Below are 288,358 nucleotides of genomic sequence, written 5' to 3' on the forward strand. Positions count from 1 at the left end.
GGGGTCCTAGAGAGTCAGAAATGACTGAACAACACAAAACTGCAGATCTCCACTATGTGTACCTTACTTTTTCCTTTTTAAAATACACTAGTTTACCTGTTGGCTTTCAAGAGTTGTCATGTTTGTGCTTTCTGGCCTTCCTTCTCTTAAAAAAAAAGATTTCTCAAGGGCCTTCTTTTTTTTTTCTTGCTACCCCATTCCTACTTTCCGTCCCCTCCTCACTCCTTTGCCACCTTGGGGGGGCCAGGGAACAACAAAGTCCTTGTAACAAATGTGCATAGTTATGCAAAACAAATTTCCATATTGGCACTGTCTAAAAAAAATGTATATCCCCTTCTGCATCTTGAGTTTAACACAGCTCTGTCAAAAGCCTTCACCTATCTTAAGATAAAATGCTGTAACTACCCTATATATAGAACTTGTAATGACGCTCAAATGAGATAATGTATATAAAGTATTTTGATAACCTCAAAGGGCTACACAAATATCTATTAATATTAGTCTTTAGTTCCATTTTGTTTGGAAAGTGGCCTTTGAAGGGGCCGTTCACTATCTGGCTACCAGAATAGGATGGGTGGTGCTAATTATTACTGGTTGAGGTGGGCCTTCTTAAATGGGAATTCCCTGAGGGGACTGAAGGCAGAGCTCTCACTTCTTTAGATTTCAGTTTCCCCATACTTAAAATGAGAGAGGATAGAATGGATAAGCCCTCTGCTGTCTTTCAGCTTTAACTAGGCTCCATAGTCTAACGCCCTTCCTAGCTGTGACATTCTCTATGTCATACTCTGAGAGCTTCTAGATCTATTTCATGACTGAAACTACTCTCTCCACACTCACCAATGACTTTAATTTTCTAAATCCTTGTTTTTTTCTTAGCCCCATCCCTCCTAAACTCTGTAATATTTGAAATTTAACTATTCCCCCCTTCTGTATATTCTTCCTCCTGGAGTTTTTCTAATAGTGCTTCCTCCTGGTACTCCTTACACCTGTCCTTTAAAGCCTTCTCAATAGGATCATTATCTGTATCTTTTTCATTTTGAGTAAGTACCAAGGGCTCTGACTTGGGCTTTTCCTTCCTTTTCACTCTTAGTAATCTGCCTTGGCTCCCATGGTTTAAACACTCAATTCTATGCCAGATGCTTCCCAAATGTATATATTCAGCCCTCTTCTGAGGACAAGTCCTTCATCTCTAACTGCTGGCAGGGTATCTCCACTTGGATGTCCCATAAGTGGCTAAAATTCAACACATCAAAAAGAGAATTCATTATCTCTTCCCCAAAACCAACTCCTTCAAACCTGCATAATTCTGTTAAGAACATCAGCATCCTTTTAGGCACCCAGGATCTCAGCCGGAGCCATCCTCAACTCCTCACTCTCACTCCACATATCCAACCAGTTGTTCTTATCTTGAATTTTAATCACATCTGCTCCAAGTTAGAAGCCATGAGTAAGTACAATAGCCTTAAAAAATTAACAAAACAAAACCAGCTGATAGGAGCTAATGGCCAAGATACTGGGTTATGGTGGCAGTGGTAGGAAGGTAGCAATAGAAGTTGTCACAGGTCTGCAAAAGCCTCTTTCTGCTGGTCTAACCACTGTTCCAGAGTTCTGGCCTTGGGGTTGAGTTTCAAGGTCAGCTCCATGTCTCGGTCTGGATTCATGGTGTAGAAGCGGAACATGTTGGCCAGGTCCTGTGCCCCAGGAAAGCCAAGCTTCTCATAATCCTCAGGGGAGGTCTACCAATAAAAGGACAACCCATGAAAGTCAGCACCTTGTCCAGGATGCAGCTGGAGCCACCAAGTAAATTCAGACTTTCTTTCTCTCTCTTTTTTTAAATAAGTGACAAAAGCTTATTCAGATCCAGTCTTCAAGAAGAGGATTTACTCTTTTCTTCTACAATTTACAAGTTTAGAATCTCAGGATCAGGGAGCCTACCATTCATGTGATCAGTCTCTACATCTATGACATCTCATTAATCCACCTTTACAGTCAATAGCGTCTACCTGTCTTCACTTGTCTAGCTTTTTAGAAACTGTCAAGGAAAGTGAATTATAATTAAGTTTGTCCTAAGGATTTTACTGCAGAAGGCCCAGCACGGTGGTACATGATTCTAATCCCCTGCTACTGAGGGAGGCTTAGGCTGTTGGACTGCTTGAGTTCAGGAAGGCTAAAGCCAATCAGGTGTCTACACGAAGTGGCATCCACAATATGGGTCAAACATCCCTCCCCAAGATGGGGGGGGGCCACCAGGCTATTGAGGGCGTAAGTAGAATGGGTCAAAACTTCTGCACTAATAGCATTGGGACTGGGCCTATAAGTGAGTGGTATACTTCCAAGCCTGAATGAGATAAGGAGACCCAGGCTCAAAATTAAAAAAAAGGAATAAACAAACAAACAAATAACGAGAATTAAATGTATAAATTTTAAGACACTGGATTACAAAGGAAACCAATTATATTCAAATACAAGTATCAAAATTTTTTTTTTAAAAATCAAGTTCATGGACCCTGGGGTTAAGAACCCCGGTCCTGAAGATACACCTGTAGATACCCAAAGGTACCAGAAATACAGGGCTGGGGAATGACCTGTGCTCATACCCTGGCTTTGCCATGATTAGCCATGACTATGAGAGGGAGTTTACATCTCTGAATTTCAGTTTTCCCTTTTTTTGTTGTTGTTGTTATTTTAGACAATGGGGTTAAGTGACTTGCCCAGGGTCACACAGCTAGTAAGTGTTATGTGTCTGAGGCCGGATTTGAACTCAGGTCCTCCTGAATCCAGGGCCGGTGCTCTATCCACTGCGCCGGCTAGCTGCCCCCGTTTTCCCATTTTTTAAATGGGGATGATGATATTGTACTACCTACCTTATGGGGCTCTGCAAGGAAAGATGCTCTGTACACTATAAAACATTACATAAATGTAAGCCATTATTATTTTTAACATCAACATCTAAAGACTGATATCAGACTGCCCTCCCTTTGAGAAAATGCAGCATGGTGTGGCAGGAAGGCTGAATTTGTAGTCAAAGGACTTGGGTTTAAATTCTGACTTCAATGGCCACATTTATAATATAAGGAGGTTGGACTTCATGGCTCTCAATGCTCCTCTCAGCTCCAAATCTATGTTCCCATGTTGTCAGGCCTCAGGGAACTTCCTACCTTGGCATCACGTATGGTCTTCCCGGTGTATTTAGAAAGAAGGGAGGCATACTCTGCGGCTGTGTGCTTGCACGTGCTAAGCCCAATGTTTCGACCCACGTACTCTTCTGGGGACTTCAGCAGGCTGAGCACCACAGGACCCAGGTCGGCCACTGACATTCCATCCATCGGGACATCCCCCATGGGCAAACCTTCAAAGGGGAAGAGAAAAAAAGACCCAAGGATGGTGGCTGGGGGAAAGAAAATTCTCTTCTCCCTACCAGACCGTTTGGAGCAATTCTAACACCATCTTGTAAGTCTAATGCTGTCCTTTGCCAAGGCCGAGCTGGTTTATCTGACATCTGCCAGACAGAAGGTTCTAGTGGCTGGCATATCCACAGAGCAAAGGATTATCGATCCTCCTGGCTATCAAACACCCTTTAGACCAAGGCAACTCCTTTGCCACCTATCGTCTTAGGAGAATGAATTGCCCAAGCACTGAAAGATCGACTTGTCCAGGGTCACAAAGCCAGTACATGTCAGAGGTGGATCCAGGTCCTCCTGACTCGGACCTTGGTTCCCCATCCAATGCCATGCTGCCTCTCATGATCTATAAGATGACATTAAATCTCTTTCCACCACAAAAGGGTAAACAAGAGAAAAAAAACAACTTGGGGGTAGGAAGAAAGCCTTGCTGTGACAGGTCACTGAAAGAGATAGCACGTGAAAATAAACTCACTCAGCAAGTAACCATTTCCATCAGGGGCTTTCTGGGGTAGGAAGTAGGTGAGAAAGTTTTCAAAGTAGCAGGGCAGCCGGACACTGATCATTGGCACACCCAGGGCCCGGAAATATTCCTCAACCTCCCCTTTGCCATCAAAGTGCTTGACTATCAGCTGGCCGCCCGTCAGCTTCTTCACGTTCTCCAGTCCACTGTAGACCACGTAACTCAAGCCCAGGCGTTTGGACAGATCAGCCAGGAGTTTACCCTGTAGAAGAGACCATGTCCTCACAAATTAGGAACCACAGGAAGGGTATCCCTCCCGTCATTCAACATACACTTTATTATTTGTCTGCTCATTTATCAAATGCCCTACCCTGGGTAAAACAATGACAAACAAAACAGTCCCTGAGCTCAAGGAACTTACTCATACGTAGGGAGATACAGCACATACACAAAGAAGCGTAACACACAAGTCCCCAACTCCCTAAAAATGACATAGCTCAGAATCACAGATGCCTCTGACGGAAAGCTCACTCCTTCCCGAGGGAGCCCTTTGCACTGGACTGTTATTGAGCATTCTTACTCATCCCGGGCAGAAATCTGCCTCTTGTAACTCCTACCAGAACACCTTAGTTCTGTCTTCTGGAACAAAAGGAAGCTCTAACTCCTCTTTCAGTTGCAAACTGGAGCAAAGCAAAACCAGTGCACTATTTCTAGTTTATGTAATTGTTCTATTGAAGCACAGGTTCTTAACCTTTTTTTTTTTAACCTTTTTCTTTTTTGGTAGGCAATGGGGTTAAGTGACTTGCCCAGGGTTACACAGCTAGTAAGTGTCAAGTGTTTGGTCTGAGGCTGGATTTGAACTCACATCCTCCTGACTCCAGGGCCTGTGCTCTATCCACTGCACCTCCTAGCTGCCCCAGAATAATGTTTTTAAATGCATAAAATAAAATACAGAAGACAACAAAGGGAACCAAAGGTAATAAAAACAAAAAATGTAATTTTTTTTCCCCATTGCAGCTTATGGAACCCTTGAAATCTATTCACAGACCCACTGAGTATTGGTGGACCCCAGCTTGAAAACCTCTGTATTTAAAGGTGAACAAAAAGATCAGTGAATGATAATCATTTTTCTCTACTCTATCTAGGAGGGTTTCTTGGAGAGTGGAGAATTTTAGGAAATCTTTAAAGGAGGGGAATGAATGAGCTGAAGTGAATGGAGAAAAGGTCTCTGAGAATAGTATGTTTCTAGAATTTCCACTCTGGCCTCAGTTCTTTTGACTCAGCTACTCCCTCATCTGTAAGAATTGTGTTTTTTTGGACCAACTCCTTCCTAATCAGAGATTCTCGTGTAGCCATTCCTAACGTGTTCCAGGACTCCCCTGTCCCTCTCCTATCCTTGGCTTGTTCCTTGTCAGAGTTAGGGGTGACTTAGTCTCCAAGGGGAAGGCTAACCTGGGGGATCCTGATTGGGGTGGTTCTGTTTTCTAGACAAGATTACAAGAGGTAGCAGACACCTACCAAGCAATTAACATTCCTTAATTGCTAGAGAGACGAATGAACATCCACACCTGAAGGCCAACCCACCTATAAATCAGGATGGCCAAGTGATATACTGTCAGGCCAATTAGAAAGGAGACACACCTAGGTTCAAAAGACCCTGTCGGCCATCACTTGGGGTCTTTGGTCATAGAGAGAGAGGCCATACACCCAACTTCTTGGCCACGGATAGCCTAACCAATAAATTGATCATGCGAAGGTCCTCGGCTTTTGCCGAGGTGCCAACATGACCCACTTTATTCACAGTTTACAGGTTGCTGTTATTAAAATGATATCTTGCCCTGGAGAAAACTATGCCTTTGTTGCAATTTTATTCACCACCAAGGGGAAGAGGAGGTGGAGGGCAAGGAATGTACTGGGAAGCGTAGGCGACGTAAAAACAAAAGATGTCAATAAAAATATTTTATGAAGAAGGTAAAAAAATAGGAAACTTTGTAAACTGTAAAGAGCTATATAGATGTGATAGATTATCATTTTTCCTCAACTCTGCACTCCTCCATCTGGACATCTCCTTAAGCTGTATCTTTGTACAAGCTGTCCCCTAATGTCTGGAATGCATGGATTCCTCACTTTGGCCTTTCTAAATCCTTAGCTTCCTTCAAAGCTCAGCTCAGATGCTAGTCAGTCAACAAGCATTTATTAAGTGCTTATTATTATTTATTAGTATTACTGTTATTGTATTATGTGCCAGGCACTGTGCAAAGCACTAGGGATACAAAGAAAGGCAAAAAGATGGACCCTGCTCACAGTCCAATGGGGAGAATATGCATGTAACTATGTACAAACGATATATACAGGATAAATTGGGGATAGTCCACAGAGGGAACACATCAGCATTAAGGAGGATTGGGAAGGGTTTCTTGTAGAAGATTCGATTTTAGCTGGGACTTGAAGGAGGCCAGGAAAAGGAGATGAAAAGGGACAGAACTGCAGGCATGTAAAAATGAAAATGCCTGGAGTTGGGAGATGGAGTATCTTATATGAGGAACGGTACAGAGGCCACTGCCACTGTGTCATAGTGTATAGGAGGGAAGGGGGAGTAAGGTATAAGAACACTGGAGGGGCAGCTAAGTAGTGCAGTGCATAGAGCGCTGGTCCTGGAGTGAGGAGGACCTGAGTTCAAATCTGCCTTCAGACACTTACTAGCTGTGTGACTCTGGGCAAGTCACTTAACCCCAATTGCCTCCAAAAAAAAAAAAGAAGAAGAAGATGACTAGAAAGGAAGAGGGGGGGCTTTGAATGCCACATAAGATTTTAAAAATTTGATTCTGGAAGTGACAGGTAACCATTGAAGTTTATTGAATAAGCAGGTGAGATGGTCAGACTTAAGGAAGATCAATTTGACAGCTGAGTGAAGGAGGGATCAGAGCGGGGAAAGATTTGAGGCAGGGAGACCCACCGGCTGCTTATTTCAGTAGTCCAGGGTTGAGGTGATGGGTGCCTACAGCAGGGTAGTGGCAGTGTCAGAGGAAAGAAGAGGGCCCATGGGAGAGATGTTATAAAGGTAGAAACAACAGGAATTAGTAACAGAGTATATATGGGGGATGACAGAGAGTGAGGACTCAAGGATGATACCTCGCTATGGAACCTGAAAGACTGGGAAGCTGATCATTTGCTCGACAGTAACAACGAAGCTGGGGAGGGGAGGGTTTTGGGGAAAAGATAATGAGTTTAGATTTTGGATACGTTCCCTCTTAAGAGAAGCCTTTTCTGATAGCCTAGTCATTAAGATTCCCTCCCTTCTGAAATGATCTTGTACACACGTATTTGTACGGCTGTATCCCTGCTCCACCCACCTCTGATAGAGCACAACCTTGCTGAGGGCAGGGACCACATTTTTGTTTTCATCTTTGTTTTCCTACATATAGCAAGCATTCAATAAATGTGTGTTGACTTGAATCATAGAACTTAGAGCTGGATGGACAGGGAAACTGAGGCCCATTTTATCTCCACCTGCTTAATCTCCTGCTCCTGGTTGAGATTCTCCCAGTAGTTGGTCACGATGAAAGCTGCATAGGCCCCTGCCAGGGCTGGCTCCAGGCTCTTCTCATCATCTTGGTCTCCTTGCACCACCTCTGCACCTTGACTTTTCAGATGTTCTGCAGCTCTCTGCCGGGGATTTCGAGTCACCACACGAACTCTGAATGTCTCATCTTCCAGGAGAGTCTTGGCAACTGAACCCCCTTGGGCACCTGGGGGAAAAAAAAATGAGACAGCCTTTCTTTGAAGTTCCTATCCCAAGCCAACCCATCACCTTGAAACTCTTTCTCCTAGAATGAGCCCTTTCAAAAGGAAAAGACTAATGTTTTCTTTCACAACATGATCAATATGGAAATATGTTTTGCATGACTGCACATGTATAATCTATATCAAATTGTCTTCTCAATGCAGGGGAGGGAGGGAGAGAATTTGGAACTCAAAATTTAAAAAAAGAATGGTAAAAATTGTTTTTATATGTAATTAAAATATTTAAAGAAAAAAATAAGTTAATATGATCAAGGAAAAAAGGGCAAAGACTATTATTGTTTTTTATTTCCCTCTGAAACCATGAGATCAGTCAATCAATAAACATTTATTAAGTGCCTACTATGTGCCAGGCACTGTACTAAGCACTAAGGATATAAAAGTCCCTGCCCTCAAGGAGCTTACAATCTAATAGGGGAACCAATATATGCAAGCAAATACATACAAAGAATGTTACATATAAGATAAATAAGAGATATTTAACAGAAGGAAAGCACTAGAGTTAAGAGAGAAGGCTTCCAGTAAAAGATGGGATTGAGTTGGGACTTAAAGGAAGCCAGGGAGGTCACTAGGCAGGGTGGACGAAGGAGATGTTCCAAGCCTGAAGGACGGCCAGAGAGATGCAAAGAGCAGAGAGACGGAGTGTCTTCTTCATGGAATAGCCAATAGGCCAGTGTCACTGGATCGAAGAGTACATGTAAGGTGTAGGAAGCCTGGGAAGGTTGGAGGGGGTTAGGTTAGAAAGGGCTTTAAACACCAAACAGCATTGGAGTTTCCTAAGTAGGAGGCGACATGATCATACCTGAGCTTTAGGAAAATCACTTTAGTATCTGAATAGAGGATGAACTGGAGTGAGGAGAGACTTAAGGCAGGCAGACCCAGCATCAGACTATTACAATTGCCCAGGTGTGAGAGAATATGAATTGTCAAAGACCCTACAAGTAGTGAAGAACAGAGCTAAGGTTTGAACTCACATTCTCTGATTCCAAATCCAAATCCAATATACTGTGTAAATGAGTTCAAAGATGCCCTCTAGCTCAGCGGTTCTTAAATCGGGCTACATGAACTTAAAAAAAAATTGATAATTATATTTCAGTATAGTTGGTTTCCTTTGTACTTTATTTGGGGGAGAAGGGCAGGTTCAGCCAACTTTTGATCTGTGGGTAAAGCTGACATGCCAGGCTAGGGAGAGAAAAATATAATTATTTCATGATATATTTTAACATGATCTTGGATATACTTGGGTCTAATCTTGTTGCTGAAAAATCTTGTTGCTGAAAAAAAAATGCTTTACACAGCATTTACTATGTCTGTAGCAATTAAAAAAAGTAAAAAAAAATAATATAATGGAATATTACAGTATGATAAAAAAAATTGAAAGATATGAAACATAAAAGAAAAGAAGACTTCTGAGAGGTCACACGAATTGACTTTAGTGACATTGTTTTTGACCAGATCAATGATTTCAGCTTTGTACCTCTCAGTGAGGAATTTCCCCAACCAGTGAAGATTAGCACCCTATTAACAAGCTTACAGTAGAGTCACTGAAAGCTTAAGTAACTAGCCTACAGTCAGTATGTGACAGAGGCAAATCTTTATATGGAAGCCAGGTTTCTATCTATGATATCGTAAAGAAGGAATAGTAGAATTTCACTCGTTGTTTATTAATTTATTTGGTTCCACTTGGCTAAATACCAAAGGTTTTATGTTAGATTTTATTTCTTATTTTGCATGTTTTATTTGATTAGTTATTTTTGTTGACTTAAGTTTGTAGCAAAATAAGTTTTAACATTTCCACTCCTTATGTTTCTTTGTGTCTCTCACAGCGCTTGGCAGAGGGCAAGACACACAGCAGAGACTGAATTTCATTCTTGGCAGAAGAGGGATTCCATCTGTTCACTCCTTTCTCCCAACCTCCAAAAAAAGTCTTAGGACCTGGAGCCCTAGCTACTCCACAAAATACAGTTATCCCTTCCACACTGCAGGCCATAGGGAAGTGGTGCCCCCTCCCCCTTGATGATCTGGAAATTTTGGCCCTTTATACCAAAGAAGTCCGAATTTTTTCTTTTTCTTTTATGCTATGTTTATAGTACCTTATTGTAAAATTTGGGTTAAGTATTTGGTCAGAGGGTCTCTGTTGTCTGTTGACCTTCTTGTATTCCCTGCAGGTTCCATAAAACTCTCCAGAAATTCCCATTTAATTTTTTTATGCCCACTCGAAATATATCAAAACCACAATGGGGAAAGTTGTGATGTGGAAGGGATAACTGTAGTCATAGTCTGTGGTTCCTTACTAGCTTGTCCAGGACACTAGTCAACCCCTAGCCCACCCTGAGTTATGAGTTCTATCCTAAGACGTAGGAAATGTCAAGACTTGGCTTCATCCTTGACTTACTGTATTGGTCTTATATTAATCACTTCTTCTCTTTAAGGTTGCTTTTCCTCTGCTGTAACACCAAAGGAATTTGACTCCGCGATCTTTAAAGTCTCTTCCAATTGTAACATTCTGTGCTCCAAAAGTCTATGTTCTTTCAGCCCTTGCATTCTATACTTCTACTTACCTGTTGCTCCAAAAACCACTACCAGTTTCTTATCAGCCATGAAGAGTCACACAGCAGGAATGAACAGGAGCTCAAGTTAGGGAAGTCTGAAAAGGAATAGCGTGAGGTATTTAATTCAATAAACATTTACTAGATCCCAAAGCATCAAGTCTTGTTTCTGACACAAACTGGCTGTGTGACCTTGGGCAAGCCACTCTCCATGCCCCACCTCCTGGCTTCCCTCAAGTCCCAGTTAAAATCTCACCTTTTACAAGAAGCCTTTCCTGATACCCCTAATACTAGTCCCTTTCCTCTGAGATTGGAGGCAGAGCCAAGATGGTGGAGAGAACTGAGCACTTAGGCTGAGCTCAGCCCTCATCCTTTCTTATAGCACAGTAGTATTCCATCACATTCATATACCACAACTTGTTCATCCATTCCTCAAGTTGATGGGCATCCCCTCAATGTCCAATTCTTTGCCATCACACAAAGAGTTGCTATAAATATTTTTGTACATGTAGGTCCTTTTCCCTTTCTTATGGAGATCTGTTTTCAAGTCATGGTCTTCTAAGTTTGTGTTTTGAGCCTCCCTGACTCCACAGAAGCTTGTTATGGTCAGGTTGTTTCTTTTTTGTTGTTGTTTCTCATTTTTCTAGCCTAAGGACATTAGAAAAACCTGGAAAGACTTACATGAACTGATGCTAAGTGAAATAAGCAGAACCAGGAGAACACTGTACACAGTAACAGCAACATTGTACAATGATCAACTATGATAGACTTAGCTTTTCTCAGCAATACAATGATCCAAGACAATTCCAAAAGACTCATGATAGAAAATCAGAGAAAGAACTACGGAGTCTGAATGCAGACTGAAGTATACCATTTTCACTTCTTTCTTGTGTTTTTCCCTTTTGTTCTGATCCTTCTTTCACACATGACTAATGTGGAAATGCTTAACGTCATTGCACGTGTATAACCTATACCAGATTGCTCGCTGTCTTGGGGAGAGAGGGAGGGGAGGGAAGGAAGGATAAAAATTATGTAACTCAAAATCTTATAAAAAATGAATGTTGAAAACTATCCTTACATGTAATTGGAAAAAAACAAAATACTATTTACCCCCCCCCCCAATCAAATCTCCCTTAATGCTAGTCCCTTTCCTCTGAGATTATCTCCAATTTATCCTGTATGGTTGCCTCCCTCACTAGACTGTGAGCTCCTGGAGAGTAGGGATTGCCTTTTGTCTTTCTTTGTATCTCAAGCACTTAGCACAAGCCAGCCATAAAGAAGGTGCTTAATGCTTACTAAGACTGATATACAGATCTGGAAGTCATCTGCATAGAAATGATAATTTTTATGAGCTAATGAGATTACCAAAAGAGGATGGAGGAGAAAGAATAGAAGATCTCAGACAGAGCCTTAGGTTACACCTACAATGAGGAAATGATGAGCTAGTAAAGGAAATTAAGAAATTAAGAAATCATTGGTAATTCTGGAGAGAGTAGTTTCAGTTTGGGGAGGGAGAAAATGGGGAGGGTATTAGAAACCAAATTGCAAAGAGCTGAGAAGTAAATTAAGATGGAGGTCATATGGCTTTTTCTAAGAGTCTGGCTCTGTAAGGGAGCAAAGATATAGGATGATAGCTTGAGGGGATGGTATGGTCAAGCGATGACTTTTTTTTAAATAAGGGAGACCTAGGCATATGTGCAAGAAATGAGGAACAAATTAATATGTAAGAGTAACTGAGAGAAGAAAGAGAGGAACTGTTTTAAAGGGTTAGCTCCACTGGAGATGGGATCAAGACTGGCCTTGGTAGTAAAATTGTGGTTTATCCTTAGTTTTTGAAAAGGACCATGACATCAGGGAAATGATGACATGACTTGCAATTAACTTTGATTTTAGTAAAGGAGGGCTGTGCAAAGTCACCAGCTTCACTTTCTCCTCCAGAGCCATCTGGGTCCAGTGGCCAGATATCGATCAGGATAACTGGAGATGGCCAGGATGCTGTGGGAGACCCTGGCCCTTTTTTCTGGTAGTGAGAAATGTATCTTTGGAGGGAGACAGTTTTCTCAGGGGCAGCTAGGTGGTGCAATGGATAGAGTGCTGGGCCTAGACCCAAGAAGACTCATCTTCCTGAGTTCAAATCTGGCCTCAGACACTTACTAGCTGTGTGGGCAAGTCACTTAACCCGTTTGCCTCAGTTGCCTCATCTGAAAAACGAGCAGAAGAAGAAAATGGCAAACCACTCCATTATCTTTGCCAAGAAAACCCCAAATGGGGGTTACAAAGAGTCACAACAACAAAAGGTTTTTTAAAAGTACAAAAAGGAAAGATTGTCAAAGGAAGAGCGCCAAAGGAAAGGTTGTTGAGGATAGAATTGGGGATCCAGAAAACACATTGGAAAGGTTGCGCATAGCAGGACGGAGACTCTGAAAGGGATGGTTGGGGATGAGAAAGTGGGGAATGACAGCAGGGGAAGAGAGGCTGTCAATGCTGTTAGAAAAGAGGTGAATGTCTGAAGGGAAGGAAACCTTTTCCCGAGAGGTATAATGTTCCTCCTCACCATCTTGTGCTACACCAAGGAGAAAGGAACTGATACATAGAGAACACCAGCTTTTATCATCACAAGATCCTTGAGACTAAGAATCCCCTTCACTTAGTATTTTCCTAGGAAACTACTGTCTCTTCCTTCCCTGATCCTGGTGACTTTTCTCTGCTGAAGGGAAAATCTCTTCCCTTATTAGAGCTAGAAGCGGCCCTAGAAGACAGAATTCAAGCTGAAATGTGATAAGGACATGGAAGAGGTCCAGCTGCCCACTGAATCATATTTTTCCCCTTTAAGGCCTAGCTCCTGTGACCCATCCTTCAGAACAACATCCCTAAATCCCCTTACCTAGCAGCCTATCTTTCCCTCCTGACATCACTCATAACCCTTTGGAACTCTCTAGATAGATACATGTCACATTCCAATTTGAATTATAATTATTTCTCATCATGTCTTACCCAATCTTTGCAACTGTATGCTCTTGCCCAATGACTTGCCCCAATAGACATTTGATCAATGTTTACTGAATTGAAAGTAGCTAAATGATGCCTAAGATTCCTTTCTAGCTCTTAATATTCTATGTTCTTCTGAGACCTCTTCCAGGTTTGATATTCTCCATTCTAAGGGTTCTTCCAATTCTGACCTGCCATGGTTCTAAGCAGCCTTTCTGTGGAAGCAGATCTCATCTGCTGCAATCACATATCTCTATAACCCTTAGCCTTGGACCAAAATGTCATTGAAATCTATTAGGAATCACAAAAGGCAGGTAGGTCCATCTGAAAAACTTTATTAGCACTAATCTCCATTGCCTTAGCCAATAATGATCCCAGACATCATCCCCATTTAAGAGAGAAATAAGGAAGGATACTCAATAGGAGCCACTGGATTGGAAAAGGTCAGTTTACATCCCAATCCTAAAGAAGGGCAATGCTAAAGAATGTTGAAACTACCCAGCAATTTCGCTCATTTCACACAGCAGTACCTTTATGCTTAAGACTCTGCAAGGTAAGCTTCAGCAATATGTGAACTGAGAATGACCAGAAGTGCAGGCTGGTTTTCAAAGAGGCAGAGGGACCAGAGACTAAATTTCCAACACCTGCTGGATCATGGAGAAATCCACTTCTACTTCACTGACTATACAAAAACCTTGGACTGTGTGGATCACAACAAACTGTGGCAAGTCCTCAAAGAGATGGAGTACCAGATGAGTTTACTCATCTCTTGAGAAACCTGTATTCAGGTCAAGAAACAACAGAACTGAATATGGAACAAATGATTGGTTCAAGATTGGGAAAGGAGCATGACAAGGCTGTATAGTATCACCTCATTTGATTAACTTATATACATCATGCGAAATGCCAGTCTGGACGAATCAAAAGCTAGGATTAAGGTTTCTGGAAGAAATATTAACAATCTCAGATATGCAGAAGATACCACTCTGATGGCAGAAAGTGAAGAAGAATGAAGAAGCCTCTTGATGAGGGTGAAAGAGGAGTGTGTAAGAGCTGTCTTGAAGCTTAATGTTAAAAAAAAAAACAACCTAAGATCATGGCATCTGCTCCCATGCTTCCTGGCAAATAGAGAGAAAAGAGAGGAAGCAGTATCAATTTATGTTTTTGGGGCTCTAATATCACCGCAAATGGCTACTGCAGCCATGAAATTAAAAGATGATGCTCCTTGGAAGGAAAGCTATGGCAAATCTGGAGACATCACCTTGCTGACAAAGGTCCATATATTCAAACCTATGGTTTTTCCAATAGGAATGTACGGCTGTGAGAGTTGGACTACTAGGAAAGCTGAGCACTGCAGAATCAATGCTTTTGAATTGCAGTGCTGGAGAAAACTTTTGAGAGAGTTCCTTGGACGTGCAAGGAGATCAAATCTATCAGTACTTAAAGAAATTAACTCTGATTATTCATCAGAAGGACAAATACTGAGGCTGAAGCTTAAATACTCTGAACACATAATGAGAAAATAGGACTCATTGGAAAAGACTCTGATGCTAAGATTGAAGGCAAAAGGAGAAGGGGACAGAAGATGACATGGACAAGGAAACAGTGAACATGAACTTGAAAAGACTTCTGGAGATAGTGGAAGACATAAGGGCTTGGCATGCCATGGTCCATGGAGTCAGCTGGACACAAATGGACAACAACAATAACAAAGGGGGACAAATTCCTGTTAAGGGGGGATATTGGGAGAAGCGGGATTAGGTGGAATTAAGTGGAATTAGGTGACCCTATATTTACTCCAACAGCAAACTATCTCTAACATATCCCAGGAAGGGAAGAGGGGCTCTTTCACTTTTCTTGCACCAAGCCTTAGGAGGGAAGAATCCTGAGGAAGTTGAGGCAGCACTAAGAGTTTGAGAAGAAAGAGGAGTTCCCCCTAAGCTGCCCACCAAAGGGTAGGTTAAAACTTGAGACTGGGATTCACAGAGGGCCCTATAAGATGGAGAAGGGAGAGGCAATAAGTAAATGTGAAAGTCACAGGAAAATCACCTTAGTATAGAGCAGGAGTTCTTAACCATTTTTTTATGTGAAAGACCCATTTGGTGATCTGGTGAAACGTTAGGCTCCCTTCTCAGAATACTGTTTTTAAATAACTCAATGATAGATATAATATTACCATATTAATATCTTAATTGAAATATCAAATTTCAGTTAAAGGTTAGTGAAGTAAAGGTGTAGTTGGTTTTTTTTCCAAACAAGTTCATGGACCTCCTGAAATCTATCCATAGACACCCTGGTCTGGAGTGTGGACCCCAGGTTAAGAACCCCTGGTCAAGAGGAAAGAAAAATAGTCCTAGAATTTGGAAACCTGAGTTTGAGTCTTGCGTCTTAGTGCCAGTGTTAGTTACCTGGAGCAAGTCACTTCCTTTCTCTGAGCATGTTTCCTTATCCGTAAGATGAAGGGGTTGAATTAAATTATCCCTACGATCCCTTCCAGTTGTAAAACTGATTCTATATCCTGCAGCAAAGGAAAGGTTAAGGGTATCTTTGGTTCTTTCAAGGGAAAAAAGATACCCTAGCCACATCATGTGGTCATCAGGCCCTTCTGAATGTAGAAAGTGAGTTGCCCAAGGCACTTGTTAAGTATGAACCCTAAAGATACATTCAGTTTCCTTTTCCTCGCTACTGAAACCCCAGCTTTCACTTTCAAACTCTTTTTACAAGTCTTGTAGAGGAAGCATTATTAGTATATGCTAGAGAGTAACCCGGACTGAGTTAGAGCCTCAGCTCTGCTACTCTCACAGTATCACCCTCTCCATCTCTGGGAATTTAACTAAAAATTCTCTGTTCTATTGTACCTTCCACCTCTAACATTCCATGTGCTACTGGCCCTTCTAGCTCTATTTTTTTTTTAAATATACCTACTTTATCAATGGAATTTATTTTTGTGAATTTTGGAAGCAATGGAGGTTAAGTGACTTGCCCAGGGTCACACAGCTAGCTAGTTAAGGGTCTGAGGTCTGATTTAAACTCAGTTCCTCCTGATTCCAGGGCCCGTGCTCTATCCACTGTGCCACTGGGCTGCCCCCTGGCTCTATTATTCTATGTTCTATTGTACCTTCCACCTCTAATGTTCCATGTTCTAAAGACCCTTCCCACTCTAACATTCTAATGATCCTCCTAGCTCTAACATTCTATATTCTAATGATCCTCCTAGCTCTAATATTCTAAAGACCCTCCTAGCTATAACATTCTATTGTACCTTCCAGCTCTAACATTCCATGTTTTAATGACCTTCTCAACTTTTATAGTCTATGTTAGTGCCTTTCAGTTCTGTGATTTTATGGTCTAAATCATCCAATTTCCATCATTCCAAAACACACCATTCTGCGAGCTTCTGGAACTGGTCTTCCCTCAAGGCTGCCCCTCTCTGGGGCCCCTCTGCTAATGGAAGGCTGGGTATGCATTCCTTGTTCCAATGACCCTTCCAGCTCTAACATTCCACAGGAGAATGACCCTTCCAAGCCCAGCACTGAGTCACGGCTTTCCCCTAGTCTAAGCACAGTCTCCGAGAATTCCCCAAACTCTGGCTCCGCTCCCACCACCGCCACGGGCCTGGCTCTAGACAACGAGATCTCTGCAACCCGAAGGCCCAGAACTGTCTCTCTGCTCCTGGCCGTGCATCCTCTCTGGCTGCTCGGGGACACCCCCACTTTCCGCTGCCACGACACCTGTGGAGCCTCCCACGCGGGAGTGGGAATTAGTTACCTCTTCTTCCAGCGTCCCCGCGAAAAGGATAAAAGCATCCAGACCCTCAAGAAAGACAGAGACAATGAGGAGTAGAAATCATTGTCCCTGGTGGGGGGGAACGAGGAGGTCTGTGCCAAGTTCTGACTTCTCCCACCTCGCTCCTCCACTCATTTCTAGAGGCCCACGTGGTCACATCTATTTAATAATATCTATATCCCATTTAGGGGAATAAAATTAAGGTTTTATTGGCATCCAAAATAGATCAGAATAAGATCGCACCCCCCTCCCAGCACAGATGGTACATTCCAGCCTGGGTCGACTTCTGCCAAGCTGTCCCTTGAAGCATGGCTGCTTACAGGGAAGTATTTGGGTTTTGAGAAGTTTTACCTATCAGATTGTATTTTGCATATAGTCATTGACTACAAGTCATATGACCTTAGGACTGAGAAACCATCTCAACTCCACCCCATCCCCACCCCACCTCAGTTTTTTAATTAATAAATTTTATTTCGACTTATTTATTCCCAACAAACTCATAGTTATACCCAATACTCAGTACAGTTCTGGGAAACAGTTATGCAAACAACCTAAGAGTGTGATTAGGGATCACATAGTACTTACACTTTTTACAGTTTACTGTTTGTTAAAATAAAAGAAAGATGTGTGTTTTCTCTTTAATAAATTGTTAACAGCTGTCCATTTAGAAAATCTGGTTTGTTGCCCTTTAAAGTTGTCTTCATTTATATAACTGTAAGCACTGTGCAATTAAAAAGATTGCTTTCTTCAGTCTTTGGGCTTCATACAAGTCTTCCTCATATGCCTCAGCCTGGTGTAGTAGAAAGAACTGTAGATCTGGAAGTTCTTATGGTGGACCGTGTAGCAGTCTGAGCTTCTGTTTACAACTCTGCTGTAAAAAGCAAGCACTGATTCCAATAACACCTACCTCACAGGGTTTGTTCCTTACCATGCGATGACATGCCTTTGACGTTTATTAATGTTAAAGACATTAAAAAGCATAGGAACAAAAACATCTTCCCTTCATATGATCTAGAGCATTTATTTAAAACCAAGAGCTGTTAATCATATGTAATAGAACAACACTAGAAGCTTTCCCACTTAAGAGTGACATAATATGAGTAAGATGGCATGATTATTATTGATTTTTCCATATATTTATCTAGCTATCTCTCTTCCTCTTCTCTTTTCTCTTTCCTAACTCAGTTAAATGGTGTTGCAGTAATACAAAATTCTATAAATATTCAAAGTCATTGTTAACAGTTGCAGCTGGAGGATTCACTCTCTTTTCAGAGCAATGGATCCCAAAGTGTCAGTAAACATAATGCCATATTCATATAGTTGTAGACATATAGGATCTCCATCAGAGATGGGAAGTGAAGCAGTTTTAGTGTGGTCTGGATTGGAGAGAAAAGATAGAGTTTCAAGGACAAATTTGATGGTCAAACAGTGGCCATAGTCTTGGCAACTGGCATTGAACAGGAGAGAGATTTGGGACAAAATTATGCTATTTAGCTGTTCATAAGGGCATCTGTGATGCTATATGCATAGGAGGGATAGTCATGTCTGAAACATAGAAGCCCAACTCTTATCTATGAAAACCCAAGGAGGACAGAGAATGATCTTGGATATAAGAGAAAAACCAGTGTTTCATTTCTTTTTCTTCAGCTTAAAAAAAGGTAAATCAGTTCTAGTCTGATTTTTAATAGGAAAATAGTTTGTAGCTTAAGTTAGACTATGATAAGCATTTATAATACCAAGCAGTAAATACAATAAGAAAACAAGATAAGGCAGTTTTTAGCCATTGGTTTGAATTTTTCTAATGCAGTGGTTAGTTCAAAATCTTCCCTTCCCTCCAACTTATTTTTTTTAATTAATTTTCTTTTGCTGTTCCTTTTTCTTATTTATTTTTTTATTTTTTGGCTAGGCAGTTGGGTTAAGTGACTTGCCCAGAGTTACACAGCTAGTAAGTGTTATGTGTCTGAGGCTGGATTTGAACTCAGGTCCTCCTTAATCCAGGGCCGATGCTCTATCCACCGCACCACCTAGCTGCCCCTGCTGTTCCTTTTTCTAAAAAAAAAGTATTTCTTTACTTTGTCCTCCTCATTATTTCTCTTCCCTTCTAGTCTATTCTGAATTTTATTTTCTGATTTGTAGGCTATACCTTTATTCTTATACATTATTCTCTCTATGTCCCTCAAGGGCTGAAAGCTTCTAAAATAGCAGGTTTAACTTGCCTCTTCCAACCAGTTTCTCTGTTATTGATTGCCTTAATAGATCTTGTCCAGTCTTCCCTTTTTCTCTGCTGTGTTTCAGCTTCAGAAGTTTCAGTCCATGAGGGAAGTGGTGTCAGGCAGAAGCAGTGGTATATGGTGGAAATTTCCCTGCCCCATGTTATGTAGCCCAGCCTGATCCCCATAATTAGTCACTATTAGCAGAAATAAAAGGAAAAAGAATTAAAGGAATAAGCATTGAAGAAGAGGAGGCTAAATTATCTCTATTTGTGGGTAATTCGATAGTTCACTTATGTAACTCATGCCCCAGTTAGTCATGGGCTCCATGCAAATTACCCCAGGTTCAATGAAATAATATATGTACAAACCTTAAAACACTATAAAGTGCCATTACTATTATTAGAAAAATTTAGACATGCTTCAATCTAATTTAACAAGCACTTATTATGTGTCAGGTGCTGGGAATACGGAGACACTAACAACAAAATGCAGCAGTCTCTGCCCAGGACATTCTACTGGGGGTGAAATAGCTCATATAGAGAAAGTAAATACATAACATATGTGCAAAGTAATTGTTTTTTTGGTGAGGAGTGAGGGACAGGAATGAGGAAAGCACTAATAACTGGATATGTCAAGAAAGGAAATTTTAAAATTTCCTAATAATTACAGCCGTGTAAAAGTGGCATGGGGGGCCTGGGGAGGGAGTCAGTTTCCTCTTATTAGAGATCATTAAGAAAAAGCTAGATGAAAAAAAAAAGGGAAAAAAAAGGCTAGATGAGCTTTTTTCCATGTATGCTGTAGGAGGGATTCTTTATTTTACCTTCAAATTGATTTAGTAAGGAAACCTTTGTAATGGTATCAGTGTGATTGTTAATGGTATCAGATTTAATGTGGCACACATTTTCAGCTTTTGCTTTTGGAGTATTTTGGAGTGTTTGTGTTTAGAATCAGTGGACCACAGTAAAATGAGGGGGTTGGATTAGATGACTTCTAAGGACCTGGCTAGGTCAGTAATAACAGCTAAGGTAGCAAAGCATTTTACAAATATGCTCTTATTTTATTCTCACAAAAACCCTGGGGTGTAGGTGCTATTATTGCCTTTATTTTGCAAATTAGGAAATTAAGGCAAATGGGGTTAAGTGACTTGCCAAGGGTCACACAGCTAGAAAATGTTAAAGATTGAATTTGAACTCAGGTCCTCCTGACTCCCAGGCCAGTCCTCTGGCTTCCCTGTACCAACTAGCTGCCTAAAAATCCTAAGAGGCTGTTTTATTTGAAAAGTGACTAATGTTATTGGTTAGGCCTTAAACAAACATACAAACAAACACCCCCACTATAGTCATCTGTTTTCCTTAAAAAATTTTTTTTCATTAGAAACTGCACCTCAGACATTTATACAAATATCTAAACCCCCTTGGGCCTATTTATACTCAATTACTTACAAGGCATAGAGTATCCTACTCCTTTTTCTGCATGTCTCCTCATTAGATTGTAAGCTCCTTGAGGGCAGGGATTGTCTTTTTCCTCTATTTCTATCCCCATAGCACAATGCCTAGCACATTTGTTGTTCAGGCATGTCTGACTGTGATTTGGAGTTTTCTTGGCAAAGCTACTGGAGTGGTTATTTCCTTTACCAGTTCATTTTACAGACGAGGAAACTGAGGCAAACAGAGGTAAGTGACTTGCCCAGGGTCATACAGTTAGTGTCTGAGGTCGAATTTGAACTCAGGTCTTCATGACCGCATGCACCGTGTCCTATCCACCACCTAGTTGCCCTGGGCCCGGCACATAGCAGGCACTTAATACATGTTTGTTGACTGATTGATCTCAAGCCCCGATTGGAAATTCTTTGTCCTTCCATTCTTATTCACTTTTCTTCATATGGTGGATGGTCAAGCTAGTAACATGTTGTTTACTCCGTTTCCATTTTTCTAGTTTTGCTTTTCTAGCTTTGCATTATTCCGTTAGTGTTTTCCAGATTTCTTTGCATTCCTCATACTTGCATTATAGAATTTCATTAAATTGAAGGGATTTTTTTTTTTTACCTGCACGTTGGACTACAGGGTGTTTGTGGATCCTCGTGATCCTGTTCTTCAGGACTGGCTCAGGACGCTGACCAACCCCCACACATAAAGTTAGGAAGGAAAGCCCCAGGCTTCGCTATCCCCTTTCCATTCCTGTCATCCAGAGCACAGTCTCCCTTTCTCTGGCCACCAGGGGACGCTGATTCTAAAGGGCCTCCGGGATGGCAGCTCTGGCCTCTTCCTCTCGTTGCTCCTTCCTGAAGGAGGGAGGCGGGGCTTACGGAGAAGGGCGCTTTGCACTCTGGGTCGGCGTAGCCATGGCGGCCCGTGTCCTCTCCGCCTGTGTCCGCCGCCTGCCCGCGGCCATTGCGCCGCCGTCCCGGCCCCGGGGCCCCGCACTCGCCCTGCTCCGGCCTCTCGGCTCGGTCCCGTGCGCGGCGGCGGGGCGGAGGAGGAGGGCGGCGGCGGCGGTCCCGGCCGTTGCGCACATGCAGGTGAGGGAGGCGGAGCGGGGCGGGCGGCGCGGCGATGACTTTGCCCGGCCCGCAGGGGTCACAGCCTGGCCGGGCCCCGGGGGCCGTGGGGGAGGGCGCCGCAGATGGGCCTGGCCGGGCCGCGGATGGACTGGGCCTTTGCCTCCCAGCCCGGGCTGGCTCGGGTTTCAAAGGCCTGCGAAGGTCGAAGTACCCCCAGGCTTCTTGAATCGGCCGAGCCGCAGCCCGGAACCCCTGCCGCGGGGCGCCGGGCCTGGCTTGACCCCTGCGGGCTCCGGAGGGCAGAACTCTGGGGACCGGAGGAGGGGGAGGAGGGCACGTGTGGTCGTCTCTGACCCGGGTGATGCCGATCACTCGCACGAAGTGCTTTCCTCTCTGCAGCCGGGTGCACGCTCAGGAGTGCAGGGTGGTTCCTGTTTTTATTTTGATCATCTGCCTTTTCAGTGTTGAGAGATTTAGAGGAAGGCTCCCCAAAATTTGGGTGTCGAACTGATGAGGACATGGACAACCCTGGATGGGCCGAGATCCGTTTACTGGGAGGGATTTCCCACCTCGATCCTTTGGAATAGTTGGACGATTTCATCCAAGTGGTTTGTCCCTGATCACACAATAAGTGTAGGGGGTGTTCTAGCAGAGGGAGGATAACTGCTGGTCTAGGGCATTGAGAACCAGCCTTTGGGAGTCAGGAGAGTTTTGTCCTCGATGCCCTGGAGTGACTTTATTCGAGTCATTTGCCTTCTCTGGAACCCAGTTTTCCTGTCTGTAAAACAAAGGGAGCTCCAAGGTCATTTCCAGGTTTGCAATTCTTTGGGGAGCTTTACAGCCCAGGGCTTTTTCCTCTTTTAACCTCGAAGGTAAAGGGGCACCTTAGCCTGACCTGAAAGGATTTAAATTTGGGGGGAATTGAAGGGGAAGGGTAATTGTTTTCCTAGTTTCTGACTTTCAGATAGGAGAGGATGTGCTCTAGGTATAATGATTGGGATAGGCTGCTGGAGAAAGTGGGTCCTTGAAAAGGGATTTTTTCTGACCATCAAATTTCTCCTTTTATAGTTTAGATAGCATATTTCCTTTCTTCATCGTGATGGTGGAGGGTAGCTCACACCTGGTTATACAATGCCTCAGGTAAGATGAAAAGCTTCAACCTGTGGTTAAAGCAGGTTAGCTTGACTCCAGGAACACTGGTTAGTTTAGGGAGAATTGTGTTAAAAACACTAGGTATATTAGAATGTTAGAGAGAAAGGAAGCTTTAGAAGTCAAATGATTTAAACTTGTTTTATAGATAGGGAAACTGAGGCACAGAGAAGGGAAATAATTTGGCCAAAATTATACTACTACTCAGCAGCAGACCAGAACTCATTTGCCCTGACCCTGAGGCTATTGTTTTTCTGTTGTACTGTATTACTGTTGATTGAAGTTCAAAACGCTAAGATAACCACTGGATGACGCAGGAAAAATGACTGTTGGTGGAGTTGGGTGATTGTGTTACTGGGGCTCTTACTGCTACAGCTCGAATCTAAATAATCCGAAACTATGAGTTGTCCCTATTCTGATAATTGATATGTTGCTATGTCTAGCAGTGTTTTCCAAAGAAACTTTGGGTTATCAGTACCACTTGTTGGTGAACATCTAAGTAACAATATAATTTGTTCTTAAACAGTAACTATGACCATGTAGTCTTAGAAAATATTTCCCATAGATTTTGGAGATGTCTAGGGGCAGGTCTACATGAATTAATATTGAAGGTTCTTCAGAGAACTCTCCAGTTAGGTTGGATTGGTCATAGGATGGATTTGATTCAAATTAAATTGATATAAATTACTAGTCACAATTTTTTTCCTCCCAGAAGTTTATTTTCATTTAGTATATAATGAACACATATCCACATCAACTCAAATTATAGTCCGCTAGAGCTCAATGACCTTGAAAGTCATTTAGTCCAACTGTTTAACATGACATGGAGTTCGTCCGTGTAAATAGCCAAAGTAAGTAGTGATAGAGCCAAAATTAAATTTTAGTTTCTTTTCTGAAAAGATATATATCTTAAAAAAAGTATTTATCTACATTTTACAACAGTGATTTACCTGAATAATTTTTCATTTTCAGCAAATGATTTGTTTCAATGCCAATTTAAATTATTTTTGAAATTATTGCAGATCATTTCCAAGCCTTTCTGTGGACCACAGATCTGGGGAATAATTTTGCCAAGCTAAGTTATAAAAATGACAACATCAGTGACACTTCAAAATTGTTTGATTTTTTTTTTAAAGGAGTTTGTGTATTGTGGATATGTATTTTCTTTGACAAGCAGTATTTTAGCCAAAAACATATGTTTTGAATTTGATTGAAGATTCATCATTTTTGGCTATTCAGAACAGAGCCAAAAATGAAGGAGTTGGCAAACAAGGTATTTGATCAACCACAATAGATTTTGCCAAGCCCATTTTACTCAATACAGGGCTTCTTGCTCCGTACTCAGATATGATTTAACTCTTTTTTTGGGCGTTACTCTAATAATCTTGATAATCTAACTTCTTACTGGGCGGCAGTTTAGAGGAATTACTAATGGAATGCAGGAACACTGATAATAGCAAGAAGTGGCAGCTGACAGTAACTGAAAGCAAACCTTCTGGAAACTACAAAAAACAAATAGGAACTCAGAAAAGTAGGAGCCAGAGAGCAGACCATCAGACTCTGACTTGATCATCCCTTATAGCATCATTGTACTATAGTATGACATTCTTCTTTTACTGTAATGATCCTAAGTGATTTTCAGAAGGTTGAGTTTTGTTCATTGCATTCTATTTAAGAATACAGGAAAAAAGATGCATTTATAAAGGATTTCCATCGAAATAGTTACAATTTTAAAAGAAGCTGGCAATTCAAGGGAAGGGAGAAAAGAATAAGCATTTATGTTATGCCTACTGTGTAACAGACACTTACTCAGCACTTTACAGATTAATCCTTACAACAACCTTGCAAGGTAGGTGCTATTATCCCCATTTTACAGATGAGGAGACTGAGGCAAAGAGGTTAAGTGACTTGCCCAGGTTACACAGCTAGTGTCTTAGCGTGGATTTGAACTCGGTCTTCCTGACTTCCAGGTCCAGCACTTTATCCACTGCACCAGAATCCCCTCCCTTGTCTTCTGTTCTTTTTCTCCTTTCTTTGACCCCTGCCTTCTTTCACATTCTCTTAATATTCTCTCTTCTTTTTCCTTCTTTAATTTGTGAGCTAAGCGACAGCTCTGATTAAGATAGCTGTGATAGGTGCTTTTTTTCAGAAAGTTCAAATACCTTTTTTGGAAAAAGGATAGTAGTACATTTAAAATTGAAACTAGATAGGATTCTGGGAAGATGGCTGACTCCACAGAAAAAGACAGAACTTTGCCTCACAGGGAATGTAGAGCAGTGGAAATAGACAAGAGTTAGGGTAAAGCAGTTGTTCTCCTAAGACTACCCAAGGAGACCCCAGGAAAGACCTGACCTGGGGCAGAGGTTCAATCTGACTGAAGTGAAAATGTCTCCAGGCCAACTTTGCTGAATCTACAGACAAGAAGCGCTGGGGGAAGCTGGGGTTGGGAGGCAGCCTCAGCCTTAGAAACTTTAATCTCAAGGACAGTGTTGGGGAAGTGGATCTTCTGGCTGAGGAGAAGACCATTGAAGGGCCTTCCATTCTTGAGGGATGCCAGGCACAGCTGTGTTGACCAGATTGGTTCTGTGCTGTGGTTGTAGGGAGAAGGAGCTAGCACACACCTGCTAAATTCAGGAGCAACAGGGATCCTGCTGGCTGTGAGCACTTGCAAGAGAGCAGAGTCCCTGGTTTCAGGGCAGAGAGGACAGCTGTAGTTTGCAGCCACCAGAGAGACCACAGACTCTGGTCATGGCTTAGGGAGTGGAGAAGACAGAAAATAACAGTAAGAAGGACTTGAGGCTTGGGGCATCATTTCCCATGCTTTGGGACTAGAACTTGATTACATTAACAGCTGCTAAAAATAAAACAAAAAAGTAAAAATGAGTAAGCAAAGGAGAGAGAACCCAACCATAGATAGCTACTCTGGGGATAGAGAAGATCTGGGTTCATATTCCGAGAAAGATAATGGAACTTTAAAAACTACTCCTTTTTCAGTGAGAAACGTCAAATGGTCCCTAGCACAAAAAGGACTTTAAAAATCACATAAGAGAAATCAAGGAAAAATTAGAAAAAAAAATTAAGAGCAATCCAAGAAAATTTCAAAAAGAAAGTTAACCAAGTTGAAATAGAGACTCAAAAACTTATGGAAGAAAATAATTCCTTGAAAACTAGAAGTGGGCAGAGGGAAGCTAATGATGGTATAAGACACCAAGAAATAATAAAACAAAATCATAAGGATGAAAAAATAGAAGATATTGTGAAATATCAGAAAACCAATCTGGAAAACAGATTGAGGAGAAATAATGTAGGAATAGTCGGACTGCCTGAAAATTATGATTAAAAAAAAGAATTTTGATACATTATTACAAGAAATTATCAAGGAAAATTGCCCTGAAGTTCTAGAACAAGAAGGCAGAGCAGAAGTGGAACATATCCATTGATCACTACCTGAAAGAGATCCCAGGAGGGAAATTTACAGGAATATTATAGCCAAGTTTCAAAGCTCTCAGGTTAAGAAGAAAATATTGGAAGCAACAAGAAAAAAACAAATTTTGTGGAGCTACTGTAAGGATTACATTATTGTGACACAGCAAAAGGGAGCCGCGTGCATTGAAGAATTAGTACTAGACAAAGACTGAAATAACAAAACCAGTCAGGGAAAAAGAAGACTGCAGGTGCTTGCATCACATAGGCCCCAGATACTGTGGAACTTTGATGAGAAAAAAGAGGCAAGGGAGGTGGACTATCCCTTTTATCGTGTCACTAAACCATGTGAGAAAACCATCATTACCAGTGACTCAAGTAGGTGAGAGCTGCTGCTGACACCAAAGCTTATGTCTCAGTACCCTCCTTTACCATCACTGGAGAAAGACTAGATTTGGAGACTTACTGCCTGCTGTATGTGGAGGCACAATTTCATCATTAAACCATCTGCACTGCTCTTTAACTATCAGATGCCCAGGTACCAGGCTTTTTGTTGTCAGGACGTGGAATAGAGAACTAGGTCCTCAGGTATCAGGCCCAGCCAGAAACCAAGAGGATGCAGCACATGTTCAGGATTTGTGTCATCTTGATTTATAGTTTTTCATCATAGATAGTTTGTCCTTCAGCTAGTTTATGGGTAAGTAGTCCTTTTTTAGTTAGTCTAGGCCAGCCACCATTTATAGCATTTCTGTGGGAAAGTGTGTTCTGAACTGCAAACAAATGAACTTTTGTACCACAGCCTGCATGTGGTGGGCCTCCTTTGTACGAACATTGATGGGAACATGTACAGCTTTTTGTCTCGCTCAGGCTGTAGCATAATTTGTACACAGCAGGGAGTCAAAAGACCTGGGTTCAGGTACCGGCTCTGCCACTTAACTAATAATGGGATCAAGGGCCAGTCACTTAACTCATTTTCCTTATTTGTAAAATGAAGATCATAATACTTGTTCTGTCTGCTTCATAGGTGGTTGTGAGGAGTATACTGTGTAAAGTACTATATAAATATGAGCTGTTATTATTTTTGTAGCAGATGTTTAGTAAATGTTTGTATGAATGTTGTGCAGCATCCCTGAAATCTAGTTAGGTAGTAATAAGATCTATGACAGCAGTGATGTATCATTGTATTAAAGCACATACCAAAATGACTGGTTGTAGTAACTTTATTTAAAGTAAAAAGGAGGCAGAATTTGGTTTTTAATGAAGGTAGTGGCTGTGTTTCCTAAGTCAGAGAACTATTTTGCAGAGCAGTACTCTCTTGAAATTATTCTATTTTGGGCCCAACTTGTCTGTTAGACTGTCTAAAGCAGTTTAAATATAGTGATGGATGAGCGCTATACATTGTCTATCTTACTGCCAGTCAGATTGTGGATGGTGAACATTCTTCATCTCCTTAGTTTTTCTTGTGCAGATCATAATAGACTAAGTCAGCTTTTGGAAGACTGGCCTAGTTAAGTTCAGAGAGGCTTGTCATCAGCAGCCTGGCCGCTTGGTAATGATTTATTTGGCCTTGGCAGCTCTTCTCACTGGTAGAATATTGGTATTAAAAAGATATTTGAATTCTTTAATGGCCACCATTCTGCCCTCTTTTTTAGCTCAGAGCATGAGGGCGGTGGAAGAATTGTCGCTTCAAACCGGGGAAACCTAGGAATGGGAATTGTAGGTAAGACATGGAGACAAGGGACTGTAACTTTAAAAAAAAATAAGAAGATGGTGACCTTTGGTAGTAAAAGTATTGCTTTCATTGTTTCGTTGGGTCTGACTCTTTGTGACCTTGCATGGGGTTTTCTGGTAAAGACATTGGAGAGGTTTACCAGTTCCTTCTCCAGTGGATTAAGGCAAACAGGTTAAGTGACTTGCCCGAGGTCAGACACTAAGTGTCTGAAGCCAGATTTGAACTCAGGTCTTTTTTGACTCCAGGCCTGGCATTTACCCATTACACCACCTAACCACCACAGTAAAATTTTGTTGGACCTCTAAAAATTTATTGTGGATGGAAGCTGGGAAAGAATGTCTTTTTGGTAGATACGTAGGATAGCTATACCATGAGTGAAGTATATACATTTCTCTTTGATGCCTAGTTAGAAACTGGGATGGTCTCATGATGATGTATCCCTTTCTTAAGAGAAGCATCCAATTGTAGTAGAGCAAGCATTGGACTAGTAGTCAAGCAACTTTCTAATTTTGGTTCTACCACTAACTTGGTGTGGGGCTTTGAGCAAATCTTCCCCTCCCCGGACTTCAGTTATCTTTTCTTTAAAATGAAGATATTTGGATGACTTATGAGCTCCCTGTCAAACTCTGATGGTTTTTTATTTTAATTTTTTTGTTTGTTTTTGGGAGGCAGTTGGGGTGACTTGCTAAGGGTCATACAGCTAGTAAGTGTCTGAAGTCAAATTTGAACTCAGTTCCTCCTCACTCCAGGGCCTGTGCTCTATCTGTTGTGCCACCTAGCTGCCCGATTTTAGTATTGTTTTAAGGATTCAGATATCCAATGTGATATTAACCTCTGTGCTGATTCCTTCTCTGTAAATTGGGGTTTGATCTACCTTATAGGATGCTTGTGATGAATATGCATCATAAACTTAAATCACTAGACATGTGAATCATTATTAGCGTGTGTACGTGATACTGTTTGTAAATTTCTTCACAGTTAGACAACATGGGATTCTAAAATAAAGCCCTAACACATTTGTGAAAGAGAGCCACATGTTTGTAAGTTTCCAGTGGTTTATTTCAGAAGTACTATTAAATGAGTTTGCTGTGCTTTTTACCTTGTTCTAGGTTTCAGGGATATTCCTACAGCTGAGCCGCCAATATAGTGACTTGCCCCCTCTGACACTGGAGAGTATTAAGGACCGTGTCCTCTATGTCTTGAAACTATATGATAAGATTGATCCAGAAAAGGTAATTGGTATATTTGGGGAAATTGTCCCTTGGGGTGTTGACTTTTTAATGACTAAGCTAAATGTCGTAGTTATGAGAAACATTTTGAATTTGAAGGTTCTTTAGTCTGAAGACTAGCCACTATAACTGAGGAAAATGGATATGACTTCTTAGTGCCAGTAAGGTTTGCGTCAGGGTATCAGAAACCAGATTTCCCCTTTACACCTTTAAATAACAGCATATTCAGAATTATTTGCAAAATCATGACTTTATGCAAAATGGTGTTACCAAGAGTAATTAGGAACAGAGTTCCAAGCAGATTAGTGGTTAGGGGTTAACACCATTGGGTCATAGCTGCTGGTTCCTGCTGCCCAATTCAGGTCCTTGGTGATCAGGTGAACAATGTTACGCTTGGGTTTCATAAAATTATAGTAGGATTTAGTTATAAAGTATCAGTGATGCTATATTGAAACAACAGTGCTGGTCCGGAGTGTATTTTACACAGTGATTGACACATGGTACCCATGTTTTTATGCAGGGAAACTATAAACGATGTCCTTGATTGGTGCGATATTCCCTGCTGATTATATTTTGGTCTTCATTTTTCTCAGCTCTCAGTGTCTTCCCACTTCATGAAAGATCTGGGCTTGGATAGTTTGGACCAAGTAGAGATTATAATGGCCATGGAAGATGAATTCGGTAATAAATCCATGTACTGTAATGTATTATCTGCATGGTTGGTGTATGATTTGTATTGTCAGGTAAACCCAGAAAAGGACAAAATTATGAACTGAGGGTTTGATATACCGTGTTGCTCTTTCCTGGAAGTATTGATAGTGAGTCACTTAATTGAACCCCAAGAGGGCACATAGTTTACCTAACACCAACTAAGGGACTTTAATGATCACGTGGATATGGCCTATCTGAGTGTGGAATTTGTGCCCTTGAGAACTGAAGGTGGTGTATCAAAGAGGTGGGAGGTTCAATGATTGTAGAGGCAGATAAATTCACAGTGCCTAGCACCTTAACATTTTGAGTTCTGAATTCTCCCTCCTGCTCCTCTTCCCCCATTGAGAAGGCAAGTAGTATATTACTTATACATGTGAAGTTATAGAAAACATTTACATATTAGCCATGCTACCAAAAAATAATAAAAAGCAAGAAATACAAAGGGAAAAAAGGATGCTTCAGTTTGCACTCAAGAGTTCATCAGTTAAGAGCATTCTTTGTAAAATAAGTTTTTATTGATGTCTTCAGTTTCTTGTATCATTATAGTTATTCCCAGGATTCTTCCTTCTCCCCTTTCCAGAGAGCCATCCCATATAACAAATATTATTTGTTAAGGAGGAAAAAAAAAAATTAACACACCTAACCAGTGTATTGAAAAGACCAAAAACATGGGCAATAGGTAACACCTGTGGACAGTGTCTTCTCTTCTCTTCATTCAAGTCATGCTTGTTCTTTATAGTTTTGTTTCATGTACTTTTAATTTTTTGCTATGTGATTGTTCTTTCTGTTTACATGTTGTAGTTATTGTGTGTATTGTTTCCTTGACTTTGCTTACTCCACTTTGCATCAGTTCATATAGACCTTTCCATGCTTCTCTGTATTCATCTCATACAATAATTTGTTATAGCACAGTAATTTTCCATTTTCTTTCATTCTCAGGGTTTGAAATTCCTGACATAGATGCTGAAAAGTTAATGTGTCCCCAAGAGATTGTAGATTACATTGCAGATAAGAAAGATGTGTACGATTAAAGTTTTTTTTTTTAAATCAAGTAAGTAATTTATCTTCTATAAAAGATGGTTTTCCACGTAATCAGTCTGTATGCACCTTTTCACATAAAACCAGAGTCTGACTGGAACAGTGTAAATGTCCGTTGTGCATTTTCACCAGCATAATATTATGGGAGGAGCCCTTGACTAGGAATTGGAAGCCCTGGGTTCTAGTCTTGACTTTAACCCTAGCTAGAGATATGACCTTGGGCAAGTTATTTTCCCTTCTTGGATATCAGCTACCATGTTTGTAAAATTAGGGAGTTGGACTAGATGATCTGTAAGGCCCATTCGATGCCAATACTCTTTTAAGTTCAGAGAATTATAAAATTCTAGCTTTAGTGGTGCTAGTGATTACATTAAATTCAGTAAACATTGTTGAGCATTTGCTTTGTATGAGAGAATGTACTAGATGAGGGAAATAAAAAACCAAAAAAACCCTGTTCTCTTTGTTAACCTAGATTAGGAAGGTAAGAGTTCTGAGTTGGAGTCAGGAGAGATATGGGTTCAAATATCACCTCTGACACTAGTACTTTTGCCATGGGCAAATCATTTTTAATATTTCAGAGCCTTTCCTAAGCTATAAATTGGGGATAATATAGGAAGTACCTACCTTACAGGGTTGTAAGGGTCATATCAGAATGCATATAAAGCACTTTGTAAACATCAAAGGACTATAGAAAAGTCAGCTCTGTTACCAAGCAGAATATAAGTTTATGGCTTATTACTAATGCTTAACTCAGGCTCTGTCAGATCTAATGTTATATTATTCTAAATTTGCTGAAAATTTTTCATTTTTAACTGACAGTTCTTTTTTACACAGAGAACTCGGATGATCCCAGCGAGTGTCTGAATGTGAGAACACATTGTGAGACCATTGCTGCTTTTGTCAGAGTGTTGCTGTTGGAACTATATTTAAGTTGTCTAAATATGTGTTGGCCTTTAAAAAATAAATATATAAAATCAATATTCTCAGGTCTTGATTCTTTGATGCTTTTGCACATAGAGTACTGCCTTCATATTGATTCTGTTTAATGTTTTCAAAGAGATCTCATTGTTAAAAGAACATTTTTGTCAGATACAAATGGGTTTTCTGGAATTGAATATTTGCATCATTCGTTCCCAAACTCATGTTTTCTCTTTAGTTCTCTGAATAAACATAAAGGGTTTGTTTCCAAATTTCTTTGTTAGGTGTACAGTTTCATTTTCTTCTGGAGTTAAGTAATATGAAAGACTGGTCTCTCATTCCCATCCAAAGGATACTGTTAGGCATAATTTTTACACATGCCACTTTGCACCTAGAATTTTGAATGAATCTTGGTAGTTGGTTACTTTTTGGGGACTGTAATTTGAAGGGGTGAGAGGACTCCAGATCATACCATGCATTGATTGGTCAGATGAACTAGAGTTATTTGACTTTAAGAAGACCAGACTTAAGTGAAATGTGATCATTGTCTTTCAATATTTGGAAGACAGTTCTATGGAAGTATGATTAGACTTGTTTTCCTTGGCCTTAGAAAGCAGTACTAGGAACAGTGCATGAAAAGTTACAAAGGCAATTTTGGTTTGATTATAATTTGATATTACTGTCAAAAATAAAAAGTGCTGTCTTAGAACATAGAGTTCCTCCTTATTGGGAGTTTTCAAGCAGAGCTTACATATCTGCTTGGGGATGTTGTAGAGGGAATTCCTTTTCAAGTACAGGTTGGACAGATGATTTCTGAGATCTCTTTCCACTCAGAGGCTCTCTGATTTTAAGGATAGAAGGCATTCTGGGAAGAGTCACAGCAGGAGCAAAAAACTTGGGGCTGAGAATCAGTGGGTGAGTTTTGGGGGACAGTGAAAAAATACACCTGGCAGGAGATAACTGTGTAGTCAGTGGAGAGTGCCTTGAATGTTTAGTGATTATTGAGATTAGTTTTGTCAGCTTGGAGCAGAGACATTAAGAGGAAGATCCCAAGGTGATAGCACTTTCTTATAGCATAGTTTGCATCTAAATATTGGTTTAATAAAAATATCCCCAAAGGAAACTGAACCTGACCCTATGGAGTCCTACTTATTCAGAAGAGCCTGTCCCGGGTCCTGATGAGCTCTTCAATGAGGGGTCGTTTGGGCAAGAACTGCTATCATATTTAGGTATGTTGCTCTTTCCTATGTTTCCTTCCTTGGAGGCAGAAATACTGGATAGACTTCTTTCTTTTGCACAGTTGAGAGTACATTGCAGAGGAAAGGATCTAGATTTCAATTCAGTTTTTGTCCCCTGCTAGCCTTGTGACTTTAGACAAGTTCCTTCGTTTGTGGGTCTGTTTCCTTTTTGTAAAGAAGGGACAGGAATTCCTGCCCTTGGAGATTTGCATGGGGCAACTGCAGAATTGTATTGGTAGAAGTAGTTTCATCACCTAGAGCTCCTTGCAAAGATGAAATAACAGCTCTAGACAAAAAAGCCAATAACCTTTGCTAAGGGTTGTCATGGGGTTGTCACAGAATTGTAAGAATCAAACGAGAGAGTGGGTATAAATTGCTTCCAAATTATAACAAGTAATACACACGTCAGTAGTTACTGTAATTTCTCTTCTAAAAGCCTATCCAGTAGCATCAGTCCCAAACCTTTGCTCTGCCACGGAACTGTGTTTCCTAGAGCAGATGACTGCATCTCTCTGGCCTGAGTTTCCTTGTTAATATTGTAAGAGGTTAGACTAGATGACCTCAGGAAGGGACTTGATTCCTTCTAGTTCTATCTCTGAGCCTATAAACCACGAAGGCTAGTGTTCTGCAGTACTGATTCTAGCACTAGTTATCTAATTGTATTATTTCTAGAAAGCTATTACCGACTTATTTTTGAAAAAAAAAGGTTCGATTTCTACCTCACTATTTTTGCAAATATAAGGGGGAGGTAGATCAGAGGATTCCCTGATTCAGTTGAGGAATTCCCCAAACAACCTGATGACTACAGTGTATGGGCCATTATTTACAAGAAGAGTTATTAATCAGGGGTCCTTGAACTTATTTTTAAAAAAATATTTAGATAATTCTTTAAATGTAATTGGTTTCCTTTTTCCACTATTTCTTGGTTCTCTTCCTACCTATCTGACCCCTTCTCAGTCTCCAGGTCACACTCAGTAACCATGGTTGTCCTACATATTCTGTTCTGGGCCCTCTTCTTCCTCTCTTCTGCTTTACGTGGTGATCTCATCAGATCCTAAGGTTTTAGTTAACATCTCTATGCAGATGATTCTCAAGTCTTCCTTCTCAGCCGACACCCTTTTGCTCCCCATGTTCTTCGGTGCGGTGACTTCTTGCTGTTTCACAAACAAGAGACTCCATCTCTTGGCTCTGGGCATTTTCTCTTGCTGTCCCTCATACCTGGAATCCTCTCCCTCTTCATCTCCTCCTCCTGCCTTCCTCTGAGTCCCAACTAAAACTGCACCTTGTCTATGAAGCCTTTGCTAACAACCCCTCTTCTTCCAGAGACTCCCCTCTGTTATTTCCTGTTCATTTTATATAGTGTGAATTGCCTTTTGCTTTTTATCCCCCATGCTTAGTACAGTGCCTGGCGCCATAGCAGGTACTTAATAAATGCTTGTTGACTGATCTTTGTAACACTGTGTACTTTATGAATCTAAAAACATTATTCTGAGGAATTCATAGGTTTCAGCAGATTGCCAAAAGGGTCCATGACACAAGTTTAAGAAACCTGGGATTTATAAGTAGCTAAAGGGCATTTTCCCCAGGTAGGAATGTGGGTATGCCCATAGACATTTTACTAATAGAACCTAAGGGAATGCCGAATGACAGGCTGGCTGATCGGTGCTCCCTCCTTGACCCTATAAAAGCTGGCTGGTCATACTCTCTAGGATTCCCTCTTTACCATTTCCCTTGTGCCCCATTGTTCTGGAATGAAGCAAGGGAATTCTCCCCTCCTCCCTCTCCTCCCACCACAGCAGTGGTACACCGGAAGCACATGGCAGTGGTGGACAAGGGCTTTCCCTTGCTATTTCCTAAACCCTAATCTCCAAAGCAGGGCAGGAGATTTTTCATTCCTGGCAGCGTAATCCCCCAAATCTAACATAGCCAGAGAAGGGAGATTCCTGGACAGCATCAGTTTTCAAAGTTGCTTTGTGAGTAACTCCCAAGTTTAAATGTTCCCGAATTTGAGAGTTCAGATGCTGGACCTCACTGAAAAAGATTTGCTGTTGCAGCATGCTCCTTGGAGAAAGTAGGGGATAATAATGCATATAGTTCCCACATAGTGTCCTACTTAGCAAAATCAGTGACATACTGGGGCAGCAAAGGTCTGATGGAAAAGCTATATTGCTTGTTCAACCTCCAAGTGTATTTACCCTTCTGAAGGGAGTTTAAACCATACAAGGCACTATGAGGAGACTCAATGAGTAGTATTCTGTGGGAAAGTGGAACTTGCCAGACTGGCAGACGGTTGCCCCAACACCCAATCTAAGTTCATTTCCATTCTAGAGAGAGCTGTGTTTTTCTATTTGTTTGTGGGTTCCTCCGCACCTTATTCATTTTCTGTGGTGGGTGGCATAAAGGCTGCGCAGTATCCAATACGTGTGTTGTAACACACTGAGTGCCAATGCACAGAAATTGGGTGCTCTGCCATCTACTCTTGGGGAAACCTGGAGATAAGCTATACCTAAACTCTGCTTTGGTGATTTTCTTAGATTAGTTCCAGGTAGGAGCAACTAACCACGTGGAGAAACTCGTGGCTCCTGAGGTCAGACTTCGTGTTTGAATCTGGTCTTTTTGAGCCCAGAGCTTTAGGGGATTTCTGCAGACAGTAGGGAAACACTTCAGAAACAATTGGCAGAGGGCCACTGTTGCAGTTTGAATTTGTGACAGTGTCATGTGAAGTGGTTTCTCTTGTTATCTTTTGAGATCTGCTTGACCTAGGATAACTTGGAAAGTGCTTCTTAAAGATGTTGTTTTTTAGAAGGAATGTGAGTTTTCTCCTTTTCTCCTTTTTCACACGAAAGCAGATAACTAATATCTAAAAGTCCTAACTTTGTCTTACGAGTTTGGATTAGTGAGATAACCCTTGGATTTCAGGTGATAAATGCCTTGTCTCTGTGAGCAGTGTCCTGTTATATTTATATGGTTATCTGTGTGTGTCCTTTGAAATTGTGGTTTGTAGTGCTAGAAATATGACACTTTCATAAACATATGAACTTGACTTAAGTTCCAGGCAAAATTCTAGAATATTTTATCAAAAGGATGGTTGTGAACCACCCCTTGAAAGGGAAATGGTGTTCACTACTAGTCTGGATGGATTCATGAAGAACAAGTCAAGCCAGACTGTACCTTAATGAAATTTTGTCTCTTTTCCAAGGCCTAGCACAGTGCTCTGCACATAGATAGTTAAACTGAGTTCATAAACCTAATTTCCTTTATTGATAGTTACTAGAGTGAGAGGTGGAGAGAATGTCAAGCGTGCCATATATTTGGATAAGGCAAATATGGCTCTCATTGTAGACAATGGAGATGGAAAGAAGGTGGGAGTACAGCTGGAACTGGTTGAATGACTAGACCTAAAGAGTGGTGATTAAGGGACTTTTTTTTTTTTTAGGGAGGTCTCTAGTGAAGGACTACAGGGCTGTGATTTTGGATGTATGCTATTCAACACTTTTTATCAGTGACCTGGAGGAAATTACAGAAAACGTATTTATCAGATTTTCAGATGACACAGCTCAAATGCATAACTAATGTATGAGAGAATCATTATCCAAAAAATTATCAACAGGTTGGAAAGACAGGCTGAGTCCAATAACTCCATTAAATAATAAAAATATGCAGTCCTATACTTGGGTTAAAATAAAATTCTCAAGTACCAGAGAGGGTGGTATTTTTCTAGGTAACGATTCATGTGAAAAGGACCAGGGTTTTTTAAAGGACTATGAGGTGGCAGCCAAAAAAAATCTAATTTTAGGCAGCAGTATTAGAAGCTAAATGTTGATGATGGGTGGTTGTAGTTTTGCTGTCATCTGCCCTGGTTAGATCACATCTGGAAGCAGTGTGGTGGATAGAACGCTGCCCTTCAAGTCAGAAGAACTTGTTTGGAGATCTGGCTCTGCCACTTACTGGCTGTATCCCTTCTCTGGGCCAGCTAGTTTGTTTACCAGTGGCTAAGACTAGATGATTTCTAAGGTCAGTCTACCTCTAACATTAAATAAGTATGATATTCAGTGTGAGGTGTCATTTCAGGAAGTAAAGCTGGAGTGTGTCCAGAGTGGGGGCAGCTAGTATGGTGAGAAGATGTAAAACCATTGTGTATGGTTTTGATCACTGTATATGACCAGCTGAAGGAACTGGGGATATTCATCTTAAAGAAGAGAAGACTGGGGGAAGTGGGACTTTACTTTTAAGAACTTGAAAGTCAATAATTTGAAAGAAGGGATGAGATGAGGCTGAACCCGTGGGTGGAAATTATAAGCAAGCAGACTGATTTGATGACAGTTACAACTTTTCAGAATTGAAATGAGCCGCTATTTGAGCTACTGAGTTTCCCATCATTTGAGGTCTTTTGTTAGAGGCTGAATACTTGCTGGGGATGAGATAAGATTCCATATTGAGGAACGGGTTAGATTAGATGATCCTTTGGTTCTTTTAAACTCTTGAGAGTTCTGACTCTGAAAGAGATTGTTAGCCCCTGTAAGAAATCAAATATGTTCTCTAGTTTTGAGCAATAAAAATGGATTTCTCCCTTCTATTTTAGGCAGAAAAGGGTAAAATTCCTGGCAAACTAAGACTTACATGTTTTTATTCTCCTAGCCCCTTTCATTGCAGGCAGAGGATTGGGGGAGGTGTGACTTTTAGAAGAGGTGGCATAATAGCTGGCCTTCTTGGAAGCTGTAAGATGGAGAGGTTCTCATGAAAATGGTTTCTGTCATCTTCGAGGTCTGGTCTGAAACTATATGAAAAAAGCCATTTAATCAGACCTATTGAGTGTCTAATAAATGCATGCTTCTGCTTTCCCAGCTTCTCCATTAGCACCCTCTCTGCCAACATCAGGGTGTTTTGTTTCCTTTTTCTCCCTTTGGCAAGGCAGTCGGGTTAAGGGACTTGCCCAGGGTTACACAGCTAAGTAAATGTCAAGTGTTTGAGGCCGAATTGCAACTCAGGTCCTCCTGACTCCAGGGCCTGTGTTCTATCCACTGCGCCACTAGCTGCCCCCAACATCAGGGTTGTTTTATCATGGGAGAGCAGCAGTAGTTTGAATTTACTCAGCTGGAAGTGTGCTTGCCAGTTTCTGTCGTAAGCCAGTCTCTCTTCCTTCTGCCTCTGCAGTGTTCAGTTTGATTTGGACCCCAATCGCTCAGATTTTCATAGGGCTGTGCCCGAGATCAGCTAAGCAAAACCTCTGCATTGAAGCCATTATGTCCTTGAGAAGCTTTGCTTTTGAGAGGATCCTTGGCAAGTCACTTAATGTTTTGTGGCCCAAGTTTCCTCATCTATAAAATTTAGGGGTTAGATACGATCTTTAAGGTTGCTTTTGATTCTAAATCTTATCTTTGTTGGGATACTAACAGCCTAGCACAGGACAAATCCTGCATTTGTTCATGAGTTAAGTTGGATGAGGTTTTTGAAGAGGCCATCAGATCTTATTTGGGATGGAGTTCTGTGGCACCTGAGGCCTAAGGAACTTGTGAGTGAGAGAGAGAGAGAGAGAGAGAGAGAGAGAGAGAGAGAGAGAGAGAGAGAGAGAGAGAGAGAGAGAGTGAGAGCTCATGTGCGTGTGTGTAGAGTCTGTTATAGGAGACTGGCAAGTGTCTAAGACTTCTCCTTGGCTGGCAAACAGCAGGCTGGGTGGGAGCTAAGAGTGCAGGTAGGATGGGGGTCAAGTTAAGTAACAATAAAATTCATGATTTTTCTTAGAAAGGGTGCCCCTGACCTTGAAGAGAGGTGGTTTGGTTCTGTACTGTGGGAAAAGGGATCCTCACATCTTATGTCAGTGTGTTAGAGATAGAGGCAAAAGGGGGAAGGGTTTAGGTTGTTCCAAGTATGGAAGACTGGAAGTTTGAGTTCTTAATTAAAAACCAAGCCCAAGGGACTGTGGACAAGTAGGGAACGTTCAACATTATACAGTGTCACAGCTGGAAGTAACCTTTGAGCACAGAACTTAGGACACAATGTGTTGTTTTTATATATGTGTGTGTATATATAAATTAAAAATATATATAAAATATTGTGTCCTAAATTCAGAATTCAAATTTTCATATATATTGAAAGAAAATATATACATATAGCATTCATTTAAAATTTGAATTCTGAATTCCTTCCCTCCCTCCTTGACCCACCCTTACCCATTGAGGAGAAATATGGTATCAGTCATGCATGTGAAATCAGCATAGAATGTTATGAGGTTGATGCCTGTCACACTTCTGGAAGTGACTATTCCAAACCTTTTCTCCTTAAAGCCTTCAACTCTGCACCCACTTCCAACTCCTTTTCTCCTAGCCAAAGATCTGGCTTCCTACTTTACTGAGGAGACTGAGGCTTATCTATCATGAACACTTGACAGCTTTTCTGAATTGTCCACTTTCTCTTTCTTCCGTTCTCAGAGGACAGTGGTCCTATTTGCTCAGTTTTTCCACTTGGACCTTTTTGATCCTATGCCCTCTCATCTCTCCTTTCCCTATACCCCTCTAAGACATACTCAGATGGTCTCTGTCCTAAAATAAAACACTTCTCTTGACTATGGCATTGAATCAGGCTACCATAGTTCTTTTTCCTTTCACTGCTAAACCTCAAGGAAAAATAGTTGAGTGGCTTCATCACCCACTTACTTCTCAGGCATGGCTGTCGCTAAGCTCAAACGTCACATCTCATAGCTCTGTGTCTTTACTCTCCTAGACCCTTCTGCAGTATTTGCACTGCTAAATACCATTTCATTGTTGATACTCTTCTGATTTGCTGCCTGTCTTCTCCATTTCTTGTTCTTAATGTGGGTGTTCTCCAAGGTTTTAGCCTTAGCTCTCCTCTTTCTACGATGACTCATTCATTTCCATGACTTTTATTATCCCTACTGTGCTGATTGACCCTCTTCCCCTTCAGATTATCCCGATTTTTACTTGGGAATCATAGAAACATAGACCCAGATCTGAAAAGGGTTTCAGAAGCCCTGCAGTCCCACCCCCATATCGTATAACTGAGGATTCTCAGACGCCAGGAGGCTGACCTGCTCAAGGTCAGGGATGAGATCACTAATGTTAAGAAAGAATTACTAGAAAGAGAAGTGGGCCAAGGCTAAAACCTCGGAGAACAAATGTCAGAGGTGGGATTTGAACCCAGGTTCATCAGAATCCAGAGGCAATACTCTTTTTTCAGCTTGTTACATGTAAATCCCCTGAGAACACTTTTGTTCTTGTATCTCCAGAACCTAGCATAGTGCTTTGCTGTACATAAGCACTTTAATGCTGAATTGAGAGGACTCCCAAATCTTTCTAGTCCTGATTTCACCCCTTTGTTCTCTTACCTTGAACTTAACATGTCCAAAAAATTCATCATTGCACCCAAAGCTGCCTTTCCTTCCCTATTTTTGTTGATACCATCAATTTCCTAGTAGTTCATAAACCCATCAACTGATTTCTTTTCCCTCATTTTATACATTTAATTAGTTAAGTTCTGTAAATTATACTTTGGCAGTCCCCTATTTGTGCTTTCCACTGCTAGTGTCAGACTGTCACAGTCTGAGAGGGTATTTTGGCTTGACCTCCCTCCTTCCCAACCGCCTTTTACATAGGTGCCAAATTAATCTTCTAATTTGAAGGAATGATCACTGCCTTTCTGAAACTCAAAAGCTAACAGAGGTACATCCTGTTGCCTACTGGATAAAATATAAACTTATCCTGGTATTTATGGCTTTTCACATTCTGCCTCCAACCTACCTGTTTAGCCTTACTTCATAATACAAGTATTCTATATTACAGCCAAACTGGGTTACTAGCTGTTCGACAATCTTGTCCTGTCCATTCTTCACATTCTCCCAACTTATTCTGTTCCTTCCTGCTTTTCCTTATGATTAAAATTACTTCACGCTTCTGCCTGTTGAAAACCTCCTCTTTCATGAGGTCTTTTTTTATCTTCCCAGCTAAAAAGTAATCTAGCCCAACTCTCATTTTATTGGTAAGGAAACTGAGGCCCAGAGAGATTAAGTGATTTGCCTAAACCAGGGGTGGGGAACCTGTGGGCCTTGAGGCCACATGTGGCCCTCTATGTCCTCAAGTGTGGCTCTTTGACTGAATCCAGACTTCACAGAACAAATCTCCTTAATAAAAGGATTTGTTCTGTAAAACTTGGACTCAGTCAAAAGGCCACACCTGAGGACCTAGAAAACCACACATGGCCTCACCCCTGACTAGTCCGATTCCCTTATTGATAAGGAAATCAAGACCAAGAGAGATGTGTTTTGCCCAAGCATCAGTGTTGGGGTCTTAGTCACTTCCAATCTAGTTTCCTCATATACTTCTAGTTAGCTACTCAATTCACCCAACTAAGTAAGCCTTCCCTTCATCCCCTGCTCCAACAGTACTCTACTTAGTATCTCTAAATACTAAACACTTAGCTCAACCATCTTATCTTAACTGCATCATCAGACTAGCTAATCATTCTACCTCCACAATGCATCGGGCGAGTGCACACACATACACAGTTCAAATTTTATACAGGGTGTCCCAAGAGTCTGAATGGAGTTTTAAGCTGTTAAATCCATTAAGCTTTAATAAAAGCTTAAAACTGCACTCAGACTCTTGGGACATCCTGTATACACACAGTTGTTCATCAGAATTTTTCATTCTCTCCACCACCACCCCTCTGCCATGTTTTTCTTTGTCACATCTTTAACACCATAAGTCAATGGAGAAATCTCTATCTCATAAAAGAGATTACTGAATACTAAAAGTAAACACCACCTTTGCCATTCTTAAAATCAACTACATTTTATTTTCACACAACAGGCTCAAACTTCCTAAACACTTGGAATAATACAATTAATGCAATGATTAATTCACAATTAAAAGTCAATTCAAAACCCCAAGTATCAACTGATATAACCCCCCAAATGTTTCTGAACCCAGATTTTCCAAAGTCAGTTTAGGTTTTGGAAAATTAGTCAGTATGGACGTAGTTACAGATTAAGTGTGTTGAGAAGCAAAGTTTTCATTGTTGTCCAACCAATGTTAATTAACACTTGAAAAGTTGAAAGTAATGCAAAACAGTTTGAACAGGCAGCCAGTGGCATACAGGCATATTTCACATAAGGTTGCTTGATAACATCATAAATACACTATAAACAAACCCTACTGTAAAGTCTGTACTAACAACAAATTGGCTGGTTCTTCAAGACTGGCAATGGGATTGGTCTAAGCTAATTGGTCTAACCTGTAACTGTTTCAGGTACTGTTTTTTCACAGAACAAATACTGACATTTAAGTGGGGTATGCCCACACACAAGACATGCTCACTATAGTTAAGTCATTGTGAAAAAGGCCAGTTAAATGTGATGTGTTAGTTCATTATCTTTATGTAACTAAGGTAAAACAATTTAGCACTACTGTATTTCTCCATATAATGAACTTGTTTTTCAAAATGCTCTCCCAGTTTGCAAAATACCTTGCTTAGGTGCCAGGAGGGCTCAAATGGTAGTGGTGGTTGTAGGGAAGTAGGAGGGTTTTGGATGGGAAGGAAGAGTGAATGGCAGTTTTTGATAGCTGTCCACTATTTCTGAGAGACTGTGGCTATTTTAAAGTTGAGATCAGATGTTCAGGTTGGATGAACATTCCATTTTTGTCATTTGGTCCCTTTTGAAGAACCCAAAGCTCTAACTGCAACTAGAGCAAATAAAATTTTCCTTGTATACCATCCCACAGTAACACAAAAGAGAGACAGATAAGTGCTGAGCAGCCAGAATGTCATGATTTATTAATATCTGAAGAAATTTCATAATTCAAACACAACCAACCTGTACATTTTACAATCACATTCTATTTGTAAACAGTTAAAAGCCACTGACTTCTTTTGCATCTTGGGACACAGACATTTAGGATCAAGGCAATGATATGATGGTGAATTCTGCACTGTTAAAAATTTTTTTATCCTTGTTTAGTCTCTTTGCACTGACTAAGCAAGCATTCATTATAACACCGTTTGTGGCAAAAAAAAAAAAGAAATAAGATGTAACTCGTAACTTTTGCAACAACGCTTTGAACATTTAAAATTTTCCTTTATACAACAAACGATTCTGTAAGCCCAAAAGCTTGGTTACAGGTGCATAGTTACTGAACTCGGCTTTAAGGTACGTACAACAGTCAAATGTTAACACAGTCACAGGAGAGCAGAAACAGAGCCACTTGATGGGGTTACAAAAACTGTAATAACTACCGAATGTTAGCAAACCATCCTCACTCACTAATAAAAAGACAGCATCGGAAAGCGTATGTCAAACTCCAGCTTGAAGCATTATTTTTTGGCAGAGAAAAGTCTTACAGAGCAGTAAGTAGTATCAGTGCTAAAAGTTGGGTTTTTTTTCCTATAAGAAACTACAAGGAGTTTTTACTAGGGAACTGGTTTTCCTGAGAACCATGCTCTTTGATTTAGGAGATAAGGATAGAAAACAAAAGAACACGGCCGAACGCTGCTCCTTATTCCCAGAGATAGAAAGCATCTTATCATCCTCCATTCTTTTTTTGTTTGTTTTTTAAAATTTTTTTTTAAGTGATGGAAGAGTAAACATTTTCCTCAATAAACAAAAAACAAAATTCTGTAAACAAGAGGACCCGACGCTGGGACCCTCAAAACAAAATGGAAAGCCTATTGAAAGTGCAGAACCCTCCTGGCTCGCAGGCTGGGTTGCAAGTCACAGCTGTGGCCACAGTTTTTCAAACTGTGTAGCGAAAATTCTTTAGTTTACACGCGAAAAAAAACAAAAACAAAAACAAAAACTGGTGCAATACTTTAATTAATAATCCTAAGTCAGCATCATATCTGGATCTTTAAACTCCACAATACCACAATAAGGTAGGCAAACAGCAAGGCCTAGTAGAGCGCACACTGTTTGTTCATGTTCCTTGAGTAAACATCTACACTTGAACCGCTGTACCCCCACATTGCCGATTAACGGAGAGAACAGCATTCAGTGCAACGTTGAAAAAGCTCATACTCCAACATTATATTCAGCAAAAAAATGCAAAAAAAAAAAATTCAAAGAATACACATGATGAATATACACAAATGAGCTCATCTGAAGCAGTTTAATATGTATAGCACTATCTGGAAGTGTAAATATATACTTTTTCACATTATAATGTTGGCCTGCATGATTCAAGTATTCAAACTGATATGTTTTGGGCTAAAACAAAGTGGAAAATGTGCAGAACGTAACTGTTTCCACAGGTGACCCCTGGCTGTAGGTGGGAAAGTCCAAATTAGTGCTGCTTTGTTATATCTTGAGGTCACAGTTCATTAGCTGAAACTGCCAAAGTTACATGGACTCTCCACCTCCACCTAGGTGGTCAACAGAAAGGAAAGCGTTGATGGGGGATGGGCTGCTAATTCCCCTGGTGTCACTGCTGTTTGGGGTCCCCCACAGGCTTGTGGAATAATTTGGGGTCCCCCAGAGTGAAGTGCCATGAAGGTCTCCACTGCTAGTTCCCGACAGCCCAGCACCATTCCAGTGATTTAGATCATTGCGGTTGGAGAATGAATGGGAACTGTCAATGGATCCCAGTCGGCTCTGGCTGGACCCCAAAGGCTGCCAGCCAGGAGAGGGAGTCAGAGACTGGCCTTGTGCAAAGAAACGACTAATCTCCTCTTCACTGGCAAACTCAGCAAGAATAGTAGTGTTCCCCAATACACACCTGGGGAAGAAGAACACAAGGTACAGTTATGTTCTGGACTGTTTGACACACATAACCCTCTAGCAAGGGCAGTCATCATAACAATCAATGATTCTGACCTCTGTATAGGATCCAAAACTACCCACTCTCACATCACCCCCTCCCTAGCACTAGGAAATCATCCAAGTCATCCAAGTACAGAAATGCTCCAACTTACATGTGCAGAGATTTTTGTGCCTTCACTACCTCTTCTTTTGAACTGTAACGGACCAATGCATTACCATGTGGGAGGTTCAGATGGAATGTTATGAGAGGACCATGCTGCATGCACAGAGTACGCAGGGTGGAGCCATCAATCTACAAAAAGCAAATGAGACAGCATTAACAGCAAAGTGTGCTCTGTGGAAGCTGTCCCATAGCGTGTGTGCAAGTGGAGGAAGTCACCTCTGATCCCACCCATTACTTTAAGGAACACTGGCTCCCCATCTTACCCAGATCCTGCTTTGACTACTCAGTGAGTACCAGCTCCTCCTCAACTCTCTAAATCTTTGGGTAAAATGTCTGTGGTCTTGAACACTCTGTAGTTCCATACCGATAGAATTATCATCTTTGCTCCTTTCCCTGGGGGAAAATGTACATGCTTGTGTGCATGTGTGTGTGTCTCCCAAAGCTCTAAGCGTCTGAACCAGGGCCTTAATTAGGTCAGATGACACTCCAGGGATGGGAGTCTCTATCTACTTTGTGTGAAGTACTATGCTAGGTGCTAGAGAGAGAGTGTAGAACCTTTACATAAAATATGGTCTCTGTCCTTATGTCATATAGTCATCCTAGGGAGATACAGCACCACACAAGTAACTAACTGGCTTACATCCTGAGCCCCAACTCTGTACTTGCAGCCTGCTACAAGTTCTATGCTCAGAGACTAGTAACTGGCCAGGTTAATCCAAGAACTGTGAACCTTGTCATCATGGGGCTGCTCTTTTGTGGCTTCTCTGTGATGTGTTGTGTTCTTACCTGAGGCGTAAGATTTTTTAGAACAAGCCAATTTGTTATTCTCCCTGAGCTGCTCTCACCCCAGCTTGAACCTAAATAGGAGTAAGAACAAAGAAATGACTAGCATAGTTCTTTAGTTGCATGAAATGACACCAAAACAGGCCACATTCAGGGAGTGACAACCCAGATTGTGGATTATCTAGAGTAAACCACTCAGACACTCAGTCAACATTTGTGAGGACGGTGAACTCCCTAACAGTAGGTATCAAAGTATTTCCAGAGATGCAGAGAAAGCTAAGATACTTAGACATCTAAGTAGCTTTCTGGCCACTTAACTGGTTGCTAATATAGGAGGAGGAAGGTGGTGGCAGAGAACAAATTATGCCCAGACCAATACTACAACTTCCATGTGGAATCAATCCTGTAAAGGACAGAGTACGCTATATGTGGTCGAGGAACACTCAAAGACAGTTGCTACTTGAATAAATGACTCCTATGGTAGCTGTATGTTTGGTTCCACACTACTAGATGGGCATCTTATCATTTTTAGAGTAAAAACCTCTGTCACCATTTTATGATGTCTACTTCAATTTCTTCATCAAGGAAGAATACTCTGGCTCAATAGTGGCATTTTTAAAGAAACTTTCAAAGGAGAAAAGTGCCAGGAGATCTGGACTCCAGTAATCCTGGCCACTGGCAGCTATATCTTTCTAGGCAAGAATCTCAAAGATGCTGAGGCTAGGGGCAGATTAAGAATTGGATACTTAATTCTTCATCAAATTTCAAAGAGAAAAATAACACTAGGAAATATGGTATTACTGCAGGTCATCTACTACAACTACATGTTTTGATCAAAGGAAAAATGACAAAGTCAACAAAAACAAAACAAAACAAAAAACCAATAACCCGTATCGCCTGGAAGATTATGACATGCACCTGGACCGGCAGCCCATCGAATTAGTCCATCAATATGTGTATCTTGGGCAGGCGTTGCAGATGGATAATGAGCTGGGTCTGGAATTGAACAGGAAGAAATGGGGCTGGATTGCTTCTGGGAAATAGGGCATTGCTTTCAATGATGCTAAACCGTGATAGTGCAAAAGCCCACTTTAACACCAATATTCTACAGGTGATATAGTATGGCACGAATCATGGAATACTACAACCTCATAAAACTCAAAACTACAAATGATCCAAAGGATAATGCAAAGATTCATAGGTTAAGTTGCAACATATTAATGATGATGAGCACAAGATGTGATACAACACATCAATGATATGCACTGCCACAAAAGAAGATCTATCATTCACATAATTAATATAAAAAACACAACAGATGGATAGTCTAAGTGTTACTGTTGCACCCCCAAGAAAAATTGCACAGGATGAAAGGTGTGGTGGGACAATGCGATGACAGATTTTTCAAAGTATCACAGAAGTTTAGAGCCCCATGGAACCAATTAGATGATGGTAATGATAACAATTCATATTATCATTTATAAAGCACTGTCCTTACAACACTTTTAGGCAGGTAGTATAATCTACATTTTACCAATGAGAAAACAGGTTCAGAATGGGTAATACTCTCAAGATTACATAGCTAGTTAAGTCTCAGTGCTATAACTTGAACCCAGATCTTCTAACTAACTCTTATGTTCTTTCTATTACTTGTAATAGAAATTCTATTACAATATTCTATTACTTGTTAGTTTTTCACCATGGAGACCACACAAAATTCCTTAATCTTACCTGGGGTGTATCTGGCATCAGAACTTCCCCATCCTCCACCTATACGAAGCGGGGAATTATCCCATGTAGACAAAGGGGCCTTCTGACCAGTTAATCCCGGTGGTGGGCGGGACGGAGCAGTGATGTTTTTAGGTGGCAAAGGGACCTTCCACAGCTCATGAGCCAGAGAGGTGTTAGTGACTGAACCAGGAGACCATGTTGATTTGGAATCACTGTTTCTGGCTACTCAGGGGAAAAAAAGGTAAAGAAAAATGATACCAGAAAACAGGAAATCCAAAAACATTTGATCACTATGTACAACATTTGTTGGTTTTTATTTGGACGTAGGTTTAAGACTTCTGTATAGGAGATGCTACGATAGCCCAATTTAGTAAATATAGCCCAATACCACATTCAATAGGTTTTAAAAGGAACAGTTTACTTTGGGAATGGTGACTGAGCACTGAACAGTGCTAAACAACAAGGCTAACATATAGGAGGAAAAGTATAGGTAGTGCATGTCAATTTCCACTTAACTGTACACGGAAGAAAAGAATCCACTTACCCATTTTTCAATGGAACTAAAAGGCTTTTGGAAAAGACAACATATAACACTTTAGACACAAGGGAATGAATAAAGGGGAGGTCAACAAAAGTGTTGCAAATGACTGACTGGTCAAACCTTCTTTTCTTTTGTCAAACCCTGGGCTAGAGGGGATACCTGAAGTGCTTTGTGCTGTACTGCTGAGGGAAACATTGTAGTTGGAGGCACGAATGGATGACCAGGCACTAGTTGAAGGCAGCGTGGTGTTCAGAGATGAGGATGACCCTGAATTGAAGGGAACGTTCGAGTTAGTTCAGGACACGTTAACACATTGTATGGCACTTTACTAGAAAGGGGGAATTCCATGAAACTGAAATAGACAAACATGATAGAACAGGAGACAGGATATAGTCCATGTCATTGCCATAACAAACTGTAACTTTAGACAACTCACTTCCCTCCTATAGGACCAGGCTGGGATCTCCCGGGTATCTGTGTGGCATTACCATTCTGACTATGCACCTAACTGATGTTCTTAGAAAGCTCTCTTGCAAATTAGTCTTAGATTGGCGAGAACATACCTGTCTATGCTGCCTTTTTTCAGGAGTCGGTCAAGCAGCAGTGGTTTTATAGTTAAAACTTTCACAATTAAAAAGGGAAGACAAATTTCCTTTCCTAGAATGCCCTGCCCCACCTCTCACCATTAGACCTTCTTCCCAATAAAGAGAAATGCATCACTTCTGAGCTAGCTGCTTCTTCTTTTCCATTCTTTTGTTGATAGAACAAAACAACAAGAAAACCTCTTTAACTTCCATAATCTGCCTTCTATCTCCACTAGAATCTTTAATCTTTAAGATTACTCATGACCTTGTTCCCTCTTCTAAGAAGTTTCTTCCCTTGGCTTCTCTAACAACACTCTGTTTCTATCCTGTAGTGAAGCACCATACTGTAGAAAAAGCAATGGTCTTTTTGATTATTAGAAGACCTGGTTTTGACTGGCATACCCTCAGTGTCAGTCCCCATTTTGATTGGGAGGGAGCACTGACACAAACACATTCCAACAAGATATGGATAACAGCTCTCCTTAAAGCGGGTATATAATTTTGGCCAGGAAGCCTTAGGGTCATCTGTTCTAAGAAAGGCTCTGTGACACAATGAAAACACTCAATTTGGGAGTTAGAAAGTCTTTGTTCAAGTCTCAGTTCTACCACTTATTATTTCTGTGACTGTAGGCAAGCTGCTTTACTTATTTTCCTCATCTGTGAAATAAGGAAAGTGTTTTGTAAACTGTAAAATGCAACAGAAATGTTATTCTTATTATTAATAAGGCCCATTCTTAGCTTTAAAATTTCACTTGTTAAAACTTCATTTTTTACATCATTTTGAAGACAACTTAGTATAGTTCTTTTATTCTATTACCCTGGGTAAGTCACTTCATCTCTGTTTGTCTCAGTTTCCTCATCTGTAAAATGGGGATAATTAACAGCACTCACCTCCCAGGGTGGTTGTGAAGAACCAATGGGAGAATAATTCTTAAGTGTTCTGCACAGTGCCTGGCACCTAGTAAGCACTATATATGTGCCATCTAGCTTATCTACTGCTTTATGACAGCGTGAAGGAGCTTTAAATCTTCAGGACTGAATGAAGGAATTGAAACAAGGGAAATGCTTTGGTCTATCTGTTTTGTTTGAAGTCCCTACAGAAGGGTCCTTAACTTGTTTTGTCAGTCTGGTGAAACTGGTGGTGAGGCCCTTCTCAGAATAACAGTTTCTTTTTTGGCTAGGCAATGGGGTTAAGTGACTTGCCCAGGGTCACAAAGCTAGTATGTGTTATGTGTCTGAGGTGGGGTTTGAACTCAGATCCTCCTGACTTCAAGGCCAGAGCTCCATCCACTGTACCACCTAGCTGCCCCTTTTGTTTCTTTTTCAAGTGGAGTGTGCCAATGAGGTACGATTTTTGCTGTCACCAACCCATACCAATTCTGATTCATCCCCAAATTAGGTACCCCAAGTATCACCATAAATTTTAACTTTTTGTACTACCTACTTACCACTGTTCCTGTCCCTGAGGTGGTCAACTTCCCGCACAGTATTAATTGAAAGATTGTTTATGACACTGCCAGGAGTGACGTAAGGGTCAGTTTCAGGGTCAATGTTTGGATAACCTTTCCATGGTTCACCAGGGCGAAATTCTATAAAGAAAAATCAGAAAATATTTAAAAGCTTAATCATTACTCCACTGTCTACAATGAAAATAAGAATTTCTACTCACGCAGTTATGCAAACTGCAAAAATTCCTCAGGATATATTTCTAGATTCTAATTAATATCTTAAAATAACCAGTGATTCAACACAGGTAATACTGAATTATTTCATTTAGAAAGGGCTGAAGTGCCTTCCCCCCCAAACATTCTATCTAGAGGAAGAGTGGGAGAACTTCTATTCCTCCCTCTGATTTTGTTTACCTGAAAAACTGAAGGTGGTTTAAATGCATTAGATGACATTTGATTAAAATTTGTTCCCCTTTGATTTATATACCAAATAGCATACATATGAGAGGTTTGAGGTTACGCTAAATTTTAGGCAGACGGTGAGTGATGAAATATTTTAAAATGGATTAATTTGGTAATATTGCAGTGGGCTCCACTATAACAGAAAGAGCACTAGATTTGAAGCCAGAGTGCCAGTGACCTTGGACAAGTTACTTTATTTATCTATTTTGTTTCCTCGTTAACAAAATGAGGGTATTAGACTAGAAATCTGTAGGGTCTCTTAAATGCTCCAAATCAGTGATTTCTCTCAGTGTGGTATGAGGATCCCCTGAGGTCTCTGAGACTCCTTATCAGGGAACCTGCGAAGTCAATACTATTTTCAAAATAATACTAAGATGTTTTAATTTCTAATACAATAAATATTGAGAGATATAACCCACATCAAGCAAAACTCTTTGGAGAAGTGTCTTTAGTAATTTTTAAGAGTACAAATGTGTCCTAAGCCCCAAAAGTTTGGGAACTGCTGCTCTAAATTCTTTGGTGCTACCAAAAAAAAAATCATAGAACAAAAAACACATTTCATTTATATTTTGAAAAAGCAAGATTTGAAGGCAGGTTAAAAAAGAAAGAAGCACATCATCCTAAGAGGTCATACCTATATTAGAAACACATGCTACATATTACCTAGAATCACTGCAAATATTATCAAATTAATACAATGACATTCATTTATTCACCAAGCATTTATTAAGACTGTACTAGGTACTAAGCACTGGCAATAAAAGACCGGACATAAAAGAAAAGTTCCTTCCCTCAAGGAATTTCCATTCTATTGGAGGAAAACTAAATGTGTACCTGTAAGTAAATACAGGATTTATACAAAGTAATTTTGAGGCTGTTTGAGGGGAGGAAACTAACAACTAGAGGAATCAAGAAAGGCCTAACTGGGCTGGGGGGTGGGGTGGGAAGAAGGTGGTGTCCTCTGAGCTGAGGTAAAAGTATGTTATAGGCACAGAAGATACCACGGACAAAGGCACCGAGATGGGAGATGGGATGTTGCACAACAGGAATGGCAAGTGGGTTAGTTTGGTTTAAACATAACAATGCACGACGAGGAATAATGTATAATAAACCTGGAGAAGTAAGCTATAACGAGACTGTGAAGGGATTTAAATGCCAATAGGAGTTTGCATTTTATATTAGAGGCAACAGGGAACTGATGGAGCTCCCTGACCAGGGCTGGCCATTCAGACCTGGGCTTTAGGAATATGAATCTGGCAACTGTGTAGAGGGTAGACTGGAGAGGGAAGAGATTTGAATCGGGAGGTCAATGAGTCACAGTGAGAGGCAAGCACCAGAACAAGGCTGGTGACTGAGTAGAGAGAAGGGAAATAACAAGACTCGGCATGTGATTAGACAGGGAAGAGAGAGAAAATTGTCAAGGATGACTCCAGTACTGAGCAGCTATATGACTGCAATGACAGTGATGCTCTCAATCTAGGTAGAAAAATAATAAGCTTGGTATTAGATATGTTGAGTCTGAGGTGTTAAATGGGCAGCTGAGGATGTGGGATGAGAAGGTGGGACTAGAGATACGTAGATTTTGGAGTCATCTATCCAGAGATGATCATTTATCCCATGGAAGCTGATGAGGTAGGACCTAAAAATGAGAAAGAGAAAGATAAGAGTGTGCAAGGTAGGGCCCTAGATTCCTCCAACCTTACTGAGTGGATATGGATAACAATCCTGCAAAGGAGAAGAATGGTCAGACAGACAAGTAGGAATTGAGCTAAGAAAAGTAATGTTATGAATAAAAAATATCCATGAGGAGTGTATGTTCCAACGCATCAAAGGTTAAAGAGATGTCAAGAAGGAGAAGAATGAGGAAAGGCCATTAGATTAAAGAACTAAGAGGCTGAGCTTTGTAAAGAGCAACAATTCTCCTGGAGAAAGGACTTCCAATTTAGTGGAAGTAAAGTTGTAGGGAGTTGAGAAAAGACTTCGAGGTAAGTAAATGAGGCAGCAAACACAGGTGGTTATTTCCAGTAATTTGGGTTACAAAAAGTAGGTAGGGCACAGGACAACAGCTTGAGGAGATGGACAGTCAAATGAAAGTTTTTAAGGGCCGCTAGGTGGCACAGTGAATAGGGCTCTGGCTTTGGAGTCAGGAGGACCTGAGTTCAAATCTGGCTTCTGACACTTAAGAGACACTTAACAGACACTTACTAGCTGTGTGACCCCGGGCAAGTCACTTAATTCCAACTGCCTCAACAAAAACAAAACAAAACAAAAAACAAAACAAAACAAAACAAACAAAAATGGTCTTAAGGACAGGTGAGAACTGAGTATGTCTGTAGACAGCAGAGAAGGAGCTGGTGTTCAAGCAAGAGACTGAAGATTAGAAAGAAGGGATGTTTGGGGAGGAGTAGGGACTGCATCAGAGAGTAGGGCAAAGGAGGAGGGAAGGAAGAAAAGTGGGAGAGGAAAGCTTGAAGACAGAAAATAGAATCTGGAATAGCTGCTACTGGAAGTGGAGGATAGAGATCAGTGAAAGAAGAGTAAAATGACTACTTTACAGCAATGAGGGCCCAGCTGATATTAGCATCAATCTGAAGCGGTGTAGTTGTGCGGCTTCCTCCAAGGCCATTTAACAGGATCAGAGGAAGTGGGTGACTTGGGTTATTCAGGGTTGGGTTCTGGTAAAGTTATGAATGACCAATGATAGGATAAAGAGGCAAGAGCTTTGAGAGTAGAAAACAGTGTATAGTTGAACTGGTACATAAAGGAACTGGTTAACTAGATGGTGAAGACTGGGAAGAGTGAAGCCAGTACAGGGATGACAGCCTGGAAGAACAGTGGAGAATGGAGTAGTTAGAAGTCACTATATGGACAAAGAATAGGTTTAGGAAGAATGAGGAATAGGAAGAGATGAAACGGTAAGAGATCACAGTTTAGAAAGGATGTCAAAGTTCATGATAAAGGAAGTGTCTTGTCTTTTTTTTTTTTCTTTTTGGGTAAGCAGTTGGGGTTAAGTGACTTGTCCAGAGTCACACAGCTAGTATGTGTTATGTGTCTGAGGTGGGGTTTGAACTCAGGTCCTCCTGACTCCAGGGTCGCTACTCTATCCCCTGCGCCACCTAGCTGCCCCAGGAAGTGCAGTTCTTCTGGGTAATGGTGATCACGATCAAGGCAATTGGGTGGCATAGTGAGAAGAGGGCCTGGGGTAAGAAAGACCTCAGTTCAAATTCAGCCTCAGACACTTCTTAGCTGTGCAATCCTGGGCAAGTCACTTAGCCCTTGTTTGTGTCAGTTTCCTCATCTGAAATAAGTGTGTATAATAAGAGCACCTACCTCCCAGGATTGTTGTGAGGATCAAATGAGATAATATTCGTAAAAGAGCTTAGACAGTACCTTAGACAGTAGGCACTTAAGAAACGACTGTTTCCTTCTTTCTTTGAAGGGTGTAACCATGTCTGCATGGCAGAGGTGGAGTGAAAGTAGAGGTCATGAGAGGTGGAGGTGCTTGAGAGAACACACACAGACACACAGACACACACACACACACAGACACACACACACATATATATATATATGTGTATATATATACATATATATATAGATAGATATAGATATAGAGATATATATATATATATATATATAGATACAGATATATAGCTAGCTAGCTAGCTATACACACACACACATACACAAACACACAAAGATACACATCTATATCTGTATATAAATGGTACACACACACCCCCCAACACTCAAATATATATATCTTTGAAGTCTCCATGTATAAGGGGGAGGAGGGTTAGGATGGAGATAAAGATTGTCAGACAGGTATTGAACTCCTTGAGAAAGCAAGGAGAATGACCTGAGGGTTGGTAAAGAACTGCCAGCGAGTCAGGATGACAGAGTGGTATGTTGAGAGGAGGCAAACTTCAACAGAGAGGTTCCTGGGCGGTGGCAGGGAAGGGAGGGTCTCAAAGTGGGGATCAAGGATGGTCACGCCTCCTCTTAGTTCAGTGTATTGAGACAGATGAGAAAAGGTACATTAAGTACTAAAGACGATGACTGGAGATGCAGATGCCAAACTTCCGTGAGTGTTTGAAGACAGAAGGTACATGAGAGGAAAACATTTAAGGAGGAGGAAAATTTCATCTGTAGTGACTCAAAAGGGCAAAAATAGAAGAGGCAGAGAGAGTTGGATTGTGACTTTGGAGGTAGATGTGAGAAAGGAGACAGGTAGCAGGGGAGTGAGAGTGGTCTTCGCTTAGTTATTCTGCATCACTGGTCTTGGACAGGAAAAATTTATTTGCTATAAGTAATAACAAATAACTTTCAAGATTACAAACCTGAAGAGTACTGAGTTACCATTTCTAAGTGTATTTCAATAGTGATGAGGGCATACTCTTCATAACAAAAAAAAAGCAAAAACAAAAAACCCAAACAGTTCAGTGTTTACCTGGTGGCCAGTTAACACTGCTAGAGCCATTAGGCGATTTGGCACGTGGCCAGCCATCCCCAATTGAACCAGGAGGACTGGCTGGTGAATTACTGCTGTTCATAAATTCATATGGAACAAATGGAGACTCTTCCAGCCTAAAACCACTTGAAATAGCACCTAAAAAAGAAAACAAAATTTTTTTCTCCTAAGTGAACAATTACTCAATTTGTGAAGTATTAATCAATTTTTATCATATATAATTTATAAAATACCCAAGAAAACTTTCTACAAATGTACTTTTTGAACAGAAGTGACAAAATAACCGCACATATATCCCCAAGTCTCACATGGGATACACATGCAATTTTAAGCTATGAAGGCCTAAAAAGTTATTAAAGCTTAAAACTACACTAAAACTCTTGAGACATCCTGAATGCTAGAAAGGCATATAAGGTATAACTTAACCATAACGATTATTTAACCAAAAATGGAATGTACTGTCTCTTGAGTTTGCTGAGTAATGAAGGCGTTATGTTAGAAGAAATGATGAAAAGGATCAGTTCAGAAATATAGAATGAAGTAAGAAGAACCAGGAGAATATTTTATAAAACAACACTTAAAAACAAACCACTATGAAAGACTTGTACATGTTGTATGTCTTCAGTTCAATATGAGATCCCTGAAGGGCAGAGACTTTTACATTTGACTCTTTTTTATTCCCAATGCAGTAAGCACAGTGCCCTTACATACAATAGGTACTTAATAAAGGCTCACTGAACTAGAAATTGTTCTTCTGTGAACATTTTGTGACATTTTGAGTTTTGATGGCTTAGCTCCCTTTGAAGGAAAAATGCCTTTTGCCCCCAGCAACAAGAAATACTCATAGCTTAATCCTGACTCCAAATTAACTGGCTGAAATGGAAGTCTAGGGATATGGTCAGGAACAGCAAAGCAGAAAACTGAGGCATAGTATGCCTGGTTATGGCTTCAATCTCCCCTGGTGAGAACTGACTTTAGAGTAAGCTATATGATATAAGGAACCAAAAACACTTGTGATAAAGGATGTTTTAAAAGAAACTGCATATATGCCTATTTGAAAGAAATACATGCTCACACCTAAAATTCTGGGACATACGTATATATATATATATATCTCTGTGTGTGTGTATATACGTGTGTGTATATATGTATATATTCATTCTATTCTTTTTGGGACAAAGAAAATTCTAATAATAAAGCAATTCAAAACTTCTACTTGTTGCAAAGAAAAGGGGGAGCTTTGGAACCAAGAGGCAGCTAACGGTGATGGGGTGCTTGGGTGCTTGTGTTTGGACCCCAATTTCTCTCTAGCTTCAGAAACACTATCCCTGACAATTTCTCCCCAGCCCAAGGACACTGTACCTAGCAATTACAATCATGAGTGGGCCCCAGCAAGACCCTTATGTCTCTCCTTGGTGCAGTTACAAATAGCACCTGAAGGAATTATTAGTTTGAACTGGCTTTGCACTGGGTCATAAAGACACTCTTACCCACTGGACTATCTATACTACTGCCCTGCCTCATTATCTACATCCTGGGCTCCTCATTAACTGTATTCTAGACTTAAGACATATGTGTACTCCCTACACCTATCTTGTCAAACAAGACATTGATTGGTGGCAGACTGGACAACTCTCAGTTGTCCCTGACCACTAGTTACCTTAGTGACGTAGCAGGCCTAAAAATCACATCTCCATGAAGCCCCCCTCGTGGGCTTTTCCTAGTGAACTCTGGGTAAAACGCCTGCACAGTAGGTACAAGAAATGCATGTTCTTTTAAGAACTGACCACTCCTTAACCACTCCTTAATCCCAACCTGAATCCCCTAGTTAGCATATTTGGCACACGTTTTACTGTATTTTATCCCATATAAACTTTAACTGTACCACTCTAAGGTTGCAGGATCCTTAAGAATCCTTGCCCGCTGAAAAGCATAACAATAAACTTTTTGCCACCTTGACTTAAAGAATGCTTGAATCTGTGAATTCATTCCAGATGACCCATGGTGTACTTCAGTCTTTGAGGGGTCACAACCTCTCATACCGCAACAATGGGATTTTAGGCTTAAAACCATACCATAGTTATACATATGAGAAAACATTAGGAAGAGCTTATCTGTTGAGGTTATTTTAAGCATGGAAATCAGATTATGAATTCCCCTTGCCTCCTGGGTAGAAGAAACAAGAGTGGAGGAATGGCCCTATTCTATCCCATTCTTCTGCTCTACCTCAAGAACATTCTGAGTAGTTTTTATACGAAAACTCTCTGAATTCAGACTGGTATGAATGAGTCACTTCAGCTAATTTGCCCCTAAAAACCCATTCTGGTTGGTGATAATAGATGCTGGAAGGCACTACCCTGTGTCACTGAATTGGGGGATTTTGTAATGAACAAGAGAATCAACATTTCATTAAAGTTGTTCCAAAGGAATTTTTGTAAATAAACTTTGAAATATAAACCTTAAGAACACCCCTTTGATAAAAGGAAAAAAATTTACCCCCTCACAATAAAGCAATTATCCAAGAGCCATCAACCTGGCATCTGGGCAATTATGCTGATAAAATGATTATTAATTTAGTTTAGTAGCTTGCATACTTTTAATAAGCATATTTAGTCTTATGTGTTTAACAAGCAAGCTTGCCTACATGCTAAATTTATCCATATTGCTCTTTAAGTAGCATGAATTATATAGAAATGATCATTTGTTGACCACAGCAGCATGGTGTTAACATTAATTTGTGTGACCTTAAGAATTACCCTTTAGCTTATTGCAATTCTAAGTGTTGTGATTTTTATATCGTAGCCTTTGTATATCAAAATTCAAGTTGATGTTGTCTACAGACCTCTGGGACACTCCTTTTCCTTCCTCTATGAATTCAGTACTTGGCTCACAATCTTTCTTTCCTTCCCAACTCATGTCTTCAAACCAGGGGACATCAGCATAGTTGCTGATATGCACACACTCTAAACTCCTAATTCTTCAACTTACTCATTTCCTATAACTTTGTCCTCCATTCCACACACAACCACACACAAAGATGGTCATACCCTTCATCTTGCCATCACCCATAAATGCACCACACTTCCATGTTCATGACCTTTGAAAAGACCTTATCTAATCACAATCTATTAGCTTTCCTCTTCTTTCTCTGCTTCCCAATGCTTTAAAAACCCTGCTCTTTGTCTACACTGTGACCTCCAGTACTTCAAATGCTCCATTCTCTCTTAGGTCATCACCTCTACACTAGCTACATTTTCCTCCTTTCCCCATTTTGACCCCTTGGTGAATCAGTTCAATTCTATGCTGTCCTCCTGAGTTCCTTTTCCCCTTATCATATCACTGATTGCATCCTGCCAAGCCTCAGCCTTGGATCATTCCCCAAATCGGCCAACTTTGCTCCTGTGCACGTGGGGCTGAATGAAGGTGGAGAAAATAACAACCTTGCTATTTGGACCACTACTAATTTGTTACATAACGTCAATTGGGTCTTTACTGCTGCTAGGAAATCCTTTATACTTTCCTGCTCTTCACAGCAGCTCTTCCAAACCTTTTCATCCCTCCTCAAACCTACTAGGTTTCCCCTTCCCTCTACCTTCTCAGTTGAGATCCTTGTCTCATATTTTGCTGAAATAACTGAGGCCATTTACTGAGTGCCACCCCTCCCTTTTCTCCTGCTCATCTCCTATCTCCAAGATTCCTTCTGCTATTATTTCCTCTTTTACCCTTGTCTCACATGATGAGGGGACCCTTCTCCTTCCCAAGGCCAACCCCTCTACATTCACAAGTGATCCTATTCCTCTCTCTCTTTTTTTTTTTAAAAGGCAATTGGGGTTAAGTGACTTGCCCACAGTCACAGAGCTAGTAAGTGTGTTAAGTATTTGGTCTGAGGCTGGATTTGAACTCATGTCCTCCTGACTTCAGGGCCGGTGCTCTATCCACTGCACCACTTAGCTGCCCCTCTCCAACCTCTCTTCTCCAGCAGACTGGTCCCTTCATCAGTCTGTCCCTGTCTATTGGCTACTCTCTGTTGCCTACAAACATGCTCGTGGCTCCTCCATCCTCAAGAACTCTCACTTCATCCATTCACCACCGCCAATTACTGTCCCATATCTTACGTCTTTAGGGACTAAATTCCTTGAGAAGGCAATCTACAACGAGTGCCTCTACTTTCTCTCCTCTCACTTTCTTAATTCTCTTCGATCTGGCTTCCAACCTCACCATTCAACTAAACCGTTCTCTCCAAAGCTACCAATGATTACTTACTGGCCAAATCCAGGGGCCTTTTCTTTTTTTTCGCTAGGCAATGGGGTTAAGTGACTTGTCTAGGGTGACACAGCCAGTAAGTGTCAAGTGTCTGAGGCCAGATTTGAACTCAGGTCCTCCTGACTCCATGGCTGGTGCTCTACTCACTGCACCACCTAGTTGCCTATCCTGCCCCCTTCAGTGGCCTTTTCTTAATCCTCATTCTTCTTTACCTTTCTGCTGCCTTTGACCCACTTCTTGATATTTTCTTTTCTCTATATTTTCATGACACTATTTTCTCCTGGTTGTCCCCATACCTATCTGACCCCTCCTCAATTTCCTTTGCTAGATCTTTATCTAGGTCATATCCACTAACTGTGGGTATCCTACAGGGCTCTGTCTTGGGCCCTCCCTTCTTCCTCTAAATTATTTCACTTGATCTCATCAGCTCCCATGATTTCAAGTATCATTTCTACACTGATGAATTCTCAAATCCACTTATCCAGCCCTAATCTCCCCACAGACCTCCAGTCTTGCATCTTCATCTGCCTGAACTCCTGTCCAATACTGAACTCCCTACTACCCCCTCTCCACACACATGTATTCTGTGACCCAGTGATACTGGCCTTCTAGCTGTTTTCTGAACAGGACACTCCATTTCTTGACTCTGGGAATTTTCAAAGGTTGTTCCTCATCAATGGAATTCTCTTATATATCATCTTCATTTTCTGGCCTCCTTCAAGTCCTAGCTAAAATTCCACCTTCTACAGGATGATTTTCTTAATCCCTCTAAATTCTAGTGTCTTTTCTCTTAATACTTATTTTCTATTTATCCTACACAGAGCTTGTTTGTACATAGTTGTCTCCATGTGATCTCCCCCATTAGACTGTAAGATCCTTGAGAGCAGACTTTTTTGTTCAGGGTGTGTGTGGGGGGGGAGGTATTCTCAGGGCTTGGCACAATGGCTGGCACACAGTAGGTGCTTGATAAATGTTTACTGACTCACTGATAGAGGTCAAGAAAACCAAAGAGACAAAGTACTGCGCTGAATTGTAAAAAAACATTCATAGCAATACACTGGGTGGTAGCAAAAACCTGGAAAAAACCGAGAACCCATTAACTAGGAAAAGACTGAAGAAACTGTGGAATACAAACATAATAAATATTATTGTGACATAACAAATGATGAGTATGAAAGCATTCAGAGAACCAATGGAAAAACTTGAATGAATGATGCAAACTAAGCTAAGCAGAAAAAGGAAAATAATGTATATGACTGCAGTGATGCAAATGTAAATTCTAAAATGAAGTCAAGCAATGCAATTGTAATGACTATCTTGTCTTTGACGAAGTGACAAAGAACACCACCTGCTTTTCACTGAAGAGATAAGGAATTATGGAGTAGAATGCCACATGGCACTTGTCAGAGACAGTTAGTGTTTGGTCAATTTAGTTTTGCAATTATCCTTGTCATGAGGCAAGGCCTAGTGGTGTTGTTGGGGTGGTCATATAAACAGAAAATGCAACAACAGGAAAGAGCGATGGGATAAACTTGAAAGTTTCGCTTAAAGTAACATCGGAATAATATCATTAAGTCAAAAGGCAACAATATATTTTATACCATGTTTGCTGGAATTTTGATCCAATGATGTGTTCACAGAAATGCTGTCCACTGTAGTCCATTTCCTCAGTCTTGACTGTGGCTCTTTAATACTGTTCATATCCATGTTTACATTCAAGTTTGAGTTCAAGCCTAAGATAATTTTCAAAAAAGATTTAACTTATAACAGTTAGGTTGACAGGAGAAAAACATGCTATTTAAAAAAATACATTTTTCATTAATTTCATGCTTTCACAATTGTCCTTAATTTTCCATAAATATGTTGTTTTTCAAATGTTATGGCGCAGCCCACAACTAGACATAAGCAAGGCAGTCACTGCAAACAGACTGGGCTCTCAGTTAAAGTCATGCAAAAATGCCAGAAAAAAGAGTCATGAGGAAGACCAAGTTACCCAACAGAGAGGGAAAGAGAAGAAATTTAAAAAAAAAAAGCCCAAATGAACATATATAACTAAATTAATTTCTGGTCCATTGCAAAAGGTTTCTAACCACCTCACTTAGCTATGTATTCATCAACAATTTCGAAGCTTTAATTATACTTATTAACACCTAAGAAATCTTTATATCTTCCTATGAATGTTTCTGATTTATGGTAAACCAGAACCTTTTTTTCAGTTTGCTTGTTTTACAAGGCTAAGTTATCAAGATTTTTATGTAACTCCTAAGTAAGACATAATTTTTTCAGGTACTTTTCATCTGTATTATATATTGCTGCACGCAAAGTTAACACTTTCATATTGCCTACTTGGTTAGATCATAGAATCATTTAAAAATTATTATTCCTGTTGTATTTAAAAATTCACCAATTTTTTCAGCTAGTAATAATACATGTGCCAAAACATAATTAGATTTGATGTTTATATGAGAATTTTGGTGTTTATATGAGTGTTGGGAAGGCTCCTTTGGCCAGGTAGAAGAATTCCATATACACAGACGAAAGCTCTCTCCAGAAAAGATGGTCACAAAGTAAAATTTCAAATAGAGCCTTATTACTCCACTGAATTACAAAACTGGAGATGAATATTATTCCCTCATGGTAGGAAATATCTGTTGCTAATAGTGCAAGCTATGCTACCATACTGTAAACTACTGTCCTTTCAGTTGGTGCTCATCTGCCACTGGAACAGTATTATTTCTTAAAGTTGTTTAAGCAAATGAATTATTTGCTCTTGCAGATAGCTACGCTGATAACCGACAAGGAAAATGCTACATTGGGAATGTAGTGTCTATGACGTCTCTAATAATCCCAAGTAGATAGCAGCTCTATTTCAATATAGTTCAAACTGAGGATTGTCAGAAACCCAACTGCAGAAGGGTCTGTCCACCTCTCCTCCCCCCAGCTACACCATGGAATGTGCTCTCACTAACAAAGCTGGAACTAACAAAGCTGGAATAGTAACAAACCCACATCAGAAGTTAAATGTCAAGAGATACAGGGAAAAAGCAAAATGAGGAGCACAAAAGGGATATAAAAGGAGCAATATTAAAAGGGACCTAAGAAAGGAGAAAATATACAAGCCTGGACTTTCCACTGGGGAAATTGGATAAAAGCCTAGAGACACAGGAAAAAGGGGGAGAAAAAAGACAGAAAGGCTATTGCATTAGATAATGGCATTCCCTTCCACCCATCCCAATTTCCTCATTTATAGTATCATTTAAAACATCATCTGTACTAGTAAAAGTCATCAATATACATGAAAATTTCCTAAGTTATTTAATGGTAAGATTTAAATACAATAAAAATCATCTTTTCCTACTATAACTTTTTTTTTTCAGTTCTTTTTTTTGGCTAGGCAATGGGGTTAAGTGACTTGCCCAGGGTCACAAAGTTAGTAAGTGTTATGTGTCTGAGGCCGGATTTGAACTCAGGTCCTCCTGAATCCAGAGCCAGTGCTCTATCCACTGCGCCACCTAGCTGCCCCTCCCTACTACTTCTTCAGTAGGGTACTACTCTCTCTGGCATACTGTTTCCAAGATTCTAATTTCAGCTTCACTCAGTTATTGTAATTAATCATATAATCTGCATCCTACCAAGAAAGAAGTATTAGAACTGATAGTTCAACTTAGAATTTGTCATTTTTTTAAAAGCATTTCAAACAGAAATGAATAATTTCAACTACTGAAATTACATCGTTGGAAAATTTCTTCCCTGAACAGTAATGAGGTGAACCTAGTAAAGGACTAGGGATGTTCTTAATAAAGGAACGACTAAAAAGATTATAGTCAATATTGTTCCCGAGAAAGGGAAAATCCAGGTTAATGGTAAGTGAGGAAGCTGTATATCAACCGACTATATGGGGCTAAACAGGAAAAACTTACCTATAGGGAAGTTGCTGAAAGCATTTATTGGCGATGGCCCTTTTTGCAGTTCAGGTGTAGTGTGGGGCATGACATTCTCAAGGAAAGACTTCATGGCAGGCTGATGGAGCGACTGTGGTTGAGATGGTGGAGTTTGCTGCTTCATCAACAGGCTTGGATCAAGCTGACGAGATTGTTGCATCATCTGCTGCTGCATACTAAGAGGTCGACCCTTACAACAACAACAAAAAAGATTAGCAATCTAAGGGGGGAAAAATCTTTAGGAAGAACTACTTATTAGTGTTTCCTTGCTAACTGCTTATTCCTGGTCAAGGGGGACTACATAATCACAAAGTGTACCAGCAATGTGATTTCTAGCAAAGGCTAGGCATTTAATACTTAGCTGCAGAATTATACAATTCCACTATCATTAAAACATTTGGACCACCTTGTTATACTGGATATGACATACTGCTTACTTAGAATGAGGAATGCTTTGATATTCAAGAGAAACTATTCAGGACAATAAATACCTGCTGCTCTTGCTGCTGTCGACCACCAGAAGGCATGCTTCTCTGATTCTGCACCTTTTGCTGCTGGGTCAACAATCGCTTGAGGTAAGAAAAAACATTTCACAGTATGTTTAAAAAATACTGAGTCCATTTAAATTGAACAAATTCTGCAAATGTGCAATGGCTATTATTTCACTTACTTGTAACTGGGAAATCTGAGAAAGCTGGTTTAACTGGGATAGCTGGCTCAACATGGCTACCTGTTGAGGGCCAAAGAGTGGACTCAGGCCACCGCTGTTTGGTGCATACTTCAGTAATGAGACTGGAACCTAAAAAATATCAAACTGGTAAATTAATGGTATTTTCCAATCCTGTTCAGAAATCCTTTCTAATTTTTTTTCTCATATAACTTCACCTGTCTTCTCCTTTCCTCCTGCTTCAGGGGGAAATATTGTCTTCTTTTTTCCAAGGCTAACATATTTATATATCCTTGTTATCGTCTCATTCTACATCTTATAGGACACTGCTCTTTTAATTAGCTACCTCCTACCCCCTTAAATCTTTAGCTGTTCCTATTCCATTGGCTTCCTGCACTCTATTTAAAAGCATGCTCCAGTCTTCTCATCCTAAAAACAAAACTTCTAAAAACTCACCTCATTCTCCTAATTCTGCAATCATCTTTTCCCTAATTCACTAGAGAGCTTCTTGAAAAAGTGTCTATACTAAAGCTTCCAATTTTTTTTTAGTACCCATTAGTTCCTCACCTCCCCAGTATCACTTTTGTCTCTATTCCACCGAACCTATCCTTTTGAAGGTCACCAATAATTTCCTACTAGTCAAATAAAATGTTTTTTTTTTCTGTTTTTCCCTTTCTGCTGCAATTGCTGTAAAACAGCACTTTTTTTCCTCAAAATCTTTTTTCATTGGCTTCTGAGATACTTCTCACACAGCAGTATCAAGCTCAAACAGAAGAGGATCCCTGAGGGCTGCAGACTGACTTAGAAAACCACAAATTAACATTATCTATGTTGTACTATATTTTCATTTATTTTGTTAAACATTTCCCAATTACATTTCAATCTAGTTTGGCTTCCTTCTAGTCTATCTTTTGAGTGACTCCTTGCCTCTTCCTACTTCCTGATTGTGCATTCTCCAGTGTCCAGGTCTTGACTTTCTTCTTTTCTTCCTCTGTGTGGATCTCTTTCAAGTCTATGTAGCCAGTTAATACTTCTCACCTAGCTGCAGACCTGCACCTCCACCTAAGTGATTTCTGGCACTTCAAACTAAATATGTCCAAAACAGAGGTCATTATTATTCCTCTAAAACCTTTTCTTCCTCTTTTGTTTTCCTCATTTCTGTCAATGGTGCTACCATCCTCTTAGTCACCAGGCAAGATACCCTAGTCTTCTTTTTTCTTTGGAATCCAATCAGTTGTTAAGTCCAAGGACATTCTTGTATTGGCCATGTCCTCTCAAGTTTTTGAAAGGACTAATGAAAGAGTTTTCTAACTGGTCCAAATGCCTGTAATCTTGGACCTATTCTAATCCACCATATACACTGTTGTAAAAGTAATTTTTCTAAAAGTATCCTAATTACCCTCTGAGTGAAAGATAGAAGGTGGCAAATCAGGTCACCACCATTACCTTGACCAATACCATCTCATTACTTCAGACCTTATAGGAGACAGCCCAGAACCCTGAAAGCCCAAGAGGCACAAGAATAGCAGCGTCTCTCAGATCACCAGACCAGTATCCAGTCCAACTACCACAGCCATTAAGGGGAGAAACAAATCATTGTGGAAAAGGGGTCAACCTTCCTTATCATCACCAGCAACAACTGCTAAACTGCTGACCAAATGCCACCATAAGGCAAATGGGCACAACAGCCCTGGCAGCACTGCCCCCCACCCTCACCCCAATGGTCCTACTTCCAGCCTAGCCTTCATATCTATCATCTAAAAAAGCAACTCTTGTGAAGAAGAGATTAGTCATCCGCACCAACTGCTGACCAATTGCCACTCGCTCACTGGGCATGCAGGCAAACCAGCCTTGCTGAAACATATGCCAGACAAATCAAATCTGCCACCACTAACACTGCTTGACCACCATCTTCCCTCAGACCCTGAAGGACATAGCCCAGGGCTCTGAACTCAAAAGACTTGGAAATGGCATGCTTCCAGGTTGGTGTCTGTAGCCATGATCCTGGGAGGCAAACCCTGTAGAGCTGTAGCCTGGTAACTGCCCCCTACAGGTGCTATGGTCACAGCTAAACCCAGGAAAGACAGGTCTTTCTACCAAAGTCACTGGCACTTTCAAATGGTTCAACATAAGAAACTTCTATTTTATCAGTGGAAACAAACATAAAGAAGAGGCATCACGATCTGCTTTGTCTCTGTATAGTAAGGTCATGGGACTGCTCCATCTGACTTACCACTGCAAGTTCCCTCAGGTATTCCCTGTCCCCTTAGAACATGAGCTCCTGGAGAGCCAGGTCTGCATAGCCTTCTATTTGTATCCCTAGCATTTAGCCCAGTGCTTTGCATACCACACACGTACAAGAGGTTTTATTACTTCTTTCACTCCATTGCTGAAAAAGTCATAACTTTTTCAGTAACATTTGCACCTCTCTGCCTGACACTCAAGATTCTCCATGATCTGGCCTCAATATACTCTCCAAGTCTTATTATATACACACACACACACACAGTCATCTAGACAAAATTGACTTTGTTATTCTGTGAATATGCAGTGTAGCTATCTTTGCACACTCTGCACCTTTGACTGGTATATTTTTCCAATGTGGGAATTTGTTTTGTTGGACTATGCACGTTAATGATGAGACTTTTATTTTTGTCGCTGTCGTTCAACCATTGGGAAGGGAAATGACCCAGAGTTGGGGGGTGGGGGTGGGCCACATACATAAATAAATGCATTTTCAAAGATTACTACTCTGTGATTATGCCTCGTATCTTCCTGCCTCTGTCTTTACACATGCTGTTGCCATTTTTGCTTGCAATGCTCTTTCCTCCCCCTGCATTCTCTTCTCTATACTAATCTAACTCGTACAAATACTTCAAGACCTGGTTCCCATGCCATCTCTTTCAGGAAGTCTTCTCAAGCCTCTCTAACCAATAAGTATCCTTTCTCTGAATTACTATAACACTCTGCAGGTACCACACCGTCAGATTGTAAGGTGCTGAGTCAAAGAAGTAGTTTATGTTTCTGTCCACAAATTTTTAGCTTATTTCTGATTCTTATTTTATCGATTCAATTAAAAATTTCTTAAGTGCATGCTACATTTGAGGGCTTTACAGCCTACTTCTCCATATTCATGTCTCTCATTACTCTGAATAAAGTGACCCTGGATATAACTCGAAGATGTTGCTAGATGCTACACTAGCAAGGCTGTCTTCTGGTGCAAAGTTCTAAGTAATTAAAATATGTGAAGTATATTAAGTAATTCAGATATATGAAGTAAGTTTTAAAAGAAGCACAAGTAAAACAAGTGCAGTGAATTTACCTGAGGGGATAGTAATGGAGGAGGCACTTGAGCACGGAGATGAGGCTGAGATGAATTGAGAGGTTGTGCTGGAGGCTGCTGCATGCCCCGGGGTTGTGCTGCTGTGTTACCAACACCAAACATACTGGGATTGCCATTCTATAAAGAGAAGTTGGAACTCTTTAGTGAGAAACACTCCACTCCCTTCCCATAGGAAGACACTATGACACTACTAATTTTAACACAAAAGCTCAAGATAAGTGATCTCAGTGGCTAGGTCATTTCACTGAAAACACCTAAAATACATACAAATAAGCACTCACCTGTCTAACAGAATTCAAGTTTTGCATACCCAGCCCTGCTATGGAGCCAAGGGCTTGGTTAGGTAGTGCACTATTTGAAGGGGGAAGCTTCATGTTTTGATTGGACATAAACTGCATGTTTTGGGACTCGTCTGCTACAATGCCATCCTGATTGGACAGACAGAAAGATGTGCAACACCAGCCAAGCAAGCAAGTAGGAGGGAGAAATCATTGCCAGGAACAGAAGAGAAGTCACATGAAATTCCAGCATCAACAGGAAACAAGTAGAAAACAGAAGACATCAGATTAGTGTTACTTCTAAGGCAGGCAGAAACAAAAAATTTTATATGGATTAATAGGGAGGCATATATTTAATTTCTACGATAAGCAAATGCATTAAAAGGGACAATGGAGTACAAACATTTCATGTGAATGGTGTATTTTGGCACCAGACTTACAGAGTTCTACATATAATGTTAATGTGAAAATGTGTAAGCCAATTCATTTATTAAAAAAAAAAAAGAAAAGCAATTGCCTACCTTATCGAAATAAGGACTGCGATCCATGGAAGACTCTTTGGAAATCTGAGGACGAGAGCCAGGGCCTTTCCCTACTACTCGACTGTAATCGCCAATGTTTAGGCTATGCTTATCAATCTCCATTCGTTTGTCCTGTAACATTCCTAACAGACAAGGAAGATGAGACTATGAAGTCTGACTGCAATGGCTAAAACAGCTGTTAATTTTATATGCTCTAGCAGATGGTAGTACCCTTTTCTAATTAAAATAACTTCTATCTTAAGTAGGACATTAGAAAATAAAAGGCTTTTTCCCCTTGATCTATATCAGTCACCTAGGTTGCAAGCTGGAAGGGACTTCAGATATCAGTGGGCTGAATGAACCCTTTCATTTTCACGAAGAGGAAGCTGAGGCTTTGAGAGGTAATGTCATTTGCCCAAGGCTACCCAGAGTGTCAGAAGGAGACTAGAACTGGGGGGGTGGGGGGTTCTGACCTCCAGCCTCAGGATTTTCTACTACAACATACTGCCTCACTCACTTTCACTATGATGCCACACGTTACAATTACATTTTGGAAAGACATAAACAGTTTGGTTGGAGGATTCCTGAATTCTATAATCAAGCCCATAATGTCTAATTTTAAAAAGAATTTTATAGAAAAAATTCTTAAGATGAAATGGCAGTTTCTTTAAAACTGTCACTTGTTTTTCTACTTCTACTAAAGCCATACTTGAATATGCAAACATATTTTTAAACATTTATAAGACCCCACCAGATGCAGGACATTCTATGAAATGCTGGGTGAGACACACAGAGTGCCTCCTTTCATGAAGCTTACAGTCTAAAAGGGAGATAACACAGATATGTAGAACACTTTAACACAGAATAATGCACAAGTGAGCAAAGAAGTCACAAAACAAAGCAAGGTGAGAGGTCATTATTTATCATAGGTATCTAGTTAAGTTTTTTGTTTGTTTGTTTGTTTGTTTTTTGGCTAGGCAATGGGGTTAAGTGACTTGCCCAGGGTCACACAGCTAGTAAGTGTTATGTGTCTGAGGCCGCATTTGAACTCAGGTCCTCCTGAATCCAGGGCCAGTGCTCTATCCACTGCGCCACCTAGCTGCCCCTAAGTTTTATGTTTTTAAAGGGTACCTGAGTTTGGTTTTAGAGGAATGAGAGGAATTCAATAGAAGGAGGAGAGGGAAAGTATTACAGGAATGGAGAACAGTAAAAATGAACATATGGAGGCAGTAAAGTAGAAGGCATATTCTAAGAACAATAGTGTCATTTAGTTAAGGCATAGAGTGGAAAGAAAAAATTAATGTGAGATAAGACTAGAATCATAAAGTAGAACCAGATTATGGAGGGATATGAATGTCACTCAAGGAGTATGAATTTAATTCATTAGTAACAGGAAACTAGTGCAATTCTTCAGCAGGAATGATATTCCCAGACTCTCCCATTATAGTATAAAGGGGTCTATGATCTCAGAGGCAATGCCAGCAAAATAAGACTTCAACTGTCAATGGATTGCTATCTCAACCACTTTGGTTAGTTTTGCTACCCTATTTTTAAAAAATCTCTTTTTTTTTTGTTCATATAAAGGATGGATCTGTGGAAGGAACAGAAATACACAGGGAAATGAATGTGATATAAAAACAAAGGTTATAAAAAGATTACAAAAAAGAAATTAAATGCTAGTGACATTTCTTCCTTTAAAACATTACATCTGAAATTCTTTACATATCAAAAATATTTGTGTACTATTCTGGGGATAAGAAAACAGGCAAAATGCCTTTATATGTTAAAACATTTCTTCACATGTGAACATCTTTTTGCATTATAGGTCACTGACAAGAAATCATTACAAGATAGAGTGTGGCTAGGTTACATTCTGAACCAGTTACAGGAATATCCATATTAATGAAATCACATATATAATTACTAAGTATTCCATATGCTTAGACTTTCTGGGTATATATGCATTGTCGATATATTTTACTCCCAAAGCCCTTAAGTGCTTCATGACCAAAAACTAGTTTGGGAAATGCTGCTGCTGTCAGGAGTGACTCAGAAAAATAGCTTGAGCATAAAGATGAAGTTGTGCTTTAGGAAGATTAATCTGAAATTAATGTTTATGATGGATTTGTAGTTATGTCACCAACAAATAACCTAATACTGATATAAAGTTGGCACAAAACAAATGTTTATTGATTGACTGATAGATTGGTGATTTCAAATCTGAAGAAGCACTGGGAAGATGGTAGTGTTGAAGAGAAGAAGCAAATTAGGAGTAGATGACAAGAAGTTTGGTTATGGACATTTAGAATGTGAGATGCTAGTTGGACATTCAGAAGGGGCTGGAAATGCTGGACTAGAGCTCAAGAGAGAGAATGGAGTTACAAACTATTAGTATATAGGTGATTTGTTAAGCTTGCAAATGAATGATCCAATTATCTTTCATTAAGCATTTACTTTTAAACCAGAATGCTTTGGTTTTTTTACTAAGAAATTTTTGGATAAATTTTGAGGCCTCCTTTTATGAAGGAGATTTGTTCTGTGAAGTTTGGATTCAGTCAAAAGGCCACACTTGAGGACCACATGTGGCCTTGAGGCTGCAGGTTCCCCAATCTGATAGCTCTTTCACACTTGTAGAATCTTGACTTAGGCATAGCACAAAACAACAACTACTTTCACGTGTCATTATATTATGAAGGGTAGTTAAAAATAGGGTAGTGAGCAACCAAACTCTATTGTAGGATTGACAATCACATGCTGATTTTGTGTTTCTATCTAGCTATATGAGACACACTCAGTCCATTTTTGGACTTTGTTTTCTACCTCTTACCTCACTTCCAGTGTGATTACTCAGCCTTTATACTCAGCCCATGATTTTGTTTGCCTGCACAGCAATGTGGACTTAGGTAATTCAGGCTCTGAATCTTGAACACATCTTTTGATTTAATGTAGAACTCTGACCTCAAATTACCATCTTGATTTATATACCTGAATGCCCCCTCCTTCCATGTTAATTATCCCTTTCCCCTTCAAATCTCTCCAATGTGTCCTCTTGATTATAAGCTGTATTATACCATGCTGAATGGTGTGGTCTAAGTTTTACATCTGAATTCTATCTACTATACTCTATCCCACTGTTAGCATAATATAGTGACTTTCCAACAAAAAAATGTTTAATACAAAAACAAATGACTTTTGGATAATGTAGAAGTATAATTCTAATCTCTGTTTAAACAGAGGTAAAGAAAAGGAAGGAGATTTTCTACTTTAAAGACTAAGAAAAATCTTACTCTACAATAATTGCTAGGAAGGAATTATATGTATCACTTTTATCTTAAACTCTTTTCCAGGAGGGTTTATTTACTTTAGGAATTCATTTGAAGTTAATCTCACCTATAAAGAACCCTCATAACACAGATGCCAAGAACAATGGTAAAATACTCAAATAGATATTAGATAATGCATCTAGAATTGGTAGGAAAGGAGAAAATAAACATTTATTAAGCATCTACTATGTGCCAGGTAATTTGCTAAATACTTTATAAATTATTTCATTTGTTATAAAACTATTTAATTTTCTCTTACTCTTACCTCCAGATAGGTCCATCTTATTGCTCGGTAGAGTTTCTTCTGGTGATTCTCTCTGAAACAATAAAAAAAATTGGTAGATTTCAAGTTCATGATTTAAGGAAAACCTAAACTTTTTTTTTACAGTATTTCATTAACATAAGTCACATACTCCCATTTTTCCATTCTGTAAAGAAAATAACAACATCTCTAAGAAAATCAGGAGCTTGATTGATCTACGTGGCTTTTGGCCTTAGGGATAGGAAAGCAATGTCAGTCACCATGAAAACTCCATAAGATTAGAAGAACACATTTACTCAATCATCAAGCACTATGCTAGAGATTCAAGTTAGTTTCAAAATTAGAAAATATTTTACTTATCACCATTTAACAGGTTGTTGTTGTTAAAAATTCATACATACCGAAAAACTTAAATTTGAGAACTGCTTAACGAATGGATTTATCCAAGCTTCATCTTGTTTATTTCCGCCTTTCATTGTTCCCTTTTGGAAAGAAAAATCAGAATAATGAATGAAAAAATATTAAGATGTGTAAATATATATAACCATGGTATTAAGTTCTAGGGATACAAACAGAAAAAAGCAAGACAGTCTTTTTCTCAAGAAGCTCACCTTCTAGTGATTCTATTATTTAAGGAAAGCATGGATAAATTAATTTTAAAGATGCTTTCCAAACATAATTTTAATAATATCAAACATTTATATACATAGTACATCACAGTGTACAAAGTACTTTATATACATTCTCTTACTTATACAACTCCATAAGACAGACACTATAGGTATTATTATCCCCTTTTTAAACATACGCAGAAAGACTCATATGTAAGTTTAAGTACCTTGCTCATAGTGTTTGCAGCATCAGCGGCAGAATTTGAACTCAGTTCTTAATTCCAAGTCTAGCACTTTATTTGCTATATATAAATATCAAACTACCTCTCTGAACCCTTATTTTAGGCAATATATTAATGTTTCTGCTCTCTCCAAAACTTTTTAGCAGAACAGCATGTAAAAAACAAGAAAAAATTTCAACAGCTATGATATTGGTACTCTCCTCCTGGTGTTAAGAGTGGCATGTAAATAAAATGTTTTACATACATGATCAAATTTGATCTTTATAACTCTGTAAGTTAAGCAGTACAAGTACCTTATTTTAATAATGAGGTAACTGAAGCCGAGTTACATGCTTAAGGTTACATGATTAATAAGGGTAGAGCTAGGACTCTTACTCAGCTCTTCTATCTCTAATACCAGTGCTCTTCTCCTTCTATCATGCTGCCTCTAGAGATTTAACTTTAATGTGCTTCCCAGATGGGAAACAGCAGTCTGAAGTGGAATATAGATGAGTCAACTGCCTAGATAACCTTCAAGTTTTTTTTTTAAATCCTTAATAATGGAATACAAATTGTTTGGGTAAATACTTCTGGACCTCAAAATATATGAACCTGTCCCCCTTGAAATATTCACCTTTGAGGACATTTTCTTTATATATGGTGGCCAGTTTAAAGATGGGTTAACTTCTTGGGATGAATTACTATTCCACATTCCAATTTCTACATCTTCTTCCTCCTCCCAGGCGGTGGGTCGATTTCCAGTCAAAGGCATATCATCTCCACACCAACCATCTTGCATAGATTTAGGCCCTATTTGTAAATTTGATTTAGACAGAACAGAGGACAGTTTTCAATGATAAACAATTTCACAATCATGCCTAATGCTTTCTAGGAGAAAAGTATACTTAAACTGTGATGGAAATTCTATATGCATTTATGCCCAAATTTACAGAGTGGGAATCTATCATTTTCTACTATGTTAAAAGTCTGACAAAAATAAACTTTTTTTTTAAATGAGCATTTCTTTGATGCTTCTCTATTTTAGAGGTTACAGAAAAACTGAACATGGTAGTGTGCACTCTATGATTATGCATAATAAAGCAGAGTATAAAGGGGATAAAAACTGAAGATTTCTTTAAAAAAAGTATTTTAACTTCAGTGACAGTATCCACAGATGGTTTTCGCATTTATTTGGCTAAATCCTTAATCTGTAAGGTTACTGGTATGGATACTACTTCCTTCCACAATATGATAGACAGTCTGGGACAATAAATGTGATTTGAAAAAAATTTATTATTTCGGCGATAAGCATTTCTGATTTTAGCCAGGCTGGTCCTTGTACAACCGACATATAATGGAATTGTCTACCCTGAAAGCAGTTCCTGCTTAGACAAATCTATAAGGGCAGTGCTACAGTATCACAACCTTTGGGAAGCCAGCATTACCCCCATGTCACAATGAGGTTAGAGTAAGGTCTTCAGTGGACATTATTTTTGTACGTAGGCCACACAACTATGGTATTGTTTTCTTTTTTAAAAACACCTTTATTTTTATTTATTCATTCATTCATTCACTTATTTTTTTGCTTTTTGGTGAGGCAATTGGGGTCAAGCGACTTGCCCACGGTCACACAGCTAGTAAGTGTTAAGTGTCTGAGGCTAAATTTGAACTCAGGTCCTCCTCACTCCAAGGCCAGAGCTCTATTCACTGAGCCACCTAGCTGCTCCTATGGTATCGTTTTCAATGGATACAACCAGAAAGTTGCCTCAATAAATTGGACCTTATATGTATACCTAGGCTAGAAAACCATGAGATTCTTTTCTAAATGGAAATCTGGCCCCACCTCTGGAGTAGGCCTGGACTTTTAGAATTCTCCAATACCAACATTTTCCAGGTACTTCCCCGAAATCCAGTTTGGTCTAGAAATGTGCCTCTAAGTCTGTGCTATATAGAGTGTTAGGCTCTGAACGTAAGAGTTGAGGAAAAATTCATTCTATGGACACTGGACTTTAATAAATCAATTGATATTAGTAATGTAATGTAGATGTGATAAGTATCATACAAATTATTACTAGTAAAAATTTTAAGAAATTATTAACTGTGAAGTTAAAGATAGGTATAATTATGTACTAGGCTTTAATTCAAATGTCTAACCATGCCTCAAATTTTTTTTTTAAGGCAGTTGAGGTAAAGGGACTTGCCCAGGGTCACACAGCTAGTGTCAAGTGTTTGGTCTGAGGCCGGATTTGAACTCAGGTCCTCCTGACTTCAGGGCCAGTGCTCCATCTACTGCGCCACCTAGCTGTTTCTATGTCACAAATTTTAAAAGCCATCAGTTATCACAAACATTATATTAGGAAGTTAGATTTCAAATAAACATGGTCTGTTTTGGAAATTTTTCAAAGTCTTTTTAGATTAACTGCTTTGAGTGCTATACCATAGATGACACAGAAGCAACCTAAACAAACCAGGTTTGCTCGAAGTCTGTGGACCAACAGAAGTGGTACCCCATGTGGAGGAGCTAGATGAAGCAGTAATGGGTTCCCCCCAGTTAGTACCAGTGTCCATGGGTTTACCCCATGCTGAAGTTCCATTATCTACAGTTGTGGCTGGAGTAGAAGGTTCTCCCCAGGGTTCTCCCCAACCTTTAAAAATTAAGGAAAGTCATTAGTTTCTTAGAAAAATTCAACAAACAGATACTCTGTAAAAGATTATTAGCATATATAAGTTGCTACTTATTCTTCCCTTTATATGCAATGGTATAAACTAACATACTTAATTAACAACCAGGAAAAAAACCTTCATTTTTTGGACGCCAGTTCAAGTTGTAATATGCAGAAACTTTAAAGAAAAAGTAAAGAACTGTATTTAAATGACTTGTAAAAACTGAATCTAGATTGCTCTCTTGGAGTGGAGAGGGAGGAATACAAAGGAAAATTTAGACCAAGTAATAACAAAAAATATTAATAAAATCTATCAGAAATGGAATTTTTAGTAATAGGCAACTATTTCACATCAAAAGTTCATTTCTTTAAAGCATGGTAGAGTCAAATATTTCATGCATTATAAAAACAAATATAATTATTACAGTTTTTAAAATCCCAAAACAACGTTGTTTATTCTAAAGGTAAATTTAGTTTTTCTTGCCACCTAGCTTGCCCTTATATATTTTTTAAAGACTTTTTAATTTTATTTTTTCTTTTTGGGCAATCAGGTTTCAGTGACTTGCCCAGGGTCACACAGCTATTAAGAGTTTAAGGCCAGATTTAAACTCAGGTCCTCCTGATTCCAGGGTTTCTCTTTGGAGAAAACAAAGGAGTTGCCACAGGTACTTTTATATAGTGTCCAAAGGCAACAAGAAATGGCTTTTTGTGGAATGCATTGTCTTCTCAGACTGCAATGCTCCTATTAAGCATTTACAAGAAGACAGCCATGAAAATAACTAACTTATGCATCAATACTTGGTGTGAAGATGAGGAAATAAGACAGATTTGATAAGGAATTCAATTTATCTCCAAAATAAAGTAAAATCATAAAAATTAAACTAATTTTATTTGAACAGACAAGAAACGACTTGGTTATTTATTTAAGAATCATTTCTGAATTAGTCATCAATGTGGTCAGATCACAGACCAGTGGGGGTCCTTCAGATGTTTCTGTTTATGGATTATATTTGGCTAGTTGCAATAAGCCTTAGAGCATTCCAGAGCCTCCAAAATTAAGATCTATAATCAATCAAACTAGTTACATAGGAAAAAACTAAGTTCATAAAATGCCTATTTTCCAGATCACCAATGATCTCAACTGCCAAATAGCCTTTTCGACTTCTCTGCATTCCTTGACACAATCATTCTCTTCTTGATACCTGACACATACAGTGGGACTGTCAACCCACAGATCAAATCTATTAGTACATATCTTGGACAGAAATTGTGGATGGGCAATGAGCTCATTTTAGAACTGAACAGAAGGATGAGAGCAGGCTAGACCGAGTTTTAGAAGCTGTACGATGCTGTCAGTGACCTAGAGTGCTGAGCCTGGAGTCAGAAGATCTGAGTTCAAATCCTACCTCAGACACCTACTAGCTATATGATCCTGGGGTAAGTGATTTAACCTCTGTTCATAGCACTTTCCTCCCAATGTTGTTCTAAGGATCAAGCGAGATCATATTTGTGAAATGCTTTGAAAACCTTAAAGTACTTCATAAATGCCAGTTACTGTCATTATCATTATGACCTGAAACAATGGTAAATTTTAAAAATAATTTTGTTCTGGTGATGCAATATAACTGCAAGTCAAGAAAATACTCCCAGTCTTCAAACTAGTCGAGAGGCACCTGAAGGGCAAGAAAGAAGCATCTATTAGGTGCAGGTAGGCTTCACCATATTACCTGTGATTTTTTTGGGGGGGGGTTGGGGAAGTGAACCAATGTAAAGAATATTATAAGGCTGATAACAAAGCATGCCTTCTATGTCTTGGCAGGCCAGTGATGGACTAAAGGTTCAGAATGAGACATACCTTTTGAGATACGCACAATGTGTGAATTTGTTTTGCTTGTCTTGCCCCTTTGTACTAACTCTTCCCTTGCCACTGGATTACTCCCACTACGTGCTTTCTTTATGCCTGTTCATAAGCCATAATAATAATGATGATGACCTCTAACATTTCTATAGCATTAAATGTGCGCCAGCTGCACTAAGCACTTTATAGTATTATTTCACTTGACCTTCATAACAAGCTGGGAGGTATTATTATCCCAATTTTACAGATGAGGAAATTGAGCCAAACAGAGGTTAAATACAGCCTGCCTGGTCAAACCACATTTGGAATATTGGTTTCAGTTCTGGGCATATTTTGGTAGGGATATCAATAATTTGTAGCGCATCAAGAAGAACAACCAGATAATGGAGCCTTGAGATAACGCCAAATAAGAAGCAACTGAATCAGAGAAACTTAGGAAGACTTGAACTAATGCAGAGTGAAGCGAGCAGAATTAGAATGATTTATTATATTCAGTTATTATAAATATTTATTTATTATTATAAAACTAACAACTTTGTCAAGGCAAGCATCTTTGAAAGACTTAAGAACTCTGATTAATGCAGCATCCAACCTCAAATTTGAGGTGACTGATGATGAAAAAAGCTATACACTTCCTGACAAAGACGTGATGGACTCAAGGTATAGAATGAGACATACATTTTAGATATCTGCAATGTGAGAAGTGGTTTTGCTTACTTATGGATATCTGTTATAAGAGCTTTTCTTTTTGACAATAACTCCACCTGTAAGAGTGGGCAGTTTGGCTTCTAAAAACTAAACCTACAATCACAAAATGGATTACATTTGATATAGATTACACTTAGAGAATTTAAGCCTGAGAGGTGTCCAATTTAATAGCAGTACCAGCGTCTCTACCCCAAAAGATACCGTTTTCAGGAAAAATGTGAATGTTGGTATAAATCTAACCTTACAAAGAACAGATCAACTGTGAATCATCTACATTAAAACTGGAAAATAGTAGCATAGATAATACTAAAAACATACACGCTGGGCTTTTGAAGTGCCACACTAACTACCTGTAGGATAGACTTATTTGAAAATAATGTAAACCCAGAGAAGGCTTTTAAGAAACAATAAATCTGGGGCAGCTAAGTGGCGCAGTGGTTAGAGTACTGGCCCTGGAGTCAGGAGAACCCGAGTTCAAATCTGATCTCAAACCAGACACTTGACATTTATTAGCTGTGTGACCCTGCGCAAGTTACTTGCCCAACTGCCTAGCCAAAAAAACCACAAAACAATAAATCTAAATATTTTAACCTGGTATTCAAGCTCTTCCACAATATGGACCAATCTACCATTTTGTTCCAGTCAAATTAATTTATGCATCGTCCCTTAAACACATCCTTTGTTTCTTTGGTCAGTAACCATGTCCTTGCCCCTTTCTTAGAATGTCCATAACCTCCCTTTTCATCCTTAAGATTCCTACTTGAAGCAAAAGCCCTAGTTAGCCTCAATGGTTTGAGGACAAACAAAAGCTGAGTAAAAAAAAATTACTTTATTCCACTGTATACAGCTGGACAGTTTGATAGGAATGTTACAGTTGAGTTAACATACTTTTGCATATAAAAAAGCAAAATGGAGACAGCGGTCATTTCACTATAAAAGAACTTAGCTCTAAAGGCACTCATTAATGAAAAATCTCACTCTCCCTCTCAAAAAAAAAATCCATAAACCATAGTACCTAGTACATAATAGAGATTCAAATATTTATTGATATGACTTCTGGGGATTTGTAACACTCAAAAAAAAAAAGGAAAGGGTTATTTGGAAGAAAATTTGGAAGAAGATATTTCTCCATTTTGTACTCTTTTTCAAATGATCTAGTTCAATGATGGAAACAGATTTTGTATCACAGCTCAGAGAGGTGCCAAATACCAGTTGTTAAAGAAAGTTCTTTAATGCTTCTCAATTTTCCTGGGGGCATACAGGCAAATATTTTGACATTAAAATTCTACCTTGGAACTCGTACTGACCTAGAATTTTAAAAAAATTCTCATGTGTATCAAGGTAAAGGAACAACTTCAGCCAATATCTGAAATATTTATAACATTTCGCTTCTTAAAAACATTACATTCTATAAAACCAAAACTTACCAGAACCACTACTGCTCTCCTTGTTTGACATGGCACTTGAAGATGCTAGCGGCTGATGTACCTGTGCTTGCTGGTCTGAACGGCTGCCACCATTAGGGACATTTTTATTCCACATATTCACATTTTTGTAGTTATATTTGCTTGGATCTCCCCAAGCAGAAGTTCCATCATCAATTTCCATTTTGCGGCGTATTGATTCTGGGGATGGCTCCTCCCATCCAGTAGGTTCTTCTTCTTTTGTGGAAGCTGGTATTGGTCCACCAAGCCAACCTGTACCAGGTGGCTTATTTGTGGAAGGTGGACCTCCCCAAGATCCACCAATATCTTGTTTGTTCCAGTCTGGGGAGTTGATTGGCTTTGAAGAATCCCCCCAACCTGAAGGTTGATTAGATTTTGGAGGTTCTCCCCATCCCTGGGACTGACCAGATTTTGCAGATTCATCCCAGCTAGATGAATTATTTGGATTCATGTTGTTATTTCCCCAGGTAAAAGAATTTGATTTAGCAGGTTCATTCCAACCGGATACTGACCTGTCACTGTCACTACCTCCCGAGCTAGATTTCTTAGTCTCACCCCAATGGTTGCTTCTTGAAGTTTCTCCCCAGTTGTCACTGGCAGAAACTGACCACCCTTGGCTTGATTTTTGTCCATCTCCCCACCCTTGTTTAATTTTTTGTGCATCATTCCATGTAGATTTCTCCTCTTTGCCATTCCCCCACAATTGATTGCTCTTGACCATAACTGTAGCAGCAGAATCATCTTCCCATCCCCCTTGGCTGCTTGAGCCTTTAGAATCTCCCCACCTTGTAGCAGGCTTTGGATCTCCCCATCCAGATACAGATGAGGTATTGTTACTATTATTCTTATCAACACAACCCCCCGAGTTAGAAGTTTGTGTCAAAGAGCGTCCCCAGGCCTCTGTCCCATTGTCAGTCTTTCTTTCACCTCTAGGTGATGTTTCAGTATCCCAGGCAGTATTTTGTTTGATTGGAGTCTCTCCCCAACCCTTGTTGGAGAGGACACGTGGATCTAAGTCAGTTCTGTTTACTATGCTTTGGAGTAATGCATGCTGGTCAACTTTTCTTCTCTCTCTACTCTGCCCTTCCCCAACCACTCTTTCCTCACGGCATCCAGTGCTTTCTGTACTACCTTCACTTTCCCCAGTACCTGTTGTTTTGGCCCAAACGATGTTCTGCTCATTTGTCTGAGATGTAGCAGAACTCTGATCATCTTCCTCAGTAGGTTTCCATCCATTCGTAAACTTCCTACTATTTCCATTCATACTTTCATTGGAATGCTGATTGCTAGGCAGTTTATTCCATTCCCCATTGGATACATTAGTGCCAGTGTTTTGTGCAGAGCTTCCCCATCCTCTTCGACTTCCTGCAGAATTCACACCATTTCCACTTCCCCATGGTACATTCTGGGAATTCACCATCTCTGACTCCCATAAACTTCCTCCTTTATTCCCATTCATTTGAAAGTTAGTGCCAACAGACCCATTTATGCCAGACTGCATTAGAGTTGCATTCACAGTGTCACCATTTGCTTGGTCATTAGGGCCTGAACATTTCTCTCCGGAATAATTAGAACCATAGGCACCCCATGTAGTACCATAAGAGCCGCCATTTTTGGACTCACCATTGCTAAGATGAGAAATGGAAGTGCCATTTGTAACCGAAGAGGCCTGTATCTGAGAATGATTCCTTGTGCTCACACGCCAGGCCCCATGCCCTGTATTATTAGGCAGTTCATCCATCTGCACTGAACCAACAGCGTTTGGTAAACTAGAGGTCATAAAGTTAGTAGTGTTATTTGGTCCATTCATTTCAGTGTTAAGGTTCTGAGGTTGTCCACTGAATGAAACCTTCCTTGTACCATTTACTTCAGACTCACAATTTTCCTGAAGATTTCCCCAGGAATCATGGGGTGGAACCACCCATTTTAGAGTTAATACTCTGATTGTTAGGCATCTGGCCTATGGTACTGCATTGAATATTTGTGCCAGAATTACCACTCCCTACAGGCCCTTTAAGGGCATGTCCATTGTTCTCTAATACAGGCCAGGCACCATGGTTGCTATTTGAATTCAAAGTGCTTGGATTTAACCCTCCATTTGATGAAGAACTTACGGTGCCCCAAGCATTCATTCTATTGTTGCTACTTTCAGATTTGCTGTCAGGAGCATCCACAGAAACTTGACATGTGCTTATTATGGTTCCATGAGATAGACTCCACGGTCCATTATTACTTCCATTGCCCACATTATTGCTGTTGCTACCCACCGCAAATTTGTTTTGAGAACTGTGTCCTATACCGTTTCTAATTCCATCATTTTCACCACTTGTACTCCCTGAAGCCATTATCAAAAGGTTCTTCTCTGATCCAGAGCTAGAGGCAGAGTCAGTGTCCATACATTCTGAAGTCAACTCCGGGTCACTGTCAGTGATAGAAGGCCATACTTCTTTGTCAGAGCCTTCTACAATAACTTTGTCCCAGTTTGTGCTGGAGTCACTATTAGAAGACACTGGTCCCCAGTGAGAATTTTCATAATGAGATCCTAGATTACTATGGTTCAAATCTAGAAGAAAGAAAAATCATACATTTATGAAATATTTGGAGTTTTAAAAGACACACCAAAGACAACTTATTCTACTTTAACTTAGGTGCTCTGCTCTAATAGGCAAATGAGTAGTACCTGGTAATATGCTGCCACCTTGCAGCAATGTGAGATACTGGTAGAAGATAAAACCAACCACCTTTCATTCTCTTCTTTTTTGTTAAGACTGGCTATGCAGCTGGAAGATAATTTGGTTCTACACACCTGGAATCTTATTTCTACACATCTCCTATTAATATCATCTTATTCATAAATGCTATTTTTCTTTCATGATGATTGATTTCTTCCAGTAGTGACTCTAGAAGCCCTAATGAGGACAACTTGCTCCCTCTGAAGGAGGACTTTAAGCAAAAGCTAAATGATAACATGTTGGGTTAGCTTTTAAAAGGGCTTTTCTTATTTTAGATATAGGCTGAACTAGATACTAGATCGTCCCTTCAAAATAAGACTCTATAAAATCACTTTACTTTGGAAAAACTGCAACCCATCTGTAAAACAGGGATAACAAAGTTTATAATACACACTACCTAAAAAGCTGTTATAAGTTCAAAAGAGCCAAAAATATAAATGTAAAGTGCTTTTTAACACTTTAAGAAACTACATAAATGCCAGCTATTATTTTCTAAGTACTCTGAGTCCACATTGTATCACCCCACTAAGAGCCTAAAGCAGCAGCATGGTGTTGTGGAAAGGCACTGGTCTTAAGGATTAGGAGAGACTTAGGTTCAAATATTGCTTATAATATTTATTAGCTGCAACTCTCGACAAGTGAATGGACCTCTGAGACTCAATTTGCTCATATATAAACTGGGGATAATATTTATGCTACTTATATCATGTGGTTGTTACAATGAAAAGTCATTTGTAAAACTTAAAGCTCTACAGAAATGAGATTCTATTAGCACCATATACCAGTAACTATATTTTGATCTGGTATTAAATGAATAATTCACTAGTATTTAATAAAATACACAAGTGGTCACTGATGAATCATTAGAAGCAGTAACACTTTCAAACCAGTCTTCCTCTTGTTAAGGTTCCCTTGATTGACGCATCTTAAGACTGTGATGCCTGATCAATCTTTCAAAAACAATCTAGACAAATCACAGTCCTGCTTAATAACCTACAATGGACTTATTGCCTATTACATAAAGTCCAAATTCCTTTACCCAGATTTTAACCTTCCATAATGTGGCTCCACTTTGCCCATTTAACATCATCTGTAACCCTAAACTGACCCACTACTCCAGGGTAGTAGGGCTCTCTATTCTTTCAAAAATCAAAACTTGCCATAGCTTTCATGCCTTTCTTACACTGTTTTCTCCTCCAGTAAGGCATCCTATTCCTAATTCATATTGTATTAAATCTATCAAGGTTTGGTTGTACAAGCTGCATGAAAATTTCTCTGACAATTTCTGCCCATGATGCTTTTTTCCTTCATTAACTCCTTTTGTATTTATCTGTACTACATATTGTTAATACACTGTTACATACACTTGCGTTTTCAACCTATACTTTCCAATATACACACACACGCGCACACACACACACACACACACACACACACACACACACACATTAACTGTTCCATTACTATGTCTTCTCTTATCCTCCCACATCTCATCAGATCTTGAGTAGGGAAATCTCAGGCTTCTTTTGTACCCCACAGTACTAGGAATACAGTAGATCAAAAACGGCTATTGGCTACTTGATTCATAGGACCATGATTTGAATTTAGAAGGGTACAGAGTGGCTTTATGGGGAGAAAATTATTCTTTTAAATGGAGAATCTGTAGAAGTTGAGTACCAGTTTTGGGGAATGTACAGTTAAATAAATCACAAAACACACTGTGGCTGTCAGTTTCAGACATCCACATCAAAATTCCTTACTCTCTAGAACGGAATTTCTGGTGGTCAAATTTCCCCCCAAATCTTAGTTGACCTTCTCAAAACCAAGCTGTATGAAGGTAGTGAGACAATTTAGAACACATCTAATCAAGGAAAGCTTAAGGAACACCCCCAAATATTGGGCTGGCCATAACAGAGCCAAGAAAAATCATGGGAGGCTCCCAGGGACTCTCCATCTTTAGTTGCCTCTCTACTCCAATTCCTCTACACCACAAATGGGTAGACAATCTTATATAGAAAAGAAAGTATCTCCTAAGATAACCACTTCTTCTTGGCTAGGTAGTGACAAAAAGATTTTAAGAGGGGCAGAGAACAGCAAGTTCTTCAGAATAAACAGATTTAGTTTCTAACACAGCAGTCCTCCTTTCCCATTAGCTTGGAGCTTCCAAAACTGCAGTTCTCACTAGCATTTAAGTGAGAATTCAGGCATATGTGGGCCTAAATGTTAAGTTTTTAAGTATCTCTTGCCTTGAGGAAGAACTTCTCTCTGAATCACTACTCCCTTTTTATCTAAAGTGGCATTTCTACTTGGTTGCCCTTAGAAGAGGAAAAAAGAAATTCAGTATAACTTTATCCACGGTATTCTGATATCATAAACATGCTAGATTTCATGAACGCTATAAATACTGGAAGATAAGTACAATACCATATAATTTTAATTTTATTTAAGGTCTTTCGATCACAAATCTAACAAGTCCTAGCCAGTAGCCCTCTTAATTATCTCCTTTATTATACATCTAAACAGAGACACAGAAAATGGGGTTAAATAATTAACACAAAATTCATACAATGATTAAAAAAGTAAAAATATAACCTGCTATTAATGATGATAAAATAATTATATAATGTTGAACTATAACAAAGCTTAAAGTTTCAACCACACATGAGTGAAATATGCTTTTATGAATCTTAAAACAGAAAATGCTGGTTACATCACAGGTATATGTCTAGAACTATTATTCCTGGTAGTGCTTTAAGATGAATAATCATAATAATACCAGAAAGTTTCCATATTCATTTTTAATTAACAACCTTATAAATTACACAGTGTCAACCAAGCTGCCAACAAAACATAATAAGTCTATAACCACTAATTTCTCTTAAAAACAAACAAACAAACAAAACCACTTATGCTTCACTGATGTATGTGGTATAAAAGATAAACCTGGCCTCAAAACCGGGAAAAACGGGACTAAAGTCCTACCTCTGACCGTAGACTGTCAGTGTTACCTTAAGCGTTCAGTGTTCTAGGTGACTCTAAAATCGTAATAAGTTGCAGAGAAGGTGCTGCTGTGCATTAGTAGATGCTTGACTGAGAATTCCTCAGATCAATGGAAGATTACATGTTAAATTTCCACTCTGATCAATTTCTTTTGGAAAGAAAATCATCTTCCTCCTTAACCTCCAGATCAAAATTTGCCTTGTGATCAAGTACCAATTACATAAAAACAAGGTCCCAACTATGTGTCCTACCAGTACCTCACTTATCTTTGATTACCTGTGCTCAGTGACCTCTGTCAGTTTTTGATTTACTCATAGCTGGACTACCATTTAGTGATCTTTTTGTTTACATTGGCATAGTCATTTTGCTTACTGTTCTACTGGTTCTCTTTATTTCACTGAATCAGATCTTATAAAAACTTCCAATGGTTCTGTAAATTTTCTCATATTCATCATTTCTCACTGTAAAGTAATTCTTTTACATTCATATACCATAATTCCCCCCACCCCAGACTTTTCCTCAAAATGTGTAACATTTTATTTCCAACTATTATTTCCATTTCATCACAAAGATGCTATGAATATTTTGGCAAACATCTCCCCCCCTCCCTTTTTTTTTAAAGGGTACAAGCCCTTTCACAGAAGGGTCAAAAGGTCTAGACAGTTAAGTCACTTTTCTTGCATCCAAATTGATTTCAGGATGATTTGACAAATTCACAGATCCACTGCAGTATATTAGAATGCCTATCTTCTAATTTCTTTTCATATGACTATTCCTTCTTTCTGACATCTTTGCCAATCTCCATTATGTAAAATGAAACTCAAGAGTTATTTTAATTTGTATTCTTTTTTCTGTTAGTAATATGGGATGCTTTCATTTGTAGTATCCAATTCTTCCTTTGAAAACTGTTCATATCCTTTGACCTCTGATCTTTTGAGGGAATGGGTCTTAGTGTTTTCTGTATCTGTCAACATCATATATTTTTTAAGTCAGGTTTTTAATCAGTGATATTTGATACAAAATTTTGTCAACTCAATAATTTCACTTTAGAAAATCGCATATTCATTGGTTTTATTTATATAAAAGCTTTGAAATTGTAGAGTTAAAATGATCAAATTTACCCCTTATAATCATTATCCCTTATTTAGTTAAGAATTTGCCCCTTAGAAGAACTATGAGAAGATACCCCCTCACATTCCTTTGGAAAAGTGTGGTAGAGGGCCAAAAGGTGCATTGACATTGCATGTAACATCAACCTGCTTGGATCTGTTGTTTAGTTTTGTACAACTTACTCCCCCCCCCTTCTCATTTTGTTATACTTCCTTATTAAGGGAAAGGGGAACAGCAGAGTGGGAAATATAGGTATTAAAGCGGCACCAAATAGCTTTATAAAGAGTTTTGAGACAGACTGGAAACTCAACTTCAGCAAGGATAATCCCTAGGTAGTTGTGTCGTCATACTCCCCTCCCCCAGCCCACACAATGCCAGGCACATAGTAGATGATTAAAAAATGCTAGCCGATTGACTGAGGACTGGTAATGATTCCACCCCTCCCTCAAAACTTTTTCTTGTTTTCCTTAAAATTATAGATATTTTCCCCCTTGCCAATGAATTTTGTTATTTTGCCTAGTTCTTTAATATGTCCCAAGGTAATAATTTTTAAAACACACTATATTTTTATTATAAACACAGCACTCATTAACAAATATTTCAACATAAAAAGGACCAAAAAAAGTCTGGACGTAACACCATGAATCTACGATATAGTTCATGTTTTTTTAAAAGTACAGTCCAATTTAACAAAATATTAACAACACTGCCCTACTTGTCTGTGTCCCATTCTGAACTTCCTTTTTTGTATATTTTTTAAACATATTTCTTTGACACTTTTTTCTTTTTGGCATGACCATTACTAGCCTGAAAGGCCTCCCTTGTAACAAAGAGGCATAATAAAGAAAAACAAATGTGTCTTATACTGTTTACATGTCTAAACATGTATGTCTTGTCCTAAAACTATAATCCATCACCTTTCTGCCAAGGAAGCATGTTTTTCATTATTAGTTGTGTGTGTGTGTGTGTGTGTGTGTGTGTGTGAGAGAGAGAGAGATTTTATACAGCATTAAATCTTTAAATTAATTTAGGCAGTACTGCCCTATTATATTGGCATGGCCCAAACATGAAAAATGAATATTCCTCCAGTTATTGTTATTATCAATAATACATTATTGACTAAAATAAAGGGAATTATTTTGTAAATATTTGAATCTTGTACGTGGGATGGTAAGTTCAACTGAGATACTTTATGAATTCTGTAAACATTTTAAATGGAATTTATTGTTATATATACTTTCTTACCATACAGATATTTGTCTATAGATTTTATATCCTGTTACCTTGCTGAAGTTATGAATCACCTGGATTAGTTTCTTTTCTTATTTTTCTGAGGTTTTCAACTATAGTATCATGGAATCTGCTAATGGTGATAACACTTCAAATCTACTTTGGCAATGTTTATACCTTTAATTTTGGTTCCTTATTTTATTTCTATTATTCTTTATTTTATTATTTATTTCTAGAACTGTCAAATAATAGTGGGGAGAGGAGACACATTCACCTTGGCACTGTTTGCACTGCAAACAATAAAACTTCTGGGCTTTAATGCATGCTTCTAATATTAAAGAGCACTTCCATGCATATACATTTTAGGGTTTTGTAAACACAAATAACCACTGTATTTTGCAAAGAAGCATTCCGGGGATATTTATTAAAGTAATAATGTGGGTTTTGTTTCTAAATTCGAGAGGGGCTGGACCTATGGTTTAATTGGTAAAGGAAGACCTTGATGAAGAAACTTCCTTTACTTAATTTTATATGGCATTTCTAGGGTCCTCTAAGTAAACCTTCATATCCTCTGCCAATAACAATAACTAAGCCCTCACTGCAGCAATACGATCTTTTTACTCCCTGCAATCATTTGCCTACTTTACTAACCACAGTAGCTTTTCCAAACCTAATCTCTCCTTAAATCTTCCACAGTACCTTCCCTTCCCATCAAACTGAGCTAAAGACCTTGCTTTAAACTTTACTGAAAAAAACTGAAGTCATTCTCTAAGAGTTACCTCTTCTCCCTTTCCCAACTTATATGCCTCTAAAATTAGTCTCTACTTATTTACTCCTTCACTCTACTCTGATACAGGTGGCCCTAAAAAAAGAAAAAGAAAAAAAGAAGTGGCCCTTCTCCTTGTCAAGATCAATCCCTCTACATCTCTTCCTCTCTTCTATACACTACCTGCCACTACCATGCCCAATGTGTCTCTAATTCTCATTCTATATTCTGTCTCTATATCTTCATTCAGTCTGCTTTCCTACTTGTTACATACATGTTTATCTCTTCTCCTTCCTTAAAAAACCATCATTAGATCCTGGTTTTTTTTTTTAAAGTTTTCAATATTTACTTTTACAAGATTTTGGGTTCCAAATTTTATTCTCCTTCCCTCCCTACCCCCCTCCCCAGGATGGCAAGCAATCTGATATAGGCTATACATGTATAATCATATTAAACATATTTCCACATTAGTAATGTTGTGAAAGAAGAACCAGAACAAAATCAGAACAAAAGAGAAAAACGAGGAGAAAGAAAAAACAAGAAAGAAAATAGCATGCTTCAATCTGCATTCAGACTACATAGTTCTTTCTCTGGATGTGGACAGCATTTTTCCACCATGAGTCTTTGGAATTGTCTTAGATCACTGTATTGCTGGGTCATCTCATAACACTGCTGTTACCGTGTACAAAGATCCTGGTATTCTTACTAGCTATTTTCTCATTTTTTTTTCTATTCTCAACTGAATTCCTTGAGAATGGCAGCTGCAAGGTGCTTCCAAATCTTTTCCTCTTACTATCTTCTAACCCTATGCAATTTGGTTTTTAATTTCATCATTCAACTGAAACTGCATTCTCCAAAGTTAGTAATGACGTCTTAATTGCCAAACTAATGACCTTTACTCAGTTTTTGTCCTTCTTTGACCCTCCTGGAGTACGACACAGTTGACCACTGTCTCCTAAAAACTCTCTTCTCTGGATATTTGTGACACTACTTTTTCTTTAGTTCTTCTACCTATAGGAGACAATTTGGTACAGTGTTCAAGAAAGCTGACTTAAGTCAGAATATCTAGGTTCAAATCCTGCCTAAGATACTTATTATTTTTGTGAACTTGGAAAGCAAATCCCTTAACTTTCTTGAGCCTCAGTTTTCTCATCTATAATAACGAGGGGGTTGAAATAGGTTGATCCTGAGGTTCCTTCCACCTATAGATCTATGATATACCACCCCTCCACCCCAGTGATACTGAATCTCCTATTCTCTATCCCTCACTGCCTAATGCCTTATTCCTTTCTCCCTCAACCCAACATCTTTCCTTTACCCAATGCCCCATGATAAAGCTACCTATCCCTTCCACTGGGCTCTTTGGAATACTTGCTCCATTGGTAACAAATCTGCTTTTATCTTAAATCTTTCCCCTTCCCAGTCCTTCCATCTTCTGTATTTTACTGAGACCTGGCTCCCTCCTGATGACAGTCTCCCTGACTACCCTCTATAGCATTGGTTGTACATTCATTCATTTTCCCCAACTCACTGGTGGTGGAATATTCCTTTCTCCTTAATGCCACATTCAAACTCAACCTGCATCATAATTACTCAGTAACCTGTCCTTTGAGATTCACTCAATCCATATCTACAACCAAATCAAAATTCTGGAGGCTGGTGTCTACCAACCTCCAGGACATTCCCTTCATACTAGGCTTCAACCTACATACTGATACTCCCTCAAATACCCTAACCTGTCAGTTCCTTAACTTACTCATTTGTCATGACCCACTTTTTCACTCTACCTCAGCTCTAGAGATATCATAGCCTTTGTCTTATCAACATTCACTTCCATGCTCACAAACTCTGCAATCTCCTTATTTGATCACAATCTACTGTCATTCTACCTCTCCCTCTGCCTTGCAAGTCCAAACTGTTCTTTGTCTTCACCATAACCTCCAATATTTGAACCCCTAAGTTCTTTTCCAGGACATCATCCCTGCACTGGAGACACCAGTTAAACTACACCATCTTCTTCTCTTGAGTTCCCTTGCCCCTTTATCCTATAGTTGATCTAGCCTGATTTCAATTACTCCCACCATCCATTGCATTCCCTCCTACTCACATACTACTGAATGAACTTAAGAATGTTATGAATCTGTGCTGACAGGATCCACCACAAATTTATGCTACGTAATTTAAACTGGGCCCTCACTGCAGTAAGGCAGTTTCTTTATGCCCCCTTAATCAACTCACTATCTCATTAACCACAGAGGCTTTTTCAAATCCTTTAAAGCCTCTTCAAACCTTTCTAAGAACCTTCTCTGATATTTCACTGGAAAAAAAAAAGAGGCCATTCCCTGAGAGCTTCCCTCTTTCCTCCCTCTCTTTATTTTATATCACTTAGATGCCTTCTGCCACTATCTCCTTCATTCCTGTTTCACATGATGAAAAGGCCCTTCTCCCTGCCAAGGCAAATCCTTCTGCATGCAAAACTATTCCCATTCCATTCTATCTTCTTCAGATGACTGTTCCCTTTATCATCCCCACTCTTTCAATAACCTCAATCTCTTTTTAGTCTACTGGCTGCTTCTCCATTATCTACCAACATGCCCAGGTCTTGCCTATTTTCAAACTCAAACCTTCACTTGAGGGGCAGCTAGGTGGTGCAGTGGATAAAGCACCAGCCCTGAAGTCAAGAGGCCCTGAGTTCAAATCTAGCCTCAGACCAAACACTTGACACTTACTAGCTATGTGACCCTGGGCAAGTCACTTAAAACCAAAAACAAACCCCTTCACTTGATCCATCTATCTCCACTAGCTATACTCCATTTCATAGTGAACTTCTTGAAAAGGTCATTTAAAACTGATGCCTCCACTTCTTTTCCTCTTACTCTCTTCTTAATTCTCTGCAGTCTGGCTTCCAACCTCATCATTCAACTGAAACTGCCCTCTCCAAAGCTGCCAATATTCTCTTAATTGCCAAATCAAATGGTATCTTCTCAATCCCCATTCTTCTTGACCTCTCCGAAGCCTCTGACATCGTCAATCACCCTCTTCTCCTTATAATTCCATTCTCTAGGTTTTTGTGACAATGCTCTCTTTGGCTCTCCTCTTACCTGTCTGACTACTCCTTCTCAGTCTTCTTTGATGGTTCTTCATCCACATCATGCCCACTAAACACGAGCCCACTCCAGGGCTCTATTGTGGGTCCTCCTTTTTTTTCTCTCTATACTATGTCCCCTGGTGATTTCACCAACTTCTATGGATTCAATTATCATCTCTATGCTGGTGATTCTCAAATAGCCTTAAGCTCTGAAGACCTCAAGTTTCATAACTCCAATTGTCTTAAGACATCTTGAACTAGATCGACTCATAGATATCTCATACTCAACATGTCCAAAAACTGAACTCATTATCTTCTTCCCCTACCCCCAAAACATCTTTTCTTCCTAGAGTCCCTGCTACTGTCCAGGGAATAACCATCATCCCCAATTCCTCCAAATCCAATCTGATGCTCAGTCCTGTTGTTTCTACATTTATGACCTCTCTTATATACTTTTTCTTGTCTCCTCTAACACTCCCACTACCTGCATCACCTCACGCCTGGACTACAGCGATAGCCTTGCTGGTCTCCATGCATCAAGTCTCTTGCCATTCCGGTCGATCCTCCATTTAGAAATTAAAGTGATCTTCCTAAAGCACAAGTCTGGCCATGTCACATTCCTACTCAATAAACTCAAGTGGCTCCCTATTATCTTCAGGATCAAATACAAAAGCCACTCTTGGAACAAAGTCTTTTATAACCTGGACCCCTCCTACGTACCAAATCTTCTTCTACCTTATTCACCCCTGACATGATCCAGTGACACCAGAGTCTTTGCTGTCACTCAAACAAAATAATGTATATCCTGACTGCATTTTTACTGGTTGTCCCCCTTGCCTGGAATTCTCTCACTTTCTCATCACCACTTCCTGGCTTAAAATTCCACTCACCAGAAGCCTCTCGTGATTTCCCTCAATACTAGTGCTTTTCCTTTGTTGATTATCTCCAATTCATCCAATAAATAAATAAGTAAACAAACAAGCACATAGTTGTTCATATGTTGCCCCTCCCATTAGACTGTGACCTCTTGGGGTGCAGGGTCTGTCTTTTCCCTTTCTTTGTATCCACAGTGTTGGCACACAGGAGGCATATAATAAATGCTTAATGATCAAATTAAAAAGCACACCTTTAAAATGCTTCATCTTATACTTTGCCCCAAGGAATTTCCACTAGGTTTGAATTTGCAGCCTTAAATTACTCATTCAAAAGAGCTATTAAAAGTTTTACTCTTGCCTGAAAACCAAAATGTTAGAGAAATTTAAGCTATGAAATAGCATTACACAGCACTATCTTCTGATTTAGGATGTAGAACTACTTTAATAATTTACATATGAAAGTAGATTAATTTAACAATACCAGCCTATAGTTAGCCTATTAATTTATGTATGTTCATAGTACTAAATTTTTGTTTTTCTAGTTTAACAATCAGAAATGAGGCAGATATGAAAATAAAGTCTATACTTTTTAAATATATGTAAAAGAGACACGTAATGCACAACAAATATGAGATTTTAAAGAGTCATATGCATCACCTGACTGGTTAGGGGAGTGGCTGACCAAATCCCGAATGGGAGGCATGCCTATGAAAAAGCAAGAAATTACAGAATTATTACTAAATTGAGGTTGGTTTCTTTTTTGTTTGTTTTTTGGTTAAGGGAGCTAGCTCTCTGCATAATTCTTGTAAATTAATTATTAACTGTAGATGGAAGGCTAATCTTTCCCAAAATAAATTTTCTGATAATTTCTTACCTGGGTATATTTTATGCAGCACAACAATAAATGATTCTAAATTGCCAAGTAATAGTGAAATCTGATATCCTACTTACATATATATATTTTTAATAAACTCATCTTAAAACACATTTCAAGGCATAAAAAACCTTATCATACTTTTGGGTATGTCACAATTTGTTAAGAACTTAACTTTTTTCATCTTTACCATGAGGACATTAAGAATACGTGATTATTTGGCTATAAAATGCCATAATTCTATTTGCAAAGCTTTGGGGATTAATTTTACTCAATGACTTGCATTTCCATATATATAATTCCACAAAACAAAATGATAGCCATAAGCTAATTTTTTTAGTTAAAAAATTATACCAACCATTGAACTTTTTCGCATTTCACCATTTGTGTATATTCCTTATGAACTGTAGGGCCAAAAAGTAAAATTAAATTAATGGTCCTTTGCTCCAGAGACAGTTTGTCAATGATGCTACAAAATCAAATTCATATAGAATAAGGGCATAGGTTTTTCATGACAAGCAGGGGGAAAAAAAACGCAAACCAACTATTCAGCACAAAGCCTATTTGAGGCTTCACCTTTTTTTTTAACAGTGTGGCTGGTATCGGACTATTTTGGTTCAAAGTGTTTTGAGGCCTTGGTTCTCATCCTGGACCAACACTACCTAGCTGAGTCACCAATACCAGTCACATTAACTTATACTAAAGGACATTTAATTCAATTACCCATCTCTATCTTTAAAATGGGATAGGAGGTTATAGTTGGATTAAGTGACCTCTAACAGTCTTTCAAATTTTAAAAATCTGATTTTAATGACTACAAGGTAAATCTCACTAGATGTCAAACCCTGAGTAAGTATAAAACCAATAATTGTCCTGCAGAACAGATGACAAAATATAGTTTGCTCTCCTATGCAGAGAAGGGTAAGGCTATTGGACTATTTTCTTTTTTTGAAAACCTTGCTAGTTTTCTTTTTTGCAAGGGAGGATTCAAATTCGGGAGTAGGTATGAGAAGATATCTAGGAATGGCTAATATAGAAAAAAAGTATCAACAAAACTTATTTTTAAAATAAAATTTTAGATATAAAATTATATAATTCTATGTATAGCAATAATCTTTATGTAAGCTAAAAGGGGCAAAATTAACAGATATTCAGGATTTTGACCTGTTACCTATTTGTGGTCCAAGTACAATATCTTCTTAATCAAATTGTCAAAAATAGGTTAAAAAACTAGGATCAAGGGGCTCTTGTTTGATGATTTTAAATGAACTCAAGGAATAAAATAAGGAAACCACTGGCTAAAACGTGAAATTATCACTGTGCCAGAGGGACCGAAAGTTTACATATGGGAGGTGTTGCTCATATAAATTCTATTTACATGATTCTAACGGGGACAATGGAAGTTAGAGTTGTGTTTATGGTGAAATTGCTGTAATCTCCATTCAAAGATATCATCACTGAATATACTGACAAAAATAACCTACTGGGGAAAGGAAACATAGTTGTTGGGGAAATTATGCCTGATTTATTGTGGTTTGTTGATAGGATAAAAGATGGGTACAGCAGAGGAACTGACACGTATAATTTACTCAAAGACTTTCAAAAATGCTTAGACAAAATTTTTTTTAAAAAGCTATTAAAAAAACTGAATCATAATGCCATAAGAGGGTCTAGGACTTAATTTTTTCACCGATAAGGAAATTGTCTGGATATAGGATACAATGGGTAAACAGGCACTTTTCTTTTTTTGAGGAGAAATACAAAATGCAAGGTTACATAAGGACTAATGCAAAGACTAATTTTATTTAAAATATTTATAAGTTATATGGAGAAAGGGAGCACACATTGAAATCTACTAGCTCTAAGATAATATTAAACTTTTCCAGGCTTTCACATGGGAACAGGCTACAAATGAAAGCTTACAACTCATAAGAAGGAATTAAGGAGTTGAATAGATTCTAGATGTCATGTAGTCCAACCCCTTCAAATTATAGGTGAGAAAAATAAAGCCCAGAGAAACTGAATGACCTGTCCAAAGTCACAGAGGGCGGTGGCCCAGAGGGAATTCAAAACTAGCCCAATTCAAGCTACAGCACGATTTCTACTGTATCTCACTGTCTATACAAAGTGGGCCAAAAAGTGGCAGGTGAATTTTAACAATTTAAACAAATTAAAGTTTCTGAAATACATGCCATAGTCCAGGAGTTATTATAAACTGGGCTATTATTAGGAAATAGGCAGTTTGTTTTGGGATTACCCGCTGCAAATAATTTGCTTCATTTTACAAAGTGGAGAAAATTGAAGGTCAGAGGGCTTAAGTGACCTTTATGCAGCAACATGATTAGTAAATGATGAATGCTGGACTGAACAGAGGACTTCAGATTCCAAGTCCAGTGATCTTTCTAACATAAAATGTATTCATCTTTTCTAAACATGCAGATAAAAAATACAACAAACTGTTAGGCAGTAAAAAATGTATTAAAAAGAAAATATTTTATTCATATAAAAATGGTGATGTAACAGTACCCATGTGGTACTAAAAGAATAACTAAAATGACTGAAGGATGAGGCTTAGGGAATTGCAGTATCTAGACAGATTTAAAAAAAAATAAGGATCCTTTAGTCTAAAAGATACAAGGTGAAAGACATGACTAAAATCTATGAAATAGTCAGTGAATGAGGAACATGACTTGTTAATCAAATCTTGAGATACTAAAGTACTCTATGAAACTCGAGGGAATTAAATGCTTAGAATAAGAGGTTACATTTGTATAGCACTTTTAAAAAGTTTCCATATCTATTACCTTTTTTGTTCTTCATAGTGAACCCTGAGAATAAAGTTTTCATAAATTCTTTAGTCATGGAAAAGAAAGTATTGCTTCATGCAATGGGGTAAAAAAACTTCTGGATCTCTTTACAGAATATGCAGAGTACACGAAAAGCTTCAGAAAGGGTTTGGACAAATTTAACAATCAGCCAGAAACAAAATGGCTACTAAGAAAACCTAAACTTTTAAGGATGAATTCAAGAAGGAAAGCTATGCTCATTTATGCTGACACACTGTAGTCTCTTTTTTTTTGGCACCAGATTATTGTCATGAACACATTTAAGGGAATTGTATTTTGGAATAGTATACCTTTTTTCCATGTCTAGGAATATAGGAATTACTCTAAGAATCCATTCTTCCTGATGCTGTCTAAACATCAGGTAAGTCTTAAGTCTTATCAACCTAAATCTACTACACTTCACTTTTTTCATTAGAAGGATTTTGTTCCTTCACATACTCAAATGGAAAACTACTTTTGTTCCTGTACTGTATAGGAACTGGTAGGCAGTATATTTATGAAGCTGGTCCTATATAAATGATCATTTGTATGAAAAAAGGTTTCTCACATGGTCTTTCTAAAATAATAATTAAAAAAGCAGCTATTTCATGAAATAACAATTATTTTATAATAGCCCATAACTTCTACGAAAACATATTTAGTACACTGACTAGAACTATATTTTAAAAAGAAAAAACTAATAGTAGAAACAGACTTTTAAAAAGACACTGAGCAAAAGCATTTTTGTTGCTTGTAAATTTCTTTGGTAAAAACTTTGTTAAATGTTACAGATTTATGTACAATTTTATTTCTTATTTCATATATTTGACTATTTGTTTTTATCTATGGCTATATTTATAATAGAAAATGAAAACATTTTACAAAACTGTTTAAAATAAAAGTACCTAAATCAATTCAGAAACCAGAACTTAAAATTTAAAATGTCTAGTATGTTGATGTTTTAGGAGATTTCAGGCTAGGGCTAGGCATTTTTTAAAGTGCTTGATACAATTCAGTGCCACTGCCACCTTTCTGGTAAAAATAAATACCCAAAAGGACACGATCAGCATGACAACTCCAACTTCTTGTTTATATTATAAACTGAAAGTATGTACTACTCAGAAACAGGTATTGGGAAGGTAGTATGTTCACCTTCTTCTCCTGGAGATAGGCAGTTACAGGCAACAAGATTTTACTGATGTTTAGTTTTCTGAAGAAAGTTTCAACTCCTGACCCCAAGAATTCCAAACTCCTGAAAAAGACGGTGAAATAAAAAATCTATACTTACACTTCAATACTTCAAGGACCTCTGATTTCCTTGGTGTAACAGGTACCCACTCCAATGATATAACTCCCAACCCCTCCATCATTTAGTAGTTAGCCTTTGCACATTGCTGTGGCCAAAAACCAATCATCTCCTGTTTACTGAGACTGTGGTGATGAGACTCTTGGAGCTTGGTTTGATTCTTGGACAAACGACATAAAGTCTGTTGTTAGGGCTCTTCCAGCCTGGCAGAAGTTGTCAAGAGGTGATCCACTGCTGGAACACTCATTAAGATTCTACCTCCACATAATGATGAGGAGCTAAGATAATCCTTGTAATTTCAGGAAAGGGAAGCATCAGCATCAAGCTACTTTTGGCTATTTTTTTTTTTAGTCAGGTAGTTGGGGTTAAGTGACTTGCCCAGAGTCACACAGCTAGGAAGTATTATGTGTCTGAGGCCAGATCTGAACTCATGTCCTCCTGACTCCAGGGTCGGTGCTCTATCCACTGCACCACCTAGCTGCCCCAACTTTTGGCTATTTTATTAAATATCAAAATGATTTCATCTCTGGGGGAAAATGATTATTTCCCCAAGTACAGCTATACGATTAGGATCAGACCATTAAGTTCTGAATCATGTAGCTAATACCACTTTTTCATATCTATAAAGCTTTGAAATATACAAAATCCAATGTTGATCACAACAATGATTTGTGCAGGCAGTAAAAATATGTTTGTTAATATCTCTTAAATTTTTACCAATATATCCATCTATAATATCTGAACCATTTTCAGTCACTCCTAGAGAATTATTTCCTCATGCTATTTACAAAACGACAATTCCTTTGCTCACTACAGTTAAGAGATAATATGTCAAGTCAAGTAGCGAGAAGTTCTAGAGCTAAGGGTTCCTAGAGAATCATATATTGTGCAAGATTTCAAGTAGGCCTTGCAAGGGCCATATTTGCCAATCCTCACGCTTTACCTCCCCAATGTGCAAGCCTGACTTCTATCTAAGCAGCAGCAAATTGTCTAACCTATTTTGCCCAATCACTAGTCTCTCCTCCTATTAACATGTGACAGGAATAGAAGACAAACTCAAAAACATATTGGAATTGCTCTTTGGAGGTTTGATGGAATTTGCTTATAAATCCACCTGGTACTGGAGTTTGATTCTTTGGTAATTAACTTATGCATAGCTAAATTTTTTTTCTTAGGTTGAGTTGTTTAAATGATCTATTTCTTATTTTGTTAATCAATGACAGAGACAAAGGTGGTATAATCAGGGGCTTAACTATGTGTAGAGCTTTGTTAGCTGTGGGACCAATGACAGTCATCTATTAAACTTATTACCTCTCTCACCAGCAGGTCCTGGTACAGTTCCTTGTATAGTCACTCATTAAATATTAGATGATTTTATTCTATTTCTGCTATCATCTACAGAAAATGAAAAGTAAGAACTAAATAGACCATCTGTGCCCTTGTGTAAATTGTCACTGTTCTCCTAGTCCTGTGCCATATTCTGCATTGTCCTGTGTTCCATATATGTGGGAACAATCTCTCTCAACTACTTGAGTGGAAGGGAAGTTTCATATGTGGGCAAGAATGTGTTCAAATGGGCCACTGTACAATGGAAGGATTTCCTGGTACCAGAAGAGTTGCTTTCCCAATGTGAGATCTTAGTTACACTATTTCAAAATAAGAGAGTTGGACTATGTAACCTTTAGGGACCTCTCCATAATTATGACAGGAGCTGGGGTAATGAATGTCTTCCACATGGATATTCTTAAGCACATGTTCCTAAGGTCTATATAAGGATAATACTGTATTTTGCTGTGGGGGTGGCCAATTACAAAGCATCTTGATGAAAATACTACAGCCAATGGTCATATGTTTACCAGGAAGGAACTTTTTTCTTTCAGTTAAATCAGCCTTGGCTCCTGGATATTTTTAACTGCTTACTTGTTTCCATTTAGCCTGCAAGCTCCATGAAGGCAGGGACCATGCCTCATTTCATTTTACATTCTTCAGTATCTAAAATGTGTTTTGTGTATATCAGACAGTTATCAGTACTACTGTTAGAATAGAATCTTTTGTAGGAGCTAAGGAGGGAAGGAACAAGAGTGCTGAATTTTTAAAAAGCCAAGGTTTTTTTTTTTTTTACTGAAAGTAAAGACTAAAACTAAGGCAAGTTTGATTCCAATTAGTAATATTTCTACTCTAAATGCCCTAGATATTTGGTGGTTTGATTCTGAGCATACAATTATGGATACAGATAATCTGTATCTACCACTGTATACTCCAACCTCCCATTTTAACCTCAAACATCACCTCCTCTCTTGATAATACTGAAGTTACTAACTTGCTTGTAAAGGGCATTTTTATTTTGCTAATAAATTTAGTTTGGCTTTAAAGACAAATTCATAAAAGTATTTTTTGTTCCCTTTTTCAGTCTTTTTGACATGTAGATAGATAATCTTATGGAGTCAGAAAAAAGTCAATTTGGGGCAAATAACAGGATATACTTATTTCTCTTGAACATAGCCTGTGCTAATCCCTATTTACCCGCTTATATGAAAAGAAACAGTATAATTCATTAAGAGTAGTTTCTGAAGAAGAGAGAGAAAGGTGGTAGGAAAAAGGACTTAGGGGTATTAAGTCACTTAAAAATCAGATCACGAGTTTGGCTGGTGAAAATTTTAGTGGGCAAATTTCTGGTAAATGCTCTTCAAGATTCTGCATACATACAGCTATCTAGACATACCTTTTATATTCCTATACCAAGTTTTTAATAAATGCTAACATAATTAATCAATATTCAAGTATTATTAAATAAAAATATTTTATTATAAGGGATAAAGTTTTAGAACTGATTAATTGCTAAGATACAAATGACTATATGGGCATTAGAACTAATGATTATCAAATATTTAATTTGTTCATTTATGAGTGGTAAAAACTTCAGTTGATATTGATTCATGCTAAATTCAGTGATTTTTATCGACAGAAGAAATACCTTTTCTTACCTGGTTGTTTTTTTTTGTTCTGTATCTCTCCATTAGTCACTGGCTGTTTACTTGTTATACTACTGCCTCCTGACTGGGTATTTAATACTTTAGAAGCAGGTCCCAGGTTTGTTGCTATAGTAGGCAACTGATGACCTCTCTTTAGAAGCTGTTTATGTTCCTGGTGCCGAAATCGTGGTGGTACTTCACCACGAGAGTAACGAGGCAAGGCCTGCTGCTGTTGCTGCTGACTGTTGGCTGTGGCCCGCTTGGCATTATTCTGAGTGCTGGTTGCTGAGGAAGTGCCGCTAGTAGAGTTGGCAGGCTGAGGCTGGCTTACACTGGGCTTTATCTGTTCTGGTACTAATACCGACAAAAAGAAGGAAAATATATAAGGTTAGCCAGTAAAGCACACAACTACTGCAAGAAATATCCTAACAAAAATAAAATCTGTGAAAAGTAAATCTTCTGGAAACATAAAATATGCTACAAATGGGCAGGAGCATAAACATTAATGAGTGAAATATCTCATTTATCAAGGTAAGAACCAGTAGTCAAATCATGTTACTATTGATGACCTGTTCACAAAGTGGGGTAGAGGAGCTGAAACTCTTGCTTCCTTCAAGTGCTGGAAAACGAACTTCAATTAATTACATGATCATGTGATTACAGGACCTAGCAAGACTAAAACTACAGTGAATCAGTGCCTAGTGCTTCTGAAAATATCCACAAGCATTTGCAATTTTTTAAAGCTCATTTCAAATTGTTTTATCCTTGCTTGTTTGTTCCACCTGTTGAATAACCACTTAAAATAAAAGTAAGGGGAAAGTTAAAACTGTTTTATGGGGGAAAAATACTGCTAAAGTATAGAATCAACAACCAACTGAAAGATGCTTAAAAGCACTGATAATCAAAGAAATGCAAATTAAACCAACTCTATGATACACCCTCCTTCCTACACCCAAATAGGCAAAGATGGAGAAAGACAACAAGTTTTAGCCTGAATGTCAGAAAACAGGTATGCCACCCTGGTGCTGGTGGCACTGTTTATTTTACATAAGGAAAGTAGACTTCCTGTTCAAGTTTTATGGCAGGACGTGGATAATGATCACCCAAGACAAGAAAGCATGGATAGTCTGATTTGCACAGCTAGAGACAATACCCACAGGACACCATATATAAAGTTAAGTACTCACGTATGGAATAGACGATAAAAGCTACCAACAAATCTACACCTGCTGGTCTAGCAATCTCATTTTTAGGATTTTACACTATGAGTAAGAATAAACTTAGCTGTACAAAAGTAGACATAGCACTATTTGTAACAACAATCAACTGGGAACAAATTATGTGTCCAAATATTGGAGAACAGATTCACAAATTAATAGCATATATAATAAAATATTAATGTGCCATAAGGAAAAATACAAAGAAATATGGATAAACATATGAAATCATTCCTTTATAAAAGAGGGAAAAACAACACATCCTTACTACAATTACGTAAGACAAAAATTAAATAGCAATAGATCTCATGGACGATACTGATGATAATTTTATTGAAATTAATATGCAGTTTTCAGTTCCTTTTAATCAACTGATAAATAACAAAATGGCATGGCTGCATATACAACCATCTGAAAGCATGAAACCATGCTTTATGTCTTTCTCTTGGGTGGTTCTGGGGTTTGACTTGTTCTTTTTTGATTGCTTTTCCTTGGAAATTGTTTTGCTGGGTGCTATTCTTATGATTTTGCTCACACAATCTCCTTGTTCACATATCTGAACACTTGCACAGTATCTATCCTTAATCTTTCTCAGCAACAGTCTCCTTATCTGTAGAATAGGGATAATAATAGCATTCACCTCATGGGGTTGTTGTGAGGATCTAATGAGATAACATATGTAAAGCAGTTTGTAAACTTTAAAGCATCATATAAATGCCCATCGCTATTATCCTACTCTGTGTTAGGCACTGGAGAAACAAAGACAAAAAAAAAAGAGGCCCTGTCTTCAAGGGAGAGGACATGTAACCATTTAGGTATATTCAAAACATACACAAAATAAAGGCTAAGTGACTGGGAAGATCAGCAAAGGCGTCATGCAGAAGGTGCTTCAAATTGCCTTGAAGGTAACGAGAGAGTATCAGAAACTAAGGATGAGAGACATTATTCCAAGCAGGGGTCACATCCAAAGCAAAGTCATGGAGACAGGAAATGAAGAGATATGTAGAAAAAACAGTCATGTAGGAAAAATATATCTGAATCACACAGTCTGTGAAGGAGAATAATGTATAATAGGGCTGTAAAAGAAACAGGCTATAAAATGTTTTAATGCCAAACAGGAGTTTGTATTTGTTGCTAGAGTTAACAAAAAAGATCACTTAAATATTTATTTCTGCTACATTTCTCAGAAATAAATAGTAAACATTTGTTTTTTACCTGTCATGTAATGTTTTAGGATCCACAGAGATAAAGCCCCGTTTCTCTATTTATATGGCATTAGAGCTGAAAAGGATCATAGAGATCACACAACCCACATGAAGAGGTTAAGTGGTTCATCTAACATCAAACAGCTAGCTGGTGGGGAAGCAGAGATTCAAAGTTATATTTTCTAACTCCCACTCACATGTTGTTTCTACTGTACTAAGCAACAATGCTAATCAAGGACAAATGAACCTCACACTGCTAGGGTAACTAATACTATATTGTAATATATGTGTTTATATCTATATTTCCCCGTGTGTGTGTGTGTGTGTGTGTGTGTGTGTGTGTGTGAATATGAGAAAAATGGTACTGTGTAAAGCATCAGAAGACCTGGATTTAAATTTTGCTTCTATCACTCACTTACTGCCTATTTGACCATGAACAAGGCCTTTCACTTCCCAGGCATTAGTCTCCTCATCTGTAAAACAAGGGGATTGGATTAGATTATTTATGATCCCGAGGGTTACATCCAGTGGCAGCCTAGTAATAGTGTGAAAAGCACTGGATATGCAACTAGAGGGCCTGGATTCAAATCCCAGGGGGAAGGGAAGGGAATAAAAGGGAATAAGCATTTATATAGCACCTGCTATGTGCCAGGCAATGTGCTACGTGCTTTACACATATTATTTTATTTAATCCTCACAACAACCCTGAGAGTGCTATTATCTTCAAACAGTTAAGGAAACTAAGGCAAACACAGGTGAAGTGATTTTTGCCTAGGTCACACAGCTAGGAAGTGTCTGTGGCTACATTCAAACTCAGGCCTTCCTGGCTCCAGGCCCAGCACTCTGTCCACTGTACCACCAGCAGCCTCTAATATTTTTTTGGGGGCGGGGGTGGCTCTAGAATTCTGACAGTTATTAGCTTGTGACCATACAATGAAATCAGTTCAGATCTCTAAGTCTCAGTTTTTTCATCCATAAAATAAATATAAAGCTAATTATTCTACTACCTCACAGGACTTTGTGAAGGAAGATCCTTTGCAAAACTGAAAAGGCCTATATAAAATATGAATTACTGTAATGCAGAACACTATTTTGCCATTTAGGTAGTAGGGCCCTTCAAGCCATGGAAAGCAAAAGTTGGTGCTTAATCTCGCCCCAGACCTCTTTCCTCCTAAATCTAAACAATACTGAAATGTACTCTTGCATAGCTCAGCACAGCCCATACCTCAAACACAAATGGATAAGAAAGCTTGCGATATAATTGCTTTAGATAATTATGTTTATACCAGAGACCAGGACACCTAGTCTGGTTTGTGTGATCTCTGACCCATAATAATGGGGTGCTCGGGTGCTTGTGCTTGTACTTGTGCCCCAATTTCTCCCTAGTCTCAGAAACACTGTCTCTACCAACCATTCCCCAGCTCAAGGACACTGTGCCTAGCAGTTATTCATGCATGGGCCTCAGCATGACCCTTATCTCTCTCCCTGGTACAGTTACACAGAGCTGGGCTGCTCAGGCCCCAGCCCTCAGATCATGTCTCTGGAAGCCTCCCAATTCCTCAGTAAGTTCCTGTGTTGTGAGAAAGCTTTGCCTTGTTGCACAGCATTCTCTCATCAAGACAGAGGGAGAGGGGTGTCCTTGACCAGCCCAAGAACTCTTCCTCTTGCCAGACTTCAAAGGTCCATCCCTCTCCCTGTCCTGTATACTCCCTGTACTTTCCCATCCATAGCCCCCAAAGACACCTGCATCTTTGGATTACCTCATCAGAGTTCCTTGCATTTCTTTCCCATGCTCTTTTCTATATAAACCCTAGCTCGACCCCTGATGGTGGCTGCTTGATTTGGATGTGCATACCCCTTGCAGCCACGCGCTAATAAATCCACATCTTAAATTACATCTGGGTTTCACTCGCTGATTTCTCAGTACAACATTACTAATATTATTATGATGGTGATTATTAAGAACCTCATATTTAAATTTCTCCTACTTCAGAGACTCAATACAACATTCTAAGTCACTGTCAGAAAAAAAAGGTCTGGATAAAAGGTTTTTACTCTAACACGTAAATACATAGTTTTAAAGTATTTTGTAATGTTTTCCTAGGTAGATATTCAAATTTATTACTATTCCTTTACGTAGCAAATCTCTGTCTTCATAGTGAAGAAGTAAATTAATTCAGCATCTGATTAAATCACCACTGATTCATATTTGGAGCCAAAGTTATAGAAAGTAGAACTGGAAGGAACCTTAGTCCAATTAAACCTCAATTTAGAGATGGAGATAATCAAGGCCCAGAGAAAGGTAAGGATGATTTGCCTTGGGCTTCACCAACAATTTAGTGACAAGGCTAAAATTAGGTCCCAGTTCAATTCAACTAACAGATCAACAAGCAATAATTGAGTGCTTACTGTGTCAGGCATTGTGCTAAACATTATGGATACAAAGTATTCCCAGATAAGTAAACAGAGGAGGAGGCAAACTAGGTGAAGTAATTGGGGAGTGGATTGCATGTCTCACTATGGGGGATCAGTGAAGGATGCAGGGACCCCAGAGGTAGAGATCAGGTGGAAGAGCACTTCAGGCATGGGGAATGTGGGAAGTGGGCCTGGGGAAAAGGCCACGTGGTGCCTGGATAACTAGTTTCCTGACTCCTTGGTTAGTTCGTTCTTTTTTTTTTTTTTTTTGGTGAGGCAATTGCAGTTAAGTGATAGATTAGTTCTTTCATTGTGCTAAGCCATCTTTTTGAAATCACAACTAATAATAGGGCCTGAAAAACAATTTTGATTATTTTATTTCTTCTTTGATCTTTTAAGATAAACCAACCAGGTGTTTATGATGTAAAAGCAGTGCTAACTCAGTCTGGTCATTTCACCTCCCTGGGCTTCAATTTACTCATCTGCAAAATGAGAGGATTGGATGAAATAACCTCAGAGATCCGCTCTATGAAGTCCTTATCATTTTTGTATTTATGTTCTTTACATTTATTTTGTATACATACATACATATATTGCCCCCCCCAATCTCTGTTTACTAGGAGCTTACATATTTATAAGGGAGACAGATTATCCATGCATTTCTGTTGGGGCTCCCCACACCCCAATACACTGAGCAGACACTGCAGCCTAGAGCAGGCACTTAACCTATGGCACTGGTAAGAACAAGTCAATACAAGCAAAGTGCTAAAAAGAGTTGCAGAGCCTACCAATCAGGGGTGCTAATCCGAGGTCTGCATACTTGTTTTGAATATTCTGACAACCGTATTTCAGTATAAGTGATTTCCTTCATAATCCTATGTATTTTAAAACATTCTGAGAAGGGAGGTCCACCAGACTGCCAAAGAGGCCAAAGACATAAAAAAGCTAAGAACCCTTGTGGGCTAAGTGCAATAGTGTTCCAAGACAAGAAAAATCAGTGTGGGTTTAAGCTTCTTAGAGGAAGCTGACTTGACTTGGGTCATGGAAAAGGATGGTTAAAAATATTCCAAGTTTAAGTAGAGATTGGGAGTAGGGCAGCAAGAGTAAGAGCAAAGATCAGAAGCCATTACATCCTAGAATTTTAGAACTATAATGGACCTTAGGGACTCAGCAACTTGTCAAGGTGAACTTGAAGCAGAGCCAGGGATAAGTCTGATCTTCAGATTCCTACTTTCTACCAAGTGGCCTATATGAAGGAGTGAGAATCGCTTGTTTGGGAGAGAATGGTTTAAACTAGAGAAAACTTTACACTGGGGAGGACAAGGAAATTAGGCTAAACAAGCAACTGGGGCCAGATTACAGAGGGCCTCGATATCTAGGCTGGAATTCAGACTTTAATACAAACAGTAGCTAATCACAGGTAGGTGAAATATGAAATAATGTAAGTAGTATTTAAGTGGTATGCAATATAAATTAAGAAGAAAGGATCAAGTTTAGGATAAAGGAAGGGAGGTGGCTGAAGCTGCTATTATATAATACAGGTATGAGATCTATAAGGCCTAATGGGACACTAGGTTTCAAAGCAGGAGAGGACTATGTTCACCCAGGAATCCCTGAGTGGGAGAACCTTTTAAAGGAAGTATAATGAATAGGCAAAATATTTGAACAGAAAAAATGAGAGAACCCCTTAGCAAGAGGAGAGAATAAAGAGGAAGATGTCTCATAAGGGCAAGTGCAGAATAAAGGATGAACAGATCAAGAAGGAAAAGGGTCAAAGGGCTTAGGTGCAACCATCCCTAAGAAATAAGCTATGTGATGATGACCTAGGTTGCTCATTTTACAGTTTGGGATACTAAAACCCAAAGAGTCACTTCTCTTGCCCAAGGACATCTAAGGAGTAAGTTGGGTTGAATCTCAAGAGTCTTCAACTCAAAATTTAGTGCTCCTACTACACAACCTCCTTCTCCCAGAGCTATCACTTCTAGGCTTATTTGAAAATTTTTACCACTAGTCTAACAAGTACAACCCCCTTCTTCCCCTCAAGTCCCTCCCCCTGCCATCATTCCCAGTATGCACCCCAATTGAACCTCTCTGAATTTACCTATCTATATCAGTGTTACCACAATTGCTCCAGTCATCCAGAGCTTAAACTTTGGAAGGCCTTTTTGACCTCTATTTTCAATATCCAAATCCTAATGTTTTTCCCCCTTTATCTCTTAGATCTGCCTTCTACATTTCTAGTATGCTAGCCTAGTTTGTATAGCTAGTTTGCTTTCCTCTTAGGATAACAATTTATTTGGCAAACAACAGAATACACCATTCCTCTTATCAAGACTGCATTATACTAAACATTTTTCAAAATGTTAAAGTATTTGCTTGTTCTCTAGCATTTCAAATTGCTCAACAACTCTGGTGTCTACAATTGGGACAAATCTCTGGTTCAGTATCTAATGACAGATAACTAACAACTAAAACTGAGTAAAACAAAACAAAACAAAATAGTCTTGTTCATGAACCTTTAATGAATTTTGAGGACACTATCTCTAAAAAGAGGATTACAGGCAATCACAAGTTTCTAATACTCAGACTGGCCTATGATTTTCTTAGGAAGAGCAAGTGATCAGAATTTATCACACTTCTTTCTCTCTTTTTTAATTCTCTCCCTGCAATGATCAAAGCATCTTTTGAATTGGGGCAAAGAGTTCAGTACAATGCCTAACAAAATCAGCAAGTGAAACAACTTTCTCCTAAGCAACTTTTTTTGCGATGAATCTGAATTTGCTTCTATAAACTTTGCAATAATCAGCAGAACCTCTTCAAAGGACTAAAATTCAGGTACAATTTTTAAAAAATTACTTTGCTAGCCAAATACATTTTTATGGTACACAGACTGATTTGAAAGAAAAAAAACCCCAAAAAACAATAGGTAGAGATAGTTAATCCCCTCTGCATTTTAGCATGTACACTATCTGGATTATGAGGGAAGAAATATGACTCCATGTCACCACAAATAACACTATGCACAATAACATAAATGAAAATGTCACTAAAAGGTAGCTAAATGCAACGACCTTGCTTTTTCTCTTTTTAGAGTGGGGATCTCAACCTGGGGTCCAGAAACTTTTTTTTTTAATTTAAATTTTGATAACTGTACAAAGTGTCCCAAAAGTCTTAGCGCAGTTAGATTAATAATTTAAAACTGTACTAAGACTTTTGGGATATTTTGCATTTCAAAGCAACTGTTTTCCTTTTTAATACTATGTACTTTATTTTACGCATTAAAAAAAGGAGTCCATGATGTGAAAAGGTTAAGAACCACTGTTTTAGATGGTAGCACCATAGATGCTTAATGTCCCATATGCTAACAGTGAGACTCAAAACCTGTGCTGGTTCATTTTGCTGAACTACTTCTACTCTATTTGGGGGTGGAATGGAAACATACACACACATTCACATAAATATGAAAATAACTAGTGTGAAAAGCAAAGAGTATCAATAAAACTTTTGAAATTATACATACACATATATATTCCATATATGATATGTATTATCCATATAGAAATTTATTCCATGTCACTAGGAATAACAAAGATTTTATTAGCAAGGCTTATAAAGTTTTAGTGGAAAAATAAATTCTAAGAGTAACTTTTCACTGTAACATATTGAGTTAAGAAAATTACTGTTTTACCTGCCACCTAAAATGAATAAGCAATTTACAATTAAGGACAAATAACTTTCAACAAAATAGTAGAGAATTTAAAATATTTTCATAGCAATGAACCCAACTTTATTCTTTGGAGATGGGAGGGAGGGGGCTGCTGTCATTTCCCAAGCAAGCAAAATGCACCCAATCTAAGGTTCCTTATTTTGTATTAATGTATTTACATTTAATTAGAGGTTTACTGTAATGTCTCAGTATGTTTTAGAGTAGTCTCTAAGCCCTTTGAAAAATGCCTGCTTGCATTTGTGTTGTCTTTTTAAATAGGGCAAATCTATTTAATTGGTTGACATACTATCAAACCCACCAGCATGGGTATATGGGCTCAAATACAGTAGTCTTCCAGTAAGGCAACCTGACTTACAAGCTTCTTAGTATATGGCGTATCAGTTTAAGTCTAGTTCTGACATACATTAGCTGAGACTCTAAAGCAAGTGACCTAACTTCAGTTTCTTCATACACAAAAACTGAGATGATGATAATCCTTGTGCTACCTTTTTTAGAAGGTTGCTATGAGCCAGTAATGCAAAAATTAAAGTTACGATGAGTACTTCTACCATACAAATTAAAGGGAATTTTCCAAATGAAAAAAAAAATTTAATTAAATCAAAACGTATGTTGAAGAAATAATGCTGAGATTTAATATTTACTAATATTCTTTAGATGGTGTGACAAACTGAATTATTTCTATATTGTCATAAGAATAGTATCTCTACTTAAGACAATATAGATCAACAGAATACCTAAGGCTCATGCTTTTCATTTTTGATGAATCATTTTTACATATGGTACATATGCAGGAGAAAAACCATGGATTAGCATAGAAATAAATTTTGGAAAGCAATAAACCAAGTTAATTCTAAATTCAATTCAACTTGCTAGGCACTGGGGACATAAAAACAAAACAAAATGGTCCCTGCTCTCAAGGAGCCTACACTTCTACTGGAGTGAAACAACATGTACACAGATTAGTAAATACAAAGCAATTTTGGGGGAGGAGGAAGAGAGAGAACATAAACAACTGGGAGACTAGGAAATGTCCCTTGTAATGGGAGGTGGTTGCTAAAGCTGAACCCTGAAAGCAGCTAGGCATTCCAAGGATGAGGGTAAGGAGGAAAGACCGTTCCAGGTATGGTACAACTATATAAAGGCACAAAGTCAGGAGATGAATGTCATATATGGGAACAGCATGAACTCAGTCTGAAAAGAGAGGGTGAAGTCAGCTTATGAAGGGCTTTAAGTACTTCAGGAAAAAAAAAGCATTTAATTGAAGGGAACAGAGTCATTGAAGCTATCTTAGAGTCACTGAAACTTCTGGAACAAGTTTTTAATTGTTCTGAATGTGATTAACATTTGCAAAAACCAAAAACCAAACCAAAACAAAAAACCAACTCCCCGCCCCCCCCAACACCTTCAAACAATTAGGATATCGATTTTAGATTGAGAACTCTAAAAAAAGTGCTTTAAAATACTACATCTTGGAACAGAAACATAAAAAAAATGCACTGATTGATTATTGATTTTTAGATTAAATGCTGACAAATGTAAAGTTTGCTTACTATTACTCTTTTTAATTTTATATGGCATTGATTCCACAAGGAAGAGAAAACTGCTAAGTTGAGACACTCAGAAAACAGAATGTAAAAGTAACAGGTGACAGTTCCTTAGGTAGAAAGTTTCATACTAACACAATAGCAAAACAATGACTTTTATTAGTTTTTGCTTTTAGGGGAAAAAAAGTGGAACAATAATCTCCTAACCTGTCAATAAAACTATTTAGAATATGATTTACTATCAATTTATTAAAAATCAAATTTTTGTTTTAGCAAATACCTTCAATACCTCCAAGTATTTACAACAAAATCACAGCTAACATGTTTTAATTTCATCCCCCAATTTCAACTTGAAAAAGTTAAGAGTTCTACCTTTTTGTAACATTCAATAATCCATAATTCACAAATGACATGAGTCAAATATGTTATTTTTAAAGGAGTGTCAACTGTAGTCAAAACACTCTTAAAGATATCAAAGATATCTCAAAGATAACTTTCTATTAATGCTGATTCACATTCAATGTATTTTGGATTAAAAAAAATCTGCATAGATACCTGATAAAAGTGTAACAGCTGGCAGATTTTAAAGTAATTTTTTTACAAAAAATTACTACTATGATTCTAGTCTTAAGAGTAAGATGAAAATTATATTTTTCAAATGCAACTCAAAAATTTAGTAAGCACCTACAAATAGCACTATGCAACTCTATCCTTATAAAATCAATTATTCCTGCTGCGCTCTACTAAAACAAAAATTAAACCGCCTCCCTAAAAGGCCAAGATCATCCACTTTGTGACTCTGAGCTTTCCTATAAATAAAAACAATGTTATCAAACAAGGACACAATTTCACAAGGCACAAACCTGAGAAGATCCTCAAAGTAGGTTAAGAAAGACTTTACATGGAGAGATTCCAAAGAAAGAGGCTTCCAACTTCTGTTGCTTTCCCACTGGGCAGATTTCATTAGAAAATGGAGGAGAAGCATGGTGTCATTTTACTGCTAGAAAAGTACTGCTTGCCAGCTTCTCTAGTAGGGGCCCAGTGACTTAAATTCTCCCTTCCAATTTAAAAAGATAAAGGAAGGAAGGAAGGAAGGAATGAAGGAAAAAAAGCCAATACTCGAATGATTCAGAGCAGTTTTATTCAAATGAAATCAGTTACAAATCAAACTCATTAAATCAAACAGCAGCACTATACCATCATAAAAATTCTTTTTCTGTTAATAAATAAGCATATCATATCCTAAAGAGTTGTCAGTCCTGGAAGGTCAAAGGGCAAATAGAGAAACTGGCTTTCAAGCTGATACATCAAGATCCAGGGCTAGAATTTTCATTGTGGAAAAATGGCCACAGCTCTGGGTCCAGCAAGCTGATCTGCAAAGCATCCATACTGTTTGCAGATCTATTAACCTCTGTGTACCCATACTGGGCTTCAGAGAATAGCTGTTTCAAGTAAGCTTAAACATGTATTTGGCCTTCTGAAACGGAAAAGTCAACAAGCACAGCTTGATATAGCTTATAAAGTCAGTTTAATAATTAATTATTTTTTCAAAAACTGCCAAAACAAGAGAATGCCTTAAGTTTCCAAACAATAAAGCAAAGAGATTTAAGGTTAAACCTAAGCTAGTTTTAATATCAGGTTTTTTTTTAAGATTAGGCTGAAATTTATTATACCCATTGATGAAAATAAAAGTACATCTGATATACTTATAGTCCACATAAGAGATGCAAATATCAAAGATAATTCCTTCTTTGTTCATAAGAGAGTAAATAAATGGTCTTATTCCCCAGGTAGATCCTACCTTCCTTATAACACCTTGCTCATCACCACCCTGCAAAAGAAAAAAAAGCAGGACTGCCACAATACAGACAGCTAAGTACCAAGTGTGCAAAAGTCTCAGTGCAGTTCTAAGCTATTAAAACTTAGCACCTTCAAAAACAGTTTTTTTAGTTTTTAGTTTAACAGTTCTAAGTTATTCAAGGTTAAAACTGTGCTAAGACTTTTGGCACATCCTAGACCTTGCTTGGAATAAGTCACAGGTAGACAAGATCTTTCATAACTGAGCCTACCTGGACAAGGTTTGATATGTACCATACCTCACACCAAATTCTACTCTACAGTATGGACAGATGTTCCAGCACGAAGTCTCCCTCTTTACAAAATGTGTTGTAAGTTAAGGCAATTATATCCCCCCCCCAAAAAAAACCCTCTAACATGAAACAAACACTTATTTAGTATTGCTCAAAGAAACCTTAAAATGTTTTGCTAAAAGCCTACTATCTATACAAGGTGATGGATATAGCTTAAAAGGGTCAGGGTCTCCCACTGCATCCAGGGCCATCTCCAGTCATCCTGATGAGTATCTGGCCACTGGAACAGAGCCACTCCAGAAGGCTCTGGAGGAGAAAGTGAGGCTGGTAACCTTGCACAGGCATCCCTCACTCAAATCAAAGTCAATTGCAAGTCATGTCATCATCTCCCTGATATCATGGTCCTCTTGAAGAACGAAGGACAAACACAACCTGTGAGTCGTCCGAACTACCTGAATAGGGACCCAGATGGCCAGTTCCAGTTGGGCAACTCAGCTCATCATCTCTCCCTCTCAGTTCTCTCCCCTCTGGGGTTTACTGGCTAGTTTTCTTCCTCAAAGACCAAGCCTTAAACCCATTTCACTCTGGAGCTCAAGAATTGGACAATAGGTCCCTGCCCAAGTACCACTTAATGTTACTTTTTGGGCCCTCCTTTCTCAGTAACTGTTTCTCTTTTGACCAACAACCCTGAGGGTCTTCTCCTCCCAGTTTGACTTTTTTTTTTTAATTAAAGGGGCCATCCATTGACTCACTTCTTAAACAGGCCAATTCAGTGATTGGGTATTACCTCACTCACAGTGAGAACCTGAAAAGACCTTAGCTTAAAAGGGCTAGGGTCTCTCATTGCATCCTGGGCCATCTTCAGTCGTCCTGATGAATATCTGGCCACAGGACTCAGATGGCTCTGGAAGAGGAAGTGAGGCTGGTGATTTTACACAGCCCTCCCTCACTCAAATCAAAGTCAACTGCAACTCATGTCATCACCCCCCTGATGTCATGGTACTCTTCAACAAACACAACAACTGACAACACCCTGAGGACAGCAGAATGAACAAAATTCCTTTTCTTTAGGGGCTTACAACTTAATGAGAGGGGAGAGATGTTTACAAAAACTGTAACACATATGAGAAAGTATCAAATAAATGGAGATTAAACAGGATTCATAAGATACAAGCACCCTATATGGGCAAAGGGACATACTAGGTAATGAGGAAGCTACAAAGCAAAGGCTATCCCTGTCCTAAGAACTTTGGGTCTAGTAAGACAAAACATGCAAAAAAAAAAATAGAAACACAATATACACCAAAGAGCTTGAGAGGTGAAACATCCTATGACAGCTCTGAGGCAGGAAGGAATCTAGAGAGGGCCCAGGGGAAGAACAGCAGAGGCACTGGGGAAGGTGGGAGGGGAAAGGCAGTATTTCATGGGTCTGAGTCATTCCAGAGATGAGAAACTATGAGATGCAAGAATGCCCTGGACCTGTTGGTAGACAGTGAGGAGGCCAGTTGTGTGACAGGTGATTTTCTGTGGTTTGAAAGAGTTACACTGATTTTTACATCTAGGAACATTAAGTTATAAATGGAGGAAGATTAGAACAAGCTAATGAATTCTCAAGTAAAATAAAATAATGCGAACCTAAATTAAAAAAAAAAACAAACAGTGAAGAAGGCTATAATGACCATCCTACAAAACATCTGACTTGCAAGTGGTCAGAATTTAAGTCCCTCCTCCCTAAGGGCAAGAACAGTCTCATATTGTCTTATATCCCCTAACAACATGCAGCATAGCTGTCTTATCAATTTTTGTTTCATGAAGCTGAGAATGAAAGGAAACTAAAAAATTAAGCAGTCTGCCATGGCCATGAATTTGAAATTCTATATAAAAGTCAACCTCCCCTCCTCCCAACATTTAGCACCCAGAGGAATGTTAATATTCCTTGGGATGCTCAGAACAAGAGCCAAAGCAACTCTCAGACACCAGTTGGGTGGGTACTTTTACCTTGTTACCATGCTCAGTAATGTTCTTGAACTAACTTCTCATAGTTTTTCTTACTTTCTTGAATTATGTTTCTAGTATTAATTTGGTTTTCCTTTCCATCTCTGATATCCCTGTATTTCTCCCTGTATTTACATTTATTTATTCCTCCCTACCCAAGAAAGGTCAAGAAAATTTTTGTTGATTATTTTTCTAATGAAAACATTTAAAGAACCTGTATTTGGATTCGTCTACACTAAAATCATCAATGTACCACCATGCTATGAAAAAGACTCAGTTCAAAATTGCTAACTGAATTTTTACTAATTCTGAAACTATGTATTTTTAATTTTATTTTCATCTTTTGTTGGAAAATACTATGAACTGTAGTTAGAGATGGATTATGAGAAGGATTAGTTGTTTTTTTGGGTGTTTTTTTTTTTTTTTGGTGAGGCAATCAGGCTTAAGTGACTTGCCCATGGTTATGCAGTTAGTAAGTGTCAAGTGTCTGAGGTCGGATTTAAACTCAGGTCCTCCTGACTGCAAGGCCAGAGTTCTATCCACTGTGTCACCTACTTGCCCCTAGGATTAGTTTTTTAAAGACAGGATAGAGATCCATCCCTTGGATTTTCTATCTTTCCAACCAGATAAATTGTGACAGAGTGAAGAATTTTTCTTTCAAAGATGAGTAGGATGGATACAGATTATCATATTGAGAGCCTTGAGAATGAGGAAGTAGAGTTTGAATATAACTCAATAAGAAATAAAAACATCACTCAATACATGCTTTTGGACAAAAGATTGTCACAATTTAAGTAGTACTAGGAAAAATCAGCTCGGCAGGAAAATATAGAATGGATTAAAAAAGATGACATGATATTGTGGAAAAAAATACCACAAGAGGAATCCAGAGACATGGATTCTAGCCTCATCTTTATCACTACCTGTGTGGGACCTTGGGAAGGTCACTTCCTCACTCTGACCCTTACCTCAATTTCTTTTTGTAAAATAAGGGAGCTGAATCGGATCATAAGATTGGAAAGTGGAAAGAACATTGACTCTACACTCAGAAGACCTATACTAAAATCCTACTGCTGACACTCATTACTTACATAAACCTTGGAAAAGTAACTTAAATCTCCTTGGGCCTCAGTTTCCTCACCTGTAAAATGAAAAATTTGTTACATAAACTGAGATTTAAGATACTATGCCCTCTAAGGTCCCTTCCAGCTCTGAATTCTACCCTCAAATGCAGAAAAATTGAAAAACAGAGATCAACTAAGAAGCCACCATGACATTTTTGGATTTCTAATTTATTAGCAACATCCTGACACTACCCTCACTGCCCACAACTTCCGCATCCTTCCCCTTAACCTCTCCCCTCCAACATATTATATACACAGTATCACCTGAGTTGACTTTTCCTTCAAAAAGCACTTCAATGCTGAGTTTGTTTTAACCTTCCACTACTATAACCTTCCTTAAGGCTATGGAATAATTGTATAAGGGTTAATTTGAGGGAATTAAATATAAAGGGCAAAAAAAGTCTTGAGTTTCTTTGTTCTTATTTCCCACCTAGCTATATAATTGACTTATTTTTCAAGGCCCAGATCAAGACACTCTCTGAACATTCAAACTCACGCATAGCATTCAAGGCCTTAGTCTGACATTTATCAATTTCTTGGTACTTAATGTACTTATCATGCATTAATATTGAACTGGTTCATGTATAAATGACCTTTCTCCCCAGGTAGAACTGAGGGCATGGACTATGTTTTTATATATATATATATATATATATATATATATATATATATATATATATATATATATATATATATATATATATATATATATATATATATATATATTTTGTACCCCTTTCCTCTGTCAACCCTCAATAATACAACACACAGCAATATAATGGATAACCAATGTTTACATATAGCAATTTAAGATCTATAAAACACTTTACATATACTATTTAATTTGATCCTCAAAATAACCAATGAAGCTGTTCTCTGGGAGCTCCCTCTTCTCTTTTTTTCACCTTATATCACTCAGATGCCTTCTGACACTATCTCCTCCTTCATCCCTTTCTCACATGATGAGAAGGACCTTCTCCATTCCAAGGCAAACCCCTCTGCATGTACATCTTCTTTAGAAGATTGTTCTTGCCCATCTTCAAATTCAAAAACCCTCACTTGATCCATCCATCCCTACTAGCTATCATCCTAAATCTTTCCTCCACTTTATGGCTAACCACCTCGAGAAGGTCATCTAAAACTGATGCTTCCACTTGTTTTCCTCTTACTCTCTTCTTAGCTCTCTGCAGAGTCTGGCTTCCTGAACCTGCCCTCTCCAAAGTTGCCAATGATCTCTTAATTGCCAAACTGAATGGTATCTTCTCAGTCCTCATCCTTCTTGACCTCTCTGTAGTCTCTGACACTGTCAAATCACTCTCTTCTCCTTACATTTCTCTTCTCTAGATTTTTGTGACAATACTCTTTCCTGGTTCTCCTCTTACTGTCTGATTACTCCTCAGTCTTCTTTGATGGTTCTTCATCCATGTCATGCCCAATAACCAGGAGGTATTCCCAATGATATCATCCTATATCAACGTGCCTCTCCTATATAATACTCTGTCCTAGGTCTTTTTCATTTCTCTCTCTACATTACTTCACTTACTGATTTAAATGATCATTTCTATGCTGATAATTCTCAAATCTACTTATCTAGCCCTAACCTTTCTGATGACCTCCAGTCTCACATCTTCAACTGCCTATTAGACATCTTGAACTAGGCATCTTAAACTCAACACGTCCAAAACTGAACTCATTATCTTTTCCTCAAAACCTTTCCCCTTTCCTAACTTGCTCATTACTATCCAGGGTATCAACAATCTTCCAGTAAAACGGCTCACAAGTTAGGTGCCAACCTCGACTCTTCACTCACTCTCATCCCCTATATCCAATCTGTTTTCAAATCCTATGGATTCTATCTTCAAAATATCTCCTGTATATACTCCCTTTTCTTCTCTGACACTGCCACCACTCTAGTGGAAGCTCTTATCACCTCATGCCTGGACTACTGTAGAAGCTGGCTAGTTGGTCTCCATGCCTCAAATCTCCCCCCACTTGAGTCCATCCTCCATCCAGATATTAATTTGATCTTCCTAAAATGCAAATTCGGATCATATCACTCTCCTACTGAATAAACTACAGTGGTTCCCTATTATATCCAAGATCAAATATAAAATTCTCTGAAATTAGAAGTCTTTCATCTCCTGGCTCCTTCTTACCCTTCTAGTCTTCTCATACCTTATTTACTCCCATGTACCCTACAATCGAACAACATTAGACTCCTTGCTTCCCCTCGAACAAGACAGTACATCTCTTCACACTGTTGCTTTTCACTGGCTGTCCCTCACGCCTGGAATGCTCTCCCTCCTCACCTCATCCCTCTTGGCTTTCCTAGGCTTCTTTTAAGTCTCAGAAAAAAAATCTTCCCTTCTGCAAGAAGTCTTTCTTTAGACTTCTAAATGCTAGTATCTTCCTTCTGAGACTATATAAAATTTGCCCTATATAATACCTTCTAAGTACAAAGTTGTTTACATGTTCTCTCTTCTCTTTACAATATGAGCTCCTTGAGGGCAGAGACTATATTTGCTGTTCTTTTTATATTTAGCATAGTGACTGGCACATGATAAATGTTTAATAAATACTTGTTGAATAGCTGAATCCTGTGAGACAAATGCTATTATTATTGCTATTTTACATATTCTACATAAAATCACGTTAATCTCCCTAAACCATAGTTCACGTCATTCAACACTGAATCTGCAGGCAATGGTTTCAACATAGATAAGATACTGCCTCACACCTGGGTGAGGAACTGATGAGAAGTCTTAAATGCCAGCAAATAGGTACCTAAAATAAGGGAATGTAACCTAGTTTGACATGAAGTAGTAATCAGTGCTTCAAAAGAGATCTTCTGAGATCTCTATACTTTCCCAAAGGCAACACTACTTGCTGTCCTTTATACTCGTTGCTGTCCTTCATACTCAGAGGACCAAAATGACATCATGATGATGGAGGTCAACATATAGCATGTCTGGCTGCGGCCAATCAGACCAATAAGAGCTTGGAAGGCTCTACTCTAAGTTGGGCACAAATAGTCCGTACAATTAATTTGTGACAGAATTTGAACCGTGGTATTCCTGACTCTAAGTTCAGTCACCTAGGGGTCTAATAGAGTTCAGTAGGGGCTCAAACACTTGCTCTGACTGAATCAGTGTGTCTAAAACTGAACTCAACTGCTTCCTTAAAATTCTATTTCTCCTGATTTCCCTACCTTGAATTGTTATTCAAACTGTATCCATTTCCAACCAATTTAATTCAATAATTCTGCCCTGATTCTGAGCTATGATGAGCATTTACTGAACATCTACCATAGATAAGTGACTGTGCTAGATTCTGGAAATACAAAGACAAAAATGGGGGAAAAAATCTTTGTCTCTAAAGAAGCTTACAACTTAGTAAAGGGTCACAACTTGTAATCAGGTAAGTAAATACAAAACAATTTTAGGAGGGAGAGAACTATGGGGATCAATAAAGCTTCCCCTAAGAAGGTAGCATACGAACTGAAGCTAGGAGGAAGCTAGGGATTCTAAGAAGCAGAGCTCAGCAAAGAGTATACTTAGATATGAGGAGAGAGTCACTTTGTGTAAACATACAAAGATGAAAGATGAAGACTTCAGTTTGGGTAATAGCTAGTAGGCCAGGTTTGCTGGAACACAGATTGCAGGGAGAAGAAGTAATGAGAGATAAATCTGTAAAGCTAGGCTGAAACCAGATTGTGAAAGGCTTAAATACCAAATTGAAAAGTTTGTATTTTATTCCAGAGGCAACAGGTAGCCAGTGAAGATGTTTATGTATAGGATTTATATAGTCAGACCTGTACTTTACGAGGATGATTATTTTGCAGCTCTATGGAGGAAAGATTGGAGAGGGAGCTCAATCAGGAGAATATTATAATAGTCCAGGTAAGAGGTGATAAGAACTTGGATGTACTAGGATGGTAGCTTTGCAAGTAGAATGAAGAAATGTATTCCAGAGATTCAGTAGAGATAAAATGACAATATTTGGCAACTGACTGAATACAAGATATAAATAAGGGAAAGGGAAAAGACACTAAAGTTGGGAAACTGGGTGACTGGAAAAATTATGAGGCTTTCACAGAAATAGGGAAGTTTAAAAGAAGGGAAGGTAATGAGTTCCATTTGGTTCCAATGAGTTTGAGAAGTCTATGAGACATCCAGTTAGAAATGTGTAGCAGGCAGTTGGTCAAGTGGAACTAGAGCATTAGAAAGATGGGAGCTATATAACAAGGCCTCCTCAGTTCAACCATTTTTGGCATATCAAAGTTAACAAATAAAACCTTTATCCTAGTAGGGGAAAGAATCCTCTCTCCCCTGACACTGACCAGTATAGTAGTATTTCCAAAAGGGTCACAGATTGAGGGAAGTAATTTTCTATCTTGCATAGAGAAAAATCCTCTGGAGTCAAAACTGTCATCCAAAATGAGTCGAATGGATTAGTTTGAAAAGGTGACTTTCTGTTAAAGTTTAAAATCTAAATTTGCTGAAAACATTTTCAAGGTAGGTAAGATATTGCCTTTACCATGGATGAGGAACTGATGAGAAGGCTCAGATACCAGCAAAAAGGCACCGATAAGAGAACATGATCTGATAACAAAAAGTAGTAAGCAGGGATTCAAACAGGTCTTCTGAGGTCTCTATTCTTGATTTAATTTTTTTCCTCTTTACTTCCCACCGACTAAGAAGATGAACCTATCATCTCTGCTCCTTCTTGACTTTCTGTCCTGACATTCTAAGCAGGGAGACGAGATCATGTGGGCACAACTTCTGTGGGCAGAGATGCATATAAGGTTACTCTTCTGGTGAACAATTTTTCAAGAACAGCTCATGTTAGACTGACCTAATTTCCTTTTTTGACAGGACTTTAGTCAATGAAGAGAATGTTGTGAATAAAGTTTACTTAGATTTTTACAAAGCTTCTGATAAAAATATCTTTGGAAAAGATAAAAAGACAGGAATTAGATAATAATACAACCAGATACATGCAGAACTGATTACATGGCTTGACTCAAATGATTCAGCTTGGCAGGGGATTACCAGTAGAGGACCCTAGGGATTTTTGCTTGGTCCTATGTTGTCAGAAGTATGATATGCCAAGAAAGCTAATGCAATCTTTGGCTGAATTAAGAGTATACTTATACTATAGTATATACTTCTGTATACTTCCCTAATCAGACCACATCTACAGTACTATTTTCAGTTCTAGGTGTATGGTTCTGGTAAAATGGAAAATATCCAGATGAGGGCAACCAAGATGAAGAAGGGCCTTGATTCCATGTTATATTAGGATTAGTGGAACAAAATGGGTATGTCTACTGGGGAGAAAAAAAGACGTGGGGGGGATGACATTATAGCTATCATCAAGTATTTGAAGGATGGGCATATGGAGGAGAGACTAGATTGGGACATGTAGGTGCCTGATAAAGGCTTATTGACTTGACTTGTTCCATTTGACCCCAGGAAGCAAAACAAGGAGCAGTGTGTAAAAGTTTCGAAGAAGCCAATTCAGGTTTAATGTCAGATTCCTAATAATGAGAGCCATTCTAAGAGGTCATGGGCTCCTCCTCCATGGAGGTCTTTGAGCAGAGGCTGGACTACCACTTGTGTATGTCATAATGAGGTTTCCTTTCCTGTACAGTTGGACTAGATGGATATTAAGGTTACTTCTAACTCTCAAATTCTTTAATTCTGTGACCAGCAGTCTCTCTTTCTCTCTTTTCCTCCCTCTGCTAATAGTTAGGAGGTCCTGCTGGGAACAGAACCTGCTGGGAACAGGAAAAATTTCAATTGCTAATCCACTGCCATTCTTTTTCTGGGATCACAGGCTCTAAAGCTGGAGGGCTCCTCAGCAGTCATGCTGTTAAAAACTCCCAATTTTATATAAGGAATCCATGACTGAAAAGGCATTTAATTAGCATTATCTACTACCTGTTAGGCACTGCCAGGTGTGAGGCTATAAAGACAAGAATAAGACAGTTACTGCCCTCAAGAAGATTACATTCTAATATAGGAAGACAACACATATAAGGCACTGCTGGCCAGGCAAGGGAATTTTTGTCTGCTGAATCAGAAATGGTGAACAGAATCATAAAGCAGTCAACTGTCATGCACTTCTCACAAACAAAACTTCTTACAAAAGTGTCTCTATTCTTGGGGTTTAGCTTCTAAGTAATCTAATTTCTAATCAGATGTGAGGGACAAGTGGGATGGATAGGATTGTTGGAGGAAAGAATTGTCTCCCATTTAGTCTTCCTTCCTCTTGAATATTTGATATAGGTTTATAGAGAATAAAGTCAATGTCAATAATTCTGGGAAGCTAAGAGAAATCATTTCAGTATACTTCTATAATTTTTTAAAAGGAGTGAATGTGGATGAAAAAGGTGTTTCTAATTGTCTTCTTCTCCCTCATGAATGAAGTTTTTCTGTAGTCATACTATGTTCTTACTTTTCTGGTTTAAGAAAAGTGGCAGCAACATGAAAGTAGCTATAAGCAACACAAAAGCAACACTGCTCAAAAGCAGTTCTCAGAACAAGTCTCAAAAAAATTTCCTCAGAATCAGGCCCCTTTTACTTTTTCTTACATCTTTCATTTAGAACAAGCATTTTAACCCTTAGAAAATAGCAAAGGGAAAATAGTATTCTTTTTTTTGTTAAGGAAGTCATTTTTAGTATAGAAAAGTTTTATTTCCCTGATCAAGTGATTTGGCTGAATTACCAAAATGAAGAATAGGGAATTCAGAGAAACAAGGGAGATTTGAATTAAATGACACAGAACAATTAAACAACTAAACCAAGCCAACTAATAGATGATCACAACAATATATATGAAAAGATTCCTAAAAGGAAGTTCAACCTTGAATAACTGAAAAAACATTGAAGGTCCTACTGAACAAATAATGTGATATACTGCCCTCTAACGACAGAGAAGCAGGAAACTCCTATGACAAAATATTTCAGTTTGTCAGGCGAGGTCATTGTATTAGATGCTTTACTTTGTCAGGAAGAGAAGGTTCCATGAAGAGGAGGCAGGGTTTGGAAAAAAAACCAAACATGTTGTAAAGACAAAAAGGCAGTAATAAAATCTTTAAAAACAAAACAAAACATGAACCCTATATATGGAGTAAAAGTAGTTGGGGAAATTCAAGACAAAATGAACTTTGCAGATAAAAAGAGCTGGGCACAGGTACTCAGACACCATACCAATGTATAGTGAGAAGAAAGGAAGAATCAGAAATTCCTGATCAATTTCCAATATACCCAATAAGATTACAGCTATAGTTTGGCAGGAATTACAGGTGACCTGCTGAAAGAACACAAAGGAACAACCTACTTAGTGGCTCATTAAGAATCAGCTAACCCAGCTGTAAGCCTATAAAAATGCAAGTTGGTTGCACCCCATTCCCCTGCCCTCTAGGACTTCCTTTTATCCCCTGTGCTTTTTCTCAAGGTGCAGAAAGGAGATGTGTGCTAATTTTTTCCTCTTCCCACTCTTCTTACCACAGCAGTAATGGCAACTTAGGGCAAAACCAAATAACAATAGTAAGACATGCTTGCACTCAATGAGAGAAGAGCTCAAAGACATTGGTCTACTCTTCTGCACAGAAGGAGGATTTTTAATTTCTCAGCAGACTGATACTGGAATTATTGAATCATAGGATTCAGTTTCAATGGCTTTGTTGTTTGTCTGTCCATTTACATTGTTGCAGTCATTATTTACATTGTTCTCCTGGTTCTGCTTACTTTAGTTTGCATTAATTCACATGTCTTTTCACACTTCTGTTAGATCAAAAGAAAATACATAACCTTTTAAAGAAGATGTTCAGGTCAGCAAAGGTTGAATTTCTCAAGTCCTTCAGAAGTTCAGAGTAGCATAAGTACTAAAAACCAAATATTTGTTCCAACAAAGAATACTTCCAGAAACTGACATAATTTTGGCTCACATATCCACAGAATGGACAACCAGGAAACAGTGTATGATCAAGTGATTAAAAGATCTATAGGTCATAAGTAGCCTATGGTTTCTCTATACACTGGCCAGACAAAATTTCCCTAAGTACATGTCTTTGTTGTGGTCAGCCTAAAGTCTCAGAAGATCCAGGCTTCCCAAATGGTTAGGTCCCTCAACTGGGAACTCCGTGTCTTTCAATGAACCTAGATTAAATCCTGGTCTATACTCCCAAGAAACTAAATGCTCATGTAGAGCCAAGGAATGAGATATTAGGAGCTAGTAGGAAGTTACTACTCATTTTATGGAGGTGTAAAGGCTACTTACAACTTCCTGAGTGATAATAGCTATGTAATAAAAAGTTGGGAGTAAAGAAGACATACAAATTAATGTCTGCTCCTGTAAGGATAAAAAGTTTCTGAGAAGTAGTTAGAAGCCCTATTTCGATGGGGTCCTTCGTTATGTGGCACCCTCCACGGAATACAAGAGTACTTACTACATGATAAGGCAGGATAATCATGAGGTTATTAAGCCACCATTCTTGGGTGGGAATTTTAGGTAAGACCTTTGGGAATTAGAGAGGAACAATGCTCTTGGAGTCAAAAGACCTTGGTTCAACTCAAGTCCAACACTTACTAGCTATGTAACCCTGGTCAAGTCACTTCCCTTCTGTGAACCTCAGTTTTCTGGTGACAAAATGGGAAAGTTATTTATACTACTTACCTCACAGAGTTTTAATGAAAAGTACTTTGTGCACCATAAAGTGCTAAATGGGGCTAGGAAGAAGACACAAGCTATATAGAATAAAAGGCAGTATGTTCTAACACCCAGAAATTTCTCAAGAAGTTAAATGAAGAGTTATGTATATATTTATTGTTGTGGGGAGTCACTGGTGGGGGTGGGGGGGATAGTGTCAGGTGGGACGTCTTGAAACTGCATCTTAAGACAGTCCTAACAACCCATAAAAGGTATATTGTTCTAAGGTCATGTCTCCAGAGGATTTTGTTCCCTATGTTTCTATTCTGTTTTTTTCTTATCTGCTCAACTAATTCTGATCATACTCACTCCTCAATGCTTTTCAGTCTGTTTTCCAACTTCATCACTCAACTAAAACTTCTCTCTCCAAAGCAAAGGTAGAAATAATATCAACTGCCAAATCTGATGGTCTTTTCTTAAGTCATTATCATTCTGGTCCTCCTAGTTGACCTCCTACCTTACTGACCCCTCTTGCTCAATCTCTTTTGCTAGCTCATTATCCATATCAGGTCCCCAACTGTTGGTATACTCAAGGCTCTGTCCTGGGCCCTCTTTCTTGGTGACCTTATCAACTACCATGGATTTAATTATTATCTCTAAGCAAATGACTTCCAAATCCAGCCCTAATCTCTCTCTGGACCAGTCCAATTGGCTACTGGCTATTTCAAATTGGATTTCCAGTAAGCATCCAAAAAAAAATAAACATATCCAAAATAAAACTTATTATCTTTACCTCCAAAACCTGCCCTGAACTTCCCTATTTCTATAATGGACACCACTCATACAAAATTACCATCTCCCAGGTTTGTAACCTTGAAGTTATCCTCAACATCTCCATCTCTCTCTCTCTCTCTCTCTCTCTCTCTCTGTGTGTGTGTGTATGTATGTGTGTGTGTATATATATATATATATATAAAATCAGTTGCCACATCTTGCCATTTCTACCTCCACAACATCTCTCCTATACAAACCCTTCTCACTTTTCACAGAGCCATCACCTTACTGAAAGTCTTCATTACTCACCTAGACTATTGCAATGGACTCCTAATTAGTCTCTCCATCTCCAGTTTTCCCCTAGTTCATTCTATCCTCCACATATCTGCCAAAGTGATTTTCCTAACAAACAGATCTAACTATGCCTCTTCTCTACTCAAACCGCACAGGTTCCCTGCTGCTTCCAGGATGAAATATAAATTTCTCTGCTTGGTTTTTAGGGTCCTTCACAACCTGGCCCCAACCTACTATACATTACTGCCTTTCCTATGCCTCATTAACAACCCAGTAAGGTTGGCCTTGTCTGTCACACATGGCTGTCCATCTCTTAGATCTGTGCCTTTGTGCTGTCTATCCTTGTCCTGCTCACTTCCTTTAAAAATGACTTTCTAGTCAAAGACTAACCTGGCCTCCTTCCTACATATATCATGTCTCTCTCTGAAAGAGAATGTTAAGCTTCTTGCAAGGAGGGTGTTTCATATTTGCCTTTTTATCTTTAACACAATACCTGATAGATTAGTACGTGCTTAATAAACGTTCACTGACTTTACCTCTTTTTAAAATCACTACCTTAATTCCATACTAAGTCTATAACCAATCGTCCCTCAGAATTCTGTAGATTGTTTTTCTTCTTCATGTATATACACAAACACCTCATTCTTATTTTAACTTGTTTGTGTAATAATTTAAATACATATATATAAATTCAAAGTTACTGAATACAAATTTTAAAACAATTTGTTCCTTAAAACTTTTAGGAACTATATTTCAAGTAAATCCAATTTGGTTTAAAGTTAACAGTTTCATTTCACATCAAAGATTTAAGAAATTAAACCTTCCTTTGAAGTTCCTATTAATTATTATGTCGAAGAACTTATGTGAGGGCACATTTCCACAGTGTTTCATAGTAGCACAGTGAAATGTAAAGTGGCCTGCCAAGAGTTAGCAAATATCTAAGGTTGGTCCCAAACCTAAGACTTTTTCCTATCACGTATAATGTTAGTTTATTATATGTAGGACTATAGATTCTGACGTAGAAAGTACCTTAGACAATTTGTTGGGCAATGGCTACTGCTTTTATACACCTATACACCTGTATCAATTCTATGGAAAAATTTGTTGTTCAAATTTCCCACCATTTAACTGTTTCTCTTCTAATTCCATCTGCCTTTATTCTGCTTCTGTGAAAGCTTTCCAACTTTTATGTTGGAAATTATGTTGGAAAATTTTTCAAGTTTTATTTTGTGAAAAATCTATCCCCTTATTTGGGTAAACTTTGAAAGGTGCTGTCTTCCTTTTTCAAAGACTGTACATATCCTCTGACCCAGTGAAAATATTAGGCATCTATCCCAAGGAGTTCAAGGATAGAGGGAAAGGATCCATACGTACAAAAATATTTTTAACAGCACTTTTTGTAGTAATAAAGAACCTGAAAAAAATGGGTGCCCACCGATTGGGGAATGACTAAACAAAATGTGGTATATAAATGCAATGGAATATTATCGTTCTATAAGAAATGACAAATATAACAGATTCAGAGAAACATATGAAGACTGTGAACTCACTGAGAGAATGGAACAGTAATTTTTTTTTAAATTAAAAAGCCTGAAGTTAACAGAAGGAACAATTTATGGGATGACAATAACAATAAAACTTTGAAAGATCTAGGAATGCTGAGCAACATAAAATGATTTAAAAAGACTAATGAAGAAACATATCTCCCACTTCTTGACAGAAAAGTGGACTTGAGGAAATGCAATGGGGATATTAATGAAACACGCATTTTCAGACACAGCAGTATACATATATACATTATACATATTTGTAGAAGGGGGGGCACCTCCTTATCGAGGTTTGGTGTAGTAGATCAATGGATCTATAAAGTAGTAGATCAATGTGCAAAAAAAAGAAGCATCATAAAACATTTTTTAAATGCACAGAACAAAAAATTGCATATGAAGACACAAATAACAATTTTCTTACTAATTAATATACTTCTTTGAAAACAAACTAAATAACAGAAGTTAAGTTTCTTATATATGCCCCTCTGTTTTGTATATTGAAATGTTTGTTGATAATTGCCTAGGTTCATAATATAAAAGCAAATTTCTAAAGATAAAGGTTAACTGAAATCACAGAATCACAGATAAAAAGCTGGAGGGGACCTAAGAAGGCATCTAACCCAAACCTCTCATTTTATAGATGAGGAAACTGAGGCCCAGAAAAATTAAGAGAAATTAGGTGACTTGTTCATAATGATACAAATTTGGTAAATGGCAAAGTGAGGATTTGATCCCAGGTCCTCTGACTACTTGTCTTTCTACTATATTACGGAACTATACTTAAAAGTGATAGAAATCACGAACTTCATTAACATTTTATAATTTTGGCTTTTGATTAACGGGGGAGGGCAGGGAAGGAAATAACGTTTAAAATATTTATACAGTGCCTATATATATCAGACACTATACTAAGCATGACTATTGTTTCATTTGATGTTTACAACAATCCTGCAAATAGGTGCTATTATTATCCCCATTTTATAATTGGGGAAACTGAGGTAAACAGAGGTTAAGTGACTTCCCTAGGGTCACACAGCTAAATAAGTGCCTAAGATTGGACTTAAAGTTAGGTGTTCCTGGTTCCAAGACCAGTGCTCTACTACGCCACCTAATTTGTAAGGGTCTTCTTCCTCATTATTACTAATAAGTGGTTTTTATTATTGATAGTCTTCAAAACCACCCACTCAAGAATGTGATATATGCCTTTTACATACAAGAGATGTTTAAAATTTACCTATAGTAGGACATTTAGAAAAATCAGTAACAAACAAGGAATAGAAGGGGGGGAAAGTAGTATCTATTAGGAAAATTAGTATTGTTTTTTAATTTATCTGATTTTATTATTTTTTTCAGTAGCTCAACAGTTAAACTATCAGAATCTCTCCCTATTCTTTTTTCATAAAGTATAAAAAAGTATACAACAAGCCTCACTTTAATTTGAAATATAACAAAGTAAAAAACAATAGCTTTAAGTAACGTACCTTTGATTTTTTGTTCAGTGGCCTAAAATAAAAACAAAAAACAATGTAAATATGAAATAGAAAGAAATGGATTTCTCTGATAAAAATGTTTATCATTGTACAAGCACTAGCTACTTTTATTGATGAAAAATGTGGATTTTAGAGTAATTGCATAAGAAAAGGATCTTGCTCCCACAGTCTTTATTTTTGTTACTTTGTCTACTAATGCAAATAAAATCTTTAAATCATTCTTTAGAAATTCTAAGGAGAAGCTCTGCATATTGAAGATTTCAATGATGAATGTATTTCTCTTAAGATGAATTTAAATAGTTATATTTATTTGCAAAATTAAAATAATTATACTGAAAGCTATAAATATATTTTAAAATCCTTGTTTCACAAAAGCAAAACGAAACAAAACAAAAATCACCCTGCTTTCCTCAAAGTAGTTATGAATGTTTATCTCTTGAGAGTTAGAACGGAGACAGACTTCTGATCATCTCTGTAACTGAGGCACAGGATAGAATGGATGTTACTAAATTATTTTAATTATTAGTTTCAACTTTTTCCTCTAAGTTTTCTGAAACTAGTGACTAATAATCTTCACCTCCTATGCAGAATGAGTATTAATAAGAAGAAATAGATAGAACAGGGGTTCCCAGCCTTTTTGTGATGGTGGACAATGACACTCATGAGAAGCCGTGTTACTAATACGGGTGGGGGAGGGGGAGAGAACTGGGATTGGTGATGCTGATGGGAAAGTGAGGAAAAACAATGAAGGAGCATGATATCCCGGCAGCTAGTATCTAGGCCACCTCCTTGAAGTTTCTTGGCACTTCAACAGCCTGTGGGCCAAATGGGATGATGGTGGGGAACATGCTGCCATTAAGGACAACAGGAAAGATAAGCAAAGAGCATAAGTAATTCACAATCTGAATTAATTATTCCTTGAATAGCCAGCACAGAACTATTTACAAAAATGCAGAAGCTGATACTTTTACTCAGTTAAAATAACTTTGGGGGAAATGAGATGTACTGGTTCAAATATTCTAGTTAATGGTTACTATATATGGAATACACTGTCAAAAGAAATAATTGTTTAAGTACCATAACAAACTACACTGCGCATTATTTACTATTCCTTCGAGGATTCAGAAGGTACTTTAATACATTATAGCACTTAAGCAACATTATGAACATAAATTAACATGAAAATATATACCAGACAAATGAGCTTTTACTGTAATATGTTTAGAGATAAATATTATCTGAAGCAAAACTATGACTGGAGTTAAGACTAGTGACAATAGGAGATAAAATACAAAAAAGGTGTTTTTAAAGAACTAATTGTCAGATAGTCTTTTAAAGTGTTTTTTAAGAAATCACAGGAGTATTATTGCCAGACAGTAACAAAGAGAAATTTTCCTTCTGAAGCCATACAATAAGAACTACCTGGAAATACAAAGTGTAAATCAAAGTTGTTTTAAGTCACCTTAACCAAAGTCACCCGCTAGAATAATCTTATATTTCTGTGTAGGAAGACAAATTATTTTTATAACTTAACTATACTAAGACACAAAGAAGTTAATTTTTATTCCTCAAGTGTCACAAGTGATAGCTCTAAATTTGCAATTTAAATGATCAAATAAGAAATATAGCACTGTTTCAGATCAGTGGCCCATATAGCTTGGTATTATATATGAGTGCAGCATCAAGATACATTATATAGGAGAGCTGTGGCAGCTGCTCTTCTATGCTGATCTATGAAAGAAAGGGGTATGTGTATCTTAAATACAGGACTTCCATTTAAAAACATGAAACTTGATAAAGAAGTCTGTTCAAAAAAAGAAAATCAAAAAGCACAGTCTTAAGTTACCCAGGTTCACTGTCTCTTTAGAGTTAAATACTGACTACATCACTATTAATATTATAAGAAACTAGAAAGAGAAGAAACTCATGAGTATAGCTTGCCATTTTGTAATATTAATAATTTTCATTAACTTTCCTCATTTTATTTTACTACATCTTTAAAATGCACATGGTATCTAAGATAATGAAATAGTATTTTTCTTAAAATGTTCTATAAGTATCCCTTATTTTAGAGAACAGATGTATTTATCGGATCACAGAATTTAGAGCTAAAAGGGACTTCAGATATGTTCTACATGTGAGGCTGCCATTTCCCAAGGAGTTCACAAGTAGCAAAGCAGAAATTCAAATTCAGATGCTGTTTCCAAACCCAGGGTTCTTTCCATTACACCATTCTGCTTCTCTTTTAAAAAAATCAGCTGTTTCCTCCAAAAAAAACTGCAGCAGACAAGTGAAAACATATTTATGAACAAGCAGTTAAAATGTCAGACAGAACCAGAGCAAGCTGGGTGCTTTATTAACTAAGAGTGCTGCCTAACTCCAGGATAATACTTCAGTCTCCTATCTGCCCAAAGGAATTCCTCCCATGTCTAGAGACCTCTCAATTCCATAGCCAGAACTCTCAGACCATCAATTCATGTCTTTCTGGCTGCTCATTTACAATACAAAATAGATCAGGGTACAAAATCACATTTCATCATATACTGCTATTTAGCAGAATTAAAAACCATTAGATTCCACCTCCCAGCTGCTAATGCCATCTCCTTTCAGATTATCTTCCGTTCCCTCTCTCTCATATGTATACATAATGCACACATATTTGTAAATAAATTTTTATGTATCTACTTATTTACATGTTGTCTCCCTTCCTTGAGGGCAGGAACTGTTATCTGCCTTTTTTGCATCCTTAGCTTAGCACGGTGCCTACCATACAGTAAGCACTTAACAGATGCTTGTTGCGTTTTAAGGGACCTTAATAACTGTCTATTCCAGTCTTCATATTTTAAAGATAAGAAAATGGATGTCCAGAGATACTAAGCAATTTGTTCAAAGTCAAACAGCCTAGTAAAATGAGAAGCTGGAACGAACAAACCATGTCCCTTGACTTCTAGTCCAGAACTCTATTATATCATGATGAATTCCAGCCTAAAAATTTCTTAAAATCAAGGCCTCAAGCTTAAAAAGAAACTGTACTTTATCAATGCTTTAAGTTTAAAGGTCTCTGAAGCACATTTACATAAAGCAAAGGATTTCTTTTTCTACTCTGTCATTCAACTTGTCCTCTATTTCATATTAGAGTCAACATAAGATAGAGGCCACATTTTCTAATGAGCTATAAAAATTGTTTGGGTTTAATATTTTGTCTTTATTATATGGCAGCTATCTCTAAAAGGGGAAAAGGATAAAAATAAAAAGGGTCTGTGTACAACAGTATATAAGCTTTTAAAATTAATTCATTATCAAAGTTAGCATCGACATAATATACTGGGATCAGAATGTCATAAAATTCAGCATGTATTGATAAGCATCTTCATATCATACTCTAGACTGGAATAAAAAGAACATTTTTTTGCAAGCTCAGATGCGTTTAGTTTCTGGAAACCTCTTAAATACTAGCAGTGATTTTTCTAATCACCACTACTTATTACATATCTCACCACACCCAGAGGCAAGAACCCAACTAAGATACCCAATTTAACAGTAGAAGCTTAATTACCTAAGCAGACTTATGAAGAAGTCTATAGACTGTCAAAAAAAAATGTCCATACTTCTAGACAGACTTCAAAAAAAAGTTTTTTTTGGGAAAAAACATAAAGCCAAGTTTTAATATTCTTCTAATAGGTATCTTACAAAGTTTCCATATGCTATCCCAGAATCTGTACTCTAGACGTATTATAGAATCTAGATCAAAAGTACTTTACAAATTAATATTTATTCAAAACAGGCAAGGTGTTCTACCTAGAAGAGTATAAAGAAGACACAGATCATTTAAGTTCATGCTTAAAAGATTTCCTGGGCCATTTTGGCTCCCAATATTAGTAACAGACAAAGATAACAAATTCCATAACTTTTCAAACTTTCCAACTGGCCAAAAGGAATCAAGGCTTCTATAGCAGATATACTTCTGGTCTAGTAAAACAACAGTTAATTCTAGAAGTACTAGCTCAAATAGCAATACCTGAAGCTAACTAAAACAACAAGCATGATATACACACACACACACACACATATCATACAGTATTTTACATTAAATGTTATAAGATTTATTTAACACAACTTTGTAAAATATTGTTAAGTTATAAACCTAGCATTAAAAATGGGCAAAACCTGATAGGATCTTTACAGTATACAGATTCACTGAGTAGAAAGCTAATATTTTGTTGAAAAAAGTTTTTTTTTCCCCAACTGCCTGACCTATAAAATTCCAAGACCTGAAAATGGTTGAAGTTAGATTTTCTCATTGATACATCACTGCTTTATCTGTCTTTCCAAACTTTAAATGAGAAATTTATCCAGCTCAAGGGCTGGACATTTAACATGATAGAACTGCTTCTTCCCTCCTTCTGGAGAAAAATAAGTCTAATTCCTCTTCCAGAAGAAAGTCTCTTGATCATAACTATCATGACTCTGACCTATCCTCTTCTTCAAGCTAAACATCCCCAGATCCTTCCACTTACCATTCTTCACCATGGCCCTTCACCATTCTGGCTGGTCTCCTCTGGAAGTTCTCCAGCTTATCACTGTTCTTCTCAAACTGCGGAGCCCAGAACTCATCGCAAAACTTGAGACAAATTCTGAGAGATTATCACTTCCTTTTTTCTAGGAAGGCATGCCTCTCTGAATGCTGTACAAGATCTAATTAGCTTTTTCGGCTACAATGTCTTGTTACTGGTTCATACTGGACTTGTAGTCCACTAAACCACCCAGATCTTTCTCTAGCTGCTATCTAGCCATATGTCTCCCATGAAAAGTTGATTTTTTAAAACCCTAATGTAACTTTTCATGTATTCTCCCACTGGGTTTCAACTTAGATTTAGCAAAATGTTCTAGTTTGTTGAGATCTTTTTGGATCCTATCACTGTTAGCTATCACTCCCAGCATGGTATCATCTGAAAATATGATGACCATGCCATTTATACTCTTATGTACATTAATGTGAGACACTTTATTAAAAGCTTTTTAAGAATCTAGGTAAACTATATTTACAGCATTCTTTTCATCTACTGGTTTTGAAACTCTTATCGAAAAAGGAAATAAGGTTAGTATGACATGACCTGTTCTTGATGAAACCATGCTAGTTGCCTGTAATCATTTGCCCTTATTCTAGAATTTTCCAAGGAACTGAAGTCAACTTCATTAGCCTAGGTGTGCAGATTTAATTTTCTTTCCCTTTTTGAAAACTGAACCAAGATTTGTCCTTTTCTGGTCTTGTGGAACCTCTCTCTTTCCATGGTCTTTCAAATACTGACAGTGGCTCAGACCCTGCCAGTTTTTTCCTTATTCAAGGATGTACTTCATCTGGACAAGGTGACTTAAATTAATCAAAGATAACTAGGTATTCATGGGTATTAAGACCTTGCCAGTCATTTTTAGTTTCTGTCATTTCCAATGCAAGGATCATTCTCCTTGGCAAATAAAAGAGAAGAAATGTAAGAAGTGAGCACCTCTGCCTCTTCTCTGAATTCCCCTTCCCTTCACCCAACTACCCAGGGAGGTTCTATTCCTTTGATCTTTTTTCCCCATCCCTAATATAGAGACAGTGTTTGGACTTGTGATTTCATTACTATAGAGAACTCCCATTTGGAGAAACTTCAACGCAACTTTGTAAACAAAACAACAACAAAATCCCCTTTTCTTCCCCATAGTTTCCTCACCACTATCAGTTAGGTCTGAGCTGACATCTCAAACCCTTCTGACACCATTTACAGAACCATGTTCTTATATTCCTCTTCCATTACCTGGCCATGCTTCTCTTTTATGCATTTTAAAAAACAAAATCTAACCTGCTTGATGAGTTACCTGTTGACAGTCTCTTTGGACAAGCCCCACTCTTCCTCCTCACTGGACTTATTTTCCATCCTTTTCTTCAGAATGTTATTCATAAGATTTCCTATTCCTTCTACAGGCTTTTAGTTCATGAAATCTTCAACTATCTTTCCTCTGAAACTTTTGGAATTTGCATTCCCTAAATCTAGGATGCATGTCAGACTATGCTTAGATTTCTTCTCCTCTATTACAAACACAAGGATGGAGTGATCACTTCCCTCCAGGTTCCCACCATTTTTACTGCAGTAACTAGTTTCTGTGAAGATTTCTCTTTGTAGTTCCTCAACTTTTTGAAGGATGAAATTATCATTAAGGCAAGTCAAGAAGGTTAGCTACTCTTCTTTGGGTATAATGAGAACTCCAACAAATATTTGGATAATTGAAATCTCTCGTGACTACACCATGCCTCTCTGTGACAGTCCTGTGACATATTTTCTAAATTTTACATCTATTGTCTCTTTTTGTCCTGGTGCTCTGTAGTTGAACCCAATGACAAAATTACATCTCTTTCTGCCTTCACTGATCTCAATTCAAATGTTTTCATAGGCTTCATCCCTCTAGTTCCTAAATTTTCTTACCTGAGCATACCTTTTAAATATATAGTTCTATCTCATCCCAATCCCTTTGACTTTTAAATAGTTTTGTTTTATTTTGGGATAAGGCATATCTATACAGAGCCATATCCAGTCATTGGTTTTACATAAATAATTATCGATAAGACTTATGAAGTCAAATTTACTTCTTTGTGTTAGGATCTCTATTTCCTCTTGCTTTACTGCCTAAATTTTGAGTATCTATGCCCTTTTTTTGGTATTGTGTCTCATGTGACCTTCAGGTATCTCAACTGCTATTTTTACTGCAGTTACTTATGGTATCTGGCTTGGTGGATCTACATATGCTATTTTCTCCAAGGATTCTAGTCCCAGACTCTATTTTTTTTAAAGTGAGGCAATCGGGGTTAAGTGACTTGCCCAGGGTCACACAGCTAGTAGTATCAAGTATCTGAGGCCAGATTTGACCTTAGGTCCTCCTGACTCCAAGGCCAGAGTGTATCCACTGCACCACCTAGCTGCCCCCCAGACTCTATTCTTTATGGGTTAAACCTTTCAGATTACAATTTGTAAGACATCAGGAAAATTCATTAATCCATGAACAGCCAGGTATCTCATCCCTATATTTTCAGTTGTGATATCAACAAATCCCATTCTATACACCAAGTTCCTAGTCAGATGCTCACTTTCCAAATCAGTTTTTTTCTTCTGCATCCCTTGCCAGTAATGATTATGGTAATAATAAGAGGAAATAATTTATGTTCCTACAGTATTTAGTTTCTTGCCCAAAAATCTCTCGCAAAACTTGGTAGGTTCCTTCTGACTATCAATCATGCCCACATGAATTACACAAGTGGATGAATTAATCTGTTTGGATTATGATCGTTTGCCTAGCATTGTGTAAAAGGTATTCTTTTGAGGGGATGGGTTAGACTAAATAACAACTGAGGTCCCTTTGAACCCTGAAATGACTATTGTAACAGCTTCCTAATTGGTTATCTTGACTTCATGTTTTCTTAATTAATTAAGCAAGGTGGTACAGTGGAGAGAGCATCCCTTTGCAGATACAATGCAACAAAGGCTTTTGGAAAAAACTTTAGGTGAAGCAATTTTCATTTTTAAAATTAAATGTTGATATTTAAATACACATTACCTTCTTTTGAGCAGCTTCCTTCTTTTTCTTGTCGTCCTTTCTCTTTTTCCTTTCTTCCATCAACTGTTCTTCCTCTTCTTTCACTAAATCCCTGAACCACACAGGTTGCAATTAACTTTCCCAAAACATATTAGGGAACACATACATGTGCATACAGCTTATTTTTACTCCTCTTATAAGGAATAACAACATGACAAATGGGGCCATTATACTTCTTATGACTTTATTTCAACACCACAAAAAAAATCGTCACCTAAGTTTAAAGCTATGACACATAATAAATAACTGGTAGTGTCTGTTTTTTACTTAGGGCAAGGGGGTTAGTACAGACCTGTAATTTCATCAGTGTAGCAAATTCTGAGAGAGGAAACCCCCTTCCCCATCTATGCAGTTTTGTAACACATCTATAACTGAGAAACTAAGAGCTGCCTAAGGCACTTAGAAATTAAGTGAATTAAATATTACTACAGTTACTGTGTCAAAAGTCTTTCTTCCTAGTATATACCTATAGCAGGGATTGTAACCACACATACTTCATAGTATATAATCATCTCGACCATTTTATCAGCACACACTTATTGACACGTTTAAAATAAAATTTATTTCAACTTGTTGTGATAGACATTTTTGATCACTACTACAATTAATTCTACTACTTAACTCTGGCAGCACCAATCCATGTCAATTAAAAACAAACCAAAAAACCCTTCCCCATTATCTGAAAAAGGAAGTAAAGACTTCCTTGCTTCCTGAGTTCCCATGAATAATCTCCATGTACTAAAAGAAATAAATAAAACAGATATAATATCATAGTATAGTGGTTAATTTTTGTGACCATACTTCAGTATAACTAGGAAGATATGTTAACAGGCAAGTCCTACGAAAATGCATTGTCAAAACCTGGACAAATGGCAAACCCCTCTTTACTCCACTCTTTTCTCCCTATGTACAAATACAGGTCTAATTTATGCCACAATCTGCTACCTCTGAGTTTCCATGATGCTACATGTCTTCAATATAGCTATTCCTTTTTTTAAAAATCTATTTCATATTTACTGACTTCTAAAATCTAACTTCAAATCTCCCTCAAAGTACCACATTACTAAATAATTTATGCCTGGTGATCTCTCAGTAGTAACCTTCTACCACATTCTCTCCACTTTTTACCCTAGACATTTCCCTCTAATTCTGGACCTGAGCAATTTCCTTATTTAATATACATTTTTTCATACTTATTATTATACTGAATTGTGCTAGGGTGGGTGAAAGGGAAAGGATGTGAAGACAAATAAGACATGCTCTTTGCTGTCAAGATGTGTTTATATAATTTGCAATCTTTGCTCCCATATTCAACTGCTCTTTTTCAATAGCAAGTCATTCATTTCTGATTCTTAAAAAAAAGCATGTTATAGAATGTAGAATGATTACAATCAAATCAACCAGACATAAGGCTGTTGCAATAATGTGAGTGTGAAGGGATGAGGACTCTAGAATAAGACAGTAGCAGTGAAACTAATAGTGATGGGAAAATCCAAGAGAAATTTTGCCTCTAGGTATGTATCACACTATGACAGCACAGCACAATAACTGATGCTCACTCTGACCCTTAAATTATCAAGGAAAGATTACAGTATATTCTCGCAGTATCCTATATGTGAAAAGGCAGAGAAGTATACATAACATTTTTAGGAAAGTCTCCATTTAAGGCAGGCCTGTTTTACATCCCCTACATTTTTCATGGGCCGCCCAAAATCCCTTCATGGGTTGAATGTTGTGCAGGCCTGATTTAAAGCAATTAAAATGACTTAGGAGCTCTGGATTTGAGGTATACTGATCTTCAGAATTCTCATTTTGGGGTTTCTTTCAGGAGGTGATCTGTGGATTATCTCTCTCCATTTTGCCTTCTGTTTCTAGGCAATTTTCTTTCCAGATTTCTTGAAATACAATGTCAGGACTTTTTTTGTTATAATTTTCAGGTAGTCTTTAATTGTTTTGAAGTAAAACAATTAAAATAAATTTTTAATTTTAATTATTTTCTCCAAGATCTGTTTTCCAGATCAGTTTGCTTTTGCTTACGTTTTCTTCTACTTTTTTTTCCAGTCTTTTTACTTTGTTTTAATATTTGTCTCATGAAGTCACCAGCATCTGTTTGTCCCATTATAATTTAGATGGAGTCTGATGTTTGGGCAAGTTTTTGTATTTGTGCCAAGCTGTAATTCTCTTTCCAATTCTTCCTTTCATAGCTCTCATTTCTCTAGTACAATGGTGTCAAAACAGAAATAGGATCCACTGAACTGTACATACTGACATTTAGAAAATATTAATGTTAAGTAAGTTCTATTATATGTTTATCTATTTCATCAAATATTTCTCAATTACTTTTTAATATGATTCAGGTTACATTTGGGAATGCTTCAGATTCCAACATGGCTCACAAGGTCATGTGTCTGACACGTTTGTTCTAGTGTTCTAATTTCATTTACAAAAAACATTTTAAACTCTTCAAAAAACAAACTTACTTCACCTCTTCCAAGAATTCTAGTTGAATCTGCGCCTAAGCTATGTTTTTCTTTGAGGCTTTGCTTGTAGATATTTTGGTGATATTTGCTTCTTTTGAGTTTGTCTTGAGCATCCTTGTCATCCCTGCTTTATAATAGTGGAATTTTTGTTGTTGTTTGCTTATTCTTCCAGCCTACCCCTTACTTTGGCCTTGATATCACTTATGGAAGCAAGGTCTGGTTTGGTCCTGTTGCTGCTTTCTCGGGGTGCTATACTATTCCAAGGTCCCAAGCACAACTCAGGCTGGGGATCTTCAAGCTTTCAGTATTACCAAAGTGGTCTAAGTTAGGGCAAAGTCTGAACACTGCCCGCCTGGTCCAAGTCCAGTAAGTTCCTCACTTGGGTTTGGCTTTAAGCAAGAGTAGAATGCTGCAGGACTCAGACACCATCAGCTTGCCCTAGTTATATCTCTGCAACCTTCAGATTGGGATTTTATTGTTGTTGTTTCGATTGTGTATGACTTTTTGAGACCCCATTTTGGGGTTTTATTGGCAAAGATACTGCAGTGATTTGCCATTTCCTTTTCCAGCTCATTTAACAGATGAGATACTGAGGTAAACAGTGTTTAGTGACTTGCCCAGGGTCACACACCTAGTAAGTGTCTGAGGCCACGTTTGAACTCAGGTCTTCTTGACTTCAAGCTCAGTGTGCTATCCACTGAGCCACCTAGCTGCTTCTGAAAATCGTTTGCCACCCCAGATGGGACTTGGAGCCACAATCCCTGGCTTAGGAGGCCAATAAGGACCAGATCTGAATTCAGGAAGATGATTCTTCTTGACTCCAGGCCTGGTACTCTATGTACCACCTCACTGGAAAGAAGCTAGAATTGAGACTTTGATCTGTTCCTGGTGAACAAGTCACACTACTGGAGCTTTCTTCTGAACTTGCTTCTTGCTCTGTGCACAGAACAGATCCCATTACAAAATTCCTGGGTGAAAGTCCCCTTTCTCAGTCTGTGCCAGATCTGTAACTTTGAATTGGGTAACAAGCAACATATCTACCAAGTGGCACCTACTCCAACTCTTTGTGGGAGGTTCCAGTGCCCTTTATGGTTCTCAGATTTCTTCTCGGTCTGGTGTACATGCTCTTTGCACATGGCATGCTACTGCTGAGACCCTGTTCCCAGTATCCAAAGACCTTTCTGTCTCCCTATGCCAAACTGGCCTGGAAAAATGACTCATGGTTTATATCTTGTTTATATCTGGTACATTTTTGAGATTTGTTTGTTTGGGGGGAGAGGAGGAAGCTTGGCTATACTTCTCCCTGCAATTTTCCATATTGTCTCTACCTCAGTTAATGGATCAGAACCTCTACTCTTGTTTGCCTCTTGGAAGCTATCTCGTCCTGGCTATTTTTGAGGGCCCCTTTTCCTACTGCTGGTGGACTTCTGATGACTTTCTGTGGAGTTCTAGGGTAGAAAAAGTAATTTCAGCATTTAGGGTTAGTTTCTCACTGGATTTGTTGATCATCATCCAGTCCACTGCAAATTTCAGTGTTTTGTTGGAGCAGGTACATGGGAACTGCATGTTTTACCAGAATTCTGTTGGCCTCACTAGTCAATAATCCTTTTATCTGTCCCTCATTGAGGGAATACGCCACAATGGTTGTTTGAGATGTTGCTGAGTATTCATTCCCATGTTTTTTCCACTCTGGACAAGTATCCCCTGTTGCATGAAAAAATGCTCCAAATTACTAATGACTAGAGAAATGCAAATTAAAGCAAATCTGAGGTTCCACCTCACCTTCATCAGATTGGCAAAGGTGACCAAGAGAGTATCAACCTGTAAACCATATACACTGTACCTACTTATTTCATAGAAGTGTTACGAGAATTATCTCCATGCACATCAAAGACAAGGATTATTCTGAAGGGGACCAGATCTTTATTATCCTACTGCGCTTGTTGTTTGATTATAAAAATGCATTTGATTTGGTTGAACAAAACACCATTTTAAAGGGCTCCCCCCTTTTTTTTTTTAACACATCCAAATATATCATCCACCCAAACATTAAAATCATTCAAGCTTCCTTGAAAGGTATTGTTTAATGACCTTATTCTAACCCTCTGATCATAAACATCAGAGGCAAAAAATGAGGAGATGTACACTTGCCAAACATGTTCTCCACTGTGAACGTGATGTAGGATCATGGTCTAGAAGGATCTCAAAGGTAATTTTGACTAACCCCCTCTTTTTACAGATGAGGAAACTAAGGCCAGGAACATGAAATGATTTGCTTAGTAAGGTGGTAAGTTCAGAGGCAGATTTAAACTCTAGAGTCTTGTTACACAACACCTCTGGACAGAACCAAGGGAACCAGAGCCAATGATTTTGTACTGGAAGAGATGTTTCTGTGTTTGCAAATGATATCGTGCTGTTTACATCAAGCCCAAAGACAACAAAGAGCTTCTTGAAAGAGATTCATAACTCTTTAAGGATCTGGAATGACAATCTACATGAGAAAGACAAAGTGTATGAAGAATGGATATTCTCTAGATCACAACACATAGCTGGATAAAATCCAATGGCATTTATCATTCAGTAGGTATATCTGTACATAGAATACAAATAGACTACCAGATGAGCCCTGAATTAAACAGAAGAGCAGGCTGAACTGCCTTTAGGAAGTTACAAAGTTCTTTTAAAGACCTCAAATTTCTTCAGAAACAAAGGCTTATCTTTTTTAATACCAATATTCTACCACTCTTGTGGTATAGCTGTGAGACATGAACAAATTGAAAAACTGAAAATGAACATCACGTAAACAACAATGGAGAAGGGAATGGTGAGTATGAGTTGACTGTAAGAAAAAACAAATAAGGAACTTACAGAAATGTCATACTAAGAAAGGAAGATAGGCTAGCTATTTGGTAAGCAGTAATTGGGTAAGGACTCAGTGTTCCACTGGTACCCTCACAATGTTAGGACAAAGTGTAGAATAAAAGAAGGCCTAGGGCATGTGGACTCTCCATGGCAAATATGGACAAAAGTCACATAAGATGGGCAGGGAATGCTGGGCTATAGTTTGTATCATTGGAGGGAATATCCAAAATCAATGAAATTATGTATCTACTTCAGTATTTGCCGCAAATCCTCCCCCTGGTCCCATCTTCCTGAATCCCGAGGAACTCTGCTCCCCCAACGCTCTCTCTTGCTAGTGGTTCTTTGCCTTTCTTATTTCAAATATATATAGGTCTCCCTCACCCTGAAAAAAATCCTTCCCTTTACCTACTGATCCTTCTAGCTACCAATCTTTCATCTTTCCTTCTACTGATAAGACTACTTTTTGAAAGTGTCTATACCCGCTACCTTCATTTTAAATTCTCCACAACCACTCCCTCCATATATCACCTTTTTTTTTTTTTGCTTTAAAAATTCCATTTACAGTTCTAAATCCCATTCCCAAATTGAGGTCAAGAAAAACAAAGCCCATTACAAATATGTACAGTCATGTAAAATTTTATGAATGGTCTATTTCACCATTTCTGACCTATCTCTTATTTGGTCAGGAACTCTTTCCCCAAACCATAGATCTGACAGGTAATTTCTTCCATGTTCCACGAATTTGCTTTATGTACAAATCATGTACTCATTTGGAGTTTATCCTAACATACAGTTGGAGATATTGGTCTACACTTAGTTTCTACAAGACTGTTTGCCAGTTTTCCCAACAGTTTTTGTTAAATTGATGGGATTTGGGGATTTAGCAAACACTGTTACTGTGCTCATTTGCTTCTGTATACTGTGCACTCAATCAACGTTTCTATTTCTTACCCAGTACCAAATTGTTTTATGATTATGGCTTTGCAGTACAGTTTGACTGTTAGGTCCTTTTTCTTCTCATTTTTTTCTTTTCACTGATTCCACTGATATTCTTGACCTTTTTTTCCTCCAGATGAATTGTTATTATATTTTCTAGCTCTATAAAGTAGTCTTTTGACAATTTGATACCGAATAAATTAATTCAGGTAGCACTGTCACTTATATTGGTGTGGCCTAATCAGGAGCAATCAATATTTCTCTAACTGTTTAGATCTCTTTGTGTGGAGTGTTTTGTAATTACGTTCATAAAATTCCTGTCTGTGTCTTTGCAGGTGTAAACATATTTTATACTGTCCATAGTTACTCTAAATGGAATTTTTCTATCTCTTCCTGCTGGATTTTTGTTGGTAACATACAGAAATGCTAATGATTTGTATGGGTTTATTTTTATGTCTGCAACTTCGTCGAAGTTGTTAATTGTTTTGATTAGTTTCTTATATACTCTCTAGGGTTCTTGAAGTAAAAAAACACATCCATCATCTTCAAAAAGTGAGTTTTGTTTGTCCTTTGCCTATGCTTATTCATTTATTGCTACTGCTAGAATTTCTAGTATAATATTGAATAGTAGTGGTAATAGTGGAAATTCTAGTTTCACTCCTGATCTTACTATCTCGTCCCTATTACAGATAATGCTAGGTACTGATATTAGACAGATACTACCTATCATTTTAAGGAAAACTCCATGTATTCCTATGCTTTCTAGTGTGTGGTTTTTAAAAACAGGAATGGGTATTGTATTGTCAAAAGGTTTTTTGCCTGCATCTATTGAAATAATCATGACTTCTGTTGTTCTTGTTATTAATATGGTCACGTAGGTTTATATGAAACCAGCTCTGCACTGCTGGTACAAGACCAGCCTGGTTATAGTATATGATATTTGTGACATGTTGCTGCAATTTTTTTCCTCATTAGTATTTTATTTAAAAATTTTACCTTGACATTAATTAGGGAAATTAGTCTATAGTTTTGTTTCTGTTTTGACTTTCACTGATTTTAGATAAGAACACCATATTTGTATCAAAGAAAGAATTTGGTAGTGTCCCTTCTCTACCTATGTTTTTTTCCAAACAGTTTATGTCATAATGGAATTAATCGTTCTTTAACAATTCTGTAGAATTTGCTTGCAAATTCGTCTGGTCTTGCAATTTTTTTTCTTTTGTGAGTTCATTTATGACTTGTTCAATTTCTTTTTTCTAAGATAGGGTTATTTAATTATTTTATTGCCTGTTCTGTTAATCTATGCAATTTATATTTTTATAAATTTCCACCCATTTCATTTGGATTGCCAGTTTTACTGACATATAGTTGGGCAAAATAACTCCTGATAATTGCTTTTACTTATTCTTCACTACTTGTGAATTTGCCTTTTTCATTTTTGATATTAGTAATTTGGTTTTCTTCTTTTTTTTAACCAAATTAGCTACTCAATAAACTCGAACGGTCCCTGTTGCCATCAGAATAAAAAATGTGTTCGATGTTTAAAGCCCTTCATAACTTAGGCCCTCCAACCTTTCCAGTCTTCTTACACCTTACTCCTTAACAAATATTCTTTGATCCAGTGACACTGGCTTCTTGGCAGCTCAGGAAAAAAAAAGGTAGTTTTCCTCTTGGCTCTGGGTATTTTCTTTGGCTATCTCCTGCGCATGGAGTACTCTCCCTCCTTGTCTCTGCTTACTGGCTTCCTTCAAGTCCAAACTAAAATCCTATCTTCTATAGGAAGCCTTTCCTAACTCCTCTTAATTCTGGTGCCTTCCTTCTTTTAATTATTTCTCATTTTTCCTGTATACAGACTGTTTCTGCACATATTTGCTTGTTATCTCGCCCATTAGACTGTGAGCTCCATGAGGGCAGGGACTGACTTTTGCCTCTTTTTGCATCCCCAGAATTAGTACAGTGCCTGTCACATAGTAGACACTTAAAACATTTATTGAGTGACTAATGGCTTACCTGTTTCATTGTGCATTTTTTTAAAACAAGCTCCTAATTTTAATTATCAGTTCAATGATTAACTTTTAACTCTGTTAATTTCTCCCTTAATTTTCAGGATTTCTATTTTGGTATTTAATTATTTTAATTTAAACACCTGTTGGTTTTCTAGGGTTTTTTAGTTGCATGCCCTATTTAATCTATTCTCTCTTTTATTGATTAGAAATATAATTTTATCATGTAGAAATCTAAATCTTCCCCCAAGTACTGCTTTGATCATATCCCACGCCACCTCCCCCAACCTAAGTGGCCCCAACTTCCCTGATGAAGGGGTGTGGGGGGGAAGGGGGGGGGTTTATAAAAGGTCCCAGCTGTGTATAATCTATGCCTCTCAGACTTCAGTGGATGCCTGAGACAATGAGAGTAGACAAACCCTGATGACTTACTGATCTGACACATTTCAAGATGAAGACAGAGACAAGGCAGGCTACACCCAGAGAAGCTAAGTGCCTCTGTGTCTTTGTTGCATTTCGTTGCTAGGTGAAGGCAAAGTAAACCTTCTTCTTTGTTAAATATTCAGGGACTTGCACTTTGTCCCAACAAAGAACCTGAACTAATAGAGTGCTGGCTTTGGAGCCATGCCTACCACTCTCAGCAGTCTTAAAAGGTTAGGATGAAGCCTCATGTCTCACATCGTGGTTAAGCTGGGGAAAGAGCACTGCAAGTACTGAGGAGGAGGGTCACTGGATCAGATGGTGGGTCGATGCCTGGCTCTTTGTCACCAGAGCCCTCCTGATTATATATGGGGAATGTTCTCTCTGGTCCAGGCAGGAGCTCCTCCTCTGCCAGATGGATTAACTTGGTGGGTGCTGGAGCAGGCTGCCCAAGAGGGTAAAGATGAGCAAAGGCCAGCATTCCCTGGATGTTGCTGATTGTGCTGCATCAACTGGAATGCCAGCACAGTCACACTGAAACCGAACCGTAGTGGCCCACTGAGTGGATAGAGATACTCTGGGAGTTTAAAAACTGTACAAGGAAAGAAAAGGGACAGTGAATGGAGCTGGTGGTTGTGTAAGTGAAGAGATCTCTCCTGATGGGAGTGGGGATTAAGGGGCCCCAGTCAAGAACCCACTCTCTGCTTTCTGACCCAGGTGTTCAGGTTCCTGCTGAGATAGAAGCCATGAGACTGGAGGACAGCAGACTGGAGAACCACTGGTGGATAGACAGCCCCTGGCTTATTCCATCACAGCTCCCAGGAGGAGGAAAGTGACTTCCTGCTCTGAGAGAGGAAAAGTGAATTTCTGTCCTGAGGGAAGAAGCTGGAGTGACCCTCCCCACCCAGGAGAGGGAAATTCAAACAGAAACCTGAAAAGTAACTGGAGCAATGGTTCTTAAAGGTGTGACCTAATGGAGCCAATGCTAAAAGATTCTCTGCTTTTGGACCTGCTGAGGTACCTTTTACAAAGCCAACTAAGTTTGCTGGAGCCTCCAGAAAGAATATGATTTTTGTCCCTTTTTAGATGGCTAAGATGGGGAGTTTTTCACAATTGACCTCGGAAAGATGAACTGCCTTTGCAGCCAGCTTGAAGACTATATGATTCTTCTCTCCAAGAGGATGGGAGAGTATACGATGTTCCTAAAGGAAATGGATTTGACAGACAGGATTTATTCAATCCCTCCATTCCCACCTCAAGAACTGCTATACCCTATACTCAGGAGAGTCTTAGAGAAAACTAGATCCCCCCTTTTGGGTGGAGACCCACCCAAATGTCTTCAGACTTTAGCTATGTGTCTCTTCCACTTCATAACCATATTAAAATGAGCTGATCATTTGGTGATATTTGAGCAGGAGGCTGGAATAGTTGTGGCTCAGGCAAATATTGCTGTCACTGCAAATAGATACCCTACAAATGGGGGGAGCCTGCTGATGCCACCTTGCTGTGTGGACAGACTATCCTCAGGAGGGAGTTTTGAGTGTAGCTCCTGAAACATAAGGTTAATGAGAAAATAATTATTGGCCAGCCATGCCTGAAGTATTCTCCAAAGTCCTTGATCCATTAGGATCATTCACAGGAGGCTCCATGGAAGGATGGCGTGTTATGGGCTCAATATTTATGTGGGTCCTTTCATCAACCTCTAGGCATTTTACTGTGGGTAGAGTCCAACAGAAACCTTTACAGTTACTTGAACCACTCCATGTAATTAACAGCATATACAATATTGGGTCTTCAAAGATGTGGGGGTGGGGTGAAAGATATTTCTTGTCTTGTGATAGAGATGAAGGAAGCTAGAGTATTCTGTTACTAAATGCCATGTTACCTGTAAGGCAGATGGTATGCATACCTGGCAGCTTACAGTGGATTATAGGGACTAAAGCAGTTACCATGCCTATCTCCACAGCAGTTCCTGATCTCATCAAAGTTGGCCGGTAGCCCAGGGTCAGGTAAGCAGTATGGAGCTATCAACCCCTCCCCACCAATTCCTTTGACTGAGACTAGTTAGGAATCATTTGCCTTCACCTGGGAAAGAGTCCAATATACCTTCCATGTCCTTTTCCAGGGCTACCTAAACTGTTCTTCATAATGAAAGATGTCTCCCTTCCTGAGAGCAACAATGTAAGTAAGTGGTGTCAAGCTCAAATATAAATAGGGGCCACTAAACTGTATATAAGGATCCAGACAGTCCACATATTTGATTTAGAAAACCACACAGTAATACTGTCTGTATTTAATCATGTTTTTATTTATTTTGTTAAATATTTCCCAATTACATTTTGATTTGGTTCAGGCTGCACTCCAGGGTGCTGTGGGCCACACTCAGATCACAGGCTGTGTGTTTGACACCTCTGGTACCCACTCGACACTAGATCAGATGGTGACCTACATAAGGGATAAGGGGTGGGAAATCAACCCCAAGAAAATCCAGGGTCTAGCCCATTCAGTTAAGTTTTAGGGAACACAATGGGCAAGGAAAACCCAGAGGATTTCAGGCATTGTACAAAATAGGCTACTGACATTTATTTCCCTAAGATCTAGAGACTTACAGAATTCTGCAGGTCTTGAACAGTCCCCACCTGGATATCCTGATGGTCCCCATTTACTGAGTCACCCACAAGTCCTTGTCTTTAAAGTATGATCCAGAATAGGCTATGGCCCTGGAAGATGTAAAGCAAACTATTCAGCAGTTTCTCCACTTAAGCCCTCATGACCCTGCAAGGGAGGTCTCTGCCCATAAAGACCAGGCTGGGTGGAGCCTTTGGCAGGCATCAAGGAATAGCCAGAATAAGCCAACGCTAGCCATCTAGATCTCCAAGCTCCTCAGAGCAGCCACTCATCACACTACCTTTGAAAAGCTGTTGCTTGTCTCTTACTGGGCCCAAGTTGCTAGGGATGACATAAGAGCATATAATCACTCTTTGTCCAGAGTTGCCTATAACAGGTTGAGTGAGGCATATGGTCCCTTTAGCAAGATGGCAAGCGGTCTCTATTACTAAACAGAAATGGCACATCAGAAATCATGCTTGCCCAGATTGCTCTGGTGTTAGTATTTGGTAACTATGCCAGAGTCTGAAGTCTCCAGTCGAAACTCTGGAACTCTGCTTCCTTCTCTGCCCAGGAGGCTCCTACCTATATCCTGGCTCCTACCAGAATATCATTTTACCTGATTACAAGTATGAGAGGCATATGCAACTGGATTTCAACAACCAGTATGTGTTAACAGGAGACATCTTTGGGAACAGGGTACTGGCAAGTCCTTCTAGTTGAATAAGCTCTAGGCTACATAGCTGGCATTGTAAGAGAATCTTGAGGCAGGGTCAGAGAAGATCTTTACCCATATAAATTCCTGGACAGTGTACATGAGTCTGGACAATGTGTCTAGGGCCTGAGAGCACAGAACTCCAAATGAAGGAATTTTGCTAATGCCTCTCACTGCATACAAGTGTTTGTAGACCATGTCAGTACCTAGCAATGACATATGCTGAACAACCAGGCTGGAGCGATTATAAGAGTAGCAGAAGTTAGAGGGTAGGTCCAGTTTTAATTCAGACATTTGGGCAGTAATACCACTCTGTGCCTGGCAAAGAACCATGATTCTTTCACTATGGACCAAGACAAGCTATTCCTAACTGCAGTGGCCTTCCTGTCACCAACGGGAAGAATGGCATTCTCTCATCTCAGGTTAAGAGCATTGCCCCTACTTATGAACAGCTGCATTATTATGCCTTTAACTTCCCATGTCAGGTATCCAACTTCCCAGAAGCCAAACTGATGCTACACTGGAAAGGGGAGTGGCTCCCTTGTCCAAATAATTTCTTGAATCCAATCTCCAGAAAGACTTAGCTGATAAGAATGGATTGTCTCTGGACATAGTTCTGGTTACTCCTCTCTGGCTCTTCCTTATTCTCTCCCCAGAACAGAGTTGCTTTAGCCTCAAGATCCTTGCCCCTCAAGAGGCTCTATCAGGTCCCTCTCAGTTTATAGATTTCCTTTCCATTGGGATGGTCTAGAGAACTCTTTCCCAGGAAGGGCTAGGGTACCAAGAAGTGGTATTGTTGGGAGTCATTTTGCTTTCCACTAGCAAGGGGAAAACTTGCTATCTAATTATTGTGGGTATGTATTCACCTGAAAGAAAGGGGATCCTTTGATTGACCTGGTGGTAATTCTGAATCACTGGATGAAGGTGAGGGATAGTTCTCATTTAGCTACTGTGGAAGAACGGAGCAGCCACTCCACAGAGGTCCCAAAGGGGGTTAAAGATTTTGTATTCTTCTTCTGATACAGTTCTCAAGAAAGGGGAGGCTTTGGCAGGTGGGCCAGGGAATACAGAATGAGTCTCAATATCAAATAAGATTCTTGGTGCTATTCTGATTGATCACCACCACTTTGCATTAGGTGATCCATGGTGAGTTTCAAAGATGTGTTGGCATCACCCATTAAACGGACCATGATGTGAGATTCTGAAACTCAGTCTTTCTGAAGGAGGAAGAAATAGCTTAGGACTTCTAACTTCTTTCTCCACGTTTGTTTTGTTTGTTTCTGTTCTCCCTTTCCCTTTAGTACTGCCCATGCCAAGAGCACTGTCCAGTGAAGGACTTGAGACTTGGTCCTTCTAAAGCAGTGAGGAAAAACTTAGGTTATTCTCCACATTTCTGTTTTTTTTTCTCTCTCCTCTTTAGGTACTGCTTATGTTAGGAGGACTGTCCTATAAAAGACTTAAAACTTGGTCCTTTCAAAAGGGTGAAGAAAGGCCCAGACTCTACATTTTTCTATTGTTTTTGTGTTTTTCCCTCATTCCCCCTTTTCTCCCTCTTAGTACTACCTAGGCAGGAGGCCTGTCCAGTCATTTAAATGGTGAAAAAGACAAACATTTTCCTGATGCAGTTTCCCTGAAATAGCTTCCTCCTCTCACGCAACCTGATTGATTGGCCCCAGCTTCCTTGATGCAACTTTCTGGTCTAGAAACATAAAAGGTCCCAGCTATGTGTTATCTGAGCCTCTCCTACTTGGTGCGTATAAGATCATGAGAATCGACATACCCTGATGACTTACTGAGCAGACCGCTTCAAGACAGAAATGAGAGAGTCTGTCCAGAGAAGCTAAGTGCCACTGTATCCTTGTTGTACATTCTTGCTGTGTTAGGGGAAAGTAAACTTCCTCCTTTTTCAAAAGTTCAGGGACTTGTGAATACTTCCTTGTGATCCAACAACAAGCTAAAACATAAGAGGTACCTGGCTTTAGTTTAGAACTGTGCCTACAACAGTTTCCCAGTAATTTTTACTCTTGGATTCAAAAGTCCTTTATTGAATGTAATTTTTATTTCATTATGGTCAGAAAAAGATGCATTTAATATTTCTGCTTTTCTGAATTTGTAAGGTACCCTAATACAAGGACAATTTTTGGGAAAGTGCCATGGTAGATAATTAATAATAACTGAGGAAACAACCTGAGCCATACTACTTATTAGCAAAACAGGCGTAACAAATGGGTCAATGTGTCCCCAGTCAGTCCAAAGACTCTGAATATGGAGTGAGACAGATTTTAATGTACTAAAAACAATCAAATCAGACCACTTAACCAAAAGAAAACAATCAGAATACAAAATTAGGTAACCTGATTTCTAATCGGAAGAAACAGGGACTTTCCAAGTTGGGAAAGGGAAAACAAATAGGTACAATTCCCTGAAATCAGAAAAAGAGGTATCCCGCTCCCCCCAAGTGTCTGTATATTATTAAACGAACATATAAACAACTACTGATTGACTAGTACAGGGCCACTTTTCAGATTAAGACATATGGAATGCTTGAGATGTGGAATTGTGAGAAAACTCCTTTCATCAATCTTTGGATTTGACTGGGTTTCTGGTCAGCATAACCCAGATTCTTAGTTAGGGGTCTCAAGGTAACAGGTGGAGGTGGTTCAGCTTCCCAGCCATGAAGGGCTAGGTTCAAACAACACACTGAAGTTTTCTCACAACTCCCATAACTGAATACAAAGGAAACGGAGTTAGATACAGAATTGAGTCACAAGATGGAATCAGTGTGGTTCATTCAATTACCATGGTGCTATTTATAGCTGAGCAATAGGTATACTCCTTTTTATTCTCATTCAATATTCTCCAGGGATCTATTATATCAAACTTTTCTAAAATTCAATTAATCTGCTTAAGCTTCTTTTATGGTTAGATTTATCTAGGTCTGAGATAAATAAACTAAGGCCTCCCAATATTCTAGTTTTATTATTTCCTCCTGTAACTCATATAACTTTTCCTTTAAGAATTCAGACGCTATGCCATATGTATATATATTTAGTATTGATATTAATTCATTATCTATGATATCTTTTAGTAAAATTTAGTTTCTTTATCTCTTAAATTAGGTCTATTTTTGCTTTTGTTTTGTGTGAGAATATGACCGTTACTCCTGCCTTTTTTACTTTAGCTGAAGAATAAAAGATTTTGCTCCATCTCTTTATTTTAATTGTGTAGGGTTTTTTTTTCTGTTTCAAGTACATTTCTTGAATATATTGCTGGATTCTAGTTTCTAATCCATTTTCTTATCCTTTTCTTTTTCATCCCATTCCCAGTTATGATTGCTAACTGTTATTTCCTGCCATCCTACTCTCTTATACTTTTCTTTCTCTCCTCTTCCCCCATCCCCCTTTGAAAGTGTTTTACTTCTGACTATTGCCTCCCTTAATCTACCCTCCCTCTTATTTCCTACCTCCTTTTTCTTAATCCCTTTTCCTTTTCCTTCCCTGCTGGGTATGATCCATTTCTGTACCTGACTGCATGTACATGCATATTCTTCCTCCTTTTAACCAGTTCAGATGAAAGACTGCATGTTGATCACTGATTCAACTACCGCCTCTGTTGTATAAACTCTTCCTTGCCCAATCCATTTATGTGAGATAATTTCCCTCATTCTTCCTCTCTTCCCCCCACCTCCCAGGGCATTCCACTTCTACAACCTTCCATTCTTCTGATCTCGTCCAAACATAACGAATCACACTGAGGCTGGCCCTCTGTCCAATCAGACTCCCTCTAAGACCCTTATGATTATAAAGTTCTGAGGGGTTACATTAATCTGCCCATGTGCTAGTATCTAGGCTGTTTTCATCCCTGTGTGCTACATATGCACATGGCTGGCCCTCATCCACAGTGTCCACAGACCTCTCTTGCTTTCTCCTAAGCTGTCCTGGGCTAGAAACATGACTCATTATGACTTTTTCTTGGTTTTTCCGATCAGAATGCAGACTGGTGCATTTTCTAGGTTGCTGGGGAGGAGGCGTGCTAGGCAAAAAAAAGTTTCCTCTTATTCTACTATCTTGACTGTCCCCCCCATTGTTACCTTTTGTCTATATCCCCGCAATTTTTGGGAAAAATAAAAATAGCTTCCCCTTCCCTCCCAACTGAGCCTTCCTTTGAGACAAAGAAAAGCTATTAAGCAAAAGGATTGATAATAATGTCTACATCTGTTCACTAAATCCATCACTGGTTTTTCATTTACTGAGTTTTCTTTTCATGTACAGTTTCTGCTTATTTTACCCTATATCATATCATATAAATCTTCCCATGCTTCTCTAAATTCCTAATAGTTGCCATTTTTTAATCCCATAATACTATCCTATTATATTCTTATATTCTTATGTCTTAGTTTTTTTTTACCCCCTAGTCATTCTCAATTGAGAGGTACTCACTTTGTTTCTAGTTCTTTGCCACCAGAGAGAGAGAGCTGCTATAAAATTCTGGGTCTGTACTAGACTTTTTTTTTTTTAAACATCTTTCTCTCCTAAGGATAAATGTCCAATACTGGGATTGCTGGGTCAAAGAGTATGACTAGGTAAGTCATTTTGGGGGAAATTATCTTAGAATTAACACTCATAAATTGTGGTTCTAATCTAATCTAACCACTTAGTTTTTTCAATTCAACAAACACTTATGCAGGCTCAGTGCTAGACATAAAGCAAACAAAAGTAAAACAAAACAAAACCTACCCTGCCCTCAAGGTGCTTATATTTTCTAATATGAAACAAGAATATTACAAAGCATTATTGAGAGGGAGAGAGCACTAGCAACTAGGATCAGAAGATGGCACCTGAACTGTAATTTGAAGGAAGTTAGGGATTCTGTAAGGGATCAATGAGGAGAAAGTACATTCCGACTCCCAAGTTCCATAAAGCTGAATCTGGGATTCATTTGAATTTAATACCCACTGCCATCACAGCAACTTCTTCAACACAAGGAACTTGTCCCAAGGGAAATGGTGAGAACATTACTGGAAAGGACCACCTTTCACCCAATTATATTCAGAGGCCAAAATTTAAATTTATACCTGTACCTTAGATACTATTAGAAGATAATCGCTTTATTTTTGAATGTCTGATTTTACTTCAAAACTTTCCAAATTTGATCCATTAGTAAATCATTATAAAACCCAACCAAATTTATATCATATTAATGAAGTCAAATTTTTTTAGCTTAAATAACCTAGAATAAGTTTTACTTGGAATGAAATCTTGATTCTTTTTACCCATAGTGAATATAAACATAAATTATCAAAAAGCAATTAAGAGTCTGAAAAGTTATATTTGGTTTTAGCCTGCAGATGCTCTCTTCTCTTTTTGTCTATTCCAACCCCTAATGGTCCTGGTATAATTTCTCTCTCTCTTTTTAAATTTTTTTTTGGCAACTGGGGTTAAATGACTTGCCCAAGGTCACACAGCTAATAAGTGTTTGGTCTGAGGTTGCATTTGAACTCAGGTCCTCCTGACTTCAGGGCCGGTGCTCTATCTGCTGTACCACCTAGCTGCCCCCTATAATTTCTCATTATACACAGTTACAGGAAGATAATGATGTTAGAACTCTTACTTTTTCAGCCCGTCCTTCCCCTGCGTATTTTTAAAGAAAAGACAAACTTTCCAGGGTATGACTACTTCCAATAAACAAAAGACTAGAATCAATCAGTAATCATTCATTAAGCACATACTACATGCCAAGAATACAAGATGACCTACCTGCCTGGCATCACAAAGAAGTCACTGAAATTCATCAAAAATAGTAAGAATATCACTGCTTTAGATGAAATAGGAATTCACAAGTTAAATTTACTTTATGCTTTTTAAAAAGTAAGCTGTAGAGATTCTCGATTTCATATACAATCCTCTTTTTTCCTTGCATACAGAAACATTCATGTGAAAACAAGCACCAAAAAATAAAATTCTATATAAAGGAGAGGAAATTTAAATAATACAAGATTGTTAATCAATCACAAAACTGCAGAAGGAAATGGGACAGTATATTATGAAAAGCTAAGAAATTTTTTAAGATGCAACCCAAAATGACACATCCTGCTATGGTGGGAGCAATTTCCTAATTCCCTTTCCCATGCAGATTAGGGTAGTTTTTCTTTTAAAAAGTATTGAAAGCATCCTTGAAACTTGATTGGTTCAGGAGACTGAAGGTTCAGGCCACTGACATCACTTCCTGGTCACCTGGGTAAAGAGCCAGGAAGAGCTCTAGGTGCTTGTCTACTCAGCTTAATCAACGAGTTGTACTCAACACAATCATGTTGAATATCCTGCTATGGATAATAACTCTCCTTTTGTTAACTGCTGAATGACATAAAATGACATAAATGTCCCATTTTGTTCCAATATCTTACATAAACTACCAGGGGAGTAGCCTGAGTCAGGTCCAGACCAGAACATTTGCAAACCTAAGCCCCTAACCTCTGACAAAAAAGATGAATAATTGAGAGGCATTTTGTTCAACCGAAGTACTTTTTTTAAAGCTCCTAGAACAGAAGTGAGCAGAATATCTGACCCACCAAAAACCAAGACAAGAGAAGCGCAGGCTAAGTAAATACTACTAACAAGAAAAGAATTTCTTTGGTGGGCATGGGGGAAGGAGAAAGAGGAGGAGAGAAGAGCCTCCTGGAGTGGGGGTAGGAAGTAGAAGAAGAGTTTTGCCATAGGAGGAGGTAGGTTTAGTCAAGATAAGTTTAATCTTTGAGAAGTTATTGCACTGGGAAGCCACCTTTCTCAGAGTCTTGTCCCTCTATAAGAAGCCTCCTGGCCCAGAAGATGTGTAAACTCCTAAAGGCAACAGGACGTACAAAATGTGGGATGGTGGGGTTGTGTGGAAACAGACATGGACCCCCAGATATGAGACAACAAGGTCTTTGGCATGATCATGGGGAAGGCAGGAGATAGAACTGGACCAAAATATAATTTCTAACAAGCAGTCTTTCTTCTCCATTACTTCTCTCACAGATACTCTGAAAAGTAAGGCATAGTAGAAAAATGGGATGCTGGAACAAGACTTGTATAGGCAAAACAAAGAAACTGGCTATAAGAGATAGCTCAACCTTAGTACTTCAAAAGTTTCAACCTTACTCAACCCAACACAGAGATATGAAGAGAGAATAAAAGCACAGTTAATGATCAGAAAATAAAGAAAACAAAGTGAAGAAAAACTTCTCAAAGTATTATACAAACATAAGCTTATTACAGTCTATTAAAATATATACTGTTCTTCCTCTAAGAAGACCAACTCACTATCAGAAGCATCCTTTTCCAATAGGGGTGAAAGATGTGATTTTGACTTTATGCCATCAATATATCTATGGCCATGGAATAAAGTAAAGTTGCCAAACAATGGGGAGCAAACTACTAAAATAATACTAATGAGGTCAAATGGACAAATATACTAATGATGTCAGATAGATAATTAACCAGAAACCAATGAAAAAAAGATAACTTCATCTCAACAGATTACAGTTCTTGTCAATATCAACATGGCAACTACAACGAGGGAGGAAAACAAAAACAAAATACTGAATTTCAAAGATCTGAGAAAATGGACAAAAAAGCAAACTCATTTTTTTTTAATCGATGTCTGGTACATGTTAATTTTAGGTTTTACAGGTTGTTTTGTTTTTCTTGGGTTTTTTTAATGGCTAAGTTAATTTAAATTTTTTTTTGGGAAATAAAAACACAACATACTCCTTCCCTCAAACCTATTTACGGCTGTACCCTGCTTTAAGAAAACTCAACATACAAAGCTTACTGAACATATTTGATTATTTATATCAATTCAGTTTGCTATCCTCCCTCCCACCAATAATCCAAGCTTAAAATCTCAAAGCCATCTTTGACTGTGCACCTTCTTGCACTACCCCCTCCAGACAGTTACCAAGTCCTATTGATTCTTATATTCACAATCTCTCTTACATCTCTTCCATTTTTCTCACTAATAGCTGTAGATTTTCCTATATCAAACTATTATTACTTCTCATCAGGACTACTGTATTAATCTCCTAACTAGTATCCCTGCTTCAAAAGCATCCCCTCACCAATTTGTCTCCCACACAGCTGCTCAAAAACCATCTTAAACCAGAAGTCTGACCATGCCATGTTTGCTGAAAAAACTTTAGTAGCTCTTTATTAACTCAAGAATAAAATATAAATTCCTTAGCTTTGTTTGGATATAGACAATGACAGGAGAGCCACGTTTGGCTCTAACCTATTTTTTTTTTCAGATTTATCTCACATTCCCTTTTCACATGCTCTATATTCTATCTAAATTGGACAACTAACAGTTTCCTGATTTTTATCCTGATCTTTCCTATGAAATCCTCCTTCATCTATGTCAGTTGAAATCATTCTCTTCTTTCAAGCTGGTGCTCAGGTATTTCTCTCTTTCATAAAATTATCCTCATCTTCAAAATTTTTCCAAGTGCATTTTGGATCTCTCCTTTGCCCCTATCATGAGACAGCCAGGTAGCACAGTGGATAGTATGCCTGGCTTGGAGTCAGGAAGACCCAACTTCAAATCTGGACTCAGACACTAGCTCTGTGACCCTGAGCAAGTCACTCAACCTTCAGCTTCACTTTTCTCTTCCATAAAGTGAGGTTATATTTGATGGCTTCCAAAGTACCTTTTAGCTCTAAAATCGATCATCTCTATATTCTATGATTTGTTTCACACTTATGAATGTCATATCCCTCATTTTACAATAAGCTCCTTGATGGTATGAACTATTTTTTTTTATCTTTAGTGCCTAGAGCACACATTAGGTTTTTAATGATACCGAAGTGAATATTTACTTAGTGACCGCTAAAACAGACCAGATTAAATGAGATAACATACTGAGCTTTGCAAATTTTAAAGCACTATATAAATGCTAGCTATTATTACCACTGCATTCTTCATTTTACAAAACTAATTTTACTATGAGTTTTCTTTAAATAATGCTATTTGCCTAGTATAGCTAAGATAGGTTACATTTACAAAAATTAATTTAATACAACCTTCTGAGAACATATGTATGTATGTACGTATGTATATTGCATATTTCCCTTCCTCACTGACTATTCTATAATAAAGTTAAATCAAATCCACTAGATGGGGCTATATGATTTATAAAAACCCACCAACAGGTACATTCCAACTCTGATGGAATTCAACTGCCTCATAATTTTACTAGATTTTTAAATGATACTAAAACTTCTAAACGTTTCTAAGGAATTTTTATTACGTATCATAGGCAGAAACAGAATAGAATCACTGGCAAGGTCTGCAGATGTGGAAAGGGAAAAAGGAACACAAATCTCCAAAGACAGACAGGGAAGGTGAGTTCCTTCTATGTGGGTCTTATGCGGCAGGTATAGCCCTCTCTATATAATAGCTATGTATAAATTATGCACTATCCACTGCTGGGTGCCCAATGCAAACTATCTTCTGGGTCTGCAACTTGACATTTTACTTTTATTGTTGATAGTCCATAAATATTTATTTTCTTTACTATGCAAAAGCAAAATTCACAAAGCTGTTGACATATTCAATATGCGACTTCCCCTGGATATTTAAGGATGTTTCCTAAATCACTCAAGTTAACGATCTATGGTTATACTGAATAGTATATGATTTTCTCAACCCAAGCCCTGATCATGGAATTTGAGAATTGGAACATACCTCAAGCAGTCATGTAGTCCAACAAACCCTAAGTCCAACCACCGAAAAAATTTTAAATGCCTTTAAATTTTAGATAAATTTGGACTTATTTTTCATACCACTAATGTTTAGAATGAAAAACCAAAAGTTACATATGTTGCCAAAATGCTGAACTTAGCAAACACTAACTAAAACATACAACAGAACTCTATTTTAGTTAAATGAAATTGCACATTCGTAAACAAGGCTTCAAAATTCAGTAAGATGGGTAAAAATAGTCAAATTGAGTAAAAAAGTCAATTAAATACACCCATTCTTCACTCCTCCATGAAGTTCTGACTCTTCAAACTTATTTAAATGAGCAAAATACATATTATTTCACTGCATTTGTGTTATTCATATCAGTCAGATTTTTTTTCTTCCTTTCCATTCCCACTGCCACTATCCTAAATTCAGGCTTTTACAACTTCTCCTCCAGACTAGTAACGGCCTCCTAATAGGTCTCTCTCTCTCTCTCTCTCTCCACTCTCTATCCCCTCCAATATCGCCTATAAACTTTGCCTGATTTTACCTTTCTAAAAAAGAATTGTAATCATATCTTGCCCCCTACTCTTAAACGATTTACAAAAATTAAGTAACTATTTCTATGTTTAACTTGTCATCTTTGTCCAAGTCAAGAACTGTTCCATATTCACACTGACATTCTTGTTATAAATGAAACCAAAATAAAGAAGCTATGGCTGAACAGAAAGATGGTTCACAGGTTCTTCTCAGAGCTGAAGCAAATGTTGGTAGAATTGACTTTATCACATACACAAAATAATAAGAAATATGATTTTGTGGAGTATCTAGTTACCTCACCAAGGTACACTCATGAGAAGCCTAAGAAAATAAGACCACCACAAAAATAATCACACCCCATGATTCAACAGCTAGTGTCAAAGACAAAGTAGAGAGATTCTAGAAAGAACTTCCCAGAATCTCCAAATCAGATCAACATATATAGTTGGATATTCAGTGACCTCAATATAAACAAATGGATTCCATTTTGGTCTACTTGACAAAAGACCTTATTGGCTAAAGTGATTTCTGAGCTCTTGGCTTCTACCTTATGATGACTTTTTTCATTGCTTAAATTTCTCTCTGAAATGATGATAGTATCTTTACTTACTGTTTATTTTTTTAGAATTAACAAGCAGACCAAAATGGAAGACATTTGTTTACAGTAAAAGTTCATTTATAAAATATTATAGATCAGTATTAAATGAGAAACATCTATTAAACACCTACAATCCACAAAACACCGAGTTAGGTTTGGCGAAGATAAAAAGTTCATAGAATACTCCTGCCCTAATGGAATTTACAGTCTAGTGGGAGGATTAGACACCAACACAAATAAGTCAGAATTGTCCTGTAACTAGCACACTTAAATGATGGAGACAGCTGGTAGGGCAGTGGATAGAGTGCTGGTTGTGGAGTCAGAAAGACTGATTATAAATTTGGCCTTATACACTTATTAGCCGTGTGACCCTGGGCAAGTCATTTAATTTGTTTGCCTCAGTTTCCTCAACTGTAAATAAGAATAATAACAGCACCTACCTCACAGAATTGTTGTGAGGCTCAAATGAGATAACATTTATAAAAAACAAAGAGCACAATGACTTGCACAAAGTAGATACTATATAAATAGTTATTCTCTTCCTTCCCTACTAAGTCGGAAGGGGAAGGTCATTACCAACTTGTGAAGAAGGGATATCAGAAAAAGCTGGACCCTTAAGAGCGCCAAAGGGAAAGAGAATCCTCTAGTCAAGGAATCTTAAACCTGGGGTCTGTGATCTAGTTTTAAAAACTATTTTGATAGTTGTATTTCAATAATTGATTTCCTTTCTTTTCCTAAGTATTTCATTTTTTGCATTTAAAAACATGATCCTGAGAAGGATTTCATAAGTTTCACCAGGCAGCCAAAGGTGTTCATGACACAAAAAAAGATTAAGAATCTCTGTTCTGGTATACCTCATCCATCACTGTCTTGGGAAGGACTCTACAAAGGCTGTTCCCCTGGATGATGATGGCAGGGAGGATTGGGGGATAGCAAAGCCATTGGAACACTGCTTTCTTAGAGGCTCTTAGGCATAGGGGTCCTGAACTGCTTCCTCCAATCTAGGGGAGGTAGTGGTCCAGGTGGTGGTAGTGGTTTGCCCGTCTGTCAGTGGCAGTTGGTCTGTGACTGGCATTTTCAGGTGGCAGTAATAACAGGACCCCATCAGGAGTCAGGAAGTCCTAAGTTCAAATCTGGCCTCTTACACCTACTAGCTGTGTGACCCTGGGTTAAGTCATTTAGTCTCTATTTGCCTCAGTTTCCTCAACTGTAAAATTGGGATGATAGTAATAGCACCTACTTCACAAGATTGTCGTGACGATCAGATGAAATAGTATTTGCAAAAACAAAAAACCAAACCATTCTAGCACAGTGCTTGGTATACAGTAGGTGCTATATAAATGCTTATTCCCCCCTCTCTTAACTCTCCTTGCCCCCCTGTCCCTTCCACCCCCCCAGACAATCTCCACAGGTACTGCTCCTGTGGATAATCACTACTGGATTCAGAAAGGATGAAAGATACATATTGGTTCATCATCACCTCTTCCTCCATAATATCTGTCTATAAGCCTAGGATAACTTTCTGAAATTTCCTTCTGGTCCTTGCATCTCTCTCTACGCCTCACTCTTACTTCATCTCTCACCATGACCTCTGGTCCTTCCAACCCTCTTTCTCCTCCTAATCTATCACCCCTACTTTAATTTTTCCTTTCCTTTCTTCACCCAATAATTGATCAATTAAATTCTTCATTGTCCTCCATCCCTGAATATCTTGTTCCTCATCCTCCTGCCATTCATATCTTGCCTGCCCCCAACCCTGAGTTGCCCCCACTATCTTCCTCTACTCATACTGCCAGAAGTCCTACAACCATGAAATTTATGCTATCCAATCTCAACTGAGTCTCTTACTAGGTATGGCAATTCTTTTTATTTGTTCAATGACATGTCCCAGTATCTCTTGGAGGACAGAACCCTACTAGTTGGGCTTGGTTTGTATAATTCTGGAGAATTACTGGAATGTGGTCTTATTTGTAGCACCCTGTGCCTGAATTAGATAGCTATTCCCTGGTTTTACAACCTGCAAAAGCTCTTTTTTAGGCTCCTTTGCTGGGTTTTCTTACATCTTACACTCTCTAAGCCTGAGGGTCCCTTAAGGCCTTGTCCTGAAACGTTTATACCCAGCTTTTTTTCTTTTAGATTTTTATTTTCCTAATATATATTTTTTAAAATAAAAACCCCAAACATTTCCATATCTATATCTATCTACCTATCTATCTAAAAGAACAGAAAGGGTTGTACCAGAAATTGTGAATAGCTTATGTAAAGTTTGCTTTTCAACATGTTACTTTTTGTAGCTGTTTTGTTTATCTGTGAATTCTTCTGGCCTTCCTTCTATTCTCCCATGTATTTCACAAACAGTTTCAATAACTCTCCTCTTTTATTTTTTTGGCAACCCCTATTTCTAGTTCCCCTTACTCTCCTTATTCCACCTCCCTTTCCCCCCTATACTGCAAAAAAAATAAAATAAAATCTTTGTAACAAATATATATAATCAAGTAAAACAAATTTCTACCCTGGCTGTGTCCAAAAACTACACATCTCATTTTCCCCCAAGTCCATCATTTCTCTGTAAGACATAGGTAACATGCTTTATTTATAGTTAGTCACTGCATTGATCAGAATTCTTAAGTCTTTCCAAGTCATTTTCACAATTGCTATTATTGCATAAATTGTCCTCATGGTCTGTCTGCTCACTTCACTCTCTATATCAGTTTACAGAATTCTTCTCAAACTTCTCTCAAACTGTTCCTTTCATTATTCCCTAGAGTGAAATAATATTCCATTGCAGTCATATGCCACAATTTTTCAGTCTTTCCCCAACTGATGGACACCCCCTTTGGATCTAGTTCTTTGCCACTACAAAAAGAGCTGCTATAAAATATTTTTGCACATGGTATCACTATGTCAAAGAGTATGTATGCATAATTTAGTCACTGGGGGCATAGTTCCAAACCCTTTTATAGAATGGCTGGATCAGTTCACAGCTCTACCAACAGTACATTAACAAGCTTGTTTTCTTACAGTCCCTCCAAACTGTTATTTTCCTTTTTATCATTTTTGTCAATCTGTTATTTATCCAGGTTTATAACTCCAAAGTCATCTTCAACACTAGAAGGACTAGTTGCATCAATTAACACAAAATATTATAATTTTATTTGGAACTAAAATTTTTCATCTTATCTCTATTTTCTTTGCCTTATGAATTAAAAAAACCACTCTGTCAATTGATGCAGCTTGATCCTTTGAGATACCATAAAATTCTAGTCCTTCTAGTGTCGATTCTTCCCTTGGTTCACATAACTTAAATCTCACCTTCTAAGAGGCCTTTCTAGGTCCTCTCAGTTGTGAATGCCTTCCTCTGTCATATTAGCATCATATATTCTGTAGCTATCTTGTATGTACCTATTTACATGTTGTTTCCCCCATTAGAATGTATACTTCTTGAAGACAGAGATTTTGCCTGAAGACAGAGATTTTGCCTTTCTATCCCCAGCACATGGTATGGAGGTTAATTAGCAGTTCTAAAGTCTTGTCAATCTACCTCCGTAATACCTCTTGAATCTGTCCCCTTCTTTTCCCTTATATAGTCACCACAGATCTTTACTTACTGAAAACAGTCAGATTTAGCTCCAACATGAAGTACTCAGGAGGAATAATGTTGGAAAGGTAGGGTGGTGTCAGATTATGGAGAACCTCAAATCAAATTTAAATCTTACTTAGAAGGCCATAATGAACCAATGAAACTTTCTGAGCAGAGAAGTGACATGAAGAGATTTTTCTGGCAGAAGGCATGGAGTAGAGAAGAGTAGAGAAGATGGAAATTACTGGACTCATTAATAAATAGGGGAAAAAGAAGAAACAAAGATGTGTTCAAGGTTTTGAAGTAGTGGTGCCGAAGACAGAAATGGTAAAATCAGGAGGGAAATTCAGAAGGAAGAACAATGAGGTGATGGTAAGAAATCCAGGTAGGTCTGAAACATTGAAGAGAGATCTTACTAGACATACAGATTTAAGAGTCCTACCTGTAGAGGTGATGGCTGAAACCGTGGGAGTAAATGAAGTTGCAAAGCAGGCCACTGTTATGCACACTTCACTCCTGATTCAATTCCTCTCCAGACCTTTTCTCTACCTCATCCAAGCAGTTTTGCTCCCTTCTACAGATAGAGATGGAGGAGTTCATTCCAGGTACAGAGGATGGTTCGTACAAATGCTCAGTGGTCAAGGATGACATGTCAAGTTTGGGAAACAGAGTAATGTGAAATAAGGTTGTAGAGGTAGGTAGAAATCACATTGTGGCTTTAAATGCCCATCTACGGAGTTTGCATTTTATCTTAGTAGCAAAAGGGAAGCCACTGAAGGCTTTTTAAACAGGCACTTTATCCAGTCCTCTGATAAAAATTGCAGAGAGCTCAAGGAAAAAGAAAGGACTTAAAAAAGCCCCTAAATTTGGTGGTCAAGTGACTGATGATCCCTGAGATCACTAGAAAGGTGGAAACTAAAACCCTGACTGCCTTGAAGCTGAGGAGACATAAAAAGATATACAGACAATTTTTATCAAGAAATTTGCTGAAGGAAGAAAAAGAGAGGGCAATATTTGGATGGAAGATTGCTCAAAGGATGGCTTTTAAAACTGGGGAGTCCTAAGCATTTCTGTAGCCAGATGAGAAGGTGCCAGTAGTAAGAGAGAAAGAAAAAGGATAACAGAGAAGGAATGACTGTTGGAGCAAAGTCCTTGACAAGGCATGAAGAAGCAGGATCGGTGTTCTTTAACAAAAATAAGGAATACAAAGTCAAAAAAAAAAAGAAAAAGAAAAAAAGAAGGATATCTCTTCTGTGACCAGAGGGAAAGAAAGAACAAGTGGATGAAGACATTAAGAAGCTATAAGGAATAAGAGTATAACTGAAAACTACACACAACATCCTATCTTTCAAAATAGCAAAAATTAATTCAGAAGAAAATGAACTCGAACACTTATAAATGAAATGGAAAGGAAAAATATACAAAATGGAACAGATATGCTGGCTTTTATAGCACTTGTTTCTCAATAATGATAGTGGACTACTATGGACACTATCTCGTTTCAATATCTAAAGTACTATGTTTCAGATGACTATCAATTCTGGCCTGAAAGAGACCTCTGAAACCCAACCCTCTCCCACTTTTTTTCAGATGAGACAACTGAGGCCCAGTAAGGTGAAGTGACTTGGCCAAGGTCACACTAGTAGTAAGTGGTATAGTCAGAATTCAAATTGAGGTCATCTGACATACACACAGATCTAGAGTTGGAAGGTGCCTTGGAGGTCCAATTCCAGATGGATGAGAAAACATTTATTTTATAGATGAGAAAACATGTTCAGAGAGGTTAAGCAAGGTCATAAAGGTAACAAATATCAGGTGGGATATGAACCTGGGTCCTATAACTCCAGAGTTAGTGTTCTTTCCACCATACAAAAATGAGAAAATAGCAATGGAACTTAGGAGTACTGAAGTCACAAAAGCTAGCTGGACCTGACCAAATATGAAATCTGTGTGAAACACATCTCCTAGTTCTCACCAGAAAGCACGGGCAATAGATACAGAATGACGCATACATTTTTAGACATGGCCATATGTTCATATGCTTTGATTACAAGGGAGGAATCACTGACAAGTGATGGCGATGTAAAAAAGAGAGGAAAAAGCATTAATAACATTTATAATGGAAAAAAAAAGCCATGCAAAAGGTAAAAAAAAAATGCAAAAGTACTTTATTCTTAAGACATCTCAATGAAAGGAAGATTCCAAAAGAAATGTAAGAGATCAGACTAATTTTTTTTTTACAACAAAATAACTGACTAATCAGATAACAGCAACTACCAACCCACATGCCCACTTTTACATCTCTATAAAAACTTTTTGACAATGGTCTGTGCACTAATCAAGGATAACTCCAATGAAAACATAAGAAGGGGAAGAGGTAAGCTTTCAGATATTTTCCATGGCAGACTATACAACTAGTTCCATTGTATTGGGTCAATAAGGTCAGCTCTTCCTTACTGAAAGGGAAAAAGGAGAAGATAGGCAAAGAAAAAAAAAATTGAGGAAGAAAATATAAGTTAAAGGCGTTCAAGTTAGAGAATCCTGACCTCAAAGAACAGCAGTTAAAGTTAGAGGTTTGAGGGTGAGAAGAGTAGAAAAAGTTTGGAATAACCACAGGTATAAAGAATTATCTGGAGATGAATAAAGGAATAACTAAGCAGTAGGAAGAACACATCCACTTATTATTGACTTTTAGCAAATTACTTAACCTCCCCGAGTCTGTTTCCTCCAATACAAATAGTGATGGGTAAGACTAGATGATCATTAAGGTCCCTTCAATTTCTAAAATTCTATGCTTCTTTCTATGTTTAGTCTGCCCTGCTTACTATAAAAACTATGGGCAAGGACATTGTTTTTGATTTCCTTTGATTACACCTTCCAAAGGGCCTTCTATTGTGTTTGCACATAACAGGCCATGAATCCCCCAATCTGGGTTTTCCCTTCTGGCATCCTGATGTTTATTCTTTCAAGGGATATAGTAAAATATTTAAACATAAGTTTAATTATGTATGCTATTTCCTAGTTTTAGGAATGGTGATAGGAAGGATATTAAGGCAACTCTAAAACAACCTAAGAAACACTTGCCGCTCAATAAATGCCTAACAGTCACTAGAATTGACATCAACCTGAATTAGTTATTTGAATCTTGTCATAATAGAGAATTCAATCAATAGTACTTTTCAGAAAATAACCTGTAAGATTTAAAGTATGATATTTCTCTACTTGATTAAAGATTTAAAGCTGGAAGAGTCCAACAAAAAAAGACTACCTAATCCAATTCTCTCTTTTTACAGATGAGGAAATTGAGGCCCAAGAAGGCTAAGTAGCTTGCCTAGTCACCCAGGTATTATGAGAGGCAAGATCTGAACCTAAGTCCTCTCTCTTGTATCAGCCTGTCACCACAATTACTCATTTTATAATTACTCACTTTTTTCATAACCAAGATTTAAATCTATTTTTAGCACTCCATTCCATCAGATAAATCACAGTCACAATTAGGTTATGTGTTACTTAAAATTCAACTCTTTTCCTTAGGAATAGCCATAGTAGGAATGTTAGTTCTTTTTTATATTCAATTACAGACAACCACAAATGTCAATATTTCAAGTGGGAGAATTTAGTTATTCAATGTTCCTATCTAACTTAAAGGCTGAAAAAGAAAACTATGCTTCAGAATACTTTCTCCTTTCTGAATATCTATACCATTCTTTCTTGATGTTCTTCATCTCTTTTGATATTCTCTTACAATGAAAGGGTGCTATTACTATTGCAACTTTGGCTAACAGTACTCTTTAGAAATGCTTATTCCAAGCCATACCTCAAATCTGGCTTTTCCCTAGACAGCAGTCCTCCCTTAGTTCAGCTCCAAAACAAGCAACTCTCACAACTAGCAACACTATTTTCATAGCAACCTACAGAAAAGATTACACAATCATAAAAGCAGCAATTAACTTTATCAGCTGTAAACTACTAACATGAAAACCTGCAATTATTGCTACTTCAAATGTTTGGGGGAATATGTCTCAGTTTAAACTAATAAAACTGTTAATTACTATTCTTATTGTGTGGTCTTTCACAGCAGGTTGTTTAGAAAAGCTTTACCCTGAAGATACAGCAAGTTATGGTGGAAAGAAAACTCGACTAGCTTTGGAGAGAATACCTAGATGCAAATGCTGGTTTTGCAACTGTGTAACCTTGGGCCAAGTCACCTCACCACCGGGAGACCTCAGTTTTCTCCTTTTTAAATGAGGAAGATTGGACTATAACTGTATCATCTTAACCTATTTTTGTGCCATGGACAACTTTGGCAGTCTGGTGAAGCCTATGGACCATTTCTCAGAATAGTGTTTTTAAATGCATAAAATACATAATAACATTACAAAGGAAACCAAATGAACTGAAATAGTTATCAAAATACTGAAAAAACAAGCTCGTAGACCCCACGCTAACTCCTGAACCAGATAATCTCTAAGGTGCCTACCAATTCTGAAACCTGTGACCCAATAAACAGTAAAAATTATTTTCTTTTCCCCAGTGCTTGTTAGTTTTGGCTTGGCTGCGGTTAGTTTGATAAAGTCAGGTTTTATGTATGTATAAATACATAAAACCTGAATTTGACTGTAACAAACAAATTTTAGCTATGCTAACAAATTTCTATACCCCACAAAACACATCCAAAAGGCATAAAGTTTTCCTAGCCTATACTTTTTTTTGGGGGGGGGAAGCAAACAGGGGTAAGTGGTCACACACCTAGCATCCGAAGCCAAATTCAAACTCAGGTCCTCCTGATTCCAGGGCTGGTGCTCTATTCACTACACGATCTAAGTGCCCCTCTAGCCTATGCTTCTAAAAAGAAGTATTTTGGATGCCAGAAACCTAAAAGGAAGTATCTTAAAAAGTTCATCAATTATAACAAAAATATCATATTAAAACTGAGCTAAATTACACATCTCAGAATGAATTCTTTTGGGATATGCCTTGTACTATCAAATCATATATCATACATACAAAAGAAAGTTTAAAAACTTGGCAATTTTATTAGTTCAATGGCACACAAACCTCATCACAGAAAAGGAAGACAAGGCTCAAGAAAATAAACATAATAAAATTTTCAGAATTCATGCTGATAAATGATAGGTCAATTTAGGCATTTTTTACAAACATTTTAGTTTCTAAGATGGTATTCAATAATTAGCTGAAAAAGAGATTCAACCAGCAACATTCAATGTACACATTAGACTAAGACTGACAACACCAATATTCAATTAGGTGAATGCAATGAACAGAAAAAATTAATTTAGATAATTGTATTCTTTTTTATTTTTTAAATTAAAAGTTATGACACAGGGAATAAGACCTCAAATTAAATAATCAAGGTTTGACTATTCAACAGAGTTCAACATTTATGCTGGAGTGAAACTGAGGAAGCAGATGGTGCAATGGAAAGAGCATTGCATTCAGTCAGATGATCAGGGTTCAAATCCTAGATCTGTTTCATTTGTACCATACCACAGAAGCACTGACTCAGAGGTGAGAGGGACATCAGAAATCATCTAGTGTAACCCTCCTCATTTTACAGATGAGGAAATTGAGGATTAAAGAAGTAAAATGACATGCCTTTCTTCATATAGGTAGTAAGTAGCAAAGCTGGGGGTTCAAATCCAAATTCTCTAACTCTAAATCCTGGACTATTTTCCAGTATACCAAGATGCCTAATGACATTGTGTAGGTAGCTTAAATAGTCTGTACATCAATTCCTTCATCTGTAAATGAAGAGGTGGTATTAGATGACCACTAGGGTCCCTTCCAATTCTAAATCTATGATTCTAAAAAATAATAAAAAGTTGTAACTATTTCTTCTCTTTCTCAAAAGGGGAAGGGAGAGAGGAGTCCAGAAATGACTATAATAAAGCAATAGGCATCAATAACATATTTTTTAAAAAAATTTATAAATGACAAAATGATAAAGGGTCCTCAAATTAGTGGTTTTAAAAATAAAATCAGTTTTGGCAAAGAGTAAAATTCTAGCTACTAAAACCTACAATCAAAGATTTTTACAGCTGGAATGAATCTTAGTTATCTAGTTCAACCCTTTCTTGTCCAAAATCCTGTTAGCTAGCACAAAGGTCAGAACTAGGTCCTAAATCTCCTTACTGACTCCTAGTTCAGTATTCTTTCCACTACATTGTGGAAACAAATTTGGACCACAAATGCAATTAGCAGAAGTATAGAACTGACATTCCTACATGGTACATCATTTATGCAAGCCACTACTAAATCTATAACCACCTTTTTTGGGAGTTGGGACCTGTGATTTCCTGAGACTCTGGTGTCGCAGGAAGTAGGAAGCTCCCAGTAGGAAAACTCAGTCTATACATGCATATAGATAGATAATTCTGCAACTTAGTCTTAAAGAAGTGTCTGAGACACTGGGAGATTAAATGACTTACCCAGCTTCGTGGAACTAGTGTATCTGAGGCAGGACTTGAACCCAAGTTGTCCTCATTTTAGAATGCTAGCCCTTTACCTTATCCACTAAGCCACCTTTAACACGTGGTAAATATATGTGGTATATGGGTAGAGGTGTACCACAGGGTAAAACCCCCAAGGATTACTCGGAGAGCAACAGGTTAGAGGCTGAGACTGAAGGAAAAATAAAGCAACAAAGGGCAGGGAAATAGATTCCCAAAAATAAGTCACAATTTTTTGCTTTTTATTTCATAGACTCAACATGTTAACATTATTTTAATTAGCATTTAACTATAAAATGCACTGAAATCTTAAGCAATTAAGTTGCTGAGCAAATGAAATTAAGACTCCTTTATTTCAAGTAGACTCCATTCTACAACGATCCTGTAATAATCGTGTAAAAGAATCTTCATAAGAAAACTATTAAACAACCAAAAGTTCTATTATCAGTACCTAATTATATAAATTAATAACCTAAGTAGTTTATTTATCAAACAAAGTATAAACTAGGAGCAATGACGGAAAAGTATTCAGGGACTTAAACTCTCAAGCTTTAATAATGTAATTTAAAATATTAACTTCTGGGATAAACTACACTTATTAAGACCTGAATCTAGGAGCCTTGGCTTTTGCTCCAGACTGGGCTACTTACCAGACATGTGACCTTCAGCGAATCACAACCTCTCAGAGCCTCAGTTTCTTCATTAATAAAATAAGGGGTGGGGGGGCGGGATGCTGCTCTCTAAATTCCCTCTTTGCTCTAACATTTTATGATTCTATTTTTAAGAAATTAACTTTCTTCACTCTACCACAATGGTATTCTTTCCCCGTGTGAGTAAAAATGTTCATTGATTTTACTGGCCTAGAAGTTTCTCTGGGGGTCCAAATATAGCATAAAAGGGAAGTGAGGAAACCAAAGAAAGAATAAAAGGACTAAAGTGAAAAAGCACAACAAAGACAGAAAAAACGGATATGCAAAACAGTTCAATATAAAACAATCCTTTACTGCTTCTCAAACAACATCAGAGAAGTTAAGCATTTCATAACAATATTCTAAAATTTTCCCCCTTTTTTAATTTATGGTTTGAGTTACCAATGCCAAGGCACTTTGACAAAAACTGAAACTTATTGGGACCAAATTTACTTCTTTACTGTATTGATTTTCTTAAATTACAAATCAGATGCGGAAACAAATGTTGCTTAATAGAAATGAAACATAGCTGTTAGGTGAAGTTCAAGGGCAAAAACGGATTCAGATGCAACTGAATCCACATGACTGCAGTACTGAAAAAACGCTTTTGGAAAAAAACAACAAAAACAACACTGTATCTTTATGAGGGCAACTATTTGCGCTGCAAAGTAATCACCGAAAAGCCAAAACATTTTGACAGCACAACAGAGGGGCCACCTCTAGCACTGGTCACACAATGCAGTCAACCCCTTTACGGAGAGTAATCAACGCACAAGTTCCATCATTAATGTCTACGCATTTGCGGTTTTTCGGTTTGTTTGTTTTTAAACTGAGTTTAAACAACTGCGCTTTTGTTTCTTTAAAGAAACGCAAGCATAACATCACCAGTCCTGCAGTCTTTTTTTCCTCCGTGGCAGCTTGCTTTTACCCTTTGACGATCTGACAACTGCACGCCCGCTTGCTAACATGGCAAAGAAAGCCTCTACCGAAAAATCAGACCGTGGTACCCAAGGGGCCAAAGTGAGAAGATGCGAGGTTTAGGGAGCGGGGGAGGGGGGGTGTCCAAGGACAAATCTTAAAACCGTTCTTCTTACCTGCTTAGTTTCCTTTCGACTTCTTTGGTAGCTTTAGCTTCCAATTCTCTGCAGGAGAGGAGGAAGAAAAAAAAAAAAAGACAAGAATCACCCTGAACCCAAGCCGCTGCAGGAATTGCAATCAGGGGGCAGGCAGGGAGGAAGGCAAGAGGGAGGGGGCGCCTCGCGGAGGCGGGCGGGAGGGCGCCTGCAAATCAGGGAGGCTTTAAGGCTGAAAAAAGGAGGCGGCGGGGAGCCCGGCCGAGCCCCCTCCCCCGGCTGCCGGCAAGTCCTCGGGCCGGAGCCGCCAAGGATGCTGCGCGGGCTTGCAGGGGAGGGGGGGCAGGGAGGCGGCGGCGACGGCGCAGCCCTAGCTCCGGGGCGAGGGGAGACCGGCAGCCTCCGGGAGGGACGCAGAGCCCACCCGCCACGGAGCCCTAGCTCACCTCATGTGTGTAAAGTGCACGGGGAGGAGGCGGGGGAAGGGGGAAAAGGCGCAGAGAGGCCTCAGTCCGTCCGCGGCGCTGAGGGGAGAGGCCCAGCCCGCTGCACAGCCGCCATTTTCTACACCGACCCGCAGCCGCCGCCGCCGCCGCCGCCACAGTCGTCGGGACCGGAAGAGAAACAGCCGCGGTAGCCATCCCCTTCCGGGAGCACCTGCACCCCCAAAATGGCGGCCCTAGCAACCCCGCCCGCCTGCGGAGCCGGTCCGTGGCAACCGGCGGCTGCTGGGAGCACCCGCCAGGTGGGTCTCCGGCTTGACCTGGCGTGGGTCCAGGGCGGATTTCCTGCACTGACTTGCCCCGTATCGCCCCCTCTGAGTCTCTCTCCCTGTGCCCAGACAGAATCTCTCTCCTTTCTCCTCCTCCTCCCCCCAATAAAGAGGAAAAGCTTCCTTCCCCAGCCCAGCGAAGGTGATCTCGCCGTGTGACCTCCCCAAAGGCTCAGGGCTTGAAGGGACTTTATAGGGCATCTTGGCCAAACCCCTTATTTTACGGCAGGGGAGGCTGGTATAGAAAAGTGAAGGGACAAGCTCAGGTTCACACCACTAGTAAAGGGGCAGAACAGAACTCGAATTCAGGTCCTTTGACTACAAATCTGCTTTTTCCCATCTGTCACAATGAGGCAGCGCAGGCAGCCCCTTTCCCTTTAAAGTCACCTTTGGGCGAAATTTTTAAATTAATTCTTTTCAGTTATAAAGCATTTTTTTTTCTTGTTCCCTCCCCCAAACAAAAACAATTTGAAAAAATATTCACATGCTCAGGAAAAATAAATCCTTGTCTTGTCCTTGTCCAGAGATGTATCTCATTCTGCCTATTTCATCCATCACCTCTTTATCTGGAGGTGGGTAACATTCATTATTGATCTCCTTTTTTGACGAAATTTTAATAACCATGTTACAAATATTTCTTAATAGCATTGTGCATTCCATTTAACAAATATTTATTAAACTCCTACAGTATGCAAGGACCTCCATCTCTATCATAGCTCAAAGTGACTCTGGAATGTTGAAGACTAGTGTCAGTGGAGCTCAAGCACCAGCAGGTCCTACCAAGCCAGGAGGTCTTCAAGGATGGCCAAAGGGATGAACTCTGTACAGGAACGAATCTAGCTTAAAATGCAGAAAGGCTTCTCACCACAGAGGTTAGCCAGACATAGCAATTCATGCAGACCATCCGATAAGGGTGGTCATATATATTTTGTATTGATTCACTGACCTGCAGACTATGCTGAGCACTGATTCAAAGATGAAAATGCCCTCGAGGAGCTTCCAATCCAGTAAGAGGATGAGACATACATAAATAATGATTAAGTGCATGGGAGAGGCAAAAAAGGGTGGCCTGAGATGAATTCAATATATCCATCCATAAGAGCATACATCTAGAAAGGAACTTTATTAATATATGGAGGACAGTTACCCACATGTTGGGAGGAGATTAGAAGATTAATCCCTCTATATATGGGGAAGGCATGGAATCTTTGTTGTCATTTATTTTGCTATTCTGTCTTACTAAATGTTTTTTGCTTTGGTTTGGTAAAACCAACATCTGGCTCAAAAGCTGTGGTTTTGAGTGATGCTGATCTAAACTGTGTCTGGAAATTGGGGTAGCTTTTAAGAGTCCAAAACTGAGGGGAACCTGGGCTACATTAACTGGTCTCCACAACTGTATGAGTTCAGTCAGTAGCAGTATTTGAGTATTTAATCATCACTTTTTCAGCAGCTAATATTGATCAGTTTGTGTTTTTCATAAATTAATTATCAACTATATTCTCATTTACTAAAGAGGATAAACTTTGCTATAGTAGACTGGGAGTCAGAAGAATGGGGTTCAAGTCCTAGACAGCTCATTTGATATCCCAGAGCCTTGTAAGAGGTCTACCTTGAGAGAATTATAGTTTTAGGTACCAAATGTATTTGTTTATCTTGTACTTGAAGGTGGTTATAAATGCATTTCCTTATCCGTTATGGGGATGATTAAAATTGAAGCACTAATCTCACACACTTGTGAAGAAAGCACTTTATAAATGTGTACTGTTATTAAAGGGACCAGGTGTCCCACTTTAAATGAGGTGGTAGTGGTTGTAGATAAACCTGTGCAGATGAGCTAGAACTGTCCCATGTGAATTTGCTGGACTCAACCAACTTTCATTTATGTTCTTTTTTTTTTTCTTGCTAGGCAATGGGGTTAAGTGACTTGGCCAGGGTCACACAGCAAGTAAGTGTTATGTGTCTGAGGCTGGATTTGAACTCAGGTCCTCCTGAATCCAAGGCCAGTGCTCTATCTACTGTGACACCTAGCTGCCCCTCAACTTTCATTTATTGAAGAACTTTAATTAATTTTGAATTATCATTACTACCAGGTTAATTTTGTATCATAGCCTAGGAGCAATGGAAAAGTAAATATGGATTCTAAAAGAAGATGTTGTAGCTGAAAAGAGAGGGAACCCTATGACAGCAGACACTGAAAGCAAGGGAATAGCTAATCTGGAAACCACTGAAATATCCTAACTTGTGCATTGTATATACTTAAAGCTCTGTCATATCCATATAAATGCCCTGAGAAGACCATCAGTTCTTCATCCTCCATAATTTATTTTTAGGCAATTGAGGTTAAGTGACTTGACCAGGGTCACATTGCTAGTAAGTATCAAGTGTTTGGTGTGAGGCCGGATTTGAACTCAGGTCCTCTTGACTTCAGGGCTGGTGTTCTATCCACTGAGCCACCTTGCTGCCCCCATCCTCCATAATATTAACACCGTAAAAAAGGAATACAAAATATTTTTGTTAAAGAAAGGTAAAATCAAAGCCATTTAAGTGAATTCTGAGGCCTATAGAAACATCACTTAATTCTTACCTACAAATGAACTTTTAGGATAGCTTCTCCTAAACACCTTAATTTACAAAATAACTTTTCTTGTTTAGCCTAAGGAGCTGAAAGAGGAGCCAGTGTCCAGCAACTGAATTCCTCTGCCAGGGTTTCCTAGAGCCTTTTAGAGATCATAGCATTCAGAAGTGGAAGGGCACTAATGCACTGTTAGTGGAATTGTGAATAGGACTGACTATTCTAGAAGGGCAATTTGGAATTATGTTAAGAAAATAACTTTGACCCAGAGGTTCCACTGCTAGGAATATAAGCCAAGAGTACAAAGGCAAAAAAAAAAAAAGGACCCCACTTATGCTGCATATGATTTCAGGCTTTTTTTTTTCAAATATTATTTAGGAATAATTTTTCATCTTTTTAAATTTCATTATAAGAAATGGCTCTTAAAAAAAAACCCAAAACAAACAAACAAACAAACAGAAATGGCTCTTTAGGAGGAGGAGGAATACATCAGGAAATAGAGATGATATAAAAAGAAAAAATTAATAACATTTATTTTAATTTTAAAAAATTAAAGGAATCTGAGAGATTAATCAAATCCTCTCTCTCATTTTACAGATGAAGAAACTGAGGTTATTCAATATAATAAGTAATAGAGCTAGGATTGGACTTGGGCACTCCAACATTAACACTCCTTCCACTGAATTCTGCTGTTTTTCCCTAAGTTCTGTAAGCTTAGCCATAGGAAATAGAGAGAACTGACTTTTCTCATTTTCTCTCCACTTCCAGTGCTCCCTTCTTTTTCCACACCCCTTTTCCACAATGACGAACCGGAAAACAGTCACTTTCACTTTTGTAAATATGGCATAGAGGTTAATGAAAATAAACAACTCGTCTAAGATCATAGACCTAGTAAATGGAAGAGTTAGGACTTGAACCCAGGTCTTCCAACTCCAAACCCTATAACTATACCATACTGCCATCCTCATGTTATCAACTAGTTAAAAAATAATAATCAAGACAGTGTAAGAAAGAAATGACTAAGTCAATGGATACACCTGGTTTAATTTGCTAAGCCATATGTTCCTCTTTTTGTAATTTGTGAAAGTTACAAACTTAAGAGACATTTCATTCAGTAGTAGCTGTGGTCCAAATGTGCAGACAAGTATTTGTATATGTGTCAATATAGCCAGAATGCTTTTTCCAAAAGCTTCATTACAAGAGAGCAATATTGTCACATTGTAGCCAAACCTTTTTTTAAATGTTACCTGCAGTGTAGAAAGACTATATATACTTTATTGTCTCTTAGGCCTTTATTTCTTTACATAAAAAAATGTTTAGTGAATCCCTTCCTTTAAACAATAAATTTGAGGTGGTGGGAATCTTTTGCTGATTCCAAAGTAGTATCTGGCATTTGAGTGGGTAAGTGTTCTTGTGCCTAGATTTCTCTCTTCTGTTGTAACCATATTTGAATTCAATATATCTTTTTATTTAATATTATTGATGTCTTTTAGTTTTATATCACCTGTATTTCCTGATGTATCCCTCCCCTACTGCTTCCCAGAGAGCCATTCCTTATAATAAAGAATTTTTTTTTAAAAAAGGGAGAAAACTTCAGCAAAACTAACCAATGTATCAATGTATGCAGCCATAATCCCCCACCTCTATAAAGAATGGAGGAGGAAAGTTGAGGCAGGAAGGGAGGAGTTATCTTGTCGTTTCTCTTCTTTTCTTCAAGCTAAGTCATAACTTTGGAGTATCGCAAGTCTATCAGTTTCAGCCATTTTGGTTTTTGTTATTGTTCTTTCCATTTACATTGCTGTAGTTATTGTGTATGTTGTTTTCTTGGTTCTGCTTACTTCACTTTCTATCAGTCCATATTCTAGACCCTGGCCAACTCCTTGAGCCTTAGCTTCCCTATAGAGTTTATGGGAAGCAGTGTAGGGCAAAAGAAAGATGTGGAATTTGGAGTCACTGGGCCTGGTTTCAGATCTTAGTTCTGCCGCTTATTACCTGTGTGATGTCAAGAAGGTCATATCAGCTCTCTTTACCTCAGTTCCTTCATCTGCAAATGGAGGGATTGTACTAGATATCCTGGAATGTCCAGCTCTATATCTGTGATCCTGTGAAATGGTCGTAGTAAGGGTCAAAGGAAACAATGAAAAGATTCAATGAAAACAGTCTGAACTAGGAGTCACTGAGACCTGAGTCTGCCACTTACACTCTGTGTGACCCTCAGCAAGTCACTGAACCTCAGTTTCCTCACCTGTAAAATGATGGTTTTGAACTAGCTGACCTGTAATGTCCCTTCCATTTCCTTGACTCCTAAGGTTAATTGAAATTAATCAATATATGCAAAATCCTTTGCAAACCTGACTGTCAGTTTTAATCATTTGAATTCAATGATATTAAAACGTCTTGGGCATTAGAACTTTCATATTTAGTTCATTTTCCCCAGTTTTTTCCTAGTACTAATTGCATAGTAACTATGCAAAGATGTTTTTTTAAAAGAATCCCTTTTTACCTCATCTTCCTTGATTCTTAAGTTCACTTAAAATTAATTACTTCAAAAATGTTAACTCTGTTTTCTGTTTACCTCCCTCCTCAGCCCCTGATTTATTTTTTCATCAGACAGCAAATCTTTGTAGGGGGGAAAACTACTGTGTGTTCATGTGTATACACTCAGCCCAGGGGTCCAGTTGTTAAGTATCACAGAGAAGTACTGGTAATTGCTCCACCTAGCTGCTTCTGGAACAGATGGGAAAAGAATTTAAATTGTTAACCAAACTTCTGCAAGTTCACAGTCCTTCTCCCAATACTAGCCAGGCTCTTCTACTTTCTAGAAGGAAAGGGGAGGAGGGGCTGGAAGGATTTAGCTTCAGTAACTCACTCCCCTCCCCCTCCACATGTTGCACTTTTCCATTGCTATATTCGTCTGGGGAAAGAGAATGTACATTTCCCAGCTGTAGACAAGTATGTGTTGTATTGCTGGGCTTTTGTTTTGTTTTTAAAAGAAAAGAATGTCTAAACTCATCTGAGAGTTCTCGTCTCTTAGAGATGTGGGGATTCCTAGCTCGGAAATTGTTAGCCCCTTCCCTTCCCCCTTCCAGGATGTTGCTGGAATTCTTCAGCTCCCGGACTCAGGCCCAGCAAATGCCTTCTGGGAGGCCTCATTCAAGCAAGTTTCAGTTTTTCTCATTCCAACGCAATCTCCAAATCTGTGGCCCATCAGGCTGTAAATCCCTGCGATCCCTCTGATTAGCTGGTTAGTAAGTTATCTATAATTCAGGTCTTAGGGTGTCCAAAGAGGTCAACCTGCTTCCCTCAATTCCCATATTATACTCTTGGTTCTCTATAAAGAACACTTTTAAACTTTTATTGTCCAGATGTTGAATGCCGTGGAAAATATATTCCATTTATTTAAAAAATGGCTGCTATAAAAATACACATCCCCAGAGCAAGCTTCTAATACCTAAAGCCATGTTGATAATAATATTGCAATAATGTAACAGTATACACACACATGTGTTATATACATATACAGATATATACATACATGTAATCTATATATAGGAACACCATCTATGTATGTATATGTGTATAGCTAGATATAGATCTATATTTCTAGGTTGTATTCCTCTTGCACAAGTCTACAATAGAAAATGACTATCCTGGACAGTAGGTGCTGTATATTGAAGAACTCAAAGAGATACAAGGTGGGGGTTGGGAGGTGAAGAACCGAGGAGACCAAATGGTAAGCAAAGCAGTCTCTCTGAATCTGACCTGCCTTTGCCTACACCTCTGCTCTTCCAGGATGAGCTAGCCACGATGAAAAGTTGTTGGAAGTTCCTGTCAAGGGCTTGACACAGAATAGAAAAGGACTGGTTTTAAGTGGTTTCGGTTCACACTAGATCCTGAGACTATGCCCTACGCCATGAGTCCTATATTCTCTACCCAATGACCAGCCTTGCTGGATCATTTGTGAACTATATTGTATTAACTATGCTCTTTTGCTTGCATGGAGGGAGAGAAGTCAGGGGCACTCAGTAAGCCAAGAACTGCTGGATTTGGAATGGCTTATGTATTGCCTGGAAAATTTCTGTGTCTGGGAGAGGCTACAGGAGCAATAGATGTTCTATTATTGGTTTTGTTGATTCAGTGCCAAGAGAGCACTATATGCAGCTAAACATGTTTTGTCTGTTTCTGTGAGGTAACTCCATTATGCTAAGGTCAGGTATCTAGGGCTAAATGAAATATTGGAAGTCGCAGGAGGATGGAGATTTAGAGTTAATCACATGCCCTAGATCATGAGTTGGCATGGTCACTAAGAGAGGTGGGTTTGGGAACAGAAGGTCATCCATTCTCTGAAAACCACAAAGAGCTTGGCATTTTTCCTAGTAGGACAGAGTGCCTTAACCACAAGAGTGAGCATGTAATAACTGAGCTTCTGGTTTTTCTCAGTGAGTAAGATCAGGTTAGTGGCTAGCAGTGCCACCTGGTGGTTAATTATACTTCCCAACTTAGGTCCTATTGTAATGCTTATCAGAATATGAAGGAAATTAGTTCTTAAGGTTTATCTATGCAAGTGGAATACCAGTTCTGGAAGATTGCCAAGTACCTAATAATAATAATAATAATAATAATAATAATAATAATAATAATAATAATAATAACAACAACTAGTAGTCATATAGAGATTTAAGGTTTATACAGTCCTTTGCAAATATTACCTCATTTTATCCTCACAACAACCCTGAGAGACAGGTACTGTTATTATCTCCATTTTACAGACAAGGAAACTGAGGCAGCCATAGATTAAGTGACTTGCCCAGTGTCAAACTGCTAGTAAGTGTTTGAAGCTGGATTTGAACTCAAGTCTTTCTGACTCCAGGTCCAGTGCTCTGTGCAACCTAGGTGCCTCACTGCTAAGATATAGAAGGGTTGAAATCTATTTTGGTGGAGGAGTGTCTACAATGAGGAAATAGAGATAATAGATAGATCTAGGTAACATATGTATAATGTATTTATGCATCTGTTTCTAATCCATTTATAGATTTGTGATCTTATCAATGTGGGTTCTGCCTTCAATGATGCAGGTCATAACACATCTATACTTTCAATCAAGAGCCCAATCAATCAACAATCATTTATCAAGAACCTACTATGTGCCAGGCATGGTGCTGGGGACAAAAAAGTAAAATTGAAACTCTGCCTTCAAAGCAGAAACAGCATATAAATGTAGAAATAAATACAAAATATAGACAAAGTAAACAAGAAACACTTGAGGAAGGGGTGTCCACAGGGCTGACCAGGCAAGTCCTTCTATAAGAATTGATATCTAACCTTCAAAGGGAAATTGAGGATTCTAAATCACAGAAATGAGAAGGGAATGCATTTCAGATGTGGGGGGACAATCTGTGCAAAGGGGCAGAGATAGGAGACTGAATACCATGTGTGAGGAACAGCAACTAGGCCAGCTGAAAAGCTGGAGAGATCAATTTCAGCTAAGTTGAAGGAGTGTGCTAGAAAGCAGCTCTCACACCTGCTGGTAAGAATCCCAGGTGAGCACATACACCTCAGAAATTAGCCCTACATTACAAATGAGGGCTTGATTATCTAGACTGATTTTCCTGTTGATTGTCTAGACTTAAGAAAAGGATAGAAAAAATGTTAATTATGCATATAAAACTGAAAAGTATCTGCATATGGGGGGGGGAGCAAAGAGATGGTTGTTAAACCTTTATCGGCATACCCAGTGCTGGTTGAGTGACAAGGTCAGAAGAGGTTGAGATGTGTGTGAGGGAAGAGGAAGTAGAGGCCATGAGTATAGACAGCTTTTCCTAGGAATTTGGCTGTAAAGGGAGAAGAGATATAGAATGACTATTGGAGGGGATTGTGGACTGAGTAAACGAGTTGTGGTACATTAATATAAGGGAATATTCTTGTGTTGTAAAATTATGAATGTGACAAATACAGAAAAATACAATGTGAAGCAGAGCCAGAGAAACATTTTAGAGTTATGATAGCAATGTAAATGGAAAGAACAGCAACAACTGAATGTTGTGAAATAATGACCAAGCTTGGTTTCAGAGAAGAGATATAAAAAGTCAGCTCCTTCCCTCCCTTTTTTAAGACAAAGACTATTGTGCATGTGGATCACTGCATATAATATTACTTTTTCTTGTTAGTTTTCCTGAGTTGTTTTTTTTCCCCCTCTTTTTAAATTTTGTATAATAAGGGATGCTGTCTGGGAAGAGATGGGAAGGGCACCACTGGGAAATGTAGGTGATGTAAAAACAAAAGATCAATAAAATTTCATTAAAAGAATGAGATTCTACCTGAATCTTGTTCCATGGGGTGCCTGAGACTCGAAGAGGCTGACTCATTTCCATCACCCACCTTGCCCTGTGGCAGGCAAGGGGTAGGGGTAGTGATGGGGTTATTTTCTGTTTCTTCCTTTTATGAGCACTCGTGTCTGCTCTGAGAACATCAGTCTTAAGATTCTCTCTTTGTTCCTATTCTATGGCATGTCTTCTACTGGGATAACTACTCCTTTTCCAAAAGAGAGAGACTTTAAAGGTGTTTCTACCTTGGACATGAAGTTCATAAGTCATGCACCTTCTCTATCCCTATCTCTTCTCTTCTTCCTACCTCAAACCTCACCATCCACTTCTTAGATGGAAATAAACCTCTAATCCAGATACAAGTATTCTTCTTATACCTGAATCCATGCCCTGAGGGCACCTCCTCTCAGGATTTATATTCTATTTGACCTTGTTCCCCTAAAGGTACTAATTTCTGTAAGCCTTGAGTACATATTACCTGCTGACATGATGATAATAATGATGAAGCTGATAACCCTAATAATGTCTTGCATGACTATAGCCCTTTAGAACTTAGCACTTTTAAGCAACAAATCTCATCTGATATACATAGCAACTTTGTGAGCTATTATTATCCTCATTTTATCAATGAGGAAACTAAGGCCAATATAGATTAAGTAATTTGTCCAAGCTCACATAGCTAATAAGTGGTAGAATAGGTCTTCTGGCTTCTACTATTGGACTCTTTTTCTGTTGTTTTGGGTTTCAACTCGATACTGCATTCTCTTACTGCCACTGTCTGTTGGAGTCCTTTCCCATGCCCAATGGCTGCCTTCCCAATTATCCCACTGTTGTGAAGCATCCTTCCAAACCCCTAGGCTTATAATCTTGGAGTCTTTTTCTCCTTGACTCTCCCATCTCTTTCCCACCTATTTTCCCTGATCCTTTAGTGACTGAGCCACTTTACCTATTTGGTTCTGTAGACAACACTGTCAGGACTTTTGTCTTCAATTTGTACCACAGTAATTTTTATTTATGGATTTATAGAGGTGCTTGTGGAGAAATCACTTGGTATTCTTGTTATGGTCTCTTTACAAATGTTTATATTCTGGCATAGCTTGCATTTGTAACTTCCAGCCTTTCCAAAGAGGAGGCAGTGCAAGATGGTGGAAAGAGCATTGGATTTGTAGTCAAAGAGAGTTTTATATTACTTATTACCTGAGCGACCTTGGAAAAAGCCACTTGAGGTTTTGATTTCCACATCCATAAAATGAGGCAGTGGTTTCTAAAATGCTAAATGGTTGCTAAGGTGCTCTTTAATTCTGAATCTTATGATCTGGGTTCAAGTCCTGTTATACTTCATCTCTCTGAGCCTCAGTTTCTTGATCTATAAAATGGGAATAATACCTGTTGTTTCAAATGCTCTCATGGAAATGCTGAAGGTGAAAGTGAGGCAAAGGAAAGGGATGCTACATGTAGGCATGTAGACCCTGAAAATCTCTTTGTTCTTAAAAAGACTTCTTGCTTTGAGTTTTGGGGGACCTAGGAGGGCAAAAGACAGAGAGACAGCCATGACACCCTTTCACCCACATTAGTCACAAAGAGTGGTCTGCCAGTATGCTCAGAACAACATTTTCAGGCCAGGAAAATATGATAGAGCTGAATCAGCTAGTAAGACAGTGGGAGGACAGGGGGCAGCTAGGTGGTGCAGTGGATAGAGCTCTGGCCCTGGATTCAGTAGGACCTGAGTTCAAATCCAGCCTCAGACACATCACACTAGCTGTGTGACCCTGGGCACCTCACTTAACCCCATTGATTAGCCAAAAAAAAAAAAAGACAGTGGGAGGACAAACCTTACCCTTCACAACTTTTCCTTGCCCCAGTTAACTGAGGCCCCTGACTTCTGAAAAGAGTCCCCAGTTTTATAACTTCTGCTCCAAATCTATTCACCACTTAGGGAAAATAGAAAGCACAGCACAAGTAGGTTTTCTGTTTCATGAAGAGGTCAGGAGGGTGGATGGTTGGTGATCAAGCCAAGCACTCAATGGAATAGATCTTAACAAGTATATCATTCATTGCCTTTGTACAATAAAAGTGTTTGTTGACAGGGTGTGAATTGTTTATGGAACAGGAAATCTAGAGACTCAGTGGCATTGAAAGGAATCTTCCAAACACAGGGTATGGGGGTGAGCCAAATTGAAATCTGCATGATTTAAAATTATCAGAGCAAAGTTCCATTTTCATTCCCTTACATTAATAAAGGAATTATTCAGGTAGTGAGAGGGGGAAGAGAGTAAGAGCTCACAAGCAAGCATCCTCTGGTAAGCAGTTATGTAGCATTGGGAAATTGGGTATACAGGCAGCGAGCATCCTCTGACGTAGCCATTGGTCTAGTGGCACTCCCTGTCTGGTGAATTTATTAACTAATTGACAGCCCACTTTTCAGTAGGTTGCAGAAAGTTTGACAATGAGTCATGTGTGGATAGAAATATCCTCAGTGGCACTGCCAGGAGTACTTCTCGTCCATACCTCCCATCATGCTCACGATGCCTACTTCAGAAAGTTGTTGAACTTAAAGAACTCCATAAGTGTGAGCCATTATTATTGATACTAGAAATCAATGTCTATTGAATCCTACAAGTAAGATCTGGCCCATTCTTATGTGGATATAAGGCAAATGCTAGGGCTAGGTCTCTTCAAAAAGGAAAAGCTGGAGAGACGATTGAGTAGAGAAAAACCCTCTGCCCAGTCCCTGACTCTTAGCATATTTAACCCTGCCGAGTCACATTTAATAGGAATGCCTCCTCACGTCCTTGTCATAGCCAAGCACGTATTCATTGGATTTAAAGCTGGAATGGACCTCAGAGGTCATCGAGGTCTCATTTTACAGATGAGGAAACTGAGGAGCAGAGAAGTTTGGTGACCTGCCTAAAGTCACAGAAGGAGTAAACAGCAGAGCTAGGAATCAAACCCAGACCTTCCCCCTCCAATTCCAGGGCTGTTTTCACTATGCTACACTTCCTCTCAGTGACCAATTCTAGAGAAAAGGGTGTGCTGGTGCAGTGATTATCTTGGTTTTTTTTCAGCCTCGATGCCATGCACGAATTTAGCGGTATCATCCTAGTTCAAAAGATTTCAAACTAGAGAGGGCCTCAGAGGTCAACTAGTCCAGCTGCAGGTGGAGGCCAGAGAAAGGAGATTGCTTGTTTAAGTTCACAGGGCAGAGATAGAATTCATTAAGTTTGCAAAACTGAGATGGGGAGAAAATCTGGAACTCAAAATCTTGTGGAAGTGAATGTTGGAAACTAAAAATAAATTAATTAATAAAAAAAAGTTTGCAAAATTGGAATTCAAAAATAAGGTCCTTGGGACTGCAAACCTAGTGCTTTTTCCATAACTCTAGGAGACAGGTGACCATCCCAGACTCTCACATGTATTCCTTATGTATTCTTGTTTGTATTATGTATGTAATATGCATTATTCTTGGGCTTTTGTCTCCTCAGATAATTCCAAAGGCATGTTTTGATGTAACTGTGGCATTATATGTGCTTACCAAATTACTGTGGTGTATTATAAAAGGCTGTGGAATCATAAAAGTTAGATTAAAATCCTGGCTCTACCACTAACTACCTCCATGACAGGAAGTAACAGTTCTTTGAGAGAGAATGGAAAGGTCTCCATTAGGAAATGCAGGTGATATAAAATCAAAATTTTAATGAAAATTTATTTGTTAAAAATAAGAGTCCACCTGAATCTTTTCCATTATTAGAGAGCTGTAACTGCTGATAAATTTCACCTTATTGCATTGAACCAGACAGTAACTCCTTACATCTTTCACCCCTTGCTCCCAGTTCTCTCCAGGGCAAAGCAGAATAAGTTTAATTTCTGTTCCATGTAGTGAGTCTTTAAATATTTGAAGACTACCATATTCTCCCTATCTCTTCTGCAGGCTGAATACTCCCAGTTTCATCAAAACATGCCCACTTACCAGTCTGGTGCCCTCTTCTGGATCTACTTCAGCTTGTTAGTCCTTTCTAAAACATGGAACCCCAAGCTGGACACAGTACTCCAGAGGTGGTCTGACCAGGACAGATTACAATGAAGAGTCAACAATTGTTGGTGAAATATTTCCCTTGTTCTGCACACTATGTTTCTATTACTGAAGCCTAAGATAACAGGTTTTTTTTTATGAGTATGTCACACTATTAACTAAAATATTTTAGTGAATCCACTAAAAACTCTGGATTTTTTTTCATAGTATTGTTTAGTTACATCTTCCCTAGCCTGTACTCATGCAAGTGATTTTTTGAACTGTAGGTAGGACTTTATGTTTATGCCTATACATTTCATTTTATTAGATGTTGACCATAATTCTAGTTCACATAGACCTTTTAAGGGTAGCCTAGTGGTTTATTACTATCTCTTCATTTATCTTGGGTTTTTAATTCTCTATTTACTGTTTTCATTCCATCCTTGATAGAGAAAACAGGAGCAAAATATGAATTGAGCAGTTCTGTCTTTCTTATGTTATCCTATGATTATCCCATTCACTCCAGCAATATTTAATCTGTCAGATCATTCAACAAGCATTTGTTAAGCACTTACTCTGCCCCTGGTATTGTGCTTAGCACTACGAATACAAGGAAAGGCAATAATAGCTCTCAGGGAGCTTACATTCTAATGGAGGACAACAGGCAAATAACCATGGGAAGTAATCTTCCTTTCATTTGCAACACAGCTAAAAAAAAATCTCTACAATAACCTAGTTTTCATTATCTTTAGTATTCATTGCCAGCCCCAAGCTCTTTCTGAGCTTTAGAATTCCTGTCACTATTTTTAAAGGTTTCTGCACAGACCTTTTCTGCAGGAAAAAAGAACTCTGTCTTATCTAGAAGCTTCTGAACACACTGATCAATACCAGTTTACATTTCTTCCTGATCAATACAATTGAGAGTCTTGGCTCACCATTTTAGGCAAAACAAGCCTGAAAGATGCTTCCAGCTCTTTCTCTAAAGTACTGATACAATTCCTTGGGTTTCCAATCCTGTAGGGAGAAGCATGGCTTGTTCACAAAATCCTACTCCAATACCTCATTGTGGCGGAGGTGACTTTAGGTTCTCCAAGGCTATGCTGGTACACACAAACTGATAGATTCTATTGTGCTGGGAAGGCTTCAAGTATAGTCCCAACAACAACAGACTATATTTTATGAGGACTGGCCTACCTAAGGATGGACAGGCTTATCACTGGTAGCTTGAATGCTAAGCAATGAATTCTTTGGTCATGACAATCAGGAACTAGAGAAAAATATAAAATTATTCCTAATTCTTGTACTTTTACAGTGATACTGTCAGAATGATAGAAAAAGTTGTTGCATGATTTTTAGACCACCTATAAATATTAACTTAGCTATAGATACTCTAAATATATGATCCTTGTCCAGTGACCAATGAGGGCAAACACTACTAGAAAAACTAAATCCTATCAGTCTTAACATTTTGACTACAAATGAAATTAGAAAATAAAACACAATTACAGTTAAACTGAAGGATGGCTTACAAGTTCTTCTTGGTGAAGAAAAAAAAGGAGTTGAGATATGGGTTTACCTAAAAGCATCCAAAAGCAACCAAAAAGTATTTGGTGAGATATCTAGAGGCAGCTAGGTGGAGCAGTGGATAGAATGTTGGGCCTGGAGTTAAGAATACCTGAGTTCAAATCCAGTCTCAGAAACTTACTAGCTGTGTGACCCCAGCAAGTCACTTTGCCTCTGTCTGCCTCTGTTTCCTCATCTGTAATATGGGGACAATAATAGTACCTACTCTCCTGGGGGTTGTTATGTGGATAAAATGAATAAATATTTTTAAAGTGTTTTGTATACCTTAAAGTGCTATGAAAATTCTAGCTATCATTGTTAATATTATTGTTATTATTATGGGTCATTTTGCCATCTTGTATTGCTGGGTTCATGATAAGCTTTGCTAAAAAATGACCATGAAAATAACTGCAGCTTGCTACTTAACCATCCCAAAAGAAAGGTGGTGGTCTCAAGGGGCAAAATGAGTTAGGTATTATTTGAACATAGCTACTGTTGAAATTTGTTTTTCTTGACAGTTTATTACAAGGGTTTTGTTTTTGTTCATGTTTTTTAATGGTGGGGAAGGGGGGTGGGAGGGAGAGGAAATTGCTTTTTGTTTATTAAAAAAAAGAAAGTTTAATATTTTTAAAAAGATAATAATTTCAGCTTCTGTACCATTATCTATTGCTAGCATTTACATGACACTTTAAGCTTAGCAAAACACTTTATATATATACTATAAGACCCAAGGAATTCAATGAAAAGGTGGACATAGGAGAGGGTGGTGAAAAATACATTAGAAAATATGGCTTAGGCTTAGGATTCAGAATCAAAACAGACCAAAAGCTGTAGAATATGAAAAAGCTTCATGTCTATATGTCTTGAATGTGCTCTTCAAGAAAATCAGATGCCTGGAAATTGGGAGCACCAAATAACATGGGGACATACACATGCACACAAAGATTATATTTTAACGGATAAGGAACAGCTAGTTACTCATATACGAATTACTTCTGAATCAATTATCTACGTACAGATACTGCCTCATGGGAGCAAATATAAAAATCAATACCAAATTAGAGGAAAAAACAAAAACGAGGAGCAAGGAGAGTATATAATGGAGAAGTACATGATGGCAAGAGCAGGCTGCAACACATTATCAATGAAGGATTATCCAGCAGTGTCATAAAGACCATTATCAGAGAGACATATGACCTGAAATAAGTATGAGCTGGTCACGTAGTAAAAGTGAGGAAGAAATGATGAACAGCCCATATACTCTATTAGTATGCATCTACACAATGTCAAGAAATCTAGAGGAAGGCCCCCAGAACATTGGGTGGAATCTCTGTGGAGAATTTATGGGAAGACATGGACCCACAGGATGAGGAGAGATGGATAGGTTGTACTCTGGAAAAAGAATTCACGTTTATGAGTTCATAGATCTGTTGAAGTGTCAATATATTCCTTGAGAACTGTGCCACTCCTTTGCATTCATTATCAGCTACCTCTCTCTCTCTTTTTTGTCTATACATTTCTTTTTCTTTTCTTTCTTTTTTTTTTTTAAAGGCAACTGGGATTAAGTGATTTGCCCAGGGTCACACAGCTAGTAAGTGTCAAATGTTTGGTCTGAGGCCAGATTTGAACTCAGGTCCTTCTGACTTCAGGGCCGGTGCTCTATCCACTGTACCACCTAGCTGCCCCTGTCTATACATTTCTTTAAAAAAAATTAATTGTTTGACCAGTTCCCTGTACATCTATATTGGTTTCTTTAGTCAAGATCCCTCTTTTCTTCCTTATTTATGTTTGTTTCGTTGGAATTTCTTTTGTGAGAGTATCCCAACCTGCTTATTTTTCAGAAAAAGAAACAAGCCTAGAGAGGTTAATGACTTGCCCACAATTAGAAAATCTGTGTGGCATAGTGGAAAGTATGTTAAACCTGGACTAAGGTTTTGAATCCTTCATCATGTACTTTCTAGCTGTATGAATATGGTCAAGTTACCTAATTTCTCTGAGCCTCAGTTTCCTCTTCTGTAAAGTTTGGATAATAACACTTCTACTGCTATCTTGTAGGATTATTGTGAGAAAAGCAATTTTTAAGCCTTAACATAACTTCTGTTAAAGTTATTAATGTAAGTAAGCAAGGAAGCAATTTTGATTTGTTTGAACCATAGTTCTGCTACTTATTAGTTATGTCACCTTGTAGAAGTCATTTCACCTCTAAGTGATCTCTAAGTTCCCTTGCAGGTCTCAATACAGTACTATGATTGTTATGATGTCTTTGACCAGGGTCCAGGTCCTAGGGAGCCTAGTCCTGGCTTGACACCAACTCAGAGTGAGGAGAAATGACATCCTGAGTGTTTTCAGGGATCTTTGCCAGGTTAGCACATTCTAAAGCCAAAAGGCTTGGTGGTTACTGTGTGGGAACAGAAGGGGCCTAGAGAAGTTATAAGTTGACAGCCAGTATTATGATAATAGCTCATGTTTCTACAGTACTTTATGACTTACAAGATTCTTTATACATAGGACTCAACCGATCCTTACAATAATATACTGAAGGAGATGATGTATGTATTATTAACTGAGGCTCGAAGAGGGCAGGTCACTTGCCTTTGTCACTCAGCTAATGATTGTCAAACCCAGATTTTCTGACTCTAAGTCCACTCCATCTCTCATCAAGAGGCATCTGGGAATAAGTTTTCCAATACGAAAAATCCCATTTGCCCTGCTTCAACAGGAAGATTGTCACAAATGGTAATGAAAGAGAGAATTGATATTTTTTTTCTTGGTTTGTTCTCAGGGAGAGAGGGACTTGTTGCTGTTAGCCTGTCTGCAGCTACTGCCCCTTGCATGTTTTCCTCAACTGACTGCAGCCACTGGGCAAATACAAGGTCCTGAGACCACTTGTTCCATCACCAGGAATAATAAAAGAGGGTCAAAGGTCAAGTAGCCTCTGTCCTAGGAGCTTAGGGGTATTGTCTTTTAAATGTGGGCATCTCAAAGAGGTTGTTCTCTGCCCTCTTTCCTTCTTTTCTTTCTTATTCTCTCTTCTCTTTCCCCTCCTTCTTTCCTATTCCCCTCTTTTCTCCCTCCCTCCCCCAACTCTAGCCCTCAGTAATCATGCATTCTTAGGTCTTAAGTTATCACTTCTACATAGATTTTCTCTGTATCTATAAATCTGGTTCTGTCTCCTCTCTGACCTTCAGATTTATATCTCCACCCCTTGTCATTTATCTCTACTTGGTTGTCTGAACTAAACCTCATTCCCTCCTCTTCAAAACAGGTCCTCTTCCTCTTCTATTTCCCCCTTCCTTTAAGCTTCCATATTTTTATCAAAATGGCAGCACCATCCTCCAGGTAACCCAGGCTCCAAAATCTCAGATTCAACATTGATACGTGTATCAAATTAGTCATCCTGTCCTGTTGACTTGGAGAAAGCTTAGCTAGATAGCATTCATCTGCAAGATGTCTCTTGGTTTTAGTAGACTACAAACTGATATTAGCTAATAGATCAATAGTTTGCTGGATCTCTGATTTTATTGGCATGGGTTTTGACTTCAAAAATTGCAATCCAATTGGTGTGTCTTTTTATCTTATACTACTTTTGTCCATGTCCTCTCATAAATGCTTCACAGGGGGTCAACCCATTGTAGTGGAGGCCTTCTGCCAGACCTCTTGATATTCTATAGGTTACCAAGGGAGCACATCGGGTAAGCAAGCATTTTTTTAAGTACCTGCTATGTGCAAAGCTCCGTGCTAGGCATTTAGGCCCTGGAGATTTAAATGCATAAAGTGAAATAATTGCTCTTGAATTTACAATCTGTGTGTGTGTGTGTGTGTGTGTGTGTGTGTGTGTACGTACATGCACAGGCACCCTCAGATAGGAGGGCAACATGTATGTATATAAGTGTATGCAGAAAAAAAACATATACAAAGTAAATACCACCCAAAGGCAGTTAAATACAAAATAGTAAAAAAGGACCCTAGCAATGTTTTGTGTAGAAGGTGGTGTGTGATTATGTCTTGAAAGAAGTGAGGGATTCTATGAGGCTAAGCTGAGGATTCCAAAATTGGAAGAGAGTCAGTGCAAAGTCACAGAGATGTGAGATGGACTATTGTCTATGACAAAGAGAGTGAAGACCAGTTTGGCTGGAGTGCAGGGTGTGGAGAGAGGAATGATGCATAATGAAGCTGGAAATATAGGCTGGGACCCAGGTTGTGAAGTCTGATCCTTTCTATCTGATCCTTAGCCTTCACTACATGACTAATAACAATTCCTTTTTCAGTCATATATCTCTTTGATGATGTCTTTGACATCATTTCTGATGGGCAAGTCTTCGGTGGCAACATGCTGCAATCTATCCATGTCAACCATGTGTTTGTTTCTGTTTTGCCCTTTGAATGATCACAAAGGTAACTCTTTAATAATTGTCATAGTCTATGATTTGTCAGCAATATAGAATTATTAGAAGAATATTGGTGTTAAAAAAGATGTTTTGGAGAAAAGCTTGACATCATTAAAACTACTGTGAAATTTCTCAAATGTAATCTGGCCCAGTCTCTTGTTGCTTAATTTTGGGCCCAGTTCATTGTCCACTTACAGTATCAATCTAATATAGAGAGATAGACAAATATATATGTATATATTCATGTATAGATGTTTATATGTATGTATGTATTATATAATTTTTTTCAGATGTATACTATATATAATGCTATATATGCCACACACATATATAAACATGTATGGGTGTACAGATAAAGATATAGATATAGATAGATACAGGGCAGCTAGGTGGCATAGTGGATAGAGTGCTGGGCCGAGAGTCAGGAAACTCATCTTCCTGAGTTCATATCTGGCCTCAGACACTTACTAACTGTGTGACTGTTGGCAAATCACTTAACCCTGTTTGCTTCTGTCTCCTCATTTATAAAATGAGCTAGAGAAGGAAATAGCAAACTACTCTAGTATCTTTGTCAAGAAAATCCCAAAAGGGGTCACAGTCGGACTATTCTGTCTACAATCCATGACTAAAATGACTAAACAATAAGAAATACATATATAAACATATACATAAACAAACACATACGACACACACACATACACACACACACACTCATTGGGTCACCCACCCAGCAACATATCATAGTCTAGACAATTCCTTTCATTTGTTGTTTCCTGTGTGCATATTTACACTGAACTCTTTTAAGTGATTGTGGTTCTCATTTAGGTTCTTTTGAAATGTTCCAGGGATGGTTCCAATAGACATAGAGTCACCTAAACATGGGGACAATCTAGATGACTTCATCATTAATAGGGAACCCCTCTTCCTTCTGTAATGCAGAACATTATTTTGCCATTTAGGTAGTAGGGCCCTTTAAGCCATGGAAAGCAAAAGTTGGTGCTTAATCTTGCCCCAGACCTTTTTCCTCCTAAATCTAAACAATAGTGAAATGTACTCTCGCATAGCTCAGCATAGCCCATACCTCCAACGCAAATGGATAAGAAAGCTTGCAATATAATTGCTTTAGATAATTATGTTTATACCAGAGACCAGGACACCTAGTCTGGTTTGTGTGATCTCTGACCCGTAATAATGGGGTGCTTGGGTGCTTATGCTTGTACTTGTGCCCCAATTTCTCCCTAGTCTCAGAAACACTGTCTCTACCAACCATTCCCCAGCTCAAGGACACTGTGCCTAGCAGTTATTCATGCATGGGCCTCAGCATGACCCTTATCTCTCTCCCTGGTACAGTTACACAGAGCTGGGCTGCTCAGGCCCCAGCCCTCAGATCATGTCTCTGGAAGCCTCCCAATTCCTCAGTAAGTTCCTGTGTTGTGAGAAAGCTTTGCCTTGTTGCACAGCATTCTCTCATCAAGACAGAGGGAGAGGGGTGTCCTTGACCAGCCCAAGAACTCTTCCTCTTGCCAGACTTCAAAGATCCATCCCCCTCCCTGTCCTGTATACTCCCTGTACTTTCCCATCCATAGCCCCCCAAAGACACTTGCATCTTTGGATTACCTCATCAGTGTTCCTTGCATTTCTTTCCCATGCTCTTTTCTATATAAACCCTAGCTCGACCCCTGATGGTGGCTGCTTGATTTGGATGTGCATACCCCTTGCAGCCGCATGCTAATAAATCCACATCTTAAATTATGTCTGGGTTTCACTCGCTGATTTCTCGGTACAACACTTCCTCCTCCTTTTGAGCTCTGAACAGGACATCACCCATGACAGTGGCAAATGATTTCAGTGAGTGTATGTTTCCCTGTTTTGTGACCTGCTTGATACTAATAATCTGAGAGTTATCAAACAGAGTTTTATTTCTGTTATGGAATATTTATTGTAATCTTATATTATTTTAAGATATGCCTGGAAGATGTTTTGTCAGAGGAGAGCCTTTAGGGCATCAATTTGTTCTACCAAATCAAATGCTTTCTAAAGTCAACAAAACACAAGCACAATGAGATTGTGCTCTTTTCAGTCGTGTGACTATAATAGCTTATTGTATCACATTTGTGAAAGTCTGTCTATTTTCTTCTCATACTTGTACTAAGGATACTCTCAATATGAGTGTAGATTATTCTCATATTTTCCTTGAGCCTTAGTTTTGTCATCTGTAAAATGAGGGTCATGATACCTATAATATCTACCTCTGACGGTTGCTGTGATGCTTAAATAATATAATGTATGTAAAGCAATTTGTGTACTTTAAAGCACTACATAAATGTCATTACTATTTTTGGGGGTCACTTTTTTCAGTAGCCATAACTTTTGTATGTGTGTGTGTTTGTTTTTAAAACACTTAGTATCCCCCTTTTCTTTCAAATATCTTGATAATATCTGTGTCCTAAAAATATGGTACCTCTAGAACCTCTAAACTTCCTCTATGTATACTTGATCTAATCCCAGTTTATTTTCTTTACTGCCATATCTACTTCCTCATGTAGCACATGGGGACTGTGATCTCATAGCCTAAATATGGTTCCACTATCATAATGATATGATAGAAGTGGTTATAAAAATCTTTATAGTTATTTTCCATTTTTTTCTGTTTGTCTTTTCACTTTCCTCCTTCAGTGCCCTCAGGATGAAATGGCTTAAGTGGGTCGCATACCAAAGTTTCTTTCTTTTTTTTTTTTTAAGGCAATTGGGGTTAAGTGACTTGCCTGGGGTCCCACAACTAGTAAGTGTCAAGTGTTTGATCTGAGGCTGGATTTGAACTCAGGTCCTACTGACTTCAGGGCCGCTACTCTACCCACTGTGCCACCTAGCTGCCCCCCAAACTTTCTTTAGACTTACTTTTCCTTCCACTACTTCTTGCTATTCTATAACACCATTCATAATCTTCTTCCATAAGATTTTAAAACAAGTTTATGTTCTAAATTTATTTTTCCATTAACTTTCATATCTCTCCCCTTGACCAGGTAATCAAGTATTTGCTGGCTGAGGTGACTCATAGTTTCTTTTGGTCCTTTTATTCTGGCAACTAATTTATGTCAGTTAAACTTCCATAGGAAATGGTGATCCCCTCTGTTGACATTTATTTGTTCTTTTATCTATGTCTCATTTTTTGGTACTAATTGCTTGTTTTAATTAGATCAAATTGATCCCACCTCAATTACATACAATATACTCTCATTTTTATTCTCTCCTTAAATTTGGCATTGAATTTTGATACAGAAATCACTGTCATACAAAATAACATGATAAGTGTGTAAGAAAAGTACAAACCAAGTATGATTTGGGAGAAAAAATCATTACTTACAAGGAGATCAGGCAAAGCTTTCTAGAACAGATAATATTTGACTTGGGCTTTTCAAGGTAGGCAAAAATACATTATAAATATTTTGTATTATAGTGATTTCTGTATGTGTCCCATATAGGGACAGGTTGGAGCCAACTCAAACTGTTTCTTAGGCTGATTGTTAAATTTTCAGTGTGAACTTTTATACCTCAGAAATTGATTAACACTATGAATAGGGCTTGGTTAACTTTTTGTTGATTTTCAAGTCCTAAGAAAACAATGGAGGAAATATAACTAATATAGATTAAACATAAAAGGTATGATGTGTACATTTTTTAAAAGAGCCAGTTGTTAGACATTTACCGGCATACCTTTGACTATTTCCTATTAGATTTTCCCCTGTCTTGGACTGGAGAACAAGGCAGCCATCCCATTTTATCAGACCTACCCTTTACCTCAACTCCCTCCTTCTTATAGAGGTCAAGACTCTTCCAACTCCAGCCAATTCTTTTTTTTTTTTTACAGAATGTCAAAACTGAGAAGAACCATAAAGTCAAAACTAGTCAGAACTACTAGATTGTAAGTACCATGAGGGCAGAAATAGAGTCTTATCTAAACTTTTAATCTCCTTTAAGCACCTAGCACAGGCCTATGTACATGTTAGGTTCTTCATTTTTTTTTCCTTTTTTTTTATTAATTTATTTTGATTTATCAACATATTGAGTTAAAAATTTTCGTTCTTCATTTGAATTTGAATTTTGAATTGAAGTGATCCTCCAGCCCTTTCTTGAATAGCCCTAGTAATGAAGAACTCCTTAGCCTATCCTAAGGAAAACTTCTCTGTTCTGGGACAATTAGAATCATTGGATTTCTTCCTTAGATTGAGCTAAAGTCTATCATCCTGTGTCTTCAATGTATTACTGCTGGTTCTGCCCTCTGGGGCCTAGCAATACAAATCTCATCCCTCTTTCACTTGATATCCCTTCAGAGAGCTGGAAGACAGCAATACTGTCCTGGTATTATCACAAGTTATCCAGAATGATCAGAGCAAGGAGAGCAGGCCAAGGGTTATTAACTGAGAATTGAATTCTAGCCATTAGAGTAGGGAAAAAGTGATAAAAGTTTAAAAATTTCCCCTTGTTTTAAAGCCAGTCAAGCGTCTTCTCTCTTTCCTACAACTGGGAAATCTGCCAATGGCAAAATGAAATTGCTGAGCCCAAATTTCTCTTGGCAGCCAATCTATCCATTCCTCCTATCGGGCTGGAGAACAAGGCAGCAGTCCCATTTCATCAGACCTGCCCTTTACCTCAACTCCCTCCTTCTTATAGAGGTGAGGTCTTTTCTTACTCCAACCTACTTCCTTCCTTCCTTCCTTCCTTCCTTCCTTCCTTCCTTCCTTCCTTCCTTCCTTCCTTCCTTCCTTCCTTCCTACCTTCCTTCCTTCCTTCCTACCTTCCTTCCTACCTTCCTTCCTTCCTTCCTTCCTTCCTTCCTTCCTTCCTTCCTTCCTTCCTTCCTTCCTACCTTCCTTCCTTCCTTCCTTCCTTCCTTCCTTCCTTCCTTCCTTCCTTCCTTCCTTCCTTCCTTCCTTCCTTCCTTCCTTTCTTCCTTCTTAGAATTGGGAGAAACCATAAAGTAAAAACCCCTCATTTACAGATAAGGAAATTGAGGAAACATTTCCCTAGCAAGGGGAAATGGCCTGCCCAAGGTTACACTCCTTCTCATAGCACTGTATCCCAAGCACAACTGGCTCCCTGAAAAGAGAGAAACATATTTAGAAAAGTGTGATGAGATCAGAGAATGGTTTGGAGACTTGTTTTCAAAAAAGCGAAAATTACATAGTATATAGAAGGAAGAGCCCAGGATATGGAGTCTGAAGGCCCATCCTGGCCCTGAGACTTTGAATCTCGGTTTCCTTTTCTGTAAGATGGAGATATTATATTTAGCCTGCCCATCTCACAGTATTGCTTTATAAATTGTACAATACCACAAATGTGCAAGCTATAGCTATGATTATTATTTTTGAAGTATAAGAAGTCAGTCCGGAGATTCCCTACTCAATTTTATGAATTCTCCAATCAACTTAATGATCTATATGGCTTGCCCTTTTATTTGGAGGCATCTGGCTTCTTACTGAAAGAAAACAGAGGATTACTGTTTGAGTTTCAGACACTTAGGCTACCTGGATGATTGGCTGGTAGGGACTCAGGATGATGCTCCTGTTAGAGGAACTGTCCCTCTCCATAATCTGTTTTTTAAAAAAATTAATTAATTTATTTTTATTAATTTATTTTGATTTATCAACAATCACTTCCATATGCTTTTGAGTTTTAAATTTTTCTCTCCCTCCCTCTCCATCTCCCTCCCCAAGATGGCGTACAATCTGATACAGGCTATACATATGTATTCCTATTAAACATATTTTCTCATTAGCGATGTTGTAAGTTCTCCATAATCTGTTAAAGGAAACAGATCAGCTATGCTTTCCCTCCCTCCCTCCTCTTTCTCTTTCTCTCTCAGTCTCTCTCTGCATTACTCCCTCCCTTTCCCCCCTTCTACCTCTTTTCTTCTCTTTCTCTCCCTGATTTTCTTTCCCATCCTCTTTGTCTCTCTGTCTCTGTCTCTTTGTCTCTCTCTGTCTGTTGGGTTCTAAGTGAAGAGGGAAGGGATGGAGTACAGAGAATAGATGAAAGGTTGGTCAGCTTTATAGCCTTACATTCTGCAAGGTCTCAATCTTATCTAGGAGACAGCTTGGTACAGGGGAATGAGCATTGGATTTGCAATCATGTGAGTTTAACTTCTGGTTTCAGCATGTAGCACAGTGCCTGGTACATAGTAGGTGCTTAATAAATGTCTATTGAATTGAATTGACTGTGCCAAACTTCATTGGCAGTATTATTTTAGACAATACACTTAATCTCCTTGAGCCTCAGTTTTCTCATTTAGGAGTACTTCTGTTATTTCCTTCTTAGAATTGTGGTGGGGTAGGGGTATGGTGGGAAGAGCACTTGGAATGAAGGCACTGAGCAAACTGCATAATCTCTCTGAGGCTCAGTTTATAAATGTATATAATGGGGATAATACTGGCACTCCCTTAGGCCATACCTATAAAATGGGGATAATACTTGTACTTCCTTCTAAGAGAATTCTAAACACAGGGTTGTCATGAAGAGAGAGCTTTCTAAACCTTAAAGCATTGTATAAATGTGATTTATTATTTCTAAATGAGATAATGTACTTAAAGTGCTCTGTAAACCATAAAGAGTTATACATATAACTTATTATTCAATCAAATAATGTATGTAAAATGCTTTGTAAGCCCTGAAGCACTATATAAATATGAGCTATTATTGTTATTATTCTCTGTAAAACAAGAAGCTGAAGGAATCTGCTAAGAGTGAGAGCTGTGGGGGTGGAGGTGGTTGGGAAGGGAATTGGAGATGTAAGGACAGAATAGGGCTGGAATAACCACTATGGGCTAAATCAGATGCCAGAAATTAATACAAGGCTGAATGTTTCACCTCATAATTGCCCCAAGGGGGCTACTTACTGTTCTGGGAGCCAGTAGAGGAATGATTTTTTTCCCCATGTTGTCACTATGCCAGAAAGATGCAATGTGGTTTACAGTACTTACATGAAGGGCAGCCTGAGCCTACCAGTCATGTGTCCTACTAGTTTAAAGTGCTTCTCACCTCAAGCCACTTGACAAGCAAACCAATCCATTCTCACAATGTGCTTGAGAGGGAGTTAAGTACTTTTATCGACCCTGTCCTTCAGATCTGGGAGGAAAGGCAGGGCACATGGTGTACACAGGAAACCTGTGAGAAAGCAAAGACTAGAAAGTCTCAAGTATTTATAAACATTGGTGAAGCCCTCTCTCCATTTCAATTTACTCCCTTCAACAGTGAAATGTGACAAGTCAGCTTCACCATTATTTAGATCCAGTTAATTTTCCTAACTGAAGGGACTAAGATGATACTTTCTTGTTTGTTTCTAAGGCCCTTTTCTTTTTAACTGACTGACAATCATTTCTAATTAAAGAACTTTCTTGTCCTTATGTGTTTTCTATAGCAGTGACTATTTCATTTTTGTCTTTGTATCCTTTGACTCCATCACAATTCTTTGACACTTCATAAATGTTTGTTGAATTAATCTTCAGGTTCTAGCTGTCCATTTTGAAGAGAGACTGGTAGAAATGCAGGCAACACAGAGTGATATCCCCTTCGGCTACTCCCTCAACTTTCATTCTCAGGTTCCTGTGGGGGAGGGAGCAATTACTCTCTAGGGTTAACCCTATGGGTCTGTATGCCTAACAGTTTGGCTCATAAACCCTCACTGGTGTGCTTTCAATTATCAATCAGTCACATAATTCTCTCTTGGCAAAGGCATTTACTAAGATGATGTAGTAAAAGTAGTAGCTACAAAATAGTTCCTCCATAAACTTAGGCACTGGTTCCCACAAATACACACAGCGTTCATAGAAAACGTAGACTCCAACTTAAGAGTATGATGATAGACATGTGGCAAAGGCACCTCACAAGTCCTGGTACTATAGGGCCTGCAAGTCCTTTTTTTTCTTTGTGTAGAGTCTTCATGCAACTCCCCTAGAGTACAGTATCTCTATTGGGTGGAAGTGGGTCAGCTGTTTTCCCAGGATCTGCTCCACTTCATAGCTGACTTTCTTCTCTGTTTCAGGGGTTCTGTTCCTTGAATGGGCTTCCTCCTTTGACTGTCTTTCCGTATTGGTATCTGTGTAAAGTATGTTTCTGTTCCCTCATTTGGGCCTAAAACACTGGAACTGCTAGATGGAATATTTCCTTCTGAACAAATCACTGCTTATCACCATGACTGACTGGAAGAGGAGAGAAAAATCCCCTCCATCCTTGTAGGGATCTCCACTACAGTGTTCCCAAGTCTCCACCCAAACTGCTGTCCCTAGGGCTTAACTTTTTTAAAAGACCTACAAAGACAAGTCTAATTAGTTTGTTTCCTTTAATTTTGTCAGAGAAAAATGTTCGTGAATCAAGGGATAGGTGCATCTTGTTAGTTTGTTTAACACCTCATTAATACCTTGTGATTACATTTTGGGTCCTTGAGGCCGAAGGCTGGTCAAAGATAAACTTCCCTCCAACATCATAATGGAAAGAATCTAGGATAGATTCCCTTGACTGGTGATCGAAATACCTGACAAAAAGTCCTAGCTCTGACATTTACTAGCTGAGTTACTCAACCTCTCTGGTTCTTTTTCCTTATGAGACTGTTGTGGGGAAAGTGTTTTTGTAAACCTTAAAAAGCTCTATATAATTGTGAGCTATTATAGTTAGGCAGGAGACCTTAGTTCAAATCCCAGCTTTGTTGTCACAAGCTTGGAGACATTGGCTAAGTCATTTCCTCTTGGCAGACTTCTATTTCCTCCTCTATAAAATGAAAAAGTTAGATTTTTTCTAGCTGTATTGAAGAGAAAAGCTATTTGAAAAGGGAAAGGGCAATCTGTGAAAATGAAGTGGTTGTTAAAATGATGGTATGAAGGATAAAGGTGAGGACTTAGTAAAGAAAATGAGGAAAGTTATATAGAGATGAATAATAATTATAATACATATAAATAGCTAGATTTGAGTCAGGAAGATTTGGGATCACATCCTGCTTTTCACACTTAACCAGCCACAGCACCATGTACAGTACAAGTAAAAATCACAAGGCCTGTTTCTTCCCCTACAAAGTGGAGATGCTAAGAGTTTACTCTGGTTAGTTGTAAGGTACAATTGAGATAATGCATGTAAAGTGCTTTGAAAATGGTAAAGTACTCTGGAAATGTCAGTTATTATTATTATTCTCATTTTAGAGGAACTGTTGTCCATTAACTTGCTCATTATCAATGCCAAGAATTGGATAGAAAGAATAGAGTATTTTGGATTGCATTTAGGAAATTGCACATTACTTTAACTGTCCCAGTCTTTCTGCTCAGTAGAATTATTATGCTTGTCGTGCAGCATGGCTGAGAATCATGAAATGCCCCAATTTGCAAAGAGTCAAAACTGCAGGAGCCCACTATAAGGCATGTAAGTAAGTGAGCTACAAATGTAAGGAAGCTACAATATGCCAATAACATATGGATAGATAATTCAATTGCTCTATCTGTCCCTGTGGAAATGTTAAAAGATGCAGAGAATGCTGTTCATCACACTTGGTAGACCTTCTCTGGAGAAAATTATGGGAAAAAAGAATAAAAACCATGCAGAATCAGTTGTGATCTATACTATTGGAGGGAATACCCACACTGATGAGATCATAGATCCGTTGGAGTAAGTATGAAGTAGTGCTTTATGGTTTCTAAATCAATTCCTCTTAAGAACCCTGTGAAATAATACCTTATTTTGCTATTCTTTCTGCTGTGTCTGACAATTTTCTTTCAAGCCTGAGAATTCTATTTCTCATTGATTCTATTTCTTTATTCAAACTTTTCTATCACTCCTCCACCCCTGTTGACTTTTGTTAGCAATTTACCTTGTTTGGGTTTTAATACTATTTCCTTCATTACAGATGCTGGATCTTTATGTGCTAACAGCACACACTTAAATTTTCTTTAAAGTCTGTGTGACCTTGGGTGAGCAATTTAAGCTCTCTGGGCCTCAGATTCCTCATTTGTAAAGTGAGGGGGGAGTTGAACCAGACAACCTCTGGGCTATGATCTTATGATCCCTACTTTGCAGGTGAAGCCACTGATGCTCAGAGGAATACCAAAGAAGAGGCGTTTCTGTAAAATAGAAATTGATAGGGTAGGTAAGGAGACTAGAAAGATCTTTAACACACTGGGAAGAAATGGCAGGATTTGGGCAAAACCGATGTCACACAGAAACTCTTACATAAGAAACTACTAATGAAAGTGAATATAAAGTTCTAGGGTAGGAGAGATTAACCTGCTCAAGGGTCAACAGAATGAAATTACGGGGAGGGGATAAAACACCTTTGTAAATTGTAAAACACCTTTGCAATCAATTGGCAAAGACGATGGAGAGGAAACCTTTACTAAATTACTCCTCTGATATCTGATAACATTGAGCAAGTAAGTCACCCCCCTTTTTTGAGCCTCAGTTTCCTTATTTAAGGGGCTAGATTAAGTAATCTCTTTTGTTCCTCTCAGTACCGACATTCAGTGATTCAGCCTCATACTAGTATGAGGGTCATTCTGAGTCATTAGAGGCTATGTCAAGGGAGTCCAGATCCTGAAATATTCAACCAAGTTGGCTTCATGTGTGGTCAGTGGCAAACTATGAAATCTAAGCACCAGTCTAACTCACTTCAGAAAGGATTTTCACCAGGAATTTGTCTTCCGAGTAAAGACTCTTTGGATCACAGCAGTTCTTCAGGCTGACATTTTGAAATCTTCCCCAATGTGGCCCCAGTCAATCTTTTGAGGTTTCTTTCCTGTCACTGCCTTCTACCAATGCTATGTTCTAGGAAAATTAGACTACTCCCTGCTCTCTGAACTTGACATTCCATCTCCAGGCCGCATGCCTTTGCAAAGACTGTCCACAAAGTCTGGAATGCTCTCCACTTCTGCAGCTGAGAATCCTTCCTTCAAAGCCCATCTCTTGTACTATCTCCTGGGTAAAGTTTCCTGCTTCTCCAGTTGCTAGCCCCTCCTTAAGTTATCTCCTTTTAAATTATTTGTCTGTTTGTTGAATGTCCCCAAGAGAATAAAAGTTCCTTAGAGGCAGGGATTATTTTTATTTTTAGTCTTTGTAGCCCTAGCACCTAGAACAGTGCCTGACACATAGGAAGTACTTAATCATTTTTTGTTGAAGGAAGGAAACTTCTATTAAAGAAAGTGTACAGGGCTTTTGATCCCTGTAGTTAGAAGTACATATAGTTATCAAATGACTAAAGAATTTAAATGTTTAAGTTAAGTTTGGGAAAGAATAGGCAAGAGCCAATTAAATGTAATAATTTACAATTATATTGCTTACCTGTATAAATATCTTATATAGAAAAGCAGAAAGAGAAAGAACAAAGAGAAACAACCTAGGAGGGGAAAGATTCTCTGGGGCAGAAAACAGAGATTCAAGAACCTTTAGTCCAAGTATGTAAAGGAGGCAGGAAGGGAACTGGCTAGGAAACTAATTTGAGCTTTGAGAAAAGGAAGGATTAGGAAGGGATGTATTGGGAAATGAACATAATGTAAAAACAGAAGATAGCTATTAAAAGTATTTTTGTAATTAAGAGATGGTACCAGTGGAGGAGAGGGTAACGGTATTTACTTTGGGAAGCAACTGATGGGTCAAGCCAAGCTTGTTTTGACAATAGTTTGTTTTGTTTTGTTTTTTAAAGAAAAAGAAGGAAGAACTAGTGGGAATGAAATTTGAGTTTATGATGTTTATATGAAAGATATTAGTAGATTTTCTGGATATTTTGGTTTGTGGGGAAAGAATTTGTAAATCTGTATGCTATGTTAAAAAAAAAAAAGAACAGATCTGCCATTTCTCTGGAATAGGGAACTCCCAATAACAAAACTTTACTGGTGCAGATCTTCATGGAACTGCTTATAGCTTAAGAGAGTGGCCCAGGAGACTGAGAAGTCAAGTCACTTGCTCAGGGCCATACAACCTGTAGAAGTTGAATAATAATAAATCTTCTTGACTTTATGAAAATAACTATTATCATAAAATACTAATGAGGATGAAAATAGATAATTAACTATGGCATTATCCATACTATGATAGCTCCTAAAGCAAGAAGGAACTTAAAGGGACCATCAGTCCAACTTCTTGAGGGAGCTTATTCTCCTTAGGCCATGGAGGGCTAGAAATGTGAAGTGACTTGCCCAAGGCAACAGAACTGGCAGGTGGCAGTGTCAGGGCTGGACCTCCAGTCTTTTGCCTCTTAGGGCTGGGCTCTTAGCATGACACTACGATATGAAAATACTAACACTCGCTGGCGCTTCTTGTTATTATAATTTAATTGAGTAGTAATGGTAGTAGAAGAAGCAGGAAAACAGTTTTGAGTCAGTAAGGCAGGTCTTTAAGTATCAGACTGAAAGTAGATAAATAAGCTTGTATGAAGCCATCTTTGAGGTGAAGAAACACTGCCTCAGTAATTAACCTTTGCCTCCAAATAAACACAGTGGGAAAACAGGTATTGTAAATAATGACTCCTGTTACAATTTGAAAGGCAGTTTTAATGTGTAGTATATGTATCTGAATATTCTAGTCATTCGTTCATTTACTCATCAAATGTGGGATCTCCTCCCCTTAGAGAGGGGCCTTTACAGGTCCCAAGAGAGAGCCCTCTGGGGGGGAAAATGTCAGGGCAATTCAGAGTTAGGGTGATCTGGAATGTCATACTAGAGCAAACCAGATTTCAAGAAATAATGAAATCTAATAGGTGGGACTTGGAGGGAGTTTGCAGCAATGGTCCCCAGCCAGGAAGCTCAACACAGAGTAGATAAGGGAAATACACTATGAAGGACCACATTTGGCCTAGGTGAAATGATGATTTGTCTCATGCAACTCAGTTGCTTGAAACCTTGTTCCTTAATGTGTTAGCCACGTCCTAGCATATATTACCCTGGACCTGGATAACAGATTTTTATTAGGTGCCTACTATGTGTGAAGCCCTTTGCTGGATACTGTGTGTGTGTGTGTGTGTGTGTGTGTGTGTGTGTGAGACAGAGAGAAAGAGAGAGAGCGTGCACATGTGAATGTGAATGTGTATGTGTTCCACTCTCACTCACTCTTCCATGTACAACCAACTGCCTAATCTTGTTTATTCTACTTCCACATCTTGTACATCAGTTCCCTTCTTTCAATTCATAAAATCACCACTCTTACTCAGTGTGTACACAGTGTATATGTATATACCTACGTGTAATATATATGTATTTATGTATAGATATGGCATGGGCTTTCATTTGTGTGTATATGTATACCTGCTTGCCATGTACAATGTGTATCTCTATGTTCTTATAGTGTTTATACATGTATATATATGTGTGTGTACATACACACATTAAGTATATGTGCACACACACACACACACACACACATATATATATATATACATACATACATACATATATAATTTTAGGTCTGCAGATATTCAGGGATATGGTGGGATGCAAACATTTTCACTAAGACTGAAAAGAGTACTTATGTTGGCTCCCTATTTTTATTATCATCAGGCATCCAAATTCAAGCAAAGAATGTGGTAGAGAGCAGGGGCATGAGATCTGAGCTAAGACTATCAATATAGCTTCGACTTTAATGAATCTGTGTGGGTACACCATTGTGTTCTGTCCTGGACCTTATTCTTTTCCTTCTATGAACTCTCTCTCAGTGAGCTCACCAGTTGCTATGGATTCAATTATCATGTGTATGTAGATGACTCCCAAATCCACATCTACATGTCTAGGCCTTATCTCTTTCCTAAGCTCCAGTCTTGTATCTCCAGTTGCCTCCTGGACATCTGCCTGGATGTCCAACAGGCACCTCCAACTCAACATGTCCATTTCTCACTTAAGCCCACCACTCCTCCTGATTTCCCTATTTCTGCCATGGGTACTAATATTCTTCAGGTTACCCAACATCAGAGTTGTTCTCGACTTTTCACTCCTACTCACCCTTCCATATCCAATCAATTGCCTGATCTTGTTGATGGTACTTCTACATCATCCTCTTGTTAGTCCCCTTCTTTCAACTCCCAGGATCACCACTCCAATTTTCTTTTTAGGCAATTGAGGTTAAGTGACTTGCCAAGGGCCACACAGCTAGTCAGCGTCCAGTGTTTGGTCTGAGGCCAGATTTGAACTCGGGTCCTCCTGACATCAGGACCGGTGCTCTATCCACTGTGCCACTTAGCTTCCCACCACTCCAATTTAAGGCCTCATCAGCTCTCCTCTAGACTATTGCTATAGCGTCTAAATTAATCTCCCTGCATCCTGTCTCTCCCTCCTAAAATCCATCTTCACATGGCTGTCAAACTGGCATTCCTAAAGCATCTTTCTGACAATAACATTCCCCTACCCAGGAAGCTTCAGTGACTCCCTATTGCCCTTATGATCAATACAAACTGCTGTTTCACATTTAAAGTCTATTGCAATCTAGCTCCAGTCTAGCTTTCTAGGCTTATCACACATTATTTCCTTTTCACAGACTCTATGCTCAAACCAAGCCCAGCTTTTGCTGTCCATCATATACAATATTCCATCTTCTATCTCTGGAAGGCAGGAGAGGGAAAGGGAATTATTTTATCGTTAAAAGGTTTAGATATGAGTCTTGCCTTTTTTTTTGTACTATGTTAAATAAAACCTATCCAATATTTAATGGTTTTTAAGCCTGAGTGCTTTTATGGAAGCTAAGAGCCATCTTCTTTTTTGTAAAGACTTAGACACAAGTAAAATATTTCTGGGGGAAACCCTGAGTGGGGGCAAACACAATCCAAATCCCAATGTCCTTTAGAGAATTCCAGGTTGAGGGTACAAAGGGAAGAGAGTTACTTAATAGGAAGATCCCAAGATTGAACTTGGTTCATATAAGCCCAGCTGTTGAGTTCTAGGTCATGGGTTCTATTTGTTCTTGGTTGTATCTTTTACGCAACTTCTAATGTACAAGTAATTTTTGATAATAAGTTGTACCCTGCTTATAGTCATTATGCAGCTTTCCTTGGGTCACCTGTAAATGGGGTGAAGAGAGTCATAAAGATCGTGGTGTTCTATGATTTGAAGTCCTATAGAGTCACCAGAATATGATTGTAAAAAAAAATGGATTTTTGTGTCGGAGAGCACCTGAGGATCATCAGAAGTACTGTTCAGCTTCCCAAATTTGATTTGTCCCTGTCTCCTCTTCCTATTCCATCTTTGGCCCAGCTCACCATCCATCTGTAGCACCTCTCCATGATATATATACTGATAGACTGTCTCAATGGGCCACCTGGCTGACTGTACCAGCATCCAAATGGAGCACTGGTTTACATCCCCTTTCTGTTTCTACTCTAGCATCATGTTAGTAGCCCAAGATCATATAAATTACGGGCAGATCTTGGTACCCTTACTTGATAGCTGCCCAAGTGCTTAATAAAATCCCCAGATAGACTTGAATTGCTTCCTGAAACAGGCTGCCTTTACATTTACAGTATTCTCTGACTAGATACTCATCTAAATCGTGGGAGCCATAGGGATTTCAAAATCCTGCGACTGTGGGCCCCAACTGACTGCTTGGGTGTGTGTCTATAGTCACGGCCGCTTCGTGGGCAGTGGTTTCCTCAAACTCTGCCCCTGAAGAGTGACTGATATCCCAGAAGAGGGAGGCTGCACTGTTCTTAGCTCTGCCAGCTGGCTCTCTTTCTTCACCTGACTTCAATTGTATTTCTGCTGGCATGTCTGGGATTGGAGGACTGATGCAGTTGAGCCCATCTGGGTTGTTTTCAGTGTTTACTGGAACTCGCCTGGAAGCAGAGACATATGTGGGCCCATTGTCATTTGGATGACAAGCCTCTGTCTAAGACAGGCTAAGGAGCATCAGGCTGGATCAAAACACTAAAAAGCTCTACAAAATTGAAAAATATTATATTCTAATAATGACAATAATCAAGCCTATTGTTGAATTTACATCACACACACACATAATATATACATATATATTTATGTTCGACAGATATATCTACTTGTATTCCAGTATTTAGACTGGCCAAGCTTCAGAAGAACATCCTATTTTATTGTCATTTCCCTGATTTACTTCTCAGAGTATATAAATATAAATATAAACACACACACACACATATGTATACACATATATAAATTTCTCCACTAAAGTCTTACTTCATTGCCTCCTCATACCATGGAGATTGACCTTCTCAAAGGCTGTGTCATTGAAGCCCATGAAGATACATCTTCAGTATTCTCTGGGCTCCTTTCTTCTCTGGGCTCCATTACTCTCTGGACTTCTTTCTCCACCTTTTTCCAGAAGCCTTTTTACCCTAGAAGTTGTCTCACCACCATTCCCAGCAGCCTTCTCATCCTGGAAGATCCCTCTGGCCCTGTGGCCTCTTCCTCTGATTGGTCAGTTCCTCCCAAAACCTTCATTTTAGGAAAGTGCCCAGGCCATCCATGTTTACTGCTCTCTGGGTTCTGCTCCAGATTCGATGGACTTCTTTCAGCACCATGCCCCTCTTTCAGCTTTCTTAGGGTTCTTCCATTAGAAAGTAAACTCTTTAAAGGCAGAGGCTGTCTTTTTGATTATATTTGTATTCCCAGTGCTTTGCAGTCTTGCACATAGTAAGCACTTAATAAATGCTTGTTGATTTGATTTATAGGTCCTACAAGCTAGAAATGGCTTTGACTATGGGCTGTGTGATGCATCTGTCATCTGAAGAACAACCTTGCTAAGTTTGGAGAGATTCCTTATGAGAAGAAAATGACATTTTTTGGCCACAGAATAATAATAGACACTTAAATTGCATCTACTGTGCACTATGCTAAATGCTTTAAAATATTATCTCATTTGATCCTCTAATCAACCTTGGGATGGAGGTACTATTATTATCTTGATTTATATAAATGAGGAAACTGAGACAAGGAGAGATTAAGTGACTTGCCAAGGGTCACACAATTACTAAGTGTCTGAGACCAGCTTAGAATACCCATTTTCCTGATTTAAGGCTCAATACTCTGTCCTAGCTGCCTCAGATGCTCAGGAAGACCAGCTGTTCTCTAAGGAGTGGAGAGAATGAGGTTTGGGTAAGTGGAGGAGTATCTACATCACTGAAATTGAAGAATTTTTTAGGCAATAAGGTGGCATACTGCAGAAGTTGACCAGCAGGCCAAATCTAGTCTGCAGATTACCTTTGTGCAGCTGTGAGCCAAGAATGATTTTTACATTTAAGGTATTGTATTTTAAAATATAAAACAAAACAAAAATGCTCAGGATACAGGTCATACAAAAACAGGAATGGCAGAGATTTGGCCATTAGGCCTTAGTCTGACATAATGGATAGAGTTCTGGGCTTGGAGTGGGAAACTTGTGAGTTTAAATCTTGCCTCATATACTTATTAGCTGTGTGGAAAAAGTCACTTAATTCTTTTGGCCTCAGTTTCCTCATCTGTAAGATGAAGGAGTTAGACTTGATGGACTCTAAGGTCTCATCCAACTCTAAATCTCTGATTTTAAGTATTGAATCATCTCTTTCTAGCCAGACTTGTGATTCTATTGGTGTAGGTTATCTGAAGATAAATAAACCATGCCTTCCCCTGCAGATCAGCAAAGACTATGTCTTTACAGCTTATAATTTTAGAGGGTTGCCTGGGACACTGAGAGGTTACATAGCTTGCCCAATATCGCCAGATGTATGTGTCAGAGTTGATGTGTCGGAGTTGAAACTTGAACACAAGTCTTTCTAGCCCTCTTCCTCCTGCCTCCCACACCCCCACTTCCCACGGCAATTTGCTTTTTAAAGGACATATTTCCTTGAAGAATAATAGAATCCAGAGGATTCTGGAAGGATGGTAGAATAGGTCAGAAAAGAATCATAGAATCCAGAAAGAAGAGTTCTATCATGAACTCATCGGGTAGCCTTGGACGAATTATTTCCCATCTTTCAGATTCAGTTTCTCCATCCATGAAGTGAGGGGGTTGAACTAGATAATCTCCAATATCTCTTCCAATTCTGATGTAATATGCTAGGTACAAGGCAGGAATGTATTATTTGGCTCTAAATCTCTAGCTCTGGGTTCACAAGGGCTGGATTCAGTCTCAGGGGGCTCTTCACAAATCACTATTGGGCTGTGTCCCCACCCAGGGTTTCTCTTGGGAACCTCAGAATTTGAATTATGTCTAGATCTTTACAGTGCTGCTTCTCAGCAAATACTTGGGCCAACAATATACCAAACACAAGGCAGCCTTTCATCCACCCCACAAAAAAATGTAAAACCACAAAAGACTCTCACCTGAGTCCATAAATGTCCAAGAGAATTCTCCCTCCCTGTGGAGAGCCTTAGCCCCTTCAAACACTTATTCAGTCTCCTAGACTTATATGTCTCTCCTATTCAGAACACTGGGTCCAGGAATTCCTCTGCTGGGTAGTTCTCCCTCCAGGAATTCCTTTGTTGCTTTGCCATCGCTTCTCCATGGCTGCCATCTTGGGAACTGAGAGGTTTGACCAATGACGCTTCATGGCTGCCACCCTTAGAGATGCAGAGACTGATGTACACATAAGTAGCTTCCCTTTTTAGGAGCATCTGGGTATTGCAGTGGATAGAGCACTAGGTATGGAAGCAGTAAGACCTGAGTTCAAATCTAGCCTTGGATGCTTTTAGCTGTATGACCCTGGGCAGGTCATCCAACCTCTATCTGCAAGTATAAGATGAGGATAATAATAGCCCTTTCTGCCCAGGGTTGTTGTGAGGATCAAATGAGGTAGTATCTGTAAAGAGCTTAGCACAGTGCCTGGCACATAGTAGGTACTTAACAAATGCTCGTTTCCTTCCTTCCTTTCTCCAAGAGCCGACGCCTGCTCTCTGTGTAGCCTCTCTCTCAGCTCTGGTTTCAGATCTTTCTGGCAGATCCGTTGATTACCATTTTTTTTTAAAGGCCTGAGTCAAGGCTAGGATACAAAAAATTATCCACAACTATGGTTCAGTGGGGATGTTTACACCTTGTATAGGAAGATAGCTTCTAGACCACATCCCTTTCATCTTGTTAATGTGGTTAGGGTCCTCCCAGGCAAACAGCATGGCAGTGCACAGGGCACTGGATGTGGAGTCAAGAGAACCCAAGTTCAAACCCTGTCTTAGACACTTAGTTGTGAGATGCTGGGCAAGTCGCTTAACCCTTAACTTAACTGCCTTAATTTCCTCCTTGGAGAAATGAGGAGGGAGGGTTGAGATCCCTGTGGTTTTATGGCCTAATTACACCACTTACAGAAGAGTAAGAGAAATCGCTTCTAGTTAAGTATCTGGGAAGGCTTCCTGCAGGACTAGGTGTCTGAGGAGGGCTCAGAGGATGGGAAGGATGTCAAAAGGCAGAGGGTGGGGACTGGCATGAACAGCAGACAGAAGTGCACAGCAGAGCTCAATGGATTAGTCCCTTTAGAATCTTTAAACAATTAGTGCAGCTCTTATTTAGGGAAATCCTTTATAGGCAAACAAAGGAAATGTCTACTGGGTTGTTGTTAACTGTACTGTGATCCTACAGTAACATGTTCAATTAAATTCCCTCAACACATACAGACTTATTAAGGAAGCATAGTCATTTGACATCAGATACCTGTTTTGGTTGCCCTCGAACCATAACAAGAGCTGTGTCATTTAAAGAGTTGGGGGGGGGAGAAGAGGAAAAGGGGAGGGGAAACTCTTGCCAAATGTCTCTCCTAATGAAACTGTACACAATGATTTGGTGAAACGAATAGAGGTGGTGGTGGTGGAGGGTTTGGGCCACCCTTTTCCCCAGTGTGAGAAGCATTTGAGAAGGCAGAACGTGGAGTTGGGTTGAATCATGTGGGCATTTCAGTCAAGGTTTGAAAATATCCCCCTCTCACCTCCCACCCCTCACCCTTTCACTGTCTATCAGAGGCTTTTTTAGCCTTTATTGTGACACATTACTTGACTTGCCGCAAAATAAACCCTCACAGAGAACATAATTTTGGGGTATTAACATGTTTATTTCTTCCCTTACTTCTTTGCGAAGGTGGGAGACTATGGGTTTGGAACACTGCATATACCATTGAACTCAGTTAATGTGTTGGCTAGTTTTGCTGGATTGCCTTTTATCTCTTTTTTTTATTCTTTCTTATAAGGGACAGTTCTCTAGGTGGGGATGATATATTTCAAGAAATTAAGGTGATTTAAAAAAAATAAATAAATTTTAAAAAACCATAGAAAAACAAGTGTGTTTATCCAAAGTATTCCTCCCTTCTCAGCTATAGATTATACCCTGGGATAGCTGCATACCTCACGTATCCTTAGTCCTGCATCTGGGAATAACTATCTTTAGTGGAGGAAAATGAAACCTGGCAGAGGACACCATGCTGATTTAAAAACACAAAAGATGAAAACTTTGAACTCAGACATCTTTTTTTTTTTTTTGTGAGGCAATTGGGGCTAAGTGACTTGCCCAGCTAATAAGTGTCAAGTGTCTGAGGGCAGATTTGAACTCAGATCCTCCTGACTCCAAAGCTAGAGCTCTATCCACTGTGCCACCTAGCTGCCCCTAAACTCAGACATCTTGAGAGGGAACCATGTAGGCAATAAGAGTAGCAGATATGATAAAAGTGAGGGCTGCCTAGCCATTACTCAGCATTCAGAGTCCTCCTCAACTTGATTCTTCTGATTTAAACTTCCAACATTATCGCGTTTAAGCTCCCTTCACATATTCCATAGTAGAGCAAACTTGGATGGCCCGCCATCCTTCTTTCTCAGAACTTTCTTCTCTTTCTGCCTTTCTCATTTCCATCAACAAATAAAATCCCTCTTTAGAAATTTAGAAGTCTCTTGGAGTGCTGGCTGCAGAAATCACCTCCTTTTCCAAATTCTTATTTGGGTCTGAGGATATGCTTAGTCACAACTAGAGATGTAGCTCCATTTCATTCACTTAGGCCTATTTTTTTCCTTAGGCTAGTGGTCTCCAAACTATCCAAATTTTTGATCAAGTACCTTGTGATAGGAGCAATATTCCCAAGGGCCCTAGCTTGTCCTAAAGTCCTATCTATTGCTTGGATCAGACCCGTTATTTTCCTTAAGAGGTATTGTAACTCTCCTTGAGAGCAGATGGCTCAATGGACTGGATTAGGTTGTTGGGTGGGTGGGTGGGGGGTTTCCTGTTCAGCTAAGTACAAAAGGGTCTCTGAGGCTGTAGAACTGAAGCAGGATTATTAACATAGGCAAGGTGTGCTCAGTTAAATCAATATGGTATTTTCACTAAATATCCTTGTTGAATGTCCTTCCTCTGCTGGGCTAAGACAACTGTTAACTGTTTAATTATCTCTAAGTCACATTAGGGGAGCAAAACTGTCAGGAGATAGGCTTCAGTCAGGTCCAGTCTAAAACATAGCCCATCAGTAAACATCTTTTGAGTATGTACCTCCAGTATATGTGTAAGGGTGAGGAATCATTCAGACTTCTCACTGAGTCAATCAATCATCTACATGAACTAGGTGCGAACAAGGGCTAGACATCTCTGTTAAAATAATCAATCAAAGGTATAAATTAGGCTTGATCAATCCATCAAAGGAGAAGTAGAATGCTTCTTGACTTGATTTGGAAGCTTGTGAACCACTGGATGAAAGCAAATGATCCCACTTTAGAAATGTCTAGTGGTTGTTTGAGAAGCCCCTGTGGGACTTCATAAAACTAGCAAACCTTGTTCATACCTAATTCATACCTCTGATTGATTGGTTGACTCTATAGGATGTCCAGGTGACCCTTGCCCTCACACATACATATATAATTATTTATAAATTATATACATATACTATTAGTAATTGTTGTTCGGTCATTTAAATAGTGTTGACTCTTCACATATGTAATTATAAATTATATACATGTACTACTACTAATTATTGTTGTTCAGTCATTTAAATTGCATCGACTCTTTGTGACTGCATTTGGAATTTTCTTGGCAAAGATACTGAAGTGATTTGCCACTTCCTTCTCCAGCTCATTTTATAGATGAGGAAACTGAAGAAAACAGGATTAAGTGACTTGCCCAGGATCTCAGACCTAGTAAGTGAGATCTGAACTCAGGTCTCCCTGACTCTAGGCCTGCTGCTCCATCCATGGCATTACCTAGCTTGCCCCTACTATTAATTATGTGTTATAAAACACAAAAATAGAAAATAAAAAAGGTTGGGAAAAAGTTGAATTAATATTTGATCTTGGCGAAAGCCCCTGGAGTTTACTGAGTAGGGAAGTGACATGGTTAGGCATATGTTTCAGGAAAATTAACTTTGGCAGGTGTGTGGAGGGGATAGCTTGTACTTAGGAGAGACCAGATGCAGGGAGACTGATCAGAAGGCTACTGAATAGCTCAGGCAGGGGTGAAGGTCTGAACTGAGGTAGTGTCTATGTAAGTGGAAAGAAGAGGACATATACAAGAGACGCTGTAGGGGTAGAAAAAACAAGATTTGGCAATGGATGAGATATGTGGAACAAGAAAAATTGAAGAGGCAAGGATAATGCCAATATTGCACACCAGGATGACTGGAAGGATAATGACTCTCAGAAATAATGACATTCAGAAGAGAGGTAGGTTTGAACTGAAAGGTAACGAATTCTGTTTTGGACATGTTGAGCTTCAGTTCAAAGTTCAAAATGTCTAATAGACAGTTGGTGATTTGGAACTAGAAATCAGGGGAGAGATTAGGGCTGTATAGATGCATCTGGGAATCACCTGTCTAGAGATGATAACTAAACCCACAGAAGGTGATGAAGTCATGTGAGAGAGTGTACAGAGAGAAAAGGGCCCTTGACAGAATCTTGACATGCACACATGATTAGAGGGTATGACATGGATGAAAAACCACCAAAGGAGACTGAGAAGGTGCTGTCAAACAGGTAGGAAGAAGACACAGAGAGAAGTTTTATGACAATCCAAAGAAGAGAGAGTAAGTATCCAGAAGTGAGTGATCAATAGTGTCAAATGGTGTAGAAGTGAAGAAGGATGAGGACAGAGAAAAGGCCATCTGATTTGACAATTTAGAAATCATTGGTAACTTTAAAGATGGCCATCTCAGTTGAATGAAGAGTCAGAGATAAAGAGGAGCTTGAAAACCTGGGAGGCTAGAAGGATGGTGGTACCCTTGAGGAGTGGCTTTGAGGGGAAAGGACAATTAAGACCCATCTGTGCTTGCTCCTTGTGCTTCTCTTTCCTCTTGAAAAATGAAAAGTGATAGAGGTTATTCACTAGCCACTTCCAGAGCTCAGAGCCCATCACTGTAGAGAATGGTGGGGGGGGGGCAGGAGATGAGCACACTGGGTGGGGAGGGCACAAGAAATTTTGCCTGTACAGCTACTGGGGGTTCATGGGCATGATTAGTTTATAATCTCCTTGAGGGGTTCTCATCCAGGTGATAGTGGGAGGTCATTACAGGTGAGAGCATGTTGAAAGTCATGGGGTAGTTATTTTGACACAAACTCTTGATTGGCTATGGAAAGAGCATGAGATTTAACCCATCTTTCTACTCTCTGATTGGTTGTTCACACAACACTTGGGGCTCAGTCCACAGGCCTTGGGGGCTAAAAGAAGCCATACTCCATTAGCTGCCTGACTCAGCATGGTGTCAGTCATATTACAGATTCTTTTCTAATTTAGACTCTAAGTCTCCCAGGCACCAGTGATCCCTCAAACCTGCTGCTGGATTTTTCTGACACTGATGATCTGGTCTTTGGATTTTTACTGTTTCAATTCAGTTCAACACAACAAGCATTTTTATTGAGTATGTCAGGCACCGTATTAGGTTGTGGAAATACAAAGATTAAAAAAAGACTATGCTTGTCCTCAAGGAGCTTACAAGGGACAACATGTACAGAAATAAATAATTGTGAAGTATAAATATACACAAAGTAAATGAAAATAATATTGGGGAGGGCTAACAAAAAGGGAGATCAGGAAAAGGCCTTACGTAGGATATGGCACCTGAGCTGAGCCTTCAACACTAGGAAGCTAAGTGTCTCTTCTAAAAGGAGGCAGAGGACTTAAGGAAGAAGTACATTCCAGGAGGAGAGGAAAGGCTAAGAGATTGGAGATGGAATCTGTGTATAGGCAACAGTCAATAAATCAGTTTGGCTGGAATGTAGAGGGTATAAAGGAGAGTCACGTACAGTATGCCTGGATGGTGGAGCCAGATTGCAAAGGACTGTAAATGCCAAGTAGAAAGCAGTTAATACTTTATCCTGGAGGCAAAAGGAGATCTATTGGAGATTGGTGGGCAGAGGAGTGATATGGTAAGACTTGTGCTTTAGAAATACCACCTTGGCAGCTGTGTAGAGAAGGGAGAGAGGTGAAACTTGGGGCAGGAAGATAAATTAGGAATCTACTGCAATAGTCCAGTCAAGGTATGATGAGGGCCTAATCTATAGGTGGTGGACGTTGTGGAGGTAGAATCAACAGAATTTGGCATGTAGGGGTAAAGGAAGGTGAAGAGGTTGAGGATGATTCTGACGTTTTGAAATTATTTAACTAAGACACTCCCAGTATCTGTCCCCTCCCTGTCCAGATCTAGACCTGACATTTTGGTCTCTGCTCCTTTCTTAGATGGTAATACTCACTTTGGGGACTGTTTTAAAGTAATTGATTGACTATATCATAGTCTTCTTTATCCTAGAAGGCAGACTTGGGATCAGTGGGGTAGAAGTTACAGAGAGACAAATTTCAACTCAGTATAAGGAGAATTCTTTCAATGATGAGAGCTGTTAAGGAATGGAATGTGTTACCTTGTAAGGCGGTATGTTCCTCATCAACAGAGAGCTTTGGTTAGAGGCTGGATGGCCACTTGTTGGAGATATTGTAGGGAGGATTCATGATTTGGGAAGGGATTAGGTGACCTCTGAGGTGCCTACCATTCTTAAGATTCTATGATTCTGCCTATCCTTTCCCCTTAGAATGATCTCCCAGCCCAGGGTCATATACCTGTGTGCAGGTCTCTAGATGAATGGCCCCATCACTGTAAGGACTGACAGGTCTTTGCTGAGTGGCTGTACAGGTACCCGGGGTGAGGGGGGGTGGGGAAGGGCAGAGAGTGGGAGGAATCAAAAATGAAGGAGGAGGTCTTTGAAGGCTTTGCCAGTAAATAATAAGCTTCAGTCAAGTCCTACCAAATTGGAAAGACTTCAAGTGCTGATGGGCCTAACAATGGCCAATGCTATTCCAGGTCCAGACCAGCCCAGTCTGGTGGAGGTCATCACCAGAAAACTTGACAACCAGATGGTGATTTATTTTTTTTCCTACCTGTGGTAATTCATGAAGACTCTGCTCAGGCATGGAGTGGTTTTGATCTGCATTGATGGAGAAAGAACTCACATTAACAAACCACAGATCTTTTCAATTATGTTCAGGGTGGTGACCACAGACACTGGTATATGTGCTAAGGAACACTGGTCCATTAGGACCTAGAACTAATTCTGTGGCCCTATTAGCAAAATCCCTACATTCCACCCTACTCACATGGCTCCTTTCATGTAAAAATAAGAGTTAGAACTCTCGTAGTTACTCCTGGAGTCTGACACTCTGGTTTTTACATCTTGGTGAAATATTGGCAGATGGACAGAAAGTCCTGGCTTTATAAAGTCTCATTCCCGCATCCTAGCTTCTCTAGCTCTGGGGCCTCCCTAGAAGGGAAGCAGAAGGGGACAATGGCTTTGAGAGCAGAAGTCTTGGCAATGAACTGAGGGTGGGAATTGCAGGGAGAAGTTTAAGGTTAAAAAGGAAAGAATAATCTAGAATTAGGGCAGCAAATACTAACCCTTGGAAGCTTCCTAAGGGGAGCATCAAGAGGCTAAGGGGGAGGTAATAATAGCTCACATTGCTATGACACTTCACCTCTGCGTGGCAGCTTGTGCTAGTGTCATCTCTGCATTATAGATGATGGCTCTGAGGCCCAGCAAAGGCAAGTGACTTGCCACAAGGAAGCCCTTCCCAATCCTCTAGAACTAGTAACTGCACCCAAACATTGTACCAAGGTTCATTTCCTGGCTGGGCTCCAAGTAATCCTCAGTTCTCACCATTTGCAAGACTTGGACTCACTTCCTGGGAGCTGGAGGGTGTTTAACAATTGCCTGATTGAAATTTCTAGAGAAGTTCTGTAAGCATTCTTAAAAGCTATAGCCCCAGGGTTAGTCTCTCCCAGAGTCTCGGCCTGTATGGGATTGGATTCAGAAGCAAAAACCCGAGGGCTTTAGTCCTGGCACCATAATTGGAAAGACCACCACCACACCAGGAGTCTGGAGAGCAGGTTCTATTAAGTACTAAGTATATGACCTTCAACGGGTCATTTAATACTCTCTTAATCTCACTTGCATCATCAGTGAAGAAGGCAGCTGGACTAGGTCATTTCTAAAGCCCCTTCAAGTTTTGGCATTCTATGGCTTTGGATGAATTGTTTGCCCTTGCCACGCCTCAGTTTCCTCACCTGTAAAACAGAAATGACAACAATGGCATACCCTGCTTCACAGAGTTGTTTCAAGAAAGAGCTTTGGAAACCTCAAAGTGCTATGGAAATGTGAGCTGTCGTTCTCTGCCCCTCCCCGCAACTCCCACCTCCTTAGCCTTGCGGGGTTCCCAAGATGGAGCTCCCGGGGTGAGTTATTTGCTCGCTCCAATTCTAGCGCTTGCTTCAGGCTAGGAGGGGTTGGTAGTGCCCACCCCAGGAATGCTATATATGGGTAGGGCACAAGGAGGCCAGGATTGGGACTGCAGCTAAAACATGTTTCCTTTTTCGACTCTAGGAAAAGGAAAGGAACATATGAAGAAAGGAAAAAACCGAAAAAAACCCCACAACAAAGTAGCTTTGGCTTGATTCTAGTACATCCATTTCTGACTGGCCATTTTACCAGTAAAACAAAGACTACTTTGAAATGGATGCTGGGTCTGGCTTCCTGCCAGCTTGTAATGGAAGATAAAGGGGCAGAATACAAATGGAAAGTTTAAAAGTGGCAAAGCACCAGCAAGATGCCTCAGGAGAAGGGGAAAAACCGGTGACAGGAAACCAGGTTGCCATGGAGACCAAGAAGGCTATTCCAGACACACAGGAAAACAAACCCTGTTCCTGTTGGACTTAACCCTGCAAAAGCCAAGAGAGTCTGGCCCTCCAGGTGGAAATAGCCCAGGAGGCCCCCCAACTATGTCTGAGAACTAACCTCCCACTTGGCAATCTGACAAGCCCCCCTCCACATCCCCTCCTCCCAGATCCTCAGGCCTAGGCTTCGTATCCCCATCACCTGGCCCCTCCCTGGAGGCACCACTGGGACCTGTGGAAGGCCTGGAGGCCTTGGAGGGAGAGGGGTGCGGGAACTCACAGGCCATAAAAACTGAATCCTTGGCTGGGCTGCCTGGGCTTGGCTGCCTGGCTGGAGGGAGAGGGAGAAGGGGAGGAGGTGGGAAGAAGGGATTTCTCAGGGCAGAGCTAACAAATCATTTGGGGTAGAGGCTTCAGCCTGGAGAAACTCCTTTTTTCTAGTCTAAATGCCGATTTTTCTCAGCCTCCCTGAGGCTGAAGTGAGTCTTAGAGTTTTTGGAAACCTTTCACTCAGCTTACACCCTAGCTCCAGGGCTCAGGAGGTCTCACACCTGGGCCTTCTTTCTTCCTCCACCTTCCCTCCCTCCCACCAAGTTCAGTAGCCCCAACTTAAAACCTTTTTATGCTCCCTCCTCTACTCTGCCTCATAACCTGGGCTCTCTATCTTCCTCATTTTCCATATCCAACCCTGGGTTCTGTAGTCCAGAGTATAATAAACTCCTTGAGAGCTGGGAGGGACAGTTTAGTTTAGGAGGCTTTTTTTAAAAAAAATGTTTGTATTCCCAAGGCTCAGTTTAGTCCTTCGTACTAGCTGAGGATTTTATTTATCTGTTTAAATAAATTAGATTTGTTGATTTGAATCACCTAGGTTCTCCCTAAACATTGTTTCAAGGACAGCACATTTCAAATATCCTGGTATCTTTTATTATCATGGTAGAGCAAGAATAAAAAAATAAAAAAGAAACTACAGGGTATTCTAATTTGTTTACTCCTGCAAAGCGGCCAAAATCCTCCTCAACCCTTTTCCTCTCTCCTCCCCTCCCCTCTCCTCTGTCTGAATCTCTAAGAACATTAAGTGCCCAGAGTGGACATCCAGAGGCTTATTTTTCTCAGCCAATCTAAGGTTTCCTCAGGCCTGAAATTTATGCTACCCCCCCCCCCAAAGGTTTCCATCCTGAGGTTTGGCAGAGCTACAAAGCAATTTTGCATGAAAGTGATTCAGTTAGCAATGCTCTGGCATTTGTAGATACTTATAAGGGGGGGGTATGGGGGGGTAGAAGAATCTAGGGACCTTCCAACTAGTCTACTCCTACTCCTTTATTGTACAGCTGAGGAAATGGAGGCTCTGAAAGTTTACACAGGGATTTAGTGGCAGAACTGAATTGTGGGAAAAGTACATCTTTGGGTGCTATATAAAGGCAGTTGGGTGGTACCATAGTGTAGAGTGCTGGGCCTGGAATCAGGAAGTCCTGAGTTCAAATCCAGCCTCAGACATAGTAGCAGCACGACCCTGGACAAATCACTTTACTTCCCTTGGCCTCAATTTCCTCATTTGCAAAATGGGGATAATGATTATTATTATTAGTAGTAATAATAATAATGATGATAATATCTACTTCTCAGGATGGTTGGGAGGACCAAATGAGATAATAATTGTAAATCACTTAGCACAATGCAGACACATAGTAAGTGCTATGTAAATGCTAGTTATTATTATTACTATTATTATAGATTTAGAGCTGGAGGGGATCTTCAGAGGTCATGTGGTCCAACCCCCTCATTTGATAGATGAGGAAGCCAGGGCCCTGAACCTCACTTACCCATTTTCACACAAGTAGTGAGAGATAATCAGTTGACTAGCATTTTTAAAGTACCTACTATGTGAAATGAGCTGGAGAAGAAAATGGCAAACCATTGCAGTATCTTTGCCAAGAAAACTCCAATTGGGGTCACAAAAAGTTGGACACAACTGAAATAACAGAGCAAGAATAATTTGTTTCCTACCTGGCTTTATTGGGGCAGCTAGGCGCACAGTGGATAGAGTGCTGGGCCTAGAGCCAGTAAGACTCATCTTCCCTAGTTCAAATCTGGCCTCAGACACTTCTTAGCTATGTGACCCTGAGCATGTCACTGAACCCTGTTTGCCTCGGTTTCCTGATTTTTAAAATGAACTGGAGAAGGAAATGGCAAACCACTCCAGTATCCTGCCAAGACTCAAATGGGATCACAAAGAATCAGACATGACTGAACCAAAACTCTCTGTGCCGGGCACTGTGCTAAGCAATGGGGAAACAAAGAAAGAAAAAAAACAACAACCAGTCTTTGCTCTCCAGAAGTGCACAGCTTAATGGAGGAGAGATGATGCAAACAACTACAGGGCAAACAAAATATATTCATGGATAAATTGGGGGTAGCCTCAGAGGAAAGGCACTAACATTAAGTACTGAGAAAAGCTTCTTGTAGAAGGTAGGACTTTAGCTGAGACTTGGAGGAAGCTGGAGAAACTAGAAGGTGATGAGGACTTGAACCCTAGTCATCTGATATCAGCTGGACAAGAACCCAGGTCTACTGATTTGAGTTCAAAGTTTTTTTTTTTCACAATATCTAGTAAGTAGCTAGGTGGTACCCTTAATATAGCATGTGAGACTTGGAGTTGAGATGACTTGCGTTTGAATACCATCTCACATTCACTAGTTGTGGGACCTCAGGCTAATCACTTGCCTTGTCTGTCTCAGCCTCAATGTCCTCATCTGTAAAATGGGGATAATAATAGTCTCTACCCCATGTTTTTGTTAGGACCAGCTGAGATGATAGACCATAAAGTGCTTTGCAGACCTTAAAATTCTATACAAATGCTAGCTTGTTGCCTCAGACATTTACTAAACACCTGTTCTGTGCCTAAACACCTTCTACATTGTCCTTTCTCTGTGCAACATAGATATTCTAAAACCTATTCAAGTCTTGACACCTTCTGACCCTAGATCTACCACTGCTACTCTTATTGTGGAAGTAGAAAGTTACAGAGGACTGAGGATCATTTCATATTTACATTCATTACCCAATGGCCAACTTTTTGGGGATGAATCTCTCCAGACTTAGCTAGGCTGGTTCTTGGGCAGTACATACAATCCTGCTGGGGCTATTCATGAAGCTTTTTGGACTTGGTAGCGCCTGAAAGAACTTGTAATCTGCTGCCATTGCTTGTGAAGAGTCAAGGTCACCTCCATGCTGCAGTGAGTTATCTGTCCAAGTAGGATTGAAGTCTGGAACACCAACATCTCAGAAGATTCTAAATTTCAAGGGACCCAAAGGACAATAGAAAGAAAATACTTTTTTTTTGGATGAGTTACTAAGTTGCTGCATATCACTAACATGAGAAAAGTGTTATGTAAGTCATTATGAAGGTGTATTGCTGGAAAAGGAGGTGGGTCATTCATGAGGCAAGAGCAAGACATCACAAATGCTAAACCCAAGTATTGCACTGGTATATACAAAATATTAAAGAATCAAATGGAAACCTCCATTCTGTGCTTCTTAGAATCTCTAGTTTCCTATAAGGTTCATCTCAAGCACAATCTTCTTCTCCCTGAAACCTTTTCCTCTAGCTACTGGCACCATCTCCCTCAAATGATTTTGTCTCATTATCTTGTATGTGCCTATTTCGTATATAAGTGTGCATATGTTGTCCATCCACTGGTTAGAGTATAAGATCCTTAAGGAGCTGTTTCACTTTTATCTTTTTATTCCCAGCATCTACCAGTGTCTGGTATACAGCAGGCACTCAATAAATGCTTTTTGATTTACTGATTGAATGACAATTACCAATCTATATCGGTAGAGATTTTTTTTCCTCACTGGAATCTTCTTATATTAAATCACAAGTCTGTACCAAAAAAAAGGCAATGTTAATCCAATACATATTTAATAATATGCATAATCATTATTGTACTGCATGATAATTAGGCATAAATGGTAAGTCATTCTCCTAAATGAAAACAATCGGTGTTATTTTTACACAGTCAAACCAAACATTTCTAATATAATCTGGGGGATGGGGTGCTCTAGGTTGTAGGAGGGATTCTATTGCCCCCAGTTCTTTCTCCTATCAAGAGGTTGTAGCTTCTGTACTACTTGCTTCTCCACTGATTCTGATCTTAGGGGAAGGCATCATCTCTGTTAAGTCAAGTGTTCTTAGCCTGGCATCTGTGAATTTAAAAAAATTATAATTTCATTTCAATATGATTTTTTCCTTGGTAATCCTTTGCGTTTTATTCTATAGATTTAAAAACTGGAGTTTGAGAAGGGGATCCATAGGCTTCACCAGACCTTGTCAAAGGGGTCCACGACACAGAAAAGGTTAACATCTCCTGTTTTAAGCTAATCTAGACCCAGGACCTCAGTGTCCATCTGGACACTATGGTCTAAGTGGACCATAGGAGTTCTCTGCCCAGTCCTTTGGCAAGAGAGAATATCTGGCTGCCCCAAGGAAGCTTGTTCTAGGACTCATTAAGAAGCTTAAGTGACATATGATGCCTCCCTTTTGTAATACTGACTACAAGAAAACCTATTTTGAATATCTTCTAGAAGCTATTCAAGCTGGCAGCTAAAAGAGGAGAGAAGGCAGGGATGGACAAGTCCAGGCAGCAGGATAGGAAAAGGATGACATTTTCAGCTCACTGTAACAATGTTGTTAACTCAGATTGCTTTCTGAACACCCAGGGCAAAAGAAAAAAGAAGTATGATAGGGGGTCGGGATGAGAGATAGGATTGGATCATGTAACCCAGTGAGGGGCAGGGTAGGCCTGGGCAAGGTGCTCTGTGGGGATCTGGATAGACAGAAGGCAGCTAGAAGACACTGAGCTCCTAAGAACCTGGAGGTAGGGGGTGGGGAGGGAGGGAGGGAGGAGCACCATGCAGGCAGAGAGGGGATTAAAACAGGAAGATAGGAATGACTGATCTTTAAAATATCTGCCCAGGGCCCTCCTAGAGACCAAGGCAGTTATCATTTGGCTTTTGTCACATCCCTGCCCCACCTCCACTTGTTTAATCTGTAATAAAAAATAGAAAGCGTAGAAGTGGGGAGCCAACCATAGGGAGCTTGGCGGACTTAACAAACAGATTCTGTGTGCAAGGGTAGTTTGTGTATGGTTTGGCCACCCTAGCATGTAATTTGATGGAAATGATGTTGGTCAATAATATCCTCTTTGAGAGGCAGTGTGTTATAGTGGATAAAGGGCTAGTACTGGAATCAGGAAGCCCTGATTTCAAGTCCTTCCCTCTGACACATAGGGCAAATCACTTAATTTTTCAGTGGTCAGCCAACTTGTTAACACAGTAAGTTAGAGAAGAATTATTGAGCTGTGTCATGAAAGGGGTTTCCACTCTGGGAATTTCCTATACAGATCTGATAAAAAATAATTCCCAAACCCAAAGCACACACTAGATACACATGCACACAGTCAAAACCCAACCATCTCCCTCAACGGACAGTTCTCCTGGAGCTCATGTTCTTTATAGCCTGGACACTGATTTCAGAAAGGAAACAGAGAAAGTCACATATACTTGATAAGAGCCATGTGGGCCACAGAGTTTAAAATAAAAGGCAGGTCCCAAATGAGAAAAGACAGAGAAAAGCCAAGGTATCACGCAGAGCATTTAACGAAGTCTAGGGGAAGGTAAACAGCAGGGAAACTTCATAAGCCATGCTGGACCAGTCCAAGTGAGATTAACAACAAGCTGTGAGGTTGATATTTGAATTTCAGGTCAGTAAGTCAGTTCAGAAAGTGATGTGAGAAGGTCTATCATGAAGGGTAGGGCGGGGAAATTTGGAGAACCTAGAGCTGGGACTATGGAACCTGCAGGACCCTCATGTTCAACAGTGTCCCGGGTTTCTTTGGTTTTTAATTCTGTTTGCCAACTCCTTCTGATGTTGCTGCTATCACCCCCATTTCTGCAGATCCATCACACTGGGACATCACCATCCAGCAGAAAACCCTTAGGCACTGCAGAAAAAGCAGCTTCTCATTAGCTCCTACCTATCTTCCAGGAGATTAATGATTAGCTTTTAAAAGCCAGCATCGGCAATGTCACTGATACTGGTGATGTGCTCCCTGGAAATCTGTCTCTGTTAAGCTCAGAAAATTATTGAGATATTGAAGGCAGAAAGCTCAGGCAGGATCATGTGACCTAAGGAATTTTCCATCTGCAGAGATTGGGGATCTTGATTCTTTCTGATTTGTGCGTGGGCTTGTGTGCCTCTCTTGGATTCTGTGCATCCAAGACTGGCCCAGGTCAGAGACAGAACAATCTTCTTAGGGCAGGGGGTCTGTAAACTTTTTTTTTTCTAGTTTTTGATAACTGTATTTCAATATAATTAATTTTCTTTGTGATCCCATGTATTTTATCTTGTGCACTTAAAACATTATTCTGAGAAGGGATTCATAGGGGTCTATCACACACACACATACACACACACACACACACACGTGCGCGTGGCTGTCCTTAGGGATATGGTCAATTGGATATGATCTCACATTTACTTGAAATGATACGACCATTTTTTTTTTGCTTTTTAATGTAATTATTCAGGTACTTGTCACAGCCTACCATTGGTCTATGAGCTCCTTAAGGGCAGGAATAAACCTTAAGCACTTCTCTCCTGTCTCTGCTTCTGACTCTGAAAATTTCCATTGGTATATTAGTAGCCTTCTCACCCTAGAGACTCCCTTCAACCATGTCATTCCCTTTTTCAGATTGGTGAGTTCCTACTTAGGCCCATTATTTTAGGAAGTGCCCATGTCATCCATGCTCACTTTCTCCCAGCTTTGCTCCTGATTCTCCCGATTTTTCCACATTCCTCCCTTTCATGTGTTGTCTTCCCCCATTAGAATATAAGCTTCTACAGAGAGCACTCAAGGGTCTTGCTAGGGTCTTGAGTCAAATTTTAAAAATCCTTCTAGGAGCACCAAACCCTATTTCTTTCTTGGACCTGGTCTGATGCATTCCCAGAGAAGTACTGGACACTGCTCATACCTGTATCACTCTTTAAGAACTGTCATTTACAGGTAAGCTGACAATCTGTGTGGGTGGATGGAATTTTCATGTGCAGAGTTCCCTACAGTGATGGAATCACAAGTCTTGACTGGACAGAAAAAAAAACACGCCTATGTAAAGTGGTGCATTTTGGTGACTTGCCAGTTCTGTGACTCTATAATATAACTTCTCTTTGAATTTTTCTTCCTCAGGAATGTGTACTCTGAGCAGATAAGCACTTAGCTAAGGGGCTTTTGAAAGGGAAAAAAGGAGGATGAGGAACTTTCCATGTGTATCTCTCTGGTAAGAACTATACTCTTAGTTATTTATATGTCTTCCTCATAAGAATGGAATCTCCTTGAGGGGAGAGGTTGTTCTGGGCCTTTATCTGTATCTTCTCTGCAACTCCCCCTCCCGCCCATCCTCCAGGTTTAGCTCAGTGCTTGGCACATAGTAAATGCTTAACAAATGTTTGTGGACTGACTGACTAGTATGACTTGGTTAAGGACTGCTTCCTACTGGGGGATTTTGAGATTATTCCTCTTCTCTCAATGATGAGAAATTGGTACTGCTCTATATAGCACCAGGAGATTTCATTGCTCCTGATAATGCCTGTTTACAGACTAGATGTAGGCCCAGACTGTTCTATTTCCTTTTTTAAAAAACAATTTCTCTCTCTCTGTCTTGAATTGTATATGCAATTATACTCTTGTTTTTCTAAGTACATAATAAACTCAATGTGTAGCTTTCAAAGCTATCCTACTTGTCTTTGTTCCTTTTAAATCTTCCTTCTCTTCTCCTCTCTGCATTAAAAAAAAAGTTGCTTCAATGACCCTCCTTTTCTTTTCTTTTTCCTTTTTCCCAATGGGAGAGGGGCTGGGAAGATAAGGGATGATAGAGTAGCAAAAAAATTGAACTCTACTACTTCCACCCAAGAACAGAGTTCCTGGGGGGCAATCCAAGCCATGGCTTCCCAATTCTGAAGACTCACAGTTTCTGTAGGGATAGGAGTTGCTATCCTAATGTTTCTAGCTTTTCTTTATTGACCTCAGGCCCTAAGGCCTAGCTGTACCTATCTAAGACAGGATGACCTTTACATACTTGTGGAGGAGGGGAGGGAGGAGGGAAGTGGCTTTCTTGAGCCCATGAACTTGAGAGTTATGCCTTTTTTTATACACAGATCTTTACCAAGTGCAATTCTACTTCTTCCAAGTGTCAGGGATTTCACTGATGTGGATTCTCCCTCCACCAATTGCAGCTAGTCACCCCTCCATGGGTTAGCAGGTAGTGTTCATGACCTGCTGAGATCAAAAAAATTAAATCATCCCTGGGTGGCCAACGTTTTCACGATGAGCTTCTCAGAACTTAGTTAGGCTGCTCATTGAATAATCAGGCCATGTTGGAAGTCTACAGTTTGGGAAGACCTGTCAGAACTTATCTTCTTATGGCCTTCAAAAACTCCAAGTCCCCTTCCCACCATGATGAGGCATCTGAGCAGGATTATAACAAAGAACAAATCTCACACTTGGACTTCACTCGACATTCTTTTGGCTAAAGCTTTTAGCTCAAGTTTAACAAACAAAGTTTAACAAACAATTTAGGCACTATAGCCTTCCTTGGGGTCACAGAATGTCCTTGTGGAGGTTTTAAACATTCTTTTTCCTTGCATAGGTCTCTACCTTTAGTCTCTTCTTTCAGGCTCTCCTGTATATACTTGCTAATGCACATTTTGATCCCTTGCTTGAAAACTTTCAACATCTCCTCATTTCCTACTAAATAAAGAACAAGCAACTTGCTCTGGCCCGAAGAGCCCTTGACAATGTGAACTTTCCAACCTCATAGGATTCTCCTGCCCTGCAGGTACTTTGTTCTTCGGCAGCACTCAACAACTCACTGTTACTTCCATGTGTTTCAGGCTGTATTTACTGCCTTTGTGAGGATGCCTTTCCTTATAGCTGTCTTCTGTCTCTAGGCTCATGTCCACCTTTTGACATCCCAACAATCCTTCATTACCCAATTCACATTGTACTCACTCACTGAAGCATCATTGACAAAATCTATCATGCTCAGACTTCCTTCTTACCGATCTTATAGTATTTTATATTCTTCTAGTGCATATATCATATCCTTTCTTCAATACTGCACAAAAAGAGTTGTGATTTCATCACTCAAGTAGTCAATTAACATTTATAAGTGCTTACCATATACTGAGCACCATGGGTGCAATGTGTAAGCCTTCTGCAAGGACATTCTGTGCCTGCAGGGACAACCATAGGGTCCAAGTTTTTAGGGATGTAAAGAAAACAATGAAAAAATCCTTGACCTCAAGGAACGTTCTATTAATGTGGAGACTTCCTTCACCAACACAGATACTATCATCTAAGGTAAGGAAGATTGTCTTTCTTACACTAGCAGTGTAATCATGAGTGGCTCCAGTTGATCAATTTTATAACCAACCTCTTGGTAATGAGCCCCTATGCTCTGAATGGTCCTTAGATGATAATCGCTTAGCCTCCAACTGGGCCAGTACTTAACAACTTACTAGAATAGGGGCTGTTGTTCCTCCTTTATTCTCAAAGAAGACCAAGGCCATCACAAGGGTGATGACTTGTGATAAATTGGATTTCAGTGAAGTAGAGCTGGCAAAGTCATCAGCCTCACCCTCTTCTCCATAGTCATGGAAGTCTAGTGGCAAGACAAAGGTCAAGACAACTATACACTAGGTGGTATAGTGGAAAGAATGCCGGACTTGTGGAGTCAGGAAAAACTGAGTTCAAATTCTTCCTGATACTAGCTAGTTGTGTGACTACACAATTCACTTAATACCTCTCTCTCTCTCTCACTCTCTCTCTCTCTCTCTCTCTCTCTCTCTCTCTCTCTCTCTCCCTCCCTCCCTCCGGATATATCTTAAGGCATGGTAAAAATAGAAGTTATTAAAAACATATTTCATATATATTACAAGATTGTGGAATATTCGATCTGAAAGAAAGCTTAGGAAATAGAACGTAAAGCGTCTTAGCTAAAAGGGACAGTAGAACAGGGAAAACATAGAACTGGAGGACCAGACCTTCAGCTGCAGAATGTCAGAACTGAGAGGCACCTTAAAGATCATCTAATTTAGTCTCCTTGTTTTGCAAGAGAGGAAAATGAAGCCCAGAGAGGTCATATCCTTCCTTCAAGGTCACTCGTACACATGGCATACGTTTATGTGCCCTCATAGACATCACATGTAAAACCCACATATACATTTATACACACACACACACACACACACACACATATATATATATATACATACACACACACACACAGAGGAAGGAAGCAAGAAAGGAAAAAAGGGAGAGAAGGAGGGAGAAATATATATTTTATATATATTATATATTTTCTTTCTATCTTATCTATTATCTGGCAATCTATCTATACCCACCTCATAGGGTTGTTAAGAGGACCAAATGAGATAATTTATGTAAAGTGCTTTGCAAACCTTAAAATGTTCTAATAATAACTAGCATTTACATAGCACTTTAAGGTTTATAAAACACTTTACACTTTATAGCTCATTTCATCTTCTCAACAACCCTAGGAGATATTATTCTCCCCATTTTACAGGGGAGGAAACTGAGGCAAACAGGTTGAAAGGCTTGTCTAGGGTCACACAGCTAGTAAGTGTCAGAGGTCACATTTGAACTCAGGTCTACCTGACTTCAGGTCCAGTGTTCTATTCACCGCACCATCAGACTCCTCGAACACTGAACTGAGGGGCTGCTAGGGCCTCTGTCTGGAAGTGTGGCTGGCAATGCCACAAGGGCTGCTACTGCTGTTATCTGGGTAGTTCCCAACGCTCCCCTATCTGAGAGCAGCCTTGCTGGATGACCACAGACTCTATCTTTGGCCTAGAGGCCATTATTGTCAATAGCGCAGTGGTCGGTTTTGGGCCCCACCTATAAGCTGAGGCTCATTTCTCCAGCTCTGCTCTACACCTAGAATTCAGCAATGCAGTAGATGTTGACTTCAGGCTTGTGACCTTATTTAAGAAGAGAATCCCTGGCAACTTTGAAAGGAGACCATCAGGAGCTCCTGACAAGCTGCTTCAGCTTATATTCTGTCAGATCCGTCAATTAGCAACCAGGTCACATCACCATGCAGCATCTTGGGATGTTTTTGATGTGGCATCAGCTCAGCACGACCGTGGAGCAAGCCATATGCAATTAGTTCATTTAATTTTTTTACATGAGATATCTGTGAGGGCACATATACATATGCCATGTGTATGGATGACCTTGAAGGAAGGGTGTGCCCTCCCCCTCTTGCAAAATGAGGAGACTAAATCAGATGATGTTTAAGGTGCCTCTCAGCTCTGACATTTTGCAGCTGAAGGTCGCCTCTAGTTCTGTGCCTTCCCTGTTTGACTGTGCCTTTCAGCTAAGACATTTTGTGTTCCATAGCTGAAGCTCTCTTTCAGATCTAATATTCCATTATTCTATAATACACATACATGTGAAGCAAGTTTTAATAACTCACATTTCTATAATGCCTTAAGGTTTTACTTTTCTGAGCCCCCTTAATGCTAATGCCTTCCTGCTGTGATGATCTCCAATTCATCCTACATATCTGTCTTGTTTGTCTATAGTCATTTGCATGTGGTCGCTCTCTTGAGATTGTGAGCTCCTCGAAAGCCAAGGTTGTTTTATCTTTCTTTCTTTGCATCCCCAGTGTTTCGCACAGTGCTTGGCACGCGGTAGTCACTTTAATAAATTCTTGTTGGCTTTTTTTTCACAACAGGTAGATAGTTCAATGATTATTATCCCTGTTTTACAGATAATAATAACTATCATTTAAAAACATTTTTTTCTAATACATATAAAAAATTTTAACATTCGTTATTTAAAATTTTGAGTTTCAAATTCTATCCCTCCTCACTGAGAAGGCAAATAACTATCATTTTTACATGGGTCCCCAAAATCTTAGTGTATGTAGCTTTAAACTGTTAGAGGTTTAAACTGTACTAAGATTTTTGGGACACTTAAAAGTTTTCAAAACACTCTACATATGTCATTTCATTTGATCCTCATAACAGCCCTGCGAGGTAGGCAGCTCAATGATTATTATCCCTGTTTTACAGACAATAATAATAATAACTATCATTTTAAAATATTTTATTTTTTCCAATTACATGTAAACATTTTTTAACATTTGTGATTTAAAATTTTGAGTTCCAAATTCTCTCCCTTCCCTTCCCCCTCATTGAGAAGGCAAACAATTTGATACAGGTTATACATATACAAAAAATTATAATTTTTGCATGGTGTCCCAAAAATCTTAGTGTAGCTTTAAGCTAATAAAGATTTAAACTGAACTAAGAGTTTTGGGACACTTCAAAGTTTTCAAAACACTTTACATATATTATCTCATTTGATCCTCACAACTCTGTGAGGCAGGTACTAATATCACCCCCATTTTAAATTTGAGGAAACAAGCTGAGAGGTTGTAACTTTCCTGGGACCATGAAACTATTGTCAAAGCCGGGATTTGAATCCAGGTCATCCCTAGTTTTCTGCCACAGCATTGTAATAACAATAGTGACAATAACAAACATTTATATAGCATGGCAACCAGGTGGCTCAATAGAGGGCTGGGCCTAGAGTCAGGAAGATCTGAGTTCAAATCCAGCCTCAGACACTTACTAGCTGTGTGACCCTAGGCAAGTCACTTAATCCTGTCTGCCTCAGCTTCCTCATCTATAAAATGAGCTGGGGAAGGAAATGGCAAACCACTCCAGTATCTCTGGCAAGAAAACCCCAAATGGGGCCAGGAGAGTTGGACACGACTGAAAATGACTGAACAGCGACGACAACAACTTCCTGACTCCAGGTCTTGTCGCGGCCCCGCCCTGGAATGTACTGGGTGGAACACTGCAGTTGGATCCAGAAAGATCTCAGTTGAAATCCTGTCTCAGATACTTACTAGCTATGTGAACCCATCAGGTGAGTTTTCCCCTTTTCTTTCCTGGGTCCAGGTCCCCGTGCCAGTGCCCTGCAACCTACACGCCGAAACTTCTGCTCTTAGCCCATTGTCCTTCCCTCCCTCCTGCCGAACCTTGGACTCTACCTGCTCCTAGGTCCCCCAGCTCTGACAGGGGAGTTTTCACCTCACCTTGCCCAAGGCTCAGGCCTTCAAACCACTTCCTTGCCATCTTCTTACCATGCCACTGCGCTAGTCTCTCTTCTTCCACCTCTCCTTTTCCAATACTCCTTTATCTATAGTCCTTCCCCCATTAGAATTAAACTCCTTTAAAGTAGGGAGTATCTTGCTTGCTTGTATTTATATTTTCATTGCTTAGCACTGTGCCTGACATATAGTATGCACTTAATACATGCTTGATCTCGCTGTCCGTCTGTCTCTCTGTCTGTCTCTGCCTCAACCCTACTTTTCTCATTTGTTAAATGGACATAATAACAGCACTCACCCCACAGGCCTGTTGCAAGGATCAAATGAGCTAATGCGTTCAAAGTGCTTCACGGACCTTAAAATGCTATATAAATGGGAGGAATATATATGGGCCTTGTAGTTGACCATATCTATTCTACTCTTTGATTGTTATTAGATGAGACCATGAAATATTTACACATAAAGAAACTTAGATACATATGACATGAGTATGTTTTTATTTTTTATTTTTTGGCTAGACAATCCAGTTAAGTGACTTGCCCAGGATCACACAGCTAGTAAGTGTCAAGTGTCTGATGCTGCATTTGAACTCAGGTCCTCCTGATTCCAAGGCCAGTGCTCTATCTGCACCACCTAGCTGCCCCATGAGTATGTTTTCAAATGAACTTTCAAGACAAGTTCTTTAAAAATAAGAGGATTTTTACCACCCTGTTTCATTGCTTCAGTGTTGCACATTTATCAAAATCAAATGAAATCTCAATTAGTAAGTAAAAACATGAAAATATTCTGGTGGCAACTGCCCTTCCTCCTCATGGGCTTTTAAAACTTGCTTTTTGGAACTCCTCTACTGATCCAAAGATAAGATTCCCTAGGAAAAAGTGCTTTTACAGCTTTAGGTGAGGGGGAGTAAGATGCCAAACTGGATTTTTCCTGGGCATCAGACTTTAGGGGCCACCCAGAGCAATGGTGTCCAATTCAAATAAAATGGGGCCCACTACTCCATATATAAGGATCCCTGCAGATGGCATATTGACTTCTTTTAAAATGTAATGTTATCGATGCTTCATTCTATTTTTTTATTTTCTTAAATTTTTTCCAATTATATTTTCATTTAATTCAGCCTCGCTCGGGAGTGTTGCAGGCTGTGTTTGATACCTCTGGTTTATATTATCAACCCTAATCAATCCCTTCTTCAATATCCCTCATGAGGAATAGGCTGAGAATGGATTAAGATTAAGAGAGGCTATGAAATGCAGAGACAAATGTAGGCCTGGGAATCAAGGGTTCTGGGTTTGAGTCTTCCTTCAACTACTATATTGCTTTGCAATGTTGGGAAAGTCACTTCATCTCTGTGGGCATCAGTTTCTTCATCTGTAAAGTGACCGGTTAACAAGGTAGCACTGTGGATAGAGTGCTGGGCCTGGCTGGAGTCAAGAAGAGCTGAGTTCAAATATGGCCTCAGGTGCTTACTAGCTGTGTGACCCTGGGCAAGCCACTTCATCCTGTTTGCCCTAATTTCCTCATCTGTAAAATGAACTGGAGAAGAAAACGGAAAACAACTCCAGTATCTTTTCCAAGAAAACTCCAAATGGGATCGCAGAATCAGACACAACTGAAATGGATCAACAACAGCAAGAAAAGTGAGACCGTTAGATAATATGATCTCTAAGGTATGGCTGAGCTCTAAGATGTATGTATGTATGTATGGGATATCCCTCTCTGGGCTACACTGATACATTATGCTGGTAGTCTCTTCACTGGTGCAGATGGCAACTCATCCCTGCCTTCTCATGCTGTTTGATGTTTGTTCAAGTACCACCATCTAGCCTCCATAGCAGATCTACTCCATACTCTGGGAGCCTTTCCCCACTTTTCTTTTGATATTTTGTGGATACCAGACTGGTTTTTGTAGTTGTTGCTATTCAGTTTCATTTGTGTCTAATTCTTGGTGACCCCATTTGGGGTTTTCTTGGAAAAGATACTGGAATACTTCCTTTTTCATTTCCTTCTTCAGCTCATTGTACAGATGAGGAAACTGAGGCAAACAGGGTTAAGTGACTTGCCCAGGGTCACACAGCTAGTAAGTGTCTGAGGCCAGATTTGAACCCATGAAGATGTCTTCCTGACTCCAGGTCTGGCTCTCTATCCACTGTACCACCTAGCTCCCCTGACTCTATTTAGACCCACCATTTTTTTCTCCATTGCACTTTAGAAGACCTGTGATTTTGGTTCTTACAAAATGTTGGTGGTTCATGATACAGACATATAAAACCACTGGGAGAATATGGATATTAAAAAATGAGCTTTTGTGCCTGGGAGTAGCTTGCAATCCCTGAAAGCATAGCGCATTTTATAAAATGCAACCCAGCCTATTTTCTTCCTCCTAGTCAATTTTTGGCCTAGGTAGGTCACTGTCTCCACGCAGCCCCTGGCCAAGATTTATGTAATAACTCAATGGGATGTTGATCTAATTAACTGCCTATTATAATCTGATTAATATATGTTCTTCATCCACATTTTTTTTCCTATGTAGATTGCTAGGCTGATGTCTTTTGAGTCTTCATGAATCTCATTGGAAAGGTCCTGCAAATATTCCAGGGTTCAGTACAATGAACACAATGTCCTCTGCAAACAGGAACTTCTAGAGAAACTCTCTCACTATATAAGAAATCTTGTACTCCTTGCTGTTCATGCTTGTTGACTTGCTTTCTTGAAACTGACAAACAAACATCATGGGATCTTGTACCCTCTGTATCTCTCAGTCAAATGAGTGACTCTGAGGTAAAGCTTGCCTATTTCCTTCTCAGATTTTCATTAAGGATTTTTCCCAATGTGTCTACAGACAATTTTCAAACATTTTCTAGAGCTGGAAAATCTAGACAAAAGGGTTAGCAGTTACCGATATCTTCTTAGTCACTTTTTGGGGTTAACAGTATCATCTATGCTCTCTTCCATTATTTTGGAATCTTCTCTTTACCGTAGCCTTGAAAATCAATTCCTAAGTGCCTTTAAAATCATGTTACCGGGGCAGCTAGGTGGCACAGTGGATAGAGCACCGGCCCTGAAGTCAGGAGGACCTGAGTTCAAACCTGGCCTCAGACCAAACACTTGACACTTACTAGCTATGTGACCCTGGGCAAGCCAATTGCCTAAAAAAACCCAAAAAACAAAAAAGATCACGTTACCTCCTGCAAGGATCACTTTGTATGCTTCTGGTCAGGTCCACTTGCTCTTTCTGACATCATTTTCTTGATAGTGCGTCTTTTACTTCCTCATACAGGATGTTGGGTAATGAGATGATAGTGTTCAAATGCGATGGTTCCAAAGTTGTCAAAGATAAGATTATTGTAGAAACATGGGCAGTCCTGTTCTGTTTCACATCAATTTGTTTTCCTTCTAGTTTTATTTATAAATGTTCTTGGTATGATGTGATTTTGTTTCATCCCATACCAAGCTTTCTAGAGGTTCATTTTCCTTTCCATCACTTCCCCCCCATACCCCCATTTTGTGAAGTGATAGTTCTCATTATTTTCTTTTGTTCTTTTGTCCTCCTTAATGTTTTGCAGATGAACATGTATTCTAAATGAGTGTTGATCTTGGCCACTACATTTTTCCATTGGTAATATATTTGTTGACTAAGGTAGTTCCTATGGTCCTTTAGCTTCTTTATTGTGGAAATTATTTTATGTCAGTTAAAATTCTCTAGGGAATGCAATAATCAGAGTAAATGTCTTCACTTTTATCCATTTCCATTTTGGAATAAGCTATATAAGCCTTTGATATCTCTTAATTCTTAATAATCTTGAACTACATACACCAACATATTTTTCTATTTTCTCTTGTGCCTTCTTTTGCATTGAAGTGACCATGTATGTTGACTTGGTTTAAGGCAAAGGTTCTTAACCTTATCTTGTGTCATAGACCCCTTAAAATAATGTGGTGAAGGCTATAAACCCTTTCTTTTTTTGTTTTTCTTTCTGTTTTTGTTTTTGGCTAGGCAATGGGGTTAAGTGACTTGCCCAGGGTCACACAGCTAGTAAGTGTTATGTGTCTGAGGCTACATTTGAACTCAGGTCCTTCTGAATTCAGGGTTGGTGCTCTATCCACTGCGCCACCTAGCTGCCCCCTATAAACCCTTTCTAAGAATAACATTTTTAAATGCATAAAATAAATGCCTAGGATTACAGAAGAAAACAATTATATTGAAATAAAGATGTATTTTTTTCCCATCCAAGTTCACTGATCCCTTGGTTTAGAGAATCTTGTCCAGCTTTTCATAGAATTTCTCTACTTCTTTATCTTCTGCAACAGTTGTTAATGTATAAGCTGTAGTTATCTTCATGGAGGCCCCTTGCCACCTCTGTGAATACGTCCAAGTGAAAGGATCAAATATCTCATGAAATGGTATTTCTTGTTACACTTGGGTATACAATGAAATCAACTGAACCAACAATTCAGTGATCTCTTTGAGGAGTAACTGTGAGCAATCTTTCCATTTGTGTGCAATTTTATATCTAGTTTCATTTATGGCAAGAATGACAATATGGATAGAATTCATTCAGTCAATAATTTATCAGTTTACAATACCAACAGTTAAATTAAATAGTTTATAAACTATTTGAAAAGTATCCTCTGCCCCACTTGCCCATATCATTGTTGAAATGAAAGGGGCCCTAAAAGGACTTAGGACAATTTTGTATTTTATCAGGACAATTTTGTTTCGTGGGTTTAATTAATTTTGCCATGGCTAAAGAATTAAACATCAAGTGTCCAGGTGATGAGCCTTGTTGTACCAGGTGAAGCCTCAGGCAGCAGACACAAGTCTATTGATGAAATAGACTTAGTTTCCTCATTTGTAAAATGAAGCAATTGGATCTGATGATCTCAAAGTCCCTTCCATTTCTGCTTTATTTAATTTTTTTTTAATCCTTTCTGTTTCTAAATTATATATTCAGAAAATCTGTAGCCTTGAGTAAGTCATTTTCTCTCTCTGGGTCTCATTTTCCTTATGTAAACTGAATGAGCGGCATCCTTAAGGTTCCTTCCTAGCTCTGAAATCCTTAATGCATGAATTAAACCCAGGCCTTCTGAGTGCTTTTTCATTACTGTTTTTGATTATATCACATTGCCTGCTTTGATACTTAGAGTATGTTTAATGTTTTAAAATATCTTTTTATGATTGTAATGCTCAAAAATACTTTTAAAATAAATATTGAGAAAAAGTCAAATGCTGGAGTCTCATGGTTGTCCTCCAAGTCCACTCCCACTAGCTCTCAGTCCAACCCCTCTCACCATGCAGACTGGGCCTGTTTCTAAACAAAAGGCTCTTTCATTTGCTTTGCAACTTTTAAAAGGAGTGTTAGTTTGACATTGAACAGCATATTAAGTGTTGAATAAGACCAATTCTTCATCATTTATTTGGCTGAAAACAATACTAGTATAGTATCGCTAACAACTTATGACATTTTAGTCCTCAGTTAATTAGCCAACAAACTAACAAATGAACCAGAAATGGAAAATGTGTGGGCAATGGATTAATCAGATCAAATTCTCAAGAGTCAGCAGGGCCCCCAACCCTACCCAAGTCATTGAGGGGGTTACTATTGTTTATATAAGGGTGCTGGGAACTAAAAATAGAAAGAAATCATGTACTTTAAACAACCTTACTACCAAAATGTAGTCTGGGTCACTTAATGTTTCTAGCTTTAAGGGAAATAAACTGAGCAATCATTCATCCATCTACTCATCCATCCATCTGTTCATCACGATATTCAATTATTTATTCATTCTTTCATTAGTTTGTTTATCATTTCATGAATTCATTCATTCAGCAAATATTCTTTGAGTTGGAGTCAGGCCTCAGCTAAGTACACTGACATGGACCTAAAAGACATATAAGACACAGGTTTTCCTGTCTTGAGTCTCTTCCTCCTCCCATGTATCAGAATAATCATTCTAATGCAGAGTTCTGATCATACCATTCCCTTGTTGAGGAATTTCCCTTGGTTCCTGATTACCTCCAGAATAAAGTCCAGACTCCTCCCAGCCTGGCATTCAAGGCTCTCCACACCTACACTTTCACTAGAAGATCACACTACTTCCCTTCACTATTGTATTATCTATTGGATTACTTGCTATTTCCCAAATATGAATGAAAGCATGGATTGATGAACAAATGGACTAACATATCTGACAAGATCAGGCCTTTGCCTAAAGAGCTGGGATGGAGAAGGATGCACTAGTTCATGAAGCAACCAATTCTATCATTGTTGCTGTTGTGTGATCAATTTTTGGTCATGTCCAACTCTATGTGATCCTATTTGGGGTTTTCTCGGCAAAGATGCTGGAGTGGTTGGCCATTTCCTTCTCCAGCTCATTTTACAGATGAAGAAACTGAGACAAATGGGGTCACACAGCTTGTAAGTGTCTGAGCCTGGATTTGACCTTGGGTCTTCCTGACTCCAGGCTCATTTCTCTATCCACCCAACCACCTAGCTGCCCATTCTACTTTTGGATACTCCTAATTGCTAGGAATGTTTCCATCCATCATGTCTAAATCTGTCTTTCTGGAACTTCCAAACCATTGTTCCCAGACTTATCCTTTGAGGCCATGTAAAACAAATCGAATCCCTCTTTCACAAGTCTGCTTTCAAACAGTTGAATAGAGTTACTATATCCTTATTTCTTCAAGCTAAATAAGACCAGTACCTTCAGTCTCTCCTCATTTGCCATGGCCTCAAGGTTGGCCCTTCACGATTTTTATCACACTCCTTAAGATGGTTTCCAGGTGATCAATGTATTTTATAAAACCTTGTGCCTAGACCTGAACACAACAGTCCAGATGTAATCTCACCAGGGCAGTGTATGCAGAGAGTATCACTTCCCTGGATTTGGATACTATATTTTTCTTAATGCAGCCTAAGATCACATTAGCCTTTTATACTACTGACTCTTATTGAACTTGTAATACATTAGATCCTTAATTTTTTTTCTTTTTTGAGAAATGATATAATCACATCTTTCCTATCTTATTCTCTTCAGATTTAGTCTCAGCCAAAACTTCATTTTTAAAAAAACTTTCATGTAAAGCTTTAATTATTCTAGCTTAACTTAACCTCATCAGATTCAACCCAGTGCTATGGGTTGTCAAGATCTTTTTGGGTCCTGATTCTGTCATCCAATGTGTTAGCCCTTTTGGCTTTGTGCTATACAAAAATTTGATAAGCAAGCCATCTGTATTTTTATTCTAGTCATTGACATATCCAACAACACAGAGATTGCCTTCCAAGGTGACATTGAATGACTGATGACTATTCTTTGTTGGACCATTCAACCAGCTGTGAATCTACCCATGCTATTATTTAGCCAGATTTCTCTCTATCTTGTCTACAAAAGTAGCATGAGATATTTTGTCAAATGCTTTGCCAAAATATAGGTAAACTATAGCAGTCCCATGATTGAACAGCCTAGTGACCTTGTCCAAAAAAAAATTAAGATAGTATGGCTTTTTTTTTTAAAAATAAGGCATTCTGGCACTTTGAAATTACCGCATCCATTTCTACATGTTCCCAAACCATCTTTAATAATATATTCTAGAATTTCCCCAGGAAATGAAATCAAGCTCACTGGCCTATAGTTTATAGATTCTTCTATGCTTCCTGTTTAGAAAATGGGGATAGCATATGCCCTTCTGCAGTTCCGCAACACTTCTCCTGTTCTCTGCAATCTTTGAGAGATCACTGACACTGGCTCCGTAATAACATCTGCCAGTTCTTTCATTACTTTTTAATCTAGCTTATCTGAGCTTGAGCCTTGAACTCATTAAGGGTAGCTGGGTGCTCTTTATCTCCTTACTCATCTTAGGTTTCGATTCACATCTTTGTTCTTTCCTTTCCATTCCAAAAGTCAATCTCCTTGGCAGAGAAAACAGAAACAAGAGTACAACTCTGCTTCATCACTGTAGTCCAGTATCCTTGTCCCATTCACAGCCCTTTCCATCTCTTCTTTGACCCTTCTTTTTCCCTTAGTTCAGGGCACCCCACCTCCAAACCTCAAACTCTCTTTGTTGTCTGTAGCTAGTCTCAGATTATTCTAAGATTTAGAACTGTGCAACATTTATGTATCTATCCTCACTTACTTGCCCTTGCTTCTATCATCTTTCTGTACACATCCTTAAAAAAAAAATCTGTTCTCTCTGGTGGCTAACTGATCATGTACACAGGCAGTTCTCTCTTTTTTGGTGAGATTTGTGAGACTCTAAGCCAGGGGTTCCAACCTTTTTTGTGTGTGTTATGGACCCCTTTGGTGACCTGGTAAAGTCTACAGCACCCTCCCTTTTCAGAATAGTATTTTTAAATAATTGAAGGAAATGCTAAATTAAGGACCCCTGCTCAAAACAAACATTTGTAGAATCACTCTGGCCTTATCCTATTATCCAGGAGTTCTTGCCCCTTTTTTTGTATGTGTCTTTTGGCAGTCTGGTGAAGCCTATAGACCCCTTTTCAGAATTATGTTTTTAAATGCATAAAATAAAATACACAGAATTACAAAGAAATCTAGTATATTAAAATACACTTATTAAGGAATGGCTAACATAATGGATGACAGAATAAGGATACAAAGAGATCTATTGTGCTGAATCTAATGAGATTAAATTTAATAGGAATACCTAAAGTTTTACATATAGTTTAAAAAATTAATTTTGGATTATGACTACATCTGGAGTATTGTACAAAGCATAAGACGGGAAAGACGTGACTAGATTTTTTCTCTGAAATACCAGGTCAAGAACCTCTGTGTTTATATACAGCTTATATCACAATATATTTATCTGTGTACCTGTTTTATCACTTGTATTAAATTGTGATTTCCATAAAAATAGGGATTGTGTCTTATCTTTGTATCTTCTTCCTCCCTGAACTAGCTCTTTCTTTACCTCCAAATGCTCTGCATGTACTTAATCAAACACTGATGATTAATCAAGGCTGATTGCATGAATGAATAACTTCTAGGAAGCCACAGTGTAATTGCATGAAACAGCAAAGAAGATCTGTAGATCAGGCAAGATGATATCGCAGGTCAGGTATTAGCATGAATGATCCAGAAAGTCCATGTGAAGGCTTGAAAGGGTGGGTAAGGCTTCATGGAGGAGGTAGAACTGGAGCTGGGTTTTGAATTAAAAGATGCAATGGAGTTGGTTAGATGGAAGGGAGAAAAGTTAATGGTATAGAAGTGAGTGTTTCATGCTCAGGGGACAGTAATGAAACTGGATTCATGGTGGTGTAAGGGTTTCATCTTCTTACCTTTAGGATTACAGGTCAGAAGTGACTAGCACAGAGTAAGATCGGAATTTAAAGCTAGAAGGGACCTTAGAGATCACCTAGTCCAACCAAAGTCCAACCTAATCCAAATTGTTTTCTTTCTTTCTTTATTATTATGAATTTGATGAACATAAACATTTCCTTATAGAAAGAACAGGAAAAAAAGGATTGCATTTGACACTATAAATAACTTGCTTTTTAAAAGTCTATATTTTTAAAAGTTTATATTAAAAGTCAATATTAAGTTTAAAATGCCAACCCCTTACTTAATCTTACAGATGAAGAAACTGAGGCTGAGAAAAGTGCAGCTACTTGCCCAAGATTACACAGTACCTAGTAGAGCTGGGATTCAAATGCAGTTCTCTCACATGCTCCCTCAAAATACAAACTCTTGTCTTGCCCTCCTGGTCACTTGATGTCTCGTCTTAATGACTTTTTCCGTGTTATATAGGTCCTCATTAACCACCTAGCTAGGCTGCTGCAGTAACAGCTCTTCCCACCTCCACCCTTTCCCTTTCATCTAGTAAATGAGATAATATTTGTAAGCTGCTTAGCACAGTGTCTGGCACATAGTAGGGGCTTAGTAAATGCTTACTGTAGAATGCTATATTGTCTCTACAATGTCATAGTTTCATATGCTTTCCTTAACCTTCTCTGTGGCTCTGACTCCACCTGCATCTCCTTTCTGGCTTTCCATGTTTGTCCCTCCTCCTCTGGTAGACTCAGCTAGTATTTGGTTTATGCTTCTGCCCACTCTTTGGAGTTGATGTTTTTGGCTCCCTCCCCAGCTCTCTCCTTATTCTGCAAGATTTCCCATTGAGGTCTTTGGCACATAGGAACTTCTCACAGGGACTCCCAAATCCGCCCAGCTGCAGCTGCAGCTTCTGGCCATTAACTCCTCACCACCCATTACATTTTAGTTGTCCTTTCACAGGAGGGAATAGTGGCTGAAAAAGTAAGGCAGGAAAGGTAGGTTGTGGCCAGAATGTTATAGTTCTTAAACTAAGAAACTGGGCTTTATTAAGCAATGAGAAGCTATTAAAGTGTTATGAGAAGACTAACTAGTTACATGATGAAATCAGTTGGTTTAGGAAGGTTAATATAGATTATAAACTCCTTTAGGGCAAGAGATGGGTTGCTTTTCATTTATGTATTCTTAGCAACCTATCACAGCACATAGGAATATGGTAATTAACAATTATATAGCACTTAAAGGTTTACAAAAAGCTTTCCTCACAACAACCCTTTAAGGTAAAAAGTATAAACATTTTTATACTCATTTTATAGCTGAGGTCCAGTGTGGTTATTTGCCCACAATAGCACAGGTCATAATCATCTGAGGCAGGATTCAAACCTAGATCTACTACTAACTTCACGTCCTCACCTTCCACTAAGCCAAAAATTAGCAATGCAGATAGGCAACATACCAGGGTGTGGGTGGGTAAGTGGCACAATGGATAGAGTGCTGGGCCTAGAGTCAGGAAGACTCATCTTCCTGAGTTCAAATCTGGCCCCAGATACTTATTATTAGCTGTGTGACCCTGGGTAAGTCACTTACCCCTGTTGCCCTCAGTTTCCTCATCTGTAAAATCAACTGGAGAAGGATGTAGCAAACCACTTTAGTAGCTTTGCCAAGAAAACCCCAAAAGGCATCACGAAGAGTTGTACACAACTGAACAACAACAACAACAATATTAGGGCTTGGGAAGAAATTGCTATAGCCACAAGAAGACTTATAGGCTTCTCCGGATGTAAAAACATGCAAAGATCGATCAGTTTCATTTTCCTTTAAACCTTTCAGAACTGATCACTGACAGACTTGGCTACCGTATTCAATAGAAGTATGAAGTTCTCCATTAAACTCTTCAAATAAATTGAAGATAAATCATTCTCAAAAGAATTACAAACCATTTCCTAGCATACCTTTCCCCTTCTCCCTCCAAGAATCACTCCTTATAACACAAACTAAAAAAGAGGGGAAAAAGGAACATATGGAAAAATGCTCCAGATCACTAATAATAAAAGAAATGCAAATGAGAATAGCTCTAAGGCTTTGCAAATTGGTAAAGATACCAAAAGATGGGAAGAGTTATTGTTGGAGGAACTGACGAAAGATGAGCACACTAGTGCATTATTGGTGGAACTGTGAATTATTCCAACCACTCTGAAAAGCAATTTGTAATTATTCAAAGAAAGTGACTAAAATGTCCACACCCTTTGACCCAGAGATCCCATAGCTAAGCGTATACTCCAAGGAGGTCACAGATAAAAAAAATAAAAGACTCATAGATATCAAAACACTTTGGTATAGTAGTCAAACACTTTCGCTACTACAAAAAGTGCTATGTAGCACTCTTTTTTTTTTTTAAAGTAGCAAAGAACTGGAAACAAAGTATGTGCCTATCAACTGGAGAATGGCTAAACAAGTCATGGCACACAAATGAAATGGAATATTATTGTGCTGCAAGAAATTATGAATATGGTGAATATAGAGAAATATGGGCAGGCATATGAACTGAAACAAAATGAAGTAAGAAAAACCAGGAAAACACTATGCCGGTGACAACAATGTAAATGGAAAAAACAACAAAACAATCAAAATTGAATGCTGTAAAATTATCCACTTATCTCCAAAGAAGAGGTAAGAGAATATAGTTCTTCTTTGTAGAGTCAGGAGACCATGGATTGTGGAACGCTGCAGATCATGCCAGACTTTTTCATTGTGTTGGTTAGTTTTGCTAAACTTTTTTTTGTTCCTTTAAAAAATTATTTTTTGTTATAAAGAATGACTCTGGGAGGGGGAAGGGGGAAGAGTACACTGAGAAAAGCACGTGTTGTAAAAACAGAAGACATCAATAAAATGTGTTTTAAAATGATTAATGAACAAATTCCAAGATAAATTGTTGTTGGCCATCACTGGCCCTAACACAGCTGTTTTCCATTCAGGCTGTTCAAAGATGTGCCATTGCGTTAGGGAATATCCCAAATTATTATCATAATCATTATAGCATTTATGTAGCACCTACTAGAGGCCAGGTACTATGCTACACACTTTACAGACATTATCTCATTTGATCCTCACAACAATCCTGAGAGGTAGGTTATTATTATCATTCCCATTTTACAATTGAGAAAACAGAATGGAAGTAAGTTGCCTGGGTCACGCAATTGGTAAGCATCCAACGCTGGATCTGAAGTCAGGTCTTCCTAACTCCTGACTACAGGCCCGGCGTTTTATCCACTGTGCCACCTAGCTCCCAAAGCATGTGGGAGATTAGGAGATTGGGGCTAACTCTGAATTTCCCAGCTTGAAAACCTGTAGGTGCTCCTTGCTCAGAATATAACAGATTGCTGGACTAACCCTTCCCTTGGCCTGTCTTGCTCCTGGTTTTTGCTAATTCCTCCTTTGTCCTGTTAATTTGATTTTGTCTCTGTCCTCAGGTCCTTAATTCAATTAATTTTTTTAATCTAATTTTTAAATGAGAAATATCCTTCTCTCTCTCCCACCCACCCCCTTCATTTCAATTCAATTGAAGAAATATTTATTAAGGGCCTACTATGTGTGAAACACTATGCTGGGTGCTAGGAATACAGAGATCAAAATGAAACAATTCCTACCATTAAGGGGTTTATATTCCACTGGGGGTAAACAAGTGGTGCATGGATAAATAAATCCAAGAGAATTTAGGGAGAAGGCACTAACAACTAAGGGGTAATCTGCAAAGAAGTTGGTAGATGAGCTGATTATTGAAGGAAATTACAGATTCTGAGAGGCAGAAATGAGGAGGCAGTGCTTTCCCAGGTCTGGGGGATGGCCTCTGCAAAGGCTTGGAAGATGGAATATCAAATTCAGGGAACAGCACATAGACTAGCTCGACTTTCAGAACGAAGGATGAACAACAACAGCAAGAGTGCATGGAGGGGAATTACAGGAAACGAGGCTGGAAAGGTAGGTGGGAGCCAGGCTCCTGAAAGTTTTAAGTGCCAGGCTGTGGAATTTATATCTTCTCCTAAAGAGAATATGGAGTCACTAAAGATTGTTTAGCAAGAGAGTGATGTGGTCAGTCCTGTGTCTTACGAATATTAATTTGGCAGCTGTATGGAGGATGGATTGGAGAGGGAGAGAGAGGGGAATCAAGGAGACCAATTAGAAATCTGCAGTAACCTAGGAGAGAAGTGACATCACACAGATCTACCCTTTTCCTTTGACCTTTTTACTCTCTCTATTAATTGCCTCATTGCCTGTTGTTGAATTAAGAACCAGCCCTAGTCCCTGATCCTCCCCTCAGTAATATGCCCTGAACCTTTCAGATTGCATTCTGGAAGCCTTCTGACTGCTCTATAGCATGAACCTGCCCTTGTCCTTGCTCCTGAGAGAGAACCAGTTTGGAAAGTGTGGTATAGCAGAGAAAGCCAGTCTCCCTAAGATCCTGTGTTCATAGGATCATATATTTAGAGTGAGAAGGGCCCTGAGAGATCATCTAGTCCAACCTCTTAATTTTACAGATGAGGAAACTGAGTCAGAGAGGTTCAGTGACTTGCTAAGTTCACACAGGTACTAAGTAGGAAAGCCAAGATTTGAATCTGAGTCTTCTGATTTCAGATCCATACTCTCTCTACCTTACCATGTACCATTTTTCTCTCCCATCATTGAGGTTGCTGTAGGAATACAAGTCATTCCTAAGTGTGGTTGCTTCCCATAAAACTTTCCCCAGTCAGTAGGGAAGGCTCCATAGAGGTGGTCCAGATAACCTACCTCCTTGGAGTCACTAGCTGGATTTAGATAGATTAAACCAAGGGGCCCCTGAGGGTGGGGAGTATATAAAGATGGTCTAGTCATGATTTTTAGCTTACCCACTTCTTTCAGTTAGAAACTCCCTTCTCTGATAAAAGGAATTACTGAAACCCAGCCCTGAACTCCTACTAGAAATTACTTAGCGAAGCAAATAAGCAAAAATTCTCTCCAAAGAATAACTGTGACAGGGGTGGGAACATAGAACATGACTTATTCTGGGTCTTACAGATCCATTGGAGGAAACTGGTAAAGGATAGTGATATTACTCTATATATTTCTTTGATGGATATCCATTATGAGGCAGGTGTGCTTCTGTGGCCTACGATTTGTACCTCAGCATAATTTTGTGTCCAGGATAGATCAGCTCAACAAAGTGGGATGAATTACTGTGTTTATTTCACTGTGGTATTACTCATCATGATTCCAAGTGGCCAAAACCCTGTCTGTTTGGGTTTAATGAGCATGTGATTTCTGTCCTGTCCAGTTCTGGAAAGGATATATGAGCCATCTTCAGACTTCTTGTAATACAATATGGAGAAGTCTGTAGGTTCTCAATGAAGAAATATCAGTGAAGATGATAGAAGGGTTCTAGAACTGAGGGGCTCATGGAGATTGGTCTCAAGATATTCTCCTAAGGACAGAGAAAAGGTTGGGAACAGTTGTTGAAGACAGGAAATCTGATCTGTTACCATGAAGGCTATTACCATGCAAGGACACCCACTTCTACCTGTGGGTTTCATACAATGAATAGACACTGGCAGTACCTTAGAACAATACTTTAAGGCCCATTTGGAGCCAGATTTCATGAATGGGAGCTATCATTTGTAATCTGCTTAGCCTGGCCCAGCTTTCCAGTTCCTTTCTGCTATTCATAGACAAGGACTAGACTATTCCAAGGATCTCCATTCTTCAAGGAACTCATTGTGTTCTCCTGCTTATGTTAGCAGCCTGTACCAATTAAACTGCAGTTACAGAGCTCTGTCCTTTGAGCAAGACAGTGAAATTCTGTCATGGAGAAGAATGGCATACTGTAGGTATAGAATGTTTCTGAGTGACTTTATATGCTCGTGAACTTTGTATTGTTTTATGTTCCAAGTGAAGTCTTGGATACTGTACATTGTTTAACTGCCTGATATCTTAGATCACAGGTCCTTAACTTGGGGTTCTTCAAGGGATTTGTGAAATTGGGTGGGAAAAATTATATCTTTATTTCAATATGATTGATTTTGTTTGTAATCTGATGGATTATATTTTATGTTTTTAAAAATATTATCCTGGGAAGGGGTCCATAGACTTCACTAGACTCCCAAAGGGTTCCATGACACCACAAAGGTTAAGGATCCATAACTTAGACACAGAGAATAGCAAAAGGGCTTGGAAATGATGGATGTAACAAAACCAGGAAAGTGACATCATTGCTAGCACTTTCTAGACATTTTATCTTCTTTAGGACATGATCAAAATCACAGTTCTTATAACCTGGGGACAAGCAGGCAAACCAAATCACAGTATTAGGATACACTTGCTGCTGATTGATTCTTTTAGGCTAGCTGTCTTTCTTTTGGCAATCGGGGGTAAGTGACTTACCCAGGGTCACATAGCTAGTACATGTCTGAGGCTAGATTTGAACTCAGCTCTTCCTGACTCTAGGGCCAGTGCTCCACTGTTCCACCTAGCTGTCAATAGCTGTCTTTCCTGTTTGGAGGAAGTAATGATTTTCTTTCCTCATCACAAACCTACCAATTTTTTTCTCTGTCCCACTATTTGACATGTATTGGGGAGGAGTGGAGAGGAAAGGGAGAGTGTAGTTTACCAAGCACACCTAGTTTTATTTATTATTTGCCTAATACCAAGGCATCTGCATCAGGGGCATGTCAGTTATGTATTGCCGATAGATGGATCCATTCATTTCAGTCTGCTTCCCTCTGTTCTCACCTGCCTCTCACCCTCCTCTGCCCCCACCATGGGCTATGAATTCTTCAGGGAAAATTTACTTTTCTACTCTTTAAACATCCAGCTGGAAAGAATACTGAAATGACTGGAGGAACAGAAACTTCAATCAGGTGTATTGCAAAGGGTCTAGCCAGCATTCCCATTAAGAAACAGCAGCAAGGCTGATGAAAACAGAGCTGGGGTTAAATATCCCATAAGTTCTTGAGCTGCTAATAAATTCTTGGATGAATTTTATCTAAGGAAAACAGAAGTCATTTCATTTCAAAGACTGAATTGAGGAGAAAACTCTCCAACTTGAAATATTCAGGCCTGGTTAATATCACACCATTTTTATACCATTCTGTTTTCCAAAGAACTCAAAAGTTTGGTGGAAAATATCTGACCCTTCCTCACAACATTCTTGGGACGAAGGAATGGGGAATAGTGTTAGATATCTAATGTCATACATGTAGAAAAATGGATCATAAAATCTCAAGAGTTAGACAGGAGCTTGAAGGTCATCTGGTGCAACTTCCTAACTCACGGAGGAATATTCTCTATAGCATTCTTGCAGGTAGTCATACAGCTTTGCCTGAATACTTCCAGTGATAAGAACCTAACTGCCTAACAAGGTGGCCCATTTATTTCATTGTCGACTTGTTTTAACATTTAACTTTTTTAACTTGCTTTAACTTTAACTGCCTTATACTGAGCTGGAATCTGCTCCTGGTAACTTCCACCAGAAGGCTGCCCTTCTCTCCAAAGCTGTGGTAGTTGGATAAATCTGTGGCTGGCTAGGCATTCTTGTGAGACCTTCTCCTTCTGTCTAGTATTGTGTGCAACTCTTTGTGACCCTGTGGACTGCAGCATGCCATACTGTCCACGGGGTTTTCTTGGCAAAGATGCTGGAATGGCTTGCCATTTCCTTCTCTGGTGGATTAGGGCAAACAGAGGTTAAGTGACTTGCGCAGGGTTACATAGAGGAAGTATCTTGAACTCAGGTCTTCCTGACTTCAGGCTTAGTGCTCTATCCACTGAGCCACCTAGCTGCCTAGTAAACTCCTCTCACCTTTTCTGAAAACTCTGAGCTACTAAAATTATCTGAGCCCCTTAAAGTCTTGCTAATTGGCATTTCTCTGCATATTGGATTAGAGGTGGGAGACCAATCAGACTGGTCTGAGGAAGATCCTGCCCCTCCCTATGGAACACCTGACCCTAAACAAATTGCAATTTATAAACACAATGGAACATTCCTGTGCCATAAGACATGATGACTGTGATGAATCAGGAGAAGCATGTGAAGATTTTTATGAACTGATTCAAAATGAAGTAAGTAGAACCAGGATTACAATATACACAATGACTATAACTATGTAAATAAAAAGAATGATGGCAACAAAGTAATTGAAGCCACATACTGTGAAATAATAATCACCAAGGTTGCCCTCAAAGAAGAGACAGGAGGTGCTACCACCCCAGCTCTCCCCACCTTACTTCTTTGCAGAGATGGAGGATCCCAAGAATGGAATACTATATAATGTTGGCTTTTATGAGCATTTTTGTTAGTTCTGTTGAACTCTTAAAAAATTCTTTATTATGAAGGATGATTCTCCAGGAGGGGTTGGGGGAGGGATACAGTGGGAAATGTAAGTGATATAAAAACAAAAGATATTAATATAAATTTATTATTAAATATCACCTGGCCCTCCTCCACATGCCTGAGCACCTTTGTTGTGTGAGACAACCCAAGTGTTAGAACCTGGCATAACCTGGGTGTTGGGTTCAGAGGGAGGTTCTTGCTTCCCTTGCTGATCCCTTTTCTCTTGCTGACAGAAGATCATTTCATCTGAGTCCTACATACCTCCTTCCTGATCCCCCACCCCCACCCCCATTGGCTGAATCATAGATGTAACCTGCTCTTTTGGACACCTGACAGTAGCCTTTCTTTACTAGTATCCTATGAGTGCACCCCCTTTCTCATGGGGGTCTCAAGTTAAATGCATTTCCTTACATGAGTCAAAACATGCCAAATAAAGACTTTTTGCTTTCAAAATTTACTGGATGGTCCATCACATCTGTGGAAATCTCTAAGTCTCCCCCAAACCAACTACAATGGCTTGAGGTAGAAGCCAAATAGAATAAGAGTAATCCATCTTCTATATGGTAACTCTTCAGATATTTAATAATAGTTAACATTGACATAGTACTTTAAGGTCTGAAAGCACTTTCCAAACATTATCTCATTTGAGCCTCACAATTTTGTGTAATAGGTACTATGGGAAATATCCCCATTTTATAGATGAAAAAACAGAATCACAGGGGTTAAGTGACTTGCCCGTTGTTACCCAGTACATGTCAGAGGCTACTATATCATCATACTATTCTGTCTCTGAAGCAAATAATTTTGTTCTCTAGGCTAACCATCCTCTTTTTTTTTTTTTTTCTACCTACTGTCTCATATGGCATGGTTTTTAGACTTTTCCCTTTCCTGGTTGCCTCCTTCTAATAAGGGACGTTTAACTTGGGATCTGAGAACTTATTTTTTAAAAATTATTTTCAGAACTTTGGCTTCCTTTGTATTCCCTGAGTATTTGATTTTATGCATTTAAAAACTTTATTCTGAGAAGGGGTCTATAGGTTTCACCAGACTGCCAAAGGGGTCCAGGACACACACACACACACACACACACACACACACACACACACACACACACACACACAAATGATTAAGAATCCCTGGTCTGGATGTTCTTCAGTTTATCAATGTCCCTTCTAAAAGGTAGGGCTCCAAACTGAATATTCCAGATATAGTCTCAGCAGGGCAGTGTACAGGAGGATTGTAACCTCCCTCATTTTGGACACAACGCTTCTGTTAGTTCAGCCCAGCATCGCTTAGCTCTTTTGGCTGCTACATCACAGTGGTGACTCATACTGAGCTGGCAGTCAATTTAAACACCCCCACAAGTGAACTTCTGCCAAGCCAGGTCTCCTCCACCCTGTACTTGTGCAGCTAATTTTTTTTAACCTAAATGCAGGCTTTACATTTATCCCTATTAAATTTCATCTTGTTAGTTTCAGCACATTATTCCAGGCAACCAAGATCTTTTCTAATTCCCAGCCAGTAGTACCCAAACCTCCCAGACTTGTGCCATCTGTAAATTGGCTAAGCATCACCTTCATCCTGCTCACTGACAACGATGTTGAACAGAACAGAACTCTGTAGCCCTCCACAAGAGATCAGATCTCCTTGAGTGTTGACATCAATTCTTTAATCAACACTCTGGCTGTGCTTATAGACTGTTAGCTCATACACTGTTAAACGCTGGAAAGGATTTACCAGCTTAAAACCTGGAAGGGACTTTAGGATACAGGACAGGGAATGTTAGAAATGGAGGGGACCTTAGGACCCGAGCTAGAAAGAGACCGTTGAGATCGTCTACTCTAGGGGTTCTTAATCTGGGGTCTGGGGACTTAGAAAAAAATTTTTTTGATGTGTATTTCAACATAATTGGTTTTCTTTGTAATCCTATGCATTTTACTTTATGCATTTAAAAGCATGATTCTGAGAAAAGGTCTCTAGGTTTCACCAGACTTCCAAAAAAGTCTACGTCATGAAAAAAAAAAGGTTAAGGACCTCTAATCTAATCCAAATCCAAACCCTTCTTATTTTATAAATGAGAAAAGGAGTTCCTCTGGGGGTGAGGTGAGACCTAAGGTCATACAGCTGCAAAAGAAGCATTTGAGGTCACCTCTTCAAAGTGCAGCTAGGTGGCACAGTGGATAGAGCTTTAGGCCTGGAATCAAGCAGACATGAGTTCAAATCCAGCCTTAGACACTTACTAGTGTGTGACCCTAACAAATCATTTAACCCTGCTTGCCTCAGTTCCCCATCTATAAAATGAGAACATACTAGAGAAGGAAATGGCAAACTACTCCAGTATTTTTGCCAAGAAAACCCCAAGTGGGGTCATGAAAAGACTGGAAAGCAACTAAATAACATCTCTTCAAAACCAGTGCTCAGTAGATATGACTTGCTTTGTCTTTTGCCTTCTCATTTTATAGATGAGGAACCTGAGACCCAGAAATTCCACTGTCCCTTAGCCCACATCTTTGTGAAGATATAATTACATGGATAGCATTTATATATTGCTTTAAGGTTTGCAAAATGCTTTACAAATATCTCATTTTATCACCACAACAAGTAGGTACTATTATTAGCTGCATTTTACAGATGGGGAAACCAAGGCAGACAGCAGTTAAGTGACTTGGCCAGGGTCACATAGCTAGTAAGCATCTGAGGTTGGATTTGAACTTCCTGACTCCAGGCCAAGAGAGAGACAAAGAGAGAGAGAGAGAGTTTTGTTAATGCTCTTTCTCCCCAAATAACTGCATATATGCTTATTTGTTTACATGGTATATCCCCCTATTTCCCTCCCCCACCTCTCCAGTGTAAGTTCCTTAAGGGGCAACTTGAAGAGAGTTTTTGGTTGAGTTTTTGGAGCTCTGACACCTTACTGAGGGTCTTGGATGTAATAGAAGCTTCCTAAATACTATCTGAAATACCTTTCCAGGTTCCCTGTGTCTCTGGCATCCCCCTGATCCACAAGTTGAGTCTATATGTCAAGGATCTGTGATTTCTTTGGCATGGGAAATCCACCTACCAATGGTAGACTCACCATCAGGCTTTAACTTGGTGGATAAATCTCAAAGAGGTTAAATGAGTTATCTGGGGTCACACAGCTAGTGGTTTCAGAGGTAGAATCTGAATCTAGGTCTTCCTGACTCTTTCTATGATGTCTTTCCTGCAAGTCTGGTAACCCTAAAAAATAAAAAAAAAACACAACAAAACAAAAAAACCCAGCAACAACAATAAAACAACAACAAACCTAAGGACTGGGTAATTCTACCTTTCTCCTATTTTCCCTACCTTTTTTCTAAGTACTTCATGAATCTTCTTTCTATACAACCTGAAAGAAGTCTCCAGAAAGAGCTGATTTTAACCAAGACCGAAAGGCCTAAAGGGTAAATAAATGAACCAAGCAGGAGACTGTAAATCTGTGTAGCAGATTGGAGCTGCAACAAATAGATCTTTGCTTTGGAAATCCATTCAATCAGCAGCGGTGCCAGACTGCGGGTAGAGATCCTCAAGGTGACTGCTGGAGTTAAGACAGACAGGATAGGTTTTCCCACCCAGTCAATTAATGAGCACCATTCGACTGCCTTGGTAATGTGAGGCCAGGCCTGTCAGCAAACTAAGGCTTCATTTCATTTCCTCCATGGAAGCAATCTAGTCTTGTTCAGCTCGGGTTCATTAAGCTCTGGGAATTCGGATGAAAAAACCTCAACAAATACAAAACACAACCCTGCCTTCAATGAGCTTATCATCTAGTGGGTAATCTATAGCATGTGCACCACTAACATGGTAATAAGTAGAATCTGATAAGGACTGAGAAAAAAATCTAGGCAAATGCTCTAAGGTAGGAATTCTTAATCTGGAGTCCATGAATTTTTTAAAAAATAACTATATTTTAATTAGTTTTCTTTTTAGTCCTATGTGATTTATTTTAAGCATTTAAAAACATAATTCTGAGGAGAGGTCCACAGACTTCGCCAGACTACCACAAGGGTACATGACCCAAAACAGGCTAAGAACCCCTGCTCTGAGGAAAAAAAATTACTTTCATTTGGGGGAGGGGGGAGGCTGGATTTGAACTCATGTCTGCTTGATTCCAGGCCTAAAGCTCTACCCACTGTGCCACCTAGCTGCACTTTGAAGAGGTGACCTCAAATGCTTCTTTTGCAGCTGTATGACCTTAGGTCTCACCTCACCCCCAGAGGAACTCCTTTTCTCTTTTATAAAATAAGAAGGGTTTGGATTTGGATTAGATTAGAAGTCCTTAACCTTTTTTTTTTTTCATGACGTAGACTTTTTTGGTGAAACCTAGAGACCTTTTCTCAGAATCATGCTTTTAAATGCATAAAGTAAAATGCATAGGATTACAAAGAAAACCAATTATGTTGAAATACACATCAAAAATTTTTTTTTCCGTCAATCAAGAATTCATTAATGGTGCCCAGCGTTGTGCTCAGAGATGGGGATATAGACAAAAGTCTCTGCTCTTAAGAAGCTTACAATTTACTAAGTATCTATCTAAGTCCGAGACACAGGGCTAGGCTTTACAACGACAGCATAGTTCCCACCCTTTTGGAGTTTCTATTCTCTTGGGGGGACAGAGAAGGGAGATGTGATAGATGGCACCAACAGCTAGAGGGGATTGTTCTAGAATGCTTCTTGTAGACGGGGAACCCAAGGTGAACCTTGAAGAGTCGTTCCTCTCCCCCACCCCAATGTCTAGTTTCTTTCTTTCTTTCTTTCTTTTTTAAATTTAGGCAATTGGGGTTAAGTGACTTGCCCAGGGTCACACAGCTAATAAGTGTCAAGTGTTTGGTCTGAGGCTGGATTTGAACTCAGGTCCTCCTGACTTCAGGGCTGGTGCTCTATCCACTGCGTCACACCTAGCTGCCCCAACCCAACGTCTAGTTTCCCCCAAGTGTTAAATGCCTCCTTCTGCTTAGACCTGATAGCTCTTGTCCTCCACCCCCAACCATGCCTTATCCCTACAGGAGGAAACCCAGAGCCCCTGTTCCACTCTGAGCCAACTCACTGTGGTGGGCCAGGCTCCTTCCGTGTTTCCTCCTCTCCTCCATCCCAAACCCTGCTTGTGGATATAGCCCTTCACACTGCTTGATTCTGAAAGAGGAAGGAGTCACCAGCTATAAACTTTTTGCCACTTTTGTCTCCAGATCTCCCAGCATTGCTGTCTGACCTGAAGGTGCATCCTAAGGACTCTTGGACCTAACTATCTTCCCTGTTCCCATGTGTGTCTTTCTTAATTTGAATATGTGCCCCTTGAGAAACAGGGACTATCTTCATTTCTCTATTTGTATCTCCAAGGCTTAGTACAGTTATTGACACAAGGCAAGTGCTTAACAATTGCCTTTTTATTCATTCATTCATTCATCCATTCACTGAAGGAAGATAAGACTTCAGTAAGACAGAAATGAAGAGGACCTGTCTTTCAGGAATGAGGGATGGACCGTATGCATGCAGGGCTATGGGACATCCCAGGAGCACAGATTCAGAGATTAAAGGGACCTGTGAGCTCTACTATTATTTTATAGATGAGGAAACTGAGGCCCAGAGAGGGTAAATGATTTAGGCCAAGAGGGAAAACTTCATAGAGGAGGCAGTAACTGGACTGGCCTTGAAAGAAAAGAAGAGGCAGGAGAGAACAGGAAAGAAATCAGGAAGCAGCCAGGGGCCCAGCTTGGCTGGAATGTAGAGGGCTTGAAGGAGACGACTGTGTGAAGCGGAGCCTCCCATTCCTTAAGTCTCAGTCCACAGTCGGCTCCCTCCCATTCTCCCTCCCCTCCTTGCAGGAGAAAGCTCCCAATCAGAATGAAGCAGCTCTCTTGAAAGGGAAGCTTCAGAAAGGAATGTTGGCTGTGTCTGCTGGCTTTTACTTCAGATGCAGGCACACTGAGGGGCAAGAAATAATTACATTTCAAAAACAAACAAACAAAAACAAACAACCCAAAAAAACCATCTCATGGCCCTACCCTGAGAGCTCCGTTCAAAATTAATTCCATCTGCATGCACCATCTCCTCCCACTGTTCAATAATTTACACTTTCATTTTTTATTCACTCAGTTGTCAGATTCACTGGCATGTCATAGCTCCCAATTTCAGACTACATTCTGATCCCTTTCTTTCTCTGGAGGGAAATAGCTTTCCCTGCTGGCAGCAGATGATGACAGGAGTGCACCTTTGGGACAAGAGCCCTGTGTAGATCATAGACTGGTGGAGTCAGAAGGGGCCTTAGAGACTTGCCTAAGGGAAAATTTTGTTTTACAAATGAGAAAACTGAGGTCCAGAGAGGGAGTGACTTGCCCAAGGTCACCCAGCTAGTTACTGGCAAAGCTCAAACTAGAATCCTGGATCTCCTAATTACTAACTCAGCTTTCTTTTCTCTGTACCAAAGTGCTCTTGTGGAAATTGGGTATCCTGGCATTTTTCACACTCAATGCAGGCCTAGAATGGCAGAAAGAAAGGCATATTATTGGCTTCCCCAAACCCTACATGGCTGTTAATCCTGGAAACAGCAATGGACAGCTACTTTTCCTCTCCCTCTCCTTTTCTCCTATTTTCTTCTCTCTCTCCTGCTTTCTTTCCTTCTCTCTTTCTCTTTCTTTCCTTTTTCTGCTCTTTCCTCCTTCTTTTTCCTGTCTGCCTTCTCTCCTTTTTTCTCCTTTCTCATCCTTTCTTCCTCTCCTCCCTTTCTCTCCTCTTTTACCCTTTCTCCTTTCTCTCTCCTGCTTTTCTCCCTCATTTCCTCATTTCTCATTCTCCCCTCCCCACTCCTATAGGAGAGAGCACCAATTTGATATTGGCAGGGGTGTCCATACTGCCCCTCCTCTCTATCTGCAACGTCCAGCTGGATCAAGCCCTTTGGTTTAAATGACTCAGTGCAACAGGAAAACCTCCACATCCTGAGCCAGTCTCAAGGTGCAGGATGAGTCAGCTTTCTCTTCCATTTTGCTAATTTGTGTTCAGATCATGTTGCTTCTCTGGTGCCAGGTAGGAACAAAGAAGACAAAGCAACTTGAAAAGAAGCTTGGTTTGTGGACCAAGCAAAACACCTAACAAATTCATTCAGCAGTTATTAAGCACCTACAGTGTGTAGAGCCCCCCAGGCTCGGTGCCGGCTTGAGGGGAAGGGTGATATAATGATAAATAAGATATAGTTCCTGCCTTCAAGGAGCTTACAGTCTGGTTAAGGGGGTTACAAGTACATCCCATACTGGAGCCAGTTAGTACTGGCTCTAAGATCCAATTGTTAAATTTTCAGTGTGAATTGAATTAAAATTCAGTGAATTCAAGTGAATACACCTCAGAAACAGGCAAACACGACAAATCAGGGCTTGATTGCTTGTTTTACTGACTGTATAGACTTTAGAAAGTGTTGAAGAAAATAATAGGTCAACAGATCTATTTTTAAAAGAGTTTAGATCTAACAAATCTACTCTCTTTAAATTTAATCTAAGCAGATTAAATTTAAAAGTGTGTCTTGTGTATACTATATCTAGAGAGCCTCTTGTTAAGCATTAACCAGCACACCCTGGATAAAATACATACGCAGCACAAATTAGAATATGTGTATGAGTACAACAAATTATAGGATCTAATAAGGGAGGGATTATTTCCATCTGGGAACAAATCCAATTAGGGAAACTTTCCTGGAGCAGGTGACATTTGAGCTGTACCTTCTGGATGGGTAGGGTACCAACAGGTAGAGAAGTGGGAAGGTGACATTCCAGGTATAGGGAACAGCATGAGCAATGTGGGAGAGGCAGGAGACTGAGCAGCACATGTAGGGTATGACAGATTCATTCTGGTTGGAGCATAGAATACCTAGAAGGGACCACTGAAAGAAAAGGCTGGAAAAGCCAGAGAATGCCAGATTGTGCAAGGTCTTGAATGCCAGGCTGAGGAATTTAAACTATTTACTAAGCAATAAGGAGTCATGGAAGGGCTTTAAGTATGAGACTGGCAAAAATCAGATCTTTTCATAAAGAAGATTAACTCAGGGTGTGCTGTATAATGGAAAGTTCCTGGATCTGTCTTGTATTCCCTATGTAATCTGGGACAAGTTACGTCCTTTCTCTGGACCTAAGTGTAGGGCCTTGATCTGGGGCTTATAAGGTAATAAACCTTTGGGATTGATTGCATAGTCCTACTGAGGGTGATAGGATTAGGAGAAATGTACCGGGACAATCTTAGTACCATGTCCTTGAGGAAGAGGACATATCCTATGACAGTCTTGTCATTGACAATTTGATTGGCTTGAGCCACCCCACTGTACTGGCCTATAAAAATGAGTCTTCAATTACAGATAGGTCTTTTCCTCTATTCAAAAGACAGACCAGAGCACAACAAAGCTAAGAGCATTCTTGAGTCACTCTTAATAGAGCTAAGAGATGCTAATGGCTGTATTGGGTCAGGTACACCTGGATGGATGTAGTATGTATGTCTTTGCTCATGTAGCCCAGGAGGAGAATCTCTGGTGTAACCTGTCAGCCCCTGGGATTGTGGTCATGGAGAAGGGAATCACATAGCCCAAGTTTCTGAACCCTAGCCTCCTGGGTAGTGGACGGGGCACTTGGGAAGGGAGAGAGGAGACTTCCTGGACAATGTTGAGTTCCTGATCCCTGGCCTCCTGGGTAGAGGTGAGTGGAAATTATTGGACAGTACAATCCCAGAATCCAGTTTTCTAGTAAGATTAAAGGATTTCCTAAGCAATTCCAGTCTTGAGGGATTGCCTGTTTAGCAATTTCAGTATCAAGAATTTCGGGGTCTGCCCAAAGAAAGAAGGGGAATTTCTGAGTTTCTGAGCAGTGTTGGCCTCTTAGATAAGAAGTGGATCTCTCATATGTCCTTTGAGGTTGGAGGAATAGTAGGAGAGTCTAGGTTCCCAAACTTATTTGGCCTACCATCCCCTTTTAAAACAAACAAACAAACAAACAAACAAAAAACCTCAGCACCCCCCTGGAAATATACTTTCTTTAACCCTTTAACATTTAAAAAAAAATTTGTGGGCCATTTCAAATATCACACACACACACACACACACACACACACACACACACACACACACATATATATAAAATTTTTAAAAATGACATATTTTAAATTTAATAATTTATTGTAAATTTGTGATTTTCCCCCCTGCATTGAAATTTTGATGCTACAATATTGTGTCATGTAACCATATACTATTATATTGTAAACAAGTCATCACACACACATTCCTGCCCATGCACACTGGACTTCCCCACAATGTGTGACATGTTTACCTGCCAACACTTGCTTGTTAAAACTTGCCAGTGGACTTGACCGCTGATTGGTTTTAACTTGCATTTTGTGTGTTTATTTGGAAAATAATGTAATCAATACAACTTAAACTCTGTTATATAATAGATGAAATGTGTATGAATGGTTTTTCAAAATTTTCTTATCTTTTTTTTTCCTTATACTTCGACTGTCCCCTTATTTTTATTCAATGCCCCACAATTGCGCCCGAAGCTACTACAGCCTCCTCCCCCATCATTCCAGTGCCCCACAGGGGCGAATCACCTACTTTGGTAACATATGGATTCTAAGCCATAATATGGGAGGGAAAAATACTTTGCCCTTCACTGTTACCATGAGTTAGTTATTTGAACAGTGGAGGTCCAGTGAAAAAGGGGTTTTCAGAGGGATTTGAAGTCCCTTAGGGTAGTATCATATGGCTGGATGCCTTTTTGAGTTCTTGGGCATGAAAGTAGGGCTTACCACTTCTTGAAGGTTGCCCTGCTAAGCAGTCTCAAGTTTATTAAATTTATTTCCTTCAGGGGAGGAGTCCATGCCCTCACAAGTAATACTATAAGGCTGGATGAAAATGTTGGGGGCTTGCCAGTTTAGCAATCCCAAATAAATGTGTAGAAGTTCAAATGACAGTGTGGTATCATAAGGCTGGATAGATGCCTGTATGACTCTGGAGTAAGAGAAAGACTCACTGGAATGTTGCTTGAGCAAATCCAAGTTAACTTCCATCATATGGAGAGCCTAAGCCAAAGAGTGGTACTATAAGACTGGAGTCTGGAGGTACTCTTTCAACCTCCTACTCTTAATGACCAGTCCAGTGCTCAGAGCAAGGCTAGTAAGTCAATAAACATTTATTAAGCACCTACTATGAATCAGGCACTGTGCTGAGCACTCCTCTCAGAGTCTAGGAGTAGCCCTGTGGGGTTGGGAGTATCTTTTGAATTCTATAGCACATTAGCCCCACTGGCACTCACCCCCTATGATTATCATTTGATATCAGTCAGCCAGACTTAATTAGCTTTTAGAAAAGGGGCATTTACTAAGATGGCATAGTAAGAATAATTGGTATAAAACATTCCTTCTTTACCCCTCCCCCCCCACCCCCGCAAGTCTCTGACACTCTCCTATAAGTACATATAGAGTCCAGGGGAAGTAGAATCAACCTTTAGAGAATACATATGTCAAAGGAGTTTGACACAGTTCTTAGTTGTTGCACATCCTTTTTTTCCCTTTGTTGGGGCTATTCCTTTTGGACATATTGTAGCTTTTCTTCTGGGCATCTTGTACAGCCTTGAATCTACCTTTCTTCAACAAATCCAGTCTATTCTTAGCCCTTGGTGCAGACAGTGAAATGAACTGCTGCTGTCCTCGGGACAATGCTAGGGTGCCAATGGTGGAAAATCCAAAATCCTCTACATTTTGAACCTTTTGAGGTTCTCTTCTAGCTAAGGCAAAGGGGGAAATGGAGAGGTTAAAACCAAGGCTAAGGTATTTTCCTCACTGCTGAGTGACTCCACAGGGACTTGGCTGGAACTGCTCTACCTGGATCATGAGTCACTCAAATCCTTGGGTTCTGAATCTGTCAGCTATTTTGTAGAAGACTAACAGACCAAGTCTCTCAAACAATCTGAACAGACTTCCTGTACCACTTCACTCCAGTTTGCCCAATGGCTTTTTAAGGGTTTTTTGTACTTGGTCTTTGGTTTTCCCCTGGTTAAACTATCAATTAAGCATCTTATCACTTACTTTAAGTAGAATGGGGTAACTGATCAACCTAGTCAATGACCTCCATCCTTAAATCCTCCAATCTTTCACCAAGGTATTTCAATTCAACTTACCACTAAAGTCCCTATAAGCTCTCTGAGCCTAATGAACATACATAGTAGAATCAGAGACTGGATATATTTTCATGGAATCATGTCATTTCTATAGATTCCCAGAGCTCTTTGTTCCTCTGAGCTATAATCCTACATTTCTAGCTTCCTACTGGACTTCTCTACCCAGGAGTCCCCCTGGCATCTCAAATTCAGTTTATATAAATCAGAACTTATCATCTCCCTTCTATAAAAGCAGTTCTCACTGTCATTCCTTGTCTCCCTCAGTGGTGCCACCATTATTGCAGTTTCTTAGGCTTAAAGCATCAGAGCCATTTTAACTGTGACTCCTCCTTTTCATCTTCCACATTTAGTCAATTTCTCAGTTCATATTTTCTTTCTTTTCATACCTATGGGCACCCATCTAATCCATCCCCAGTGCTGTTTCCCATTCAGACCCTTATCACTTCATACCTTTATAACTGCATAAGCCTTCCTGCTATCATCTCTGACTACACACAGTCAGTCTCTCTCAAATCCATCCAGCATGACATTGCCAGAATGTTTCATGAATTACTCTATAAGGTACACAGTGTCATCAGTGTGGGCACTCTCTCCACCAATGAAAAGAGTAGATCTTTGTCTTAGGAGATTATCTTTACAATTTGCTGTGACCAAAGAAATTCATCACCTCGTAGTGATCTTTTGGGGGATGATTCCTTTGAAGCTGGCAAGGTTAGTTCTTGGACAGTATCCTCACAGTTACAGGAACAAACCTGCAAGGGTCTGAAGGAGCCATTGAGTCCACTCTCCTCTCCTCCTTGCCTTTCCTATCATTTGATAGATGAGGAAACTGAAATATAGAGACTAAGTGACTTATTCAGGATCACACAGCTAGTAAGTGTCTAAGGTAGAATTTGAGCCTAGACTTTATTGATTTAAAGTATTTCAATGAGTCTATATTCAAAGTCTTTCTAAGCCCCCATGTAAGACCTGTCAGAACTAATACTCACTTGGCATAGTCTTTGCAAAGTGTGGAGCCGTTCCATTTCATAATGAAGTATCAGAGAAGGACTGCATTGAAGGGTTATCAGAATGCTCTTTTTGATAACAACATTTGCATCATATCATTCCTTTGCTCAAAATCTCCAACATCCTGTGTTGTTAAGTCTAATTTCTATCTGAATTTTCGAAGCCTTTCATAAACTGGCTCTACCCTGCCTATTCCCCTTAGTACAGAGGTGTGCTGGTAAATGTTAACAAATTACTCTTTAAAAAAAAAAAGTCAGCACAACACACTTTTAAGCTTAACCAGCATTATTAACTTTTCCTCCATCACTTTCTTAAGTCTAGACAAGTGACAAAATGAATAAATAAAAGCCCTGATTTGTAGTGCTTGCCAATTTCTGAGGTGTCAATGCTCACACTGAATATTTAACAATTGGCTCTTATTGGCTGGTTTGAGTTAGCTCCAACATACCCCTGCCACAGTACCTGTACTCAGACTTTGTAGGAAGAATCTGATCATTCCATTTCTAGTATTTTGCTAGAGACACTCTTCAATCTAGTCAGTGAAACAGTAGGAGACTGGGTTCAAGTGCCACCTCTAACGTTACCTTTTAGTGTGACTCTGGCGAAGTCATTTAACCTCTTTGGGTCTCAGTTTCCTTATCTGTAAAATGGAATAATAATAGTTGTATAGGGGAGACAGTGCTGGACATAAAGTCAGAAAGAAGTGGACTTAATTCCTGCCTCACTTATTTCTTAGCTGTGTGACTATAGGCAAGTCACTTAGCCACTCTGAAAATCACTTAACCTTAGCTTCCTCATTTATAAAATAAGGATCACCCATTTCACAGAGTTGTGAAGATTTAATGAGATCCCACACGTAAAGTGCTTTGCAAGCCTTAAAGTGTTATATAAATGGCAACTATAATTATCATCATCATCATCATCATCACCATTATTATTACTGTTATCATTGTTACCAGCCTTACAGAATTGTTGTGAGGAAAGTACTCATGAACTGTCACTGTAAAGTACCGTATAAGTTGTAAAGTGCTACATACATGAGAGTCGTCATCATATAAAACTAGTTTGTTGTTATCTTTTGAGTGTTAGGGGGAAGAAACCTTCCCACCCCCTGCCAAAAAAAAAAAAAACCACAACCAAACCACAGTTCTAGGTTTCTGTGAAGCAATCTTTTATGCATTTTTGAAAGTTATAGAAATGCCGCTTGGGCAATTCATGTATAATTCAGTGAATTCTGAAGCAGTTTGAATATTTAAATTATGTATGATCAAAGTAATGGAGAAATCTGCATCTCCTCAATCTAAGCCCCCAAGACATTCTGCTCCCCAGTGTCCTTCCCCCCCCAACCCCACTCCTATGTCCCCCCCTCCCCTGAAGGCCATAGCCACAGTCACAGCCTCCCCTTCCCACTGCATTTTATTACTCTGAAGAAATTGAATTCAACTGGAAAAATCCTGCCAGAGTGTGATTGATATTCTCTATAAACACTCCCCCATCATCTACTGCTGTTATTGCTGCCACCCTGATAGGCACAGTTTTCCCAGACAGTCTGGGCTTGAGGGGAAGACACACATAAGCAGAGAATGCCTGGATTTTCCTCCTCTTTCTTCTCCCACCTGCCTCTACCTGATCCTAGTTTGGCTTGATACACTATGAACAATCCTATCCCATCCCAACCTGTCAAAATCAGTATCTGGCCCACTCCTTAGGCAGTGAACTCTGAGGCTCTTGCTTCTTCTCCTTTCCTACCTGCCATTCTCTGATGAGTTCTTCCATTAGGCTGAGCTCATATCAACAACAGCATTAAGATTAGCGCCACCACCAAAAATGCTGCTGATTCCAGAACCTACACTAAAAGAAGTTCTAAAACCACCACTGGCACCAAGCTCAACACCAAAATAACAGTCACACTAATAATGGTATAAACACCACCAGTAGCACTAACATCAACACCGACACCCATACCAATACCAACAGCAGTGCTAACACTGGTACAAATGGCATCAGCAACACTGATACCAACACTTAAACCCACACCAACAATGGCACTAACATTGGCACAAAGCACTAAGACAATCACTCCCAACAAAAGTACTCATATTGGCACAAATAACACAGCAGCACTACCACCAACACTGAAGCCAAAATGGCATGAACCCCAGCACAAATACCACCCATGTCATTAACATCAACACTAATACTAATACCAGCAGCTGTACTAACATTGGCTTCAACATCACCAGCAGCAACAACAACAGCACTGACACCCACACCAGCATCAACCCCACCATGAACAATGGCACTAATATTTGCACTGCCACTACCACTACCACTACCACTGACATTAACACCAGCACCTGCATCACCATCACCATGGGTAACAGTATGGGCAGTAACACCAACATTAGCATCGACATCAACACTAATGCTAGCACTGATACCACAACACCAACAGAAGTATTAACAGTAACACAAACACCAACAAAATCAACAAATCTAACACCAGAATAAAAACAAACAAATATCATCATCATCTTGACTCTTCTTGGAACCAAATGGAGCCCCCCCCCCCATTAATCAAGCTTAAATTTATCTCTTTGCAACTTTTGCTCTCTCTTCCCTGAAGCCAAATAGAACAAGTATATTCCTTCTTTCACACAATAGTCTTTCAAATACTTGAAGATAGGTATCATGTCCTTGATAACTTACAAACTAAAAATCCCCAATTCCTTCAACTCATTCTCATATGACATGAATTCAAGGTGCTTCCCCATTCTGGTTGCCATCTTCTGGACATCCTCCCACATAATTCTAAATTGTGGTACCTAGAACTAAACACTAGACTCTACCTAGCCCAGAGTACTATGGCACCATCATCTCCTTACTCTTAAAAGATGCCTCTCTTAATGTAGTTCAAGATCCCATTAGCTTTTTAGACTGCCCTGCCAGATTAAGCTTCCAACTCAGACTGAAGATTTAGTGGATTTAGATCCACTGAAATTCTAAAATTCTCAGATCTTTTTCAGGTTAACTGAGCTATTGTCATCTTCTTCTACCCCCATGTTGTAGTGGTAAAATTAATTTTAAATGTAACACTTTATATTTATGAAATTTAATCTCATTAGATTCATCCTCAATGTGCAAGCCTGTTAAGATCCTTTTGGATCCTGACTCTGTTGTCCATTTTCTTAGCTATTCCTTGTAACTTTGCCTCACCTGCAAATTTGTAAAGCATTTGATTTGTGCCTTTTTTCCAAGTCATTGATAAAAACGGCAAATTGCTCAGGACCAAACAGATTCCTGAGGCACTCCCATGGAGACTTCTTTAGAAGTTGACATTGGATGATTATGGCCACTGGCTATCCAACCAGTTCTGACACCATCTAATAGTGCCAGTGTATAGCCCATGTCCCTCCATCTTTTCCACAAGAATGATATGAGATATTTTGTTAAACACATCTTATGAAATATGGGTAACCTATGACTAAAACCTTCTCTAGGTATACCAATTTAGTACTTTATTAAAAAAATGGAAAAAAGGTTAGTCTGGCATGACCTGTTCTTGCTGAAACCATGCTGGCTCTTTGTGATGATTGCCAATGTTTTTGGTGCTTCAAGTTGAACAAATAAATTGTGGAATATTTTTGGTATAATCACATATCTTTAAGTTGAATAAGTTAAGTAACACTAGCCAATATAAGCACAAAGGAAAGCTGGATTTCATGTATATTTGCAGTTTTCCTTTTGGGTTTTTCCTTTGCATAGTAAGGAAAGTAACTACATATTTATCTCTGATATGCTAGGTATTTTACAGATAAAGAATCAATAGTTTTCCAAAAGTTGAAATGCTAAGTTGTAGACCCCAGAGGGCAATAGGTAGGCACTGGACACTTAACAGCAGATAGAGTGCCAAAAGACAAAAATATTCCCTATTTTGCAAATTTGCTTATAGTATTAATAGTGGCTTGGTGCCACCAACAGTCTATGCAGGCAGCCAGGTCAAATCCCATTATAAAAAAAACAAAACTCCAAGAGACTGAACAAAGGAGGCAGGGTGGTATAAATGTTGGGCTGGGAATCAAGAGATTTAGGTTTTAGTCCCAACTCTGCTAATTACTAGCTGGATAATCTAGGTCAAAGTAATTTCTCTTCTCTAGACATCAGTTTCCTCATCTGCAAAATGGAAGGGTTGGATTAGATGTTCTCTAATTGTACTATCCTGTAGCCTACCACATCTCTTCAGTTTTCCCATAAGAACAGTATAAGATATTTGCTTAAATCTACATAAACATCCACCAGTTTCTATCTCTCGTGTTTTAGGATGAATTCTTCTTGGGTGTATTGGAAAGGCATTCATTGTTCAGGTATGCACAGACAGAGCTAGGGTAGTACCTGAGGTCCCTTCCAACTCCAAGATTCTGTGATTCCTTTCTCTTACTGTCTCTTTAATAAAACACTCTAGAATTTTGCCAAGAGTCAAAAATCCTTCTCACTGGTTTATATTTGAGGTTCTTCCCTTTTCTGAAAGTCAGAACATTTGCCCATCTCCAGTCCTATAATACTACTTCCCGTCTCTACAGACTTTCAGATAAAGGAAGCAAAATAAAAATTAAGATGATCTGCATTCTCCATTGGCAGTTATCATAGTCCAATCCTCTCTGAGCAGTCATCCTGGCCCTCTTTTGACCCTTCTTTTTCACTCAGTAGAGTTAAAAATCCCATTTTGATTATCCTTAGCTTTCCTCATCAGCCTCAAATAGTTCTGAACTTTAGTGCTCCTAAGATTATTTGTATAGAACTATGCCATGTTTTTTGTATTAATTCTCTGTGAGCTACCTTTGCTTTCTTTTTCAGTACACATCTTTAAAAACAAAACAAAACAAAACTATGTAGGTTGGTAAGTTCTCTGCATATTCACATCTGTTTCTTCAGACAATGTCCATTTTTTCCTCAAAAGGACTGTTTTCTTTTGTGTCTTGAGATTTTCATGCTTGAGACTTTCTTCCCAGCAGACAACCCATGTAGAATTTTAATCCATGGATTCCTATCTAGCCTTTATATGAACCTATACAAATCCGTTCTCCAGAATCTAAGATGCATGTCAGGCTATGTTTGGCTCTTCTTTCCTTATTTATCACAAACTCTAGGAGTGGTCACTTCCCCTTAGGATTCCCATCATTTCTACCCCAGTAACAAGTTCCTCCTTGTGAGTATTCACAATATAAGTTCCCTTGCTTTCTATACTTGTAGAAAGTTGAAATTATCATGAAGACAAGTCAAGAAGTTATTAGTTAATTATTCTTTTGGCAGAAAAGAGGATCCAGCAGATGTCTGGATAATTAAAGCTTCTCATCACTACTATATAATTACTCTGTTCCAGGATTGTGATGTTTCCCAAACTCCTCATCTACTTCCTCTTTCCATCTAGGTGGTCTGTAGTATACTCTGACAACGAAATTGCTTCATTTTCTTCCTCCATTGGTCTTCACCCAAATACTCTCCCTCAAGTTCCTGGTTTGAGAGGCCTAAAAGAATTCTGTTACTATCCAGGGTAACATCTGTATTTGTTTACTTCCCAGAGAATGCACAGGGGACAGAAGATGGAGTAGGAAGATGAAAGGCTGAAACTTCAGTATGATCACTGCTATTTCATCAGCTTTAGTTAATTAAATTTAATTTATGCAACCAAACTTAAGAACACAAGCACGGCCCAGGCACTGATAGCTTTTGCTCCCCTTCTTCAGGGAACAAATGTAGCACTATCTTCACCAGCAAAGGCCAAAGATAAGGAGAGAAAGATAAATAACAGCTGCTGCTACTTTGCTATAGACATCATAGCACGGCTCTGCTTCCTGCCTTGTCCACCCTCTCCTCCTTCCTGACAAAGACCACAGAATGAGGAAAATCAGATATATTGCTAGGAAGCTATAGCCTGGGGCCACTGATCACTATTGGTGGGTATCAGAAGTTATTTGATAAGGTAAGCTAGGTCGGGTAGTGCTAAATCAAAGGGATACAGCCCCTGGTGGAGCACCAAGGTACTTCCACCTGCCTCATAATCTCCCCTCCTCACCCTAACCTTCTCCCCTTACACTGGCATAAATAAAATTCACTTGCAAGTCATGACATCACCTTCCTGATGCTATGGTCTCCTTTGAGAAAGAAGGACAAACAACAATCTGACTTTTCTCAACAGTCCCTTAACAAAACTGGCTGATGTTCCAGTGCCCAGCTTTGTGCTTCAGGTGGAGAATTTGACTCTGCTTTCTTCCCTTGTCTTTCTTCACTTCCCCTTCCCCAACCTTCACTTCATTGTTTATTTGACTCCTCCTCTCACTCCTCCTTCCTCCCTTCCCTTACTCTCACTTTACCCTACCCCAGCCACCCTGCCCTTTTTCTACTTAACTTGACTCTCATCTCTTTTCCTCTCTCTTCCTTTCCTTTTTCTCTTAACCTCACCCATCTCTTCTCTCAGTTTAGCCCATATTTCCTGCTTTCCTTTCTCTTCACCTCAGTCAACCCCTATCCCCCTTGGTTTTCATTCCAGACATATTCTTTTAGAATGTAGACTTCCTGAGGGCTGGGACTACCATCTTTGTATTTATTACCCAGTACCTATTACTGTCATCAGCACATAGTAGGCCAAATAAATTATTGTTGACTAATTGAGAAGATGGTATTTGAGCATATGTTTTGAAATTCTGGCAAAAATGGGTTTGCCTTGAGCCATGCAAATCATAATCTAGAGGGCCTTAAACTAAAAAGGAAAAGTAGTGGGTGGAGAAATCTGCCTTCCAATATCCAGAATTAAGTAGGGTGGGGAGATCTGGACTTTGTCCCAGAGTGGAGACTTGCCCAAGTCTTGGGAAATTTGCCCAAAGATGGGAACCTTAAAGGCCTACAGACAAATTTTATTCTTCTTCTAAGGAGGAAAGTTGGAGAGCAGAGCTGTAACATGCCTGGAAGAGCTAGGATTGGGAAGTGGGGGGGGGGAAGGGGTCAGAATCAAGGACTTTTTGGGGGAGTAGTTCAATTGTCTCCAGGATTTCTCATGGAGAGTGTAGAGAAAGCAGAGGCCATAGCTGCTGGGATTAAGTTATGGCTCTAGCTCAACCAACTGGTTCCCCTTAGTGCTGACATCAATGGCCCTTCAGGTCCTACCTTACTACTGCCATGGGAGGAAATGGTGCCGTTGCCAACAGTAGGCCTCCACCTATACTTGGCTTAGGGAAAGGACAGTCCTTTCAGGGGAGGAAAGCCAGGAAAAGGACCAAGCCTTCCTGGAGACCATGCTGCCTACTCGATCCTAAGGACCTTTACCTTGGCTCTAAGAAGACTTTCTGACTTCTCAATCTTTCCTGGGTTGGGGGCAGGGTGAAGGTGGGAAGGAGGAAAACTGGGTTAAAGTGTGATGTTGCCTATGAAATTAGAGGTGCTTCAGAGCCATTTTCTGCTATTTCTTCCTTACCTTCAAGCTATGTTGCTTGTACTGTGGCCTCCCCCCCTGGCTTCCTCCTACTAGTACTTGGAGGCTATCCTGAGGCACTAGGCTCTGATTGGTGGACCTTATCTTAACTAGTCCCAGGACAACCATGATACTTCTTGACCATCTCCAAGTACCCCTCCCTTTTCAACTCTTGCTCCCTTATTAGAATATAAGCTCTACTTTTAATGCTATATCAATCAAATTACCAAGGGAATGTTTTATAGAACTTGATAAAAGTATGACACAATTCATTTCACAAAATGAAAAACCTAGGGGCAGCTAGGTGGTGCAGTGAATAGAGCACTGGGCCCTGGAGTCAGGGGGACCTAAGTTCAAATCCAGTCTCAGACACTTGACACTTATTAGCTGTGTGACCCTGGGCAAGTCACTTAACCCCACTGCCTAGCCAAAAAAAAAAAAAAAAGAAAGAAAGAAAGAAAGAAAGAAAGAAAGAAAGAAAGAAAGAGAAACCTAGAATATCAAGAGAAATGATGAAAAGAAGTAAGGACAAAGACAGAATAGCACTTTTAGACCTCAGACTATATTATAAAGCAGCAGTCATCAAAATCATCTGGCATTGGTTAAAGACTAGTGAGCTAGATCAAGGGAAAAGAATAGACAAGGGAAATTCAGAAACAATAGAACTTCATAGCCCAGTGTTTGATAAAAGTGGAAAACATAAAACATAAATATAAATTTTATGGAAGAACTCCTTTTTGATCAAACTACTAGGAAAACTGGCAAGTAGACTGGCAGAAGTTAGGCTTACATCAACACTTTACACCACACTCCACAATACGTTCTGAATGGATATACAACCTTAGTATTAAAGATTATACCATAAAAAATTAGGAGAGAAACAGATTAAATACCTTTCATAGCTATGGGTAGGAGATGTATTCTTAACCAGACAAGAGATAGAGGCAATTATAAAAGATAAAATAGATAACTTTGATTACTTGAAACTAAAAACTTCTATACAGACAACATAAATGCATCTAGGATAAGAAGGGAAATGGTTGAATGGGAAAAAAATCATTGTATCCAATTTCTTTGATAAGAATTTGGCATCCAAGATATGTAAACTCTGTGTGTGTGTGTCTGTGTGTGTGTGTATGTGTGTGTGTGTGTGTATGTGTGTGTAAGACTAATAGCCATTTCCCAATAAATTGTCAAAGAATATGAACAAATAATTCTCAAAAGAACTGTATTCACAACCACATGAAAAAATGTCCCAATCACTAATAAACAGAGAAATTAAAATGAAAATAACCCTGAGGTTTCACCTTACACTTTGCTAATTGGCAAAAATGACAAAAAATGACAACAGTCAATGTTGGAGAGGTTGTAGAATGATAGGAACACTAATACATTGTTGATAGAGCTGTGAAATGGTACGGTCATTTCAGAAAACAATTTGGAATTATGTAAATAAGATGACTAATATGTCCATCCCTTTGAACCAGAGATTCTATTATTGGGCTTATACCCTAATGAAGCCATAAGTAAGAAAAAAAGCCCCTATATGCTCCAAAATATTTATAGCATCATTTTTTTCCTGATAGCTAAGAATCAATGTAGATGCTCATCAACTGAAAAATGACTAAACAAATTGTGGTACAGAAATGTAATGGAACATGATTGTGTATAAGAAAATCATGTGTATGATGAAACAGAAAAAGCATGGAAAGTTCTATATGAACTGATGCAGAGTGAAATGAGCAGAACCAAGAAAATAATATACATGCAACAACTACAATGATGTAAATAATGACACATCAAAAAAAAATCAAAAGTAAATATAACAAAATTATAAAGATCAAACAGGATTCAAATGAGAAGATACCCCTCTCCCCCAACCTATGCATTTCTAGAAACAGAGGTCCACAGTTGTTACACATTGCATATATTTTTTGGATTTTTCATTTGAAAAAATTTGAGACAGCAGAATTATATTAGTGAGGGATCTCAACTATCCCTTCTCAGAACCTGATAAATCCAACAAAAAAAAAATAAGAAAGAAACTAAGGGGGTAGATAGAATATTAGAAAAGTTAGATATGACAGAGCTTTGGAGAAAACTGAATGGGAACAGAAAGGAATATACTTTTTCTCAGCAGCATATGGCACCTACACAAAAACTGACCATGTATTAGGGCATAAAACCCTCAAAATCAAATGTAGAAAGGCATAAACATTAAATATATTCTTTTTTGGATCATAATGCAATAAAATTGCATTCAACAAAGGGCAGTGGAGAGATAGATTAAAATTAATTGGAAACTAAATAATCTTAAAGAACAAATCATAGAAACAATCAATAATTTCATTAAAGAGAATGACACCAATGAGACAATATTCCAAAATTTATAGGATTCAGCCAAAGAAATACTTAGGGGAAATTTTATTTCTTTAAATTCTTACACCAACAAAATAGAGAAAGAGCAGATCAATGAATTGGGCATACAACTAAAAAAACTAGAAAAAGAATAAATTAAAAGTCCCCAATTAAGCACTAAATTGGAAATCCTGAAAATCAAAGGTGAGATTAATAAAACTGAAAGAAAAAAAACAACCCAACAACTATTAATCTAATAAATAAAACTAGGAGTTGGTTTTATGAAAGAACTAATAAGATAGATAAGCCATTGGTTGATTTGATAAAAAAGAAAGAAGAAAACCAAATATTAAGCATATAAATGAAAAGGGTGAAATCACCACCAATGAAGAAGAAATTAAAGCAATCATTAGGAAATATTTTACTTAATTATGTGCCAATAAATCTGACATACTGAGCAAAAATATACAAAAATATAAATTGTTTAGATGAACAGATAGGGAAATAGAATGCCTAAATAACCCCATCTTAGAAAAAGAAATTGAACAAGCCATTAATGAACTCCCTAAGAAAAAACCTCCAGGGCCAGATGGGTTCAGAAATGCATGCTATCAAACATTTAAAGAACAATTAATTCCAATACTATACAAACTATTTGGAAAAATAGGCGACGGAGTCCTACCATACTCTTTTTATGACATAAATATGATGCTGATACCTAAACCAGGAAAAGATAAAACAAAGAAAGAAAGTTATAGACCAATTTTCCTAATAAATATCAATGTAAAAATTTTGAATAAAATATTAGCAAGGCAATCACAGCAATATATCATAAGGATTATACACTATGACCAGGTGGGATTTATACCAGGAATACAGGGTTGGTTCACTATTAGGAAAACTATCAACATAATTGACCATATCAATAACAAAACCAACAGAAATCATGTAATTGTCTCAAAAGATGCTGAAAAAGCTTTTGAAAAATATAGCGCCCATTCCTATTAAAAACAATAGAGAACATAGGAATAAAGGGAGTATTCCTTAAAATGATCAGCAGTATCTATCTAAAATCACCAGCAAACATTATCTGTAATGGGGATAAGTGAGAAGCCTTCCCAATAAGATCAGGGGTGAAGCAAAGATGCCATCACTATTATTCAATATAGTACTAGAAATGCTAGCTATAGCAATAAGAGAAGAAAAATAAATTGAAGGAATTAGAATAGGCAATGAGGAAACAAAATTATTACTCTTTGCAGATGATATGATAGTGTACTTAGAGAACCCTAGAGAGTCAACTAAAAAACCACTCAAAATAATTAACAACTTTAGCAAAATTGCAGGATATAAGATAAACTCATTAAATCATTGGCATGTCTTTATATGACCAACAAAGCCTAGCAGCAAGAGATAAAAAGAGAAATTCCATTTAAAATAACTATAAACAACATAAAATACTTGGGAGTCTACCCACCAAGACAAACCCAGGAACTATACGAACACAATTTGAAAACACTTTTTACACAAATAAAATCAGATCTAAACAATTGGAAAAATATCAATTGCTCATGGGTAGGCTGAGTCAATATATATTTATATATTTACATATTTTTATAAATGACAGTTCTGCCTACATTAATTTATTTATTCAGTGCCATACCAATCAAACTACCAAAAAATTATTTTATAGAGCTAGAAAAAACAACAACAAAATTCATCTGGAAGAATAAAAGATCAAATGCAAAGAAAGTTGGCTTATCTATACCAGATGTCAAACTATATTATAAAATGGTAACCATCAAAATTCTCTCTTCCTGGCTAAGAAATAGAGTGGTGGATCAGTGGAATAGATTAGGTACACAAATTACAGGAGTAAATGACCATAGTAATCTAGTGTTTGATAAACCCTAAGACTCCAGACTTTGAGATAAGAACTCACTGTCTGACAAAAACTACTGGGAAAACTAGAAAACAATGGGGCACAAACTACATATAGACTGACATCTCACACCACATACCAAGATAAGGTCAAAATGGGTGCATTATTTAAATATAAAGGCTGACACCATAAGCAAATTAGAAGAGCAAGGGATAGTCTACATGTCAGATCTATGGAGAAGGGAAGAATTCATGACTAAACGAGAGACAGAGAGCATTACAAAATGTAAAATAGATCATTCAATGCAACCAAGACTAGAAAGAAAGCAGAAACAATCCTTACAGCAAGTGTCTCCAGTAAAGTCCTCATGTCTCAAATATATAGAGTACTGAGTCACATTTATAGGAATACAAGCCATTCCCCCATTGATAAATAGGCAAAGGATATGAACAGACAGTTTTCTGATGAAGAAATCAAGCTATTTATAGGCACATGAAGATGCGCTCTAAGTCACTTTTGATTAGAGAAATGCAAATTAAAACACCTATCAGATTGGCTAATATGACAAAAAAGGAAAATGATAAGTATTGGAGAGGATATAGGAAAATTGGGACACTAAAGCATTGTTGGTGGAGTTGTGAACTGATCCAACCATTCTGGAGAGCAATTTGGAACAATGCCCATAGGGCAACCAAACTGTGTATCCATTTTGATCTAGCAATGTCAATACTAGGTCTGTATCTCAAAGAGATCATAAAAAAGGGAAAAGGACCTACAAGTGCAAAAATATTTATAGCAGCCCTTTTTGTGGTGGCAAATTATTGGAAACTGAGGGGATGCCCATCAATTGGGGAATGGCTGAACAAGCTGTTATATATGAATATAATGGAATACTTATGTGCAATAAGAAATGATGAACAGGTAGATTTTTTAGACAAACCTGGAAAGACTTGTACGAATTGATACAAAGTGAACAGAACCAGGAAAACATTGTACACAGTATCAGCAACATTTTGTGATGATCAACTATGAATGACTCAGATCTTCTCAGCAGCACAACGATCCAAGACAAGTACAAAGGAATCACAAAGGAAACTATCCACATCCAGATAAAGAACTGATGGACTCTGAATGCAGATCAAAGCATACTTTTCTCACTTACTTTATTCCTTTTCATGGTATTTTTTTCCTTTTGATCTCTTTCTTCTTTCACAACTGTGACTAATATGGAAATATGTTTTACACGATAGCACATGTATAACCACTATCAAATTGCCTATGATTTTAAGAAGAGGGGAGGGGAGGGGAGGGGAGGGAGGGAGAAAAATTTGGAACTCAAAGTCTTGTAACAATGAATGCTAAAAATGGTTTTGACATGTAATTGGGAAAAAATAAAATACATTTAAAAAATAAAAAAAACTATTTGTCATATGGAATGGCTCTCTGGAAAAAAGAGGAGGAAGGCTACATGGGATACTATGGTGATAGTAGAATAAAAAATATAAATAAAAACATTAAAATAAAAGGATATAAGCTTATTGAGGGCAGGATTGTCATGCTTGCTTGTATTTGTATTCCCAGTATTTAGCATAGTGTTTGGCACATATTAAGTGCTTATTAAATGCTCATTCATTCATTCGTGGATACTGTGATTTATAGGATTTAGGGGCTAGGTTACTCCAGGAGGGCTAAATGCTTTCCCAAGCCTAAAGTGTCTCTTGGTCACAGCTGTCTCTCAGCAATCTTCCCTGGGAGAGAGAAGTGCTTCTTTGTCTGACGGTGGAGCACTTAAAAGAAAGTCAAGGGGAGGGAGGGGGTCCTGCTACCTTGCAGGGGAGGGAGACAGTCCCTCAACCCTTGCTAGAGCAGTTTTACTTTCTCAAGCCTCTCAGACTTTTCCTCAGAGGGGAATCCATTGGCTGAGGGGTAGATGAGCTTGGGATCAGGTTGTACCTAGGAGGCCTGAGGGGGGTTCCTTCCCTGCTCAGCTGCTGACCTGAGTCATGAAACCAGGGACCCCTGCTCTGCAAGAATCAGTGCTCCTGTGACCTCAAGGGAGGCCAGATTTCAACAACTTTTAGATGAAATATTGCTGAACTAAGGCCCAGGATCTTTGACTCTAGATCAGAGGTTCTCAAACTTATTTGGCTTACCAATTCCTTTAAAAAAAAATTGCTCAGTGCCCCCCTGGAAATCTACTTTCTTTAACCTTTCAACTTTTAAAAAAAATTTGCATCATTTCAAAAAAATATAAAATATTTTTTAAGTGATGCATCTTAAACTTAACAATTTATTATAAATTTGTGTTCTTTCCCACATTGAAAATTTGATGATTCAATATTGCATCATATAACATATAGCATTGTATTGTAAACAAGTCATTCCAACATATTCCTGCAGATGCATGCTGGACTTCCCAACAATTTATAACATGCTAGCCTGCCAACACTTGCTTGTTAAGACCTGTTGGCAGACTTGATCACTGATCAGTTATAACTTGAATTTTGTGTTTATTTGGAAAATAATGTAATCACTATGACTTTAACTCTGTTACACAACAGATGAAACATGTACAAATAATTTTTCAAAATTTTCTTACCTTTTCTTCTTTCCTTATGCTTCCACTGCTCCCTTATTTTTATTCAACTCCTCCCAATTGCACCCAAGGCTACTACTGCCCCCCCCCATTCCAGTGACCCTCTGGGGCCGGTATCACCCACTTTGGGAACTTATGTGTCTAAAGATTGTGCTCCGACACCAAATGTGGCCCTCTATTTTTTCCCCCCATAAAATGAGGGGGTTGGACAAGGTTGTCTCCAAGTTCTCTTCCAGCACTAATAGTTACCTATATTTCTATGGTATTTGGGTTCCATTTGATTCTACCTCAGTTCAGCCTCAGTTTCAGTAAGATTTGAATAAGCTTTTCTTAGTCACCTTGGTCAAGGACAGAAAGTTAGTTCCCAGATACACCAAAATATTTATAGCTGCACTTTTTTTGTGGTATCAAAGAACTAGAAACAAATAGATTTCTATTGATTGTGGAATGGCAAAATAAATTGTGGTATACTAATGGAATATCATTGTACTGTAAGAAATAATGAATATGAAAAATCCAGAGGAACATGGGAATGCAAAATAAAGCAAGAACCAAGAAAGTAATATATACAATGACAATAGAAATGGAAAGAACAATAAATTGCAACAAAACACTCTGTAATTATAATGATGAAGCTTGGCTCCAGAGTGGAGTTGAGAATATGTATCTTTCTTCCTTTATTGCAGAGATGGGGGACTATGGATGTGGAATATTATATATATTGTTAGAAATGGTTGATGTATCGTTTGGTTTTGATGAACTGTTCCTTTTTTCTTTGTTTCTTTTCAATCTTTGTTAGAAGGAAGGATTCACCACTGAGTAGGGGAGGGAAGGAGATTAATATGATGAAAGAGATGGGTTCAGAGAAACTTGGGAAGACATATGAATGGATATAGAGTAAAGTAAACAGAACCAGGAGAACAATTTGTACAATAACATTGTAAAGACAAACACCTTGAAAAACTTAAGAACACTAATCAATGCAATGAGTACCTATGATTCCAAAAGACTAATAATGAACTGTGCTATTCACTTCCTGATAGAGGGGAGATATTCAGATATTCAGTGTTCAGAATGAGACGCTTATTTTTGCACATGGACAATGTAGGGACATGGTTTGCTTAACGATGCATACTTGTTACAATTTTTTCTTTTTTTTCCTTTTAAATTGTGGAGTGTAGAAGAGAGAAAATAAATGCTTATTAATCAAAAATAAAATAAAAATGAGATATAAAACCAAAAATCATCAATTTATTAAAAGGAACAAGATAGTAAGGAAGGAGAGGAGTAGTATTGTCTATTAAGATGATATGCTAATGTGAGGAAATCCAAGAAATGGTTGGTAGGCAGGGAGAAATGGAGATTACATTGGCAAGGATTAATGGAGACAGCAAGAGAAACAATATCATTATTAAAATATATTTAAGACTACTTGGACAAAAAGAACAGGTTAAGGGTTTGAGGAACAAACCATAAATCTAGCATGGAAACATGATATAATAGGAGCAAGCATTTATGTGTAAGGCACTGTAGAAATGATAGGAATCTTGGGGGAAAGGAAGTGACCACTCCATTTCAGAAACTGTGTTAGAGAAGTCTAGGAGAGCCAGGGAGAGTTTGACGTGCACCTTAGATTTTTGGGGTGCAGATTTCAAAATATACAGAGAAAGGAGAAGGATCCCGTGGATTAAAATTCTTCAGTTAAGCTCTTTGAAGGCAGAGACTGTTTTTTGTCTTTATATTCCAACCGCCTAGCATGGTGCCTCGTACACAAGCACTTTACTTCATAGTTGTTGTTTGGTTAGTGAAGTTGACCAGGAGGAGCTCTTAAAAATGAAATATGGAAGACATTGAAGTAAAAAAAGATTCTGAGGGAGGGAAAGGAGAAGTTGTTTAAGAGACTTATGTTGATACACACATCAACCAACTTAGGTTTAAAAAGACCTGGAGATGAAAGAATAGTATCAAGAGACTAAAGCTCAGAACATGCTGGTAGTGATGAAGAAAGCTAAGGAGAAGGGAAGGAGATTTGGTTTAGTTTGGTTTAGTGACGTTGGGGAAAAGAGGATCAGAGAAGGGATATGGCTACTGTGTAGGGTAGATGGGACACTGATAATGGACAACAGAGAAACCCATTGGGTTTCTGCTTTGTTGGCGAAGAGAGCAACCTTTGGACAGGAAAGGACAAAATGGAAATAGGAAGCTAATACTCAAGATAAGTAGGGAGATAGGAAGAAAGCATCTCCTTCCTTGGTGAGTTCAAGTCATCGGGCTCAAATTAACTACACCCCCAAAAGAGCTGTCCAGTATGATTGCTAGACCACTGTCAGTGACCTTGGAAAGACTGTGGAGGACTGGAAATGGACGGATTTCTTGAATTGAGAGTCAGGAAGATCTGAGTTCAATTCTGGTCTCAGATACAGCAGTGTGACACTGGGCAAGTCACTTAACCTCAGCTTCATTTTCCCAGTCTGTAAAAGGGGGTGATATAATATTATTACCTATCTCCCTGGGTTGTTGTGGGGATCAAATGAAATAACTATACATAAAAGCATTTTGCAAACATAAAGCCCTGTATATATGCTAGCTATTATTATTGTCATCATCATTATCATCATCATCATCATTATCATTCTTAATGGCTTCCCCTTCATAAGAAATTATCTAGGAAAGGCCAAATGATCATTGGTTGGGTGTGTTATACAAGGGAATTCTTGTGCCCGTATAGGTTAGACCAAATGGTTTCTGAGATCCATTCTAATTCTGAGAGTCTTTGAAAAAAACAAACGTAGACACCTCAAAACTCTGACCCTCTCTTTACTCATTACGTCTTCAGTTTACCTGACCCGACTTTACCCTTTTTGCCTCTCCTACTCTCACTTGCCCCCATTTCCTCTTATTTGTTTTCTCCAAAGTCTGCCTCATGCCATTTCTTCCCTAAATTCTCCTGCTCTTCATCTCACCCCACTCCATCTCTTCCATTAAATTCTCTTCCTTTACTCTCTCCTCACTACCTTCTATCTCATTTCTTCCTTCCTCCCCTCCTCTCCCTCCACCTCATTCTACTTCTACCCCCTATTTTCTCCTTCCAAACTCTCCTTCCTCAAGCTCTAATCAGCTCTCTTCATCTGGTCTCTCTGCCTAGTCTCTCCTTCTCTTTCCTACTTTCTCTTTCCTCCCCTTCCTTACCCTTTCTTCACTTCACTCTGACACTTGCTATCTTTATGACTCTGGGCAAGTCCATTTAATCTCTCTGAACCTCATTTTCTCCATTTATACAAAAAAAGGTGGGGGGAAATGGATTAAACGACCTCTGAGGCCTTTTCTTGTTTTAGTTCTATGACCCTATGATCCTTTCCTTACTTCCCTTCCCTTTTGCTTCTCTCTAATCTTTTCTTCCTCTGCCCCATCTCAGCCCCATTTCTGCCCGTAGCTCACCTCTGAGGCAGTTAACCTCAATTCTTTCTACCTTGCCCTTAGTTCATCTTTGAGGCATTTAACCTCCCTGAGACTCAGCATCCTTATCACTAATATGAACATGTTGGACTAGATGATTTCTAAGGTCTCTTACATCTCTAAGGTCCTCTAGTTCTCAATCGGGCTCACTCTTCCTCTTACCCTCCTCCTCGTCCATTTTGTTTCTTTCATCTCAGTATCCAGGTAAGATGCTGTGTCCTTTCTTTTGTTTTGAGGGCACTAGAGGACCTAGGTCACAGCTGCAACCTGTGGGATATGGGAACCAATATCCTTGCCCACTGTGTCAACAGATACTGAAAACTAAACTAGCCTTCCCTTTTCACTGACCCTGACATTGAATCTACCACTGCTGCTGCTTTTATTGACCCTCACTATAGTACTTACCCTTTCTACTGATAGTGATATCTACTCTGACCTAGCACAAGCAGATTGAAAAAGAATTCTGACTTTTTTCCTTGGGCTTGTCAGGTTCTAGGGCCTAAACTTATCCATGACCTTCCTGGTCAGTCTCAGTAGGGAAAAAGGATGCCCAGTGTGTACTACCTAGGAGGGAGGAAGGTGGTGGTGGTGGTGGTGGGAGGAGTCAACTTTAGCCTTGTCTAAGGTCAGCCCATCTCCACTGAGTTCTGTCTTCATTAGCCCGCCCGACCCTTTCTGATTCCTCTCTAAACACAACTAACTATTGCTGTTGGGACTGAAATAATTAATTGCAACAAAATTGCCACTGTAGGAGAAAAGAGTGATTAAACCCATCCGGAGGACAATGCCACTAATCATCAGTCTAAGCATCTAATTATGGGGCTGGAGGATGTGGATGGGGGATAATAACAGGCTTTTGTAAACTGTGTTGCTGGAGGAGTGGAGAGGAGGGTCTGTGTATAGGGAACTTCACTTCCAACATAGTGCATGACTCCAGGACTCAAGAGACGGATAAGAGAGGAAAAGCTTGTGCACTAGAGAACACATCTTGGTGCAGCGGAAAACATTTCAAGGCTTGAGAGTCAGAATTGGTTTTGCTCCTGATTTTGCCTATTTCTCACTATGTGTCTGAGGGTGACTCATTTAACCTGAGACATCTGTTTACTTACTCTAAGATGAGAACAATGACACTGGCAGCACTCAGCTAAGGAAATGAGGAAAATGCTTTGTGAACCTTAAGTGTTATAGAAAGGTTGTTATTATTTTTATCGATTTGGAATTCCAATGGGGATGAGGAGAGAGCTAGAAAATGGTACCTTGAGGGCTAACACAAGCAGGGCTCTCTTTCTGTTACCACTTTTTCCAGACCCAGTGACTCCTAATACCTCCCCAGTATTTCCTGAGTAAAGTCACCTGGCTTCCATCTATACAGTTTGGCCCTCAAATACCTTTCACTTTTCTCATATGTGTAACTTACGCCAGTGGTGTCAACCATGTAGTCCATGTGGTCTTGCTCCTGAGTGTGGCCTGAACCAGATTAAAATGTATTTATTTGGGGAAAATTTAGCTAAATAAAAATACAATAGAACATAGATAATGTTAATATATAGTTTTCTAAGTCAATACGCAGGCATCTTTGTGTATGGTTTAGTGATTCCCATTTCTATTTGAATTTGACACCACTGGTCTATATCACAGAAGATATTGTCCCCATAGTCCTCAGTCTCCTACCTTTCAGCCACCCTCACTCCCAATAGCTGTTCACATTCTACCCATCCTTTAAGATACAGCACAAATACCACCTTCTGAATAAAGCCTCCCTTGTTGTGGTCCTCTCAGTTGGAAGTGATCTCCCCATTTAATCTCATTGCACCCTGTACTTAGCTTATGGGCCTGAATCCTTATCTATATTTTATTTATTGGTATACCCATCTCCTCTTCTAGACTAGAAGCTCCCTGAAGGTGAGTACCTACTCATCTTCAAGGTCCCACTTCCTCTATGAGGCTTTCCTGGACATCTTCAGCTTAAAGTGATGAGCTGGTAAATTGTGGGAAGAGGACTATGTAGAGAGTCAGGTGACCTGGGTTTTTTTTTTTTGGCAAATGGGGTTAAGTGACTTGCCCAGGGTCACACAGCTAGTAAGTGTTGGAGGCCAGATTTGAACTCAGGTCTCCTGACTCCAGGGCTGGTGCTCTATCCACTGTGCCACCTAGCTGCCCCCCTGTCCTGGGTTTTAATCCTGAGTCTGCTACTTGCTTAGCTGGGTGACCTTGATCAAGTCACTTGCCTGAGCCTCAGATTTCTCCTTGGTGAGATGAAGAAGGAACAAGTCTAAAATCCCTTCCAGTCCCCTCACTTAAATTTTCCCTGATGCCCTCACTCTTTTCCTTTCTCTGCTCCTTGCCATCCCACTCACATTCTTTTGATAAGAAACCTTAAGCTGCTGATATCTCCTCTTTTCTTACCCTACATATCCCTGTTACTTCAGCTAAGGTGACTTCATTTTCATCTCTTTTTCTACTTCCAAGTTCTTGCATTTCTAATGCCCAAGAGTAGTACAGTAGAAAGTGTGCTAGGCCAGGAGTCAAAAGACCTGAATTTGGGTCCAGGCTCTGTCACTTATCAGCTGGGCAAATCACTTGACCTCTCTCAGTGTCTCAATTATAAATTAAGGGGGAGTTGTTGGACAAAATGTTTTCAGTGGTGTCACCCAGCTCTAACATTTTAGGTTCTAATTAATGTCAATTCTGATTTACTAGGTTCTAAAGTTTCTTCCAGATCTAGTATTTTGAATCTGAGTTCCCATACCTGTAATTAGTTATCTTCTCTGACCCAGCTAGTAGACCTTTCTTCTCTCTGGCACTTTTCAGATTCTCTCCTAACATTCCCTCTCCCTGGTTGGATACCAAAGCACAACATTAATCGATTCAACATTACTAAATATTCTTGACTCCTCAGCCATCTGCCCTGGGCTGCTATGCCAAATCCAGAGTGGAAGCATAAAATCAAATTGTATGCATTGTAGAGTACCTAGCTCAGGGATGGGGAATCTGTGGCCTCGAGGTCACATGTGGCCCTCTAGGTCCTCAAGTGCTGCCCTTTGACTGAATCCAAACTTCACAGAACAAATCTATCTCCTAGATGCTGCATGAAACCAATTACACTAGCAGACAAATATAAGAAGAAACTCTCAAGCTGCAGATGAATTCCATTCGATCAGAATAAAAAAAAACAATAAAAGTGCATGAAAGTTGACTCAGGACAGAATCATATTCCCCCTCTATAATCTACCAGGGATTGGGAACTTGTGGCCTCAAGGTCATAGGTGGTCCTCTTGGTCTTCAAGTGCAGCACTTTGACTGAATCTAAATTTCACAGAACGAAGCCTTTTATTATGATTCGTGCCACCTGGAAGTGGTCTTTCTCTGATGTCAAAGCACTCTGTACTTCTCTTACACACTTTATTTTACTTTGATTTGCATTATATTTCTTTATGTCTTAGAGCTGGAAGGGACTTCAGAGTCCATCTAGCCTAATACCCTTATTTTTCAGATGAGGAAACTGAGGCCCATCATGGTTATTTGCCCAAGATCACAAAGGTAGTAATTACCTAAGTCAGGATTGAAACCCAGGTCTTCTGACCTTCCCATGGAGTGATGCTGCCTCCAGGGTGACTAGTTCATACCACATACATACTAGCAATCATCACTGATGCTAATCAACTGTGCTGCAGTGTAAAACTGCCTGGAAATAGTGAGGGGGTGGAAGGGGCAGGGAGAGATGTTCACCATCACCACCAGAGCTGCTGGAGTGCTGCGCAGGATCCTGCACAAACCAGGCAGGCTCAGAAAAGGCAGAAACCTTACCGTTCAGTGTCTTCTGGCGCAGGACAGAATAAGACCTCTTCTTGGCACTTAAAGGAGTAGAACTCGTCTTTGACCTTTAAGATAGCAAAAGATGCAACAATTCTTAGTGATGCAGTCACTGGGTAATAATAATAGTAATAATAATAATAATAATAATAATAATGATAAACATTAATATAGTACCTGCTCTGTTTCAGGCACTGTCTGAAGTGATCAGAGAAGGGTAAATCACAGACAAAATAATGCTAGGTGGTATAGTGAGGAAGTGAACATATACGTTGTGCTAAGTGCCTTACAAAATTTTTTGAATAATATTTTATTTTTTCCCAATTACATGTGAAAACAATTTTAACATTCTTTTTAAAAATTGAGTTCCAAATTCTCTCCTTCCCCACTCCCTGAGATGGTAAGCAATTTGATATAGATTATACATGTGCAATCATGCAAAACATATTTCCCTATTAGTCATGTTGTGAAAGAAAGCACAGACCAAATCCCCTCCCCCCCAAAAAAATAAAGGGAAAAATAGTATGCTTCGATCTTTATTCAGACTCCATCAGTTCTTTCTCTAGAGGTAGATAGCATTTTTCATCATGAGTCCTTTGGGATTGTCTCAGATCATTATGTTTGAGAATAGCTAGTGCTTTACAAATAATATCTCATTTGATCTTCACAATAACCTTGTACGGTAGGAGCTATTGTTATCATCTGTCCCATTTTACAGTTGAGGAAACTGAGGCAAATAGTGCTTAAATGACTTGCCCAGGTCACAAAATCAGATGTGGACTCAGGTCTTCCTGAATCCAGGTCCAGCGTTCCCTGCACTGCACCAGGTAGCCACCTCTGGTAAATAGAGCACTGGGCTTGATCAGAGGACTAAGGTTTTATCTAGTTCCATCTCTGCTGATTGCATACTATGGGAAGAAGGCAGTGTTCCACCCTCGGTTTGAACGAAGTCAGGCTCCTCAGACTATGTGCTGTGTCGGCCAGCAGCTTTTTGAATGTCATCTTTGAGTACACTAGAATGATGCCCTGATTTAGCTGGCTGATCCTGGTAAGCTCATCCACTTGACCAGTACAAAATTAAACCAGAAAACTTCTTGTGAGTTTGACCTCCAGTACTATATACGTGTGGGGAGATAAAGGTTTAGTGTAGATTTGAACCTTGGAAGGTGGAGGTGGTCTTAATGTGGAGAGCACCAGCTCACAGCAACATTAAGGATCTCCAACAGTTCTCGGGGTTTTGCTACAGCTGAGATCCGCAAGGGACAGCTGTGTAGGGAAGAGTCAGCGTTCACACAGCTGTTTGTAATTGTTAATTACCAGTACTACCCCCTCAGGAAAATAGGATCAAGACCTTTTTTTTTTTCTTTTTAAACTGGAGTCATCTGGAATCCTTCTCTAGCAGTCCTGTGATTACAGTGACCTTCCCACTCCACTATCCACACCATTTCCAGGCAGTTAACACTACTGTGGGTAAGTCTGTGATGGAGTTATGAAATGGCCATTAAGTGAATGAAAAAGAAAGGGGGTGTATGACATATAAAGAAAGAAGAGAGTGGAGCAGTTGTTGACTGCGTGTGGAGCAGGAATATAATATCAGAAAATTAGTGTGAGGGCTAACAGATGCTAGGGTAGGGTCCCCTGGAGCTGATTCTCCAGAGTAGAACATTAGGGAGAAGGACCATCTGACTGGAGACCCTAAGAGTGGATTTTTGTGTTCAAAGTGAATAAGTGACTTAAAATATGGGGACATAAGGGCTTTTAGAACGAGGCAGATGTTTGCCTGCCTCTTCTGACTGTGGAACTAACCAAGAGGTTGTATGCCTCTGGGTCCTTACCAGTCCCTATTAGTGTTTAATTAAATTAGCATTCCCTGAAGATGTGAGATTTTTTTTTTATCAGTATAGTTCATACTCCAAGTGGTTTCCGCATAGGAAAAGAGAAGAGTATATTTGCATTGACTAGGGTCCTCAAGAAGTTTCCCTAATGGGTGGGAGTGTCTCTGTATCTTTTCCTAGGCCACTGACTGACCGAGAAGCCACAGGGTGAAGAGTTTTGTCTCTGTGTGTCCTTCCCCTGAGTGGTGTCTTTGTGAGGTGGTAATAAAGGCCTCCTGTTTATTGCCTCAGAAGATGTGCCACCTCCATATACTACCAGAACAAATTAATTTAGACTGCAGGTCAGTTTGTTTCCTATTTCTGGAACATACTTACTATCTGCCACTCTGCAGGGCAAAATATACTTCTTCCGCACAGTAGTGCCAGCAGTACCTTTGAGTCGTTTTTCTGGCAAGGGTATTGTCTATGATGATAAAGTTATTCAGAGCTTTCTCAGTCTGTATTTCTGATAATATGACCTTCTGTGACTTTGCCCCATTAACCCTAAGGGTGAATTTGAGAACCCAGATATCAGTACTTGTCTTGTAAGCTCAAAGTGTTGGGGCAAACTAGCATAAGGAGAGAATACCTGTAACTTGGTACCATGATCCAGAGGAAGCATGATACTCCATTATCATGTTGGTAGAATTCTGGAACCTAGAACACGTAAAATCAATCCAGAAGTTGATTTGACTTTTACGTCTGATGTGTTCCTAGCCAGCAGAATAGCAGGACAAAAACCAAAGGCCTCAAATCCTAAGAGTACCATGTAGTACCCAGAAAACTTTTTAGCCACCCCGCCTCAGTGCCCAGCATTGGTGCCTTGTACATTGTAGGTGCTGGAGAGATGTTGAATTGTTGCCCAAGCTGGAAACTATGACGAACATCTGTTGATGAGAATGCAGTACTGCCCTCTGCAGGAATGGCTTGACAGCACTCCAAATGGAGAATCCATCATGGATAGGGTCACTCCCACATACATGTACTCTCTGGGGAAGGACCAGCAGGGGTACTGCTACCCTGCCATAATGGAATAATAGCAGGGCACTATAAAATAGGGAACTTCCTTTAGCTGATCATTTCTAGCAGCCTCAGGTCCAGTGTGATGACACCAGCACCCTCAATGTCTGAGGTTTATGCCTGGATGAAGGGGACAGTCAGGAAACCTCCCGAACTCCTGGAGCTTATTCTTCACACTTTCATGACCCTGGGAAGTAATTTTTCTGAAATTCTTTACTCATTTGCCCTTGTCCCAGGACAAGGATTATATTATGGTATTGGTAAAACCTTCACTAAAATGACACATTTGATTGTAGCTACTCCACTCAGTAACAACCCACTGTAGCGCAGACCATCTGAATATCACTTCTGAAGATAGGATCATCTATATAGAGCAAAAAGGGATGTCAGAGGATGTCCATTCCAATGTCTTCATTTTATAGGTGAGGAAATTGTCCAAAGTCGGAGTAAGGATTTGAATCAAGGTCCTCTGTCTCTAAGACCAATGTTTTTCCCTTGGTACTCACCTCCATATACTACCTGAATATGCTATATCAGACTGTAGATCATCTTATTTCCTACTTCTGCACCATACTGTCTGTGGGACAAGATATACCTCTTCACAGGACACTGCCCAGAAGACCATTGGTTGGATAGACCAAGAGGACAAAACTCTAACAGCAGGGCAAGCAGCTGTTATGGATACTCACCACTGAATTTTGTTTCAATAATTGGATGTACGTGTTTACCCAGAACACGTCTTTCATTCTGAAAACTTGTTTCTACACTCAGGATTTTCATACCCTTTATACCATAGTCAACCAATAGCTGGAAGAATTGGAGGCCATATAAATGGTCTTACAATCCACCATGGACACTTACTAAGTCCATCGTTAACCATTTATTAAGTACTTATTATGTGCCATGCGTAGTACTAAATGCCAGGGATACAGAAAAAGAAATGGTCCCTCCCCTCAAGTAGCAAACATTTATTTAAAAATTAGTTTCTATTGATATCATGTTTTTACATCACCATGGTTTCCTCCAAGACCTCTTTTCCCTTCCCAGAAAGCCATCCCAAATAACAAATAGTATTTTTTTTAAAAGACGAAAACAAGGAGTCAGCATAACAGACCAATACATCAAAAAAGTCTAAAAATATGTGCAGTGTGAAACACTTGTGGACATTCGACCTCTGCAAAGGGGTGGGGTGGAAGTGTTTTCTCATATCTTTTCTTTTGAGCCATGCTTATTCTTCATATTTTTTGTGACATTCCTTTTTGATGTGCATGTGGTTTTTCTTTCCATTTATATTATTATAGTCATTATGTATATTTTTTGCTACTACTCACTTCACTCTGCATCAATTCATATAGATCTTTGCATGCTTCTCTATATTTATCATATTCACCATTTCTTACAGCACAGTAATATTCACATACCACAATTTGCTTAGCTATTCCCCAGTCAATAGGCATCAACTTTGTTTCCAATTCACAAAAAATGGCTGCTATAAATATTTTGGTACATATGGGACTTTCTTATTATTGGACCCCTTGAGGTATAAGTCTAATAATGGAATCTCTGGGTTAAAGGGTATGGATTTTTAAAATCACTTTATTTGTATAATTTCAAATTGCTTTCCAAAACTGTTTTAATTGATTCACAACTCCACTAATAATGCACCAGTGTGCCTATTTCCCCACAACTCCTGCAGCATTGATTATAATCAATTTTAACAAGCATTTATTAAGTGCCTACTATATGTTGGGCACTGCTAAGCAGAGGATTAAAAAAAAAAAGCAAAAGGCAGTCCTTCCTTGCCTAAGAGCTTACAATTTTAATAAAGGTAGAAAATATGTAAATATATACAAAGTGAGCTATATATAGTATAAATAGGAAGTAATTAACAGAGGAAAGGCTTTAGAATTAAAAGGGGTTGGGAAAGGCTTCCAGGAAAAGAAGGGATTTTGGTTAGGACTTAAGAAAACTAGAGAAGTCAGCAGACAGAGCAAAGGAGGGAAAGCTTTCCAGATAGGAGGGACAGAAAATATCATGGAAGGTCTGGGAGACTAGGATCAAAGAATGAGTGTTGGGAAGTAAGGAGTGAGAAGACTGGAAAGAGGAAGGGGCCTAGGTTATGAAAGGTCTTGAATGACAGAGGATTTTGTATTTGATCCTGGAGGCAATAGGAAGCCACTGGAATTGATTGTGTGTGTGTGTGTGTGTGTGTGTGTGTGTGTGTGTGTGTGATGATCAGACCTATGCTTTAGGAAAATCACTTTAGTGGCTCAAAGGGGGACCAATCAGTGGGGAGAGACTTGAAGCAGGCAGACTCATCAGCAAGCTATTGCAGTAACCCTTGTTTGAGGTGATAAGGGCTTCCTCCAGAAGGGAGGCTGTGTCAGAGGAAAGAAGGGCATATATTCCAGAGATATTGCAAAGGTGACATTGATAGGCCTTGGCAAAACAGCTTGGACATGCAGGGTGAGAGGTAGTGAAGAGTACAGTCTGACTCTTAGGTTGTGAGTCTACGGACTATTGCCCTCCACAGTAATAGGGAAGGTCGGATGGAGGGAGGGTTTGGGGAAAAGATAGTAAGTTCCATTTTTGACATGTTGGGTTTAATATCTCTACTGCAGAGACAGTTCAAGATGTCTAAAAGGCAGTTGGAAGCTGGAGTGGAGATTGGAGACAAGGTGAGCAGAGAGATTGGGATAGGACAGGTAGAATTGAGAGTCATTAGCATTGTTGTTGAGAGATTTTTCAGTTGTGTCTGACTCTTCATGACCCCATTTGGGGCTTTCTTGACAAAAACACTCCTGCTTATTTTACAAATGAGGAAACTGAGGCACACAGGGTTAAGTGACTTGCCCAGAGTCACAAAGCTAGTAAGTATCTGAGGATGGATTTGAATTCGGGTCTTCCTGACTTCAGGCCAGGAGCTCTATACAGTGAGGCGCCTAACTGCCTCATCAATTAAATCTGTAGGAGTTGATGAGATCACTACGTGAAGTAAGTAGAGAGGCAGAAGAGAAGTGGACTTGGGACAGAACCCAGAGGGACACCCAGGGTTAGAGGGTGTGATTTGGAGGAGGATCCAGCAAAGGAGACAGTCAGAAGATAGATAGGAGGAGAACCAGGAGACAGTTATATCCTGAAACCCCAGAGAGAAGAGAACGTCAAGGAAGAGAAAGTGATCAACAGTGTCAAAGGCTGCAGAGAGGCCAGAGAGTGAGGATAGAGAAAAGGCCTTTGGACTTGGCAACTAAGAGGTCATTACAACTTTGAGGAGACTCATTTTCAGTGAAGTGATGAGGTAGGAAGCTGGACAGTAAGGGCTTAAAAAAGGGAAAGGAGAGAAAGTGGTGGCATCTACTGCAGATGGCTTTATTTTTTTTTTTTAGGAGTTCAGCTACAAAGGGCAGATGATATATAGTACAATACTTAGTGGGCATGTAAGGATGAAGTGAAGGACTTTTTTCAGGATAAGGGAGACAGACATATTTGTAGACAGAAGGGAATGAACCAGGAGACAGAGAAAGCTTGAAAATAATCAATAATATGGGGATGACAGAGGGTACAACTTGTGGGAGAACAGGATGGAATAGAATAGTCTTTTGTCATCTTTGCCAATTTGCAGGTTGTGAGGTGAAACCAAGAAGCTCGTGTTCTAATGGAAGAGATGGTATGTAAATAACTATGTGCGGTCATGATATCTGCAGTGTAAATGAAAGGTAATCTCTGAGCAAAGACCCGAGCCCCCTGGGACAACCAGGAAAGGCCTTCTGCAGAAGTTGAGACTTCAGCTGAGGCCTAAAGGGATGTAGGAGGTAGAGATGAGAAGGG

At 39.0% G+C, this 288,358-nt stretch overlaps 3 protein-coding genes across 3 annotated transcripts; 1 reads left to right on the forward strand and 2 right to left on the reverse strand.

The window, feature by feature from the left end:
* Positions 1-1,396: 1,396 nt before the first annotated feature.
* Positions 1,397-17,077, reverse strand: NMRAL1 (NmrA like redox sensor 1). The gene is made up of 6 exons (XM_020995621.2): positions 16,971-17,077; positions 10,227-10,312; positions 7,375-7,613; positions 3,877-4,126; positions 3,159-3,349; positions 1,397-1,736 (listed from the first exon to the last, which is right to left on the reverse strand). Exons 2-6 carry the CDS (start codon positions 10,264-10,266, stop codon positions 1,557-1,559), a joined length of 900 nt encoding a protein of 299 aa, XP_020851280.1. The 5' UTR covers positions 10,267-10,312; positions 16,971-17,077; the 3' UTR covers positions 1,397-1,556.
* Positions 17,078-21,431: 4,354 nt separating this feature from the next.
* On the forward strand, positions 21,432-31,961 carry NDUFAB1 (NADH:ubiquinone oxidoreductase subunit AB1). The gene is made up of 5 exons (XM_020995584.1): positions 21,432-21,719; positions 29,115-29,237; positions 29,828-29,915; positions 30,885-30,996; positions 31,818-31,961. Exons 1-4 carry the CDS (start codon positions 21,447-21,449, stop codon positions 30,974-30,976), a joined length of 576 nt encoding a protein of 191 aa, XP_020851243.1. The 5' UTR covers positions 21,432-21,446; the 3' UTR covers positions 30,977-30,996; positions 31,818-31,961.
* A 10,936-nt stretch (positions 31,962-42,897) lies between these two features.
* TNRC6A (trinucleotide repeat containing adaptor 6A) lies at positions 42,898-170,968 on the reverse strand. Its single transcript, XM_078152649.1, is given in 27 exon segments — positions 42,898-44,859; positions 45,056-45,195; positions 45,853-45,923; positions 46,768-46,845; positions 47,581-47,802; positions 48,281-48,388; positions 50,154-50,294; positions 55,066-55,224; positions 60,951-61,082; positions 63,270-63,480; positions 63,782-63,859; positions 63,961-64,089; positions 67,280-67,417; positions 67,582-67,728; positions 68,100-68,242; positions 71,688-71,739; positions 72,086-72,166; positions 73,151-73,326; positions 74,985-75,161; positions 79,173-81,099; positions 81,101-81,753; positions 92,649-92,696; positions 99,981-100,322; positions 128,037-128,058; positions 135,636-135,726; positions 170,386-170,433; positions 170,811-170,968. Coding segments are annotated over 27 exon segments (5,895 nt in total). The 5' UTR covers positions 170,816-170,968; the 3' UTR covers positions 42,898-44,483.
* Positions 170,969-288,358: the final 117,390 nt, after the last annotated feature.

Source organism: Phascolarctos cinereus, unplaced genomic scaffold, assembly GCF_003287225.1.
Source record: "Phascolarctos cinereus isolate Bilbo 61053 unplaced genomic scaffold, phaCin_HiC Scaffold_4;HRSCAF=312, whole genome shotgun sequence".
NCBI lineage: Eukaryota > Metazoa > Chordata > Mammalia > Diprotodontia > Phascolarctidae > Phascolarctos > Phascolarctos cinereus.

Excerpts from the sequence above, each read along its gene's own strand:
- NMRAL1 (XM_020995621.2), bottom strand. The coding sequence starts at position 10,266 with ATGGCTGATAAGAAACTGGTAGTGGTTTTTGGAGCAACAG. Across the intron at positions 4,127-7,374 it reads AGGAGCAGGAGATTAAGCAG|GGTAAACTCCTGGCTGATCT; the intron begins GTGGAGATAAAA and ends TCTCTTCTACAG. Across the intron at positions 3,350-3,876 it reads TGGAAATGGTTACTTGCTGA|GTTTGCCCATGGGGGATGTC; the intron begins GTGAGTTTATTT and ends TCCCCTTTGAAG.
- NDUFAB1 (XM_020995584.1), top strand. The coding sequence starts at position 21,447 with ATGGCAGCTCTGGCCTCTTCCTCTCGTTGCTCCTTCCTGAAGGAGGGA. Across the intron at positions 21,720-29,114 it reads CGGCCGTTGCGCACATGCAG|GTTTCAGGGATATTCCTACA; the intron begins GTGAGGGAGGCG and ends ACCTTGTTCTAG. Across the intron at positions 29,238-29,827 it reads ATAAGATTGATCCAGAAAAG|CTCTCAGTGTCTTCCCACTT; the intron begins GTAATTGGTATA and ends CATTTTTCTCAG.